Source organism: Erithacus rubecula, assembly GCF_903797595.1.
Source record: "Erithacus rubecula genome assembly, chromosome: 1".
Classification (NCBI taxonomy): domain Eukaryota; kingdom Metazoa; phylum Chordata; class Aves; order Passeriformes; family Muscicapidae; genus Erithacus; species Erithacus rubecula.
Genome location: NC_136658.1, coordinates 17138421 through 17426778, shown reverse-complemented (window position 1 = coordinate 17426778; position 288358 = coordinate 17138421). Strand labels below are relative to the sequence as shown.

The 288358-nt window shown below is 39.1% G+C and overlaps 1 protein-coding gene and 2 long non-coding RNA genes across 6 annotated transcripts; 1 reads left to right on the top strand and 2 right to left on the bottom strand.

Annotated features, from left to right (window-relative positions):
• Nucleotides 1-93503: 93503 nt before the first annotated feature.
• Nucleotides 93504-145882, bottom strand: LOC306807940. The gene is made up of 3 exons (XR_013775860.1): nt 145738-145882; nt 97987-98091; nt 93504-93608 (listed from the first exon to the last, which is right to left on the bottom strand). It is a non-coding gene; the product is annotated as an uncharacterized lncRNA (long non-coding RNA).
• Nucleotides 124635-129225, bottom strand: LOC306807904. Its single transcript, XR_013775850.1, has 2 exons — nt 129138-129225; nt 124635-125172 (listed from the first exon to the last, which is right to left on the bottom strand). It is a non-coding gene; the product is annotated as an uncharacterized lncRNA (long non-coding RNA).
• Nucleotides 145883-171012: 25130 nt separating the features above from the next.
• On the top strand, nt 171013-285059 carry ALCAM (activated leukocyte cell adhesion molecule). 4 transcript variants are annotated; one of them, XM_079302651.1, is made up of 16 exons: nt 171183-171408; nt 250070-250170; nt 252828-253047; nt 256947-257011; nt 257396-257483; nt 258302-258484; nt 263057-263184; nt 264823-264952; nt 270385-270497; nt 271353-271488; nt 271564-271701; nt 273133-273261; nt 273958-273996; nt 274303-274420; nt 281037-281151; nt 282717-282852. In XM_079302651.1, exons 1-15 carry the CDS (start codon nt 171309-171311, stop codon nt 281122-281124), a joined length of 1776 nt encoding a protein of 591 aa, XP_079158777.1. In that variant the 5' UTR covers nt 171183-171308; the 3' UTR covers nt 281125-281151; nt 282717-282852. The 4 variants fall into 4 exon arrangements, with proteins under 4 accessions (XP_079158779.1, XP_079158776.1, XP_079158777.1 ...); XM_079302652.1 differs by having other exon boundaries at nt 171294-171408; nt 271564-271697; nt 273129-273261; nt 282717-285059; XM_079302653.1 differs by lacking the exons at nt 281037-281151; nt 282717-282852 and adding an exon at nt 276321-276510 and having other exon boundaries at nt 171013-171408.
• Nucleotides 285060-288358: the final 3299 nt, after the last annotated feature.

Genomic DNA, 288358 nt, shown 5'->3' with positions numbered 1-288358 from the left:
GATACAAAAGCTAGTCACCCTGAGATAATTCCTGCTTTTCCAGAAGAGGATGAAATTAAAGCTCCTGTAGCGCAAGTAAATGAGAAAATTGTTTCTGTGCTTTGAGATTCTTAAAGGTTAGGAGAAGCAGAAGTCACCAGCAGTTAGGAACAACTGAAAATAGAGCCATTGAAAGAGACAAAAAGAAATAAGGTAAAGAAAGGGAGTCATAGCTGGGTCTTGGGTATTGTTTAGCTCCCAACAAGCTTTCATGGCTGTTCTTACAATCTTAGTTTTCAAACCCAGGACACCTTTCCCCTCCCACTGTGTTAATGAGGAGGTAACTGACCTGCCTACTTATTTTCTGGTTTCTTACTTAGCAATGGAGCAACATGCTGAACAGCTGACTGTGTGCACTGTATTGTGGATCAGCTCTATGCTCTTTTGTAACTGATGATTTTTGCATCTCTGCAAAAGCATACACCAAGTTCCACATTTGTATTTGCTTTGGGTAGATAATGGCATTTTCTCTCAAGCAAGCTTTTCTTTCTCCACAGCATGATCATCAGACATCATGCTGAAGTGACATATATTATTCTAATTAACTCCCTTAGATTTAAGGAGGAATGCCTCTGTAACTGCATGGAACTCTGTAGAAATTCCCTGTGAACTCCACACATTTCATCCAGAACTTGCAAGCTCTGAGCAGCTTGCAGATGTGCCAACTCTGCAGGGCACTCTGCACCCTCTCCTGGGCAAGGAATTTTCCCCTTACCTCTTTCCCTTGCAGCCTGTGGCCTTGCTCTCCTTCCCATTGGGAATGTTACTGGGAAGCCTTGAGTGGCTGAAGTGACATTGCCACTGGTCTTAACACCTAAGAAAAAGTGCTTCATGTGTCAGAGCTGTAAGTTGGCACCACTTATGTGATTCTGCGCCCTCTGCAGGTGATGTTTTTTCTGTCCAACACGTGTTCATTGTGCATGTTTCAAGGGTAGCCCACGTTTGCCTGTGAAGTCTCTCTGAGAACACAGTAAATGGAGAGAAAAGTGGGACTGTTGGTGGGAGTTGCAGGCAGCTGATGTGGACACAGGATAAATTGTGCTTATAAACACTGTGAGCCAGAAAGAAGGAGCAGGATGTAACCCTTGATTTGGAGTGATATTGGATTTGTCTCAGTCTGGACACAAATGCATTTTCCTTTTCCTCTCTAAGAAAATCCCACAGGGATTCACCTGGAGAGCACAGTGGTCTAGGAAGAAGTAAAGCCTCAGCTGGAAACCAATTGCTTTCCAGTTTATGAGCTTTCCAGCTCCTTCCAAGATCAACACAGTAAAACAATACAGCTGCATACCTGCAGACAATATAATGGCAGAGCAAATTGCTCTCACAGAATAAAAGCTGTGTTGCTGTAGCAGAAGACGCTTTCAAAACTCCGTGGGAGAGCTGTGTGGATGGCTTTGACATAGACAGGAAAAGCATTTCTTTGTGCAGAAGGTGAAATGACAGCTTTTAAACTATGAAAGCAGCTACAAGTTACATGTATAAGTTTCCTGAGATGTAACAGGCTTTCAAATCAAGTAACAAGCCTTAAACTGGGAAACATAATCAGACATGGTTGAGACAGGAGCTGAACCTAATGCAGGATTTCTCTCCCTAGTGCATACTAAGTTATGTTTCACATCCACATAGCCTGAAGCTTCAGCATTTCTCAGGAGGAAATGTATGTACAGGTGAAGTTCTGGATAACACTAACTTATTTCAATAATTTTCTTTGAAAATATTAACTATCTCCTGACCGAGTTTTGTCAAAGAATGTGTACTTGGCTGTGCATAAATGCTCAGAGCATCATGTACAAACCAGAGCAAACTCCTTTGGCTACATCAGAACAGTTCCTGAAAATAGTGCCTGTTCCTGGCTCTTATTTGCCATTTTGTGTCATTTTGCAGAGAGCACTGGACATTTTTATCTCCTCAGAGGTTAAATCCTTGGAGGTACTGTAACTAATTCAGAAGCACTCTGATCTTCCCTGTCACACCACAGTGATGCTGTAATCTAAGTAACAGCAGCCACATCTCTTAATTAAAAGACCACGTTGAGCCATATGGCACTGCTGCAGATCAGACTGCTGCTGTGTATAACCCTGGGTGCTGTGTACCCATGTGTGTGCTGCTTCAGCTTTTCAACCTCCAGATTCTGAACTACAGCAAAGTTGATGACTACACTGAATCTTTGTTAAAGACCAGCAGAAAAGATCCCTGAGGAATGCCAACTTCATGTGAAAAATGAAACATCCATTGTGTTAATTTAGTTCAGTATAACTGCACATTGGGAAGGCATCATTTGGGTTTTTTCCCCCAATTAAAGGGTGCCATGTGCAGTGCACCCAGCCAGGAATTAGGGAGAGCTACCCTGGGACTTCTCACTGGCTGTGAAGGCTGCAAACAGTTCTCATTAGCATGCAGCCTACTAAATGAAGTGTAAGTAAGGCTTTGCATTAAGAAAGGAAAGAATCTGTGCTCCAGAATACTGATTGCTGTGAACAGCAATGCTACAGTGGAAGGCTTTAGATGAGAGAATGTTTTTGAGAGCAGAGTATAAAGAGGGTTTGGCTGTTTCAGGTCAAGAACTTCATTTTAAGAGATTCCTAATCAGTTTATACCCTAAAACTGGAGAAGGTATCTTTCTACTGTGCAGAGTGAAGGCCTTGGGAATGGCATTTTCTCTTCAGGACAAGTGTGGTAAAAATCAGAGGTAATCTTGAGCTACCAAGATTGTATATCATATAACTCAAGCTGAACTTGCCTTGCAAAATCACTTCAGGATTTTGGTGTGGAATTTAATGGGATGGGGATAGAATGCAGGCTAACAACTGGCTGCCAAGCAGGTATGAGGTTCAGATCTCAGCTTTTTCTGCAGAAGCACACAGTTTCAGGGGATTAGGCTCACCTTCCTCACTGATCTCCAAGGGGGCATGACTGTGCTGCTCTCAGTCAATCCACGGCTTTCTCTTGAAATCAACCCAGCAAAAAAGCAGCCACCACCTCAAACCTGAGAGCTGTAGTCAATAAATACAACTGCATACAAATTGCTTCCCCCATGCAGCATGTCTTTGCATCTGTCAGAACTGATGCTTCTCCTCAGATCGTGCTGGAGCTCCCTGGTGCCACCAGCTCCCAGGAGAGCTGAAACAAAGGGGAGGGCAGTGCAGGGAGGCTTTTTGGATAGCACAGTTAAGTGCTGAGTCTCAAAATACATATGTGAATGAGGTAATATATTTGTAGAAGTTGTGATAATGACTTACCTTCTGCATTGTGCTTAGCCTTAAGGTTACTCAGGCAACCTAGATATCAATATGCACATAACCTACTGGGTACTGGAACAATTACTGTTTTCCACTCAGCATTTGCAGTCTGTACATTGTTATGAAAGTGATCTTCTGGCACCATCAATCAGCTCTTGCCTCGCCTACATAACCTTATTACTAGAAATAGAGTCTTGTAATTATTACTTAAAAGCATAGGTATTTGAACTACTTTCTCATACTGAGGCTGGTTTTTAACTGGCTTTTTTTTTTTTTTTTTTCCTTGGTTCTTATTGATATACTTCTGTAGCAGAGGATTTTCAGGGCTTAGGATCTATTATCTAGAGAAAGTTTTTGCACTAAATTTTTATATTAAAAAGGGGGAGTCTGCAAGTGTCACTCAGAATTTGTTCTCCATCATTTTCTTTAGCAACGGTCCTTGAAAAGGCTCAGCCCCACTCATTTGCATGGGAAGAACTACTCACAGACCTCCTACAATTACCCTCTAAAGCTTTTCTACATGCAAGTTTCCCTCAGAGGTCACAAAAGAGGTCATAGTGGTTGATGTTTGAAGATACCTAGTTAACTTTTTCCTGAAAGTGTCTCAGTCTTGGATCCAGATAAAACAGGCTGCATCTTTTAGTTTCGTAGAGTTATGGGATAACAGAAGAGTTTGAATTGGAAAGGAGCTTAAAGTTCATCTCTTTCCAACCCTCTGCCATAGGCTGGGATACCTTTCACTATCCCAGGTCGCTCAGAGCCCCATCCACCCCGGCGTTGAACAGCCAGGGATGTGGCATCCACAACTCTTTTGGGCAACCAGTGCCTCACCACTCTCACAGTAAAGAAACCTAAATTTCCCCTCTTTTAGCTGGAACCCCTTACTCCTTGTCCTACCACTGCAGTTCTTGAGGAGGAATCTCTCTCCATCTCCCTTGCAGGCCCCCTTCAAGCACAACCTTCTCACCAGGCTGATCACCCTCAGCTCTATCAGATGGGTTTGTTTTCCTCTGACTGGGAAAGTGCAATGAAAATGCAATAAAGGAAAGTGCCTGTGTAGTCTGAGATACAACAGGCAGCTGCAGACAGAGCAGCTTAGGAAGTGACATCTTCAGCTGTCAGAGATGGGGTCTGTGCCCTGTTCAGCCCCACAAGAAGTGGCAGAGTGGAGCACTCCACTGCCAGAAGGGGTAAGGGCTGCCTGCCCATGCCAGAGATCCTGTGCTTCCCCATCTGTGCTCCAGGGAAACAAGCTGTATTAGTGACACCTAGATTAGATACACCTAGGTGTATCAGTTCATCTGGAGTACTTTACTTGCTTTCTTTCCCCCTCCAGAATTCAAGAAGAGACAGGTTTATAAGAATTATCACTGAACCCTGCTTGTGCACATTTGAAAATCTCTCTGGGTGTCTATTCTGAGTAAAATATGTTAAGATAGTGAAACCTTGTCCCAGCTCATTTTCAGGACATGCTTGATTTGTGCACATGGGCAGTGTTACTGTGCTCAGTGGAAGTACAGAATTCTTTAAATGAAGCATTGAGATGAGTTTTATCACAGGATCTGGTCCAGACACCTGTGAAATCTGATCTGTGAAACTTTGACTGCTAATTATCAAACTTTTTTTCCCATGTTAACAAAAAAAAACCCCCACAAACAAAAAATAAACAAACATAAAAACAAAACAACAACAAAAAAAAACCAACCAAAAACAAACAAACAAACAAACAAAAACACTAGAAACACCCATTTAAGAAAAACAACAACAACAACAAAAACTAAATTATCCTAGTACTGAGATGTATTTTTAAAGAGGATTGATAATGTTTCATGGTCATAGATTGGTAAATGCAGACATAATTTCTTCACCCTTTACATCTCACTAAAAAACAAAGCTGTAACTTAGCATAACCTGGCTCCTTTATTTGTTCAGTCTTTGCAACACAATGATTTGCAAATAGGACAGTCTGAAGACTGTTTGTAGGCCACCATTAGAGTGCATAGCTGATAAATGGATTTGGAGGTCACAAGTTTTGTCAGTCCAACAATATCTCTGAGCAGATTTTCAGATGGCTGGAAGCTTCTTAACACTTTCCAAAACTGGAGCTCCATCAGTAGGGATTTTAGGGAGTCTCCAAATGGACAGTGTGGAACATAAGGGCTTTCCCTACTACAACCAGAGCTACAAATTGAAATAGAGAGAGGCAGCTATAGACAGAACAATTTATTCAGCTATATTTATCTTCAGAAACTTCCTAGATATTGCCGTCTTAAAATTTTCCTGGTTCTAGCACCTTTAAGACAGTTTTTGCCTTGATTAAATCACTAAAGAAATTATTATAGATGCACCAGGAATGATGAAAAAGAGACACCATGCTTTCATGCATCACATTTTTTTCAGTCTTTAGTAGGGATTGAGTACTCAGGTTTCATTCACAGCTGTTAAGTCACAAGGAAAGCAGTGAAAAAATGCAGAACAGCCAAAAAGTAGAAATATGGTGGTGAAGCAGGTTAGCAGGTAGGACAGGGAGACCTGGATTGTTGGGAGAGAGCTGTTTGATGCATTGAATTGTTTGGGTCTGTGTGTTTGAGCTGTGTTTGGTTCTTGGTTTGGGCTGTTCACTGTATTGAACAGCCAAGATGGTGCTGCAGGAGGGCTCTGCTGGGCTCAGTTATCAGCAAGAGGTGCTCAGGAGCACCCAATCAAGCCAATGTTTGTGAAATTGATTACAGCTAATCATTAACAATGTTGTTTGCTGTATACCCTCTCCATCAACCCTTTTCTAGCAGTAACAGAGGGAATTATTGCCCCTCTAGTTCTGCACACATGCCCTGGCAGTCATTCCCTTGAGAAAGGGACACAAACCCATGAAGTGCCTGGGCTGGCTCAGTGCTGTGCTTTCAGGGCTTGGGGTTTACCTTCCTGAAGCTGAGTCACCTTGTGTTTTTAAATGCTCAGAAGGTGTAACCCTGTGCATAAAGATCAGAATTTGTAGCTGATCAATTTTCCTAGAGCTTGTCAAATTTGTAGTCTCTATCAGTTACCCAGGCAGGAAATGACCCAATATTTTGTAATTTATATCTCATACTCCACTAGAATAATACTCTGAAAATAATAATGAGGATTTGAAAATAATTTATGCAAAGAAATATCATTCTGTGCAATCTGATTTTGATTACTCATTGCTTGTTTTTTACAAAGTACAGGCATCAAAATCACATCCTACTCTTTTTGCTTGCTTATTGGGCACCTAAAAATATATAAAACTTTGTGGATTTGATCTGAATTTTCAGGCTAATAATTTCATAATATGGACATTTCAAATGTTTCACAAATATTTCCAGAAAAAATATTAGAAACTTAGAAACTCTAAAGTACTGTGATTATGGCATTTCAAAATTCTGAATTAATGTTGTAGTGAGTTTTGAAAATGTGAAAGGTTTGTTCTTATTTTGGAATGAAAACCAAAATATCTACAACTGCTGAATGAAGAGCTAACACAAAATATCCCATCTGAGAACTGTTAATTTATAATGAATAATCAGCACTTCTTTACTTATGTTGCAACCTCAGCCATGCTGAAAGATTAAAAAACAGCCTGAAAAGCCCTCAAAGTAAATTAAAGTAAAGTGACTAAGTGATCTGGAAATCTGACACATGACTGCAGTTTTTTAGACTTCCAAAATTCCTTCCACAATGTCAAAAAATCAGAGTTTCTGGAAGCTTTGGCTGAGTAAAGACTGATTGAAGGGTCACTGATTTCAGCTGTGTTTTGTATTACACAGTTACACATGTTTTATTCCATTTAAGCAAAACAATCCCAAGAAATGGAGATGACAGGATAAAGGTCAAGGGTCAAAGATGTGAGCTCTTTAATGAAATTTACTTCAACAGGAAAAATTAATGATTATATCTCTGTGCTCCTCTTTCATTTATTCATTTTTTTAAATAAAGTAAAATGTCCTGGAACAAGAAAATTTATTTTCACTGTTACTTGGAGTGATTTGGCAGAGCCCTGAGATAACTGGCTTTCTAAACCCTCACCAACTCAGTGAAACGGAGCTATTTCTGCAAACCTTTTACTTTCAAATGACATTTTTTTCTTTAAAGAAAACATTGAAATTGCATTGAAAAATATCTGATAAACTCTGATGAGTTATGTCGATCCATAAATAACTATAGACAACAACTTTGTGTTGAATTGCATAAATATTGACTGTCAGTGTAATGAAAAATTCTAGTTTTTAATGTGCATCTTAAATGATATTTGATTGATTTCTACAGGTTCTTTAGAATTTCTGATGTACATTTCAAACTGTATTCTGCTTTTTGTGTGGAGAAACAACATATTTTATCCAGTAAAAGAGGATGCCCTTTGCAAAAAAAATCATTTTCACTTCTTGAGGTAGGGTGAATGAGTGTACTGTTTAATTATTTAGGAAGTGAAAGCTAATGGACTTCCTATAATGTGGGTTCTTATAATTTCCTACAGCATCCTTCTCTGTGCACCTGTGTGTGGCTCATCTCTGTCCTTTTAAATCAAGTCTTATGAAAAATTGCAGAAATATTTGGGAAATGTTTTAAATAAATTTATTTGTGCCAGGCTGTCATCCACTTCATTTAAAAAAATAAGTAAATGAAAGAGAAGCACAGAAATGTAATCAGTATTTTTTTTTCCTCTTGCAGTAAATATCACTAAAGAGCTCACATCTTCGACTATTGACCTTTATCCTGTCATCTCTGTTTCTGGGGATTGTTTTGCCCAAATTGAGTAGAGCATGTGTAAGTGCAATGCAAAACACAGCTGAAATCACTGGCACTTCAATCAGCCTTTATTGTGCTGGAGTCACCGTAGGATATCCCTTACTTAAACTGTGGTGTCACAATAAAGCAGAGTTGATTTCAGCATGAGAAGGAATGGCAGTGGTATGCAAATACATAAATGTCAGTGCAAACAAAGGGCAATATGCAAAAAGATTTGCTCTTGGCAGAATTTGTTTAAATTCTCAAATTTAATAAAATAGAGTAGATTAAAAGAAACACAGAAAAGAAACAAGATTAACTAGTCATGTCACCTTCTGGCTGAAGTCTTCAAAGTCCTGCTGTTCAGAGCATTGAGATCAGTTACCTGAAAAGTGTGAATGCTGCAGCAGAGCTTATGTTAAGCTTTCTCAAGACATTTAGAAAACAAATTTAATCCTAAATGTTCCTGATCCAAATGTTACACAATCGAGTTCAGATCTGTGATGTGAGAACAGTATGCTGGCTTCCATCCACAAAAGAAATTAATGTTCAAACAAATCACAGTGTTGTCTAAAATGCCTGTTACAAAAGTAAGTAGCAGATGACATTAAAGCACTCCATAAATGTATGTGATCAACTAATTTCAGAGGAAGTCTACAAGCACCTCAAAAAATTCTAAATTAGCAGCATAACAGAGAAATACCCAATGAAAGCAGAAAGGAAAATGTGAACGCAGTCACAGTCCAAAAATGGCAAAATTCAAATAGTATAAACAGGTGGGGAGGGCTCAGCAAGGAGCTCAGTGGATTATTCTCTGATTACTTTTAAATCTATGTTCAAATCCTCATTTTTACTGCAACTAAAATAAGCAACTGATGACGTGAAATTTGTCTGCCATGGAAAGTAATCCACGTGCTAAAGACTTCAAAGAGTCAGAAGAGATTCTTCATGTTTCTAGGTGACTCACAGCAGTCAGGATCTACATCCATGTGCAGGCTCAGAATCTCCATCTGGCTTTTGACATATAATCTCACCTCAGTAGACAACCTGACCATTTTTACTTACTTATAGCATACTTGTAGGAGAAAAAATATGTAGGAACATAAAAACATTTCCACATAACCTGGAGAATAATACAGAGTCTGTGAGAATGTTGAATTTCATGTTTAAAGGGTGATCCAAGTATGATATTTACATGCAGATCCTCAGGTCAAAATGGCACACACATATCCATGGATACACAGTTCCCAGACTTTCAGAGGAACTGTGGATCAAGAGCTTCTCATCTCTGGAATGAATGCACCTGCAGCCTGCCAGGCTGAGCTGCTGCTGTGGGAGAGCAGTGGTCACACATGGGGGCTCAGTCCAAGTCCTGGGGTACATCTAGTCCAGCCCTGGGGCCATCCCCCTTGGAATTGCACTGGCATCCACACTGCTCACAGCTCATTCCAAGAAGTGCTACTGTCACCCAAGTATGTTTCCATTCCACCACACCATTTCATCAGGATGAGACTCCCCCTCTCCCAGAGGGATGCTGCCATTCCTGGGTGCATTATCTTGACCCACCCAGGTGGCAGAGCTGCTGTGAGTGCTGTGGTGCCTCAGCCATGAAGCACACAGGACAGCTGGTGGCTCTTGGCTTGGTGACTCCTGCAGTGCATGCCCTGGACACCACTTCTGGCCTGAGTAGAGCCTCCCTGGGCACTCAGGGCACTCCTTCCTCCCTTCCCTGCTTCTGGACAAGCAAGCATAACACTCCCTGAGCATTGTACAGGCCTCCAAATATATTTACCTGGGGGGATTTCCTGATGTTGTTTGCCTGTAACTCCCAGCAGATCTAATCTCCGGTGGCTCTTCTCATACGTGTCCTTGGAATCATGTCAAGTTTTGCATCCACAGACTTGTTTTTGTCCTTAGCAGTGTGGCTGTGACTGCTTCTTTTGATTTGCCTTTTCCTGGCATTTTTCTGTGACCTAGCATAGTTTAGAAGCTGTAACAGGAAAGGCATAATTAAACAGAAAGTTTGCATGTACTGACAAGGAGTGGTGGAAGTACCGAATCCTTCACAACAGCTATAGGAGGCCAGGAGGTACAAGATCATGTAACCTCAGCTGAATTTGGCTTAATATTTGATAGAGTCTGTTCAAAGCAGTGTCATAAACTCAGAACATCTGCTTTTCATTGTCACTATTAATGTGGATTTTATATGTGACCGGCTCATAAAAAAGTTTCCGCTCTGAGGTGTTTGTTCAGCATTGAGCTGGTGCACAGGTCAGCTTTTCTACCCCCTGATGCAACAAGCCTGAGTCCTTTGCAATGTAGTATTTGGAACTTTAGCAATATTTGTTTATAAGTGCTCACCCAACTGTCCATGTTTCCTAGTCTCTTAAAAGCTGCACAGTTTCAGGGTTTTCTGTTGGCTGCAAGAATTATGCAAGTACATAGTTCTTCTTCATCTTTTTGCTACATTAATTGGCTCCATCATTGCATAGTTATTATTTCTTTTACACTTGCTTTCAAAAATATTTTGTTTGTTCTTTCTTTCAGGAAGAATTTCTTCACTGAAAGGGTTTTCAAGCATTGAAACAGATTGCCTAGGGAAGTGATGGAGTCACCATACATGGAAGCATTCAAGAAATGGCTGGAAATCACAACATGATGTCCAGTCCAAGGCTGAACTCGATTATATTGGAGGTCTTTTCAAGCCTTAATAATTCTATGATGCTATTCTATGATCCCCTGTCTCTTCTTGAACTCTTATCCCAAATCATGCCAGGGGTCAATATTTTGTCTCCCTCTCATCAGCAAACTTCATTTTCAGCATTCAGCCCAGACTCTCTTATCAGCTTTCATGTCAAACACCTGTGTAGATGCCTGATAAAAACAGGGGACTTCATGTTTTTAAAATAAAGCTGGTTCTTCAAACAACTGTTTGTAGCTGCCATTCCCACCCCTCCCATTTTTCAGAGGCAGACTTGCTGCTGCCTTCTCTGAACGTTCACACCTGTTGCCCCTGCTCTCTCCTTCCCCCATCAGCACGTCCCTTGTACCTCCCTGGTGGTCTTGGCACCATATCAGTTCATGTACAAGTAAAAATAAGCAAGCTGTGTGACAGAAGAGACTCGTGACTGTATGTCAATTTTATTTTGTTGTTTGCTTTCCTATTCTTTAAGAGGAAAGGGAGTCAGAATTACCCTAGCCAGGAATGTGAGGTTAAAAAAGCACTTGCTTTTCAGAGGAAAACAGCTATTCCTGTGTAGTTTATGGCTTTGCCATTGCTCTGGAAGCACTCTGGCACCACAGCCTTCTCCTGCTCATGCCCCTTGTTCCATATCTGATACTTCAGGCCTTTCAGCACGCATCATGTGTGAATTACCAATCTAGCAGCAGAAGTTCACAGAAGGGACAGTGCATCTTAGCAAAACTTCTCTCTTTATTCCCTCTTGTGAAAAACAAAGCTAGCTAAATCCTCTCCAATATCCTTTTCAACATGGCATGCATTCCACGTAGAGAAAGCTAGGCCATTCATTCCTTGGGTGAACAGGATTCTACAGAACAAAGCCAGATGATTCTTACAAATCAGTAAGAGTGACAAGATGAAAAAAAATGAAGCTTCATTTAAGTTATCTGTTGGGAGGAAAAGAATGAGTCAACATTGACAATGTATTCATCTTAATGAGGACAAATATTTATACCAAACAAAATTAACATATCAGAAAATGCAAGAGAGGCATATAATTAACAAAAGGCAAGGGAATTGGCATAACACTGATAAATTCTTCATTAATGAAATAACTGTTTTAAAATGTCAAAAGGAGTATATTTTATTCATAAATTGTGTAGAATTTAGCACTCTAATTAAAGATATAGACTCCATAGATATTTACATGGCAATTAAATCCACAATGCCAGTGACCCAGCCAAATTAATGTTGGCCCCAACTTAAAAGTAGACTGTATAAATAAATAATTCACGCCATCACTAGTGTCTTTGCTTAACCAAACAGCTCAGTGCAGAAAATTCTGGGAATTATGAATGACTTTGATGTGCATTAAAAAAACACAACAAAATAAAATGCAAAATAAAACACTCAAATGTTTTATTAGAGACTCAGATTCCAATCTAAGTTATATCAACAGGGATGGGAAGAACGCAAGCACAGCAGGTGATAAGAGTCCAGCTGTCTTTTTAAAGCAACTAAATCTGCTTTACAGATTCTTAGGCAGCAGAAGGTCTGTGCTTACAGTTCCACATAAGAGTTCTCCAGATCCTCAGGCATTGTCATTGGTTTTGACTGGCCCATTTATCACATAAGACTTATCAGGCTTGTGCCTTACCCTAATTCTTGTTCCTAGGAAAAAAGGGAAAAATCGCAAGCAGAGGAAGAGGAAGAAATAGGCACATTTTAAATTAATTTGATGGTGTGTGTTGATGTGGTGGCATGTGGAGTTCTGTCTTTGCAGGAATTCAAAATTCGACTGTCAGGAGGGAACAGCAACATACAAAGGAGCTGTATAAAAATAGCTTGATCACAGCTTCCTTGAAAGTAAAATCCTACAAGGAGATAACCACCCTGCAATACTCCTGGAGAATCCACTTGCTGTTAGAGCTGGGTGCAAAGTGGGGCACTGCTTCATCCTTGGTCAGGTTGAGAAAGAAGGGAACAGTGCAAGCTGAAGTCTTGGCATGGCCTGTGCACCTGAAGGTAGAACTGCTCTGTACCTGCCTATGTTTAATAAGAATCTTAATAAGGCAGAATCACTAGCAAATGAGACCAAAGGAACCAAAGGCATTGTATAAACAGAAGTCCTCTTCCAAACAGAGATCCCAGAGGCAGGTCAGGATGAGTTCAAGGTGATACAGAAAAGGAGAGGCCTGGAATGATGCTTGTGTTATATTATCCCCATTACAACATCCTGCCTTGGTCCTTCCTGGTGCCTGATGTAAACCATACCCAACAAGAAACATGCTACAAAAGAGGGGAGAAAAGAGCTATAAAACTAAATTTAAAAATCAGCTTTTTTATATGCTGTGGTCTGCTTGCACAGAGGTGACTAGCTATTAGGTAACTATTAGGGATAAACATACCATCAGTGTATAGCAAGCAGTCCATTCTCAGAACATCTCCCACCTCAAAACAGGTCTCAAAATGAAGTTTAGGGATCATGCAGATTATCTGCAATAAGTAAATCTCACCATCGTATCTATTCAGTACCTGATTTTAAAATTGGACTAGAAAATATCAATTAATTGTTTATAGTTTTTACAGGCCAAAAAGGCTGCAGAGGGCCATGAAGCAGGTCCAGTTTGCTTTGAACATCAGGGGTTTTTTTCCACAGTTATCTCCCATGTGAGGCACACAGTGCTGTGCATGCCATACAGAACAGACCACCAACATCTTATGGCTACTGGAATGTAGATTTTTTAATTCTTTGCAATTACTTACAGGACTTAATAATGCAAAGTCCTTCTGAAGTAATGGTTCTTCTAAAACACTGGATATATTCCTAGGTTCTTCTATTCCAGAAAGATATTGATAGGTTGGAAGATGTTCAGAGAAAAGTAACAGATGTATTTAAGGCACTAGAGGGACAGATTTATGGAAGCAAATTGCCAGAAATAAAAATGAACATTATATTGAAGCTTTGACCAACCCACAATGAAATGGGAGGCTGATGTGACAACAATGTATGGAGTTTTTGAAATGTGCAAGGTTCATTTATGGAGAGGAATTTATATTCAGGTCATCCAAGGGCTAAGATAGGAGGACATAAACAGGTAGAAGTATCAGGAAAAGAAATAAATACAAATGATTAGTTAGCAGAGTTGCATCCCATGAGAAGCCACTGAATTATTTTAAACAAGCATTGGTCATACACTGGGGGCTGTAGCATAAGGGAAAAGCCCTATATAATCAGGGAGAGAGGTTAATAATGTTTTCTCTTTCTAATTTCAGTGACTCAGCACGTCACTTCATAATTTCTGCTGTCACAATTATCCTTTTATTTTTCTTTTTCAGATTTTTTTTTTTATTCCCACGTGCCTCTCAGCCAGTAGTTACAATAATTTCATACATTATTCAGCAAATGGCTTCCCATCTCATAGACATAAACGTCCCATCTGCCTGCTAGTTACTGTCACAGCAGTCCCTTCACCATGAACAGCTACACCATGTCTCTGGGGAGAGTGGCTGCAGTCACATCCACCTCTTCCCACCCAAGCTCTCCTCTGCAAACTTGATCATTTGAGGTTAGCTCAGCTTCTGGGCCACACCATTGAAATGCTGAGTATGCTTGGTTTGGGTTCATCCTTCAGGACTGGCACTCCTGGCCATAGTTCAGCATAGAGGGCACGTCACTAAATCATAATATATCTAGTCTGGTACTGAATTTGTTCCATAATAAGCTCTTCCTGATACAACTCTGCTGATCTAGTCTCAGTCTTTCTTGGGTTTCAATACTTCAGCTACATGATTGAAAGCTCTCATTTTTGAGGCAGAATTTCCAGAGTAGGAAAGTGATCCTGATATTGGCTCCTTCTCTGCTTTCAAGCCATTGCTGCATGCAATTTTTCTTGTAATGTACTTTTCCAGTAATGGATTCAAGCAAACATCACTTCAGCCAAGGTCATAATTTTGGACTGAGCAAGGTAACAGATCTGTTTATATGCAATTCCAACAAAAGCTCTTACAAAGACAGCAGTTTCTAGTAAGTATTAGCAGAGCCAGTTGTGACCTGATCTTGCTAGCTCATCCAGACTCTATGACTTTGTCTGGAGTTTTTGATACACAAGGGAATATTTCACAGTCCCAGTCAAAATGAGGATCCAGTTCCTGAATGGATATTTTGAACATTCTTCAAGGAGTAAAACATCAGCAACAGTTTCAAATTCAATTCTTTACACAAGCTTTATAAAAATACTTTAGAGAATAAATTAATACCATTGCCTCTATATTCCCTTAAGAATTCTACTTCTTGTCCTGAATGAAAGACCAGGGGTATTTTTTTTCCTTCATGACACGTATTTTTTAACATGTCCCTAAAGACCTCCAAAAAACTCATATCCAGGAAATCTATTCTGTCATTTTAGTACTCTCAATCTTAAAACTTTTCTGAATTACAGCTAACCTGAATATTTCTGGTCATAATGCAAGCCTGTTGCTGCCTGTCTGCCTTGCTGGGGGCTTTGAAGAGTCAGCCATGCCTTTGCTCTCTGCTACAATCAGAACTCATTCAATCTGCTGCCAGAGACTGTGCTTTTCTATATATTTTTTCATGAACTCCACTGCATTCCTTTTTATTGATCCCTACATTTCTTGAGGTGTTCTGCCCAAAACTGGACAGTTGTTCTAATATTCAGCTGAAGCTTTATGGAATTCTGAATAGAGGTCAAAGTCTATTTCACTTTTTCCTATTTGTGCCTTCTGATAGAGCATTGAGTTTTTACAAAATAGCATGAAAATACTGACTTTCGTTGAGCATTTAGATCCCCAGATCTGTTCTGTAGAAATGCTACCTACAGTGTTATTTTTGAGCCAGAGTTTATTCATGATAATGACTCCTGTCCATGTACTTTCTACTTGTTCCTACTGAATTACAGTCTCTCTTTATAACTTCAGCTCTATCCCCCTTCTAGGGCATTCCAGACTTACCCTGTCTTCTGACACTCTTGCAGGTCCACTAGTCTGGTCATCTCCAGGTTTTAATAATCATCCTCTTTTTTCCATCCTAGTAGTCATTGATGAAAATATTAAGTACCACTGCATCACAGACACTTTTAAAACTCCAGAATCACAGTGTAACTTGTCCAAAAAACACTCATGTTTTCTCTCCAAATACAGCTTTCCTACCAGCTTTATTACTCTCCTGTGATACATTCACCCATTCTGTACTCCCCTAGCTTGTTCATGTGGTCTTCCTCAGATACCCCACAAAAAAAAGTATTAAAATTAAAGTATATGATGTGTCTATTTTCCCTAACCACAAAGGAAAACCATGTTATCATCTTCCTGAAATGAATGAGTTGTTTGGTATGGTTTCTCTCTAACAAATACTCACTGGATGTTGGCTCATCATCTTGTTTTCTTTCATGCATTTACAGCTAGGTTGTGGAGTTCTTTCTTTCAATAATTTTCCTTCCTTCTCTTTTTATAGTGTTGGATGCTTTGTTAGCCCTTCTCCTGTAATTTTCCTATGTTGTTTTCTGTGAATCATTCCTTCCTACAATCTCTTTTGTGAGTTCCTTTATGTCATTTTTTTTGTCAGAAGTTGTGATTTGTTGGGTATAGACAAGCAGAGATGTTTGATGACTTGGAGTATGTTCTGTGTTGAATCCATTTCTGCATGATTTTGAATAAGTAACCTTAATGGAGAAGGCATTACAAAGCTGATTTGCCAGGATCATTCTGATTTTCCTGATATTTTTATACACTGGCTGAAAGAGAAGCATTTAAAAATAATGATCTTTTAAGCCACAAGCATACTATTTTCAGATTATGCTCAAACATAGCTAAGACTCTTTGAGTGATCTGGTATATTTTGGTTCTTTCAGTGTCTGAAACAAAGACAATGATTGTTTTCAGGAAAATGTAGGCTCTATATTAAAGAAAACTTTCTGCAATATTTTACTTCCAATAGTTCACTAATTTCCAGGGAGGAAATAAAAAATCCAGTAAATTGTAATAAAGCACTGCCCTTTTGACAATTAAAGTTGTCATTTCACCCCCAATGTTACTTTTATAGTTTCAAAACTTGTTCTTGGCTACATTTCAAATATTTATAGCTCTCATATAATGTGTCTCAAGCAAATAGCTGATCTTGCCAACTCTTGCACATGTGCTAAACTCTGCTATGTGAGGTAGTTAAGCATGGGAGTGTTAGCAACAGCAGAGCCCCACCATAAGAAGACTATGAATTAAATCACACTGACAGACCAAAGCAACTGCTGCATGTTTCACAGGCACAAGTGGAGATCTGTGCAGAACTGGAACCTTTACAAGGTGAGAAGAAAGGGAGATAATGCAAGACCACATGGAAGAAGTCCAGCATGAAGCTGGGACACTGGATAAAGTGATTTCACAAATTAGCTCATGCAGCCTGTACTTATGTTGCTGTTTATTTTTCCTTTTTTTCAAAAGTCTAAACTAAGTTTGTCCTCTTTCAGCATCATGAGGCACTCAGAGAAGAGCTAGCTACATTTCTCATAAAGCACTGAAGATTTTGGAATTGACATTCAGGACAGTCAGATCTGAAACATAGAAAAAGAATAAATAAATGCATTTTTCTTTCTTATACATTTGTGAAATTTCAAAATGGAAGTCATTGGAGCAATCTTGGTAGTTGAAAAATAAAGAAAAGTAGTAAGTGCTGTCAATTTTCTTCCTGTTGGTCTGGGGTAGTTTAGCTGTCTGTCTTGGCTCCATGGGCTTGAGGATGGTGGGGCTGGGTGCCTGGACTGTCCCTGTCTCACAGGTCTCAGTGGTGGAGCTCCTGCTGCCTCAGCACTGAAGGACCAGGTCTGCATGGCTGTGTCTGGGGATCTAATCCTGCCTGGCAAACACACTGAGCAGCTCACCACCCTGACAGCCTTGCCATGGCCCCTGCCTGTGGCCTTGTCCACTGATCCATTCTGGTGACCATTTTGTCCAAACAGCTGCTGCCCTCTCTTGGGACGTGGTGCAGCTTGGCCTGAGCACAGTGTGAAGGGTGGACACACTTTTGGCCATGAGGTGTGTAAGCAATTGGCCATAATTCTGTGGTTTACTCATGGCTGCCCTGCCCAGTGGCAGGTGGGACTTTGCTTTAGAGCTCACTTCCCTGCCCCTGCACTGTCCCCTGTGTTTCCTGTGTCACCCACCTCCTCCTCTGGTGCCCTGTCCCCTGCCATACACCTCTGTGTGCTCTGCTGCTGCAGACCTGTGTCCCAGCCTCCCTGCAGCCTTGTCTGGGATCCCCATGGAGCACAGCCCCACTGCAGGCTCAAGCAGAGCAGGAGAGCCCAAGCCAGCCTGGGACATTTCTGCTCCTCCTGCCTGTCAGGCAGTGGGATGTGCTGCCACTCAGCCCCAGCACACCATCTCCAGACCAGATGCTCTGCTCTCAGCTCTGAGCTATGGTGCAAGCTTTATTTTTGAGTCTGTTTTTCAAGTGCTTCCTCGTCCAGCTCTGTTTTTTATACACCAGCTTCTGTTTTAACCCTTAATCTACTGGTGGCTGTTCTGCACCTACACTGAGTGCTCCTGCAAACACACTCACTGCACCATTTTCCTGTGTGCTGGTGCTTTCCTTTCTGTTAGTTTAATGTCAGTTTACAGTGAATTTCCATTTGCTTTCAAACCATGCCAGAGCAAAAGCAATTCCTGCAAATTTTTTAAGGCACCTTAGTTATATAGAAGACTAAGCCTCTCTTAGATGCCCAGGGACTTGAGTGAATTTAGATGAGAAAAAGGAGTTTAGCTGCTTAAGGCCAAAAATCTTCAAGATGTGTAAATAACTTCAGACTAGACTGAAAAAAAGTTTTTTTAAACCCATACCTCGCATCACCTGCAAAAGTTCCAGTAGATATTTTTAATCCCACTAAGCATTCATTTTTAGGTATCAACCTTCATTTAAAAACCCTTCAGTTTTAAATGATCCCAGGATACTTCTGGAAATATTTTCCTTATACTTTTTTTTACCCAATGTTTGAAGCATGACTTTTTTTCACCTCAGTTTGTGACCTCTACAGATGTTTAATATTTCTTTGGTGGTAGAAGACTGACAAGTCTGATAACAGCAGGTTCTAACCTATTTATGAAATGTTAACCTCTTGAGGTTAAACAATTTTTCTGATATCATTAAAAATGCCCCAGGATTCCTAATGTAACCTCCTCACATTTGCATTACTTATTTAAGGAGAAAAATATTGTTTTTCCCACTCCAGCTACCCTGTGCAGAGCAGTCAAACAAGAAGCCTTTGTGCCCTTAATTCATTTTTTCTGCCTGTCCTGACAGGACCCCCTGCTAGAAAAACTCCCCAAACCATCTGCAGTATGCAGGGATTTGAAGGTATGAGTCCAGGAGGGTCTATTGTGAAACACAGCAAAGCAACCTCCCTTTACCAACACTTAGATCTGAAAATCAGGGTCACTTTCAATCCTTCTGCCAACAATCCCATCCCAAGGCGTGCTCCATCCCTGAACAGTTAACCCCCTCAGAGATTTTGGAAGGGCTGGGCCCTGCAATGTCAAGAAGCATTACAGCTGCTTTGTCTTTATGACTGCTGAGCCATTTATTGATGTGCCTGTGTTCGGATTTGTGTGTCTCACTCAGATAGGAACAATTTAGCTTATTACTCACCCTCCCCAAAATGATATGTCTGCAGACTGACATTTAATGGTACATTCACCCAGAAGAGCAGATGAGATGTCCAAAGCAGTTAAAGGAAGAGACATTTTCATTTCTAATGGCAGTCAGGATATTGGGAATGGATGATGCATCCATCAGCTAAGTCAAACTGCTGGATTTTCCTGTTGCAGTGCAGACTTCTATTATATCCTCATTGATAGTGTTCAGTAATCTCTCAATGAAGTGAACTGTATACACTAATTGACATGTAACCTTTCTTCAGGAGGAAAATGAAGTCCATGAATAAAAGCTGGCTGTTTGGGGCTGCACACCAAGGTCTGGGGTACAGCTCTGCTAGCTCTCATTTCTCTGGTACATGCAAAGAGGGAACACCTGCAACTGCTTGGCAAGAAGGTTTTGTGGCTGAGCTAAGAGCATCTTTTCATGAAGATGAGAAGCATCTGAGTTAAAAAAAACTACTTTTGCCCTTTTGTAAGGGCACCTCAATGGACTGGCATCCTGTGTAGTGCTTTGGTTTGCTCTGGGTTCCTTTCCTAACACAGAGTGGTGTCATTTGCCTCCTCCCATCATGCCAGAGCCAAGGCAATGGAGGAAGGCCACATTTCAGTGCCTGAGTACATGAAGATGTCAGTGGAATCTTTGTGAGCATTTTAAGCCTAGCCTGTTTATTCTCACTCACCTTGCTGCTGTACTAATCATGTAGAGCACATATTGCCCACTTCGAATCTGCAGGACCTGAATTCGCCCTGACGTGCTGCAAAAATTGGATTGAGCTCCTTCCCTGGGATTTTGTCATTGTTCCTTTTATAATCAGGGATAGGTTTTGTCTGTTTTTCACTCAAAAAGGGTATTGTAAACTGCAGACATCACAGCTGAGAAAAGGACTGTAACAGAAACATGTTTTTTGACCAAATGTTTGTAAGATTGGTAGTCGGTGCAAAAAGTACTGCAGAAGTGTTGTTTGGCTGCCTGACAGAGAAAGTGATCACTTTTTACTGTTGCTGCAAAATTGCCATATAAGGTTACTTTAAAGTTGTGTACTACATCTAACTTTCTCTTTAAATAACCAGGACATAGGGAGAGGAAAGCTAGAGGGTGGGGAGACCACACCAAGGCTGTCTGAAATAACATGTTTGATGATGTTTACTTTTTGCTTTTGAAAGAGGAATGAAATACCTTCTCTTTAGAGACAGGCAAGAAAACACTTCTTTCTAATGTACCTGGGGCCAGGATCAACTTCTGTTCACAGACACTGACACACCATTTCCCTTGTCTTCAGCAGGAGCTGCTCATGCATCTGAAGAGAGCCCCTAGGCTCTACAGGTTTGATAACTTCCCAGCCAAGAAGTGCATGTTTCTCCCTTCTCAGTTTTTATCACTCACTCACTATCCTCCAGACACATCCTTTGTTAAACTGAAAGCCTTGAGAGAAAGCACCCATCTCTCCAAGCCCCTCTCCTGTGTGTAAAAGGCAATTGTGATTCTTTCATGTGGAAGATTTTAAGAGTCATCTTCTGCCTACAGCTGGATTTGTACACTTTGCCCAGCCTACCTGAGGAGCCCAGCAATGGAGAGTGCACAGCTGTGCTTGCATTCCTGCATGGATCTGTGCATGGGGACCAGCACACTGTGGAGCAGAGTCCATGCTCAGCACTGTCATCTCTGTTTCTAAGGGATCTTTTCCCCACCTTTGCCCTTGCAGCTGTCTGTTACCTTACTCTGAATAACCATTAGCAGACCCTTGCATTTTCAGGGCAGTAGGATATTTCTCAGTTGACAGCTTTAAAGGCTTCTTGCACGTCAAAGGTCTCTCTGCCAGAACCATTTGTGTGAAGGGATCATCTGAGACTGGGGGCTTTCTCTACAACAAAGCCCCAAATTACCTGACATTAACATGGCACTGGTGTTTTGCTTCTAGCCACAGGTACAAGTCCACCAGGTTTGACAGTGTTGCAGTTTGTCACCTACCCTACAGCTGTGCCCTGGTAGATATACACATGAGATGCTCCTCTGTTTAACCCTCCTGCCAGTCTGCAAAGTGGGAACTGCTTTTTAAACTCCCAGCATAATAAGTCCTTTACTGCAGGCCATCCTGTCCATCTTTCTTGAATACAAGAGAGAAAAATTATGATCTTCACGACTGAGAGTTAAGAGCTGTAAATCACAAATGAAACCACACATAAATCTTAGGAAGCACCAAGATTTAAGATGCACCTTAACTTTCCCTTTTCCTGTTGTCTTTTTTAAAAGGTTTCCTGCTCAATCTTCTGCAGGTTTCAGACCCTGTTCTGTGCTGTAGGATTCTCCCAGTGCACATACAAGGTCTCCAGTGTGGACATCACAGAGCCCATAGGTTCTGGAGGGGACTGGAGGTGTCTGGGTATGATTAACAACATGGGTGCTGCTTTTTCAATTTTCTGAACACAAAGCATTCATTGTGATATTAATGCTATGTATCCTGGTGTGTAGTATGAGCCTGTGCAAGTCTGTACTGCTCTGGGATTGAAGGCATAGACAAGTTTTTCAGCCTTACCACAATAATGTGTGTTTCAGCACACTTTAATACCTTCAAAATTTTGTCATCATTTCCTAGCTGGGGGATCTTTTCTGCTTCACTTCTTATCCATATGACAGTAAAATAAATAGTCTGTTGGAAGTACACAAAGAAATTTTAGACTTAAAAGTTGGAATGCAGAGGTTTGTTGTTTTTTTTTTCTTTAAGGAAACCCTTGAATTTTGTCTTAGGAGATGTGAAGTTTTGCCAATTTCTTGTTCATATTCATAAGGTATGAAGTCTGAGTAATACATGAAAAATGCAAGTATCCATATAGCTAGGAACTGCAAGTGAGAGTCATAGATAAGAATATGAATAAGGATCCCAGTAAAATGTTTCCATGTTGTTTAAACTTTGGCATTAAGTTACTTCTAGTGAAAGATGCTACAAACTGAAGTTTTCCAATTTTTGGAAGGAAGAGACACAACACAGTCAGTGACAAAATAAACCTCCCACAGATTTTTCTTTCAGGCTGTCTTCACCAGCTGTAAAAAACTAAAAATATATGGAGCTGAAAATCCTGTTAACCCATGGAGACCCTTTCCTACCATTTCTGACAGTAGTGGCAATTGTGATTCTGGATCTAAAGAGTTGAAGAAAATGTTTCTTGCATGTTGGCTTATTAACAATCACCATTAACATGTACCAATATCCCATCTACTGCAGAATTCAGAATGAGAGCATGTGTGAATGTGTTCAATAAACATGCAGCAAATCAGGCACTTTTTTTCCCAGAGAACATTTTGTCAAGGATGAATCCAGATCTGCCTCAGACATAAAGGTCTATACAGCAAGCATGGCAAAAACTCCACTCTAAATAATTTTATATTTGTTCCAAATAAATTAGCATCCTTTTGGGATGCTCAATAGCAGCCAGCATCAGGGTGTTCACTGAAAGTTACAACACTTATAAATAAATACACAATCTATTGCCTTTGAGAGAGGTTTGTCTGTAACCCTGGCAAGCTGAAAGTTGCTTAGGACCTAATGCAGGAACAGGATTTTCTTTAGAAAATTATCCTGTGAGTAATAGGACATTATTTTTTATTCTTTTTATAATAAATATTTTTTATTATAAATGGATATTTTTATTATTTTTACATATTACTAAATCCTTTCTGTAGCCTTTTTTTTCTTCAGTTTTGCTGAGGTCAGCAAATATAGGAATTTTCCCTTTTATCAGTCTGACAGTTATTATCTTTTTTATTTCCTCCTAGTTCTTCTATTATAAGATAAAGCCAAAGAAAGGGAGCTTCTGACCTTTGTAGAACCATCCAGAGCTTTGTACACTCCTATTTGCATGACTGCAAGGGCTAACAAATGCCTATTTAAAAATATTTATTTTTCATTGCTGTAAAGGCAAACATCAGTCACAATGTGGATATTAACTGGAAAAGTGATTCTGGTGGAACGCAGGCATCAACTAGAAGAAGCTCAATGAGTTTCTTTCTCTGTATTAATTTATCTGAATGCTGCTAGAAGAGCATAATCAGTATCATGTGTCTGAACAAGGTCTATTTAGCTTGTACTTAATTTCTAGAGGTGTAGGAAAGAGTTGTCCCTTTAACTGCTTCATGTCCAGCCATGGTTTTCATGCACTGTTATCATGTTCTCTTCTGAAAGTATTTTTTGAAATACACACCCTCAGCTGTAGCATTTGCCCATTCCTCTGAAGTATGACATTCTTAGAAAAAAAAATTACTTCAAAAATATTAGAGAACACCCAGCAGGAATATATGACAAAAAATATTCCGTAAAGATAATATATCTATTATTATTATTGTCCCAGATTAATCCTTCTAGAAGCTATTTTATTCCAAGTTTGGTTTTAAATTTCACTGAGCTTTCTTGATCACCATTTATTCATCTGTCTCTCACCAAAAAAAAAAAGCAAACATACACTCAGTGTCTACCAATGCCAATGACTTTCAGAAGCTGTTGTCTTGTGGGTGCCATGAAATATTCACTAGACAGCTCAAGCTAGTTTCCAAATATAAATACCTGTCTGTGGATTGCTTCCAGAGGCAGATGGGGCACAAATCAAATTCATATGAATCTTATTTTTTTAGAAAATAGCCCTATAACAAAAGAGCTTCTTTGGATGAGTTACAGAACAGATAAAGGAAGTTACCACTACAAATGAAGTACTCATTAAATTAAATATTTTTCAATTATTAAAAGAAACCCATATTAATCTAATAGGGAAAAGTTTTGTGCCAAGGCATCAATGACATTGATTTATGCATAATTGGGTATAAAAGAGCAAAACAACATTGAGCTTTCAGATGTGAAAATGTAACCTAAGAACAAACTGAAGGGTTTTTTGACATTTTTACAGGCTAACAATAGTTAGTGTCCTTACATTTAATCTTTAAATCATAATATCAAAAGATGCAGTCTACTTCCTTGAGCTTCAGGAATCCAGAAACATGGCACATAGCCCACACTTATCAAGGCAAAAAATGTGGGCATTTCCAGAGGACAATTACTGTTTGCATTTGAGACTCCTGCAATGGGGTGGAAGAAGGCAGCTGCCTTTCCTTTTCCTCAGGAATGCTGACAGGTTGCACTGGATTACTAAGTGGCTGCTCTTCTTGTTCATGATGGAGTAACAGAGAGAAGTGGTGCATTAATGAAAATATGGGTGTATTCTGAGGGTTGGAACAACTCAATTTTACTGTACAGGAGGGAGGTGAGAATATCAGAGGAGGGGAGAAGGGTGGTCAAACAAGGATTACTCTTTGAAGAAATCTGATCTGTGTTTATGGGTGTATATGTTGTGTTTAGAGGAATATGGTGTCATTAAGAGCTACACCAAATGTTGAGCTGTGAGCACCAGAACTAGGCACCCCCAGCTTCAGTTTCTCCAGATTCCCTCTGCTCCACTCTACAACTAAAGGAGAATAGGATGGGTGAGTGTGGGGCTATAGGCAAAATACCAGACAGCTGAGATTGAAAAACTTGAATCTGTCAATCTAATAAGTACAGCCTCCAGAAAAATGCTGTGTAGCAGCAGGAGCTTAACTGGTATTCTGCTCTCAGATAAGAACCATTTTCCCATGCTTTCATAAATCCATCCCCTTGAGAGGATATGGATATTGGGTGACAGTATCTTGGGTACTCGGATAATGGTGCTGGATGACAATGGATGATATCCACTGTATGAAGCAAAATGTCTATCACAGGCATTTTTATCTTGTTTAAATTATGAGACATAATACTAAGAATGCATCCTCAGTTATTTATCCTCTACACCTTTTCCCAAAGCTTGCATTATCTAATTTCAGAGCCATTTTCACTTGCTTTTTAGTCCATACATGTTCAGAGCACATTTTTGGAAGGCAAAATCATGGATTGTTTTATAAAAGCAATTCTTGCCAGTACAACCCAAGAAAGCATCCCTGCTTCTGAGCTGTTACATCACAGGGAGGCAACCATTTCTTCCCTCTGCCATTGAAACTGTTTGTGGCTCATACCACCAAACTCTATCCAACTGTGCAGCATAAGAGAAGAGTGCCATGTGTCCTAACTTCTAGTTCCCTGTGGAGGGGAGCTTTGGTCTGCAGGCAGTCTGAAAGCCACAGTGAGGCAGACTGAGGGCTCTCCCAGGCTCACCAGCTCTGACTGCCAGGTGGAGCCGTGTCTCCTCAGGGGGCAAGGGCTGCACTTGCACCTGTTGGCTCCTATCCACTGCTGTTCTCTGGATCCACACCAGGAAATGCATCCACTGGCTCTGAGTGAGAGCTCAGGGTGAGGCCTCAGTCTGCACCAGTGGCCATCGTGCCAGGCTTTTTCCTGACACATAAAGAAACCTTTCCCACATGGATGCTGAGTGTGTATCAGGACTCTCCTGTGGCTGTACCACTAGAAGGTACATACCTAGTTAAGGCTTTTGACTCCAAGATTAGACATCCTTTTAAGGCCATCTGTAGCCTCAGCTAAAATGCAGCTTCAGCCAGTTGAGAAGGCTCTAGGTGGATGACTGATCATTTTAGGTGGTGAGTCAAAAGTGACTGGTTTTCATAACAACTCTGTTATTTCCTAGCTAGAGAAGTTGGTTCAACCTAAGTAAAACATACTTCACATTGACCTTAAATAAACAGGACCTCAACTTTTTTCCACTGAAAAATCCCTAGAAGGTGAATACCTGCTTACTTTGCTCCTAATCTTTACATTGATTACAGTGGCCTTTGGTTTGAGTTAATTTTATGTCAACAGGTGCATGCTAAGTACACATTTGTACACCCAAAGGCTGGGGGGGGGGGGGGGGGGGGGCCCAAAATTTGGAAAGCTGAAGCTCTTGCTTTTGTCTGAACCAAAAGGAAAGACTTTGCTTCCTCAGTCAGTACTGGGGGATTTTAACTCTGGCTCTGGATAGTCTGACTGAAAAGCACAAAATCCCTCCTCAGGCTGAACTGTACATAGCCCATCCACCTACAATGAGCTTGTGGGGGGTTTGTGCTGTTTTCCTTAAGCAGGTAAGTGCTGGCTGTGCCCCTGTCTGCCTGTGGGAACTCTGTGCTGGTGCATGCCAAGTAACTCAAGCTGGCTATTTTTGCTGCCAGCAGTAGAAGCTTTGCTGATGGTTACCTTACCTGGTGTGAACATCCTTAACATCCTTGCTCAGCTTGTGCAGCCCAGGTTAAGTGCATGCTGGAAAACCTTCAGCCAGCTCAGGTTAACCCTACTCAAGTGTCAGCATTACTGCCACTTGCAGTGTAGGCAAGTCCTGAGGTTTCCTGTACTATCTGTGCTCCCTCCTTGGCAGTACTTCACTGTAAAAGTGCAATGATCCCCCTTCCCTTTTAATACAATCTTTTCTTCAGTCATGCTAATCTCCAAAGACTCTGTATGTAAAGAACAGCCTCATTGATTTGCCAGCTAGAACAAGATTGGAGGAGGGGAGTGGGGGAAAGGCTGGAAGCAAATGTAGATTACATTGAGCAGCTATGCAAAGGATGCATTTATAGTCAGTATTAAGATGTAAAGAGTAAGCTAATGGCATAATGTCAGCATCACTGGTGGCACAGCTAGAAAGGTTAAAAATAAATAAATCCTTCCTGAGTATAATCTGCTTCATTTGGGTATTGTGTGAGCTGTGAAGATCATCTTTTGTAGAGCTTGAAATACCTCAGACATGCCCATGACCATCACAAAGCACATCAGTACTTTTCAGCCTGCAGGAGGGACTTGGTATCCCCAAAAGTCTTTCTTGTTCCTCTGATTATTTAGCACCTGCCAGCCACTAGCTTAAACATTGCTGACTTTAGGATGAATAACCAGAAATGGGCTATTTTCCTGAGGAGACAGAAGGAGAGATTTGCCTGCATAGTTTTGCTTACCTCTTTTCCACTGTCTCAGTGTTTGGGTCATATGGTGTTTACAGACACTGTTTCAACCAAAGGGGATGGTAAAAGGAAAATAAAAGCATAATTCATGGATGGGAGCTAGTTACAACCAGCCTACACAAACATATGTCAAGACCTTTGGCAGGGGGAGCACAGATCAACTTCTCAAACGAATGGCTCCTCCACCTACCAGTAATGGTTAGAAAGCAGTGCAGAAATCAAAGTCCCCCTAAATGGAAATTATAAATGCTTTATTATGCCTCAATAAAAAGACTGTTCAGGCCTATACTCACCTGCCAGTCTTTTCCAGAAGACAGAAGTTTATTTTTTGGGTTTTCTTTATTTTTTTAGTATATATATTTATTTTTTGTCTTTGAAAGGGATAATTGCACCAGATTTCATCACAGTCCTCCTGTGGCGGCTTTCTTTGAAGCTGAGCAGATAAACAGTGTCTTCAGGGACTCCATCTAAACTCTTTACACACATTTGTTCAAAATGAAAATGTGAGCTGGCAGCAAGCCAGACTTCCCCCATTTCCTCCTGCTTTCTTTCTGACCCCCAAGAGACACCATGGATGTGTACCCACTGCACGTGGGCTTTTTCACCCAGAATTCTGATCATCTCAGAGCTGGGCTGCTGCTAGAGAGAGAGAGCCTAGGTCTTCAGCTAATCCCAGGATGGTTTTACATTTTATGGCTAATAAATGTATTCAGAATTCACCTTTCCTTTCCTAATTGCATGGCAACATAAGCCTGTACATTTTAGGGGTTTATGTACATCTCCTTCAGAGGCGATTTGCACAGCTTCTGTTTCCTGCCATTTGCTTTACCTGTGGAGCTCAGTATAAATCCCTGCTACAGGTCCACTCAATTAATGTGGAAGGGTCACTGAGCAGGCAGAGGCAGGAAAAGTGGGCCATCAATAAAAACAATAAAAATTCAGTAGAACTTTTGATGCCCTCTGCAAATCAGTGACATTGTTCTTTCAGATGTCAAACAAAAATGTGTTACCATTTACAAGATAAGCTTAGAGAACTGCTAGAAATCGAACAGAAATTTCTTAGCTACCTCCTTGTCAGCTGAGAGCATCACTGACACCGTTGTTACCAGCATATCTCCTAAACTTGCTGCATGCAAATAGCACTTGATTTATTTCACAAGCTCCCAGATAAACCCAGCGATCATTTGAATTGCTGTTAGCCTGGAGCATACTACAGAAGCATGGGGAGTACTCAGGAAACAAAAACTCAGGGAAATATGTGTGAAATGTAATCCTGTTAGCGTTTGCCACATACTGAAGGCATGTGTCATCAGCACAGGAAATGAATAAACTATAGATCTGGAATATCCCCCGGACCTGGGAGACAAGCTGGAGATGATTTTTCATTGAGCTAACCTCATAATCTAGACAAGCTTTCAAAATGTGTAGACACTGCTCTCCTTATCCTGGCAATACTGCCCACATTTCTTTCCTTGCTTCATGTTTATTATGGAGCTTAATTGGCCAAAATGATTGACATGTTTCTCCTTCAATACAAATTCTCCTGGGTCGAGGGTTGGGGCTTAGCAAGGGGATTAGAAATAGGCCTTACTAGATGTTAATGGATTCCTGTCTAGTACAAAGCAAGCAAGGATGAAAACAATAATATTACATTTTTCCAGCGGAATCATTCCTGCTTCTTTTCTTCAGTGTCCAAAATTAAAAGTATTCTTTATACTTACATTTTCAGTGTGGCATCAAATAATGAGCATTAATGTTTGTTGTGATGCAGTTTATATTCAGTTTATTCATTATTTAATGGTGGACTTGTTTTTTCCTCCACTCATATCCAGGAAACCATTTTTATGTTAAGTCTTTAGTTTCTGAAGATAAAACTGATACGACCATGTGGCGAAGAAAGCAAAAAGCAGATGGGGTTGTCACCTGTGAAGAGATTGAGAACAAGTTTTATTTCCCTCAAGAAATCCTCTGTCTGTATGCCACTATCATGAAAATGTCCATTTTCTGGCTCAAAGCTTAAGCCAAAGAAGTCCCTGCCAAGAAATTACCTGCCTATTTTGGAATTCACTGCCTGCTTTCTGTCGCAGAGCCATACATTCCTGGAGATGGACAGGAAATTCACAGGTTGGGATTATCTAGGTGCCTGACAAAACCAACACTGATGGTTTCTAATACTGCAGTTTTTTCTCCTTAGCAATTAAAGGTGTGACCCCTCTGGTATTCTTAAAGGGGAAACTCCAATGGCACTGCATGGTACAGTGTCAGTATTAAATCCACTGCTGGTAAAAGTCATCCTTGAGCTGAGGGTGGCTGAGCTACCTGACTCCATCTGGCTTGAAGTGTAGAATTTAGTTATCAAAGCTGTCTGTATCTACTATGATCATCAGCAAAACCACTGTCCTAGTTCTGCTTATTACTGTTTCCTGCCCCTGCTACAGGTGCACGAGTACAGAGGTGAAGGTCTGCTGCTTAAAAAGATGCCCCAAATCTTCTGAAACCTCATAACGACTACAAACTCAAAATGTCTGTTTTTACCATGTCTTTGAGAATCCTGCTGTTATATTTGAAATTCAAGTGAAATTCTCCTTGGCTCTCTTGAGTCTGCACACATCATGTGCCAAGCAGAAAGGGGTGCTCAGGAAAGTTGGGATGTATTTTTGACATATAGGATTATCCTAGCAGAAAAATTTCAAAACATTAAAAAAGAAGTTTAAAGCTGTTTTTGAGTGTTTTGCACATTTTTCCTGAAGTTCACAGTGTCAAAATCACACATGTGGCTGTGCCCCTTTCCCCCTCCCCCTGGGCATTCTTCCTCTGCTGTCACAGAGCTCTCAGACAATAACCAGCTTCCAGCTACTTTGCCCTACAGTCCCAGCTATGGATAAGAGCTCTGACCTTTGCATTCAGAGCCTGAGGTGTCTCTGTAGCAATCACAGCTCTTTAGGGGAGGCAGACTATAGGCAGGGTGATCCCTGTCTCTGCACCACAGGTAAGCTGCAGCCTGAGTGCGAGCTCTGACAGGAGCATCATCCCTCCCACAGGAGGAAGATTTGGCTGAAGAAATCCAGAGCATGGCTTCCCTTGCTGTTGTTTTCTCCTCTGCTGGCTTTTTTTTTTTTTTTCCCTGTGTTATCATGAACATTGGTCATGGGGCCTACATCACTGAGCCAGAACATGAGAGCAGCTGGGGCATTTAATCTGACTGAGGATGGCATGTGTATCTCTTCTTGTTTAAACTGAGCTGAGTCATTTGTGATGAATAGCTGTAATGGATGGCTCTGCAGATCAACTATACTGCTGGGGTTTGGTGTTCCAGGAAGGTAGGGTGAGGATTATTGAGGTTTTACAGAAGAGATTAAGTGTAACCTGCACTGAAGGTACAGTAAGGAAAGCAGAAGCAAAAGAGAAAAAGAAAACCAACAAAACAAAACAAAGAAAACCACAAACAAACAAAAACCAAAACCCAAAAAAACAAAACCAAAACCCTTAAAGAAAAATTATTGTGAAAAAAATGTTGGATTATTTCTTTACATTTTGTGATTCAGGAGTGTTTAGAAAGAATACACCTTATGATTATACATTTTATTTCCCATTTCACTCTCTGGAAAACACCTGAACTTCACAAATTACAACAAAAAGGGTTGCTAAAAGGTCTCACAGTACTTGATCAATTTCATATTTGTTTCTTGTGACTGAACTTTTGTGTCACTTGATATGTCACACCTGACATGCATTTTCTTTCACCATGGTTTCTACATTAATGTTCAAGTTGCAAGCAGGGGGAATAGAGGCAGAGATGAAGGCAAACAGCCAGGAGTCCTAGTCTTTGAAATGACCCTCCCAAGAGCTTTAAGTGAAAACATGTGTAGATTTTAAAAAAATGTAAATAAATCCTTCACAATTGTTCTAGAATTCTTACCCTTTTTGTTCAGCTTTGCTTCTAGCCAAGAAACTGTCTACATTCTTAGTCTAAACACATCCTCCTTGACTTTAATTTTTGATAATTAAACACATTTTCCATAGTGTGGAATCCAACTGGGGCAAGCCTAGATGTTTGCCTTTCCTTGTTGTTATAAATCAAGGCCCTTGCTGCAGAAAGAGGGGAGAGCTCTCTGAACATGCCCAAGTAAAGCATGAACAAACACAAGACCCAAAACAGATTTAAAAGTCTCTGCAGTTTGCCAACTCCTCCTGTGACCCCACAGCAGTTGGCTGCAGCAATATGCAAGCACAGGCACATCTGCTGCATTGCTGCAGTCCTGCAGTCCTGCATGTGCCTGGAGGAGATGCATTGCTTGCAGGCTGTGAGCAGCCCCAACAGCTGCAGTGCATCTCTCCATCTCTCTTCATTTTGAGATATGTGGGAGTGCACCTAGAATGTCCCTAAAGAAAATGGTGGGTTTTGCAGATTCCCCCTCAGTTTTCCCCAAGTGATGTCAGCAGTGATGCAGCTTTCTTCTACCTTTAAGTGGCAGCCTGCATATGTGAGAATTTCCTAAAAGTCTGTGATGGGCACGTGCAAATTGCCAAGGCATTTCTTGTAATTCAGGGACAGTTGGCCAAGCATGCTCCCAAGACTGAGGTGAAGAAAAACGAGGAAGAGAAACCTTCATTTGTCTGCTTTAAATACCTGACTTTACCCATTGACCATTATTTGAATATGAGTGGAGTTCTGGTTGAGGTTTGGACATGCAGTACAGACTTAAAATCCTGCCAGTAGCCAATGAGAGTTGCCCTTTGTAGTTAGGTAACTTCAGTGTTCATAATATTCAAGGAATTTCCTGTAGTAAGCAAAGAAAGTACAAATTCTACTGAAAACTCAGATGCAGCTGTATCTGCTTATCTTAAGTAAAACTGAGAAGTTTTCAAAGGATGCTGTTCTTTGTGCCTCTTTACATCTGGTCACCTAAACACAGAAGATTCAAAATAAAGATTTCCACCAAAACCAAAAGGGGATATTTGCAGCATTTCAGTGTTGTCTGAGAGCAAATTAGCTCTACAACAAGAATTTCAGAAATATCAGAAGAATTGACTGTCTAAATAATTTTCAAAAGTCTTTCTAGTTCAAAAATGACCCTTGTCTTGGATCTGTTTATCTTCAATTGAGCAGATTCCCTGTATTGCTTTTAGCCCCCTTACTATTTAGCTGACTCTTTTTTTTAAACTTAATTATTTTGCTGACATACAAGATGGTCTTGTGAATGAGGAGGTCTGAGACCCATTCCCAAATAGGTAACTCATTTCAGATGCTTCTTCTTCTAAATCATGAGATGTACAATAAGTAGGATCATAGTCCTCTGAGGATAACAATGCCAGGCAATGCTCAGCACCTCAATCCTGCTAAGAGAATGAGCAGCATCCTTCAAAGGTCCTGACACAAAGATCCAGAGGCTCTGCTCAGCAGAGACATGTGAGGGACAGAGCAAGCTTAGCCAAAGCCTGCTTTCTCAAGCCTTTCACTTATTTAGGACAAGCACAACAGCAGGTATTCATGTACATTTGCTGTGTGCTTAGAAAGCACCTGCTCACCCCCAGTACATGACTGAAGAGCCCTGTGACCACTGAAGCAACTAAGTTTAAATCTTAGTGTAAACTTAGGCCATCATCCTTTTGAGATTATTCCATTTTTCATTTCTTATATCTTTTACAGATGTTCTGTCTCCTGATATTTTCTTTGATTCTTAGTTTACATCTGGAGTTTTACAGAGATTAATTTTCCTGCTGACATTTCTTGATTTTTTGTCCTGTCCCACTCCAATTTCACCATGATTCAACTTTTCTGCTGTTCTGCTTCTGTGCAAGTTACATGGTATGTAGTTACATAGCCTATTTCTAATATTTACCAGGCATGTCTTCAGAGTGAAGGACTTTGCCTTCTAAATTCTGGATTATTTATGTTCTTGCTTGCTTTTCATATGTCTTTTATGGTTTCTTTAGGAAAAATAAAAAAGCATTCATGATGTACAGTTTGTCATGCTGTGGACAAGCACTGGGTATAATGAGGGATTAAATGACGCAGTGTTTCAAGCTGAAAAAAAAATAAAAAGAACTTTGTGACTGGGAAATTTGCCATCCATCATGATGTCTCTGCACAACTCCAGATGTTATGTTAGTCCTATTAGCAACACTAACATCCAGCAAGGTAGAGGTCATCTCTCTCTCACACTTGTCAGACCTGAGACCATATTTGAGATATGGCTCATATTTGATGTCCCTGTTTGCATAGCTTTCAAAATTTTCAGAGCAAACACAAGCTACAATAAGTGCCTTTCTTTACAAGCAGCTCCCCTTTTTACCCACCCGTGCTGCTAAGAAACCAAACAGCCACTCCTTGCCCCATGAAAGGGGAAAGGCTGGCTGAGCAGCCTGCAGCCCTGTGAGAGCAAACAGCAATGATGACTCACCAGGTGGCCAGGGTGTGCTGTGTCAGAGGGGATGTAATCCCCCTCTGACACCAGGTGATGGATTTGAGAGGGCTGACCTTTGTAGATCCCTGGGTGATTTCACAAACGAGCAGAGCAGGTTCCACCCTTGGTGTGAGCTAAACATGCCCCTAAGTGTGCTGAAACCCAGGGGGCTTCTACTTAGATCCCAGCACTGATCTAGCTTCCTTTCATCGGTGGCTATTAAACTCAGCACAGTCTCCAGTGCAGGAAGTTCCTAAATTGCTCAGTGGCAGCAGAGAGAAGTGAATACCAGAGGAAGGAATGCTTTGTTGTGCCCCTCTTCTCATGTGTTTTCATTAAACTGATCTAGTGACATGACACAGGGATCCAGTATGCCATTCCTAAAGTTCATTAAACCAAACTACATGAATTAAGTGATAGAATAGTCCTCTTTGCCACTGTAATTCTGCTTGTACCAGCATAAGGAGACAGAGTGAAAAATCAGGTCCACTGATCAGTATTTAACTTGGATTGCTAATCCAAAAAGGCAACAAGGAAAAACGTGGCTAATGTAATGGCGGAGAACAAACAGAAACTCAGGACAAATGGACATGAATAGAACATTTTCCAGTCCATCTTTGTCTCTGCAGGTGTTGGGTGTTCCCAGGTTTCATTCTGATGTGCAAACAGAAGAGCTCCCACCTCCAGCTCCACGATTGCCTCATGCTCTTTGCAGTGTCCTGGTCCATGAAGAACCCCAAAAGAACACTGAAAAACAGAGGTCAGCATCTGAGAAACTGGCTGCTGATGTCAATGGGCAGTACTAGCTTTCCAGCCCAGAAAGAATTGTAGAAAGATGGGTAAAAAATCAGATATATGCACACAAAGACAAAGAGGGGGGAAAACCCAAAGAAACCAAACAACCAACCCACACAAAAGACAAACAAGAAGCAAACAAAAACACAGAAGAAAATGTCTGAAATCTGAAAGACTCCAAAGGTGATCTTGTTAGAGATGTAAACTATGATTCTCTTTTCTTTGAAAGAAAAACTAAGCAAAATCTTTAAAACTTTCAAAAATTTGTCTCATTTCAAAAAAATTACCCACAAATTCCAAAAGAATACTTTATGCATTTTCTCTCTTTCTCATTTCATCTGCTAGCCGTAGCTTTCAATGTCCTTTCATCTACCTAAATCTTGTTTTTTCAAGCCCAATTTACTGGATTAACCTTGTTGCTCAGATAGCAAAGTTTAACTCCAAGACAAGCCTCACAAGGGGATTGATGTGAAAAATAACTTTTCAACCTCCAGAGCCTCCTCCAGCTCTGACTTAGCCATGGAGAGTCCATACCAGCTGACCTGAAGGCTATCCTGGCTTGGTGCCTGGCTATAACTCAGATGTTTCTGAGCAGTGGCCAAAGGAGTCTGTCAGAAGGCAAAACATATGGAAGCTGTTTTTCTCTGAACTGTGGGGCCTGGATGTTAAAGTAAGAGGTCCAGCAAACAGCAATATGGCTCATCTTCAAAGCAGGAAAGGAATAGTGTCTCATCATGCCTGAGAAATGCTGTGGTAGCAGTTATCCACAGGATAAGCATCAGGAACTGTGTGATTCACTGATGTCAGGCTGGTTTCTCCACTCAAAAGACCAAGCTGCTGAAATGAAGGTGACCGTGAGTGAATGAAAGATAATTTGTGTCTTGATTACAATGGAAAATTAGTGTTCCTCATGGTGAACTGCAATCATTTTGCCTAGCTCTTTTGGGACTTCTTAGTGGGTAGAAACTCCAAACTCCACCACAGGCCAAAGTAACATAGGATGGACATTGAACAAAAAGCTCTCACAAAGACCAGAAGCAGAAACACACAATTATGTGGGATATGAATTGCATTTTTTAACATATGAAACATCCCTGAACATCCTTGGATTCCAGTGTTCTGTTATGTCATGACAGAGCAGCCCACAGATGCTGGTGTCAGAGAACTGGCCAATATTCTGGCTGCAGATGGTCTGATTAGAATTGCTAAAAATTGCTAAATTTTGTAATAGGGAGGAAGCATGACAACCTGTGGTTCCACCCAACTCCAGCATCCAGAAACCTTGAATAACACCTTCCCTTCCTGACACCCTCTCCTTTCTCAATCAATCACAGGACTGACTTAACACCATGAAAGCAGACAATTTCATTTTACAGTCTTTTTATGTGTGTTCTGGTGCTGGAGCATTTAGAACTTTCATTTCCAGGCACTGTGGGTGAGAAACATACTCCTTTAAAAATAAAGTGAGATTTTCAGGCAGTAATCTCTGTGTGGCAGCTATAGTTTTCAGAAAAAAATGTTCAGACTAAAAGTGCAAAGCCTGTGACTGCTCATAGCCTCCCTGTCTGCACCAGACCTTATGCAATAAAGCCCCAGTCTGGCTGAGACCCCAAAACATTCACAAAATTTAAGCTATAATATCATAAAGCTATAATGTAGGTTTTTTTTCACTCCTGCTCAAGATAATCCTGCATGAGCATGGTTACCTAGCTAAAGAGATCTGTCTTTAAAATTAACTAGAAAAGACATTGACTCTCCTGCCCACCAGTTGCTAACTGGCATATTTTCAGGCTTTCTTTCTTTCACCAGTTAACACAGCAATAAATGGGAGATATTTAAGATTTTAATTTCTGCTAAAAACCTGACCATGTGGGAGATAGTCCTATTTTTTCTGTGATATATTCCTTTTATATGAAAAAGTAAGATCCAGTTAGTGCTGGAATCTTTACAAGATGAGTGTTCACTGGTGAGCAATTCATATTTGCAATATTTGCATGATATAAAAATACCATTAAAATATACCTCCTTAAAAAGAGAAATTGCCAAATGTTGTCTCACACATTGCCTGTGGGCCCAACCACTTTATTTAGTTTTTTGTAAATGTTGTTTATGATTTGGTCTACGCTGCTGCCACAATCCCATTTGGCTGTCACTGTCACTTTAGATGATGCTGGCCTGAGCTGTCCCATTGCTGCTGACCTGAACTTCTCCTCAAGGAGCTGTGCCACAGCCACATCCAAGTGTGCTCAATGAGGAGCTGTGCCCCAGCCAGGCAGCCAGGGCACAGAGCTCCTCTTGGCAAAACCAAGCCCACCTTAAGAGGGAAATTCAGTTGGCTTGATGCAAGTCTCAACTCTTGAGAATTAGCAGTGGAATTTGTCCACCACTGTGACTGCCTGGACATTCAGAAAGAGCCTCCAGGAAAGGCCAGGCTGTGGGCATCTCATCTATGTGCAGATATTTTTTTTTCTATCATATCCATCTATATAAGGCACAGAGTGCTAGTGCTACACAAGGTTTTGGATTGGGCATTCAGCTATTGATGCTGAGTCTTGCCTGGTTTTCTTTAGAACTACTGAACTGATAAAGACAGCCTGAAAGGTCTATCTGTCTCTTCCAAGAGTGTGTGTGTGTGTATTTTATGGCCAGGAATTTTCTGCAGTGTTTCCCATTTACTTTTGTGATGGGCACTAGGCCAGGATGACTGTCTGCCTCCAACCTAAATGGGCTTATAACTTTATCAAGCATTTTTCACTGATGCTTTGGGAATGAGGAAAGTGGACAGGCTGTGCAACTCCAGAGACCTCCAAAGAAGTGATGACTTGGGCAGCTCTCAGTGCCTGCATATGCTATTTGCAGACTTCATATATATAGGATTGATTACTGGATTTTCAGTGTGAGAAACTTACGAGGGCAATTTTAAGAACATTTGTATGTTCCTTTGATAGCAGGAAGATTGAGTATGACTTAGTTTCTCAATTTTCCTTCCATGCCTGAAGAGCCTGAAGCAACCCTATGGCCTGTTGCACCATTTCCCCAAACAGAAATTTTAATTTATAATGCTGTCCACAGGTCCTGACAACAAGGCTAGTAGACAGCATCACTAAATTAAACAATGGTCTGTTCCCCAGCAGAAAAATTGATTAATAGAGAAAAGGGCACAGAAGAGTAAAAGTACATAGGAATCTTGCTCTCTACTCTTTGCTATTTCTTCCATCATAGATAGGTCCCCTGTACAGCAATTTTATTTTAGCAAGACATCCACTTCAGCTTGACTCTACACCTACATCATTCACAAATCTATAAGCACCTCCAGAATGAGTTCCTGTACCTTCTCATACAGTAAATAGAAAATGAAAGATATTTAAGTAGATGTTAAAGACTTCATTGAAGGAAAAAAAAAAAAAAAAAGTAGGAAAATTTGAAGATAATGAGGCCAGCCTACCCTTACTTCACTTAGAGGTCTAGAAAATTATAGAGATCATTTATGGTATCCCCTATTGCTGTGTAACACACTCTGTAACAATAAAGGAGAACACAAGATGCAATGGATTGTGGCAATGTGCAATGGTAGTGACAATGGATTGATTTAATCAAAAGAGCATTTACTCTGAATTTCCTTCCCTTTGGCAATTTATAGAGAGCAAGAGCCTCCAGCCAGCTTCTCCCTCTATGCAGTGTGTACAGAGCTGAGGCTGTCTCTCCTGTGTCATGTATTTTAAACATCAGATGTCTGCCTACCTGTCTGCTCAGGACTGCCAAATCCAAGCACTTAAACAAAATTTGTGGACTCTTTTTGGCTCACACACTCACCATAAAGACAACCAAGACACTAGGTTAAAAGCCACAAGGGTTTATAATTATACTCCCTCTTGGCCTTCAGTCTCCAGCTGAGAGTTGTGCACCCATGTCAGGGGCTGCTCTCTGAGACTAGCAGTGCCTGTAATTTGCTTTGTGAAAAAAGGGGGGTGAGCTGAATTTCCCGGGAAAGTTGCCTGCTGCCCACAGATGAAGCCTAAGGAGAATTCCAAACATCATGGAAAGTCTGGGAAGTCACTCTGCATTCTTCCAGATCTGCTGTGCTGAATGAAGCCCCACACAAGAGAAGCAAGAGGCACATATCTTTACAGAAAACTTCTCTCCTTGCCCGCTATGGAACTCTGAGTTTTGTTCTTTAATCTAAAATTAGAGAAAAACAACCAACCAATTAAAAAAAAAATAAGGCATATGAAGAATATGTCCTGCTTTTGTATGTTGAAAGTTTAACAGCAGGCAGAATTATTAGTGCCATAGAAAAAAACAATTTGACCACACAAATGCTCTCATGTGCTAAACGTTAAAATGACCTTTGTGGATTTGAATGGGGTGTGTCAAGGGAAGTGAGAAGGAAGTTTCAGGTGCAAATGACTCTTGAGCTGCTACATTTCCAGTCTATTAAAGTTATTTTTCTTTCACTTCAGAAACTTAAAAGCAAGACAGCACTAATATAATGGCACATTTTAACACTGGGAGTGAAAAATAGGATCATATTTGATGAAAAGTCGCATTTTCAAATCCTTAGCTTATTTCCACTAAATTGAAAGCGAGGAGGAAAGTTAACATCTGATTTTGGTTGACAGCTTTGCAGCCAATACAATTTCCCTTTCTGCTACTATTTTCTAACATATTTTTTGCCCCTGAGAGTCTTTCTGTAGCAGAATGCTGGCAGCAGCAGAACCCAGAAGAAGGAGCTTGGCTGTTTGCAGCGAAGGATCATTCTCATTAGGAGATGTCAGCTGCGGGCTGGCTGCTGAGATTTACAAGAGCTGGTTCCAAAACTCAAATGCTAAGTGCCTCTTTCTCTCTTTTCCATCCTACTTCACACTGGAGCAAGGAAAGTTAAGAATGAAAATGGAGGAAGAAAACTCTTACGGTCTGATTTGTCAAATAGAGCTGAAAGCTAAGGCATAAACAGACAAGCGTGCTTTGTCCTGCCTGGTAGCATCAAAGAAAACATTCACTAAACAACATCCCCTTTCATAATGAAAGTCACTACAGTCCTCACTAATGAGTGCTGTTCCAGAAGTCACAGCTACAGAAATGTATGTATAGTTGTGATCTTTGTGGCCTCTGCAAGTCTGGTTGTGTCCAGGACTATTCATTCTATGAACTCATATTTCTCTTTAGGCCACTGAAGAAGGTTTAAGGTCATCATATTGAACAAGAATCACAAAGAAATCATTCCAAAGGGATATGGAACCTGAGCCTCAATGACACTTAGCATTTATCCCCAAAAATGTCTGCCAGTTTTTCTCTCCTGAAATCAAGTTATTTCTGAGAACCAGATTTGAATGGCTAAGTGCTGCTGCTGATGTTTTTGTGATATATGCACTGCAGTGTGTCTGTCAGGATTTCAGTGAGACTGCAGCTCTGCCTGGGGTTGAGCCAGCTGCCATATTCCAGACTTATGCCCTTTGGAGTTTTCCTGGCTCAGAGGCACACAAAGTGCATCCTGGGGCTATTTCTAAAATTATTGCTTATAATTTTCCTTCCCTCTGGGTCCTGTAATTGGACTGATGCTAGTAAGGTGTCTGGCTTCTCAGGAAAGTAGTTTAGAAGAAAAATCTTAACAATAATTTTAGAATGTGTTTTTAATTATATTCTGGTTTATTACCCACCACCATGACCCCATGAGGTAGGGGTTGAGTGTATGGCAAAAGAAATGGTCCTGACTTGAAAATGGGCTTATTTCTTGTCAGGTAAAAGGCAAAGACTAAATTTTTATACACTTCCTTTGAATGCCAGATCACCAAATATATACAAAGAGAGACATATAAACAAGTTTCTTTTCTGTACTGCACATATATGCATGTGTATGTGCATTTTAAGGCAGATATTCTGCCTTGCTAATCTGTCTCTACATGCAAAACTCAGTGCCTCCTATTGAATTCAGTGGACAGACCCAAAAGCATAAAATTTTCTTTTTGCCCCCCTCCTCAAATGATTTCTGGCACCTTTTGGAAATACGAAAAAATACCCTGTTAGTAATTATATAAAATAACCAGTCACCTCTGTACTCAAGTGAGAAAAATATAAACAAGCCCAGAAAATGGAGGCCTGTCTAGCCTGGGCTTCCAGGCACTCTGCTATGGTATTATGTTCTTGTGTGGCCCTACATCCAAGAGGTATTTTCCCCAGACAAAATATGCAACATCATTTTTCCCCAAAATCGTCATGCAGAACTTTTGTGCTTTCCAACCGCTGCTGAAAATACTTCTGAGGGCCAGGTTTCTCTGGTGATGAATATCCTGCTGCTGGAGATCCCCAGTGTGGCTTTGCATGAAGCTGCCTGCACTTCAGAGTACCAAGGGCTGAAATTAAGCTCTGTGTCACTGTCTTTCCCTGCCATTTCCTCTTCTTCCCCTAAACATGCAGGGTGTGTCAGGGGAAGCCTGGTGTCATGGGCACTGGCAGCAAAGGACTATGTTGTACAGGAAACTGAAGCACAGACAGAAATGTTCATCTGGGAGGCCCTGGTTCACCAGCTGGTTTCCAGCTCTCTTGGATGAGGGATCTGAACAACTAGCCATGAGATGCCAGCTCCTACAGCTCCACATGCATTTCCTACAGCTGAGAGGCACAAGACATGTACAGCACACTTTGGTGAACCAGGAGAGGAGGAGGTCCAGCAGTACACTGAGATTGTTGTCTCCTCAGTGACCCAGCTTCCCAAGAGAGAAGGGAAATGGTTCAAGCCTGCAGCACTGAGTGCCTGGGCAATCTAATGATGATTCCCTTGGAGCTCTGATAGCTCTTTCCCTCTCCATGCCAGGCATACAGATTAAGCAGCATCCACTGTTGGGAGTGGACCTGGCAGTGTCAGGTTAATAGCTGAACTCGATAATCTTAGAGGTCCTTTCCAACCTTAATGAGTCTATTATGGATATACAAGTCCTGTGGCTTCATAATATAATGAGGTCAGACCTAGTGTTGCATTTGAGCTGTTAGAGCACTCAAAATTGGTAATATCCCTCCTCCTTCCATTTCTCCCTGGATGCCTCTGACCCAGCACAAAATGTATGAAATGCCTTTCCAAATTTTGGATCTAGTTGCCAAAGGAGTGACAGAGGAATTGTCCTTTATCTCACAGAATTGCTCTGAGTACCCAAAAGATTATGAGGCATTCAGATAAGAGCACAATGGCAAGATAATAGCTAGGAATCAACATAAGCACTCCAAACCCTCATGATATGGTGGAAGCACACAGCTCCCAAGGTCCCCATTTCTTTATCAAACACTAATCCAGTAGCTAACATTGTCTGGAAATTTAAGGGGGGTGTAGGGAGAGGAGATGTCTGTTTTGGGAAAGGAAGGAAACTCTTCTTTGATGGATAGCTTGAAAAATGACAGCTGTATGACTACCAAGATGTCTGGGATATTTGAGTTGAGCAGAGATGATGGATTATTGGTCAGGGCTTGATGAGCCAGCTAAGAGTGTTTGACAGATTTCTGAACTATATGATGAAAAATGTGTACTTTACACATTTTTAATTAGCTTTTCATACAAATATGTATGGGGAGGGGGCTTTTGAAACTTTTGGTAAATATTTATCTGTGATGGCCAACTATCAGTCTAGTCAAGTTCACTGTGATGTGAAATTTCTACTGTACATCACTGGTTGCACTTGGGTTGAACTTAATTAGAGATGTGCAGCAAAAACTTTCATGCTGATTTTCCACCATTTTGGAAATTAAGACGTTAATAATAAAAATGTTATAAGTAAGTGTAAGGCTGAATCTTTCCAAATTTGCAGCAGCATTTGTCCTTTAAAGCGTGTCACAGTGGATATGGCTCCAAAACCTGATCTATTATAGCCCAAGGAATCTGTAGTCTTTAGTTTAGCTCCTTTTATAACTGCAGTTTTTAAAGTTATCACCAGATGTATGTAATTACTTAGAGTTGCTGTAAAATCAGTCTCAGGGAAAGGAATCTATTATTATGACTGTAATTCCTTTTACAAGATATGGAAGCAAAATTATACTTATAACATTCTATTCTTTGATTAAACTCATTGCTGACCTATTAAAGAAATTTAACTTTTTTGTTTACATTAGGAGTTTGATTGTGTTTGCTTAAACCAGGGCCCCAACACTAGACTTTGCCAGTTTAGTCACTTGGATGGTGCTCATGTGATTAAGGTCATGATTTTGTTTCCTCACACTCTGCTCACCAGCCCTACCCAATGATTAATCTGTTGTACTTAGTCTCAAAAACCTAATGGAATTAATTCCTTTATAGTGGGTTTGGTAAGGAGGTTGCAAATTTTTAGTCCTCCACCTCAGTTTTGCAGTTAAACCAGTGGATCTTAAATGTAGAAGACTGGAAAGTACAAGGTTTGAACATCTCTTCTTATCTAAGTTTTTCTTGATAATACCTGAAGTTGTTACACATATAGCTCTGCTCCAAAGCATTTTCCTGGAGCACTTGGAGGGTTTTCAAAGGCACTTAGAGTGGAAGGGGATAAGATATTACCAAGAGCTATTAAAAATATCCAGACATGATTATCTAAAGAGCTTTACTTGCACTAAAACGAGATTCTCAGTATGACTGTGCTTCATGAACAGTTATTCACACACAAGATAAACATTGCTGTACACATGTTTTCCCACTTTCCCTGGAAAAGCTCAACTTAAAGGCATGGCAGGGTCTCAAATGCTCCACAGTTTTATTACTCAGGCTGTATGAAACAAAATATCAACAGAACACAAATGCTAAAAGAATGCTCTGTATTTTACCTCCACAAACACTGTTTCTCTTTGACTTTCTCCTCTTTGCTGTAAAGTTCTCAGGAATCTGCATTTCATTATCACATCTCTATGAGCTTAGCATTAAAATACACTCACTTTTGAATTGTTGTGCTACACACAAACCAGACAGTATCTCTCCCATAGATCTGAAGAACGTAAGCAGCATGTTTTACATATTAAAGATCGCTTATCAACTCATACACATTTCCCCTTTCTATTTAACACTCTAGAGTTTAATATATGGCATAAAGGCCAAATGCATTGCTTTCCTTTTCAGATCAGAAGAGATAACACAAAACTTATAAAGAATGCATGAAGCTCTAAATATAGAACTGGATTTCAGCAGTTTAATGCTGCTTCCTGTGCAATAGAAGTGTGTTTTACCTCTGGTATGCAAAAGAAATATGTACCCAGGGCCGAGATACAACATTTAAGAGCCAACACTAAATGCCAGGCACTGGAAAAGCATGGAAGCACTTCACAAAGGTGTTAGCTTGGCTGTTAATGGCAGCTTTACTCTTGGCTTTGACCAATATAAAAATAAAGTAGATCTCTGTGGAAAATTGCAGCCAAGCGTTCAGAATCTGGTGCACTTAGAGACAATTTTAATAAAATGACGACAATAATGAACTGTAGTTTGACACAGTGTAGGCAATAAACTCAATGGAGTCTGAAGCAAGCTCCCAGAAATGAGGCAGCCAGAGTAAAATAGTGACTAACTGTTACATGGTCAAAGCAAAGGAAATACCCAGGGACTAGATTCCAGTGCACTCAGCAATGGGAATAATTCTAGATAGAAAGGATTCTCTCATTCAAGTGTCAGTGAACAGACTCAGGTATCTGCTGCTAATCAGGGCAAAAAAGAAGCAAATACTAACCCCTAAATATTTAGTGCACAAAAACAACAGAGAGGACAGAAAGCTAAATAGCAACAGCTGGACAGTCTATGGGAAGAATCCAAAACTAGATTTTTAGAGGCTATTTTTGCCTGGGTTCCAGAGGCTGGACCATAGACTAGTGGCCAATGAGTGCAATGCAAATGAAATTCTGAAGGCAGAGTAACAGTAAAAACTGAGGGTGGCAAAACACGAGATCCATCAAGGTGCTACCCAGTTAACCACTGTCAGTTTTCACATTGGAAACAGGCATAGGAAAATATCCCTTCTACACCTGGAGCAATGTGTGACTTTTTTTCCCCCAAACAAGCTACCTTTTTAGATGATAAACCCAAAGCACATGAAAGAAAGAGAACCTCAAAATGTCAGGAAATACTTACAAGGGGAAAAAAGGGACTGTGTGATGCATCACCATCCTAAGGTAATGAGCTAAGCATCATCACCCAGACAGACCTTGTCACTTTAATTCAGTAACTGGAAATTTCAGAGACAGAAATTGGGGCCTGAACATTGTATTCTGAACATTGTATATCTGAACATTGCATTCTGGCAGCTAAATGGATTTATTCTGCTTAGGAAGCCTCAGAGCTGGATTCCTTTTCATATCATTTTATGGGGACAGGACAGTGGCTGGACTTTTGCAAAAAAAAAAAAAAGGACAAAAGATGACTTTTCACTTGAAATTCCCTCTTTGCAAACAATGCCACGAAAACTAAAGAGAAACCAAAGTGAAGCTATCAAACTTCATTCTTAACAGAGTTTTGGTTTATCTGTTTTTCCTCAACAAGGACCAGCTGTGCTCATTGGGTACTACAATGCCCTTTTCTTGTGTTTTCTTATTATTTTAAGGAATTGTCTCCCATACAATAAATCCTTCCCTGTAAATTATCACAACCATAAGATGGCAACAGCCTCTTTCTCTGAAAACACTTTTATATAAAAATAAGCTTATGTTTGTTGATGTTCAATGGCAATGCAACCAAAGGCAGCTTATCTAGGCCTGAGAGGGGTTAGCAAATCTAAGCACAAGGGCAGGCAAATTTAAAAAATGATCAACCAACTAATAATCTTTAAGAAAATTTGAATAGGAAAAGGGAAGTAACTGATAGGGGCTTACCCATTTCAGACAGCAAATACCTCATGAAGGTTGTCTGCGAGGGTTGGGTGCCTACACAGATATCTATCTACACAGATATCCATCTACACAGAAATCAATATTTGACTTTTACAAGGAGCACCTCTGAGACCTGCTGAGCATGATGAAAGAATTATTTCATGCACCTGAGAATATTTGTGTCTTATTTCCTGGGGCCCCCTTGTCCTGCTGACAGCATTATTTGGGTGGCCCAGTAGACAGAGGCTGCTTGGATGCATTATTCTGCTGTGACTCAAAGCAAGGAAGGACAATGCTTTCTCTCCTAATCACACTTTCTTTTTTTGAGCAAGGGAAGAAATACAGCCTTGATTTAAGATGCTGGATATTTCCATCAGAAAGGAAAGACTAAAAGTAAAAGAGATGCCAACAATGGGGTTCAAAGGAGCCAAGCTCCAAGACTCAAGAGCTGACCTCCAACCATACATAATGCAGTGTCTTTCTGTAGAAGCCTGTTACTTCTGACCCCTCAGTAAACATCATTCTAGCACAGAGGTGTGTGCTGGGCTGCATGGGAGCTGCCTAGCACAGCAACAGCAGCTACACTCTACTGCTTTGTCTCTAGCTGAGAAATAAAAAGTGAACAGACCTCTTCCTTTCAGAACTGGAGTGTTTATACCAATCCTGTATTTAGGTATTTATAGATACCCTTTGGGAAATTAAAGGTGCTATTGAAGAAACAAAGACCTTGACATACAGAACTGACTGTGGCAGGCTTGACATAAAGCATGGGGCAGGGAAGAGGCACCTCCATCTGACCCATTCACCCATGAGTTTTCTGTCCCTTCATATGCCTAGAAGAGTGTTTTCCTTTTGACCACCTGGCAGAGAAGAGGTTAAACACCAGCTCAGGGTAGCAACACACACTCAGAGTAACAAAAGTCTCTCAGATTAGTTAGACTCTATGGATGAGTGATGATGATGAACATAATTGGCAGCAGGAACCTGATTTCCTGCAAGCAAAGCATGTAAGTGAGCAACAGGGAAGGTATTCAAGTCCTGGAGCCATAAACTGTTCTTCTGGATCAAGTGAAGGCTATTCTTGGTATAGACTTCAGGATAAGACAGAAATTGTATCCCACTTTCTTCCATGTCCCCAGTCTTTAGATTAGATTTGGCTGCTAGCAACAATTGAGGGTGGCTAGAGATTTCTTGGCTGAAATATTGCACTGCTTGTTAAAGGAGAAATAATGGATCTGATATTTATTGCCTGCATTCTTTTCCAGACTTAAGAACAAGTGGTTTGTTTTTTATCTGTACACAGTGACACTAACTAAGGATCAGGATACGATTTCAATTTCAGCTTTGTATTTTACTTGTACAAAATATTTTCAAAAGGTTATTTAGGTATTTTGACACATATTTTCCCTGAACTGGGCCATAACATAAAAATCGTTCCTATTTTTGCAAATTTTGTCAATGTTATTTATTATTTTAAAGATAAAGATGTATTTTGGCACTGCTGACTATAAGGCTTTGTTTAAAATAGATTTCATTGGCTTGTGGCTCATTTCTCTACTCAATCATGGAGGTGATAGGGAAAAATTTGGCAGTTCTTTACACTGAGACAACATTAAGTGCAATCAAGAAGTGTTTGTAGTCTTTTCAGTTGCATGAAAAATTTCATCTTCTCCTAATCCCCTTCCTAAAAATATGAAGCTTTTTTATAGAAATCAGTTCTCTTGATGAATATATAAACTAGCTGAAAATCCTGTTTTCTGTCAGTAAACTGACAAAAAGTTTTGAGCAGACCTAAGCTTTGCTTTGTTTTAAAGTGTGCCCAGAAGTTTGCTCTTAGCCTTCTTTCTCACCTACCAGCTTGTCCAGCTTTCAGGAAAGCACATGTTCAAGCAGTGGTTTCCCTTCCCACAATAATGAGATGAGCTGTGGCTGCAAACACTTGGAGCCCTCTGTGTCAGCACAGGAGGTGCTGTGTGGGCTCAGGGCACAGCCCTAGGACTGCATGACCTCAGCAAATGGTGGGACAAAGCCCAGCAGAAAGCACATTGCCACTGTCATCACTTTTGGACAACCTTCCTTTGATATCTTCCATCCTCCTTCTCCGAGTCCTCTCTCCTTAGGTTATATGCAAAGCAGCTGAGCCTCCTCACCTTCCTCTGTTCTGTTTTTCAGGAATAGATGCAGGCAGCATGCTCAACTCCTTTGGCTCCTGTCATGCCATCGCATTCCTGTCAAGCACTCCTGCGAATTCCTGCTCACTAGTCTTTCATCAGCAGTGACCTCTGCACTGCTTGACTCAGCTAACACCTCATTTGCTTTCATGTGAAGTGCCTCCTGGGCAGAGGATATTGCCAGTGGCAGGTGGGTGAACTCCTGCTCGTCACTGGGGTGCTCAGGCTGTCACTCTGCCATACCTGCCCCCACCCACATCCCCTTCATCCAAATCACTTTATAGGGTCTGGGCTATGCATGTGAGAAAATGCATCCTGGCTGTGTGCAGTGAGTAGAAAGTGGTTTTCTCACACTGACTTTGAAGAGCTCCTTCAGCTCTGTGTGTCTGGATCCTGTCAATGCCATTTGAGATACCCAGACTAAGCTATTCTTTTTTTGTCCCTCAGGTCTCTCCTTTTCTACTTCTTTTCCTATGCTTCCTCTCTTTTAGATGTGTGCTTTAGTATATAAATGTACAAGGTACAAAATTCAGTCATTTCACTCATTGAAACACATCATTGAATGCATCAACATTTGGAGGGTTTACATTTTTCCTCTCTTTCATTTGACTTCAGTGAGGTCTGAGTTTAATGGCTCTTTTATTATTTTCTGCTAGATAGAATAGCATGGTGGTTTGTAGCCTTAGGACAGACATTGCAGAATATTTACCATATTCACATGGTCTCTAATATCTATATTTTTAAATAATCCCTTAAACCTCACTGAGAGCCTAAGGATGCCTAGAGACAAAGATTTCAATAGGACTATGTCTCAAACAACTTAGAACAGTGCTCTGAAAATTATTTCTTAATGATATAATTTGTTTGGGATTGCAGCTTTCTCTCTGAAGGTGATTGAACTTTCTGTTGCAGCAGACTGGGAATGTGCATGCAGTCAGCTCTGCTGAGGCAAGGCTGAATTTCCAGATGATGAGGGGCAATGTACTAAGTTGATTGATAGCAGCCAGCTCAGGATATGTTGGTTTTCACTGCTATTGCTTCTGCTTCTGTCTTTGTATTTTCTTCTTCCATTTTAATCAGCATGGTCCCTGAGGATTGTAGCTGCTGTCCTCTGGAGAGGTGTTTCCTGTGGAATTCAGAACATGCAGCATTTGTTTGACCTCTGCCTCCTGTCATATATGGTCATGTCTCACATTTCTTGTCAGCTTTTCTTTATGGTTAATAAATCCAAATATGAGAGAAAATTATTCTTCCTTTCTACCAGCTGGTCTTGCTTTATGCAAAGATGTTTGTGATGCCCCAGGAACTGTGTTTGCATGGATAATCCCACAGGCTCCTTGTTGGTTTTATGCTAAGTATTTCCTAAGCTATAAACAACTGGCCTGTAGTTTAACACCAATCTGGCACTTCTTGAGCGTATCACACTCACACACAGACACAGACAGACACAGAGCTCTGTTTGCTGAACATTACTGCTATCTAAACTAGTTTGTTTGTACTGTCTCTAGGTCAGATTGATCTCCTGTTCAATATCTTTCACTAATATCTCAGCTTGCTGGCTTATGCATCTCTAATTGTGTGGCTCTCAGACACAACAAAATTATCCCCCTTTCTCCCTCAAATGTATTTCTTCCCACTTCCATGTGTGAATACATGAAGATTTAAGGAGTCCTCTCTCTGTTTCTTATTTGTTACACTTTTCTGAAATACTTACCTTGGTTATTTTGGTTTTTTGTGGGTTTTTTTTTTTGGTCAAAACCACATGGAATCAAGTTTTTTTTATGGCTCATGGCCTACATTACAAGCTCACCTGCCATGTAATTCCCATATAATGTCATTTACAATGCCCTGATGTAGTACAGTAGTTTAGGCAAATAAACTGTTGGGTTTGACTTAAACAGAGAATGAATCACCATTTCTTCCTTGGATGCCTAGATGCATATGGAAGTCTTACCGTAGTAAGTTTTCAAATATTTTTAACAATAGTAAATGAATTTGTTAATGGATACCTTTTTATAAATGCGATAATCTTTTTGCATAAACTGGCTACTGAATTTAGCAGATAGTAGAAAAAAATAAAACTTCATAAGCAGCTCAAAGAATGAAACCTGTCTTTCTCTGGCTTTGTTTCTCAGGCCACACTTCATCAGTACAAACTCTCTGGTGCCTGATATGGCTTGTGCTCATACTGCAACAAGAAGACATTAGCAGGGAGCTCTCTATCAAACTGTCTGTGTGCAGTAATTGTGTAGGAAGAGAGCATATTTGAGACCTCTGTCCCTTTGTCAAAAATCACCAGTTGATTTAAAAGGCCTGGCATGATACTAAAAAATAAGCAGACAATCTGAGTATTTAAAAAACATTTCCTTGGGAAATCCAGCTTAAAAACAAGACCAAGAGAAAACACCATTGTTAAGTGTAATATTTTATCTGGGATCAAAAATATTCTTTAAAGTAAGATCTGTTGCTAGAGATTTTCACTCAGCTGGTCTAACTTGTTCATTGAACTCCCCTATACAGAAAACTTCTCTTTCACTTCTTGTTGACTCATATTTGACAAATTGTGCAGTCTTTTAGGTAATTGACAACATGTCTATTCTGTGTCCTGCAAGCATCAAAATGATCAACTTCCATCTGGTCTGCTTTTAAGAAACATTTCCTACTTCAAAGTCCACTAGCAGCATTTTCCCCATGCTGTCAACAAATTGCTCTCTCATTTAACTTCTGACCCTTCCTGTTGCCCTAAAGTGATGCTACAAAATAAATTGTCCTCAAAAAAAAAATTTTCAGGAAGAGTTCTTTTTCTCTGACTGCCAGCCTAAAGATACACCTATGTCTGGTCTTCCACTTTCTTTCCTGAAATCAGTTCTGGCAGCTGTTTCTAAAAGAGGCTGATATTTTGTGAGGCTGATCCAGTGTGCTGGAAATAGGCTGCATTAAACAGAGGTATCATACAGCTAGCAGGACATAAAGGAATGTGGCACTGCCATCTTATTCCCAGTTTGGCTGAGTGTTGGTTGCAAAAAGCATCTATGAAAAGCAGTAAAAGCTTTTCTTTCCTTCTCACCATATACCTCAGCGTAGCATTAATATTGGCAGTCATGTGAAGCAGTTAAATGCTATCATTATCTGCAAAGCAGAACTGCTTTTGCTACTTTTTTAACCCTTTTATATAGAGGAAAATTAATTTTTTAAATGTATCAGTGCAATGAATTTAAATCAGGGGTTGTCAGAGAATTGAAATAAAACCCCTTGATCTTCTCTGTTGTAGTTTATATTCTAAATGTATTTAAGAGTCGAGCTAGGAAAAAAATATAAACTAGGAACCTGATTAGACTCAGTGGAAAGCAATGTCGTTTTTTCCCTTTCTTCCTTTCATTTTTAACAGGAATAAACCACACCTTAGAAACAATGCAATGTGCATGTGCAATACATCTCTATCTCAGGACAAGATGTGCTGGACCAGAAAGGGTCTGTTAAGTGCTTGGTTCCTCTCAACTTTCAGTAGGATTTGAGCATCTCTCTGAGATTTTCTCCACATATAGATGACCTGAAACTTGTCCCTTTCTGCAAACACTCTGCTGCCCAGTGCTAGCAAGGGCTGCCTCACCAAGGGCTCTTGGCTTTGGATAAGAAGACTGTACAATTATATTTATAGCATAAGTACAGCTGTTAGAGGACAGCTTGCACTCTACCCCTCCAGGAACTGCACATCAAAATAGGCTGGCACAAGGAGTATGTGAATGAAGGGATGCAGTCACTTTCTTCTGGGAACCCCAGGTTCCCAGTTCTTCCAGCAGCCTGTGGGGTGAAGGGAAGAGAAGCAACCTATGAGAAACATAGAAGTGTGTCTGTCCTCATATTGGAAAGGAGGTGATATACTACATATTTCTTTTCTTCTTGACCTAAAACTAATGGCTTTGCTGATCAATTTAGTTGGCAAGAACACCTAGGAATAAGTCTTGTTTTGAAATAAAAGAGGAGAAAACCAGCTCTTACAGCTCGAGAATACAAATTCCTCCCCACTTGCCACTGGAGAACACATGACTCATTCTTGCAGCTCTCCTGAGCCTATTGCTGCTGCACAGCTGTCAAGATCCAGAGCACTTCTAACCTTACCTGAAAGCAGAATGGATAGTGAAAAATCCCTGTAATGGTACTATCTGTAAATGAGAGAACTGGGGGTATAAATCAAAGGCTTTTGACTCTCATTTTGGTGAAGCGGAAAATAGAATTGTCCAACTTGAAAACAGAGAAAAAGAAGAACAGAGCACTGGGTATAGAGAAGGTGGACAATAGATTAGCTTAAGGATTTAAAGAATCACTGCAGGAGCTCACACATAAGGCTTTTCAGTGCACCTGTGTGTGCTTGGAGGTATATCCTGCTCCACAAGTATTCCCTTACCCAAGATCTCAATAGAGCAAGGATGAACATAATAAAGGGTTCAGATATGAAGACAAAAAGATAGTGTCAGGAGAAGCAAATAATATTCTCTCACAATACTAATTTCTTCTTCTGCTTTTCTATCAGTCAAGAAACAGACACTTTGTACAGATCTTACCTCATTAAAAACCAGTACTGTATGAAAAACATCAAATGTGCACTGCACATTTAAAAACTGTAAGAACAAAATCTTTCTTTTATATTACATCAACACTGATATTAGCTTTTAAAACCCTCTGGAAAAGCTGAGAAGTTTTGGAAAAGCTACTTTAATACAGTTATACTGTAATACACTTGTTCTTACATACATAGCAGGAACTATGATATAGATTCATACACCATCAAGATTACATTAAATACTATTTTCCTTTGGTCCAGCAACAGCCTTTTGATGGGCTTGTGGTAGATTCTAATTAATGCATAATAAGTCCTATCTTCTCCTACATACACTCATGATAAGAGCTTTTTTGAATCATATTTCAGAACCTCCCAAAGAAGAATAGACAGTAAGACATGAAGTCTGCCTATGCCTCCTTTGGCTTCTGAGCTCATGCTTTCACATCAGGTATTTTGAGTGTTATAAATCTGCCTGGCAACAGTTGCCTTCCTTAACCCTTCAAGGTAAGTGAGAATATACATTATTAATAGGTTGTATCAGGGCCATTCACTTAATCAGTGCTGGCATATCAATATATTCTTACCTTCTTTTTGTTCTGAAGGAAAAAAAAGTGCAAGGAGTATGGAACAAAACCTCAATGTATTTGGGCATACATGTATTAGACTTAGAAATTAAGCTCAGCTTAATTTTAACCGAGCCTAGGCATTGGTTTTTTATAGAAGTTGTGGTAAAGATATCCAAGAAAAAAGATACACAGATGCCTGAACAAACTCAGGCAAAATTTCTTTCCCTTCAAAATTTATCTATCTCAACCACCACTTATCACCAGTGAAATATTACTTATGACTATTAAATCTGCAGAGTACTTTGAATCTCCATTGTCAGCATGAGTCATGTTTCATCAGGAAAATAGCTCTGTTCTTAATAACTGCTCAATTTTTTCCCTCATTTTTCCTTCCATTTAGAGGTTGTAGCAATACTTCTCATGAAGTCCATGCATTGAAGACACAGAAGGTAGAAGGGTTCCAGTACCATGACTTTAAAATTAATTACAGGGTTCAAGATACCAGTTCTTGAAGCCAGATTACTCTGTGCCTCCCCTACATGATTCAGGGCATTCCTTAAAAAAATTAAAAATTTCACATCTGTGACAAAAAATTAAAGGAAATTATTTATGTGTAGCCTAAATTTTCACAAGCTTCAAAAAAAAAAAAAAAAAAAAAAAAAAAAAAAAAAAAAAACCCAAAAAAACCCAAAAAAACCAAAAAACAAAACAAAACAAAACCCAAAAAGAAATTAAAATCAAAGCAATGAAAAACAAGGACACAAAATTGCCTGTCTTAAGGAATTTTCATTACATTTTTAAATAGTGTACAAGGCAAAAGAGACTCTGAATATCAAGCTGCCCCTTCTTAGAACCATAGGATCATTTAGGATAGAAAAGGCTTCAAATATTAAGTGCAACCATTAATCTTGATGTGACCCAGCTTTGGATCTGGCCCATAATGTCCCAGTAGGTTATAGTGAAGGAATTTCAGCTGGGCATACAGGACCATAACAAAACAGAGTATAGTTGATTACATAAGATTACTTGCAGACATCAGATTTTGCTTTCCTAAATATCAATTAATATGATAAGGGACTTTCTCTCTTGTTAAATAAATATTTAAGATGCTTATTGTGGTATTTTAATTTCTTCTCCTGAAATTAAGAAACATGTTCATGATTCTCAGACTGATAAGCAAGCATACTGGATGCTTCCAAAATACATTTGATTAGGCTTCACTATCAATTGGAGGAAAATAATATTTCCAGCACACAACACAATTTTTCTACTGCCTAATATCAGTGTAGGATGTTCTAGGATGGCTTTTTATGTTCAGTCTCTGAGGAACTGAGCTAGAAGAGCTTTTCTGGCTCAATTGTCAATACAGTAGTGCTCAACCACACTGTAATGCAGCTAGGGATTAATTTATTGCCATTAATAGATCCATGAGGGAAATACAGGTGGCTAGGAACAAAAATTACCTATCAGAAAAGGAGGAGCATTAAAACCTTTTCAAGTAAAGAAAGGAGAAAATAGATTGTAAGTGGAAATGACAATACTGCTAGAGAAGACTGACTGTTCCAGGTGACTGCTGACAAGCAGTAGTGTGATCCAGATATGAAGGAAAACCAGATTGAGATACAGCTCTGATCTAAGGGATGAAATCACCATAACACAAGAAACCTCTAGGGAGAGTAAATTCAGCTATACTGGAGTGACTTCAACTTGTGTAACCATAAGTAAACTAAGTTTAAGGTAACAAGGGCAGGTATTTGTAGTAGTGTAACCATGGCAGCAAAGAACTCCAACTATAAAAGGCTCCACCTGCTCAAGGACTTGCATAAATACTTGCCATTTGGCCTCACAGAGCCCTTGACTGCCATAATTACACCTCTAATAATATCCAAACTAGACATGCTGCACATAATAACCACAAAATAGATGATTCTTCAGACTAAAATTCTCTTAAAAGGATCCAAAGCCATTTGGTGTCCCTAGCAGAATTTCCATTGATTTCAGTGAACTTTGTCTCAGGCCTTTTAATGTTAAAGATGAATGTAACATACTAAATTATTGAACAGAGTACTTGGTCTTAATAAGAGCAAATTATTTCTTCAGGGTAATAAAACTGATTCAGCTGTAGTGGGATAACAGAGAAAACAGACTCAGGGAAAACTCATTAAAGCATTTTGAGTACTAGAACTAAGCTTCTCCCTCCCTGACACAAGAAATTATTTTCAGAACTTTTATAAAACATTTATTCTCATATAAAGAAGGTAATAAAAGTGATATACTGTGGCCTTCTTCCCTAGCCAAGATCAGACCTACCTTCTATGAAAGGGAGCAAATTGTCCAGAGTGTGCCTCTTGAACACAGAAGAAAATGGTTTGCTATTGAAATGGGAAAGTGTATTAAGTGTTGAGCTGTGATTGCTTTCCAATTAGCTTTTACAAACTTATTAAAAAAAATAAAAAAAAAGAAAGAAGAAAGGAAAGGTGGATCCCCAGTTTGCAAGACAGCTATTAGATTTCTAGGCAATCAAGGGTCACCAGACGACTGTGCTTTGTTCCATCATCCAGACGTTTTTCTATTAAGGAGAAAAGGATTTTTAGGAGGAATCAAAGGGCAGAGTTGCAGAAGGTGAGTTGTTCTTTAATTAGTAAAAGCCATTGCTGGCTTTACTGAAGGTCAGCACTCCCCAGCAATGGACACAGGCCATTGCAGTAAATAGGTGTGGGCACCGAGGGGGTGATTGAAGGGGTTGAGTGGAGATGTTTAGATTGAGAGGGATGATTTGAGCCAGAGAAGACTTGGAGCCTGGACCAGAGCAGTGTGGGGCAAGTCAAGTCTGTAGAAAGAGAAAAGTAAAGTGCATGACCAACAGAAGTATGTAACAAGGCCCTCCCTTACAGGGACTACTGTGGGTACTTTGAGCCTTGACAGAGAGGGGTTAGATCTAAATAATCATTTATCCTGTTTTTTAACTGCAGATATGTGAGAAGCCCTGTTGACACCGCCAAGCCAATTTCAAAGAGAAGAACAGATTTAAGTGCTTTGCTGGATGAGGGCCAGAGGCAGCTGAAGTTAGCACTAAGATCACTTTGGAGAGTTCTTTTTCATTTCTGAATTCTCAGAGCACCCGGACCTCTTCCTGGATAGACTTGGGAAGGATTATCAAGGTAAGGCAGATTTAAAACATGCATATTTAAAAACATCTGGAACAAGCCTTGAGACACTAGCTGAACCCCTCCCCACAGACAAGAGAGAATTTCCTTTAGATCTTAAACAGCAATTTTGTTTTAGGCTTTCAATCAGCTTTAGGGGCTGTTTGGTGATTTAGAGGCTATTTGTTGATTGAGACTTCTAAAACAAAATATACAGGTAAATTTTTTATTTCCCTCATTGGAATTACTTTATAATCTTCCTGATTTTTTTTTTTTTTTTAGGTCAGAAAAAGGACTGTGTCCAAAAACATTTCCTCAGAAACTGGATTGTAATAAAAAATGCCAGCCAGATACACAAGAGAGCCTTTTTTTGGATGCCATCCCTTGTTTTCAAAAGGTATTTGAAATCAATTATCACACTGGGAAGGACTGTAAAGATGGGCTTCAATTCAACAGAATTGGCATTTGTGTTTTCTAATCCCTGGAAGAGAAATTTTCTCCTTGGTTTTACAGAACTTCCCTTCAGACGGTGCTATTTGCTTCCAGTTGTTTTAGACAACCAAGAAAATCCCACTCCAGACATGGCTGACTACAAAATTCTACTAAATTCACAGGAGTCAAGATTTTTTTCCAGTAGAGTTGTTTCCTAACCCCTGGGTCAAACTAATAGAAAAGGACAAATTCCCAAACTCTAACGTGGTCTGAATTGTTATGGACAAACCCTTGAGAGCTAAAGGCCCTTTCATCCATTCAGATTTGGAATGATGCACATTTCCAGTCTACTGACTTTTGCAACTTGAGGATATAATGCAGTGCTAGTACATATTTACTTGAAATTGTGTCAGGTCTCACTTGGTTGGAAGCAAGGACTTTGCTTTTTTTCTTCCCTTTCTTAGAAAAAATAGGCTTCCACAGGTTCTTACTAAAAATAAAGGATTCAATACAAACTTCACAAATCAATTTTGTTCATGACTTAAAGACAAGCACAGTATCTGGAGGACTTTTTGAACACTGTGATGCAGAACTCTCTGTTTACTCCTGCAGTTTTTGAAGAATTCAGGACATGGACAGTGCATATGCTCAAAACAAACTCTTGCACAGAGAAAAATTAAATACTCCTGTTCTTCAGTACAGATTTAGAATATATTGAAGTCTATTCTCCAGCACTGCTTAGCTGGCACTTCAGGAATTCTTAGTTAATTGACAGTGATGATTGGAAAGGATAGAATTATCTCATGTTTAGAGGAGCTACAAAATTCCAGCCTCAGCATTCCTGTGACATCTGTGTGAGAAAACAGGGACAACAGATGAAGATGGCTCTGGAGAACCTGCTCTGAATATTTGTATTCAGGGGAAAGGTTTTGAATTTGGTTTATCCTTGTGTCATGCTGAAAAGCTGTGTGATTAGGGTGGTATTCTTACTGGGACAATATTTCTCATTGGTTGTTGCTGCAGTACATGTTCAGTGCCCAAACAGCAGCAGAATTCATTTGCTTAAAGGGATGGAAGTTGGTTTTTTGTTTTTTCTTTTTGTTTTTTTGGTTTGTTTGGTTGTTTTTTTTTTTTTTTTTTGACTGGGTGAATTTCCACAGATGTGGGAAAAAAACAAAAAAAGCTATTTAGAAGCACTACCCAGTTTGTCAAGACATTAAAGTTAGATAACTCTTCTTGCCACAATTGTATTAATGGGGTTTTACATTAACAATTAAGTTCTAAAAGAAAGAATTTGTTCTGAAGAGGTGTCCCTTTGGCACACAAAACATTGCATCCTGCCAAAGATCCTAGTTGCAGATACACTGAAACTCATATTCCATCCTGGCTTCTGAAGCTTGGCCATGATTTATCCCCAAAGGGCTTGGCACCTGCCAGTGTCTCTTATTGCCTTGCAAATTACAAAGTTTTCCAACAAATGTTCTTTCCTCCCTCTGAAATCCGTAAACACTATACCATATAGACATTTATTTTAATTAGTATTTTTGATTCTCCATTTTCAATTAATTTGCTGTGTTCTTTGGTTAGTATTTTCAGTGGCTTTCCTTTAGTTTATTTGGAATGTTGTACTCCTATGGAGTGAGCTTTTCCCTTCACCCCTGTGGCTCCCACATCACATCCATGGGTAACAAGAGTGCATGTACATGTTCTCAACACCTTGGGAGGTGAGCTTACACAACTTATCACCTGGATCAGTGCTCCAACTGGGGTTTCTAAATGTATTCAGTCTCCAACACTTCCTTCCTCACAGAGCTTCTCTAAGCCTAGACCACTTCAGTGTTTATTCTCTTTAAAAAAGAAGATAATAAAATTTTTTAAATTATTTATGTCTTGGTTGAAAGTGAGCACTGTGCTTAATACAGAGTTTGACATATTGCAATAATTTTTGTGAGATGTTATGCCCTAGGATGAGGCATCACCTTTAAAAACATTTAAAGTCTTCTTAATTTTCAAAAGTTCAGAGCACTCCTGGGTTCCAGCAGCTTTTGTGGGAGTGTTGCATCAGCTCTGGCCTTCCCTGCAGTCAGGAGGATTTTTATCACAGAGTGAGTTTGGCCTATACATTTAAGCAGTACAATCAAATCACTTTCTTTTTGAGTCTAGGTAAGGATTTCAGTTCCTCAGTTTAATGCACTCCAGTCTGAAGCGTTTGTTCTTAACAACAGTGAAAAAAAGGAAATGTTCAGGAGAAAGTTGTGCTTTATGCTGGAGTTGAACTTGAAGTGATCTCCTGAGATAGCTTTTATTTGTATGTTAAGCAGAATGCACATTTATGGTGCTGTATAAATAATAATAATAATGCTATCATCTCTCTGTATTCTGTTTATTGTAATCTGTTTATTCTGCAAAACTCAGCAATGAAAGTAAAAATAGCCTCACTATGTGTTTTCAGTGAAGATCCATAGTCATTTTTATTTCATACAAACTTGTTCTTCCCCAGTTATAAGGCACTTTGTATTTAAAGCTATCAAAGGAAAACAAAACAAAACAAAAAAATCTCAAAAACAAATGTTCTGACATAATTAAGTAACTCAGCTCCATAAAAACATGTGGCCTTATAATCAAGTAATGTCCTCAAGTACTCCATAATCAAATCAGTGAAGAGTTCTACCTAAAAATCAGAGGTGATTGATTGCCAAAGGAATTTTAAAAATTAACTGGAACCATACAACTTGAGGAATTAGTCATGAGACAAGGAATCTTTTACCTATAAATCAGTGTGAAACCATCTCAGTTTCAGTAAGTAGCCACACTAGCTAGGGATTGATGGTCTATAGGGATCAACATTAAAAGGCAATAGCTACCACATTGTGGTATACGAGATATTAAAGCTATTTCCCGTACCCAACAGAGGAAATCAAGAAAGCATTCAGATATTAATGTCAGCCAGCATTTGTGAAATGAATAGGCTTGACCTCAGTCCCCTCTTTTCCAGCAAAAATGAGAAGCTGCGAAAAGTGTTTCCTTATTTGTGACCTTGAAATCACCAATTCTGTGAATGATTAACTTAGTGCAGGAGGAGAAGGAGGATAAAATAATGGTAAAAGGAAGAAAGTTGTGCAAAACTTGCTCCTCATAACAAAACTCTTTCCATGGATAAACAGTTTTTTCAAGCTCTTAAGTTGCCAGTCCTGCTCTTTTATCACCTGTAAATATAATAATAGCATGTAAAAAAACCCTCCTAAAATAATTCAGGGAGAAAACATGAACTGGCACTCAGGGCATTAATAGCAATATTTTATATTGCTCTAGTATAAAAGTCACCACCTTTAGATACTTCCATTTATCATGCTTCCCTGTCTAAGCCATTCACAGATCATTTGCAACAGTTTCCTCATCCCAAGTCTAGGAAATTGCTAAAAATGTAATAATCAATGCTGGAACCCCCCCAACAGTACAATTCTAGAAGCAAGAACTTTTTACTGCAGAAGGAGATTTTAGTGTGGTTTAATGTTGACAGACACCAGCCTCTCACTGAGCAACATGTGCAAGAGCCAGGGGACAGAAGTTTACTCTGGGAAGAAATGGGGATCATAAGTTTTTAAATCTGGTCACAATGACAATTGATCTTGTCCAAAATAAAATATAGCAAACTATACTGCATCAACACCTCACTTGCATAGGGATCCTCAAGGCTGAATGCAGAGAGCTTAGCTGGAGGCATCACCTGGTACAGCAACAATCCCAGTGACTCCAGGAAAATAAAACTGATGTCCATCCTTGAAGAGCAAAGGCCCTAAGGCATCTCTTAGGATGCTTCAGCTGCGGCTTGGGGGATGGAATGGCCTCAATGTCTTGATGGTCAGATGAGATGTTGGCTTATGCAGGGCTACATTTTGCAGACCCCCTGGCTAACCCTGCCTCAGAATGACCCTTCTCAGCTCTAAAAGCTTCTTTATTGGTCAGCAGTGTTGCTGAGGACCCTGCCCAAATGCTGAAACAGAGTTTGTCCAGCATGGAGGATGTCTGGCCATCATGGTGGTGCCTTGTGAGCCAGTTCCAAGCCATCCTCCCTAGCTGCTGCCTAGTGGATGGCTCTAAGCCAGATTGCATTTCCCTGGGGCTAAGGGAGATGCTGCTCCTCTCCTGCCACTGTGCTTTCCACCTGCTGCCTCTCCAGGGTGCCACATCCTTTGGGGTGGCAGCTTCTGCGTGGTCAGTCACACAGTGCTGGCCCTTCTCAGGTGCCACATTTTGGGGAGGCAATGCGTTATCTGCAGGAAGGGTTACACCTCTCAAGCCCTGATGGCCTGTAGTGCAATTGCTGACCTGCAGTGTCTTTTTTTCCTCCCTCACCTTAACTTTGTTATCTAAATATAGCAAGACCACATCCCCCCACGTGAGCAGGGCTGCTTACTGCATCTTGTAGCATCTATCCAAATTCAATACCTGCATCACTTCTGACAGCTTTTGCTGCAAAGGTCTCTGAAGTCTTTTTGTCCCATTTAAGACCTGTCAGACCTTGGTTTTTGTTTAGCTCTTCCTGGTCCTGGGTTGAAGTACGTTATCAAAAATTCCTTACAGACCTACATTAGTATAAAATAAGAGGTAGAGGACATTATCCTGTGTAGAGTGTGAAATTTTATTCAAATAATTCTATTAGCATAATTATCTTTTTCAGAAATTAAATGAACATTATTACACTCGATGTGCTACAAATTATAAAAGCAAAATTTCACTTGTAAGGTTGCACAGTTCTCAAGCAATTAGCCATATTGCACCCAGCAAACCAGAATTAAACACATAAATTAAGACAGCAGGGGGGATAATAATGTTAGAAAGGGGGTATAGATTTTATGTGGTTTGTTCATTCTGAAACTCCAACTAAAAATAGTTCTGACAGGAACAGGTCAGAAAAGTGGGGTTAACAGGTTCCCTCACACTTTTCTAACTTGCAGTGTAAAAATCTTACTTGACAGAACAATTATGTGGACAACATTCACTAGGGACAATAACATAATCTAAACAAGTAATTTCCTTGTGTGTTGCATGTATAATCTTGCAATCTGTCCCTAACTTTTACAATATATAGCAGTTATTGGCATTTTAATCAATAGGCACATTGGATCTGAACTCAGCATTCAGACTTTTTTATGATTATCGAATGCCTGTGGTTGCATTTATGTGCAGCTACCTACACAAAAATATACAGCAATTTATAGACACACCTTTTATTCCACAGGCATTAATTATTACAGCTGCCAAAATTTATCAATATAAAGAAATATTTCCAGGATTGCTAAAGCATTTAGATGACAGCAGTAAATTAAATAGCTTGGAGAGGCATGTGAGTGCTACTGAATGGTCTCTGAAGGTGTCTCGCACTCACAGAGTTTGCTGAAATTCTTCTAGACCAGCTTCAATATCAGAAATGTCCCATGTTTGAAAGATGCATCTGTATAGCCAAACTCAGAGCTGTGCCAGTCCCTCAGCTGAAGGACCCATTCTGTCCTGTGGTGTGTGAGTGCTCACCAGGATGGTGAGTAGGAGCTCTGCTCTGCTGTCTGGCACATCACAGTCGACAGGATCAAGAGCACTCACTGCATGCTCTCCTCTTTCCATCAAATGAAAGCTTTCTTTAAGGCCAAGCCTGGAGTGCTACAGTGGATGGCTACAAACTCTTCAGGAGGGACACTTGTTTATCCTGGAGAAGACTGAGACAGGACCTCTTCTGTCTGTAAGTATCTGAAGGCACTTACAGGGTGTCAGGGAGAAGATCCAGGCTCTGCCTGGTGATGCCAAGCAATGGGACAAGAGGCAATGGGCAGAAACTGATGCACAGAAGTTCCATCTGACCATGGGGATGAGGTTTCACTCTGTAGGTGACTGCATTGGAACAGGCTACCCAGTCTCCCTCACTGGAGATATTTAGAAGCTGTCTGGACACATTCCTGAGTAGTGTGCTCTAGGGGACCCTGCTTGAGCAGGGAAGTTGGACTAGATAACATTTGGTGATCCTTCCAACCTTAACCATTCTGTGACTCTGTGACAGACAAGGAAAGTGGGGTGGTGGGTCGCCCTGGGTTTGGGCTGGTTAGAGATGAGCCATGGTGGCCATAGGGCTGAGTGTTAATGAGCAGCAATCAGAGGGAAGGCCAAGAAGGCAGAAATCAGGTTGGAGTGTGTGATAGACCACCTAACTAGGATGAAGAGGCAGATAAAATGTTCCATACACAGCTGACACCTCTGGTGAATGAGCCAGCTAGGGAAGGCATCCCACTGGACCTGCAAGGAATGTGGAAGGGCTGGTGCTTGGGGCCTCTCTTGGGCATAGTAATCACAATTTTGATTCTCAGAGAAGTAAGGAGAGGAGTTGTCATCTACCCTGGATTTCTCAAGGGCAGCCTTTGGGCTCCCTAGAAAATTAGTTTGTAGAGTCCCTTGGGAAGCAGTCTTGAAGGGGGAAGGGGTCCAGGAAGGTGGGACACTCTTTAAGAAGGAAATCATAAAGCCATGGAGGCAGACTGTCTCCATATCCCAAATGGCAAGGCTGGCTAAAGAGGAAGTTTTGTCTGAGATTCAGGAAAAAAATGCACTTTAAAAGAAGGGACTCATACAGTTTAAAAGAAAGGGCAGGGGACATGGGAGGACTGCAAGGATGTTTAGAAGGATCAAACCCCAAGTAGAATTTAATCTGGCTAGTGTTGTAGATGACAATTTTAAAAGTTTCTGTAAATAAATAAACAACAAAAGGAGGACTAAGAATAATTTCCATCCTTTATGGCTGCAGGGTAAACATAGTGACAAAAGCTGAGGAAGATGTTAGGGTTGCTTCATGTCTTCTTTGCTTCAGCCTCACTATTAAAAATCAATTCTTCTTCAGGTACCCAGCCTTCTGTTTTCTCCTCACTCCTCTGTCTTTTAGAATGCCAGAGTTTTTGTTTATTCAGGTTCCTATTTTTTTCTCCTAATTTTCTTTTCTCTCTGTTGTAGTGCCTGTTCTAATATCCAAGAAGGATTTGTTTTATAGGGAATCTTTTACACATGCAGATTATGTTGTGACTATTTGTTTAGTCCATAGTAAATGGACAGAGTTTTGTATGGATTTGTAAATGCATCTGGAAGAAGACAAACTTCTGATAAAATAGATCAAGTACATTTAAAATAGGTTAGGTATTTTTGCTATAATTATATGGCAAAAGAGACAAAATTAGTTCTTTACAGTGTCAAAACTTAGCATAGGAAGAAAGAAAAAAAAAAAGAAAAATAATTCAGAATTTTTTTTAAGTTTCTCTGAACAAGATGAAATCCAAGATTACATATAGTAATTTAAATAAATTGATCCTATCACTTTTGCATTGTTTCTGTTATCCAGCATAAGAAGGTATGCTTTTGCAGAAAAAGAAATTAATATTTCATTTTGTCATACAGGTGTAAAGAGAAGTAAGATTAGTGAGTAAGACTGGCCTCAGTCAGGTCACAGGGCCTGTGTAAGAGAAATGCTCAGGGAGCTCAGAATAAACCATCATTTCAAATCCCTCTGAATCACTGCCATGACAAATATGAGCATTTGCAGCAATTGCACTGACTGAGCTTAGTGTTTACTCAATGATCTGCTTCTGCCTCAGGAGTGTGCCAACAGGAAGAAGTGTGAGGAGATAAATTTGGCCTGAAAAGGGACTTTTTTAAAGCCAGGAGGAAGATGTTGAGTCTCATTAGTGTGGTGATTCTTGAAGTGCTGTATAAAGGCAATGGCAATAGGGGTGTAATTTGGTTCTGACTACCCCAATTTGTCCATATCCTGAGTATATCAGCTTCCAAAAGAATTAATTTAGTGTTTTTCCCTTGTACTCGTGTACAAGGGGAACGATGCAGTTGTTGTATCTACAACAGTTTCTCATCTTCCATCTATCCATATCAGAGGTGATGATGTATTCACTCACATCTATCAGTCCCCCTCTTCATCAGTGACACACATTTCACCTTCTCAGCAGCAGTAATGCCTCCCTTGACTAATACCTCCCATCAGTGTCCTTCCATGCCTGCCCCATTAAATTGAAAAAAAAAAAAATTAGAAAGAACAAAGAAACAACAGCAGTAATGTGAAATCAGAGGTGGTGCAATTTTGCTACAATATCACATACATCTAGACAAAATGATCAGAAATGCTCAAATCAGTCCTACAATTTTCACTTTTCTGCAGTGTTTTATGCAGATAAAACTTGAAGACCTTTGCACATTTTTACAAAGAATCCAGTGCAATGCTGTGGTTTGATCTATGCATTGAAGAACATCAGCTTCAATGTACAGGAGTTCATATTCCTCTTTAAAATCGGTCTGAAAACTAAACATCCATTGTGTTTGTGATGATTAAAGCATTAATGGGACTAGGTACCTCTAGTTCAATACAGCAGGATTTCTGTGTTTCTCTAATGTTTTTTATTATCTGAGAAAAATAAAGAAGAGAAAGGAAAACAGTTAATGAAGGGTGATTTTGTTCTGAAACATGCAAGGGGACTCACCAAAATCATGAGTTCAGATCATGTAATTAGTATTCAGCAGTCATAATTAGGAAATGAAGAGGGGCAAAACAATCCATACTATATATAGATGTTTCAAAACACTTTGTCAGGTATAAATCTTACCTTACATATAAAGAAGATGTGATACAGAGCTTATTTTATTTTCTGAGGGAATTTTTGTCAGGTGCAGGTATTCCTGCCTTCTATTATATTGCTTTAACTACTAGACCATGGTAAGATAAAGATTATCATAGTCTACTGAGATTTAACTGGGGTTTTTCAATTTTTTAATTCTTTTTTAAATAAATAAGTGGAGGGTATCAGTGATATGTTAATGGAGTTGTTGCCCAGGGCAGCTAGAACTAGAGCAGTAGTCAAGAGAGATTTTCAGAGTAAAGATAGAGGTGAAATGAAAATGAAAATATTAAAACAAAAAAACCTTAGATAATCCTACAGCTTTTAAACAATCAGGAAAGCTGGGGAGAAGGGCAAGGTCTTCTGAAAAGTTGTCTCTAGTGGCTCCATCATCCAATGCTGGGTTATTGTCCTTAGCTTGACCCTGTGGGGGGAAGCCAAACACACTGGGCTGGACTTGCAGATGCCTCTTGGGGTGTCAAGGTGCCTTTTTTTGACCCATGAAAATCTGTATCTTTTCTCAGAACTTCTCAGACATGGGTTTGTGACTGAGCTATAAAGATCTAACAAGTTGGGCTGAAGAGCCTGAGAAAAAAGTACCATTTATACAAAATATAAGGAACCAACTAGCACAATCTTGTTTAAAAAGTGCCTTCACTATACATTCTCCCTCAGGCTCTAATTTTAGGGAGGAGAACTATGATATCCTATGGAATTACACCTGTAATTTCAGAGCAAGCTGTGTTTTTATAGGAGTGAAATACAATGTCTTTGACATACCCATCTTTCTTTGCCAGTTTTTGGCGTCAGTTTAGATTTGGACAGGAATGAAGTGATTAAAAGCAGCAAGTGGTCTAATCATCCTTCACTCAACCTTCTTAACACAATTCACTACCAGGACTTTATTTGAAGATCATTTCATTATTTTTCAACACTGCTGAGAAGATGGTAGAAGCATAAGTTTGTCTGAAAAAACTAGAAGAGAGTAAAACACTCCCTGTAGCCTGAAAAAAGTTTTTTAAAAAGTATTTTTGGGTGTTTTCTCAATATATAGATTAAAAGGACTTTTAAAATTAATATCTTCAAAACAATGAAAATCAATATTATATGAATGATGATAGTCCTTTATTAGCTAATTATTGTTCCTGTAATTAACTGAGAGCAACTAATCACACTGATACATCAATTGAATAATTTACTGATTGAGGTAATGACTAGCTTTCAAATGTATTTGTCACTAATCTGTAATTCACATAGGTAGAAATGTGCAGTAAAGTTGATGGCTGCTTGGGATCTGAAGTAAGAGAGCAAACCTCTGTTCATGTTCATGTCACACTGCTGTGATGGAGCAGCTTTCTAAGGGCTCCTTGGGGGATTTTGCACATTTGCCATTTTGTCATTAGTACACTCAACTCTCTTCCCTCACAGGAGATTCACTAAGGTGTGGTCAGCATCCTAAAAGGGGGAAGATACTCCTCTGTTTATCTGGCATTTTATTCATATGCTCTCTGAATTTCCCTCTGGTAAAAGATGCCATGTTAACAGCCTGAGGAACTGGAATTTGTGTTTGTCCAAAGATGATGGGAAAAACAGAAGCTATCTGCTTTATTTTATAGCTGGCTTTAACCTTGAATATTTTGACAGCAGACTGATAATTTTACTAGAAAACAAAGCTACAAAAAAACCCATCGCAAATTTTATCAAATACACTAAATAATTTTAGCCAGAAAAATACAGGGAGATGCAGCAAAATGAAATATTGTAAATCACTATTTCTTAACTATCAGAGTTTGCTTTTAATTTTTGATCAAAATGTTAGAAAAGGATGAGAAAAGAGAAAATAACTGCCATGAAAGGCACAGAAGCGTGTTCACATTCAGTTGAAATTAGGGTGCTCACCAGCACTGAGTGTTCAAAAGCCTGAACATATCTAACCCAGAAAGACAACTCCTCCAGGAGGTGACTCAAATTTCAGGTGTCCCTGCAAAGGCATCTCTGCTTCCACTGATTGTTCAGTAGGCCTATGTAGACAGGCCAGCTAAATTAGACATGTCTCAGCTGTCTTGAATTCAGTGCTGTGAACTCTAAAACCGTGTCACTCTGCTTAAATTAATTATAGTAAGCTAATAGAGAAAAAAGGGGGGGTGAGCTATCTCACTGAAACTGAAAAAGTATCACTGTTCAATTCCTCTTTTTGAAGAGAAGGAAGGGAAGGAAGGGAGGAAGGAGGGAGGGAGGGAGGGCAGGGGGAAAGGAGGGAAGGACGGAAGGGGGGAAGGAGGGAAGGAGGGAAGGAGGGAAGGAGGGAAGGAGGGAAGGAGGGAAGGAGGAAGGAGGGGAAGGAGGAAGGAGGGAAGGAGGGAAGGGAAGGAGGGAAGGAGGGAAGGAGGGAGGAGGGAAGGAGGAGGAAGAGGAAGGAAGGAGGGAAGGAAGGAAGGAAGGAAGGAAGGAAGGAAGGAAGGAAGGAAGGAAGGAAGGAAGGAAGGAAGGAAGGAAGGAAGGAAGGAAGAGGAAGGAAGGAAGGAAGGAAGGAAGGAAGGAAGGAAGGAAGGAAGGAAGGAAGGAAGGAAGGAAGGAAGGAAGGAAGGAAGGAAGGAAGGAAGGAAGGAAGGAAGGAAGGAAGGAAGGAAGGAAGGAAGGAAGGAAGGAAGGAAGGAAGGAAGGAAGGAAGGAAGGAAGGAAGGAAGGAAGGAAGGAAGGAAGGAAGGAAGGAAGGAAGGAAGGAAGGAAGGAAGGAAGGAAGGAACTCATATATATAAAACAGTGAGTGACTTGGGATCAGTGGGAAATTAATGTAGAGATAAAACCAAGCATTAGCCAGGAATAACTTAAGAGGTGGTTTCCTCATTTTGGGATGTGACTCCAAATTCACAACAGAAACACTACTTGAGAAATATCTTCCAAAAGATGGATGAAGAAAAAAGGCAATTCCATCTGAGACACAGCTAATTCTCACCACTCCTCCAATGGTATGATTGTGAATAAGATTTGACCTTGGAGCAGTTTTCACTTTTGCATGGATCGCTGTGGTTTGGGACTTCCAATGCCCAGCTTGGGCAGATGTCAGGCTGGATGGTGTGAGTGCTGATTTGCCCTCTCTTGTCTGCAGGCAGCAGGGTGGCTCCTGTGCACAGTCAGGGTCATGGTCAGTGCTGCAGCACAGCAGGACTGCAGGCACAGAGGCTCCTGGTGAGGGAAAAGCCACCAGCCCAAAAGCTGACACAGAGCCCTGCTCACACTGATTGGTGAGACCCACAGCCAAGAGACAGACACCTCTAACTACTCACTCACCCAGACAGGACACACTGAGCCTAGACTTTGCATGGTCTAGACTCTGGATGTCATTTCTCACTCCTCAAGGCAAGTGCTATTCAGCCCTCACCATTCTTGTGCATTTTTCCCACCCTTGTAACACTGAAACAGTGCAACCTCTCTCAAGCTCTGAGCGTCTGACCAGGTGTCGAATCCGTTTTCAAAATAGAATATCCAACTTTAAAGGATTAGAGAAAAGTAATAAAACCCCATCTGTCTAACCAGACACCAATCACTGTGTTATCTGAATGCCTCACAAATAAAGCATGTCATACAGAACATTTGTTGCCATTTATCTCAGGAATGGTGTTTGCATATCGGTCTTTATCTCGGGATTTTGCAAATTACCTAAAGGCATTTGAGTCAAGGCTCAGAGAACAAGGTGAGTAGTAATTGCAGTCATTCAGACCTCATGACACTTTTCACAACTGTCAAACAACAAGGTTAACTAATGAGATAGTCCACACCTGTGAAAAGATTAAGAAAGAAAAAGGACTCTATCTTCTCTGCCTACACTACCCGTTCAGCTAATTGCCAAAAGGCTCCAGCTGACCATCATGGGAAGTTAATTCTGTGCATATAAAAGTACCTGAAGCAAGAAAAGCCCAAGCTGCCATGGAGAAAATATATAAACTCTAGGAGAGAGTTTAAGAGCCTGGCTATTGGTCTAACCCAAAGTAGGATTCAACACCACCAGACCATCCTCAATCCTCCAAAAACCCTGCACCTAATTCCACTTTTTCCTCCTCTCTACATTGAAAATGGAGATAACAGAATTTTACTCCCTTTGATATTGCGAAGATTTTTTTAATTGCTTTCAGAAACATAATAGAAGACATTTCTGAGTTTTAATTGATCAGAAGCACTTTTTTTCTAATAAGATAATGCAAAAGCAATAGGTGGCAGAACATGTTTCAAGTATGGATTAAAGCTACATAATTTGGATTAAAATTACGTAGGATGTAGAGCACTGGGATGAGCTCTCCTGCAGGAGGTATTGCAGAAACACTTCCACTTCCAGGGAACATTCAGAAAATTTCAGTCCTTGCTCAAACACTGACCTTTTTTGTCTCTCTCTGACTCAGTTGCACCCCAAGGGGCCAGAAGTCTAAGTGTTTTTTCAAGCAATTATACATGATTACATCGTGATGCATGAGTGAAGACATTTGCAAAGAAGTGCTCTTACAATCCTTGTGATGGTGTACAATGGAATATTTTATCCACACTCAATCTTCATATTCCCTAAAGTTACATTATACATCATAGTCATATTATAGGCAATACAATCTATTGAAGTATGCATTAATTAGCTCGGCTTTTCTTCTAAACAGAGGTTATATAATTAATTATTAAACAGTCAAAGGAGTCAGAGAAGTCCTTTTTATCATGTTCTGCTCCATAATCTTCATAGTGCAATGTCTTCTGAGAAGGTGCAAGGACTAGTCTTAGAGGAAGTCAATAGGCATATTATTATTCTCTAGAAGTTACCATGGAGGTAGCCCTTGCAGCTGTGAGCCAAAGCCTAAATTAAACAAGGCTTGTATCTTCAGGGACTCTGAAGGTGTCCCATCTATTCAAAAGGGGCAAGCTTCTATGATGTTGATGACACTTTATGTGGCAATACTGTTGAGCTCTGCAAAGCAAGGACAAAGGATTGGAGGTATCATCATGCAAAGGAGATACATTACTTATCCTGTAGGCTTGGCTACTCACTGAAGTAGGAAGGATAAGAAAGGAGATTAATTTATATTGCCTGACCTACCTCACATTAACTGCACAGCCACATTTTCTTGTTTGTGGTAAGTGCAAGGTAATCTTTTCCTGCTTATAAATTTATATTCCATCATAACCAATGGAATCTTGTTTGTAGTGATTCCCCAGATGCCTCTTCCTTAGAGGCATCCTCTCACCCATCATAGTAAAGTACCAGGGGTTGAGACTCTTTCTGGGGATTCTTCTACACCCCAAAGATATACACATTTCAATACATTAGGAAAAATATCCCACTACAGACAGAAAAAGTATGTTTTGTTCAGAAAATAAAAGAAACAAAAAAAAGGACAAATCAACAACTGATTCACAATTTATTACTTGCTAAACATTTTGCTTCATGCCCACAATCTGTTTACATGAATTGCTTTAGTGTAAAAGTCAGAAAGTTAATTGCTCAATTGCAGGAACCTTAGATAAAAGCTGGTTCAGTAACTATAATTCACTGCAGCCTACCAGAAATCTGGAAATAAATAACTTTACACCAAAGTAATTCTACTGCTTTTTGGTGCTTCACAAAGAGCAGAAGCAGTTTGAACCAAAAAGGGCTTGTTTTATGAAAGATGATGTTCCTGATTGCAATTTATTCCAATCAAAGCTCCTGTGTAGCATAATTTCTGAGCTCTTTATTTCTCTGAGTGTCCATTTCAAGAACATCTTAAAGCTCACATCAGGGTTTTCAGAAAAAAGTGCCTGTGCTGGTCTGCTCCCCAGCCAAATCCAGCAGTGATATACTTTAAATGCCACTACCTCATTTCTGACAGTCCATGTTTTTCTGCATTCCACTGGAGTCCAGGAGCCTTTAAGATACTATCCAGAAGTGATTACATCATGTCCCTCCTTTGGCTCCCCATAAAGTGAAATGTCATCTCCATAAACTTATACTCCCTTTTAGGCCCTCTGGGCAGCATCTCACTCACTTCCCTTCAGATCAAGGGTCTGCAAAAGCTGTAACTACCCAAAATCTCTCTGCCCTTTGTCAGCTGCTGTTGCCAAACTGGACCAGGACTTATGGTGCAGGGTGCATCCCACAAGAGCTGGATTGATGGATGGGCAGCATGGAGATGGAGCCAAGCCCAAGCCAGCTTTCTGCCCTCCCTGCTGCGTGGTTAGGATCTTTTTCCTTCTCTGCCCAAGAGCAGCTTTTTGTGGGGACCTGTGGGATTGCTGACTGCACTGGTGGTTTCCAGCCTCCACAGCAGCCCTCCCTTGAAGCACACACTTCTCACAAAGCCAAGGCTGAAGTGTCTCCCTGTACTGCAAGAGCTGGTAGAGGGGCCTTGGATTACCACACTACAAAGATGTCACTCATATCCTCTTTGCCTTTGCAGAAAGTCTGAATGGATCTAGACAATTGAGTTGTCACCTTGAGCTGGTGCACTTTTGTCCCTGTACAAATCCCAGTCACCTCTGCCCTGGCATCAATGTGATGTGCAATAACTGTATTGCAGCCCTTAAAAATAACAGTCTAGGTTTGTTTGTGAATGCCTGTTATGGTTATTGAACTCAGAAAATAGGTAACTCTCACTGTATTTTGGCCTTTCTCCCTGACTTCTTTGCTTTGACAGACATGTTTCCAATATCCTATTATCTTGTAAGTTTGTACTACAGTAAGTAGGCATAACTGATTTACCTTTCCTCTAGCATTCACTGCTTTCTATGCTACCATCCTGCCCCTTCTTATTAATCTTTTTTTTTTTTCCTGAACAGAACAAATAAGTTTGTTTAGAAAACTAAGAACAAGATTACCACAGAAAACTACTGTGAATCTTTCTTCCCTTCACTGCACAACCTCCATCTATAAACCCTTCCTCAGAACGAAACCTTCCTAGCCTGTCCATTTTCCTTTCTCTTCCCCTCCATCAGCTCTCTGGGAGCACAGAGCCACACAGCTTTCCAGCACCTCCATCTTCACAGCAACATCCCACACCAACCCTGTCCCTGGTTTGATGGCCTTGGGCCAAGCAGGATCCACAAAAAGCAATGTTGTTCATTAAATGCTTTAATCTTTTAAATATGCTTTGACAACCAAAAACCCTGGAAAATGTTCATACCAAGTTACCAGCAAGGTCTGATAAACTGTATGGGCCCCACCCAAAACCATAAACTGACTATGAGTCCACAGGTTTAAGGAGCTACCTGTTAGTGAGACTCTCATGATGCACATCATGCTTTCATCTTGTGAAAAAGATCTTTTTCTTGGACTTCTCTAAAGATGCAAATTATCAAGCAGGAAATGAAGAGGCTCAAGAGATAGAGAGAGTTGTAGTTATAGAATTAGTACCATCACAGATGTCTCCAAGAGCAATTGTACTTAGGAAAAAAGTTACTCAGTGAACATATTAATCCTTACTAACTCAAAAATGTAATTCACTAGGTACCAACTGACTGTCAATGACTACTGTCTGTTCTCAATTTTTATGTATTTCTTCTAACTCAGACAAATAAATCTCATTTCGACCCTAATGCACAACTCAGTGTTCAGTACAAAAAGCAGGTTAGTAGCAGCAGTTGCCTCAGCTGGGAAGTGCCAGGCATCTCTCTCTATCTCTCACCCCTTTTGTAGCAGTAACTACTTGGTGTGGTGAAGATAAGAGAAATGCTATTCAAGAGTTCAAATGCTTCCAGTGAAACTAAAAATTAGTGCCAAAACCAGCCTCAAATTGAAGACCAGATGTCAAAATGTCCCCTTCAAACCATGTGAGGGTGTAGAAAAAAAGCAGAGGAAATGAGAGATAGGAGGATGACCTGTTCTTTCTGTGCTTTTTCACTGAATGATTCCAATAAACCTAAAGCCTCCTTTTTTTGAAAGTAAATAGAAAGTTTCTTCAATGAAGACCATCCCCTACAGCCACAAGATTCATTCCCTTAAAAAAAAAATTAAAAAGTTACATCTTCCTTTTGCTACCCTATAAAGCTAAAGGAAATTAAAGTTACAGGGATTAAGCCTGCTGTGACATCTAAGCATTAATTCATTCAACTCCTGGCTGAACTTCAGTCGTGTTGCAGGGCATGGCTCAGCATGAAATTGTGAACCCATCTGAGAAAGGGACAAAATGGTCTTCCAACTTATTTCCTGTGGCTAAAAAGGGCATTTTCACTGCTCATAGTGACCAGAGCTGTGAATGTTAAAACCTGAGGGTATTGGTGAAGACTATATTCCCTCAAGTTGAACACCTTGGTTGTTTGCTGACCAGTTGAGGTTTAGCAGCCCCATCTAGATCCCAACAATGTCATTGGACTCATGTGAGAGCACTGACCCCCAAGTGCTCCAGTTAAAAAATGGTGATGTTAGGAGGGAAGTGGAGGGGGGATTGTGCAGGTTCTTGACACTACAGGAGTAATTTCAGCATCCCAGCACCAACACTGCTTCTGTAGGAACCTCCACCCTGGAAGAGAGGTAACTGCCTGATATGGATGTCAGCATCAACCTCAATAAGCATTCAACTAAGGAAGTGATATTTATGTAACTGTATCTACTGAAGGGTGAAAAACCTTCGTGGGTTTAAAATTGGCTTAGTTAATGATGGAAATCTGTCTGCACTAATGTGTTCCTCAGGTAAATGTGCCTTCCCCTATTTTAGTGTAACTGCTTCTTCACGTGTGTGTATGTTTATGTGTACATAACTAAATCAAATTGCACTCATGCAGACATAACACGTCCTCTGCCCTCACAGCAGCTTAATCCCATTCTATTGGTTGAGAGAAAATGAGCATGGAATCAATAGGGTACAGCTTTACACTTAGGCAATCTTCTGTATTTTCAAACCTTTAAACTACATCTTTATTGGCAATGCACTATGAAATTTCTGAAATCCATTTATAGATGGAAAAATTCTTAAGGAGTTTCCTTGTTTTCATTTGATCCACAGTACTGCACACAAAAAGAAAATATGCAGAAATGTTTCTGTGAGAACAAGGAGAGGCTTCAGGCTGTGCACTCAAGAGAACCACAGCTGAGCCAGGTTTAGATTTGCCATTCTTTTCTGGCAGTATATTTCCTGCTTGCTGTATGTTTATCATGGGAAAGTAATGTGCAAAAAGATTCCTACAAAACCCCTTGTCCTAGGTGACTTGGAGTTCACAATATATTTTAAGTCTGTACTCAACACCAGGTGGTACCTGTATTGCTTACAGCTTTGTGAGGCTACAAATATTTAGTGGAAGTATTCCTTCCACTAGTAGTGGTGGTGGTTTTCTTTATTTGTGGTTAATATGACTACTCTTTATCTGAGGTTAGGGGAAAGCAACTTCTTTTTCCCAGGTTTGTGAGGGTTTTTTTTGTTTGTTTGTTTGTTTGGTGGTTTTTTGCTTTTTGGTTTTTTTTTTTTTTTGTTTGTTTTTTTTTTTTTTTTTTTTTTTTTTTGGCCCCTTCCCCAACCTCAGTTTGAAAAGTACCCACATCCTCCTATTAAAAAAAAAAAAAAAAACTGTGGTCCTAATGTCAGGAATGTAATTTTCTTCCTCCCACTAATAAAATTCCAAAATTTCACTTCATTGTAGCCCATTGCAAGATAAGAAGAGAATCTCTCAGTTCATATGTGCAGGGAAAATTTAAGTAAATGCCAAATGCCCACACTGCTGGACATGAACCAGCCCTGGACTAAAGTGTGATTCTTGTAGTTAAGTTTCTGAAAAAATACTGTAGTTCAAATGTTAAAAAGAACGCAATAAAATCTTAGCTGAGTTGTTTTTTGGGAAAAACATGCTTGTGAAATAGAGTGGTGATGAAACAGCATGTTTATTCTGTGGGAAAGACTCTAGGAATTTCCTTAATCCAAACTCCTGCTGAAAGCAGAGTCAGTCAAGAAATCAGATCAAGCTTATCAGGGCTGTATCCATTTAACCTCCTTCAAAACTCCCAAAGATGTGGCCTGCTCAGCCTCTCAGCCACCAGCTCCACAGCCTGCCTGCTCTCACTGGGAAACATTTTCTCTTATATCCAGGCTGAAGTCTGTCTCCTTTCACTAAATTACCTGCCCCATTCAGCAATGGGAACATGTTTTTCTTGTTCATCCTTTTACTGCTAAGTAGCACAGAAGCTTCTCTTGTTTTCCTTTATATCCCTCACAAGTATCAACTCCAGCTGAGCACTGCTTTTCTAACACCATGCCTACCCACCCAGACAAAGTTTTTAAATCCCTCATTTGAACCTCTGCTTGCTGCCCACCTTCTGAATTCTGCCTTTTGCATTGCCCAGTCATCTCATGGCCACGCCTGACCCTGGTTCCCCTCATATGCTTGAGAGGAGACAGGGCAGCAGTCAGGGATAGGGATAGGGATAGGGGAATGGATCAGGAGGAAGGATTGGATTGGCCAAGAAATCAGGAACAGCAAAAACCAAAGTTCCTTTAAGCAGAAAGAAATTATCTGTGTTTTAAATTCTGGGTATCTGATTTCATATTCTGGAGCCTGATTTCCTGAAATGCTGATTATTCCACTGCAACTGAGCTCAATAGGACCTGAGCTCTGCTTTAAACAGATAAAGCTAAGCACACTGTAAAAATCTGGCCATAGGTGCCTCAGACTGAAAAAAGATAATTTTGTCTGTGAATCTGTAAATAGGGCTAATAATATCTCTCATTCCCACAAGGGTCTTGTATAAATAAATGTATTCATTGCAAAGTGCTCAGATACCACATGAGGGATGAGCTCAATAGAAAAGCCCAGGAGGTAACTGAAAATTCTGTCTTTAGAGAAGGGTTTCAATAGGGTGCAGCAAATAAGGTTTGAGTCCTCTCATCTGTGTAAGGTGGAGTAAACAAGAGACAGAATAAGTGCTGATTAAGTGAGCAGCATCCATCCTGCATGATGAATGAGGTATGGTCCTTTGGAAAAAATCTATATGCAACTGTGTCATTAAAAACCATGCCATGATACACAGACTCAGTGGAGTGGACATTTATCTCCTGATAATCATTGTAATTCTGACACTTCCTGATTTTTTTTTTTTTTTGTGAAGCAACTCTGCAATCTTCAAACTGTTCTTTTAACAGAATTTCTGCATACACTTGTATTTATGTTTATTTAAAATATTTTGGTTTAACACAGCTTCAAACTGGTCTATTTTTGGCATACAGACTTGTTCCAATAATTTTGATAAATCAAGGAATACTGTCACAGTTTACATTTTCTATTTGCTGCACTAGTTCCTCCTAGTGTACATGAATCCTTCTAGCCTATCAGTGACTGAAAATTAGTTTCTTCTGGGGTTTAGTAGTTTCCATATTTAATCCATTGCATCAATAATTGCATTACAAATGTATGTGTTAAGTGTATATCTGACATAAAACAGGCAATCCTGTTACTTAGGGAAACTGTATTCATGTCGGCATACACGGAAAAATCCTGGATGATGTGTTTGTCATAAACACTTGTAATGAAGAAGGAAAATTGGGTTGTGGGTTGCTAGAAGCAGTTTAAATAAATTGCTTTATTGCTATAGAAAATTTCAAAAATAAGATGCTTTCTAAAGCAAGGTGCAGTACTGATCTCAGAAAGTAATTTTACTTCCTTTAAGCCAAAATAATTTTTTTTTTTTTTTTTTTTTTACTTCCATTCCAGTTTGGTCAGGCAGCTTCATTCAAAATGTGCCCTACTATAGAAATAGAGTAATTTTTGGGTTGCTTGCAGCATGGCTAGGCTTAATAGTAACTTTTGTTTGAAATGGCACTGTGCTATCCTTGTACAACTTTCTGTAAAAAGAAATCCCCTGCTGCAGAGGATTTATCCATCAGTTCTTGGAGCAGCTGCCCTAAGCACTTTAGTCAGTGTGTAGCAAGACTTTTTACCTATTGCTATTCATAGTTGCCAAAATTAAGTGGTCTTTGTTCTGTCTACCACTTGGGAACAAGACAAACTCGCTGCCAAACCAGCAGGAGACCACATGCTGCACCTGAGAGCTCCATGGCTCTACCAAAACCCTTCCAGAAAGCCCAAAAACCAACCCCTAGTGTCTGCTGCTGCTGCTGCTGGTCATTATCACATCTTTAAAGCAAGCGTGTTTCTACAGGCGAAAACAAAAGTGTGTTTACACGGAGGTGAAATGTCTGAAGACACAAATAAGTGTCATCTACAAGAAGGGCTTTAAAGTTCACACCCGGTCAAGTCAAGCACAAAGAGCAGATTACCATCTGCACCAGAAACAGCAGCAATATTTTGGGATTAACCTGGTTTTTCTGTAACCAACAAAGTGCAGGGATTATCAGCTTTCAAGAGTTTGTTTTTCTTCCTGTGCTTCAGTGTCACAAAATTTCACAGCAGCTGCATAAGGCAGACAATGCTGCTATTCCTCCTTTGGATTTTATACTGGAATGTTATTGGAAAATTCAAGAAAGAGCTGGAGATGGCTGTCACCCTAACAATGGCTTAACCCTTCCACCATCCTTGTCATCAGACCAAGAACTTGTGCAGGCACATGGGGGAAAGAAACATTACATTGATGGGGGAACAAGTATATTAATATTTTGCTGTTCTGTAACTTTGTTCCTTGGGAGGTTTTAAGGATCTTGCCACACATTTACTGTCAGATTGAAGTCCTACTGCTGAAGTGATCTCTGCTCTCTCATTGTCCACTCTCTCACTCCTGAAAGCTGCTGTCCCTCTAGCTGAGGTGACTGGGTGGTTTTTGAGCCACCTCTTTACCATCACATTGTGCAGGGCTGTATGTTGCCATAAACCAAACAGATTAAAATCTCCTTTAATAAGCCTGGCAGTTAGCTGCATGGATTTAGGAGATGCCCCACAGTCCATGTTGCAGGGACAGATGTTTCCCAGAAAAGGGCTAGGCAGAAGCTAGGGAGGGAAACTGCCTGCCACAGTTCAATCTGCTTCTGAATGTACATCAAAGTCTTCAGTGGAATATGATGGAAACATAAAAAAAAGATGAGGAACCTACACAGAATAATAAGATTCATGTGATAACTCAAGACTAATATAACCTAACCTACAAGATCCCATCCCGCCCAAGAATTATGTCACTTTTCCCAGTGACACAAATCACATAAGAAATCATTGCTTTTGTGAACAAGGAAATGTCATTTAAATCTAAGTGTTTAGCCTGTTCAGGGGAGCTTCCTAGGGACTGGTAGAAATTAAAACGAGGATAAAAGCATTGAAGGATTTTGATTCATTAAAACTACAATTGATACTGAATAGTATAAATATTCATTTCAAATTAAAAAAAATAGAAATTTAAACAATAAACAAGACAACTCCAGATAACATCTTTACTCAGTCCCTTGTCTTTAGTCTGGATAAAAGGTACAGAAAAGGAGGAGAAATGTTTAAACTAATAGGAGACAATTATAGCAGTCAAGCTTTTTCACACCCACTTTTCATTCCCTCCCTGAAGTGTATTTGCCACCCAGACAATTGCAGGCAAGATATGCCATCCATTGTTTCAGTGATGATAAAGGTGGGTGGAACAAGGGCTGCTCCAATGATCCCATGACAGAAAAAAATTCCCTGTCACTACAGTGTGCTGGAAACCTTATATCTGATGGCCTGTCTTGTGCCATCCCTTCCTGCAGCCTCTCCCAGATTGGGGCAAGTGGGCTGCCACTAGGGCAGAACTGCAGTTTGAACAGAGAACAAGGCTCTCTGGGGCTTATGGATATGTTTCTCAGCCAAATCCCCTCCTAACCGCTCTCCTCCATGCTGGTTGAAGCTTTCATCATGAGACCATTCTCTCCCAAGCATAATCCAGAGATATGAAAATACCTTAAACTCTGCAGACCTTTTCATGGTCCAGGATCCCCTGGGCTTATCTGGAAAAAAGGGATGAGAATCTCCCAAGTGGAGCTTGCAACACTCTGCAAACCCCACACAGGTTTTGCTGTAATTTTTAATCATCACTGTCACACCAATGCCTGAGCCCTGACAGCCCTTCAGCTACATCCCACTGCCTGGGCTGCAGCAAAAGGCAGCTGTTTGCACTGCAGGGACAGCTGTGGAGGTCTGGGCACCACCAGACAGCCACATCCTCTGCTGCTGGGGCACCCAACCATGGGGCAAGCTGTGTGCTGACCAGGCTGCACTATTGCTGAGAGCAGCCCACCTACCAGGAGCAGTTCTGCATAGCTTAGCAGAGGTTATTGAGATATATGCCTTGGGAAACCTTTTGGAATTGTAAGGAAAGGCAGCAAAATCTGTAGAATAATGAATAGATGGTTTCAGCTTTGTTCTCTCAAGCTGTATATTCTCCTGTTTTAAGAATTACAGTCAGTGGAAAGTAATTGGTGGCTACTAGATAGAGGTTTTTAGAAATGCATATAGCTTAGAAAAGCCTAAGTACTCCAGCTGACATCTTACTCTAAAAATCTGCACCCTTTCTCCCCTGGCACTGTAGAGGATTCGGACAAGCAATCCTCCTATCAGATATATTAATTCTAAAATAAGGAATACATATAACTCTAGAATTTAATAGGGTTGTTGGAATGGAAAATGGCACTTCTAGAAAATCCATATCTTTGTTGTTGCAAGTCTGTAATACAAACCTGCATCTGAAACCCCCGTTTTTGCGGCAATGCCTAAAAGGAAGTTTTATTTCTGCAATGAGAGACAAAGCCATGTAGTTTGCAAGCTGCTTCATATTTTGATTTCCCTGTGCAGAGGTTGATTTTAGAAGGCACTTCACCTATACCAAATGCTGCCACAGAGCAAGAGCATAATGGAAATTTTACGTTCTCTGTCCCTTGCAGGACCTTTCTGGCTTCTCAGCACACAGTTCAGTAAGCAAAGATACAAACTAATAACAAAAGAGAAAATGCTTTTATTTATTTCTCCCTGATCTCAAAGGTGTCAGTGACACTCAGAACATACTTCCCAAATGAATAATTTCAGTCTTTATGGCTCATTCAATTTCAGTTTGCACACTGCATTTTATCCAGCTCGGGCTCTGTCAGTATAATGCAAAAGATAGCCATTCAAGATACTGGGTTTCTATTCTCCATATATGTAACATTGGCCAGAATTCAAGCCCAGAGACATAACAGAGGCTTTTGTGCAGATATTTTTGGCTGATATTAGGAACTGCTACAATAAAGAGGGATGGAAGCCATCTGCAGAAAACACACACACACAGACAAAAGCAGTTTTGACTGGTCAAGGAATCCAGGATCAATGCTTTGCTACAGCTCTGGATATTATCAGAGCTATGCAGGAGCCAGAATTTCTGTCTCAGAGACAGTCCAGGATTTTGACTCTTTCCATATTAGATCAGAACAGAATGTTTATTTTCAGAATCTTCCCTGCAAATGTTTATAATTAAAATGTTACTTTCTATTTTGACATTTGTCAGTTATAATTTTTCGCTTAAAAGGAAAATTTGCAGTAAAAACCACTCCAAAATGGAGCCAAGGGTTTCCAGTCTGATCAGCTTGTCATTTCAAAACATTAGAGAAATGATGCCTTACAGAAAATGAGAAGGTGGCTTCATTACTTTCCATTTTGTTCAAAGTGAAATATTATTATAATCAATATTTCCTGCAAAATGTCCCAGTTATAACAAGCTGATACCATCAAACATAAAGCTGCTTCCACCAAACGTTTTTGACCATATTTGCTGAGAAGTACTTATCTACACAGGAGGAATTCAGATACCTGATATCCTTTCTCTGCAATTGTTCTTGCTTCTGCCTCCCTCAACCTCATTTCTTATTAAAGCCTCAGGAGGAAGCAAACTAGAAAAGCTGTAGGGGAGGGAAAGAAGACCTAGCAGGAGAAGCAACAGCTGACACAAGAGAAAGAAATGCCTCTTTAGGGACACTACTAAATCTAGCAAGCTGTCCCTTGCATATTCCTCACTCCCAATGAGCTGGGGTGTCAAGTGCTGTCTTGGAGGCTTGGAGGAGCTGAGCTGAGCTGAGCTGGAAAACGTGAGCTGAGCCAAACTAAGCTGGGCTGAGTTTGTCATCTCCTTCATGCAGGCTATGTTCAAGGGCTCTGGACCCAGTCTGGCTGAGCCCTGAACTTGGTTCCAATGAAATATTTAGTAGGGGAGCCAAGAGGATCATCTCTGCCAGGCACAGACTCTGGCATTTTGCTCATCCCTGTGCTCTGCCAGAGGTGGAAGCAGAGGCTCTGTGCTGATAACACATCCTGCAGGGAGTGTCCAGCCAGGCTCCCTGAGACATGGCAGGGAGCTCTTCCCTGGAAAGAGGCATCAGCAAAGCTTTGAGCTCTGCTCTCTCAGCTGCCCCACAGTAATTCTGTGTGGGATCAGTCCTCGCTTCTCTCTGCCTATCGTCACCAGCAGCAATACTGAAAGGATCAGATGTTGAGAAAATGCTGCTTAAAATTGAAATGCAGGCTCAAGTCTTCACAAAAAGCATGGGAAAAATAGGATCTATGAAATGCCCTACAAAAAAGACAACATGCTGAAGTGGTCCAGTTGCATATTTAGAACTGGAAAACCAAAATAGGGAAAAAACCCATAACATTAGTTTCAGAAACAATTATTTGCAGAATTATTTATGTCCTAGTGAAGCAAAAGACTAGTCCAGACTTCATAAGGATTTATGCACAGCTCTCCTTCTGCCGCTTTGTCATCTGGACACAATGCCTCATTCTTGCCCCAGTCTGCACCCCCAGCCAGGCTGTCCTGAGGGGCTGGAGAGCTCAGGAGGCTACAGGACAAAGTCCAGCACTTCTTTCTTTGCCCACGGTGCAAGCTCTGCCTGCCTCTGTGTCCAGTCATGTACATCTGGATGGAGGCTTAAGGCACAGCTGGATGGCAGTGAGTTTGTAGCTGCTTCCAGGCCCCTTTCCCCTTTCCCTTCCCCTCTCTTCTCCACACTGCATGAGGTCCCCATAGTGTGGTTCCTCCATGCAGTGACATTTTTCCATCAGCTGCAGTGGGGTGATGCCAGCTCAGTGATGCCTCTTGCTCCAACAGTGCTTGTCTACAGCAGTGTGGCAGTGACAATTTGATTCAGACCCTCACCATGTAATTGCTGTTTGTGTTTTGCACCTCTGTGAGTTGGTGCTGCTCTGTAGTGAACTTTGAGAAATTCAGGGCAGACTTACAGTTTTTTCAGCTGAGGTTCCCACATCCAGGACTCCACATTCGGCATTGCACTGCACAAGGGCAGTCTGACCTTTACTCTCAATTTGTGCCATGAGTGTGTCAGCCTTTCTAAGTAGGATCTCTCTGGTGTTTATTCAGAGCATGTTTAGTGCTTCTTGATAGGACAAGAAGGGTGAGGTGTCAGCAAAATGGAGAATCCAGTGTAATATTGTCTTTGGCTTTCTTTTCTTTCAAATGAAATTCTTCTGCTTCCTTTTAAAACAAAACAAGACTGTTTCCTCCCTGTCTTCATTTGTTTTGCAACATTTCAGCTTAGACTGGGACTTGTATAGTATATTATTAATACAATTTATTAATAGGACTTAATAATGGAAGCACAGATATATTAGGGAATAAGATCACTACAATTAAGAATAAGAGGAGCCTACACAAGAAAATGAAACCTTACATCGTTTAAACAGTTTTAATAATAACTAGTGAATTTCCACTCTAATCTGCATCAGAGAGATGGTCAAAGAAAATATATTCAGAGATAAACTGAAGAATAAAACAGGGCAATGAATGGGGAATGAGGCCACACTTCTTTCCAAAAATGCAAATAGATAAACATTGAAACAATAGATTTTCTTCTGTTCTGTTCACAAAGGTGCAGTTTCCTTATCTGAGATCATTGTGAGGCTAGTAAGAACACAAGACTTAATTCAAAATCTCCAAGAGAAGACAAAGAGTTTGGCCAGGCTGGCTTTATTGTAATAGAACACTTTGTACACATACACATATACACAATATATGTGTGTGTGCATATATAAAACCAACTACACTTATTTTTCACTTTAAAGGCTATTCCCTTTATACAGAAATATAATTACACAGAAGAGTGGAAAGGGGAAAAACAGTAATTTCTCTCCCTTAGCCTAATGGGATTTATTATGTGTGTCTATATATGTATAAGGATGTTGTCTGTGTGACATGCAGAATTACTTCTAGAGACCTACTTCAGTCTTCAAGTAGCTTTCATGTGTCATCTTACCTGTGGTGATGATAAGCAAGCCCATATTTCTTTGTAAATCTAACAGTACTTAGTGCTGTCAGTAATTACAGCCTAGACAGAGTGAACATCCATCTCCTACAGGACTGACACTCATTTCCCCCTCTAATATATTTGCCTCTCTCACCAGTCCCACACAGAACAAGTCTACAAGTAGAAAAAGAAATTTTCCCCTTCCAAACATGCCAACCACCTACTGTGGTTTGGCAAGGAGGCCTGAAACCATGTTGTTGTGGGAAATCTTTGACAGAAGATTGTATTCCCAGGCTTTTCTTCTGGCTGGCAATGCATGGTTCAGGCAAACCTGAACCATGAGCTGGCTGGTTGGACCTTTTGCTTTCCTTCCTGTTTACTCTCCACTCCATGATCCTCCTGTTCAGAACAGAAAACTCCTTGCAAGCTATGTCCAAGTTCACTGCAGTCCTGGGTCTCCTTGCTCTTGGTTTGGGCATGGTTTGGATATTGAACCTGTATGGAAGAAAACTCCATAAGAGGGTTGCTGGTGCTGGCAAAAGGTTTTACAGCCAAAGTATTTCTATGATCTTGGGTGACCTTGACAAGGGAGCAGAACCTTCTACCACAAGTAAAGAGCACAGAATTGCAAGAGCATGCATGCTCAGCACTTCTCTCTACTCAAGTCTAAGATGACTTGTTTTTGTCAAAAACTGCCCAGGCAGAAGCAGAGCTTGCTCTGCTCTGCACTTCAGGATAGCACCATTCACTACCTCTGAGCATGGAGGGGATAAAGAACACTTGGAATAGCCTGGCCCTTCACAAATCTTATCTTCTATTCATGACTGGTTACAGCTTCTCCTTCACTTGTAATTACATGCAGGATTCAAGCAATGAAGACAAGGTGATATGAACTTTGCTATGAGATGAACAAAATTTCCAGGATCCATTTAGTGCTACCACATCTCCACTATATTTCCTCCAGTGCCAGCTAGACCAAAGTCTGTGCAAGTACATCAACCCATTCTGGGGTCATTTCTTAAGCTACAACATATAAAATGTGAAGAATTATGATCCAAATTTGCCCATTTGGTTTAATGAGATGGGATAAATGGTGCCTTCATTATACCCCTTCCATGCAAACTTTATAAAATTTTTCATAGTGCATACCAAATTCATCTAATGCCTGAAAAAGCATAACAAAGGCACAGCAAACTTGTGGTGTCCTTTAAATTCCATGCTGCCATCCAGACACTAAAGGTAGGATTATTATCCACCCTTCTGCCTCCCTCATTACTAGCTTTCCTAACAAGAGCAGAGAATCAAAGGAAGCTACAATACAAAACAGCATGTCAATCTTTCAAAACAGAAAAAAAAAAAAAAAAAGTTATCAGGGCTTTCAGATTTTCATTATATTTTACCACCACTAACTAAACCTCTTTCTGAGACAGATGTATTTTATCATCCAATTTCTTTAATGAAGAGTTCAAATTCACAGATTGTGCTAGAGTTGGGGAGTGGAATGGGAACTTATGACTCCGTGTCTGTTTGACAAAAGCTAATTCATAGAAGTCATCTGTGTGGAAAAATAACTGCAATGGTACTCATAAAACACATTGTCCATGAAGAAACTGATGGCAAATGTAGCCTGAATAAGTTTTCACCACTGCTGTTTCCTTAGAAAGTTATGTCATTCCTTGAGAGGTACACGTGGTAATTGATGCTGAGAGTTGCACTGCAAATGCAGTGACTGGGTACCAACAGTTCTACCAAAATACATTCCCCAGATAAAAGAGAACTTGTCATCCAGAAACACACAGTCAGTATAGATACAAAAAAAAATTGTTTAATGGGGAAATTAGTCTCAGTAGAAAACAGCGATAAAAAATGAGCAAAAACATAAATTCAAATGTGGAAAATTTCTATTACATCATTCTGTGTTACTGAAGTAATGATATAGTGACAAGGGGAATAAAATGGTCAGAACAACCAAGAGGGGAGAATTGTGTTCAACTTTAAAATGTCAGTAGTGAAAAAGAGGCATAAAAATCTGAGCCTGAAGGGACCTACATAAATGAGTGCCTTATAATTCATCCATATGCTTTTTTTCTGTAGATATCTTTATCCTTTGTGCTAATTAAAATCTTCGTTTACATGTACTTTGTCTCCCTCTTTCTCTTTGCTACTTCATTCTGTTCTGTTCTTTCTCTTCTCATCATCCTTTATCTTTGCAGATACCTTCTAATTAATTTTTTCCTTAAGGTAATTTTTTTTCCAATACAGATTTAATTGCCATTTGTCCTTTTTTTCATTTCCTATCTTACCTTTTTTCTTTCTCTTTTTTTCCCCAATGCTCTTCAACACTTCTCGCTCCTTTTAGAAAGCCCTTTTTCTGTTCTCATGTTCCTATTTTGTCACTCCCTGTGCTTGCCCCCTCCCTGGTGCATTTCACTCTCTTTCTTAGCCTATCTCCTTAATTACCAAAATTCTCACATAATCCCTTTCTGTAGCCTCAGAAATGCTGATCTCTGCCTCCTCTCAGCCACACTTTCCTTTCTTGGCAGCCTTTTCTTCTCTAAACCTGTAAAATTCTCCCCAAGTCTTATTGTTTTGTCCCAGAACTTACTCACAATTGCAAACTCCCTTTCCACCAAATTTACTCATGCTCAGACTCATGTACTTTTTCCTACTGTCTAGAGATAGAAAAAGATATTAAATGCCCTATCTTCTACTATTTTAATTCCAAAATTCCAGAACCAGGTTAGGTCCTCAGAAGTGGAGATTTCCATTCTGATCATTTTAGCATCTGCTGCGTGGGCTACAAGCTCCAGATCTGTTAGCCAGGACATGAAAGTCATGGATCTTTTTCCCCTGCTCAGAGACAGGTACTGCCCCAATGGCACAGGAGCATAGACAGGTCATACCTAAGTTACTCTGCTTATGAGTCTTGCCATCCAAGCCCTTTGAAGGCCTCATAATCTTTGATGAATACTTCTTGTCCCAACTCCACAAAACAGGGACATCAGAAGTGGGAAAGTAATGAGAAGACTAAACAATGTTCCTTGAGCCATGCCAAGAGGCTAAAAGAGAGCCAGGAACTGAGTTTGCCTCTGCTGCTTTGCCCTGATGTCTTTTCTCAGCCTCCCATCCATGCAAACCTTCCCAAGCTCTCACCATGCGCTCCTGATCTCTGAACACATGTAATGTTTCCTGTTTTTCTCTGAAAGACATACAGCTCTACACTCCTCAAACACACAGACTTCTCTCTTGTTCCTACACACCCCTCTCTTACAATTGCTCTTCCCTACCTCTCATCCTTTTCTGTATTCATGTTGCTCCACATTTTTGAGTTCCACCCCAGAATCTGTCACCATTTCTGGATTCCTTTTCTCACCTCCAGTTTTCTTGCAGTAACTCTAGCATCTAGAAAGAGCTCTTCCAAAAAGAAAAGCATAACTTGCCCTAATCCAGTGAGCATTGTGACCTCAGTAAAATTGGGCAACTTGCTGACAATTAACATGAACAACTAGAGGTGACTGGACTGATTTCAAAGGAATGCTCATGAAGGTGGAGAGGATTTGATTTTGAGGTTTTTTCTACTGACTTGGGTGGAGCTGAAAGCAGCAATATCACCAAGTTCAGGAAGAGTAGAAGGAAGATGGGGGCATACTGTGTCAATGTCAGTAAATGCTACATGTGCAGGCACTATGTGTCAGAGAGACCTGTTCTTTTCAGCATGGCTTTCTGCACCATTTAAATATGTAGCACAGCACCACCAAAATGAGTCTGTTTTCAACCAGCTGTTTTGTAATCTAGAAGTAGCCTGTTGAATAGTCAGTGTGCAATATTTTTGTAGGTTTTTTTTGACCCACCTCCACTCACTTACTTTACGCAGATATCATGAAGTGCTCAGCTGCTGAAAACGTGTCTGAATACCAAAGACCTGGAAATCCAAGGGAGTGATTAAAAAAATCCATGACAGCTTCTAACACACCTTTATTACCTTGGTAATGAATTTTGATTGATTTGATGCAAGCAGGTCATTATGAGTGTTTTTAAATCAATTTGCAACTCAGAAGTTGGCACGATGACAGAGCATCATGGAGCCACAGGAGGCAGCTGTGCCTGGATGCACCACGCGGTCATGCTGACGTCTCACACTGCAATTTTGGGTGGTGGCTGCTCCCTTCCAGCTGGCTGCAGGACCAGTCATATGCAGTCAGAAGGACCTGTGTCTATCTTAAATGTGAAAATTATCCTATTCCCATTTTTGTAATGCTGCTAGTTTCAAGCTTTTGGGTAGAGGTTCTGATTAAGCAGGCATTTTAACTGGCGACATAATACCAACACTTGCTTTCCTTGCTGCTTTTCTCTCCTTGGTGCTTTGATCTGCAGAGGACTAGTTTGTTTAATTTCAAATACCAACAGCTAAATGGGTTTCTGGCTAATAAAAACCTGAGTTAGCCAACTGACCTAGTGTGTTGTTTCACTTGTCCTTTTTGTATTCTGTCTCTTTTATCTTTTTTTCTTTTTATCTTTTTCTTCATTCATGGGCACAAAGTTATTCCAGCTCTTCACTTCCTCTATAGAAATCTTCATCTACAGCAATAGATCCGGAAAGATGAGAGGAAACAAAAAGAAAGTCCTGATGGAGTACATAAATCAGCACATTGGCAAACCAGGCAGGATTTGTTTGCTCTTTCTCGTTAGCATTCTTTCCCCACTAGTTCAATAGGGAATTTTAGCTGACTCTTCCTTTTGAGAGGAGGCCCTCAAAGCCTTCTCTGCTGCCCAGTGTCACATTACTGTTCCAGCTTTCTCACCTCAACTTATCTAAGCTACTTTTTAAGCTGTTCAAAGGGCTCAGCAACCCTCAAAGTCACACCTTTCACACGTGCTATCTTCGTGTCCATTTACATGTAAAAGTCATCTTTAAGGAGAGGAGGAAATATTTGTTAGCTCAGGAAAAACATATATATGTATGAAAGCAGCCTAAGTGCTAAATGGAACCTGGCCACAGGGGAATTGAAAGTGTGGAGGCAGGCTGCTGCCTACACAAAAGCAAATTCATAATTCTCTTGTTTCTTTCTTACTTTTTCTGCTTATGGTTATTCCTTGTCACTAATCCTTACTCTCTGGCAGCATCTAAAATCCAGAGCAACTTCTGTGTAAGACTTTTGCAGTCAAAATACTAGACCTAAAATAACCTGAGGGAACACATGATGGTCCCTTAAACTTCTTCTGAAGAAGAGATTTCAGTTCAGAAAAAATAATCTTCTTTTTTTTTTTTTTTTTTTTTTTTGCCAAAAAATTTGAGGGTTTAATTTTTTTCCCAGCTTTGAGGCTGGGTTTCAAATTAAGTTCATATTTCAAAATATATTACATAACACCATATGCTATAAAAGTGTAAAACGATAAAAGAGATAAAAGGGCCCAAATTCCTGCACAGTGCTTCATTTTAAGAAAAAGAGTAGTGTCATTCCAACTGAACAAAAAACTTTGTGTAAATGTCCATTTTCTCTGGGGATTTTGCATTTTCAGCTCTTTAGCGCAGCTTGTAATAGAATTATAAAAATTAAAGCTTTCAGATATAGGGATGTAAAGTTTCTAGGTTTAAGGAAGTGGAAAATACTTTGTATTCTTGAGTGACATTTATGAGTCAGGAAAAGACTATTGCAGAGTTATAAAGCAGCCAGTTACAAACAGACTGATGTGCAATCTCGTTTCTTGTTTGTGGGATGAATATTTTTCTCTGATGCATATATTTGATTGGAAGAACTCTCTGCTCTGGAGATTTCATAATTACTCAGATATAAAGATTCAGCTAGAAAAAAAGAGACATTTCTAATATTCAGTCACATCCAGCCAGAGCTTTTCACTAGCCAAAGGGAACACAGTCTCAAGGAATATTTCATTATTCAGTAGATAAGAGCAGAAACTCACAGTTACTGTATTTTCTTTTTGATATTTCAATTTTCATGTGGTATTTCAGTGACTTTGAGAGTAACAGTCAGGACAGAACAAACATAATACAAAGCTCCCTGCCACTGCTCCCTAATAAAAGGAAATGCATCACTTGCTGTTGCCTGGACCTTTTGCAATGAGATGTAATGAAGTGACATGAAGAGAAGGGGACATGCAGCTACTGAATTTACACCTGAAAGGCTTTATTGAAATGCTCAGTTGACATCTCTAACTTCTTTCTAAACAACATGTTTGCTGAGGTCAGTGTAGGTTGTTCTCTTGACTTCAATAGGTTTTGGTGAGGCTCTTCAAGTTTATTGCACTGACTACCTGAGTACCCCCTGTATCTAATGCTGAATAAATACAGAAAATGGATGATTGCAGTAGCTACATGAAAATAAAGAGTGTGGCACTTGCAAAGATATGAAATTTAAAAGACAGAAGACAAAAAAGCAGAAGCTAGATCTTTGATGTATATTTCTCTTAATAAAAAAAAATCCTGTTTGAGTCTACAAAATGTTATTGTATTTTAGCTGAATTTAACAAGCGATGCAAAAAAATATATGTTAATCTGTATTGCTCATTTTGGTTACTCTTTACAGCACCCTGAGTCTAGATCTATTTAACAGCAGACAGAATTATTGATTGGTTTTGTTTTGCATTTAGCACTAATAAATAGAAAAAACAGCTTTTAGAGTTCTTTAGCAAAATATGCAACTATTAATGACTGCATAAAAGGTAAGAAAAAGGAAAGTGAAAACCTAGTCTAGACACTTTAGAAATAAACACACTAAACATCTTTTGGCAGATAACTCTTCTGCTGCTGCTTCTTGTCTTTGATGTTCTTGCTGCTGCTGTTCTTGACAGCTTGATGACAATTTGTATTGAATCAAATAGTTCAAAAATAAAGAAAATCACTTCATGTAATATTTCATTTTACCCAAACCAGGGGTTTTAAATTCTAATTCAAAAACTTCATAAAATACTATTGTTCCTTCTACATAAATCATAAAAATATTTCCAAATTAATATTTAATGAAAATTAACATTTTAAAAGATTTTTTAAAGGGAAAGGTTTATCAAAAATGTCAGAAGTAAATGTCTAGTTTTTCCAGTATGCTTGATTTTTGTTATTGAAATAAATAAAAAATATCACATATTCTTGATGTCATAAAATGAGTCTCCCTTGTTACAAAGGAAAACAAAAGAAGGAAAATATTACATACCTCAGCAAAGTAGTTGAGCCAGCTATCAACTGAGAAAATTCATGGTACTGATGGGTATTTTCATATTCTCACATGTAGCATGGATGTAGAGGTCATCCTTAATTGCCTTCATAGTCATGGCTCTGTTATCTGCAAGTTTCCTGAAGAAATTTTCAGCTGCCATTTGTAGGGATTACTGCTTCTCTTCTGTCTTCACAGCTGAGGTGCCTGTAGTGGCCAGATAACTGGGGGTGTGCTGGGCAAGGAGATGGAAATATGGTCAAGTATGAAAGTGCATCACCATTACTAAATCCTTACAAGAAAGTCTTTAAAATTACACAGAAATCTTACAGAACCAGAGGAGATCTGCACATTATATAAGGACTTATACAGAGAAACCAAAGCCTTTTTTACAGCTCTGTGACCTTCAGGTTCTAAATGAGACTCCAAGACTTTTAAGTTCTTCATGTTCCAAATGACCTGAGGCAACTGGGACAACTCTGGAGGTCAAGGTCAATTACTGCCATGCACTAGTGCAAATAAACCAAGGTCGTTGTTGAAGACAAGGCAGAAAAACAGAACAATGGTACAAAGCTTCTATAAGCTTCCCTATTTCCTTCCTTTGGGATGGATGTGCAGTAGAAACCTGTACTGGTGTCTCTACTGTGCAATGAATATTCAAATATGAGATTACGTAGAGTGGCTAAAATGGCTGTGAGAAACACAAAACTTGGTACCATATAAAAGCAGTTTTCCCTTGGATTGATTCTCAGCAATAGCAAATATGTTCCAGAAAGAATTTTAAATTATCTCCAAATTGTATATGTAATGTTTAATAAGTTTTCAAACAATTTGGGTAGACAGTAAGTTAAGAATAGTTCCTCTATTCTGCTGTGGTTTGGCAAGACTGGAGGAGAGAACTGTCTCCTAAAAGATGGACTTCCACTCTGGAAAAATTTGAAATAAAACACCAGGAAGCAATATGTATACAAACAGCAGAGCATTTGCCAGAATTTTGTCGTTCTTTCCCTACTGAGCTTGCATTTTTAGAAAGAAAGGAGATTATTTTCCCAGCTTATACTTGAAGTGGATTTCTCATTGAAGTCACACTCCAGGGTCTACAACCACAGAGATCAATTACACAGGATGGACACCATAAGCCAAATCTCTCCTCCTGCAGGAAAAAAACCTTGGGAGATAGAGAAGGTGAAAAATAATACATGGAAAGTGAGAAAAATAAATGGTCAAGGAATAATTTATTTTAACAATGCAAAAGCTGACTTCTCAATTCCACATAAAGGCAAACAAGATTTCTAGGAGGGAAAAAAAGCCTGTTTTCTTCTGAAGTCTTCAGTGGAAGGCAGTGTGCATTTGTTTACACTAGAGGATGTGCCATAGGCTCTTACCAGCAACACTAGAACAAGATTGAGAATTTATCTTTGAGGAAAATATTAATCTAAAGTGTTCCATGATTATCTGATAAAAAACTTCTATTGTGGATTGTTTCATGTGCACCATGCATAAAATAATAATTCCCTTTCTTCTATTGTGTCCTTGGAAAAAGCAGCCAAACATGTCAGATCAAAACTTCAGAAAATTCACATCTCCAGTGTCCACTTTTACTATTCCTCTCCAGCCAGAACTGAGCTGAGGCTTTCTGGTGTCTATGGCACACATTTCAAATCAGTGGAGGGTGCTTAGGAAAGGAATATCTTTCAGCCTGGGGAAAGAAGATGAAGCAAAGGCTGAGGTGCCTGGCCTGGCCCAGAATTATACAGAAGCCTGGGATCAAACCAGCCATGTGATAGTAGAGAAGGTATTTAGAAAAACACAAAATGGCTCCCTGTGGAAAAAAAAGCATGTTAAGGTTGGATGATTAGAGGAAGATCACTTTCTCTTTCCCAGAAATATTTTTTCCCCTTTTTTTTTTTTCTTTTTTTTTTTTTTTTCTTTTCATTCCCCATGTGCTGCTGGCAGCTGAACTCCCCTAAGCCTTTTGGAGATGGATAGCTTCTCACCTCAACCACTCACTGCTTCAGGGAATTTGCTCAGGGAGGTATCTGAGCTCACCTCAGTGTAAATTGAATCAACAACAGATAAATAAGTTTCTCTGCATCTTTCTTAGGGTTTGCCTTTGGAGACGGGTATATTGGGAGGAATAAATTAAAATGGAACATTTAATATTCTCTAAAAAGTCACTAGATCACTGTTTCCACCTTAGTGCCTTATTAAAGGAAAGTTGCTTCTGTTCATCAGCATCAAGAAGCAGTGCACTTAGTAAAGCTCAGAAATCTCAGGGAAGTGGATAAATTTATGGGGAGAAAATGCCAAGGGAAAGCGGTCAATTCATAGCACTGGCATTCAATGTTAGTTGGTTTAATTAACTGAATGCTCAATTACCAAAACACTTTGCCTTCTATGCTAATGTTGTTTCGAATAATAGGTAAAAAACAACAACAAAAAAATGTGAGGCTAGGAAGCAAACAGAGAATAAAAAATTGGGATAGAAGATAGGAAAAAACTGGATTTTTTTTTTTTTTTAGGAAATACTTCACCAAATAACATTCAGTTTCTCATAAGATTATTCACAGAAGGCATAGGGTGGCAGTTCAAGTGTACACATTATTTTTCATCACTGGTTTGGATAAACATTGTGCTGTCTTTACACCATAATGGACTTTACCTGAGGACTGTCTCTACATTAAATTCTAGCAAACCTCTGCCCAGTGTTAAAAGGAGATTCCTGACTTTCAAGTTCAACATGAGGCATTCCTTTTTAGCATTTTAAAATAATAGACACTTTTATTTTTCTTCATAATATTTAAGCAAGTTTAATAATTTAACAGAGAGCATAATCCTCTAAATTCACTGTAACGTGGGTTTTGCAAAGACAAACCCTGCAGAGGTTTCAAAACTGTGTCACAAACCACATGAACATGAAAACCAGGGTATGGGCATTAAGTTCAGCAATGATGCTGCTGCCAAGCTCAGCTCTGGTAAACTGGATCACAGAGAAGCTGCAGCAGAGCTCCAGTGAAATCCCATCCCAGCCTTGGACAGACCTGTGCAAGATTAGCCTGAGTGAAACTCCAGAGACCCCAAAGCACCCCTGGCAGACCCCAGAGATGAGCACTCCCTCCATGGCAGCTCCTGGGGCAGGTCACGGAGTTTCCCAGCTGTGCTGAGGCTGTGGGTGCAGGTACAAGCCTTGTTTATCCACAGTCATCACCGTGACCACCTGAATTGGGGTCACCAACATTAAACACACACCAAAATGCTGTACTGAATGAGTACCTCCAGCTAATAAAATAACTAAATGTATTGCCTGGGTATATATAACTTTTCTAAGCATGACCCAAGCCAAAAAAAGGAAAAAAGGTCCCCAAAGCCAGCCCACCTCCCCAAGCCTGCTTACCCAGCCAGTATAATGACATGCATTCCAGCATAGTTCTGCAAATCTGTTACGCAAGAACCATGTTCCCAAAAACAGCCTCTGGCTATAATGGTGCTGAAAATATGTTGTTATCTTTAAAAAAATAAAAAATGAAAAATAACACCAATAAAAAACCTTATTTTTGTAAAAAGAAATGTCCAGGTTTTCATTTATACAGGAATGACTTTGTTGTGTGGTATGCCCTTCAATAAAATTATAGCTTAGGTCCACGAGTGTGTGCATGTTTTGAGGTCTTATATTGAATCTTATCCTTTCTTCATTTTAAAGGTATTCAATATTGTTAACAACCAGGAATGTAAATTGCAGACATACACACTCATGTACATTGCCTGCCTAATTTTACAACTCCTATTAAATGCTTTAATTACAAACAATGGGTTATAAATAATAAGACAGGAATGCATCTAAATATTTTTGCAGCAACACCAGAAGCTATAAAACTCCTTAGAATATGAAAGGTTCTTACTGAAAAATAGGTTTCAAAATTTACAAATGAAAAGTCTTTGAGAATTCAAACCCTTAGGTAACATTGTATTTTTTTCCAACTTTTAATCCACTTTGCACCACATTAACAGAATTTTAAAAGGTCTATGGTTTAAAGTCCTTGCTGTTATGCTAGTATACTCATATATTAAAAAATACAGTAGAAAGCTATTTATTTTACCTAATTATGAAGAGAATTAAATTATTGTACTTCCTCGTAATAACTCAGAACTTCCCCAAATGCACATATTTTCATTGTTTGCTTGCACATTATTTCTTTCTATCCTTGTGACCTTATTTTTTTTATAAACACATTCTAAACTTCTTCGAGAGTATGGAAAGAATATTTAATATAAAACAAAGTAATTATACTCTGAAGGTTCTGAAATGTAACTGAAGTGTATCCCTGGGGCTATTTCCTGATAATTAGGTATGGCATAAATAATCATGATTAATTATGTTTCTGGATAGTCATCTGCCTCCAATGAAATATTGTTATCCCTGATAATGCTCGATATAAAAAAAACCCCACAACTAATAATGTTTAAATGGAATATTTTCCTAAAACTCATGTGCAACTCTGTCACACAAGCTATAAATGTCTTTGATGTTGCTCTGATACATTGTGCCACTGGAATACCAATTCTTCATTTCTGAGTGCATTAAATAATATAGTCTGGCAAAAAATCAAAATCCAGGAGACCACAATTACACTGAATAATTTGATGAATTTTTGTTAAATGGGTTTGGAACACGATCTTGATTCTTCTTTTGTTAAAGACGTGACAAATTGTTTACTCATTTGTTACATTCCTCTGATTACAGATGTATCAAGAAACAGTATAGGAATGTATATGGATCAGAGCTTGGGCAACTTTTTCCATGATAATTTTGTAAGTACCAGTTTTGGGTTTGGATCAAAACTGAATTCTTATTCCTTGAAACAAAGCCAAGGCCTTTCCTGATTATGTCCAGCAACTTCATGTAATATTATTAATACCTTCTTGAGGCTCGTCTTACTGCAGAAGGCAGTGCCCTGCACAGAGTTTGGAAGTAAAAATGAAAGCTGAAGAGCATAATTAGCATCACTTTGCACATGAAAAGCCAAGGGTGGGGGTGGCTCAGAGCTTAACTTTAAGGACCAGGTTTCCAGGTGAGCACTGGCCCTCCCCAGTGCAGCTTGGTCAGGCTCATCTCTGCCCAGCAGCACTCCTGGGCTAAGCCCTGGCAGAGCACCAGCAAAGCCAGCCCTCAGATTCCACCAGGCATCCTGTCTGTCCTTGGAAGGGCAGTGGGGGAATCAGAGTGGCATGCTGCTTGGGGCACACCAGAGCACCCTTCTTTGGAGAAGAGAGGTCCCCACCAGAGAGATGATGAGTGTCTTTGCTGGGAACAGCTGGTCACTGCCTGAGCTGGGCTTCCTCTGGGTTATCCAGGAGGGATGTGCTCACAAAAACACAGAAGGACCCTCCACAAGCCCAGAAACAGAAGCAAGGGTCAATTCCAGACCTTGGTGGCCAGTCCTTCTTTCCTTCTTTCAGCTGTGACTGTTGCCACCCTTTGGGCAGGGAGATCAGGGCAGAGCCACATTCTGGCTGAAACCAGCAAGTTGCCATGAGCAAACATGAAGATGTCTGCTAATGCAGGGGCTGATCCCTGAAGATCCACAGCTTCAGCAGGCTGGCTGCTGGATAAACAGACTCCCAAAGCTAATGCACAGGAGGTGAGGGAGAGATGGGGAGTGCTCCAGTTTAAAGCAGCAATCTTAGCAAGTCACAAGGTGGAAGCAGAAAAGCCAGAGGGGACTGCATCTGTCATGATGAGAAACAAAATGAGTGAACAGAATGCTCTACTGCAAGAAGGCAGCAGGAAATAGGGGGGCATATTCTTTAAATACTTCCATCTAAGAGGGCCTAAAGGGGGAAGACAAGGACTAAAAGTAGGCAAAATAATAAAATGGTCATAAAAGCTCCACCTGCCAAGAGTGTCAATAAAATGATAGGAGCAAAGGCAAAGGACATTTTCTTGGCAGCAAGAAGCACAGATGGTCAAATATAAAAACCATGATTCTATATGGGATTTTCATCTTTGTTACATTTTCCATGAATGAATGCACAGGAAAAATGTGTACCTGTATTATGCTAGGTGTGAGCAAACTATAGATTTGTATTCATGAATATTCTTGCCATAAAGTCATGCTAAAGTTCTTTTAAATCCTGTTCAGTTAGGTCTGAAAGAAGTATCATAGAGTAGAAATGTCTTTGGTGAGGTGTCTTCATGCAAGTGGAAATGGAAGCATAAAGAATTCTGAAGAGATTTTTTTTTTTTTTTAAATATTTGCACTTGCCACATCGTCATATCAGGCATTGGGTAAATAGTACCTAAGTTTGAAGCAAATCACAGAGTTAGAAGGCATTACCAGTCACTGTCACTTGCTAGGAGGCATTCCTGTAATTAACTTACAAATTTGTGCCACTGTTACTGTCATAATCCCATCTTGTGCAAATATTCAATGATTATGGCATAAAGTGTCTGCCAGCATTTGGTTACCAAGCTTCAGCTGAACTGGCCACCTTCTCAATGACTGAGAGCATGCTGGTTTTAATCCTGCTTCAAAAATAATTTACGTGGCAGATGTAACCAAGAATTAGAACTGTGACTTTACCATATAACTGACTTCTTCTTTTTAAGGAGCATCTTTAAGGAGATAAGATCCCAAGGATAAGGAAATATCAGCAGAATAAAGACTGGTGAAGGGACCATCTCTGCACCCTCTAAAAGTGAGGAGTAATTGGGAAATCTCTGCTGTTTTTAGGAAGTGCATGAGGGAGTAAACCCCAACCCCTGGATCAGCTGGTGAGCCTAGACTTGTATCCTTACTGACTTTTTAAAAGCATACTGTCAAAAGCCCCTTAATATTGATACTGAATAAAACATTTGCTCAGTTTTCCTCGGATTCCTTCTCAGGAGGAAGGAGATGTTTTGAGGCTGCAAAGGCAACCATGTAAAGCACAGTTCAGGACTGAGCATGGAGTGAATTAAAATTACACTATAAATACAGGAATAGGAACTCAAATAAAGCAGAAATGGAAGTATGAAAACTTATCTCCATTCTAAATATATATATATTGTTTCCACCATGGGCTGAATATGTTAAAGTACTGTACATTAATTAAAAGTTATGCACCCATGATCTGAAGCTGTCCCTTGAAGGCAACTTGAGCTTTTTATTTGTGCAGAAGTTTCCTAGATATTTTTCCTTTGTTGTAGCTGTACCCATTGGCTTGGTCAGCACATACTTCCTTCCTTCTTTGTCGTGTTGTTTCGTAACACTCTCCTATTTCAGCATGGGGCTGCTTCTCATTCTGCCTTAGAACACAGGCATGTGGTAATTGGCTCCAGGAAGAAGCCAAAACATATGTTTCCCCATGGCACGAATTAATTAGTCATATGCACACTCAATACTTAATTGCTGTTGTACATGCTGGCCTGTTTGACTTCTGGGAAAAAAGGTGACTTTGCACCTATCTTGATTGAAAAAATGCAAAAGTCAAAAATTGGCCATCATTTTTTTACATATGAAAGAAGTAATATTTCACTAGTCATATTATTCACTCCCAGCACATCTCTTATTTTAAAAAGTCCTCTGCACTGTGCTCAGTGCATCTCCTAATGTAACCAAGCCTGGAAGCATAAAGCATCTGTGCTCTACTTAAAACTGCTGATATGACAAAGAAAAACCTCTTCCTCAGGACTACTACTCCTCTCCTGTAGCATAACAAGTGCTAGTCAACCACAAGTGCTCCTAAGAATGGCTACTTTTAGTGCTTCTTACCAATAACAGGCAGAGGTTTTGCCCATTAGGGGTTTTATTTTCCATCTTACAACAGTGACAACCATTTGGAACTTTGCCCACACTTCCCTGTGCTGATTTTTTAGATATTTATAACATTTCTATTGTACATACCACCATATTACCCAAGTCCCTCACACTCATTAATCTCCCATGTAAGTTGTTCCTTTGTTCATTTCTTAAATTGCTTAGAATAAGACCACAGCCTCTTAAGCAGATCTAGCAGGAAAGAAGAAATTGAAAATAAATTAAATATTCTTATTTTTTCATTATTTTTCACTTTAAGTGTTCCTGAAATAGCCAGAATTATTAAAACAAATAAATAAACAAAAAAGCCACAGGGCTAAATTCTACCCTAAAAATGTATAGGTGAGTGTGAGTTTGAAGCTACTGGAGACAGTCCAGAGAAATGCTATAAAGAGGATTAAGGGACTGGAACACCTCTGCTATGAGGAAAGGTTGAGAGAACTGGGACTAACTCACCCTGAAAAGACAAGGTTCAGGGGAGTTTCATAAACATCTACAAATACCTGAAAGGAGAGTACAAAAAGGTCAGAGCCAGGATCTGCTCTGTGGTGCCCGAGACAGGACGAGAGAAGATGGGCACAAATGGAAAGTCTCGACGTTCTCTCTAAACTTCAGGAAATACTTTTTTTCCTGAGAGGGTGACTGAGCACTGGCACAGGTCACTCAGAGAGGTGGTGGAGTCTCCCTCCTTGGAAGGGAAACCCAGCAGCCTCTGGATGGCTCTGGTTGAGCAGGAGGTTGAAGCAGAGGAGCTCCAGGGGCCCCTTCCAACCACAACCATTACACAAAGTCATGAACTCCATCAGACCCAGGTCTGAATGTGTCTCCAAAGACAGAATGCAGGCAAACTTCAAACCAGGGCAAAACATTGTGTGTCACTCAGGTCACTGTGCAAGCTCAGTCTGAGAGCAAAGTTCGCAAGTTTTTTTATTCAGTGTAATAACTTTATTAATAAACCAGCATCAAACCAAGACTTTGAGATGCACTGGATTTGTGAACAGAAGGTTGGGTAAATGGACAGAATAACTTATGAATTCAAAACAACAAATGAGCTCAAAATATACAAATATACATGTATTCACCTAGGCTTTTTTCTGGGTCTTTAGGCTGAATTTTTCCTGGACTTTTCCTGATTATTTTCCCAGCAATTCTTGGAACTTTCACAGATTTTAGGTGTTTTAGTGCAGATTTAGGAGGTTGTGGGCCATTTTTCGTGTGATTATTAAGAGATTTTTGCTTATCTTAGTGCGAATTGTTAGGCATTTTTATGGTTTTTCTTGCTACATTTTTCCTGGATTTTTCCTGATGCTTTTCCCAGCAATCCTTGGAATGTCCACAGATTTAAGATGTTTAAGTGCAGATTTGAGGAGGTTTTGGGCCATTTTTTAATGATTTTAAAAGTTTTTGGACCATTTTAAGTCGCATTTCCTCCAGATATTTTGCCCATTCCTTTTCCCAGTTTTTGCTTCAGAAATCCCTAGAATCTCACTGGATTTTTGGGCCATTTTTGGCTTTTTAGTGCAGATTTTAGGACTTTTTCTGGCCATTTCTCGTGCGATTTCTGGGGGATTTTTGCATTTCTTCGTGTGAATTTTTGGAGATTTTTCTGTGTATTTGTATACGTGTACATGTAGGGATCTTATAGCACAGGTAAGATGTACTAAGCAAAGATTTGTGGTGATTGCCTTCCTCAGCTGTCCACTTTCTTCTCTCTCAGGTTCCAATGCTCCATGTCCTCACACACCTCAGGTGCTCTCAAAGCAGCTCGTGGGTGACCCCAGTTTCTAAACCATTGCAGTTTAGATGGCTCCCACTTTTCTATCAGGTTGTTGTTTGCACAGCTCAGATATTGGTAGGGGGGCAAAAGAATGCCCTTGCAATGAGGGAAGAATGGCCAGCTGAAGTGAAAACATTTTCATACCAACATTTTCATACTAATCTATGCCTGGGAACCTACAGAAGGCTGAATTGTTTGCAAGCAAAAGAATATATACAGAGTAGTATGGGTTGTTTGCAACAAAACCTGGTATCTCAAAGACCATATACTGCCCAATTCAGGGCTTATGAACTTGCAATTAATTTCACGTTTGCTCAGAGTTTGCTACAACACAGAAATAAGTCATGGCTGTGGATCAAAGTAAGATTTTATGCTATTCCATACCATTGCACAACTGCATAACATAAAAATTGATGGTTTCTGTGTTTTTTAAACCTCAAATTGAAAACATAACTCAATGCCTGAGTAGCTTGAGCCAGACCAAATTCCTGACAATCTCATATCTTGTCTTTTACACCTGTGCAATGAGATGAGCAACTAGGGCACTGAAGGATGCTATTTCTCTCTCACTCCTTACAGAGATGTAAATGGGTTCAACAAAGTGAAGGGCAGTGAAGACAGCAATGCCAAGTCAGGGAAAATACTGCAGGAAAATAAACCCCTATGTTCATGCAGAAGGAAATGTATTGAAGAGAAGCAAATCAATGGGAAAGTGTGCAGAAATTGCATTGGGAAAAGAAGGAAAAGAAGAGGACTGCAATTTGAAAACAACCATATCAAAAGCTCATTATGAGTCAGGGGACCAAATGAAGGCCAGCCATGAATGGAACAACCCAGTCTCTCCTTCACAACACGTCACAGCCATTGTTGCTGGACAAATACCTGAAATGAATGTGGCCCCAAGTATTTTTCCATATAAAGTTGATCACAACATTTCTGAAGCTAAGGAAACAGAAACTGGAAACATGTCTTGTGAAATATCATCAGGACTGTTAGTATCTGAAGGAGTTGTATCACAGAGAAATATTTGTAGGAAACCTGAATGTCTAAAGTGATGGGAGAAAGAGTTAACAATAGCCTTAAGTGATACTGACCTCATACAAAAATCCATCATCATAATATTTGCCTCTCTGCCCCCTTAGTGAGCCAAGTCATAAAATCAAAGTTAAATTTCAGAAAGTGATGTGTCTTAAGAAAGCAATCTAATGGGAATTTGAAAGGCTCTGGTTTCACTACACTGTAAAACTTCACTGTGGAATTTCATTTTATGTCCCTGGCACCAGTAGGCCAATGCATGAGATAATCAGGTTGGTGACTGATTAAAGTCTGGCAACATCAGTGCTGGCATGTCAGTTTACTGATGTCAGTTTGCAGCATGAGTATTTGAATTGGCAGACTTTTAAAAAAAATTTAAAGTTAATTATACAAGTTTGAAGACCTCTCTACATGGTTTGATTTTTCAGCAGATCTTGATGTCAATGGATTGACGGTGCCCAGGTAGCTGAACCTGGACCTCTGTGTACACCTTTCTTGTTCTTATATTAAATGAAACTTTTATAAGGACACTGAGAGAGATCTGCTGTTACACAAAGAAGAAATTCAGTAGCTAGATTCAGCTGAAATAGGGGTAACTTTCTAAGTATTTTGGAAAATCTCCCTCCCAAAAAAACCCCAGACTAATCCCCATATGACCACCAGATTGAGTAGTAATTTGACAGGTTTCTTTCTGATTCAACCACTTAGCTTATTGCAGATTCAGATCTTAAACACCTTTCACACTACAAGATGACAGCAGGACACCTATTGGCTTCAAAGAGGCCAAAATTTCATGAATGAGAAATGAACTGATTAAAAGAACTTGCCTCACACCAATGGATCCCTCAGCAGGACTATGCCTGGGGTCTGACTGTCCTGTGGGCACAGCCTATGCAAACTGAGAAAGCCTCCAAAATGAAATGTCTTTTAGGAGACCACCACCACCCTCCCAAATTTCAGTATTGCTAAAACAGTGTCCTCAAAGTGCTCATAGTGCAACACTTTGCAAGGGCCTAAGGATCTGCTCAGCTTGTGAATGTCTCCTTGAGATGCTCATTATCCCAATGCAATATAATAATGTTTTGAGGGCACTTCAGCACTGACATGAACATTAAAAATATACTCACATTCACGGAGCAAAAGATTGTAGCTGCTTATGACAGTGATGATTCAGCTCAGAATGAAAAGAGCTAGTCACCTTCCTGAGTCCATTTGCCTTGGGAGTTAATTAAGAGTCCTCAGCAGAGTGAATACATAAGGAGAAACTGATACTGAGTTTAGGATTAGGAAGATATAAGTCTTTCTTACACCCTTGCTGCATTTCATTTTTCAGGTGTCCATATCAGCAGTTAGTGCTTGGAGGCTGCAGGTGATGGATGCTGAATGCAGGATCCTTACTCTGCTGCAGGAGTGATCACAGAGGCCAGAAGTTTGCTGTCTTTTACACTTACAACTCATTTTACAACTCCAAATACTGCAAGGGTAATAAAGGACTGAAAAAAATGACTGCCTGAAGTCCTGGTTTGGGCATTTTGCAGTGTTTATTGTTCTAGTCCTTCAAAATTTCAAGTTGCATTAAAATAACACTTTCTGATGTTCAGGCAGAACTCTGTCTGTCCTTATTGTTGCCCTGTTGAATCAGTCTCACAATAATTATGTGCAGAGATGTAAAGGGAAATTACTGTAGCAAAGGTGCAAATTCAACCAAGAAAGAAAAGGGGCATCAATTTCCAAGTCTATAACTAAGTATATTTCAATATCAAATGCTCAACAGGAGGCCAAGAACTTCAATATTTTGAGCGCATTATGTTTTCTCATTTTATAACTGCAGTCTCGTGGTACAACACAAAAATATTGTTTTTACAAAAGCCTTCAGATTATAGTATTTGAAAGGTTGCATAAACATTCAGTTAATATTTAGTAGTCAGAACAAATGTATTAACTCATGAACTCTGAGGTCACAAGTTCTCCTAGAAAGCACTCATATAAACTACAACTCTTTTATATATATTTGTAACAAAAAGTAAAATAATTTAATGTTGATATTTCAAGAATGAATAAATTGGCAGAATAAACATTCCCAAATTATCTGCTAACCTCTGGTGATTGTGCCAATTCCTTTTGCAGAAGTAATTAAAATAATTTGCAATGATGGAGAAAGAATATGAATTTAATTTGCATTGCATGGTCATTGAACAGTGGTAAAGGAGTTGCCCTAGAAAAGGATACTCTAAACAGGCCAAAAATGAGAATTTTTATTATATGGAGCAATTTGGCATCTCTGGTACGTTAAAATGATCAATTAATGTTACATTTAGCATTTTTACACTTGCCTAGACCTGACAAGAAATTTATGGTAAACTGGCACATCATTTGCTTTTGGCAGATGTCAATTGCTCTCATCATTATTTCAAAACAGGCATTATAATTGAAAGGGGAAAAAAAGGAAAATTACATTATTTCTAGTCCAAATAAAAATGTATTCTTATTAACTTTATGACACTGTTGGCTGTTCTTCTCCTATGTTTATATTATTTAATCAGAAAGTTTGTGTTGCTGTTTTGGCAACTTGTGAAGGTAAAAAGCAGAAAAAATACAATATTTTCCTTTATGTTTCTGAATAAAGGATGAGCTGTTTTAATGTACATTTCCCTGACTTCCTAAACATCTGATGGAAAATAAACAGTCACACTGATCCTAGTAAGCCAGGCCACTATAGTCACAGTGCCAAGTTGCTAACTCAGTAAAGAATTCAGTTATAACTGTGGGGATTTGTCATATCACCATGGGCAGACAAATTTGACTCTTCCCATGAATGGGGACAGGAGCCAAGGTATGAACCAGCTCTGAATTAGAAGCCGTTTAATTAAAGTTAGCACAGTGCTGAACTCAAATTAGCAAGGTTTACTAAGAGGCAGCATATATTAACTTGTGCTCAGCGTGGTAATGGAGGGTTCTGCTTCCAGCCAAGTCTGCACAGGCAATAATCTCCTAAAGCACAATGCCTTCCAGAGGAGCAAGGCAGCCAAAGGACAGGCAAGGCTGGAAGAGTTGAAATGAAGTTCCACTACCTCTTTTCTTATGTGTCACCCTTATGAAAAAAAAGCAAAGCAAAACAAAATAAAAAAAAAACTCACAGAAATACAGCCCAATGTTTACATACAGTATTTAGTATCCCATTATGGTTCCAGGGACAGCTCTTCGAAGTTCATCCATTCAAAGCACAGGAAAGAGAATGGGTTATGGAACTCTGAAGAAAACATCCTTTCTTTACCCTGATGAAGCATGAAAAAATTATGGTTTTACACTGCTTTGGTATGCATGTCTGGGTATTGACATTAAAGTACCATGTATGGCTGGAATACTTAGCACATAGACAATTGTAATTATCTGTTGAGTGCTGTGTAAACATCAGAAACAGACATGATATTCCCAATTTACAAAGCTGCAAATCAAAACGACAAAAGTTATTGCCATTCTGATACAACAAGGAACTATTTAGCTTTTCATTGCTCCTATTGATCATTCTCTTGGTTTTATTTCCTTTTATCTACTTTGCAACTTGGTTAGGGAACAACTGCATCTAGATGCCACCTCTAAGATCCTTTACCTTTCATTCAAATAAGCAACCCAAATTTGAAGTTTTATCCAAAATTTATAATTGGTGTTTTTATAAGGGTTTGTACTATTTCTTTAATCTAGATAGCTTCAAATATTGGGACCTCTCTAGCTAGATACTTAGGTTTTAGCACACAAGACGTTCTCTCTAGGTGAAATGGAAGACAGTACAAAAAGACAATTTGAGTAAGACTGCATCTGTGAAGATAATCCCAGAAAAGAGAATTGTGTATATAAAAGAGTTCAATTAGAACTTCTACTAAGGGCTAAGGTAAATCAAACTGATAAAAGCATTTTTATTTAGAACAACTTTGCAGTTGCACTTTTTTAAAAATTAAAATCAAAATTGTCCTTAGAAAACATACGTTACAAAAAATCAAAACCCTTATCTTCTTATATAAATTGGATAGTAATTTTGTTACTATGACCCCTTGCTATGAGTAAAGATGTGTAGATATAGGAGTCTTCTGTATCATCAGAAAGGAACAGATCAGCAGTCCTAGTAAATGTTTTTCATAAGTAATTTTTATTTTAAAAAAGAAAAAATATTATTTTAAAAAGGAATAAATGGTTCAAAATACAACTCAGGCAAATACTACTATACCTGTGAAATAAGGAAGGGAAAGTTTGACAATTCAGGATTTGAAGCATCACTTTAAAGTTTCCTTTGCCAGAAGATGGACTAGCTTAAGGAATGGAGTTCTGCATGCCATCAGTAAGAATGCTCTCACTGACCTCAAATCATGTAAGATAAACTCCTGGGTGAGAGTCTGCAGAATTTTCTAGGTTTAAAACACTGCAGCTCTCAAAATATAAACCTGCACATGGATGTATTATTTGAGGAGTAATGCATGATCACCCTGTTAAAGACTGCCTTAGGAAGGATCATAGCTATGATTATATGATGTATCTCAGCTTCTGAAATGTTTTACTTCTGAATAAAGTAAAAGTAACTGCAGACACATTATTCTAAAACATACAGTTCTGTACTTAATGGGCATATAAATTGTATATATAGGGAGCATATATAAATGGGTACATTCCTATCATTATGGACACACACACATAAAAGTATATGTAACACAGTCTTGTATGGTAATAAAATGAATAGGTCAGGCTAGGGAGGTTCTTCTAAAGTATTCAGCAGGAATTAATATTTAATCTTCAAGTCTTCTTTAGTGTTTTGCCATTCAAATTTCTGGAGTGAAATGGAAAATATGCCTCAAACTTGGATTTTTAAAATATACTTTCTCACAGAGAATTTCAGCTGTAGAATCAAATTTGTGCTGTTTGAACTTCCAAAGAAAAGAAAAGCAAGGACTTCACACATAACTTGTTGCATCAAAGGAGAGTTAAATGTTTTCATTATAATGACACAAAGGATGCAATTTTCCTGTGTCAAAACAACAGAAAGCTATTGAGATAGCAGGAAATTCAAAATTGGAGCTTCTTAGAAATGAAAAGTATAACTGGGTATCCAAGACATGGAAAATTCTAGCTGAGGAAGTTCAAGGTTTTGTGAGATGCAAATCCCTCTGAATTTCATCATTCAGTACTGTAAACATTGTATTTTCTGCAGGGCCACTGATGCACATAAAAAAACACATTACTAATTATCAGCAGTAATAATTACACATTTAACAAGTTACTGTTATACTTCAAAAAGTTCACACTAATATGTGGATAATTATTGGCCTAATTAAGTATCCAATATCACATTTACAAACAAAAATGAAACATTAGTTAAGAGTGTGACAGTGATTTTTGCATTAGATAAAAGGAAGAGGTAATTTGGATAACTAATTCCAGGACTGAATTCATTGCAGAGAGCTCACAAAATAAAGGAGGTAATTTTTATCCTTCCAAGCATTTAGAAGCGTATCTTCCCCACACAACTCTCCCTTTCCTGTGCAGTATTCAACTGTATATCCTTTTTTTCCCCTCAAAGATGACAGCAAGAAGAGACATCAGGAACTGCAGAAGCCCTGAGGACTTTCAGGGTAGGTGTCTTTTGGGAGATGGAAGGGGTCTTGTGCAATGCCCTACATGGAGAATACATCAACTTCTGCTGGCAGAGTTCAGAGTGCCTTGTGGTGCTTCAGACTGCAGGAGTAGACAAAATCACACAGTAGACATGAATGCCTCTCACAAGTGATATACAAGTGTGAGCACTTAACAAAAATCAGCTTAGGATGCAGCACACCACAAAGAATGGCTGTTGTTACAGTGGCTTTCACCTGGTTGCTGTTTCTGTATTAATTTTTTCCCTACCATTTTACAGGAAAAACAAAGCCAGGTGCTGTGATAGTAGTGATTTATCCATGTAACTATGTATACATTCATGGTCATTTGAGCCTCAGCAAAGACAGACAGGAAATTGTGGGAAGGAAGACTAAGTCTCCCTTCTCACCTGCAAATGCCTTGATTTCACAGTTTTCCCTTTTTATTAATATTTGAGTGGATTTCCTTGGTCAAGATTACTACATTTCATTAAGCACAGCGCTAAGTCATCTTTGCTTGAACAGCCCCCAATTACTGGCCAGTGACAGAAAATTACACCATCCCAAAGGACAGACTGTTTCTGTGAAATGTTCCCATTCCTCCTTTCCAATCCACAATAGAATTTCTTTCACACTAGACTGGCTGCATAGCTGGTTCTCCCATAGAGGCATGGAGCCTATGGAAAATATACCATGGCTTTTGCTGTAGCTTTGCAGGAATGCCTAAAACTTCAGGAGAAGTTATTTGAACAGAAATGCAAAGTCATGTGTAAACACAGTCCTGAGACCATAGCTAACTTGCATGGCTTTGAATCAGACTGCATCTCATAACAAACAACAGGATTTGCAACATTCCAGCGTGAAACTATTTCAAGTGTGCCACTGCTGTTTAACTCCTTGTACTCAGGTCCAAACAAATGTTTATCTATACCATAGCCCTAAAACCCTGAATTTCCTGTTGTTTTGTTGCTTCTGTATGTGTGTGTTCAAAAGCCTGCTTTAAAGCCTCTTCAAAAAGCAGACTGGAAGCTTTATATTGTTTTTAATAAGAGTTTGCAGTACTGAGAACACATGCAGGCTTAGGTACATATATTGCACAAATCCCTGGATACACACATCCCTCTTGAACCCTTGGACCAAAGTCCAGTGAGAATTCTTTCTCACCTCCTTCTCAAATGAAAGGGCACTGGTAATACTGAAAGCCATACACTCCAGTGCACTCAGGACAACTCTGCTATGTGCTGGGTAAGTCAAATAAACCTCATTAACACCTGAAATTGAACCTTTCCATATTTGCAGATTCTATCCATAAAAAAAAAAAAAAAAAAAAAAAAAAAAAAAAAAAAAAAAAAAAAAAAAATTTAAACTAACTTGCTCCTCCTACACCTTCCTTCCATCTCCTGACTATTCAGTGCCCGTCATGGGCCCCAAAGATGATCCTGAAATTTCTCCCTTAAACCCACACTTTGGGATGGTTGGTGGTAGTAGTTAAGGGTGCCTGGTGACAGTCTCCAGAAATGTAGAGACACTGAAGATAAACAAGACTGCCCACAATATAGGACCAAGAAATTGGGGAGAAATGACAGATACTTCTCAGGATGGAAAGCGCTTCAAAAACTTTTTTTCCAATCTCTGTGGGAAGTCTAAGGTCAGGTAGGGCATAGATTGCATCCCCTGTATTTTTTTTTTCACCTGAATACTGCCTTGCCATTGTTTAGGAATACATTAGAGACCTGTGGAATGAACAAATGAATGATCTCGTTTTGGCAAATGGTCTAAATTCATCCCAGTGGGCTTTGCATCAGCCCATATTTGCTTTCATTCTGATGGTTTCTATTGATATCAGTGCAACTTGACCTGAGCTTTCAAGAAAAGTATAAGCTTGAATGCTTTGCATAGGGACCAGCTTTATTCAAAATACAGTTTAAATGTACATTTTTAAATGTTTTTCTCAATGATAATATAAGCAATGTTGGAGGCATGTTACCCAATCCACTATATTTTCTTGTGCCTGTATTTTAATCATGTATTCCTCCACCTTTTGAACACACGATGTGACATCTCCATAGTTTTAAGCTGAGCTAGAGGTAATGATAGAAATGTGTTAATTGCAGTTATATAACTGCAATATATAAAAACATAATATCAGAATACTTTTTTTTTTTTTTTTTTCAAATAGACATTTCAGATCTATATGCCTTAAAATATCCATCTGTAGCAGTGACTTTTGGTTAAGGAACTTTTCACTTGTCTTTCAAAGTTAAATAGATTACTAGAAAAAACATCCTCTGAATTGCAGAATGAGTCAGCACTACCTTCAGTATTTTGGGGGCCTATTTTACAGAGGTTGCCCTTGCTTTAGCCATTAGCAACTATTAAATTTATTCCCTTCATTTTACATTGTATACAGCTGATGGGAAATGTGAGGAAAAGGCACTTTTCAAGGCATTAACCCCTTCACTCCACAGGATGTTTTTTCTGCTTGAAAGGAATTTGATGATTTCAGCTTTCTTCTTCTTTATTTTGCCTCCATTAGGATTGCCTTCATGAATAAGGGGTTGCAGAAACTGGCCCTTATATTGTAATGTAATCACAGATTTATTCAGCTCTGCAATCAGCCACTCGTCTGTGATGATCATCTTCAGGGTCCTGCCAAGAGTTTCTGGAAGGCTCTGTGCTAGCTCTCTACTGATCACATAAACCACCAAAAAATTTACCTATATATTACTTTCCATTAATTCAGATCTGTGTTCTGAGGGAAGAGAGAAAGAATCATAAAGAATCATAAAAAACACTGTTTCTGAACATTAATAAAATATCCATGTGCAGATACATATAAAATCTTCCTGTTAAGGGGAAAAGAGCACAAGAAAAAACAAAAATGAGGGGGTGAAAAAGGCTGAAAAAGCAAGATTCAAAGAAGGGAAATTGTATGTGGTTTGAAATGCACATTTGGTGAGAAAAAGGATATCCAAACATCAGCATCTCTGAGAATAGCCCATTTACCAATGTCTAAATAGCTAATAACTGAATGTAAAAGTGTCTCCTCAATCTAATAAAAATGTACTATTGTATTATTGACTACAGTATAAACTTTAAAACATTAACATGGAGAAGATAAACAGAAAACCAAATGTTTACTATGTCAAAGACTAACATTGCTTTCTGAAGTTTGAGTCAAATATTGCCACGAATAATACTGACAAGAATATTTCCCCTGGCGTAAATGAAATTATTTTGAGTCAGAGTACACAGAAGAACCAAGTTCGGCTATTAGTCTCTTGCTTTGTGATATCCATTTCCACTGACACCCTTGTACTTTGGACACCTGGAAAGAGCCATGGACTCTGTCATTTGCTAATGTCCAAGACTCTCAGGTCTTTGTATGACATGCCACAATTTCTTTTTTGTTTCTGATGTGTCTACCCCCCTGGAAGTGTCACTGCTATTTTCTTGTTCAATGGCTTGTATCTGGCACTTTCAACAAATACTGCCCTCGCTCTCTACACTTTAAAATGATAAATGCATCACCTGGAGGCTGTATCCACCAGTTCCTGTATAATACTTCTCTCTTAAAATGTGACATAGCATTTTAGAAGTGGAAAATTAATATCCCACAAGGAATTCTCAAGGGGGAAGGACATGTGCAAGTGCAACCATGCAGTGAACTAATCTTTAACCACAAAATGCCAATGTACTCTTGAAAATACAGATAAACGCTACAATGAGGCACCAGTCAAGCAACTAAATATAAATCACACAGAGCCACCAGTGGCTGGCACTCCTTATATCTGATCAATTGTTAATAGCTTTCCTCCAAACTAGAGCAGTTTTCCATGGTGCTAATGAGAATCCAGCTGCTGTGTGGGGTCCCACCTCATGGCAGGCCCCACGTTGGGCGCCAACTGCTGTGAGTGCCCCCACTGTCTGACCTGTCTCAGCTAGCTCTGGGTCAGAGATGGAGGGAGCTCAATATGGACAAAGCAAAATATCAAGGAGGCTCCTTTTCCCAGGATGATCCGAGATTTATTCCTGAAGGGTTCCAGGGGAAAAAGATGGAGAATAAAAGAATGGTGGGGGATTTCAAACCCAGGGTGAGGGGAGGGGATACCGAGCTGCAGACAAAGGGATTGCACCGGCGGGGAGGAGCTAAGGGAATGAATGCTGAACCAACTTCACAGAGCTTCAGGGGAGTACAGCACAAACCATTTTTCTCAGTGCAATATAAACCAATAACAATACAGAGTCATAACAATGCAATACAACAGCACGCCTTCCATCCTCTGGAAATGCAGCATCAGGGAAGTATCAAAAGCTGCACCCACCCAGGCAGTAGTGTGTGGATCCCCAGTAGTGGCAAGCAGGGCAGACTGACCCGTGGCCCTCTGTAGGTGGCCTGGCTCTCCAGAGCAGGCTGTCTGTGTGTGTGCCCCAGAGCACTCAGCCTGCAACCCTCCAGAAAGACAATGCCTGCTACAGCAGTTGTCTCCAGGCCTCAAATGCAGGACAGGAGTACTCTGAGAGCACCTCACCCTCCCCAGGCTTGACTTTGACATGGGAGGATCCTTTGCAGTGCTGCTTTTCCATCAGCTCTCGTACCCAGAAGAAATCTTTTACCGTGGGGCACTGGCACAGGCTGCCCATAGAAGCTGTGGCTGCCTCATCCCTGGAAGTGTTCAGGGCCAGGTTGTACAGGGTTTGGAACAACCTGGGATCGTGGGAGGAGTCCCTGCCCATGACAGGTGGAGTGAAACTGGATGACCCTTTCCCCCAAACCATTCTATAACTGTAAGTTTTTACCCTGAAAGGTAGGATGTGGTTGAGAGGTGGAGCAGTGCCAGACATTGTCCTGCAAAACACTCCCTGGGTAATCAGGACACATCCCCCAGAACCCTCCTGGCTGCAGCACAGGTGATGAAGTGTGGCTGCAACGCTGGGAATATTGTCGTGATGTTCCCACATCATGTTCTCCATGTGTTCTCTACCACACCTGAATATAACTTGGTTCTTTCCTAAGAACAAAATTTGCTGTATCTGAATACTGATTTGCTACTCAACCTGTGTTATTAACTTCACTAAAGAACAAATGTCTCGTTAGTGTGAACTAGAAACACGACAATATAATTTTCATAGATTAAATGGTGATTTTTCTGTCTGTCTTAGAAGCAATTTTGGGACTAAAGAATCTAGACTGGCACTCATCCTGGAACTCAAAAATTCCCTGCATAACAGGTTGGGCCTTCCATGCCTAGAAAAGGCTTCAAAAATCCCTTAGAAGAATTTTATAATTGCACTCACTTCTTATACAGCTAACTATGCCAGCTGGAAGCTGAATTTCACACCAGTGGTCAGCATTCTACCTCCTGAAGTGAGAAGATCTGTTTTAGAGCCAGGGGCACAATATGACCTATCATTATTAAAGGCCAGAAGAGGATTCAGCTCCCCTTGTGAGCAGTATCACTGACTATTCTTGAGAATTACTGCTTCTTAGAAAGGGAGGTGGAATACTTACCATCTTTTTTAACATCCAAAGTAAATAGCAAGCTCTCATATCCAGCAAAAGTTACAACAATATTTTCATTATGAATAATTCAACCTAGTTTTCCTCAAAATAGGGGATATTAAAAATTCTTAAATTCTATAAAGCATTCCAAATTAACCCATTTTATTGCTATAAGTCCAGGCTTTGAAAATCTAAGTTAGATTTTATGGTACAAGTATGCCCTATGGGACTGCTCTTAGCATATATTATCATTTGGTGTGAGTAAATCAATATCCAGCAGGCCATAATTTGTAGTAATAAATCATATTTTACTGTGTAAGTTCAGAGGTGAATTATATAAGGAAGTTCATGCAGATTTGAAAAGTGAAGAAAGATATAAAGGTATTAAAATGTAAGACTCCTTCTTATCACTTTAAAAAAGGTCTAAAATTTGGAAAACTTGCAATAATTTCTCAACATTTCTGTAGATTGCTCATAATTGGATCCAAGAATAAAGAGGAAAAAAGTCAAGCCAGTACTTAACTTGAAGTATTAACTACACATTGTTCTCCTGTAAGCACTCAACAGATCTCTGCTTGTTAAAATTATGGCAAATTGGAACAGCAGTTCCCTTCTGAATCAACTTGCATTTCTCTGTCCTTCCCTGCTGAAGATTGTTACATTTTGAAGTCACAAATTATTATTTATTTATTCCCCTATAAAATGCATGCATGGTCCCAAAAGCCATAATATAACACCCTGTAGTACCCACAAATGCAGTACTCATTATTACAAATTATTAGATCACTTAATCTTCTTTGCCAGTTCCTCCTTCAAAAAAAAAAAAAAAAAAAAAAATCACAGTCCCCCTATACAAGCCTAAAATACAAGACAATAAAACTAATAGTAATAATAATGAAATGTTTCCCTGGTCTTTTATGGCACAAGAAGCAAGTGCCTGTTGATTTGTGTTGCAGGGATATACACATTGCAATCATGGCTGAGTCAGTCAGTTCCTTACCCTGAGTATGCTCAGCCTGGGTAGAAAATGCTCACTTGCTTGTTAGGCTCTGGAAAGAGTTATAGGAATGAAAAGAAGGCACATTGCTCCTGTTTTGAATCCTTCCCTTTAAGATAAGAGAACCATCTCTCAGACCTTTGACTCAAAAGTCCTCTCTACCAACAGCAGGAATTGGTGGGATTTCTTTCCTTTGCCCAAATAACTGTGCCTTGTCTGGAAATTGAAACAGCCTACAGGTTGAGGCCAGGTCCCACTGGGGATGCTCATCTTATCCTGGCTTTGTAGCTTGCTTTATCCTGTGTCTCAAACCCAGCTTCTGCTCCAGAAATCTGTTCATTCAGCTGACCTTTCCCCTTACTCCTTTCTGCATCAAGGACTGTTTTCCTTCCCTTACAGTCAATGAGAGTAAGCAGCTGATTACAAAGGGAATTTCTGAGCAAGAAAAGGCAAAAGAAAAGGCATGTTCTGCATTCTGAATCATCCAAACCATGATATAAGGAACACAGTAAAATCCTGGAAGGCAATTATGATCGGAGTTGATGTAAAAAGGATATGAGTTCTGCATGCTGTCAGAAATCCTTACATTGGTGATGAAATCAAATCTTCTAAGATCTTTTGAAGTGAAGTGATGAAATCAAATCTTCTAAGATCTTTTGAAGTGAAATTACTTTATTTACTTAGGCTACCAGTCAGCTGGAGCTGAGTCAGATGAACTCTGAAGACTTAATTTTTCAGCTCTTAACACTGACTGGAAGTAACAAATTCCTGGTAGGTGTAGACAGTATACTCCAACCCTTTTTCTCAGCCTGGATGTCTGTGAATTCCTTGCATAAAAGGGAAGACTTTTCAAAATAAAGAGAAAGTACACATCTTCACATCACAGAAAACTACTGCAACTTATGTGGTGACATTGGAACCTATTTCAGTTAAAACCCAATTGATTCTTGCATTGGGTATCTTTAGGAAGGGAAAAAGAGAGATGAAAATAGAAAACTCTGTCTTCCTTCACTTTCAAAAAGTCTGTGGGATCCTGAGTTTTTCCCAGTGTTAAAACCAAGTATAACTAGGTCAGAAAGTCATAAAGTTTGCTGTGATTTGTTTTGGTTGTAGCAGTAGGAGTCCACACGTGCACAGTACTCCTGGGCAGCAGTAACCATGATTTCATTGTTTTATTGTTTCATGGTATTATTTATTACCACACCTGAGGGAGTCCAAGTGAAAAGCAGTGCCTAATATGGCAACACAAACCTTCAGGTTCTTAAAGTATAAGGAATGTGGGTGGTGTGTCCAAGTCTTTGGACTTAAATTCTGTGAGAAGATCCTGTGCAACAGTGACATCTGTGGCACCTTCAATAAACATTCTGAGAAAGTGACTCTATTTAGTCACATTCTCTTATCATTATTTTATTTTGAAATGGAGTAAATGTCAGGATTTCAGGACAATCTATTTTCTGTCACCACTGTGCTGCAAAATCACATGAAATAATAGGTAAAGCAATTTTGGAAGCCAGAAATGGAAATGTTGGATCAGACTAATCAAATCAGAACAAGGTAGATGGCTTGATCTTCAGGAAAGAACTGTGGTATAGGTTCTCCTTCTGCCTCCTTTGTCAGGCCAAGGTAAAAACAGCTCATTAAATAAGCTGAAATTCCTAACCTGTTCTTTCACTCCCACACTTCCAATATCTGCATCAAACAATTATGTAGAGACTCTAACATTGGCTGTGTAACATATTCTGGGAACATACAGTAAAAGAACCTTATTAGCTGTCTCCATTAGCTGAAATGAGCAGGAGCAAAATAGTTAGTAAGTTGAATTTTAGGTGTAGGGCATTACACATCCCACAGAGATAACAGAGAAAATTCACGCCTCCTTTAAAAGCTGTCACAGTGTAGGCTGGGAAAGATAATACAGCACTGGGTTACATTAGGATCAGGTACTGTGCAAACAGAAAAGGTGGAAACTTAAGCAAAACTTCAAAAGCTCAATTTCTGAAGCTAAGTTTTGCCACAGGGTCAGATTCCCAGGTTGGTGGGTAGCTGAAGAATCTCAGAAGACAGACAGCCAGGCACAGAACAGTTCATTGGAGGTCTGCAAACTTCCCACAGAAATCTGCATGAACAGGGAGACTTTGGCCCTTGCATGCCTCTTGATTTCTTGCACCTGTTCCTCATTTCCAGGAACAAGCAGTTACAGTCATGAAGGACCAACCACGCAGATGCCATTCCTCCCTGTTCCTTTTGCCATCTAAGAGTCACACTGAAATCCACAGGTGCCAGCAGCTTCTCTCTGGATTTAAATACAATGGAAAGAAAGAATTAAAAGTGGAGACAGCAGAGTCAGGCTTTCCTGCAGTGAACATAACAGCTGAAAATGAAATCTTGAAAACTGCAAGATTTCAAGAACAGACAATTTGGTTTCTGTGTTCAGCTGAGAAATAGAGACAAATCAGAAAAAAGATGCATTGAGTTGATGGTCCTGGAGGCAAAGCTTGGCATGAGGAGAAACTCTTTACAGAGTGTGGTCTGTAACTATTGTTTATCTAGCCATTGATGGAAAAAATCATAAAATTATTTGGGTTGAAAGGGACTAAAGAATACCTAGTTCCAATTCCCTTGCATGAGCAGGGACAGGTTTAACTAGAGCAGGCTGCTCATAATGCCAGCCAACCTGGCCTTGAGCATTGCCAGGGATAGGTCATCCAGGGATTCTCTGGACAACCTGTGCCAGTGCCTCACCACTCTCTCAGTAAAGAATTTTTTCTGAATATCTAAGCTACACATACCCTCTCTTAGTTTAAATCAAGTGCTACACTTCACACATGGGCATCACTTTCCCCATGAGTAAGCAAAAGGGATTTGGCAACCTGGACAGGACTGCCACCCCTGCCAAGCCTACTGAACCACAAAACAACTTCCCCCAGGGATTCTCAGGTATTTTAAAATTGTCTAAACTGAATTGACAACACCAGCTGCACCATTCAAAACTGCAAAAAGCCTTACAGTGTCCAGCCTCCTACCAGCATCCCAGTCATGGCTTTTTCAGAAATTAATTTGAAAGGGACAGATTTTTCCTGCATGGGAAATCTAAAATATAATAAAAATAATAATAATAAAATATATTAGTTAATAATATGCCAGTGCTTTATTGCTAAAGGAAAACAATGAAGGAAGGGGTGGTATCCATTTTTTTTTTTGCATAGGAGGAGCTCATAGCCTGCAGACATGAGACAGGAATGGGTACTTTTCATTTTTTGTTACAGCAGCAAGTCCCTGCATACTCCTTAATGAAACAGCTTGGCTAAAACTCTACTTGACAAATGTATTCTCAAAAATGGTCTCAGAGATTTGTTTCATCTTCATTAGCAGTTCAACTGTTTTTAATAACAAATTTTGAGGGCAGGTGAAAAGGGAGGGATTCTCTTGCTGACAACTACTGCTGAATTTTAATTTGTGTGTGAAACAAGCTTAACATGAACCAAACAGCATCTGACACCATTAGGAAGAAATTAAATTTCTCCATGAAGACACCTGAACTTGTGATTTAGAAAAATGCCCATTTCGCTGCCTAGTATATAAAGACATGGCAGCTACTAGTGTCACATTCTTGATTTAACAACTCAGGTGGAGAAAAAACCAGAACATTTCTGTTTTCCTAGAACACAAAAACTTACATAATTCTGGTTGTATAGAATAGAAATATTTTATTCTTATCCTATTTATGGGATCAAATCCTCATCCCTACCACACTTCTCACTTGATAGGAGATTTTTTGACTGTATAAAGTTGGGGTTGAGGACCTGAGACTGTGTTCCCCTGAATTCCCTTTCCCAAGACACAGAGAGAACTCTGACTGTCTGGTACAGTAAGGGATGCATCTGGGATCCAGTTATCCCTGGCCTAAATAAAGCAGTCCACAGATTAGACAAATTTATTCCAGGAGTCAAAATAAAGAAGAAATAGAAAAGTTACAGAAATTTACTCTTATCTACCTAACCAAAAGAGTAAGAACACTCTCCACAAACACATGAAAAAATAAATGCATATGGTAAATATGCTTTAGTTTTAGATGCAAAGTCTACTGACACTTCTATCATGTCTATGGAATACCTTGACATAGAGGGTGGCTACACAAACACATGAAGGGCAATTTTGTTCTAGGCTAGTTTTCACAATCTTAGAAGAGCACCATGCAAAGGATGCAGAGCCAGTAACTGACTCCAGAACCAAGTTGCAGCTAATTCAGTCTTTTGGGTGGTGAGGCTTATTTTCTCATGCATGGCACAAGGTCTCACTTTTGAAAGGAAATTCCTGTACCTTCAGCTGACTCTTTGCTAACCATTACCAGAAGAACCATTTTTACTGATAAGAATTCCTAAAGGCATGGTACTGATTTTTTACTTCTTTAAATTGAAGGCATTGCTTGAAGAAATTAAGCTTAATTGATACCTGGAAAGGCTGATCTGGAACAGATTCTAGACAGAGCAAAAGGGATAAATAGGTATTTATTGAAAGAATGCACCTTGGGCAGTGCCAGAGCCTGGCTGGGGCTACACCCAAATCAAATCCAAGATGGATCCTGGTCATGAGTTTTTACACTTTTATAAGTTTTGGTTCATCTACATATTGGGGTCAATTGTCCAACCACATTCCCAGGTTATGCAGTCTCAGCCCCCTGGCTTTCCCCCTTCCCTTTGCTGTTATTTCTGCTTTTTGGGTAATGGGTGTCCTTGACTCTCTAGCTGGGATGGCATTGTTTTATCTAGCTACTGTGTGAAGAGAACTTACCTAATATGAAGTTTCAGAGTTACAGTCTAAGCAGCAGAGATTCTGAAAAATATAAGAGCTAAAACCTAAGGCATCAAATTAACTTATGAAAAAACACTACTAAATCAGAATCTGGCATCTATTATTTGGAAATAACCAGAATTTCTCCTTGTTTTCAGGGTGATGAAAATACTTTATTTTCCTTAGCTGATAATTCCAATTAAAAAGTCTACAAATCACATCAGATTAATTAAGTTTTATGTGAAAGTATGAGTGTATATATTTTACTTATTAATGTATTTCATTTGCACAACTCCGGTTATAAATATTGATCTGTTTGGACCATTAACTGAAGTGCAGCTTTAAAAATAGAATTATTAAATTCAATAAAACCTAAATTTAAGAGTAGCAATTTTTTGTCTTTTAAGACAGCAGCCATCAGCTTAGCAGAAGCCAGCTGGACTGAAGAAGAAACAGCTATGAGGCTGTTTCCCATAGTAGCTTCTGAAATAGAGATTACAAGTGTATTCTTCAGCTGTTAAAAAGAATCATGGTTTCTTCTGCTAGTTTAGTAGTGGAAGATTGGCTCAAAAGACTCCATAAACAGATAACATAGGGTAGCCAATGCCAAATGTGTTTATTAGGTTAAATGAGCATATTAACCTTAAAAGCAACAGGATTTCCTGTCCACATCCAAAGTCACTGGTGTGAATGGTACTTGCTGTTACAACTCTGCATTGTGTGTCATCTGAGGCTTGCAGGCACTGCACTCAGGCCATGGTCAATCAAACCCTTAAAGATCACAAGGACACTGAAAGGTTGATGTTTATCTCTCTGTTATTCTTTTTCAAGGAAGGTGGGAATCTCAGGGGTAAAAGAAACATGCACAATGAAAAGGGAAAGGAATAAATAAATCACAGTTTTCTAGCAAAAGGTAAATCCATTTGTGCATGCTGGATTTCTTACGATCAGAGAACTGTGCCTACATGATCTAGAATGCACAGAATGCAGAGTGACAGCAGAGTTAAAGGTGAAACTAAGAAAGAAATATGAGTTTTTCCAAGCTCTGTCTGCAGAAGAAGTGCTATTGATGCTTATGATTGCTAAAGAAGGCTCAAGAGCTTTGTTTATTATTTGTAGGGTGGATGGCTCTCAGAGAGCACTTTTCTGCTCACATGTGACTGGATGAAGAAATAAGGTAGGACTGAAACAACCCACCCTGGCCCTACTACATCTGGTACATAAGGGGTTCTGGGAGCACCCTCCGGGTTACGACTCACATGCAGACTGGATCCAAATCTGCTTCTGAAATAGCTCAACATTCTATTTTATATAGGCTATTAGGAGACAACCAGATCAGTTTCAGCTCAGTTTGACCTAGAATTCAGCAGATACCAAGTGGAGGCTCACAAAGTTTCCTGCTTGCTGAGCTACTGTCCCATTAAAACAATCCAATGCAAGTAAATGCTATTTAAATCGATTGTGTGCATTCACAGACAAAATTGGTTTAAAATTTATTATGTGTTGTGGCTCACCATGTCGAGAGAGAACAGAAAATACATTTTAAAAAACAAGCAGGTTTTCTTAAAATAATCAAACATTCAATAAAAGAGGTTTATTGCTGCCATCTTTATTTGTTAGGATGGGGAATGGACTATTTTACTCTTCTTCTTGCAAGCTAAGCAGTGTTGAATAACCATGAGAAGGATACAGAAATTTGCTTTATTAAGTTTAGAAATAATTTCAATTGTCTTTGAATTTATTTTAATCTTGATTTAAATGTATAATGCAGTGTATTCATCTCTGCAGTTCTTGAATTGCCCACTTGCATAAGAAAATACACTTCAGAATATGCTTATTAAGGAACATAATGGCTTTGAGGGATTTTTAAAAGCAAAGAGACATTATAATCTTCTTTCGCTGTAGAAGTTGCATATTTCAAATGTAGACAACGTTTGCTGTACAATTATTAATTATTATGGCTGCCAGATGCAATTAAAGAACAGCTTGTGCTCTTCCTATGGCTCCCTTCAAGCATTCCCCATGTAAGTCATTACTGAAATAGCTAGATTAAAAATACTAATGGCTAGCACATGTATGATCTTCACTCCTCAAACCCCTAAAATAACTTGCAAAAGAAGGGCATTATTGACCTGTTGTTCTGAGGAGAAGTGAAGGGTGGAGATATTCAGGCAAAAGCATTTGCCTATTTGAGGTAATTTCACTTGTAGGAATTGTGCATGGAGAGTACAAAGCCTTTTCAAAGGCATTTCACCACATAGTGAAAGGACTTTCAAAAAGCTTTCAACAAGCTTTCTCTTAAAGGGCTTTTAATAAATATTTTCAAAAATGCTCAGAAAAGAAAAGGAGGGAAGAGTAAGAGGATGAATTTGTTAATGGTCAATTATTTAGAAGAGGGGAAAGGAAAAGATGCTGTAAAAGCAAACAGAAATACAGCACCATAGTGGAGAATAACATGAAAGCCAAAATGCAGTGTCAGTAAATATGCAGTGATACACCAGGAGACACAATTTAACTTTGTATGTGCAAGGACAGGCTCTGAACTATCTGCCCTGCATCCTGTATAAGAACTCCCAGTCACAGCAGCTGATTCCATAAAAACATCAGCTGGCCCAAGAAAAACACTGGGGATGCTTGGAAATACCAGGGAAAAAATAGAGAATCAGGCTGCAAATATAATTATTTCTTTTCATAAACCCATAGTGTGCCCATAGCTCAACACTGCCTGCAGTTCTGACTTTCTGGTCAGAAAAGCTGTACAAGGGTGAGAAAACATTCAGATAAGGTATCACATATACAAGAATAATGTCTAAAGTAGATATAACTAGATTAAGACTCTTTTGTAGAGAAGATTGAGAACCAAGGGTAGATGTGACACAAATTAATAGAAATGTCAATAACATTGAGAAGATCATTAGGAAATTATTTGATTTTTCACAGCTCAAGAAATAGGGGCAAAAAATTACATTATCTGGTGACAGGCTAAAAAAAAATAAACAAAAGAAGGCATTTTTATAAGTAACACAATTCCCTGCCCAAGACTATTCTAAATGTTTATTCTTACCAGCTCAAAAGGCATCAGGGCCAATTCATGAAAATTATTCCATCAAGGATGGTAAGTTCAAAACTTAAGTTTATAACCAAGGAATTTGTTAAACTATGGATGCTGGAAGCTGGGAGAATATGCCAGGGAGGCATCACTGTGCTCTTACCCTGTTATTGTGACTTTCTCAATCATTTGAGATTACTTGATTACTGTTGAAACCCAGCTACAGGCTGGATGAATTCTACTACCCCTTAAAAAAAATGCTCAGTGGGCTGGAAAGGGCATCCACAAACATAACTATTTTTGCTGATATAGATATTTCTATTGTTTGTTGTGGTCAGTGGGCTTGCCCAAGGAAGCCCAATGGACTTCAAACAGAATTTGATGCCACAGATGGTACCAAAATTTATGAATTATTTTCTCTTGGGTGGAAGAATGAAATATTGACTATGTTGAAGTCAGCAGAAATTTTGGCACCCCCCACAGTGGAAGCAGGATCTCACCTCATTCTACCTGACCCCCAAGACATATCAGGTTGTCCCCTGGTGACTGCCAGAATAGTGAACATGAAAGGACAAGATTTCCAAAGCACAGAACTTTGCAGCAGGCTGTGCTGGGATAGGGTTAATTTTCTCCACTCCAGAGAGTGATTGTGTGGTATCAGTTGCTGGCTGGGCTTAAACCACAACACATCTCTTCACACAACATTAGAGGAAGTGTTTAAGGACTACAGGACTTTATACTAAAGCAGCATACAAAAATGCATGAGCACAGTGACTCTGGAACTGGTCTGCTACAGTCAGTCTTATCAACACATCAGCTCTGTTTTAACATTCAGATGGCTGAGTTTGAAAGCAAACCTCATTTTGCATCTTAAAGAGAGGCATGTAAAATGTTTTATAGGCTTTCACACTTTATTTGAAGATTATCATAAAGTGAGATTTTTTCATACCACAAAGAGTGTAAACCATAAACCTTTTAAGATTACTGGCAGTTACCACAGATTTTTTTCAGAGGATGATCTAGTCTATATTTTCATCAGAATTGAAAGCATCAGAACTTAAGTTCAAAGTCCACAAGTTTAAATGAACTGTCCCTAATTGAACAAAGCCTCCCTGAAAAAGAAATTGTAGTTATATGGATTCTGCCAGCACATTTTCTCTGGCCTTTTAAAAAACATTGAATCAAAAGATTATTTGATTTTTAAAAATGAACACGTTAGTGGATTTCAAAAAACACTTGATATAGTATTACTCAGGGAATAAAACATAGTGTTATGAGCTAAAGGATGAGTAAAGAGCCACATGTAGCAATATACATTAACCACATTAACATTTTCTTGATCCATACAAAAACAATAAAGGAATGAAAACAGAATCACTGCTTGTTAGGAAAATCTCTCTGTAAGGCAGAATTTTCTGCACCTGCCTGACATGGCCCCATTTATTAGTGAGAGTGATTCCAATATTTAGTTAGGAACAGCAATTTGCTTAATTGTGGCTAAGCAAGATGGCTGAAACTGCTGAGATATGGAGAGATTTTCAGCCATGACAATTCATGAGGTAAACTAATCTTGCCTTGACAAATTAATCAAATTTTTGGAATTTAAGTCTAAATCCAACAGATGAAGCTAGTCCACTGAGGGTCTTAATAATATGAAAGGGGAAATGAGATGAACTGTACAGCTAAATTATAACTATATAGCTAAATTATTGTAACTCGACAGTTGGAAAAGCAGAGAGAGTTTGCACTCGTAACAAGTTAGATCTCATGAAACCATGTAATGGAATAAAAACCTTAACAAAGAATTAAAACAAAGATGGAGGACTTTAATTGAAAACTTGATCAATTAGCACAGAGGCCATAAGAAGGAGGCAACAGAGCATGAAATTTGATTAAACTGAACCATACGTCCTACTTCATTTTCAGCGATGTCACAAAACTGATGACCTTGAAAAGAGAAGACATTAGAAGAGTGTAAAATAGCAGTTATCTCAATGCTGGCTAAAATAGAGAACTGATAATAAATATTGTACAGCAAGGAAGCCTTAAATTAAAATCACATACATATTCAGAATAGAGAGATGGGCAGTCATAAATTGCAGTAATTGACACGCAATCCAAATTTATTACAATGGGTCTATGCAGAGGGAAAGTGAGAAAGTGCCCTAACTCCACAAATTTGACAAAGGGAGGAGATCATACTCCAGCTCTCTGAGCACTCACATTGTTTGATAGTTGGCATGGTTCTATTGCATTAGGTGATCTTTTTGTAGTCAGTAAAGTAGATTAAATTCTGAAGATGCACTGAGCATCTACAGTAACACAGCACTGGAGTCACAGTGGGATTCTTCTGTTTTGAACCAAAATAAAATTAGAAAATAAGGCACTGCACCCACATCTCACTACCATAAAGCTACCAAGAGCTCCTTTTTCTCAATAGGGGAAATAATAGATGAACCTGATACTGCTTTGGATACAGGATGGTTTTGTTCTTCCTGTAGATGGGTAAAGCTCCCCATTGCTCTTACAGACCCCTACAAACCTTCCCCACCAAGCTACAAATCCATATTCTCATAGGAATAAATTCAAGGACTCTGACATGTTCCTTTTGCCATGCAGAACCAACACCAGCCCCAAGAACATGGGGCTTACATCCTGAGCTGCATTTCAGCTTTATCCCAACTATAAACAAACAAATGATGTTTTTATGACTTAAATCCTGCTAAAACTAAGGTTCTCCTTTAGTATTTTTTAACAACTTGGACTGACACGGAGACATTGTACAGCTTCAGGGCTTTATGTCATGAGGTTGTGGTGTTTTGTTTCTCTGCAGTGCTCCTTAAAATTAGATTTACTGTCATGTGGAAATACAGATTAAGTGATTCTGAGGTGGATTTTTTCCAAAGTGTCATGTCCTTGCAGACATGCAATGCCAGTAACATTTGAATGAAATCATCCAAGATTGCTTTTGAGAGTCCCATTTACTGCAAATTACAAAACAAAACAATATCAAACATATATGTATCGTGTGATAGTTTTGTTATCAGTGTTCTGAGAAAAATATGTTATGAGTAGATATTCCTTATAAGAAATTTGAAAAAGATCTTTTTAGGTTGAAGAGGGCTTACAGCTTGCTCTACCTCTTTGTGCATACTCAATGCAGAATAAACTGATTACTGTAGGATAATATTAATATCACATTGTTTTCTGTTACAATGTCAAAAAGGAAAGAAAATAATATTTAATTTTATGATGGCTGAAAGTGAAAGGAATTTCTGTATGTCATGTATCAGTAAGTGCTGCACTGAACTGTTATAGAAATACCTAAATCAGCTTAGCACAATGAAATAGGTTATCCACACAGGTGCTTCTTGCTTTATTGATCTACCTCCCTCTGCAAAAAAGAGAAAGGGAGAAGCATTGGAGTGCAGTGGACTCATTTGCAGTGGTCAGGGCTCTGGCACATCCTGTCCTGGGGGACCAGTGCAAAGCACAGAGAACACTCACAACTGTGAGGGACATTTCATTTTTTCCAAAATCATTCATGAGTAGTTTTGTTTTTAAGCTATTCACTTATTTTTAGTTCCCTTTTGAATGGTCCACCAAATGGTTTTGCCTGCAAATTCCACAGTCCAACCTTCTTAGATCTTTCCTGACCCTCTCTAACTCTGTGGGAAATTAAGAAAAAGGTCTGAAAACACTTTTTTCTCATACTTTTTCTTACGTTTTCCTAGGGCTGAGAGAGTACTAGTAGAGGCCCTCATATTCCTATAAGGCTGCTGCCTTTTTTTATCTTCTCCTTCAGTGTGTGTACAAACTTCCTTTTCCAAAGCAATGAAAGACACCAGTATCCAGTCAAATACTCATATAAATACTCATTTAAACAATATCAACATGCAAGGAGAAGAAGTATTAATTATGAAAACTGATTTTTTTCTAATGAATCTTACAACACTTTGCATCAATCTGTCTTCTGGGTGTCGATGACTTTTCTTTCTTCTCTCTTTTTTTTTTTTCCTTCCTTTCTTTCATTTCTTCTAGTGTTTGATTCTTTTCTGAATTTTATATCATGCATGAGAGGCATAATGTATTTAGTACTAGTTTCATACATTGCACTAAATGAAGTGTACTGCTAAATACCACTTTTTTTGACAGCCAAATAAGATACGAGAATAAACATAAAAATATCAATATTAATGGGCTGCTAAGGAGGAGGTGCAATCTGTTAATGCAACCATCTTACAAAAGAAAAGAAAGAAAAAAAAAAAAAAAAGGAAACCAAGACTTAATGTTCTAAAAGAAACAAAATAACCAAAACAGATCAGTAATTCACATTCTTTAGAATTCAGAGGCACCAGGAAGAGAAGACCACCGTTTAAATATGCTGCTGTATGAGCTGTAAGAACACAAATAGTCCAACAGTCAATTTCTAAAAGGCATTTTTCTCATCAAGCCCACACAACTTCTGCACTGGTCAGCAATGGCTCATAGATGCAGTAGATTCTAGAAAGATGAAAGAACAGCACATAAGGAAAATCTGCAGATAAATCTCTTTGCTAGCAGGAATCTCAAAATGAATAGGGCATATTCAAGGCTGCTCAGCACATGCACTGAGTGATGCAACAATGGCCACTATCATCATCTCCACTGGCCAGGTACCTGTAGAGGCTTTGCACAGTCCTGGCACCAGAGTGTGGAGTGTGAATCCCATTCTTACTTGTGTCAGGCACAAGAATTACCTTCCACTGTGTCCAGACAGAACCCAGTATTTCCCTCCATAGGACTATACAGCCAATTATGCTATTTGTATATTGTTTATTTATGGAGAACTTAATGCATTTTTAAGCCACTGGATGGATGCTTTCTGTGGATTACACATGCTGATTCTGATATAAGAACACCATATGGATTTTTTAAAAATACCATATGGATATTTATTAGCAGTAGTGAGCTTTGAAAAATACATTAAAATTTTTATTAAAAGCAAATAGAGTGTTCTAGCCTTTTTTGGGACAACGAAACTTCATGAGTCGATGAAAAACTCCTTTCCTGAGAAGTCAGAAAAGGAAGAAGATGGGAGAATAATTCTGGGAAGGCCCATTTTAACCCAAATAATTAATTCTAAAATTCCTTACCCCTGCAAAGTCCATATTGTTGTGCATCCTGTACAAAAACACATCATATTATGATGAACACCATATTATGTTTTTTACATCTTTTGGTATATGCACCAGCCAAGCAGTGGTCACTATTATTCTCACTACTGCTCCAGCTCCAGTGGACATGTGCGCCCTAAAAACTCAGTGCAGGACCATGTGAAGCCAGATCAAAGATTCTCAGTCTTAAATCTCCCCCCCTCTTGGACCCCAGCTTGTCTTGTTCAGGTGAAGGATGTCGTGAACTCATTTTATTCTCTGCCAAACCCATAGAAGCAAACAGGTTTTAGAAGGGTTTTGATGCTGCAGCCAGAGCACAGGAATTGCAGGCAGCTGGCCCACAGCAGTGTCCAGGCAGCAGTGCAGATGGACAGACAGGCTATGTCTGCTTTACCAAGTCAAGCAGGACAGCAGGAGAAGAGTTTTGGACATGAACAGCTGGTGCTTAGGAACTGGTATCTGCACAAGCTGCACTTCAGAGAGCTTCAATTTACTGCTGGTCTGGCCCCATGCACTGAGCCCATTGCATCTGAAGCATGACTGGAGCATGTGTCCTGGCTTAGCTTCATCCAAAGAAATGTACTTTGAATACTCTCAGACTTGTTCATGATGTGAAAGTTTGCTAGGTGTGGAGAAAGAGGAGATTGATCCTAAAACCCAAGCAAACCACAAACATGGCTCCATCCATGGAGCAGATGAGGCAGAAATCCTTCAGACAGTGACATGAACTGATTTGGGTATTATCTCCCTGACCTTAGCATCTTAAGGACTACCCATTTATCAAGCTTGATTAAAGGAAAGAGGGCTGCCATTTGTGATACATAAAATGAAACTAGCAATACTATTTGTGATATCTGACATAAAAATAATTAAGAACCAATATAAATTTTGAAATGTTTCCCTCTTTGTTTAAACTGTTTAGAATCACATATCTTCGCTCTAAACCGTGGTAAGCATGTAGGATCTCAAGTAAGAAACTCTAAAATGAAATATGGTAAATGAGACATTTCAACTCTTAGTTTTCTGCATTTTTGTCTTCAGGTCTTTCCATCCCAATTTAACTTCTACTGATGTTCAGCTTTTCCTGCCAAGTCCCCAGAAGGTTTATCAATCAACCATTCATTGTTTTAACCAAGAAATTTGTTCATTTTGCTGTTTAGTGTGGGACCATGCTGTTAACCTTGCCATATGGCTTCACTTTAACAAATAATTTACTAATCTTTTTTATTATTTCAAAATTACCAACATTGCTTTTAAGATGTTACTTGAAACAATTAGAGTGAGTATCATTCATGTAGATTTTCTTCTTCAAGTGGATACAGCAAGTCTTTTGATTTTTCTCACTTATTTTTATCCTCAGTAAGGCTTTAATTCTAGCAATTCTTATGAAAAATTCAAGAACTACAGTTATGTTTGCAACTGTAGCTTTTAATTTATGATTCACCACTTTTGGAATACCAGACTTAAGATACCCTGCAGCTAATTTTTAGAGGTGCTGAATGTCCACAGCTGCTGGTGGCAGCTGCTTGATGCTAGTCTGCCTTGACATGGGCAGAGGGATGCCATGTTCAACCACAAGATAATATTGCCAGTGGCCCTGTGTTGATCCTGAGGTGAGGGAATTAGGCCTAAAGAGAGGGCTGCACAAGTTAGGAAGTTGTTATTGGTTTGTACACTTGCCATTCACTGTGAGAAGTTTATTAATGCCACAAATATGAATGAAGCACTTCAACCCATCTTCAAAGACATTAAGCTTTCAAAATAACTTTGAGAGCCAAACAGCTTAGAAAGCACATTTCTAAGTAAGCTACCTCTCTCATTGCTCATAAAAATGTCTACACAAGGAGGTACTTTGGAGTACCCAGCTTAAGACTGGATTTACTGACAAGAAAATGTTTTTGTGCTCTTAGCCATTATTCCATACTCTTATTCAGCACTCTGTGTGGTACTTGTGTTTTCCAAACAGAACCAGACAAGGCCACAGAAACATTTTCTTCTCCTTTCTTAGTGCAGAGTTGTGCACAACACCACACCAACTGTGATTTCATACTCTAGCTTTGCATAGCAGTAACTCTGTGTCAGTGAAGACCTAAGGATAAGCAAACAGCTTAATTGCTGCAGCCCTTTAGACCTGCATCTAAGCCAAGCAGGGTTTCTGATCCTGGCACATAGCCTGCAGGAATTTGATGGAGACATGTCTCCTCTACTGCAATTAAGACCTGCAAACAGAAATGCTTTGCAGGCAGTCATCCACTGTTACTTAGTCAAGGAACAAAGGGAAGACTTATTCTGATGAACCTGTTGTCTTAAGAATTCATACATGGTCAAAAGCCATCTCGCTTTCAGAAATGTTGAATTAAAGTAAGATGGTGCCAGTTTTCATACTCACCTTGAGTGAAAAGTACAAAATTGAATCCTGTCTCACCTTCTGCTTTGATTCTGTCATATTAAAACCTTATGTTTTGAAAAGTTGGAAGCATTTAGTATAATTTTCAAAATGTATCAATTTTGTTATTATCTTTAATTTATAAAGTTTCATATTATTTACATTATATTCTTCAGATGTTTGATTCAATACAATACTCTGCTTCAGTATTATTAAAATAAAATTGTTCAGTATTCCAAAATAAAAATAGATTAGCATTTCTAGTCTAACTGAGATTTTCATTGTAATTGAAGCACTCTTTGAAATTGAAGCACAGCACTCTTTGAAACTCCGGAATATCTGATGGGATACTACTTTCTCACTTGCTGTGTTTCTGGGTCCTTATTAATGATAAATTGTAAATAAGAAATACAAGCCAGTACCTCTAGAGAAGGAAAATGAAATCTCCTAAATCTCGAGTCAGATATTATTTCTGTACCTTCACACTTGAAAAAGAAACTGTGCTAGTTAGCAAAGGTCAACACATCACATATTCATGTCAGTAATCATTATATAGCTTTTCTTTCTTCTTCATTCTGTTCCAATAATACCTAAGTGCTAGATGACAATCATAACTGCAGTTTACAATTGCTTTTCATCCCAAAAGATCCTAAAGTGCTTTAAAAGCCTTTATAGAAATGTGGTTTGCAGAGATTATTTACCACTACTGTTCAGACACCTCTGCTATGAAATTTGGCAAGAGTTCAACACCCTTATCACACAGAAAACTAGAAGTGAACAGGTGAATCACAGGTCAAAACATAATAATCTACCAGAAATGAGACCAGAGTTTCAAGATTAATAATAACAATAACATAACCAGAATACAGCAAGTTAACATATATGTCTCAGGGAATGGTCTCTCTGGAGAATGATGTGGAGCTTACCACGCACTGAGAAGTTCATTACTTTCTTGGAAATGAGTCTTTCTCTTCCTTCATACCCTGCCAGTGCTTCTGGAGAAAGTGGAAAAGGGACCAGGCTCTGGGATGCCTGTTCTCTGTCCTACTCTTGTGAGTCAGTGCTGTATGATCCAGAAATTAGAGGCTTCCTCAGACAGTCTGACCTTCACTGAACATCAGCTATCAAGACAGTGTCTTATTAATATCATTCCCTTTAATTAATGCTTCTTGCTCCACCCATCATCTAACACCTGCAGTTTGTTAGACACTGTCCTTCCAAAGGAAACCTAAAATCCCCTGAAACTAATCCCTAAAATTTCCAGGCTGTGATCCCTAGCAGTGGTCTAGAAATGGAAGCTGGTCATTCCATGACTTCAGAACACATATCCAGAGGACTTTGGGATCTGAGGCCTCTCTGGGCTCTTTCACCTCCCAGCCCTTTGCATTCTGCCTTTGCTGGAACAGAATTGAAGGTGTTCAGAACAAAGGCAAATGGCATCAGCCTGGGCATTGACCCTCCCCTGCAGCACAGCAGGAGCACTTCACAAAGATCTGGCAGGGTCTGTGGTGGTGCTACCCTGACAGTGCCACTCTTGCTGCCATGAGTCAAAAGGCAGAGCTGCACATTGCACTCAAAATGCAGGTGGGACCTTCCCTCTCCTCCTGCCAATATCAGCTTCTGGCAATTTGCATACATGGGGCCAAATCATTATCAGATACTCCAGTCACACCTGCATTGCTCAGGATCTTGGCTCCAGGCCACAGCTCCTGAAAAGGTTCAGAGCTCAGTGCTGTTCTCATTGCATGCATGAACTGAGTCAGTACTGAGACCAGGCTGAGCTGGGCTCAGCTCATTTCTCATGCAATATAAAAGAAATAATTTTTTTAAAAATATTGGTAAAAAATCACACCCACCTCAGCTCCTTCATTTGGTGATTTAATTATTTAAAGTGCCAAGACTTAAATGAACTACTGAAAAATGAGGTAATTCTAGCTAGAATACCATTACTACACTGAAACTTAATGGCCCACATGCACTCCTATTCTGACACCTTGTTTTCACATAAATTTCCAAAGAAATGTGTTTTGAACTGGCTTTTTTTTTTTTTTTCAGATTTGGTGGCCTTTGACATGTTAATTTTGATTTTGTATCTCATGAACTCCTGGCTTATCTATAAAAAGAAAAAAAAAGTGTACTGTTTTATAACTTCTGGCACCAGCAATACTTAAAGGTAGAAAAATTATAAGTGTCCTCATTGTGTGTTTTTGTGAATGAAGGTCATGATGCATGTAGGACCTGGCTGTAAACATTCATGAAAAATAAAAAAATAAATAAAGTTTTACACAGGAATAAAGTCCTCAACACATTTGGTTCAAAATCCTGCCTAATCAGTAGCAGTCTTTTCAGTCATGATAAAGGCTTTATGTCAAACAGAAATATATATTAAACAAAAAGGATATCTGAGTTTTACAGAAGAAAAATGTTTTCATTCTGCAGGGAGTCCAGGCTGCATACTTAGTCCCTTGTGTTGTTTTAGAAAATCCTTTTTGTCTACCTTTCATTAATTTTTCAACAATAGGGTCCCCACACACATATTAGAAATTCACAATTAAAACTTTCAATTTAGATTCTATGAACCTTGATAATTGCTGTATGTCTTTTCCATTATTAGACTTAAAAGTTTGATTTTTCTTTTCTTTTTACTTACTTTTTCTCAAAGGTGATCTGGTAATATGTTGCACATTCAAAAATATTATTTATTGAAGTTAACAGTGTACTATGTCACATCTATTATTGCAATGGACTATGCAGATTAGCACTATTCTTACTGTGCCACTGGAAAAGGCATCTAATTTAACACATTAACACTCTTGTGTTTGCATGCAACCAACTGGGCTACATATATCTTTCCCTGAAGTGATTGATTTTCTGTTGGTGAAAGTTTATTGGAAATCCTGAGACTCCAGAGGCTGTTCAGCTGATGTCTCTGAGTCCTGAATATGAATTTTAAAATACATTATTTCTTTTTTTCAATTTGCAAAACAGGCACAGAGAATCAGATCTCCTTTTAAAATGACACAGTAAAAATGAGATACTAACTTAAGAGTGGTTGATTATGAGAAATAATTCCTTTTGAGACTTTGCATATGATTGACATACTCTATGCTTTGAGAAGACTTTAGAAATTTCAAAAGATAATCTCTCATAATGAATCATTTATTATGTATAACTCTTAATTCTAGAGGGGTTAAGGATGAGTGAGCATGAAATCCAGGGACAGAGCTTTATGCATCCCATAAACACTCTTTGCAGATATTTATATGTGTCCTCAAGCACCTCTGCAAGAAATGCAGGAGCAAGGACAATTCCTACGTTTCCTGAAAAACTTCTGCTGCATAGGAAGTGTTGGCTCTCTTGGACCTGAGTCCTGCCATGACCCCAGAATCCAGGTGGGCAAGGACAGCAGCACACTTGCAGAGAGCAAAGGTAAAGCAAACCTTTCTTTGTGCCAGAGAGTAACAGGCAAGCGGAGGGGGTACAGAGCAGCCAGGCTGTGGCTCATCCTCAGAGCCAAAAGACAGGAATGTTGTGCAGGGGGCTGGGAACCACCACGAATTTGATGTGCCAGGGAATGAGTATCTTTGGCTTTCTGCATTGCCTGTTCTCACTAGGTGCACACTTGGAAGAGTATTCCTGTCCAGCAGGGTTTTTTGGGGTCAAAGCACCAAAAGGAGGTTTGCATACAAATGCAGAATGACCTTTTCAAGAACATTTGCCTAAAACTTTCTGTCCTTGGACCAATTATGAATTGAGCAAAGGTTTTCTTTTTCTTCCACACATCGTTTAAAGAATTCTTCAACTATTCTTTCCAGGGTCACAGACTGAAGTTCAAATCTGTTTCATTAAACATAAAAGGGAGATTTTGTAGCCAAGTTGTCTGCATACCTCTATTTACAAGCTGGCATATGAAAAGTCAGCAGGTGCCTCCCAGAGAGACAGGCATGATATACAGTTCTTAGAGCCATCTAATACTGTCATAAACACCATGTTTTACAGGCTGCCAGATGATTTAGACAAAGAGCCTTCATAATGACTTCCCTGGCTCTGTAATAGCTCCATTTACAATTAGTGTTAGGAGGTAGCACAGCTCAGTTTTGTGTTTGGAGCAGACACAGTTTAGACAGGACACTGGTGTACAAAACATGCCTGACCCACTTGTCTGCAGAAATTCATGCTCTCATTTTACAGTGGTGGCTTTGTGGATTGTTGATAAAGACCTGCTTGAGTAGTTTTCAACCCATGCTTTTTTTTTTTTTTTTTTTTGCAAAACACAGCTTAAAATTCCAGATTGTGGCTGTCAGTTTGAACATTCACCTTCTGCTATCTAAGGTGTATTGATGGGATTTAAAAGTGGATTGTTTCACCTTTAACAGTGGTAAAAGTGCCAGAGCTTAGTGAAGAAATTAGGCACACCTGGAGAGAACTTGCAGGGAACTTGGCAGGTTGGGATGCAGGGAGATGATGCATTCACAGCCCACTCCTGGGGTTTTATTTCAGGTGACAAAAGTATCCTGGATGATGGCAGGAACTTCCATTAAAAATGTGTGAAAATAAAGATCATAATCAATAGCAATTTTCTGCTAATAGCACCACTTTGCTTGGGTTTGGTCATAGATAGGGGATCACTGAGGACACACCACAGCAGTGTTTCCCTGCTGGTGTGGGACACATTACCCAGCAGCACTTCCTAGTTCAGACCTGGATGTGCCACAAACATCCAAACATAAAAAACTTTCAACAGCAGCAGTGCTCCAAACACATCTGATACAAGCAATGCTCAAGACAGGCAAATGTTTTGGTTTCCCCAATCTTCAAAATATATAATTTCAATAATTGCAGTTTTTCTGCTTTCCAGTATTGCAAAACTTGGTTACTACTTCTGTTCTTTCATTTAAGCAAGGTAAACTCCCTCTCTTATCTTATCCAGGAAGAGAGGACTCCTACATAATAAAGAAGCACTTTTGAATTTCTTTTTCTCCCTATTGAAGAATGGAAAGCATTAGGCTGAATGGGAGCAACCTGTGTCAAATTAACATTAAAATGTGGCAAATGGTTATTTCACAGCTCCAGAAATCCACAGTCTGGTACTCTCTGTGACCTTGGGTTAGACTTCTTTATGCAAGCTGCTTTAGTGACTTAAAGGGGTCTTTAAGCAGAGCTCAAGAAAGAGATGAGCTTCCTTTTCCCTGATCTTCCCCACCTGTAAGATCCTCTCCTGTGACCTCTAGGCACACTGATTGATGATCTGCTGATGTGCATGAGGCTACAAAGTGTGACTCCAGAACTGAGAGCAGTCGTGTAAGAGGGAAAATACAGCCACACACAAACAAGCACTGCCATTGAAGATTTGCATAAAATTATTCAGGTGCAGAAACCCTAGATGCTTTCCCTAAAATAGCTCTCAGCATACTTATCTTTAGGGACTTTTCACCTTGTGGATGTAATTCCTTAATTAATTACTTCATCTTCTGTCTACAGTCATCCAAACCTCTTTACAGATCTGTTATAATACAGTTACATATTCATGTGAGCCAAGCTTTGTCTCAGTCAAACATAGTTTTTATTCATAATATGGATTATAATCACAGTTTTTTTGAAGTATGAGCTCATCAACACACCTAGCCAACAAATGTAGCTGCTTAATTAAAAAAGATAAGTAGCAATGAGCATGAAGTTTCAACTAAAGACACATGTAAGTGTATATCTCTTTAAAAGTAATTCTTCCTAGTTGTGCAGATGCTGCACTTCATTCATAATTAAGGTAAGCTTTTACTTCCTTAATGGAGTTTGCAGAAGTATTTATGCTTTTCTGCACTCACTAAGATGGAGGCAGTCCCTAAATCAATGGTGAAGGCTGCATCTCAAAATTTGGGTGTGCCATCCAGGGCACATGGGACGTGTACTCAGTGTCTGTTTAGAAAAGATTCGATGTCCAAATTTATGGCAATTAAGAGGCTCATCTCCCAGGTCTTCTGGAAGCACAGTTGCCAAACAAGTTTGTTTATGTCCCATTTAACTGGGAGCCTTTGTGCCTCTGAGAAGCCATCAGCCTGCATGGGTGCAGTGAGACATGGAGGCACCCAGCAAGTACAAACACCAAGTGAAAAAACAAGAGGTGCACAGCAATCTTTTCAGGTTGAAGTTCCAGTATGGAGAAGATGGAATGTGTAAGAGTTCCAAGATGACCAAATGAGGCATCATAGGAGCAAGAACTAATATTTTAAAAAATTAAACAGTCCTTTCTGTTTACGTAGTTGTGAATATTACCTTCAGCCCTGTCCAGATGCTGCATGACTTTTAAGGAAATTATTATTTCCCCTACATCTTTCCTTCTTCTTTCTTCTGCTTCTTAGTTTTGAGATTGGGAAGTTGTGATGTTGTTGGAAAGCTAAATCAAAGAACACACGAGTCCAACAGGTCTCCCATGGCTGATATTCCAATTGCTTGCTAAAGTGAGTTTTGCAAGTGACATAAAAGAGTATCCCATTTCTCATCCTGAGATTAGAAACTTCACTATTGTGACAGAAATTCTTATAAAAAATGATGCTTGTAAAGAAAGATGTGCTTACTTGAGTAGCTTTGGCAGCCAGTGTGATTTGGCTGCTATGGAACTAGTGTGAAAGTCATAGATTTGGCTTCTTTCCCAGCTCTTTTGTGAATTTGCCCAAAAATTATCACTCAATCTAGTCCTCTTGTTTTGTTTCCTCAGTGGTGCCAGGGTTCAGACTGTCCACACACAACTTTACTGACTGCCTTATCTAGTGGGTCCCTATTACAGCTAAGGGGGGAAAAAAGGCAAATCCTCAGGAGGCTTTTGAACATAAGGCAGAAATCTTTAAGTTCATTCTGTATTCAGTGGGGAACCAATGGAGAACAGAGCACCAGGGAAATGAGTTGCCTGTGCTTCTAAATAGACAAGTTACTGCATTCTATCATCTTGGGCTGTTTTCAGTCTGGGTAGCTGTATTTCCAGATAATGAGGTGCAATTTCTCCAAAGAAGCTTTAAATCCTGCTGCATATGATGAAATGTTTCAATGCTTTTCATTTTCTTGTTTGTGTTCTGCAAAAAAACAGGAGAACAATAAAAGGGAGTTGATTGGAAAGGTACTGGGGACTATCAGAGGCTTCAGAAAAAAGTTAGAAATCCTAAATATGCTAATATCTACAGTTTGATAAAAGCAGCAATTTTGTGGCATTTACTTTAGTGCACCCTTTTCATTAAAGAAAACTTTATGGGAGTTAAACTTTAATGCATTTTTTGTCTATGTTGACAATTCAGATGGGTCTTGGGATTTGTTTGCTTGTTTATTTATTTCCTCTTAATTGGATTATAAATGGTCACAGAGCCAATTCAGTCTCTAGAGCCTATAATTTAATGATGTTCTGAACCTCTTTCTGAAAGTTACCCACAGAGGAGCTGTGCTGAAAAAGATGCCACCTTCTCTTTTCACAGTGTAATTAAACTTTACCTGGCTACCAATAAATTAATTTACAAGGTCTTACTATAATTTAAATGAAATGTGAAAATTATCCCTTCTTTGACTTATTTTCAGGAAGCTGTATCAATATAATTTAGGAAATTAAGTGTTACCCTGTTGCCTTCAGACAGCTGATCTCAAAACCAACCCCAACTCCTTGCTTTCTCTCCTTTTCCTACAAAATTCTTATACTTTGCATAACTGAGAAACCACCCATATTTTGCCAGTGTCTTGTACCTATTATGCCATGACACAATACTGGGCATATACCCAAAATGCAACAAGTGTAGGGCAACACCTCTTTATTGGTGTGTTCTTAGACATTATTCTTTCTTCTGTTTATTCAAATACAGATTTTTGCAAAAATAAAGAATTAATCCATAATAAAGTGCAGATAAGGTACATGACAAAGCAGTACAGCTGCAGCCCTGTCAATGTTGCCTAATTTATCGAGTCCAGAGAGTTGGAATTATTTAATGTGCTATGTCTTATGGACTAGGAGACAAAAAACAGACCCTGGACCATTAGGAAGAATAAAGCCTTTGAGGCTTTCACTTCTGAAGAAAGGATAATATCCCTGGAGAATACCAGCATCGAAGGGATTTCTGGTACAGTAAGTCATAGCAGATGTGACAGCACCCAAAGAAACACAGCCATATTTTGGACTGCTCTTGTAAGAAAATTTTCAGGGGTGGGTGAACTTTAAAAGCAAACTGTCAAAGCCACAAGGCTGTGCTACTGTAGCTCAGCTGAGCTTAAATATGAGACAGGAGATTTCAAAAGACCAAAAGATTTGCAGTCTCATTACACTGAAAATAATGCAATTTTTATGTTCTTGAGTTTTGAGGAGCTTTATAAAGTTTTTTCCTATAACTTGGGGCTTCTCTGCAGTATAAGGAAAAGCGCATAAAAAGAATGAGTGCCTGGGTCAAGACAAAGGCATAATTCCCAAGCTGTTGGAAGGAAAAGAGATGAAGACAGAACCAGGTCAGAGACCCAGAGTTACAGCTCTGCAGATTTGCTTCTGGTGCTCTTTTTGGTATCCAGGGAACAAGGAGAAGAAGCCTTGTGCTCACCTCCAGCAACAGGTGCTGCCCCAGCCTATCAACCACCAATGCTCAGTTCATTTAAAGCTGCATCTGGCCTGATTTTGCAGTGCTCTGGTACAGGCAAAGATATTAGAAGGTCATCACCACAGGACTGCTCACAGCAATCCTCTATTTCTGGCAACTGTTTTTGCCTATACCCACAGCCACTCCAGAATTCATGTGATAACAAGAAATGGTTTCCAGATACAGAAATGCCAAACTGGTGGCCACTGAAACCACTGGAATGAACAATTCTGTTCACTGTATGTGATAATGCACTGCCTTGCTGTTCTTAACTGTCTTGTTTTTTTAATTCAACTCTAGGCAGATTTTAAACAAAATAAAAAGACAGAAGACAGTTGGAAGAAAATTATCAGCATAAAGTAAGTAAATAGTAAAATCAACTTGCAATCATAAAGTACAAAATAAGAGTTTTACATATGACCAAGAAAGAGGAGAATGAGGGAGTAAAGATTCTTTTTCTATTGGTTATTAAACCATGACACAGGTAGAGGACAGAAAGATTAGTCTACACCTCAGATAACTTAGATTTCAAACTGAACTGAAAACCCTAAAGAGGTTTTCAAAAAATGAGAAGCAAATTCTTTATTTAAAAAATAACGCAGGTGACACTAAATACTTGCATGACTATAAAAAGATCCAAAGCTGTTTGCAGAGTTGAAAACCTTGCCATATCTGTCAGCTGCATGTAACAACTGTTTAGGTGTTTTAAAATTAAGCAAATGGAAAACCCAATGGAATATTACAGATTAAGTGGATTTAGTGTTTTGGAACTTCTAGATAAAACTATGACTTGTCTAGGAACTGTTCATATTTTTAATTATCCCTTTGGTCTTGTGGATGAGATCAAGCTTGGTAGGATTATGGAAGTACTTACAGAGGTACAGTCACTGTGAATCAGACTTGGAGCTATTGGGAGAGTGACACAAGTTAAGCCATAAACAGTCACTCCTTTATATTCAGAATATGTATTTAGTGAATTACCATCTATGCCTTATTTCTAAGTCACAAACACAGCCACATGCTTTATGTTACTTTGCACAGCAAGCAGCATCATCCTAAGCCCTGCTCAATTCCCCTGCATCCATCTCTCACCTGCTGTAGTAACATGCAGTGATTCTTTGTCTGCTCTGTCAACCCCACATATTGCATCTGCCTCAGACTCAGAAGTTTCCCCAGCCCCTCAGGAATAGCAGATGTGTCTGCAGCGTTAATATGTCACACAGTACATCTAGATGTAAGTGAAATACCAGCCCATGTTCCTCCAGTCTCCAGATCTCCTTGGAAAAAGTTCTTATATGACCTTGTGAGGTCATTTCAAAGCACAGTTGAAAATGAAAGGATGCTGGCACCCAAGTTGAAAGTAAGCCCCTTCAGAAATGCACCCATTTTAGAAGAAATCCCACTTAATTAGAAGAAACCTGAGGATATTATGTTTAATCCAATTAGGGTATTTTTGCCAATTAGCTTTTATAGGTGATTTGTCCTGTACCATTTAAGTTAACAACAGTACCCACATATTGAAACTAACCCAGAAACTAAAGAGATGAAACTTATTCTGAACCAGTGGAAAGACTAAGCAGAATTTTGCAGAGGTTATCTGTTTACACAAGACAGACTAATGCAAGAGCTATACATGCTGTAAAAAAGAAGACTCAGAAGGATAGATGGCTGAACTGAACAATGGCAATGGAAATGTTTGTCTGCACTGAAATCTCCAGCAGCTAAAAGCAATACTTGAGACAAATTTTTAAAATTAGGTGCCTGAAGTTAAGCACCCACATTCTTATGTAGGCAGTGATGTGAGTGTTTTGAGCTATGAAGGATTCAGGCAACCACTGCTTACACTGGAATCACTCATCAAAAATCAGGTCATATATTTCTCAGCCTACATATAGATTTAATGCCTAAATTAGGAAGGAAATTTTGGAGGTCTTGAGTTCTGAATCTTAGAAACACTAGAAAACTTTAACATAAATCAAGTCCTCATATATGGTAAATCAGCCTAGCTCTAGTGGCATAGTGAAAAAAACATTGATTTTTTTAATGAGCTGAAGATCTGGCTTTGCAGTCTGCTGTGGCATTTGTGTGTCCATGTATGGATATCTCTGTATTGGCAGGGAGAGCTGGAGAGAAACAAGGGAACAGTCCCAGAAAGCAGGAGTTACAGGTTCAAGCCAAGATCTGCATCCAGTCTGCTGTGCTATCTTGCATACATCACTTTGCAATTCTGAGCATTTTCCCAAACAAACCTTCACCTCTAGATACCTGTTTAGACTGTAAAGCTCCTCTGACTATGTAGTCACACAACACTGAGCAGAAACACGTTCTTAGCTCAGTTTGTGCCCTCACCTGTTATTCCAAACACTAGCAATATTAAATATATCTGAATTTATAAAACCAGCCCAGATCCTCTGACTTGGCTTTGAAAAATCTGCCCCTGACTCAGCAAAGAAAAAAACACACCTGACAAGCCTTGAATCTGCATCTGCCTAGGTTTGCACAGACTCCATGTAATGGATGTAACTGCACATGAAATGTTACAATGACAATAAATACACATAAATCTACTAAACTGATGAGCATTCAGTCAGACCTGATTAATGATGCCCTCAGAAGCAGCACCAAGCTGCAATTTTCATCCTTAAAAGTGAAAAGTAACAGTTTTAAAGGACATGATGCAACACAGAGAGCCATTTCTCTTCTGAGCCCTTGAGAAATATTTCCAGGTTGATTCTGCCCATCAGTACAAAAACAATGCATGGCAGCCAGAACTCCAGGAGGTACAAAGCCCCATCAGCTTTGCCACAGAAGGGACAGGAACAAAATCTCTGCACCATGGTACTAAAGATGCTGCCCAGTACCTGACAGAGACTTACAGAACCCCACACTCCCCACAGCTACCCTGGGGCTCCCCCACAATAAAGTGAGCAGCTCTGCTCTTCAGCCTCATGCAGCCAGTCAGGAAATCCCAAAAGTTCCAAGCCAGAGCTGGCTTTCACCCAGACAATGCAAAGGAGCACAGGCTCTGATCTGCCTGTGCCCATCAGTGCAGGCATGGCTAAAGAAATGCACTGACCCACAGTCAGCTTGAGAATCAGCCTTAAGGACTCATGTACCCCATCCTGCTCCCAGAGCAGCAGCTCTCTCTGCTAATCACATGCAGGTTTGTGCTGCCAGTGTTATTCAAACGGGCTGAATTGGTTTTCAGAGTATTTAATAAATATTGCCTGCTGGCATCAAAGGGAGAGAAGAGCTGGGGATCTGAAAGAGCCAAACATCCCTTTTGGCACCTTTGCTCTAATGATGCAACTGTGTCTGTCAGTCTCTGCCAGTCTCAGCAGACTGGCATTGGAGTGATGCTTTGCACAGGAGAAAGGAAATAAACAGATTATGCTCCATCTGATGCATAAACAGAGGGATTTTATTAAAAGCCACCAAATGCAATTTCAAACAGCAATGCATTGTATTCTGTGATTCATTTGCAAACCATTGGCCAAGCAATAAAATCTGTCATTGTGAAGTATTTTAATTTTAAATAACATGTGGAAATAGATTTATAATTGTTTTCTTCTGGGAGGACAAAGGAGTTCTGATAATTAGGCTACCTAGTTAATTACTAATCCTCTTTAAATATGGCTAATAGTCTGGTTTGTCAACGCAGCTTAATAGAGATGGAAATGAAATGTGTCTGATTTTCCTAGCCCCAGTATTTTCAGAAATAGCAGAGATGTTTTTCCTCCCTTTTCCTACTGAGAAGCAGGTGCACCATAGGTCATGGCAAGATCCTGGGGACAAATACAACTAAGTTTTGATATTGAGCCCTGTTAGCCTTCCTGGTTCTCCCTTCCTTTGTCTATGCCCTTGTGAGGCAACTGTAACACTAAATTCAGCAATAAATATTAAGTTTTTTAATTCCTCATTGCTACACAATCTCATAATATAAAAAGAAGCAAAACCACCCACTAAATTTTGGCTACTAGCTCTAAAAGGGACTTTATAACATGACAGATTTTTAGCCTTTGCTCTAAAGAAAGCTTTGGAGATTTTCAGCATGACAAATAACTCAATTTTTTCAGTGCACAGTGTGTTTGACAGGACACTGACCCTCAATCATGTCTCTTTTCTGGTCTAAAGGGCAGTGCAATGGGCTGGGACCCAGGTGACTTTTGCCCCATTATCCCCATTCCAATGACATCCTTGAGGTGTATTACTTTACTTCTGCATGCTGTGGTCACCAGCTGCAAAATTCAGGTAGAGCTAAAAAATTCCTTTGTGAAGGAATGAAATTATGACCCAAATTGCCCACCCCAAATTGCTACACAGAGGTTAGGCCCTATTACCCACATGGAAAAAAATGGAGTCAACATTTTTATCAACTAACAATATCATGGAAAGACCAGTTACTCTCCAACACACACATATGCATTCATTTGACAAAACAATTAAGTGTAATATGAAGACCATTTAGATATTTTTAATGAATCAGAAGGTAGATAAAATTAAATACTGTCTAATGAATAGCCTTCTTTCGTTGTTATTAGATTCTCAGAAATATTATCCTAACTTTGTTTTCTTTTTTATATTCTTCTAAGTCTGCACTTTTGATAGGCATTAAGGATGAAATTTCACAGACCTAAATTGCAGTCTTCAATAGATGAAGCTGAGTACCTTTATTACAGTTTAATAAATTGTTAATATTGAAGCTAAATAATGAAATAACTACTGTCATGTAACCCTCTACTAACCATTACACAAATATGCTTTCTGACAAAATTTCAACTTATTACTAAAATATATAGCCCCTCTGCAGGCAAAGGTAATATTTCTGACATTACTATTTCTAAAAATAATTTTAAGATAAAACTTTTTTTTTCCTTAAGTAATGTTAACTTTCATTTGAATAAAACAGTCTGAAGCTGTATCCACTTGTTTTGCACAGCTTTACATGTATTAATGAATATAGCAGAAAAGTATTGCACACTTACTTTGAGGTGACTGAACTCTTGGACACTGCTTTACATACAGAAGCCAACAAACAGCCATGAGCATGGTTACAGCCATCCTGCACTGGCCTTCAGAATTCTCCACCGAATTTAGCACTTTCATAATAAAGACTCATTCTGCAGCAGCTTCCTGGTGGCAGATATGTAATTCCATGCTGAGTACAGTACAGTTTTCTTCAATATTACAAGCTCATTTGAACCTGCACATCTATCTTCCCTCCAAATTAGCACTTGAAATGTCCATCAAAACATGTTACAATTTCATAAAATTCCAGTTTATTTCCATTACTCACTGGCAGATTTCATCTCCCTCTCCATCTCCTATTTTTAATATTTCATTTTGGAAAACAAATGGAGGCATTTATACATTGTGCAGTCCCATGACTGCAGTATTGCTATCGATTTCTTATGCGACAAACCAAACACATACACTCAGCAGGATCTGGGCTGGTGTAATGATTTCTGAAAAAAATCCACTTTTCACTTTACTAAAAATGTTTGGGGAAATAGCCTGGTAGCTTTACACAGGATACATTAAAACTGGAAAATAAGGCTCACTCAGCTACAGCTTTGTTTCTATTGCTAAGCTGTCTTCTCTTCAGCCAGAAGCTGATTTGGAACTCCTCTGGGGGGCTGCAAGATCCCAACCAGAATCTGGGGAATCTTCACTTTTCAAATTTATCATTTTTACTGGAGGGAAGAAGAAACTATTGAGGTGCCACATAAAAACCAACCAGCCAACCAACCAACCAACCAACCAAATCAACTAATCACCAACCAACCAACCAACCAACCAACCAACCAACCAACCAACCAACCAACAACCAACCAACCAACCAGCCAAATCAACTAATCAGCCAACCAACATATCACCATCAACAACAAACCAGCACAAAGCAAAAAAACTTCAAGCCCCCAAAACCTAGGGATACCACCTGCTTTGCGTCCTCCTGTCTCTGTCCTGCCACTTATTTTTAATATATCAGGAGGGTTCTTTCTTTTTCATAAGGACAGTTGTTTGGTTATAACCTTGCTGCTCTCTTAGCAACCTGATTAATGTAAGCACATTTTTGCTTTAGGTTCTTTGTTCAAGATTAAGCAAGCTGTTACAGATGCTCAAAAAATGGCTAAATAAATAATTTTTACAGTGTTTTCATGATTTATCCTGAGGCATTGTAACATCTTAAACTGCCAAAACATGAGCCAGGTCTCAAGGTTCCATTCATATCAATGAGAAATAAAATGGAATTTAACAAAGGCGAAAAAGATGAGCTTGAAACCTTTCTAGTTGAACAATCATTTGGATGATAAAGAGATGTGAACTGGGAATTCCTACAAGAGATAATTGTAGAAAGGAATGCTTTATCAAAGGAAATTTTTCTCCTACCTCTTTATAAGAGGCTGGCAAAAACAAACTCAAATATGCTTTAAAGTGAACATCCTATGACCTGTGATGTGAGTTTTATTGTATTCTCATTCAATCGAAATGTCCTTCAGAATAGGCATGATCTGGATTTTTTAAAATGTAAAACAAGCAAGAAAACAAACAAAACAATGAACCCACAGTTCTTTATGCAACGAGAAGAAGATGATATTCATCTTTAAGAGAAGAACACAGGACAAAGGGATTGGAAGCAAATATCTACCTGTATTCCAATGAACATCTAACATGTGACATATCAAAAGCCTGCTGATTTTTAAAGGAATTATAGAATTTATTGAGACCTTTTAATTGGATATACTGAGAGCATCACACATTTCTTGAGAACACTGTAACTGCACATGTAAATGTTCTGAAGTACATTGCCATGAGGGCATGTCCTCTGCACATCCAGCCAGAAGAAATACTGGCCAGGGCACCCTTTAGGAAAGTGGTTTGGAAACCACACAGTGCACCTGGTGATCAGTAATGCTCAGGGTCTGAATGGAAATACACTGCTCCACTTTTCAGAGCTTCCAATATCCTAGGACATAGCACAGTACACACTAAGGAAAAAGCAAACTGAGGTCTCATGCCTTTTTCATAACTTCCAGGTGGAAAAAGGCCATAGCCTCTTTCCTAGGGCTTTTCTTGGAACAAACACAGATGTCTGGCACAAAATGTACACTTGTGTTTGTACTGGATGCCAAGCTGAAGCTCAGCTTTTCTTGATTCCTCCTCAGCCATTCATCATACGGATGGTCAAGTAATTTCTGTCTCAAGAGCTCTGTTATCAGTTTAAGAACACCTGACCTCTGCTCAGCTCACAGATCCAGGAGAGGAAGCAAAGTGCAGACAGAGATGCCTGTGGTTTACAGTGGGCACAGCCACAGAGTCGTGTGCCAAATGCTTTTGTTGTCTGAACTGAAAACTGAGCAGGGAGAAGGAATATTTAGGGACGACAGCACTTGGAAAAAAATAAGTGTGGAAGCAGCACTTACCACTACATTTTGTTCTACTACTTGCAGTCCTTTTGTTAAAAAAGACATAATATTAACTTCTGGCAAATAATGTGAATAGAACTAAGAATTCCTGAAGCATTTCTAAGTTCCCAAGTGAAAGCTGCTACACTTAATTTCTTAGGACAAAATATGCAAACAATTACAGTTACAAACAGCTATCAGATCCTGAAGTTCTAGGAAAAATGCCTAAAAAAATTGCATCTTCATTTTCAAAAGAATTCACAGGCTACATGTTGCATTTTAATATAGAAGACATCCCCAAAAATTTACTGTATGTCTGTATCAGGCTTAACTAGAAGTTATTTTTAAGCACTAAATATTGAAATAAAAACCTACAGAGCATTTACCTGTAGTAAAATGTAACCAATAAATATAATAATGCTGCCTCTTACTTATCTATATTATTCACAGAACAAGAGCTGTGTTAACAATGTCAAAGAAATAATTTGAAGAAATCTTTAATTAAAAATTCCTCAACATATAGAAAATAGCAAAATAACTTTCCTAACATTTTATTAAAAGCTCCAAGCGAATTGATAGATTGAAATCCAGTCAAATATCTAAGTAAAGTGTAAAAACCTCTGCACATTTTAATAAAGGTGTCGCCAAAATAGTGTAATACTCTGCAATATTTCAACATAATATCTTGATTGCAAAATGTCTGAGTTCTTCCCACAACTCTATGGAGAGTCAAAAACTTACACTTTCATCCCTTCCTTCCTATTAAAAATCCACCCAGATAATTTGATTTTGAATAAAATCCCAGAAATTCTTCTGAAAAGGATTGAATCGTTATGTGGAATTGCAGACAAAATTGAAGATAATTGATTTTTATGCATGAAAATTTAAATTAAGGTAGTTCATGTTTAGAGTGACAGAATAGAAGTGTGCCTAGACAGAATAGAAGTGTTGAGTTAACACATTGCAAAATTCAGCTCTGATTAAACTCATCCAGATTTATATAAGGGGCTAGCCTAAGACAGTCTTTGGGGGGATAAAGAAAAAAAAAAAAAAGTTGAAGTTTCACATCCTCTCACATACCAAAACCTGTGCTGGCAATTACAAAAGCAAGAATTTTGCTGGAAGATTTTTTCCTGCTTCCTATTATTCTGATTTTTGTGTGAGTTTTATTATTATATATACAATAGTTAAAAAAAACAAAAAAAAAAAACCAAAAAAAAAAAAAAAAAAAAAAAAAAAGGAAATATTTTCCCCAGAAAAGCTCGACTGTGTTTCATGATTTCAAAATCCATTATCCAGCCTTTACTGGGTGAAAATAAAGAATTTCAGGTAAGACATAAAACTGTGGACTACAACAGAGTGTGTCTGAGTCCCTAAAACACCTCTCTGTTTGGACTATGGAAAAAAAATCAGAGCTGAAACATCACAGATTATGGAAGTACTAGACTAGAGATGGCCAAGTTACATCTATTCCCAAGGCATTTTACTATTAGATAAAATATTGCCATGTTTTTATATTGCTGTACCTTTCTAGAGCATTGTGCTGGTTTGCAATTGTAAAGTCTTGGTTAGTGGAGAAAAGGGCAGGAATTTTATGGTGACTTCAATGGAATGAGGTAAATCTAAAATACTCCCCAAGAACTGTGTGTCAGGATGTTCCAGTGCACTTCTAGTCCACAAGAAACAGCACCACAGCTCTTTTTCCTGTTGTACCTTCAGACTAAAGAATAACAATTTAGGCTTTTTTCCCCAACCAAAAAAAAATTAAAAAAAAAAAAAAAAAAAAAAAAAAAAAGTAAAAGATTATAATACATTAATGGAACAGCAGCACAAGCTTACAAAAATATTTCATTTATTCAAGTCTTTATTATAGACACACACACAATAATATAGAAGTAGGTACAAAACAATGCAGAATCAGAATGTTAACATTAAGAGAAAATACAGCAAAAATATTCCCGAAGAAAAAACACAAAATGTGATTTTCATTCAGAACATTGATTATACTGCATTCTCCAACAAAATATTTTCATTCATTCCCATAAGTATTTGAAATAGTCCATCTATTTTAACTACTGCTAAGAGTAAATGTACATTTGAAAGCTAAAACAACATGCTTGCTTGCTGTACTTATTTTATATTAAAAAAGCATCCTTGCCAGCAACTGATTTCTTACTCTAACTCTTTCTGGAATGTGACTTGTCCAGCAAAGCATAACAGCAGAGCTTTGAAGCAGAAGGAAAGAGAGGAGCAAAAAACACTAAAATAGCTCGAAGGCACAGAAAATATGGTACAAAAGCCAATGGCACAATATCTGCACAATCCAGAGGATCTACAAGGCACAGAAATATTTTCTTGTGGTGCAGGGGTGAGCTGGAAGCAATTAGGGAAAAACAACCCCTCAGTGCTACTTACAAGCATGAAGCAACAGTCAGGACTAAAGCACAGTGAATGGGTGCCTGCCACAGCCAGCTGCCTTTTCCAAAGTGCTGCTCCAACTGTGGTTTGTGGAAGGAAGCCTAAGAGGGATAAATGTCTGCAGGAGCCCCCAGGGACATGCAACTGCTCTACAGACATTAAAAACAGCAGAGAGAATTCCTGCTCTGACAACATGTCTAGAGAAAAGGTCCTTGGCCCTAAGCGAGTTACACATGGGTACTAAAACCTGGGAAGCACCTTAAAGTCTCACCCTGGGCCAGCCAGGCAGATCCCACAGGCTCCTTGGCTAGAAGCTGAATGCTGATGAGCAAAATCAAGAAGAGAGATATAGTCTGGGGATAAAGCAGAAAATGAATTTGCTGAATAGAAAGCTGTGCCTGGCTTCCTTAATCCTTGCTGGTTGGGAGTAATTGCAGTGATTCCATAAAGCTCAATCACAGAGGGTACAGCGGTTAGATGGTCATGTCTTTGGCAGGCAGTGGTTCATATTAATAATGTTCCAGGCTTTCAAAAGCAGCCTGTATGTCTAAATCAATTACTTCCTGCAGCCCTTGTGTGCAGTAAGCAAGTAAAGCTATCTCTGTTCTGAGATAAGGAAACCAGAAGGAACTGCAATCCTTACAACAGGAATGTGAAGTGGGCAGGACAAGGGCCCCATATTTCTTTTGTTTAGAGTTGTGCTTTGAAAAATTTCTCCAGCCTGTCTCTTTTTCTCTTTTTATGTTACTCATTGTTATCTCTTCAGATTTCAAAAAGTGAGTTAAGCACCAGAAAATGTGCAGAGCTGCTGAAATGCCACTAAAAAGAGCTCTGCAAGCCTTAAGAGCCCTACAAGGGCTTCCCTACAAGAGAAGTGTTTCATGCTTTGCCCTTGCCATTTAAAAAGGCCATCAGATGATATTTGCAAAGAAAAACATTAAAACCATGCAAAATGCAAACTTTTATTTAGAATGAAGGTCGATACTTGAACATGTACTCAAACTAGAGCTGCAATGTTGAATAAAACATTCATCATTGACAGTGATTTGATACTTATCATTTTATCCATGAAAAATAATAAATTTGTTCTATTAATCCTCAAAATTACTTCAAGGGAGGCAATTTAATAATGAGGATGATCTCTGTGGCTAGCCCAGAATAAGACTTCCCCATTTTCAGGATCTGTTTGTAACTTGGGACCGAAGATCTTTCCACTAACCTCCTAGAATGAAGCAAGATGTGTGCTGTCTGAGGGGACTAAGAAGACTTATTCTTTTACTTCTGAGCTGCATAATTTACTCAGCATTTCCACTTACCCATACTTGCTCTTGCAGTTTGTCCAAAGGTATCTTTACTAAAAAGTGCAGTGGATGGAATTCCAGCTCTACTGATGCTAATGGCAAAAAACTCACAAGTATTTTGATGAAGCTTGTCTGGCATTAATTTCCTGAGACACACTACAATTTTTGTCATTATTTGGGGAAAAAATCAAAATCTGAACAATAATCTTTGTGTCCAGATGGGAAAACTACTGCACTACAGGAAATACATCTGGTATGGTGTGTCCATGCATGCAGTCTATAACTCAGGGGCATTATAGAATAATCCTACATACTGTACAGATATGTGAATTAGTATAGAAGCAATCCAACTGTGGTAGTACAGGCATCTACCCAGTCAAGAGAGTTTAAAAGTAGCTCAGATTTCTCTGTGCTTTGTACAACATGCAGTGAAGCCATTCCCTCACTGACCAAAAAATTTACATTAAACCCCTTCCATGATATGTAAGTTTAATCATAATGTAAATATAATCTTATGTCACAACAAAGACTTCTAATTGGATGTTATAAGAATGAATTCTTATACTGGTTTACTAAAAATCCACTCCATGTCTTCTTAGTATCTGTTCTGTACTGTACTGGCAGTAGATAACCAGTTTTTTAAAAGCAATAGTATTTACCATAAAGGTCTCTCAGCCCAGCATCATTTCTACTTTAAGTCAGAGACCTACCAAAAGAATTGAAAGATGAGGACCTATTCCATACTTTGACAAAAAGCAATGCTAGAAGCATTGATAAAACAATAGGAGAAAAGATAAATCAAGAAATATCTCCAAGGTCTAGTATATAGGGTGCTTCACTGTTCCAATACAATATAAAAGAGAGAGTTGGTACAGAGCCCAATTATTGCCTTGAGTGCAGTATCAGTATTGCTCATGTCCTCTAAGAAGTTTCTGATTTTTCCAGTAAGTTCATAAAGCTCTTGTAGGCTGCCTAAAAACTGATAGGAACTTCACTTTCTGAGGCAAAAAGTCTGCATCAGAAACAGCTGTGTTAGGAGATTCTGACACATTCCTGTTGTCCCAAGGGTCATTTCTTGGTGAGGTACATTTGTTCCTATCACTAAAATGCTGCAGGCAGAATCCTCAGCTGGCAACAGATGCTTTGTGCAGGCTTGTCAGGAAGCAGCCTGGGCATCCTAACCAAAATTTATGTCCTAATTTCAGGGGAACATTGCCATAAGCAGCCACTTCCCCACAGTGTGGCTCTGGAATCTCCTAGCCCAGAGGAGTGCTTGAGCTGCAGAAAGAGTAGGTAAATCCAAGCAACCAGCAAGAATGTGTGTATTATGTAGGAAAATTCCAGAGGAGTTAGTGTCAGAGGGATCTTTCCTTGGTGTCCTGATCTTGTACCTAATCTTATAATCTTTGGTGGCACTAGCTGCTGAAAATAGGGAGGACTGCTCCTTTGAGCAGCTACATCCCTTGCTGCTGACAAAGGATGAAATGTGGCTGTGGCAGAGCACAGAAACAGGGCCACCAGTGCTGGCAGGAATTACAGACTGTAGACTCACTAGGCAGCACTTGAGCCACAAACACAAACACTTAGCATTAAATGGAGGGGTACAAAGGTGAGGAGTTCAGAGGAACTCCTGGAAGGTGCATAGGTGGAGACCCAAACATTTCTGAATATCTATCTATGAGTTGACTTATATTAAACAGCTGGAAGGGCTAAATAATCATTCAATGTCAATATTTCTGCAACTGTCCCCTGGAATGTCTGCATTCACATTTTGGTTCTGACATTGATTCCCTTTGTGCCCTTGGCAAGACAATTAGCAGCACCAAGTTACACCACCTGGATTCATGCCACAGAGGTCCTTATTCTGCAAACACAAAAGGGCTGCAACCTTCTTTAATATTTTCACTCATAAAGCAAGAGAATATAAGAATAATGTATATTCTTTCTGCTCCCAGTAGGGTCATGAGATTTAATGTTTTTCCAACTCTTTGAAAACATAAAGAGTGACACTGAAATCGAGTATTTTTTATAAGTTGTTTATATGCCATAAAGGCAGCATGATTATCAGAGATGTTCTTTGAGATGATCTATTTCCTCCCCTGAATGTAGTTTTTCTTAACAAGGTGTAGCTTATCTTGTATAACAGTGTTGGGGAAGGAAGCACAGTGGGAATATTTTGGGTACTTCTATACCAAATAGATCATAAGCCAAGACAGATGTTCTAGATAGGCAGAGTCATTCTCCTCCTTGTACTGGTCCCACTTTGGTGCCTCTCATTCAAAGAACCCTGCACTTGGACCATCATCTCTATCTTTACCTCACTATTGCATCACTGTACCTTAAGCAATAAGAAGGAGATACAGATTTTAGGAGGTTTGAGTTACATCACTTAAACTGTAATGATTCTCCTGAATACCTGAGGCAGTATTGCCTTTCTGGAGCAACATTCTCTGCTAGGGATGATGCCTACATGCAAGCAAAACAAGAGAAAATGTTTCTTCTTCCCTATAATGTACATTTTGCCAGTCTGATTCCACCTAACTTGTGTGCTTCAGAAATATTATTTTCAGATATCCACATGTGGGGATAAGCCCCTGAAGTGTTAGATCAGATGGTCATGAACAAAAAACTCAAAAATGCTAGCAGAGATGCTCAGAGAGCACCTAAATCTCAGCTTTGGGAGGGAAAGCAGGAATAATGGTTTCAACAACAGCTAAAGAAGTCATCTGCCAAATGCCCCTGCCATCCCCAACCATCCCATTGCTCAAGTCCCTCTGTCAGGGGCCTCCTCATCCCTCCTTAGCACACTCAGGGAATTTTCTGTGTGATTTTGTACATATGTGCACTTTCATATGAGATTTAGCTTCTTTCAAAAATACTCAGAACTTCTTTCAAGGCACAGGTCTGTGCCAAATTCAGCATGTCTGAAGACCACAGACATAATGTAGGAGATTGGGTAAATTGATATTAAAGGATTTCAGTATTTACTACTAACTGTGCTAGAAATGCATGTAGCCAAGATATGACAGGGAACAGCACACAATGGTGAATGTATAAGAGCCTAAGTTCTGGGCTGGAAAACCTGAATCTTAGCAGTTTTCCTCTGAAATGCTTACAATTTTGTGGTCTCTGTCCCCTACTCTCCATTCTACATCTTTGATTTTCTCTCTTCAATAACGAATTTATTAAATTTCTTGCCTACAGTCTGGAATAGGCCCGACTGTACAACTTGCAAACCAAAAGGGTTTGTTTGCTTTTTCCATGTGCATGAAATGCTCCATACATCAAAATAGAGCTTGGAAGAGTTTCTGTCATTCTGACTTCAGCACTACTCAAAATGTCTTAGTATAATGTTTTAGAACTTTTAATTATTTTTTTGTAAAAAGAACCCTGTGCAATTGCCATGAGAATCCATGAAAGAGTTGTTACTACAACAGGTATCAGATTTAAAGAGCTGAACACAAATGTTATAAAGAAAAGCATTATCTCTATGCACAAATATATGCACAAGTAGGGATATGCATTGAGGTGTGAGTGAGTGTACATATATTTATCTGTATATATTCCTGGTTTTGTATATATGCCTCCCTCATCCTGCCATCACAATGGCAGAAGGCAATTTTGAGGCTTATTTCAAAGCAAAATAAATTGCCTCCTGGCAGTTCCATTTTCAAAATGTTTCAGTAAATTGTTTTGTTAAGAGTAACATCATTTTCATCTCACCTAATCATTATTCGTCTAAATAATGTTTTCCTTTTAAAAATACATTGCTTTATAGTACTAAGTTTTGCTGATTTATAAACTTCACTGCCCCTAAACTAGCAATACTGCAGAATATGCTGATTATATGACTAGATTGGATTCAGAAATTCTTCCTGAAAATGAGGTCTGAGCTACAAGGCTGTACTGTCCTTACCATGAGCAAAAACAAAGACACAAATAACATAGATATTACCTATTTATGTAAATTTTAAAAATCTTGCTTACTTAAAAATACATGTAAAATGAATGCATTGCTTAAAATTACCCCTCCAGTAAGGCTTCTAATTTAATTTTTATTTTTTTTCCCCTCCAAGATACCAGGAAAGCAAGACTTTCAGAAAGGGAGTACTACACGTTCTGTGTGCATAAGTTAACTGACAGGCACACACTGTCTTCAATCCTGCAAGGACAAACACAGTTACCATCACTTCCCTAAGCCTGAGTCAGGCATCCACAGAAGTGATCAGCACTCTACAGCCCCAATTCCACAGAGCAAGAACCAGGGCCAGATATTATGTGCATTGCAGGATGGGGCACTACCCCTTATTCCATTTCTTTCATTCTGCAGCTACATCAAAAGTAGAATTGCAAGAGAGCACAGAAAAGCACAATTCAGAAACACATGGACTCTCTTCTCAAATTCAAAGGCAGATGCAAATTGCAAGCAGTGAAAAATAGGAAGTGCTGCATTCAGCTTTCTTCCCTGGAACACCATGTAGTAAACTCCCAACCACAGCAAGTGTGACACGTAGGACTGTGGTTTCATGAAAGGCTTGCTCCAGCCTTCTGCAATAGCTTGAACTGAGCTTTTAGTCAGATGTGATATCTGCAGACTCTGTAAATTCCATGGATGAGGTAATCTGGGTCAAATTATCAAGGGAAAAATCCATATTCATTTTTCTTTTCCTCAGATTTTATTTCATCTGCTTTACAAGATTTAGTCCCCAAGTAAAATTGTACAGTATTTAAATTCCTAACAAACAGGATGTCTAGGTTAATATAGTAGAGCAATATACTTACTAGGAAACTTAAAGATTATTATAATTAATGTGCTAATAGTTACAAAAATAATATTAATAATGACAAAGCATATACATTTATTTAACCCAAACTGACATCTCTGGAGTCAGTCAAGCAAAGAGCAGAGTCTTCACCTTTTCTCCTTCCTACATTTGAAAAGACCATTTCATTGTACTTCATCACAGATTGTTTGGAAGCACTTTCTTTTTCCTGCTCAGGTTAAAAAAAAAAAAGTTTTCGTAGAACATCTGATGGATTAATCCAAATCCTAAAAAGCATACATTTCACCTAAGTCAAAGATTACATAATGCCTCAGCCCAATCACAGTCCCTGTCTATCTAGGTTCTACTGAGGAAGCAGCAGTGGATGCAGCATTTCAAGTAAAGACCTTCCCCATACTATTCCATCCTGCCACAATTATTCTGTGGTACATCTTTCAAGCAAACAGCAGGTATGAGGTGCCTTCCACATTAATTTACAGGCATACTCAGAATGCTGTAAGTGTTTCTGACATGGTGTGTATGCATTTCCTTTTTTCTTTCCTTTTTTTTTTTTTCACAGGGATAGCTGGAGCCCATCATTGTCATTCATAGCATCTAGCAGCTTCCAATCTGACATAAAATCATTCTTTGCCAATATGAAATGTCTGCTGGTCATGATGCATGCTGTTTCTGATCTCTGAAGATGTGAACATGTGTTTCAGATACACACAGCCATACCCTGCTATCTCTTAAGGGTAAGTTTCTGAAAAGAGCAATGGATAACAAGTCAATGGAGATCAAAATTATTTTTTTCTCATAAGGAAAAAAACTGTAATTGTAAAGAGAAGATGCATTCAGGCACTTAATACACACAGATAAGAACAGTACATTGCATTATGAGATCTTTCCCACTCATGTGCCATTAGCATTAACCAGAAACATAAGACATTAAAGGCTTATATGCAAAAGGAAGATGTTGCTGCAAACCACACACTAGACACCCACACAGTTCCAGAAGCATCAGTGTGATACACAAACAGAATTAAAACAGGAAAAAAATATTGTACTGTAATCAGGAGCATCTATTTTTTTTAGGATGTTATTCATGTAAATTTTTTATGAAAACAAAAAGTACTTATATAAAAATATATGGAAAAAACAAAAGTTTACAGTATAATGTCATCCACATGTTAAGGTAGTTCTGGGATGCCTGCTGCTGCTTGTCAGACCTGCTCCAATATGACTAAGCACCTCAGGGAAGTCTTTTACATAAGATGGGTGGTAGAAGGGGGAAAGATGGAAAATCAGAGTGATAATGATGGCTAGAAAGGCAAAGGATGAAGCAGCTGACAATGGAAAACCAAGACAGTAGCAGACCAGCACAGATGGCAACATCTTCCTCTGTGTGCATGTATCCAATGTCCATGTGTGGTGCATGTTTATATCTACAGGTGAAAGGAACAATCTCAGATTTAAGGCATTGTAAGTATAAATGATAAAATATATGTGTTTTACTATATCTATGTAGATATAGATATAGATATATGTTAGATATAGATTATGAGATATAGATTAGATATAGATATAGATATAGATATAGATATAGATATAGATATAGATATATTAGATATAGATAGATATATAAAGATATTCACATTTATAAGCCTTGTATGAGTCTTCTAAGATGCATATAATTGTTTCTACCCCGGAATACTTAAAAATAAATGAATGGCAATTGCACTTCAGTGATGTATTCTACCAGAGAAATTAAAATTAAACTTGCCCATCAGGGGAAAAGGCATGTGCATCATTATTTGCATCATTCAGTGGAAATCACCTAAACAATTTCCAAATGTCAGAAATTTTCTCAGTGATTTATACACTAATTATATCTAAGTTAAAATCTATTTTCTTGTGGGTAATCTGAAATTTTATTCTGCCTTCTTTGGAATACTGATCCAGTAACAAAGACTTTGGAATAATAGAATGGGAATAATTGAACTTTGAGATTATAAGCGTTACTTGGAAGTCTTGAAAAAATTGTTAACTTCTTTCAGCATAAAACATAGTGACTTCTTCTTCCAGAGAATTCAGCTACAGATGCAGAAGTGATAGAGAGGTATCATCATTTCTATTCTAAAACGTTTTTGCTGTCCTCCCTTAAAAGTCTATGTTGATTTAAAGTTCTTTTCCCTCACAAAATCTTTATGGTAGCTAGCTAGCAGAGCTTTCAGATTTTATCTTGCCATATGTTTCAAGTTGTGTGCTTCAGCCTGCATCTGCTATGGTAGGGCTACAACATCAACTCAAAACAATTGGGACTACAGTCTTTATAATAATTACTCTCTGCAGCTGTTGAAATCAGGATCTCTAAAAAAAGGAATTTAAAAACTGTAGCTTCTTTCCCTCTCTCTCTTTATTTTTATCTAAGCCAAAAAACAAGAACTTCTTGATGGGACTTTCTGAATTAAAAGATAGAAGCAGATTTTTTTAAGGTATAATATAAAAATGTGCTGCTTTAGAGTATGGAATGAAGTTACATGTGTCTTTAACCATTACAGGTGATTTAGAGAAAATCTCATATGAAAAAAAAAAAATGTTGTAGTACAATATATCTTAGGCATTAGAATTCTCATTTGAGAATGATATTGGCTAAGTTCTGCTTTTCAAACAAAAATTGCTGGTTGTCATAAACTAAAGAATTTATTAACAGCTAAAACCCTAGCAATCCTAAGCTTGCTTCTCTTATGGTTTAAGAAGCCATTGCCAACCTCTTTATCTCAGCAGTTAGGCAGCAAAAAACAAAATCAACCTGTCTTTTCAGTAAATATATTCAAACACCTGCATGCTGTCAGATGTGGCATCACTACAATGATTCAGAAGCTATAAAGAAACATATTTACAGTCTCAGGAAAGAGTTTGGTCCTGCAGTTCAGGCACAATTGCTTGATTAGGCTAATTCATTCACAATCTGAGTGCAGTAGCCATTTTTATCTGCCCCAGTAGTGTTACTTTAAAACTTCTGCAATTAAAATAGAATGCTCAGGCTCAGTTGTAAGTGACCTCAGGAAGTCAAACACAGGATCTCTGTTGAGGGCAGACCAGGCTGCTCAATACTTAGTCCAGCCAGGTCCTGAAATCCTTCAAAGACAGAGACAGAACAGCCTTGTTTAGCAACCTGTTCCACTGCCTTGCTGTTCTCCTGGGGAAAAAGCCTTTTTGTGTATCTAGTTTGAACCTCTCTTATTTAAACTTCTGTCCACTGCCTCCTGCCCTCCCTCACTGCTCCATCCCTAGGAAACTGGCTTCAACTTCTTGATCACCTCCTTGCTTGTCCATGTAAAGCTGCTATCATGTCTTCCAAACTCTCTTCTCCAGACAGAATAAGTGCCCGAATAATCATGGAAAAGCAGAAAGGTTTTATACACATATGAAAATAGCAGTAGTGAATGCATGAAGTGTTATTACTGCTGCTGAAACACAACCAAAAGTTGGCATACTGTTCCTTTGTTAAATAGGGAAAAGAATGTTTCTTCCTCAAATGATTGAAAATGCAGATTTTCTAGGGTATTTAAGGAAGCTGATTTTTATTAGATTTGAGGGAAGCCAAATATCTAAATAGATATTTCTCCATAACACTGCAAAAAACACTTTATGGTCACCACAGCTGGAGCCCTCAAAGGTTCAGCAAACACAGGAACTTACTGCAAGCATTTGAACAGCCACATGTGGAATACTTTCAACCTACAATGAGCACATACATCAATATTTTCATACTATTAGCTAAAGAAAAATAGTGCAAGGAAACAAAAAAGGAAAGCAAAAAATACAGGGACAAAGGGTGTGTATGTGAATCTCAGGAGTACATTTTTATAATAAACCCAGCTATTTTCTTTTATAATGTGTTAACAAGCTGCCAAACAAATCTATCTCACTACTGTGGTGGTGAGAAACTTAATTTCAAAATTTCAACTAAATCAAGGAGCAATGTCAACACTTCTGTGGCTGCACTGTGCTAAAAAAAAATATACAAGTTAAATTTTTCTTGAGGAGTCTTAATCCATCCAAGAGAACTGAATCTCAGTTCTTCTGTTTGTCTGGAGTTCAGGAGATGAATTCTGTCCTTTGGCAATACATTAGCCATGGCTCTAAGGTTCTCTTTTCAATGAGTTCCTCAATACTGCTGAAATCCACCCCTTTCCTTTGTGCCTCACCAGGTTCAGATTATTAGAACAGTTGCTATAGCAGCATTGGAAATCCTTTTCAAATAAAAAATAAGCTTTTGGGTTTATTTTTTGATCTACCCAATGATTTCCTCTCATTTTACAAGGATACTGCCTTTGGTGGGGATTTATTCCATCCTCAGATATGTGTCAGAAGAATCTAGAATGTTCAGACAGGTCTCTTCCTGTTACTTTTTGTGCTATGAATTTAAGAATTAATAACTAGGAAATAAATGCAAATTATTTCCAGGTAATAAAATGTTATAACCTCATTTTATGAACATTAATGACAATTTTAAAAATGGTGAGGTTCAATCTGCTGAGGCAGACTCTAAGGTAACAATTCTGTTACCTAATTACATCATGATTACCTACAAATTCAGCCACCCTACACATCTATATATGGATGAATTTACTCATTTTCTGCAGAACTTGCACCATGCATTACATGGGAAGGAGCTGACTAGCTAATTTGAAAACACTGAAAAAAAAAAAAGAAGATGTACGGGAACAATTTCCTTAAATTATTAACTACTACTTGCTTAAAATTTTGGGGAATGAAAGACATACTGAAGAGAAGTGGATGTGCTGCTATTATAAGGGCTAAAAGGCAGACCATTTAACAATGTATTCTGATAATAAAGTTCACCTGAAATGAGTTTAAAAGAAATTACAGACATTTTCTTTCTCCCATTTTAAGAAGTGCTGTACAATTTTCTGTCTCTCTAAACACATACATCTGTATCAGTGTGAAAAATTTACTAGGATGTAACAAGAAAATGTATATCTATCAAACTAGTGGTTTTTCTTCTTAGCCAACTTCAGAAAAGCACATGGAAGTGCACTAGGTCTGACCTGTGCACTAAATCCAAGGAGCACAAGTCATGAAAAATGTAGAAAAACACTTGCTAGAATAGAAGAAAATAATTCTACTATGCTGGTAGTCTTTCCAGGGTTCATTGGTGCTTTTTCTAGTCTCCCAAATTTTCCACCTGTGCACTAAATCCGAGGAGCCCATGGTGAAGGCACAGAAGTTGTGCAAGTGGGCTGCTGCAGTTTTCCTGTTTTAATGAATGGGTCTCCAATTCTTAAAGCAATCAAGCATTTAACTACAAGATTCTGTATTTGTTTTCATGGACAGGATGAAAATTGTGATTATACAAAGCAAGTTTTACCTTTTCAAGGTTACTCCTCCCCACTCTTGCCTAGGTTTTCTCTCTGACTGAATGCAGACTGGAAGCACATGGAGAATAATAAATTATGGATAACAACTTTAATTCAAAGACCTCATAACTGAGAACCCTCAGTAATCTGCACTTACTCTCCTGAGCACCAGCAAACAAGCTATAAATTTTCTTAATGTTGTTACTAATATGCCTCTCTTTTCCAGCAATCACAAGCAAAGCCTCAAAAAAAAATAGTTGCCTTAGTCACTCCGACAGTATTGATAACCATGGACCAAGCATTAGTGAAGAGTTCAAAGTTTCAATCTCAAGGAAAATAGGAGTTTTTAGCTGGTTACTAGGGCACATACTCATTGAAATCCTTTGCTTGGTTTACACTCTATTTTTTTCCAAATATAAGTTTATAGCATAGGAAAATTGTGAGGAAAATGAAACTAAAAATCTTAACATAATGAATACTGGATCAAATTCTTTGTATCTTAATTAATCCATAATCTTGTTTAACAGGAATTTTACTTGGTTAAAACCCAAGAAAATACAGCCATTATCTGGGGAGTATGGGAGGCACACTGAGAAACCTATGCAACAAAAAAATCCATAGAAAGTTGCTTGTGACCTGCTGACAGCAGTGCCTAAAGGACCTCTCTTGAAAATAAGAGAATTCCACTTGAACTGCTAGAAGCAGCATCTTTCCACCAAGAGGAGCTAATTCTGGTAAACTGTGTGTGTCTGCAACAGCACTGGCTAGTACCAGCTGGGATACTGGAGAAGCATCACAACAGGAGCTCAGACCAGGCTAACTCACACATATGACAGGGTTTCATGAAGAATGTTTGCAGCCTGTGGTAGCTGCATCTAGGATAAGAGGCAATGAAGATATACTGCACATTCTTCAAAAAAGCTATTGCCCTGAATCAGCCAAGACTGTTCTTTCACTTTAGAGACAAAAAGAAAAGACTTAAGTAAGTGCATAAATGATTTCTCAGGTCAGCAGTAATTCATGCAAAAATACTAGTGTCTCTTGACAGCCCAGGAAAGTTTTAATATTAATAAAAATCTCAATTTCATATTGAGATATAAACTCCACAATAGCCTGTTTATTAAGACCAGCTTACATATGCTGCACAAGAGAGTTAAGACCTCTCAAACATGCCATTGGAGTAACTTTGAATAACAAAGAATGAATTAGCTGTGGACAGAAACGATGTAAAAGATTAGCTTAGTAACCAAAGTATTATGTTTAATGATTTTTTTCCCCCTCAAACCTACTATACCAAAATTAAATAGTTGTAAAGTTAGGAATAAAAAAAAAAAACAAGAATGTGAGTTATCAGGCATACAACATGTCTCTGCAGCTCTTTCTCACTATTCTTCAGCCTCCTACCAGCTGTAACCAAACAATTTTTCCAACTTGTTAAAGAGTGGATTAGTTCTGAAGCTAATGTACTATTGTTCAGAAGGCAAAGGTTTTTCCAAACTTATTTCTAATCTATTTCCCTTAGATACATATACATACAATCACATGTAGCCTCTGCTACTGTGCTCCTTGTGTTCAAACATTAGGAGTCATCAGCAACAGCAGCTGCTCTGTTTGGGGAACATGAGATCCTTCTGAAAAAACAAGACTCAATTCCTACAGCCACAAACAGCCTCCACATTCTGAATCACATTGAGTCACATAATTCCATCCATCTTTTCCCATGAATGTTCCATAATGACAATGGTACTGCCCATGTCCTGTTTAGAACTTAGGGCCTCATGATGAAAAGTTCATAAGAATAAGTAATTGTAATGCCTATTACATTAACTGTAATAGTTACAGTCACAGGACTACCTGTACAAGAAAAGTACCTCTGCCCCCCATGGTTTCCAGATAGCTCTATCTTCAGTTTATTTACAGATAAATAACATGTCCTATGTAAGATCCCAAGGATGCGTTCATAAAAATAAAAAAAAACTAAACCAAAAAAGTCAACCTAATAATAATTTATTTCATTGCACTCAGATGCAAATCACATTTAGCCAACATTATCTAAAACTTCATGTTTCAGTAGGACTTAGCTTCAGTAATGTCTTTGAACAAATACCTTGAGAGGGCAATCTGCTGTCACAGGAAGCTAATGCACCCATTGCAAAGCCCCTGTGCCAATATATTAGCTCTCCTTCTGTCATCTCTGGCTCTTCTCCCTGCTCTTCATTCTGGTCCTTGTGGCTGGCAGCTATTGAAATAACAAAGACCACAGCAAACTACTTGAATGCAAAGGAGATAAATCAGTATGCTGCCTGACTCCTAATAATACCGTTTTCCAGATTATCCATGGCCTCCACAAAGGCTCCACGTATACTTTGGGAAGGACGTGAAGGATTCAATACCAAGAGGCATTGGATTAAAAAAACTTCTCAAATTCAGACTCCTTAACATTTCCCAAAGAATTGAAGTGGCCCACTTGAAGAGTTTCTCTCAAGGACAGCTTATTCTCAAGCAACATTCAGAGGCAAAAGAAGATGTTATAGATTACAGGGCATTATTAGCATTCATGGGACACTGTAGCTGTTTCTAAGTCTTTTACAGCCTACTTGTTGATTCAGGATCTCAATGATTTATCCCTTGCCTCAGTTTCCCAATCAAGCACAATATAAATAATGACACTGACATTCTCTCTTAAAGTGCTGTTGGAACTGTGCATGACGAGCACTTCACAGAAGCTGCCTCTAAGTATTATTATTCTCTTCTTTTTTTTTTTTTTTTTTAAATTCAAGAGCCACTTAGCTATAAGTGAGATAGATGCCATTTCTAAGAACCTCTTAAGATCTCAGAATTTGGTTCATACAATATAAGAATTACATGGCTGTGCCATCCTCCATGTCATCAAGTAGCATTTGACAATGTAACATTAATTTAGTAGGAGCTCAATTATAGGCTCAAATCCTCCTGGTTGGCTTTTAGAGCATTCTGCTTTTCAAGGGGTGCATCTCTCTCAAAAGAGATATGATTTTCAAAAAAAAGCTCACAATGCATGCAAAATTAGTTGCAGTGTTTCAAAAGAAAGTGGAAACCTGTCTGCCTAACAGCAGAGTTCACTTCAGTAATCTACATTTATGCCTCTCTAAAACCTCACCTCTATTCTCAGAAAACTGAAAATTCATACACTGCTGTGCTGCCTCATTGAAGCAAATTTTAATTTCCTTCCCCATCTCACCCACAAAAGGACTTATAAAATGTCTACACTCTCTTCCCATTTCCAACTTCCCTTTCTTTTGTTTTGACCTTTTATCTATGTAGGAAAGCCACAATGCTGAAAGATTTATACTTAAAGAGTGGGTGAGTGAATGGGAGCAAGGTGCAGAGTACTGTGATTAATGCATCCATTTTGTTTGTTTAAATAGATTTTACAACTGTCTTACAAAAGAACAGCAGGGGAAAAGTTTACTTTGAGGATCAAATGGTTTTTCATCATACCTTTTACATTTAACAAACATCCTTATACAGATGCATCTTCTTATCTTGAACATTGAATATACAATTTTGTTCATGAACAAGCAACATGACTATTATTTTGTGTATGCCATAATCTATTAATAAAGTAACACAAAGCCTCTTCACTTGCAGTGACTGCGCAACATATTTAGCATAGAGTAAAATTTTAGAAGTACAAAACAGAAGAGAAATTCAAATGGGTCAGAAGCAATTCTGTAAGAAGCAAGACTGTTAACCCTGAAAGGCAGCTCAGAGCCACTTGCTCACACCCCACAATGGGATGGGCAAGAGAACCAGAAAGGTAAGAGTGAAAAAAAACACTTGTAGGCTGAGAAAAAGACAGTTTAAACAGGGAAAGTAAAAGCCATGCATGTAAGCAAAGCAAAACAATCACTACAAAGAAAAAACAAAGCAAAACAATGGACAGGCAGGTGTTCAGCCATCCCCAGGAAACCAGGGACCCATCATTTGTAATGGTGATTTGGGAGTGCAAACACTGTTTTTCCAAACATCCCCCACTTCCTCCTTCTCCCCAGCTTTATGTACTGTGCATGATGCCATATCATGTGGAATATTCCTTCAGTCACTTGGGGTCTTTTGCTCCATCCATGTCTCCCCACACCCTCTTGTGGATCCCCAGCTCCCTCACTCATGAGGTGATGTGAGAAACAGGAAAGGACTTGACACTGTGCAAGTGCTGCTATCAGCATTTTTTTGTCACAGATCCAAAACACAGCACCACAGGAACTATCAGGAAGAAAAATAACTCTATCCCAGCCAAAACCAGTCCAAGGCTATAGGTGAATTTCCAATGAACAGGAGAATCTCATGCTGCTGAGTTCAGCAAACAGTGAGTTTAGGATTTTTGATGGAAATTAAAACCAGAGCTAAGGGGTCCTTGATTTTCCTTTTCTTCAGAGGAAGGTGCACGCACAAAAAAAATAGTGGAGTGAAGAACTGACTGGCAGATTGGAAGCTGCTAGACTGCAGACAGGCAGACAGGTAGAAACCTACCTGTGGGCTAAGATATCTTAGAATTAGGGTGGGGGGACAGACCAAGAAATAGGTACACATATGAACTGAGATTAACAGAGAATAGAAACAGAAATAATGGGATGAAGTAGCAACATCTTGTCTGTGAGATATGGGAGACTTGACAATGTTTGACAATGAGAGAATAGGGTGAACAGCAAGTCTGCAAATAAATTAAAACTCTGTGCAGTAGAGTCAAGGGTACAAATTGCCCTCTAAAAATGTCAGAGATAAAAAGTTAGATCAAATGTAAGCCAGAAAAGTAGAGAGGTCTTGATAAGTCTGCCCTAAGCAAAGCAGATAGACTCTCCTTCTTGTTACTAACTTGTTGCAAACTTGCACGACATTAATGCCAGGAAGGTTTGAACCCTTTTGACTGCCATTCCCAACAAAGAATACACATCCTGACAGAATGAGAGTCTGACCTTGAAATCAACAATGTGCTTGTGAATCCATATCTTGCAGAGTGTGATCCTGAGACAGCTCAATTGTTTGAGAAGACTCAATTGTCTTCCAGCCTTTGAGTTGAAGACTTCTACTGAATAGTTTGCCAAAATACTAGTTATCCGTCTTTATCAGAAATTCTCAGCATTCCATATGAAAAAAAAAAAAAAAAGCCCTTGCAACAGTGCTTCTATAATTGCACTGATTATTTTAGCCAGTGGAAGCACATGGGGCAGCTACTACAGTGAGCCTCTCTCACAAGGATGCACCAGTAATTAGTATTACCTTCTAAACTGTCTCAGCACTGGTGTCTAATCCAACAACATGTGGTTATGTCTTCTGCCAACATAAAATGCCATAAATCTCCTCCCCGAGACATCTCTACAGTTTCTTGAAGGTAATTACAAGCTCATTTTTATGAAAATACATCTCCTACTATAATTTCTGCAAATCAGAAGTTTTTTCAAGTTTGATTTGACTTTTTCTACATTTTTTTTGCTTTAACATAAAATAAATGCATACAACAGTGTAATGTATTCAACTGAGCAGGATGATGAACAAGAATAACAATTTTCTTTTCCTTCAAAGCACACTACTCATCCTATCTAGTTCATCTGTAAACTGCCTGTAGCAGGAGGTCTTTCTTGTTCTAGAACACCAAAGCTATTTAAAGCACTTCATAGCCTTTTGCTCTAATGCTACATACATATTATATCATAATCATAATTTGTACATGGCTAATTTTTGAAATACATGAGCTAAACCTCCACATCTTCAAGTATGTTAGCACGTTCCTTTGGCTGATTTGATTAAACTCTCTGTTTTCCAATCACTGCATCCTTTCCAAGGGCTAATATCACTTTCTGAGGAGCCAGCATTACATACCTACATTCCAGTACTATCCACCTAAGTCATGCTGCAATCCAAACAGTCTGGTCTTGAAAACCTTTCAATGTTCAAGCATTTAAAAACATAATTTATAAATCTAGCCTTGACACAGGTATCCAGTAAAATGACAGATGATCAAATACATTTTTCCAGGGGTCTGACAACACATGGCTCTGAGGAACACATGACCAACCAGTGGCCTTTTCATCCCTTGAAGCAGGCATATTCCTGCCTTGGGTAACTGGCACACTGGGAAAAAGCAATCCCTTTCATTTACTTGGGAATTGCTCTTCCTATTCAACAAATGCTGATGTAACACAACTGGGGGCAGACACACTGCAATAAAGGTTGCAAGGAAGAAATTGCAATGCTGGAACATAGACAGTGGATTCATTTTAATGGTTCTGCATATGGCTACATTAAAAAAAAAAAAAAAAAGCATAATTGATTTCCTGCTGACCCTCTCCTCTGAGTTAATGAATGAAAGCTGCATATGTTAAAAGTCATGAGCATGAGAAAGTAAGACCATCAAGACTGTGAAGAAAAACTGATTAGTAGGGTCTGAGGCAATACTTGGAATACACAAGGAAACTGCCCAGCTTTGAGATGTTCAAAATCCAGTGTCCTAGCATTGAAAAACAGTGTGAACCTGGTATTAACTTTCTATTTTAACCCTTCCTTTCCAATTTGCATTTTATTGGCATCTCTCATTTTTTAATTTCTCATTTATTATTTGCATCTCTCAAAGAAGCAGTACCTTGAAGGAGCTGACCTCTGCAGTATGGTGCACCTGCTCTACTCAACACTAACTCATCATTCTTCAATGCTTGATCAAGGCTCAAGACAAAAAGGGAAGAAAATTGCTTCTGCAGAAGAGGTAACAAATTTCCTTTGGTCCAAGTAAATTTTGAGTAGGCATGAAGGGCTCAGATTTGCTTAATTTTCACTGATTTCTTCTGCCACAGGCAGACACAAAACCAAGAGGTCTCCAGGTGGATAAAATGCAAACTCTGCTCCATAACTTGCATTCAAACTTACCATAAAATATGCCTCATTTCTTTCCATCCTTACTCTCACTGCTGTTTCCATAATCAAAGGAGAAAATCCTCAACATGCTCTGAATGAGTTACTCCCACTTTTCTCCTCTTGGCTAAGTTTGAAAATTAAACATGAGCACACTAACTAGTATAGGCAGGAGCATTTCACTGAATTGACTGCCAGCCATGTTTCTGAACTTTACATTTGTTTTTATTACTTTTCTCCGACCAACAGAAATATAGACAGAGTAGTTTCAGTTTGGGAGGTTGAGGATGAAATCTCGGGAACTCCAAATCCTTTCTTTTGATCAGCAATGGTTTTTCAAGCAGATTGGGAAATCTGTTCATATCTCCAGGGTTCAGTATCTTGTCCAATGTCACAGGCTGCCAAGCACTTTATGCTCTCACAGAATCCAAAATCCTCCAATGAAAGGCAGGACAAAGGTGAAAGCTATTTGAGTACCTACCTTATAAAATTCCATGATTTAATGTTGCAATAATGACTGGCAGCACGCAGCAGGGATAAAAGGAGGCTGCTGGCCAGAGTGGGCCTCCATTCTCCTCTGTTGCTCTGCCAGGGTTCTCCCTGCACTTGCTTTGGCAACCTGAGTAGAACTGGGTAACACAGGCCCAGATTTGGAAGCTGGGGCAGATTATGACAGAGCTGACCTTGCAAGAATCAAACCAGTCCAAGACCCAGCCATGAGTGACATCCAGAGAACAGATGGGGATCTGCTTCCAGGTGAGGCTGGTGCCAGCACTGCACTGCTTTGTGAACAGCCCTGTGGAAAGGCTCCTCAGCCCAAGAAGAAGCTTCACAAGGACTGGGCTGAGCCCTCCTGAGAACTGTGTTCTGCACCATTTGAGACTCAGCAAAGTCCATCCCACATGCAGGGAGGCCAGATGTGGGTAAGTGTAAGGAGTTGTCTGGATCCATCCAGCAGGGCAGAGAAACTCAGAGACATCCCAATAAACCACATGACACTCTGCTCTTGCTTGCTCCTTCACAGCACACCAACATTGCAAAACAGATGTTGCAGAACTGCTTGCAGGATATTTCTGGCAGAATGCAAAGTGTCTTGTCAAGGATGCTCCTTAGTACATGAGGCCCATCAGATCCTATATTATTAAGGTATTTTCCTGTTACAGTCAAGGATCACAAAGCACAAAAAGTCAAAAAATTTGGTTTCATGGACATTGAGAAAAGGGCAAACAGACTAATCATTTTAGCAATGCTAATAATCTCATTCTTTGTACTACAGCTATTTTACTTCTCCAGTACACAATCAGTGCTACTCTTTGCAATTGTGTATCCCACTGGATATTCACAGAAAAATAATTATTTTCCCTCATATGTGGCTTTTGTAATAAAAAAGAGACCTGAAATCTGAAAACTGCTTACTTTTACCTACCTCAAACCTTTATGAAAAAGGCAGAGGAAAAGGTAACTGAGCCTTCACAAAAGGCAAGCAGGTGGCCAGGAAAATTGATAAATACTGGTCCAGCCTAAAGAACTGGATTCTTTTTGCTCTTCATGCACTTCTCAATCATCATCATCATGTGACTCTTGTCTATTTTGTGCATAAAACCTGCTTATAGTCTAAAAATTTTATTTTCTTTGTGTTTCTTTTTAAGGCAGATCATGAACTTTCAAAGACAACCAGCTGTTCTAGAAGCTCCTTATTCTCATGTTCCACTTGTATTTTATGAAAATTGCATCTTAGCTGAAAGCATTTTGGGTATTTTCTATATAACACGTATGTAATGTTATTTTAATGAATGTTTGTACAGTACTGGTCCTTTAGTTAAATTATGGAAAAAACAGGTCCACTGGACATAGGTAATAGGAAAATAAGTTTGTTTCAGGAGCCTAATTGCTATGCTGATGACTGTAATAACAACACTGGCAGGCATTTGCTAATATTCTTCAGTAGTATGATTTTTGCAGTGAAGAAATACTGAAAATGCTGATTTGCTGTAATTTGTCAGGGTTTTTTTTATTTATTCCAAATATATGTGCCTTGTTTATTTAAGTCAAAGATGACTGAATTTGCAGATACCTGCAGAAACCCCAATTCTTTGCTACTATTGGTCACAGTTTGCTTTTATGCCAGCTCTGGTTTTTGACCATTCTCTATGTGTCCTGCATGTTCTGTTTGAAATACTTTACAATCTAGAGACACTTGACTGTGTACAGCTGATCCACTTCAGAAAGACTTTGCTGCCAATTATCCTCACATGCCCATGAGCAATGCAAAACAATCCTGACAGACATGAGTATTCATCTACCACAGCTTCCAGTGCAATCAAGCAAAATCAGAAAGACTCTGCTTGACTTCAACATGCTTTGGCTCAGATTTGCAGAGCCTGGTGTTTAAAGATATTCAAGGCACCTAAGGGGGCTGGAAGCACCTTGTGAATATCTCAAGAGTCATAAAACATGAGCCAAGTCCCAGATGATTCACTAAAAATTCCTGTGGCTGTGTTGTAACCCACAGTGTGGATTACACATGTGCTTTACCCTTGGCGTCAGATAATGTTGAATCATAATTTAACACAAATGACCCATGCAGGTCTCTTCCGAATTTACAGCTTTACCTCAGCAGTGCCCAGCCAAACTAATAGAATCAGATTTGCAGAAATACAATGCTGGACATTGTGTTCAATGCTTGTCTCACAATTCAAGGGCAGTTTCAACAGCAGGTCTCCACTTTGCAGACTGTATTTTGGGTGCTGAGCCAAACCAGCCCTCAAAGCCTTCAAAGTTTCCTTGGAACAATATTAACAGTCATCCACCCACTATTAACAACGGATTAAATTATCAGGAGCATTGTGCTCTATTAAACACTATTCTCTACTACTCTTGCTAGAAATTGGCTTCCAAAGTGTATTATGCACCTGTTGTAAAAGGGAAATGATGTTTCATCTTAACAAAAGCTTGTTATTATTATGCACAACCATTATTAATGGATTACATTTTTAATCAACTTTGTCACATAAACAGAATATCTGTGGTTTGATAGGATTAAGCATTTAACAAAGTATTATTATTGCTTTTCAAAAACAGTTATTTTCTATGATTTTTTTTTTGTACTAGTAAGTGTTTTAACTTCTTCAAAAAAAAATGTTTATTTTGGACTTTAAAGCCAGGCAGTTGCTGCTTTCCCATCAGATCAGTGCCTCACTCACGCTCCCTTTAACTTCAATAGGAAGAGGAGCATGGCCCAAGAAAATAATCTGTGGAAAAACAGTCTATGTTCTATCAACCCAATAGACATTAAAAGAATTAATTATAAGTCTGAGAACTGAGGATAGCTGAAATGACATAGCCTATAAAGATATCTTTAATAATTATCTTAACAATTTCTAATCACATTTAGAATCCTGTAAAGTTATCAAAACACTTAAGTAATCTGAGCTTGAGATGTTTTCTATTTACTCAGAATTCAAAGAGCTCCTTTCATGTGAAAGGTAGAACCAGCTTTGAAGATAAATGACAAAGGAGTGAGGGAAACCCTAAACAAATCACACTTCTGATTAAAGTATTATGTCCTTAATGCAATCTTCCACATCTCTCATATTCCTTACAGGCTTTAAGCAGCACAATCAGAGCAAAATGGTCCTCAAATAATTTTTCTCAATACTATCTTGAGCATAGATTGTAAAATACCCTGTATGTTTTGCCTGCCTGAAATGTATAGTTCTATAGCTTGCCTTTAAGTCTCTGCACTGTGCCATCAGAAATTATTTACAATATTCAAAAAGACTTCCTCATCCCTTTCCCAGTGAGAGAGAACATATACTATTCATTATGTTGATGCAAATGAGGCAGCAGTTAATCATCTGCTTTGAAAACAAGGTACTTTGGCATTATTTAATTCCCTAAACCAGCAAACCATGTGTTTGCATTTTGTATAAATGGATCTCGCTATTGCCATGCTGGAAAAAAAAAAAAAAAAAAAAAAAAAAAAAAAAAAACAAACAGGTACTAAATGCAGAGTGAATTCTGGCCCATAAGCCTTTTGCTATGCTTATTTGCATTCAGATAATTTTAGAGTTGGCCTTTTCTGTCTATTTTTCCCAGCCACAATTTTACTCACTTCAACAAGCTTGCCCATATCAATGAAGAAGGCAGGATTAGGCCCTTAATTTGTAATGGAGCCCAAGTTGTTTCAAAATCAGGATATACTACTAAAAGCTCTAGAAATTAAAAAAAAAAAAAAAAAAAAAACTAAGTAGGAATAAAAGTTTGAACTCTGTTAGACGGTCATCTCAGTACAATTCTATAAAAAGCCTGTCTCAAGATTTTGAAGAGGTCTCCAAGTGTGACTGCAAGAGAAATGTTAAATATCCCCACTAATGATTATACTACAACTTCAAAACATGCAGGGAAAAAACAAAACAAAAACATTGAATGGGAAATACGAATTTGCTTCAACAGGTAAACAAAAACATTACTGACTTAAAAGTGGCAAGTTTTTAATCTGCTTAATAATACGCCCATAAAGAGAAATCTGGTGAAAAAACAAAGGATGACAGAGTGCTGCTGAGCAGTAAGCCTAGAAAGTAGGCGTGCCTTACACAGTATGAAAGATAATAATAATAATGTGGAAGAACAGAAGGACTTTTTGAAGACAATGCTTTAAAGTTCTAAAAGACAAATATCCTTACCCCGCTTTACAGAAAGCATGGTACACAAAAAAGTACACAGGCTGTGTTTTTCAAAACCTACTCTGTATCACTGTAATGTTTAAGGAAATTGTTTTGAGAACAGTACAACAGACTGGCTAAGTTTGTCTTTAATTTTCCGGAGTTTTGGGGAAGTTCCCATCAAAGAATTCGAATCATCACAAGGTGAAGTGACATAGAGCACTTGACACTTCGTATTTCACTACTAGAAAGTCCCTCTGAGAGATCAAACTATGTGCATTACTCATATTTCAGAATTTGGACATCAGGTTTACTTCACATGCCAGCGTGGGCTACGTGTTGATCACGCAGAACTGAGAAACTTGCTGTGCGGCTTCAGCATGCTTATTTCCCTCTCAGTGAAAGAGCCCTGCTCACTCAGACCAAAACAGGAGGAGAATAGAGCACTGTGCATGAAAGCGCTGCTTCTGGATTGCATTACTTTGATGAGGAATCTTTTTGACCTTTAGGGCAGCCGACTCCCACAAGTGACGAAAGATCCCCCTTCACCCTGCAGCGCGTTTCTTCATGCAACTAGAGTGTTGTGAGCTCCCTTCCTTTTATCCAATCCTCTGCTATATCAGTTGAATTAGATTAAGCTGATCGTTATTATATTTGCATATTTTCCTTTTTTTCTTTTTTTTCTTTTTTTTTTTTTTTTTTTTTTCATTTTGGCTCTGAGGAGGCACCATTACGTTTCTATTACACACAAAGGGCATTGTCATTATTATTTAATTATTTTTTTAGCTTTGGATTTGCAGTACTTGTAACCAACACGCATCCTGAGCACAGCACTAGCAAACAGCCCATGCAGCGAGCAGAGGCAAAGCAGGGGTAGGCGAAGAGGAGATCGGCTTGTCCCGTATGCCCGCTCGCCTTCACAGAGGCGCACCCAGCAGGGGCTGGGCAGGCACATCCCGGGAGGCTGGGGAGGCACATCCCGGGAGGCAGGAGAGGCACATCCCGGGAGGCAGGGAAGGCACATCCCGGAAAGCAGGACAGCCACATCCCGGGAAACAGGGGAGGCACATCCCGGGAAGCAGGGACGGCACATCCCGGGCGGCTGGAGAGGCACATCCCGGGCGGCTGGAGAGGCACATCCCGGGCGGCTGGGCAGGCAGATCCCGGGCAGCAGCGGAGGCACATCCCGGAAAGCAGGAGAGGCACATTCCGGGAAGCACGGGAGGCACATCCCGAGCGGCAGCGGAGGCTGCGCCCGGCGGGGCGGTGGCGGGGCTGCCCGCGGGGCTCCCCCCGCCTGCGCTCCGTGTGCCGGGAGGGGCGGGGGCTCGGGGGCCGGGCCAGCCCCGCCGCCGCCGCCGCCCGGCTCCGCCTCTCCCGCCGCAGCGCTCAGTCCTGGAGCGCCGCTCGGCTGCCAGAAGGGAGCCGCCACCTGCTCTGGTGCGGAGTCGCTCCTCGCTGCGCGCCGACAGGGAGAGCAGCCGCCCCGCCGCCCGGGAAGTTACCGCTGCTCCCGCCGCCGGGGGAAAGCCGCCACCGCTTCTCGCCGGCCTCACCGGGTGCCGCCGCTTCTCGCCGGCCTCACCGAGCGGCCGCCGCGCTCCGGTGCGAGAGGGAAGAGCCGCCGCGGGCGCGCCGCCCCGCTCCGCCGCCTCCCGGTCCCGCCGCGGGCAGGCGGGATGATGGAGCGCCCCGCCGCCGCCGCCTGCGCCTCCTGCCGCCGCCGCCCGCCGCCGCCGCTGCTCTGCCTGCTGCTCGCAGCACTCTGCCTGCCCCCAGGTGAGCGCCGTCCCGGCCGCGCGGAACTTGGCGGGGGAGGCCGGGGCGCAGGTGGCGGTGCCCGCCCGCCGCTCCCCGAGCGCCCCAGCACCTACCGCGGGCTCCCTGCTCCCGGGGCCGCTCCCGGGCTCGGCGATGCCCGCCGCATCCCGCTGCGCCGCTGGAGGAGAGCGCTCCTCTCGTGCCCTCCGAGGGTGCGCCGGCTGATGCTGTCTTTCCCGTGGGAAAGGCAGGAGCTGCCCCAGCGGTGAGGGGCACCGAGAGGCGCTGGTCTCATCTCTCCCCGTGGGAAGCGGCGGTGCGGTCCCTGCGGGGCGTTGCCAGCTGCCGCCGAGCCCCGGTGCGGTGCCGCTTTCACTTCCAGCCTGAGCGGCACGGCTGCGCAGCGAGCCGCCTGCAACTTGGGCGCTTCAATCGCTTCTCCCCTCCGCGCCTCCAGTGCCGCCCGTGGCCGAGCCGGCGGCTGCGGGACCGGCGGCTCCCGCCCGTGGGAGCCCGGGGGGCGGCGGGCACGGTCAGCCCCTGCCGGTGCCCCCGGCTCGGGCAGCCCGCGGGAGCAGCGCTGTGCCTGGGGCTGCTCCGGCGGATCGGGGGTAACTTCGCTTCCCCGCCCCGCTCCGTAACAGCGCTCCTGAGCGAGGCGCTAGGCAAGGAGGAAGGCGCAGGGAGTGCTAAATATCCTAATTGTTCTGGGAATATTTTGGCTATGAGGTGTTTGTAGGCTTTGTTTTGTAAATATTGAGCGTGAAAGTGAAGTCTGAGGGAAAAGCTGTGAAGTGAGGAGTTCTGCATTCACCGCGGGGACCGTCTCATTATTCTTGTAGAAAGAGCGTCAGCCTGTGGTAAAATTTTGTATTGCTTTAAGAAATGGCTTTGCCTCTATGTGCCTTTGCAACAGTGAAGGGTTTGCAGAAGTGTTGGAGCTGCTGGTGGTTTTTCATTCCCGGCCTCTGCCTGGTTGTTACGTGCTCTCCAGTTAACCATTTACGGCCGGCATGGTCTTGGCTAAATAGAAGAGAAGAGCAGACCTTTTTCACTAGATGCATTTATACTTGTGTTTTACAAGCTCCAAGTGTAAGGCTAGCTACAACAGTAAAGCAAGGCTGCTGAATCTGTGTTTTCAAGTAGAATAGTAAAAAAGCTCCAGACGGAATCAACAGTAATATTGGAACTGTAAGCAGTGTGTCAGGCTGTGCTGCTAAGCTTTGGCTTTGGCAAATACAGGGTATAATCACTGTCGGACTTAATAAATATCAGTCCCGGTGGCAGAGCTTACAAAGAATACTGGTTGCTGTGATGCAGAGAAAGTCTTCAGGAAAAAATTGTTCATTTTAGGCAATCTTGAAGGCATGTGGATTATCAGAGGGATAAGCACCTCAGCTTCTAAGAAGCAAGACTTGGCCCCTGTGGAGAGATTTAGCCCAGTAAATACAAAACTATCTTTGTGACTGTCTACATTTTCCTTTGAAGAAAATGTGAAACCATAAAATATTTTATCTCAAAGGTTGTGTTGATGGAGCTGTATAGAAAGATGGCACTTAACTACCTATGATCTTAATAGGTTGTCAGCAAAACCATTGAACTTGTTCTTTCTGCTCTTCATTCCTTCCTTGCCCCTCAGGGAGAAGTTCAGGCTAGCTGTAAGGAAGAACATGTGGGGAAAAACCAGCCCCACCTCAGCTTAGAAACTTTCCCTGCAGTACTGAAAATGCCTGGAAAGCCCAGTAGTAGATTTAAGTCTCTAGTTCTCCGTTTGTTCTGAGGAATATAAAATATACTTAGATACAAAAGTACCTATAAAAAGGTCTTGATACTGCTGTAGTTTTACTGGTTCTTCCCCGTTGCTATCTCAGCTATTTTAGATGATAACGAGTTTGCTATAATCTAAACAAATTATGGATGTATTACTTTATTATGATGCTCAGCTTTTGGGAGTTTCATTTGAGCTTTGGATGTGGAAAGCAATAGATGAGCTATTAAAAGTTTATGTGCCTCAATTGTAAATATCTCTGGCAGTAGTCAAGATGGACTGGAGATCCTTATGAGAAAACTTGATTTTGTTTCTTCATAGAATAAACTGGCTAGGAAGATACCCTTCTTAAAAAGAAAGAGAGGGTCCAAGTACACATGTGGCACTGAGAGACTGACTCTAGGTCAGACTGATTATAATCTCCTGCATCTCTAGAGGAAGTGGCTGCATGGGAAAAGAAAGTCAATGTTTAATCAGGAGCTAACCGTCACCTGTCCCCCTCCCCCTGCTTCCTGGTGGATTGTAGCAAGGGAGCTCTTGGTCTCTTGTTACATTACTGGACTTGTTACATATTGCCACTATTGCCTAAGCCTAGTGAGACTGAAACATGTTATCTTATTCATGCTCTCATTGTGCTCTCACTCCCTGACTGCGTTTTTTTCCGCGGTATGTGTGACTTTGAGCTAGGCTGGATTTCTATATTAAGATCTGGAGTTCACATGGGTTTTCTGAGACTGAAGTCAGAAAACATCTGCGCCACGTGTAGATGCTTCAGTGTGCCCTGTATTTGTGCTACACAGGTAACAAACCAGACTCATTCCTAAGCGAGTTTTAATTGTTATATTGATTTCTTTGGGAAGCATTTGCTATATTGAGGTGTTTTGTTTTTTTTTTTTTTTCTTTTTTGGTCCAACATAAACTATTTTCTTCTGCTCTCCCCTCTACTGTTGGGTTTGTAGCACTGAGAAGGGAGAAGGCAACAACAGAAATCATCCAGGTCTCTAAATCCTTGAAATTTCAGCCAGGTGATTTTTATTGAAGAAAATATATGTTGTTATGCTTATGAAATAAATATATCTGTCACAAGTAATATTTAATTTCAAGATACTTTATTTGCATAAGAGTAATCCCCTTTCTTGCAGTACTATCCATTCTCCTTCCTGAAAGTAACCGGGATTGTTATAATTATTTACCCTGGGTTTATATATAATCTTCTTTGTAGTAGAATTCATTTGCTGGCTTAGTTTCAGCAGAAATTTTTGGGGAACAGAATATGTAAATATTTATGCAAGATGATACATAAAGGGGAAAATAAAATATCATAAGTGTTTTCCATAATGCAAATTACATCTGTTGTGATCAGGCTAAAACTGTGTTCTCTATTTTCTTGCAAATATCTTACTTATGCAGTGGGGTTTATAATTTTAAGATGTACTAGTGCTCACTGCAGATTTCCATGGTGCCATAGCTCATTCCATATGAGATCCTTCTAAGCTATATGAAAACAAGCATTTCTGTAGCAGCAATACCATTAATACATTGGCAGCTCATGCCATATCACACCATCGTGGAGTTTTTTAGGTTCCTACCAGAGGATTTTCTGGAGAGTATTCTTTGGTCAAAGTGATTTTGGGCTTGGATGAAATAAGAACAGGTTGCTAGTAGGAAACTGATTACAGAGGAACCCCACCTCTCTGTATGCACTTTGAGCCCAATAACACTGGAGAGACTGAATGTGCTTTCTAGGAGCTGTAATTTGTAATTGGATCTCCTAACACTAGATTATCAATATTCAGCCTTCCCTTGTGATCCTTACTCCGTGACCTTAACACGATGATCACGGATAAGCTGGCTCAAGGTCTGATCTCCAGTGATTATTCCATCTGTTTCACACAAGGGAGTTTTGTGGCTTTTTAATACTACAGCACTGATTGTTGAAACTGTTTTTCCACATCTCTAATAGTATGGTGTTGTAGTATGATCTTGGTTAGTTCTGCCAGCTCTGATAGGAGGCTAGACTTTATTTATTTTCACCACATCTAAAACCCCACAATCTTCAATCTCTCTCTTCAGTGCTACTCAGGGTTCCTCTAGGTTGGCTGGTGTGCAGCTTTTTCCTCTGGTAATGCAGTCACTTTTTCTTTTAAAATGTGTATAAACTGAAAGGCTACATTAGTAGGAGAATTGAGGACCTGTTGCAATATTCTGATTTCTCTCAAGTTCCTCTGTCTTCAAGAAAAATAGTTACGCTTCCATGCACTGATGCTCAAATGAGAGACTCTTAAAGAACTAAATGCTGTGGGGTGATAATTAGAAATAACTCAAGCAGAATGTGATTTTTCCAGGAAAACCTGAATATTAACAACTCCCCTTGGTATGAAATTGTTGAGTGTGATCTTCCCAGAAGACAAGGCTTTGACCTACATGTTCTTTGTCTCGGTATATTTCTTTAATGGGAACAGGACAAATATTAAAGGAGGCTGTACATTTCTGCCTTTAATACACTAGAAAATGAATCTCATCATTTAGAGAGGTGATTGCAATACACCTTGTATTCTGACAGTCCACTACTGGCAGTGATCACATCAAGCTTCTTCCTTTTGTTTTTTCTCCTCTGGTTTTGTTCCTTTTGCTTCTTCCCCAGTGTGTTTTATTGAGGATGGTTTGAATCACAATCATTCCTACACCAGTGGATGTTAGTATACTGCTCCAAAGTGTTGGCTCTTTTGAGGAATTTCTGCCTAGCTTAAGATCAAATTGTATTTGTTATGCATATAGGTCCCTCCAAAGGCTAGTAAATATTTGCTTATTAAAACACTGCTCTTCTACTGCACTAGTATTTTTATTGTTGATAAGAAATACACTTCTTTTGGAGGGATAAAAAATGGGAGAAAGTGATAAAATAGTGTAAAGAGCACCTGCAGCTTCAGGGTATGATTTTTAGAGGTTATCAGGGGTTAGAACAGTTCTGTAACGTTTGAGTAGAAAGCATTTGAAGTTCTTTAAACAGCAATGGAAGCACTAAGCTGTTTCCTTGATAAGAAGTAAAAAGTGCAGTCAATGATTTAATGAGTGTTTCAGCAGTCTGAATATCCATATATTTTGTTTAGCTCTACTCTGTTAACCTCTGTTGTGAAGAAAAACTTCAAGAGCTCAAACTGCATTTGTGTGTCATGTTTAGTGCTGTGATGGCACCATCTGTACATCCTGGCATCGTTAATCATGGGTGTTGGTCACAGCAGTTTTGGACCCGAGGGAAAACTCTCAAACAGCAGCCAAGGATAGCAGGAGTCCCCAGGGTTGGAGCCCTGGCAGGCAGTGACATTTTGGCATGTGTCGTGGGCTCTGTGTGGTGGCTGTCCCCTTCCCTTAGCTGTCTCATACAGTGGACATGAGGGGTTCCAGCTGCACAGGCTGGAAGGCTTTGGGGTCTTATTAGAACGTTGATTCTGACCATAGTTGGCTTCTTTTAAACTTTGAAGAGATATTGGCAGCTAATTCAATAGAGGGAGCTCCACTACCTTACTGTTAGTAGCAGCATGTCTCAGCTTTTCCCAGACCTCTGCCTTCAGCCAGAAAGTTGTATTAAAAGTCTTTGTTTCTTCACAGTGTTTTGTAGTGCTAGGCTTTGTTGCTGAAAGCATCTTACTTTCATCACAGGCTTCCTGTTGCATGAAGGGGAAGGAAGGACAAATCCAGATCACGTAATAGGCAAACCCAAAAAGATGATTCAATTAGAGAGAGTTCTCTTTTGCTTCAAGGCTTTGGGTGTTTTAGATGGATTCACTGAAGAATCAGGTTTTTAAGTGACACTTTCTTGTCTGGGGAGGCAGGTGGTGAGATTCATGGAAAAGAAATAGAGGATATTTCCAAGGATTGAATGGGCCAAGAATGGTGTGTCATGAAATAGGGTAAAACAGTATATGGAAATGATTATACCAGAGTTACTGCTGGATGTTAGGTAGCACATTTATTTTAAAAAGTCTGTTTTTTCAGTAAGTTCTTATGGGATTTTTTTATATATATATATATATATTTAAGGTATGCCATTATGTAAACATGGTCATTTTGAAAGAAGACAGCTTAGGTGTATGCTTTTAACCCATTTCATGTCTCTAACACAAAAAAGCATATATACAGAAAGCTGAGAACTGCTCTGGAAACTTAGGGCTTTATATTTTTCTTGAATGCTTTCATTTTTTGAGTAGTATTTCTTATCAGATGGTTTTGAAACTTATTATCAAGTCCCAATAAAGAACAGCACTTCTAAAAATTCTTTCTGTCACTTTCAAGCAAGTTTGTAATGGACTCAGCATTATTCTTCAACCAGATGAATCCTGGACAAATGCCCTTTATCATTTCGCTTGCTGCAGAAGTTGCATTTTTTTAATCCATTTTTCTCCAATTTGACTAAAGAAAATAACCACAGATATTGGAGAACAAAATGGATGTAGCTTGTGTACAGTTTGATTTAAGTGTGGCATTTCATATACGCCTGACTTATTTCATGGTTTTGTCATTTTGACTTTTTAATGTGAATTTTTGATGGGGTAGGTTTTGGGTTTGTTTGATTTGTTTGTTTGTTTGCTTGTTATTGTTAGAAAATGCAACAGTTTATTTTTTCAGAATCACTGTTGAGTTTTTCATGCTGACCAGGAAGAATTCCTAAAGCTCCTATTTGAGAGGGTTGGCACAGTTTATCTCTGAGGTAGACTGGTAAATGTTCACTTAAGAGTCTGTAACTGGATACCTTACAGAGAATACATGGGTTGAAATTAAATTAAAAACAGGGAAGTGAAAGCAACTATGAGATCTCAAAATTATTTGTGAGATGCTGTTTCTTTTAACTGCAGCTTCTGAATTATGTTTCTGTTGATGAGACAGCTAGGGTATTAATCTATGCATTTTTCCCTTTTGGCATGGAATTTTATTTTGTGAAATGTACAAAGCAGCATGTGTTTAGCAAAGTGAATTCTGTGATTCATCTAGATAAAATCATGGTTTGCTGGTTTATTCTAGCTGTTCTGGAGAATAGAGATGAACTCAGTGGCCTTTACCTATGAAATCAGACATGGAACAGGGAAAGGACAAATGGAATATTTAGACATGGAACAGGGAAAGGACAAATGGAATATTTAGGCAGGATTTGGGAAACTGCTGTAACTTCAGAAGACAGAAGAATGCTGAATCAATTTCTTCATTCTTGATACAGCACATCGAATGCTTCCTTATGGAGAGGATGATAGGGCAGTATTATTTTAAAATCCACATAGTGACACCCCAGTATGGGATTTGCTTTCTAGAACTGGGGAAGGTGAAAATTTCTGACACTTGACAGTAGAGTAGTGCCCTGACAACTGGTGGTGTAAATCCAGAAAACATTTGCATCTTACACTTGACTGCTTTAAAGGTTAGCAAGGGGATATTTTATTCATGAATTTAATTCATGAATGATATTTTTGTCAAATATTTTTAATATTACTCTCCTGTTTTCAAGCTGCAGTGCAACTTGCTGCTAATCTTGAACCTGGCTGACCCACAGAAGCAATAAGAAATTCAGTGTTATGAATGTCCCAGCAGCTTCCAGTTTGAGTGCATTATGTTTCTTACTGTTGTGTTTCTGCACAGACAAGAACTTAGTAAGAGCTTTACTGTTAGCAAAGTAATTTCAGTAATCGTGGTTAGTACTGAAGTCCTGTGGTTTGAAACAGTCACGAATGTATGAGTAAATAATGACACCTACTTCTCATTGCATAAATTTATATTTTTCACTTTTTTCCATGGATATTTTTTGTTTTGTTAAATATTTAAATCTTTCAGAGAATGGTTTGCTCCAGTAGTTATTTCTTGACATGGTTTCTAACAGGACTTTTGGAGGGACAACTATTCCATAGTTCAGTTTGACCTGGCACATCACACTGCTGTTGAATGATGCAGCATGTTCTGTTTTAGCTCTGAAGTTTAAGTGCTTTACCCTAAAGATTTAACCCCACTTAATGTGAGGTGCCCCACAGCAGCAAATTCCAAAGTGTCTGTGTGAATCTTGCAGTGGGTTTTCTGGAATTTCACCTGCAGACTTGGTAAGGGTCAGGTTCTGGTATTTCATCCAGACTCCCTTGTGTCTGTCAGTCATTTCTTGCCACTGCTTGTCACTTTAAGTACTCTGGGGTGTTAAATCTAAAACTTCTGCTTCTTGGGGCAGCAGGGGGAGGAGTCTGAAGCTTTTGAGATATTTCTCACTAAGTGGAATGTTGCAAAGGTGGCTACCATGGATGTAGAGGCAGGTTAACCATTTCTTAGTAGATTCACAGAATATTTTGGTATCTTTTATGCATCCTAATGTAATGCATTGCCGGCTCTGTAAAAAAGCTCTTTCCTTATATCAAAACAGCTTTAAGCCCTTGGTATCTGCAGCCAGAAGGAAGGCAAACTTTCTGGCCTGTGTGTAACATTTCTGCTGTGTAAGAGGGGAAAGATCTCTGTTCCTCCCAAGCATGAGAAATTCCCACTCTTTACTGGGAGCATGTTTACTCTGACCTGCTGCAGAGATGTGTCTGCTTACTTTAGGAACACTTTTCTTCTGCTCTGGGTCTTTTCCTTGTTTTTCTTCTGGGTCATTTTTTAATCATTGTGTCCATCTGCAAGTACAGAAGTGGTAAGGAAAGATGGGCTTCAGCACAGCCAGCATGCCCACATCTTTGGCTCTCTTTCCATTGCATCAGTGGCACAGAGGAATGAATAACAGAGTGTTTCTGTAGTGAATGCTGAATGGCTGAGTGTGAGCTGCCAGCAGCTTTATCCAGAAACAACTGGGTTGTTGGGAGGAACAATGTTTGCACCCAGAGGAGGAGAGGCAGGTGAATCATTTCTAGCTAGAGTGCTCAGTTCAGTTTATTTAGATGAGGGAGAGTTTCAAAGATTGATGTTGATGGCTCAATGCAAGAGTTTGTTAATTTTTCTGGGGAGAAGTAATGCATTGAAACTGTTTCTCAACATGATTTATTCTTAGTTTTGAAGGCTACATATGAGCTTCACACTGGAAGTTTTGTGTGAGTATGTATAAAAACATAGCCCTCTTAGTATGGTGGGATACCTTGTTTTAGGTGTGGAATCTAATTCACAAAAGTAGCATCCATATCTTGCTTTTACTTGTGTTTCAACTGATTTGCAGTCTTTCTGTGAGGAATCATCATCTATAAACAGCAGCAATTGTTCAGGAAGGCTTTTCATCTGAGAGTGAGAGAGTAGAGTGCTGGGCATGTGGGGACCTTGACCCCTTTTGAGGAGGCTGTCTTCATGCTATGCAGTCAATATTTATTACTTTTTTGTACTTACTGTACAGTACAGATATTTCTTCATATCCATGGAAGGAAGTTGGTGTCTCACAGACTGCAAGTTCTGTGACAGTGTGATAAACTCTACATAAAGCTTAAGGGACCCTGTTAATTAAAAATAGAAACTTTAGAGGGAATATTTCAATAAAAACTTTTATTTTCTTGTTAAAACTTTTATGATGTTTGAAAGGATTTTTTTAGCTGGCTTTTAAGTCACTTCTAGTTATGTCTTTTGCATTTTCTTTTCCTTCTTTTGAGTTGAACTGTTACTCTGTCTTTAGGGAGGGATAGCTACTACAAAACCAAAAGTTTTATTAGGGCTTAATTTCAGGTATGAGGTTATGACCTAAATCTCTCATCTTCTAATAAAATGCTATGCTCTGCAGTTTTCCATGATCTTCCTCAACAGCAACTTAAAAGTTTAAAAAACCAAAAAAAAAACCCCAAAATGCGGAGTTTCTTTAATTTCTGTGGTCAGGGAACGCTGAGGACTGGATGGGGATTTTTTTGGTTGTGGTTTTATTGGGGGGATTTTTTTGGTTTTTTTGGTTGTGAGGCTGACCTGGAGCAGAGACTAGACAGAGCAAAAGGAATAAAATAGTTATTTATTAAAAGGATGCACCTTGGGCAGTGCAAGAGCCTGGCTGGGGCCAAGTCCAATCCAAGATTGATTCTGGTAATGAGTTTTTACACTTTTAGGAGTTTTGGTTTATCTACATATTGGGGTCAATTGTCCAACTACAGCCCCAGGTTATGAAGTCTCAGCCCCTTGGCTTGCCCTCTTCCCTTTGCTGCTGTTTATGCTTTTTGGGTGATGGGTATCCTTGATTCTCTAACTAGGAAGATATTGTTTTGTCCAACTACCCTGTGAAGAGAAATTACTAACACTTAATATGAAGTTTCAGAGCTACATACCAAGCAGCAGAGAGTCTGAAAAATATAAAATTTAAAACCCAAGGCATCATTTCCCCACTTTAGAGGCTTGGCAAGGCCTTTAGCTTGTAAAGTCTCTATTCTAAATATCTATTAATAATAGGTATTTGATAACAGATAAGTATCTTGAAATAGTAAATAACTAACAACAGATAAATATTTAATATTAAATAAACATTTCACAATGGATAAATATCTAATAATGGTAAATATCTGACAGTAAAAAAATCTAATAATAACTAAGTATCTAACAGTAAATAACTAACAATAATAATAATAAATATTAATGAACACTAATAAATATCTAACAGTAGTAGTATCTTGCGCAGTTGGGTATTTTGAAAAATTCTGTTGTTTCATTTTTCATTCTTTAAATATAATTTAATGAAAGAGGAAATTGATGAGTGTTCTCTGAAAAATGTGTCATTGTATGCCAGGGTTTTCAAACAATAGTGTTTGTAGAAGTTGTGAACTGGGACTGATGGTGACTTTCCCCTTGGACATTCAACACTCTTGGGTTGTTAAGTGAGGGTGGAAGTACTACAGCATTTTATTTGGAGGGGAGCCTGAAGCTGACTTTTCAAAATTATTGAAAAGGGAAAAAGATGTAAAGATTACTTAAATTCTTACCCACCAATTTTTATTCCCTTGGCAGCTGAAATTTAAGAGAAAACGTCTAGATTTCTGGTTTAAAGAAAGCAAAATAACATAAGAGGTGTTTTTGATTTATAAATACCCCCTGAACATCAAAAGATATTTTAGAACATTTCAGGCTGAGAAATAGAAAATACTTTTTTGCTAGCATATTGTTTGCTTTGCTTCACTGTGTCATTGACATTGACATTGAATGCCTCTATGTTCTGTATGCTTTGGAGGGTGAAGGCTTTAGAGGTGAGAACAATTAAAGCTGGAGTATCTTGGATTGCAACAGCAGCACTTTGGATCTTTCACAGGGTATATTAATGTGCATGCTTAAAAGTTCACTTTTCTGCCACTGTTCTGTAAGCTAATATTTATGACTGGAGCCTTTACAGACTGGAGAGAGAACTTTGCTGTTGGTAGTGGTGATTGGGCCAAAGACAGCATCTCTGCAGAGTGACAGACCCAAATTAAAGGCAAAGAACTTACATCCAGTATGTTCAACAAGGTATATCCCTAAAGCCTGTGGAAAGAAATATTATGGCAAAATCATGGAAGGGGTCTTTGCAGCAGGGGCTGGGAAGCTGGGACAGAAGGGACAGACAGCATGGGGAGCAGAGGAGCTGGAGCTGATGTATGTGGGGTTAGTGTGTCTGGTGGGTGAGTTTCTGGGGAACACTGCTGAGTTTGAGGGGAGCTCAGCTCTTGGATCTCGCTTGTCCCATCCCCTGCTGCTGCAGAGACAGTGGGAAGGGGTTTGTGGTGGAGAGCCTGGGCTGGGAGAGCCAGAGGCTGTGTTAGGAGGAAGGAGAGAGTGAGAGCCCTGGCACAGCTGCACAGAAAGAGCAGCTGGGTTTGGGCTGGCAAGTGAAACAAGTAGTGACAGGAGAGCAGAAAGCGTTCTGGAAAGTGGTGGGGTTGGGGAGAGCCCCTGGTCAGAGTATTTTGAGGGAGAGGAGCAGGAGAGAACCCAATTTCAAGATAGGCAGTGCCTGCCCTCTGTCTGTACTCCATGTGCTCCCCTGGGTTTGGCAGTCGCACCCTTTCCTTTCACCTGCCATAATTCAGCAGCATGTTCCTCTTGGTAAAGATCATGCTACTGCCATGTCACCTTGTTCCTCTTTTGTCAGCCACACAGTTCAGTAATTTCCTGTCTCAGGAAGCCATCTCTGCTTCCTCTCAGGGCCTTTCCAAAGCTGATGCATTCTTGCCCTGGGATTACATGGCCTGGGCTCATAGGGAAACCACCTGGACTAAGGCAGCCTTTCCAGACAGCCTCCCTCCTCCATCTAGGGGTCAGGACTGATAAACTGGAAAGCTCTTCATACTCAGTCTTTTTGAGGGAAAAAAAAACCCTGAGTGTTTTTTTTAATAGGCATGGTAAGAGACTTGGTGCATGAGGTAATGTGTCAGGAAAAGGGTGTCGTGTGCTGAGCACAGTTTTTTGGTGACATAAATGTGTGTGACTGTCCTGTGGGGCCACCAGATGTTCTGTGGAGTGACTCATACTTTACACTGGGGCATTCAGCATGGTCAAGAAACTCTCACTTCTCACAGGAAGCAGCCTGTGTTCTCACAGTGCATTGTCACAACAAGTGTGACATTAGTTGTTTAGTAAGGATATTCCAATAAGTGTAGATGTGTGACCCATTGCTGCTGAAATTGCAGCAGTCAGGCATTTTTGTGGTCTGAGCCTGTTCATGCTGTGCTTGGACTGAGGTGGGGAGAAGCAGCCTGTGGTAGCTGACAGGTGCTCTGAACCTATGACAGCAGCTTTGCTTGGTCACCAAATCCAGAAAATAAGCTAACATGATAGTTTTGGGCCACAATCCAGCAATGTGTTTGAACACCCAGCTTTGAAACTGAGTATTTAAATATATTCTTAAGGATCTAATTTCTAGAACAGAAATATCAGGGGCATGGGAGGATACATTAAACCCAAAGTGATTGTGTAGAGGCTGTCTGTGGATACTGTGTGTGAATCATAGCATCTTTCTGCTCCTTGCAGAGCATATTGAACTGTCATGACATGCAGAGAAATAGTTCAGGTAGGAGACTGATCTAGTTCAGTCTTCCCAAGTCTGATGTAAGTTCACCTTTTAAAGCCTCTGTTTTTAAATTGCACACACATGGTTTTCCCATCCATAAAATATAATATATGAGAATGGATAATTTTTTTTGTGCCTGTCAGCAGGGAATAGGCAGCTTACTAAGCTTTCTTGAGTGTAATTTTAAATGGAGAAAATACTTTTATATAAACTGAGATTATCTCATCACAATATTTTTATGATAGTTAATTAAAATGTGAGAAAATCCTTTAGAGCAGATTTGCAATTTTGTGACTTTTATGAGACTTAACATGAGAGATCTATTTTTATAGTTATGCCTTCTTATTAGTTTCAGGATTAGGATATGTTTAAATGCATGGCTATCAAATCCTGTGATGATTGCTTGTTTATTTTGCAGTGTAGACTAATTCAGTTATGGTCCCATTCATGTGTTGTTTTGTGTCCCACTTTTCAACGAGATATTGTAATGCTTTATGGTTATTGCTATTTAAAATAAACTCCAAGTGATAGTTTTAATTTCGGCTTCTACTTCTTAAATATTAAGTGTCAGTGAAGCATATTTTATTAGATTATTGTGAATAATGATAATTTAGATTGTTCCAGCTCCTGGACATTCATTTTCATTACTTTGGAAGATTTTAAAATGAGAGTGAAGGAAGGATAACTGTGACTAGCTGCAAGCAACTTAAATACTTAAAAAGTTGTCTAGACATAAATAAAATCCTGTAAAATCTTGGCTGTCAGTGCATACAACTGTGATAGGAAGCAAGACCTATAGAAAATTTACTGAGATAAAGTGGGAGTTACTGAAGACCAGCATGTGCTCTGCTCCCTTTGCAGTGGACAGGCATGCCAGTGGAAGATTGATCTCTGGGCACGGTGCTTTCTGCTTGAACATGTGCTCAGTCTGAGGAAAGAATGGGCTTAAACAACTTTTTTTCCTCTCTCCTTTCCTTTCTCATGTTGCATAGCATCACACCATGACTCTTTCAATCACAGGCTCATCTGTTGTCTCCAATAACACCAAGGAGTTCTGTGCAGAATTTCTCAGTCTAGGAACCATTCCATCAGGAGTGAATGTGATGAGGATCCAAAGTAATTTACCTTGACCTATTTGTGTGAGTGGCCATGGGAGGGACCTGTGCTCTGGGCCAGCAGGTGATTATGCAAAAGGAATGAAGAACACTATGCATTTCTCCCTGTGGGTCATTAAACACAAACTTTAGGGGTTTGGGAACAATCTAGAGAGGAAACACATCTGATAAGTATTAAAGAATTCTCAGGGCTAACTGTCCAACAGACTTTGCTCAAGAAAGTGAGTGTTTTCCTGATGCTTCTACACCAGCCCAGGTGTGAGCATAGATGTGCTTACATGAGCAGACTGCAGTGTCAAAAGCAAAACAAGGGAGAGGAGGAAGGGAGAATTGTTATGCTGCCAAGAATACACATGCTGATGAGAGCTATGTTTATATTAGCAGACTATTCTGATACAGCTAATTAATCAGAATTTGTCTAGCAAACTATGCCTTGGAGATACAGAAACACAGGATTATGAGATTTGCCAGATTTCTGTGACAGATCTTCTTGGAAGACTGTGGAACAATGACTAATGATTGCTTCTGACTCTAGATTTCCTCCCACAAAACTAGTAACTTAAAGATAACCTTGCATCTCATTTTGCCTTAGACCATTTACGCAGTAATAACACTAAATACACTGAAGTAGTCCACGTAATTTTTTTTATGGCAATTTGAGTTCAGTCTTTATTCACAGAGGGGAAAGTATGCAGTGAGACAATCTGTTAAATAAAATACCAGCATTTCACATATAGGCTTTCATACCAGTGCAATTGGTTGCATACTGAAAGGGAGAATCAATTACATAGCTGCTGCTTATCAGAAGTTAGCAAATAGTAAATGCAGTTTCATTTTTATAATCAATTACCTAGCCCTGAAACTTGTTAGCAAAGGTTAGGAGCTGTAATAATTTTCATTGAATGCCTACACATTATCTCAATGTATTTCTACATGCTGCATTTTAGGGAGATGAGGGAGAAATGTTTTTTTCCTGAAGTCTTTTAAACTGGCTTCCAAAAGATGAGGGTCAAGCTCTTCAATTTTTGAGCTCAATTTTCATTTATCCCACAACAGAAATGAATGGTGTGTGCTTTCTCATTAGTCAATCACCTTTTTTTCCCCCCCCCCCCCACTTGTAAGCATAGGTTACTTTACTTTCAGCTTTGTGAGTTTAAAGAATGTTTGCATCCCTGTGTGGTTAGGTCAGCCACATCATTGTTTATAATTTACAAATAAGTGGGAGAGTAACAAAGGATAAGTTTCTTCTTTTTTATTGTTTTATTTTCCTCCAGTGTCCTCTATGAGGATCCAAACTTCTTTGTGTGCTGAAGTTATTTGTTTCTGGGGACAGAGTGCGAGTGCATTGTGCCATAAAATTGTCAGTCCTTCTAGCCCAGTGTTTGCTCTATGGCTGCAACTTTTCATGTCCTTTGTTTTTGTTCAAGTGTTCTATAATCAATGTTTGATTATTGACTCTTCTATGATGGTATTTCTGGAGGCTCATGCAGGCTTTCTTTCTGGTTTTCTGCTGGATGGCAGCATATACTGCCAGAGTTGCATACATCTTCATAGCTAACTTCACTGAAATATTGAAAAAAATCCCTTTTTCTCATATAATCCTTGTTTGTTTGTTTGTTTTGAAGTTCCTAGTATCTGAAACTGCAGCTATCAGAAATGGTTGGATCAAGTTGCTCCCCTAGCCAGATTATGCCAGTAGGATGTTTGATTTATTTCTATTTCTTGGTTATTTTGTTCAAGGTAAGATTTTAAGTGTCTTGTACCTTTTCTTTGTTTATTTCTCCATGAGCATGGTAAAATGTACTGAAACTGCTAAGTGTTAACAGTTCAGATTTTGCTAATTTTTAATTTGAGAAAAAATATTCTTGCTCTATGTTGATTATATAGTTATTTAACACAACCATTTGTTATTTCTTGTTCAAGGCTAGCTTTTGTAGACCAGTTATTTTCTGAATCATACTGTATCACAGGAATCCTCTTTTTTCAAAGAGCATTTAATTGGCATTAGTCAGGCTCTCATTAATTGCATTTTCTATTTCAGTGTTATCTTTTTAAGTCACTTAGTGTCCTGACTGCCCCCCTGTTTTTAAAAGTGGTAGATAACATTAGGATCTCTGGCAATGCCCAGTCATTTTAGGTTTGTAGAATTTTTTTATTTTCTTCTTGCCAGGACCTCACTGAGAAACTCAACAGCCAGCTGCAGGTTGCAGCAGCAGTAAGAATGAAAGCATTTCTTAGGTACACTTGATATCTTTATTTAACTGGAAGCAATGCTAAGAATAGCAGCCTCCTCTAGCCTGACTGGCATGATTCTCCTTCAGCATTGGTATCTGTGTTTAGTGGGGCTATTTTTCTGTTCTCCAAGATCCTGCATGTCCTCTCAAGTTACCCCAACTTTCTGCACAAATTAGTCAGTGACTCCAGATCACACAGATGGTTTAACCAACTCTTCCATGACCAGGGGTTGATTGCAGGGCAGGTGTCTTCAGGCAGTGGTTTTTTGGAGTGCTGAGTGTGCCTGGGGCTGTGCAAGGATCCTGGAATAAGCACAGAGCTCTGGAGTGGGAGGATGTAGCTGTGGTGATGTGCTGGGAGTTGATTTATGGAGGTGCTGCTCAGTTGCATTGTCAGCAAGGCAATTTTCCTTCTAGTTTTGTTGCTGCCTTGTGGAACATCAGCTCAGAGGTACCTGAGCTGTACAAAAAGGGCTGGAGAGCATCAAGACTCTTTCTGAAAGTCCTGTGAGGACAGGAGAGGGACATAAGGGTGAGCTCTGCCCTTTGCAGAGATGACAGGAGGGTCTTTGAGTGAGACTGTCATTTGTAACCATCATCAGCAAATCCTGGCCAGGTGGGGCTGTCCCTCTGCAAATGCTGCTGCTGCAGCTGAGGCAGAGCTGCTGCAGGGTGCCTGGGGCAGCAGGAACTGCCTGGCTTGCTGCTGGCCAGGAATGGTCCATGGAACTCATTCTGGTCATCCTCTAAAATCACAGAATGCAAGAATTTAAGTAGTCTGAAAAAGACTCTGTTACTGCATGAAAGGAGAAATTGGATGGAGATGGAAAAGCTTAGTGAAAGGCAAAGGAAAAGAAATGCAGAGAGAATGAGGGCTGTTGAAGACTTTATTTCTGTAGATTAAAAAAAGACCAAAAAAACCCTTAACGTCTTACTGACATGAAGTAATAAAGCCCAGGAATGGTTTCTTTGCTTTCTATTTTATATTTTGCACAGCTTATAAAAGTGATATATCTGTACTTCATTTATGTCTATCAATAATTGAGTCTGTAATTAAGGCTTTTATTGCCAATAAACCTTTGTGATTCTGTGCGTAGTGAATATTATTAAAGCTCATTTTTCATTATAAATTTCTCCTGTTGATCAGTTATTAAAGTGGTATTTTTTAATTTTAAAATAAAGGACATAAAGCATTTAGTTAGCAATTATTTTCTTTTTTTTTTTTTGTGAACACAGAGTAGAAGAGAGCAATACTACAGAGATGATGATCAAAACACTGCCATCTCCATTTTTCTGTCTCACTAAGAAAACATAGAATTATTTTCTTTTTCGACCTTTAATATGGGCCTTGGTCAGGGCTGACAGAATGTGTTTTAAATTCTCTGTTACTACATTCCAGTTCTTTGTTTTGCTTTATTCCTCAAAAGCTGCATTAGTTCAAATGCAAGGGAAATAAACTGTAGGAGAGGTTTTCATAAGAGATTTTCAGATTAGCATGTACTTCTGCAAATGCCTTCTTTACTTGTGTATTGTCTTGTTACTACACTGTAGAAACATCCTACAGAAGGAAAAACAGTGTTGAGTGGATCGCTGCATTTTCATATAATGACCGATTTCCTTAAAATAAGGAAATAAAGATACTAATTAATTACTTGATGATGCTGCCTGCATTTCAATATAGAAAATGCAAGTTACATAATGTTTTGAATTGAAACTTGTTGGAGGGGAGCATACTGTGCTGTACAGCAGTGGTTTCTGCACCAGCATGGGCTGTTTTTAGCATCCTGAACATTTTTCCTCCTACCAAGTGACTTGTTTCTGAAGCTGGAGCTGCTGCTTTGAAAAGTCTTGTCTTTAGTAGCAGATCTGTACTTCAGAATTTTTGCTCTTTTCCACAGCTTGAGGAAACTGGTGCCTGACTGTTTTTTCATTTTCCTCTGCTTTCATCCTTCTGTCCTGTCCCAGTCCCGACAGTCTTGGCTCTTTTATTCCCGCTTCAGTACAGCTCTCATATTCCCTTGCCTCATCAGCCAGGGTAATGAAGAGGCACACCAGACTACTCTCAGGATGCAGCTTCCAGCTAATTGTGTGCTCTTGAATTGTCCTCTTAAGAGAATTATTTCTGAGATGGACTATGTGTCCCTTTGCAGCCGGTTTCAAAAACACCTTTGGGTGTTAGAAGCACTAAGGCAGCTGTCCAGTACCTTCTCTGGGCTAAATTCATTTACATGCTGTGAAAGTGGAGCATCCTGATTACACCTCATCACTTGGAAGGTCACTTTAGCAGCTCTCCCAATTAAGTTGTCTGTATTAGAAAAACAGACTTTTTTTTTTTTTTCCCCCCTCCGATTTTTATTTGACTAATGCTGAGTTTTCTCATGTCCCTTGGGCAGTTGCTCTAAAATGTCAGGAAGTGAAGAACAGTGATTTCAGTGTGTAATGTACTGTTCTTCCAAAACTCCTTTGATGTCAAATTGCAAGGCTGGTTTAGTGTAGCAGTGGTGGCCTTAGCAGAGCCAGGTGATGTGTAGCTTCTGTTGACTGAAATCAAATCACCCATCCTGCTGAGCTTGTGCTTGCTTTGTCTAATTTCTTTTGCTGATCTTAGAAAATATTTAATTTTTTCCAGCAGTGTGAGTTTTCAAAGTGGAATTGCTCATACATAGAGGTTGGTGGAGTTTCACCATTGCAAATAGCCAGGTGTCTTGGTTTTCACTATTACTAAATGTGCTAAATAGACAGGGAAGGCTGATTATTTCTATTGCTGACAAACTAATTCCGTGCTGTTAGAAGGTGGCAGCTCTGCCACTGAGATCCCTATGGCCCAGTATCTGCTCTGTGTGTATGTAACTTCTTTATTAAAACATTAAACTAGTGAAGTTCTGTACTAGTATATTTTAAACACAAAATTACTTTAGATTATATGTTTTTTACGATTGTTACTCTCTATTCTAGCCTGGCATGAAATCTTCCCTCTAGGGTTTTTAGTGCTTAGAGCAAAAGCAGAATAGCCTATCTGCTCTAATACATGCAAGAACATGTCTTGGTGGCTGTGAAAGCTTGGTGTGTTTGTGTAAGATTGATTGCTGTACTTCACTTTTGAGTTCCTGGTTTAGCTTTGCCCTTCAGAAGTTTTACTGGGATAGTTTGTAAGTGCCAATGCTGTACCTTAAGTGGGTGTGTTAGTCTTAGGTGCCGTGTTCTTTATTGATGTTGCACTAAATATTGTTAGGGAAAAAAATAAAGCTAAGCACAAGAGACCTTTATGAATAATTGTATGCTTTCAGAACTGTTATGCTTAGCTTAATGCACACTTTAATTCTCCAGGAAGCACCCAAGCGAAAGACACAATGCAACAAAGTAAATCTTTCTCGTCTCCTCTCCAAATTTCATCTATCACAGCACTGCAATTGTTTCTGCTGGTTTTTTAACGCCAAAAAGATATGACCAGATCATGGAGCTACGGGAAAACTGAAAATTATTTTACAGGAAGATTTGTGATAAAAGGACAGGAGTAAGGAGGTGGAGGTTGATGCAAATGGAAGTGCATTCTTGAAAGTGCTACTTATATAAATAAAAATTTATAGGATAAAGTATATCTAACTGTTCAACATGAAATCTGGACTGTATATAACTCTTCCATCAGAATACAATTTAATAAAAACTTGTATTTAGTATGGAGTTGAGTTTATTTGTATTCAGTTTGGAGTTGGTGGTGATAGGCTAAGTGGAAAGCTGTGCTTACCTGTTTGATTTTAACCCAGGTCTATGGATAGATGGATTTTTAGATGACATAAAGCTAAATTTAGGCTCATGGTGGATCCATTTCAATTCTGTAATGAACTCTTATCTTTGCTGTTCTGTTTTAGGTGTAACCTTTGACCCTGAAATTCTGCCAAGCTATCACATTAGGCTACATGTCAGCTGAAACCACAAAGTCCTTTAAAGTCAGGCTTGGGGTAACACTGTAAACAGGAGTCAGATGAATAAGTGTGTGTGATGCAAAGAGCTAATGTATTTTGTTTTTATTTGGGTGCCCTTTCTGAAACAAAATAACCTGATATCTGTATGTTTCCAACACAAGATCAAAGCATCTTTTTTGGGGATCTCAGTGACCTCTGGGCACACAGAACTGGTACTGAACAAGATTGACAGATTTTTATGAGATTGTTTAAACTACTGCATTAACAAGGCATGTTACTGTCAAGGCACACAATCCTGGCTCTGCTGTCACTCCCTGGGTTTACAAACAGGTTGGATCAGTGGTACAGGTGCACACATCTGTGAAATGTGGTTTGTGGGGGATGAGAAGTTTTCCCTGGAGAAGGCTGGCTTTTTCTGAACCAGCATGTTGGGTTTGCAGGGCCAGATTTTGGTGCTGGTGGAGCTAAAGGGGTGGCTGTGAGAAGATGCCAGAAACCTCCCCCATGTCCTATACAGCCATGGAGCACATCAGCAATGATGGCAGTACCTCTGGAATAATGTATTTAAAGAGGAGGAAGAATCTGCCCAGCAGAGAGGAGTGAGAATGTGTGACAAGCAGCTCTACAGACACCAGGGGCAGAGAAGGAAGGGCAGGAGGTGCTGCAGGCACTGAGCTGAGGCTCCCCTGCAGCCCCTGGTGTGACAGCTGTGCCTCTGCAGCCCACGGGGGTCCATGGTGAGGCAGAGATCCACCTGCAGTCTGTGGAGAGCCCCATGGCAGAGCAGAGCCCAAAGGAGCTGGAGCCCTATGGGAACCCACACTGAGCAGGTTTGGTGGCAGGATTTGTTACCCTGTGGGGGATTCACACTGGAGCACACATGCATACCATGGAAGGGACCCACCCTAGGGCAGTTTGTGGAGAACTGTGAGAAGGTCTCACATACAGAAGTTCATGAAGAGCAGTCTCCTGTGGGATGGAGCAGGGGAAGAGTGTGCACAGTCCTTCTCCTAAAGGAGAGAGGAGCAGCAGAAACATGTAATGTACTGACCATTTTCCATCCTCTGCACCGCTGTGGGTGTAGGTAGAGAATTCAGGAGTAAATTTGTTCCTATTTTGTTGTTATCCTACTCTGAGTTGACTTTGATTTGATTAATTTTCCTCAGATCAAGTTGTTTTGGTTTGAAGGACAAGTGTCTGCCAATAAAGGCGGAAGCTTCTCTTTGAAATGGAGAATGTAAACCCCTTCCCTCCAAAGTATTATAATTTTGAAATTAAGGGGCTCTCAGGCAAAGATATGGGAACTAGGAATAACAGTTCTTAACTAGGAAAATAAAATATAAATACAGTATTATAAAGTACAATCCCAAAACACTGATAGAGTCAGAATACAGCCTGACACCCTGTCAGTCAGTCAGGGTGTTGGTAGCAGTCCCATTAAATGGTGGCTGCATCCTCCTGCAGTGGCAGATGTGGTTCACCTGGAGCAGTGCTCCTGTAGAAGGTGCAGTTTTCCTCTGAAGGTCCAGGGATGATGTGGAAAGGTCTGGTTTTCCTCTGGAATCCTATACAAAGAAGGTATCTTGGTGTCCAAAATCTCAGTTTTTATCTAGGTAGGAAAGGCTTGGCTCCTCCCCCTGGCTGGAGCATCTCTCAGTGGGATGATGTAATTTTATCAGTCACACATTCAGTGTGACTGAATGGCCCAGCAGCAGATGATGTCCTCCTGGAGGATGAGTTGTGGAAAAGATAAAGATGATTGCCCCAGCTGGTTTTAAGATGGCTCATTAGCAGATGGTATGTGCCACAGAGATAAGGGGCACTGCCCCACCCAGCTTCAACAGATGGTGACAGAACACACATTTCTGGCCACATCCTGTATTGCAACCCAACACACAAGTCCATTTTACCTGGGGAGGAAACTGGTCAGTGATCTCTCCCTCCCATCTCAGCCCTTGAGCCCTCAGTTGTATTTTCTCTCCAGCTGGGTTGGGGAGTGACCTGGTATCTGAGCTAAGCCAGCCCACCACAACCAGCCACAGAACCTGTGGGCAGGAACTGTCTGGTCTTGAGATGTGAGCATCTGCCACAAAAACTGGGAGATGTGGGTTGCATTCCTTGGTTGGAGCCTTGAGCATGGCATTTGCCTGCCAGGGTGGGTCACTGTGGGACTGCTGGAGGCTGCTCTGTCCTGTGCATGGAACAAGCCTCCCAAAGTCTTTTGACATGTGTGTGTGCAGAAATAATCTTTCAAAGAGCCTTAACTCTTAATTAGTTGAAATTTGAAAGGTTTATAGAAGCTGAAGGCATGAAGTCCTTTTAAACTGAGGTGTCATGGTTCAGATGAACAATCTCTTCTATGCTTTAATCTCCCTGTGGTCATGCCAAGAACACCAGTCTGAGGTCATATCTCTGGGCTGATATCTGCAGTTACAGTTCTTTCACTGAGAGGAAAAGTCTTCACAAAAAGTGATAAAAATGGTCATATCTGTCTCTTAAAGTTGAGAAAAAAATAAATCCCAGAGTTAGTATTTGTCTGTTTTATTTGGCTTGTTTTAATTTATCATAAGAACTATGGAGTTTAATCTGCATATACCTCATCAGGGTCCTTGTTCTTTCTTCTGTCTAGATTAAAGTATAAATATAAGTACAGAAAAGCATCCATATTAAGAATTCAGTGACTGACTTTTTATAATTGAATTTGTGTCTCAGACTGGGCATTTGTGCTTTAGCTAGTTTAATTTGCATTTGAATGAGTAAGTAGAAACTTTGAATTGGATGCTCAATTAGAAAATGGTATGCAGGTACATTCTTCCTTACTGTAGCCTCCAGACATTTAAAAGTCCAAGTTTTAGGTTTCTTATTAAAAAATTAAGTTTGAATTTAAAAAATGTTATTGGGGTTTGTTAGTTCTTTTCTGTACCAAAATCAAATATAGAATTACCAGATTTTAATTAGGATTTGGTTTCAGGAGTGTTGGAGATGCTCAGTACTCTTTACACTGAAGAGTAACAGTTTTGGTGTTTTACTTGCTGGTGGTCTTGAAAAACATTAATATCTGGTAAGAGATATGATTTAAGAAAAATTGATGCACTGACATGCCTCAACCTGCAGAATCAAATTAGTTTAAATTTACTCCAACAGAACAAAACAAATATTTCTGTATATATTTAGAACATGTAGGAGAAGGTCTGTAATTTAGAAGTTCATTTCATACCACTTTTATGGGGAGGAACCTTAGAGCATTAGTGCTAAGAAACTGCAGGTGGGAAGTGCAGACAAATAAGTACTTGTTATTAAACCAGCTTATTAAATGCTGAAAAAGCTGTGATGAATCAGTCACTTCTAAAACATCAGAAACATTTCTGAAATAAGGGTATTGCAGGTGAAGAATGAAGACAGGAGAGGGGGAGGAGAAGGCAGAGTGTGAAGTTTGCCCAAGATGAATCTGCACCTTCCCAGGCTGGTGGTGCATCCCTGCATGGAGAAGCCTGGGGGTACCAGGCACATCTGGTGCTGCTGGAGGCTTCCAGGGCTTCTGCCCCAAGGACTGGGCTTACAGCTTGGTGTTATGGGCCCAGTAACTTCAGCAGGGACAAATGGTGTTTTGAGCAAGAGAAGGAGAGCAGAGAGGGTGCAGAGGATGAAAGGAAATCTTGAGTAGAACTATATTAAATGTATAAGGGGTTAGGCAGCTAGAAGCTCATTACAGGGGAATTTGTTTAAAAATTCAGCAGACTGGAAAATTGAGGTGGGCTCAGAGGAGTCTTGCATTTCCAGTTCAAGTGTTAACTGCTAGTTTCAGGCTAAAGGGCATGGCACATTTTGGGTGAAGAAAGTGGTTTATGCCCACACTGGAATTGCCTTTGGGAAGATTTATAGTGATGTTACTAAGACAGAGATACACATTTAAGACAGGAAGGGGCATCTTGGATCACTGAGTTAGTGCCCACATAGTTGCAGATGGTAATATAAATTCCACTTATCAATTGACTGACTCACTTTAAAAATTAGGTTTTCTGTCATTGCTTCTTCCATTCAGAAGGGAAGAAAACTTCAGCTTGTCAGAAACCAGTAATAATGCATGTGGCAGTATTGGAACTGTAGCTTAAACACTTCCATCTCCAGTATGTTTGGATAATAGCCTCTCTTAGTCTTCCCTCATGTGATAGACTCTTTCTTCTTGCAAGTAAACAATCTTTTTACTTGTTCAACCTAAATCAGGTCTTTGAAATACTTTTAACAGCAAGGAGCTGTTGAGTTGAGGCTTCACTGGTTGTTGAACAGTGACATTAATACTTTGTCCTCAGGTATATTTTTGTTTCTGTTGAGCTGTCAGACTGTTGCTGTCATTATCTCTCATACCTGAGCTCATCTACTTGTGCAGCACTCATAAGTGAGATGTTCAAGAGAACTTGGATTTTTATAATTTTCATCCCATTTCTATTATATTAATGCTAAGCAATCCCAGATCTTCCCATGCAGTGTTCTTTGTTCTGATGGCAGCATCTCCACTCTTCTCTGCCTGCCAGTGTTCATCCTTGTCAAAATTTGCTTTGCAGATGAACACAGTGACAGGAGGAGCAGAGCTGTTGACTTGGCTGTGAGCTGTAATGTGTCATTGTCTTGACTAAAGCTGTGGTAATTGACACTGTTTTATCCACCTCTTGACTTTAGAAGGTTAGTTCATTCATCTGGTATCTAAGTACAAATATGGTGGGGTTTTTGGAACAAAACATTGTATTAGTGGAGAAAATTGCTGAACTGTGAGAATGTAGTGAATAAAACAAGATGCATGGGGATAGAAAACTTGATGGATATTTATTAAGGCACATTAAAGTGTTGGACTTTGATTCTAAATACTTAGTCATATCTATTTATACATGATTTTCTTATAGCTGTGCAGAACTGAACCTAGTTCAGATGATGCTGTTTATTTTCTATTCATCACCAGAATTTTCTTTTTCTGTTAGTTTGCATTTGTGTAAGAACATATCCATCATCTGCAACTGATTGAAAGGAGCAATCCAAACAAGGATGTCTTGGATCTTAGAATCAATACCTGAGCAGTTAGGACACAGTTTATCTCACTGTCCTTTATGTTGCAGTGTCCAAGGTGACCCACACCCCTCATTTTTTGGTGTTTTTTTTCCCCTGTTACCTCCTGTTTATTGAAAATAGAAGAATTCACATAACTGGAGGTACAAAATTCAGGGATATTTTTTGAGACCTAAAACATAAAGGAACTTTGAAAGTAAATGTGTAATCACTTTTTATTGCATTTCAAAAATAGGACATAATTTAATTGCTCTGACTGTATTATTAAAACTAATTTTTTATGTTTTAAATTATCAGTAACATTAAGGGATGAAATTAATGCATAACTGTTTTATGGAGTATAAACTCAGTGGAAAAAATAATGTAGTGGGAGACAAAAGAGGTAGATGAGAACAAAAGGTATGTGAGAATGTTGAAAAATGCCACATGAAAAGTCAGTATGATGTGATTTCTCGTGTTCTCTTGTCAGTGTCAGATCTCCTGATTTCAGGCATAGATAACAGCATTTTTGTAGGACAGGTAGATAGGATCTAAGTCATCTGGGAAGTTTAGATTCCTTGCAAACATCTGAAATGAGTGAAGAAACCAAAACTGGTATTTCCAGAGTGTCAGTAACTGTTCTGGGAGAAGACATCCACTTCTTTTCACACACATCCAACTTTCCCCATAACACATATGAAAATGAAATTGTTGGTTTTGCTGCTGAGTAACTAGACCCCGAGGGAGCAGATCAGTGAAGTGCTAATGACAGAGAAGAGTGGCTGCATGTTTGTCAGGATTGAGCTGGACTGGAGGGTGCCCAGCACCTGAGAGCCTGCCTGCTCTTTTTTGTTGTCATTGTTGGGTTTTTCCTTGGGTTTTTTTTTCCCCCCACAAATGCAAGGATACAAGTATTGCAATAGCTGCTTATCTTTTAAGGAGGGGAAATATTTAAGACAGTAAAAGACAGAAAAATACACTGGAAGAATATTGATTCCCAGCCAGCATATTGTGAGTAGAATGGTCCTGAATGGTTTTGCTCTGGTATTCTGTATTCAGTTACTTTGTCCTCAATATTACTGAAAGCAAGCAGTCATTTTTCAGAGTGCCATTAAAGCAATGCCCTGCTATTTCTCACTTAGCTGCAGGAAAGGTTGCTCATTTAATGCACATGTGAACCAAAACAAAGAGATAGTTCAAAACAGCCAGGGTCTACTCCCTTGTAATTAGGAAATCAGAATGAATGGTTTTCTATTTCTTAGCATGCATCATTTCTTGCCAGTGTCTACACAGTGTAAATGCAGTGTTAAAATGAAAATGAAGGGGGAAAATAAATATCCTGTCCACTAATAGATTTTAATAAGGAATATGCATAATTCTTTGGAATGGCACACAGCTGGACTTAGCTTCCAAAAATGGCATTGTAATGAGACTCATGCTAGCTTTAGGTTTGCCTGCCTGTAACTTAGGGCAAAATATTTGTTATCATATATTATTTCTACTAACTGTTAACCAACTCTGGCTGTTTTAGTGACATAATAAATTACAGAGGAAGTTATTTCTTTTGGATTTACAACAAAAAAACCAAAACACCGACCCTCAAGAAATAAACAATCCAAGCAACTAACCTAAGCCCAAGCAATGCTGTAACATGGTGGCTGCTTTGAATTTAATGTTTTGACTTTGGAGTTAGCAGTCAAAACTCTTGGTTTTTCATAGCAATGTGGAAGATAAAACAAGATAAATAGAATGTCTTGGTGTTGTATTCATTTCTCCTCAGCAGAAGGAAATTGGTGGTGAGATGATAAAATACAGGGCAGCCAGAGATGATTGGTCCTGCTGAAATCTCATCCTCCTTGGTTATGAAAGGTAGTTTCCTGCAATGGCAGACAATGACACCCTATGCATGTAGTATTTCTCTTAAAGCAGAGGATGTGTCTTGAAGTGCAAACCTGGTTTATTGTAGCTTGTTTATTCTATTGAGTGGGGTTTGCTGGCTTGCTATGTTTTTTTTTTGTTTTTAACATAATAGATACAAATCCAAAAATAAATCTGAAATATGCAAAAATATTTTTTAATTTCCTATATTGACTTTCTTGGGAAAGGAATAAATGAGTAAAAATTATACAACAGGATGGATGATTTTGTTTTTCCCACTTACAGTTTAAGAAAAAATATCAGATGAGGCTATCAGGAAAAAAAATCTTTAAATCTCTATGTTTTACATTCAGACATTAGGCTATAATATGAGCTATATTACTTTCCAATTTTTGCAGCCAGCTGATAAATTCAGTTACAATATTTTTTTCTTACACTGCAGTAAATATTCAAGAGATAATGGAAAGGCAAAATTTATAGTGAAATCACTTCTGGGTGTAAAGCAAGTATAGTGTTAATGTGCCAAACTTCCAAAACTATGCCAAGATCCTAAAATCATAGAATTGTTTGGGTTGGAAAGGACCTTAAAGGTCATCTAGTCCCCATCCCCCTGCAGTGGGCATCTTCCAGCAGACCAGCTTGCTCAGAGCCCCATCCAGCCTGGCTGGGCACTTCCAGGAATGGGGCAGCCTGTGCCAGGGCCTCAGCACCATCACAGTAAAGAGCTCAAACCTCCCCTCTTCCAGTTTGAAGCCATTCCCCCCTTCCCATCACTACATGTCCCAGTAAAATCTCTCTCAGCTCTCTTGCAGGCTGCAGTGAGGCTGCTGGAAGGTCTCCCCAGGTCCTTCTCTCCTCCAAGCTGAACAGCTCCAGCTCTCTCAGCCTGTCTTGGCAGGAGAGGTGCTCCAGCCCTCTGATCACAGGGCTTAAAAAAATCTCTGTAATGGAGCTTGAAACACAAAGGGCTAAAACAGGACATCTTTCATGTTTAATATGATTGCAATAATTTTTTGAGCAGTCTTACTTGAACACTGAGATTATTAATGGTGTTATGGTTGTGTGGGAAGAGGCTGTTACAAGTGTAAAGAGCTGTGTTACTGCCTTTCTCCTACTCCTGCCTTGTGTGGGAGGAACGTGGAGGGGAAGGACAGAGATGCAGTGGTCAGACTGGCAGAGACCATATGCAACACTAATGGGTTGGAGATTAGCCTGCTAAAAGGAATATCTGTGTGCTGTCTGTGTGGATGAAGACTTTTGGACTACAGCTGACTAACCCAGAAACTCAAAAAAACCAGACTTTTCCATGAAAATGAATGCTAATGTACTAGAGATGAGACACAAAATGTGGGCAAGTACAAAAATGAGTGACTGCAAAGCAGGCAAAGGTGCTCAGCTCAGAGCTGAGCCATGATTGCTGTTTGCAGTGGTGTGGTTTTTTGAGGAGTTGGAGATTTGACTCTAAATCCCCTTTGCCAGTACCTGGCTTGCAGGATAAGGGAGGAAGATCTGTACAACCAATCCATGTATATTCATAAGTGGTCACTGCAGGGGAAGTGGAGCCTTGCATGTGACAACTCCTAGGAAGAATCTCAGCCCCCAAAATAAATAATTTTCATATTGAAGAAGCATTGTCAACAAGAAAGACTGAGGGGGTCATGGCCTTGTGTGATTTTCTGGTCTCTCAGCTGGGCTTGCTACTGTGATGTGCTGACATTGCTGCAGTCAGCCAAAGCACTGAACACAAGAGTTGAGGGAGAAATAAGTGAAATAAAATACTTTTACCTCTATTCTGGTTGGTGTTCTTTGTAATGAGCTTGTAAAAAAAAGAAATTGGTGAGTATTGTTTTGGGTTTGTTTGGTTGTTTTTTTTTCTTTTGTTTTGTGATGGATTTTTTTGGTGGTGATTTTCTTTAGTTTGTTTTGTTGTTGTCTTCTTTTGTGTGTATGTATGTTTTGGTTTTTCTTCTTTCATTTAGTAAATTTTGTTAGGGGAGTCTTTACTCCTGGAACAGCTTCTGTGTGAAGAATTATTGAAGCATGAAGCACTTAATGCCCAGCCACAGCTCCTCTTTCAAACCTTCTGTTTGTGCCAACACATCCTATTCTTGTTGCTGAATTGTGAATTATGGCTGTGCATGCTTGCATGAATATGGCATGAGAAAGGAGGTTTCTGCTGGGACACAAGCCCTTTGCATTATTCTTTGTTTTGGTTTATTTACTTATTTATTTGGGTTATTTTTCTCTGTGAAGGGAAAAAGGTTGATCACTCACTACACTGATGATACAATGTGGAAGCTTTTTTGGCCCTGGGAGAGCCCAAAGACCTTGCCTGTTCCCATAAAGAAATGTGATTCACCTAAAAAATGAACAGTATGTTGTATCCAGTGTTAGATTAACAGATTGCTGTGGTTTTCTTATCTATGGTTCAGTGTCAGTTATTGGTTTTGGCTTTACTTTATAAAGAAAGAGCTTTTGGAAGTCTAACCCACAACTGTATCAGAAGAAATGCCTGTTAATTTCTTCTGTTCTCTTCTCAGTTATGCTGTTCTCTTCTCTAGCAGTTATGCAAAAACTAATTTTTGGATGCTGTTACAAACCAATGAAGCAATAGGAGGATATTTCTTTCCCTGTCATCTGAAAGTTGCAAAAAAAACCTTTTTATAAAATCAGAAATCCCATTAAAGTTTTAATTACTTGACATGCATCCCTATTAGTGAGCAGAGAAGGCAGGAATTGCATAAAATTATTTTCTTACTTCTGAAGGGTTTGGTTTTTTCCTCCATTTTTTTTTTTTCCCAGATTTTAAATTCAGGAATTTTAAAAATTACTTTTTGAAGGTCCAACAAAGTAATCTTTAGAATATAGGTTGGATTTTTTTTTTACACAGCTGAGTAGCAGAAGAAATACATTATATAAAGGTGATGTCAGGATCAAGAGCATTAGGCTGTTTTTTATCCAAAGTGTGAAGTTTTAATAGCCTTTTTAAAAGCTATTGTGAAGCACTATTCATATTCTACAAAGGTTAAGTTTTATAGCTTGCTAAAAATGGTGTATGCTTAGGTTATAAATGCATTTTGAATTCTCTAGGATCATCTTGGCGTGGTGAAATCTGAATGGATCTTTTCTGAACAATGACCTAAACAGTGAAATTTCTTTTTCTCAATAGGCAGTTTCTCCCCTTTTATTATAAAAGGAAAACATGTATATATTTTTTTAATAGAGGGAATGGCCACTGGTGTGTGGATATGTCAAGTATACTGTGTGCTATGAATGAAAACACTTCAAGCCTTAAAAGTTAGCTCAGTGAAAAATCAGGAAGGCATTACAGGTATCCACTGGCAGACTCGTGGTGTGATCACTGTGTCAGACTGCACATGGAATGCATTGGCCAGTTCTGTCTGGTGAATGACTCTAAAATTATCCAGGAGTGAAAGAAGTCAGGTAACATCTAGCTAAAAATGAGGTACTTGTATCTTTGCAGTTCCCAAAGTGTTTTCAGTCTGAGGATGTCACATCTTTGTGTGTTCTCACCTAAGCATGAGTTTTTGACCTGGACAAAGAAAAGGAATCCTGTGTCACCAAAGCTTCTTGTTTAAGTAATGAACAGAAGGGGTTGTTTGTTTGTTTGTTTTTAACTAAACACCAGTGAAACATCAGTCTGATTCTAGTTACTTTTGCACTTATTTCTTTTAGAACATATATACACAAGATAAACAGGTGAAACTGAGACTGACAATATTAAAAGAGCCTGCTGGCTTTCTTAGGCAGAATGTGTTGAAAGCCACAGCAATTCTGATGTATTTATTTGAGATTTTGTTTTTTTTATTAAGCCTATTTGTTTGGTTTTGGTTTGTTTTGTTTTTTGGTTTTTTTTCCAAAAAAGCTGGGGGGGAGAGGTAATGCAAACAGTGGTTCTGACAACCCTGAAGAGCATTTGTGACCTAACATGCTTTGTCCCTATTCTTCTAGTGTATCCAAGTAACTAGAAGTTGCTCCACTTCTCTAAGGCTGTGCAACAATATGGGGTTTAGGATGCAAACAGTTACAAGGGATTAAAAATAAAATCTCATCTATGTGCACAATGCTTAATTTGATTAGGGAAATTTTTCTTGGAAGTGTTCCCCTCAGAATGTCATCAGTCTTCATTTGGTAGTCATCGTTGTTGCCTGCCTTGCAGCATGTGCAGCTGTGTGGCTGATGGTGACTGCAGAACTCATTAGCCCTTCTGAAGGGCAGGGTAGCAGTAAATAACAGAGATTTTTCTCTTTTTTTCATCTCTGAATGCGAGTGTATCTAGAATCTGGCAAATTTTGTGGCAGAGATCAAGAGATAAACACTTTCTCTTAGTTAGAAGCAGCTTTTCTGGCACAAAAACCTGGCAGCTTTTGTGTCCTCTATTGGCTCAAATCAGGAGGGCTGGAGCAAAATATGCCTAGTGGGGGATGTCACTTGTAACAAAGAAATAGTGAAGCAAACTCTCAAATACTGTTCCTGGGCTTCCAACACAATAAAGTGCTACTCTTTCTCCCCTCTAACTTTCCTATCCTAAGCAGTTTTTCAAATTAATTTTGTGAGCTGTAAAAAAATTTAGGATCTTGCCACCTGTTGAGAACCTTGCACAAAATCAAAAACAGAAGCAAAACCACCATTTAAACAGGGTCTGACTTTGTGAAAAGGACCTCTGAATTTTTACTGTAGCTACAAATGACTGTGAGTAACCATCTATTTGAACTGGTTGTGTGTTTCCAACAATAGATCTTTTCTTTCTTTCATGGTAACCATGGTGAAATGCCATTCAACTTTACTTGACTTCACAAGAATCCTGGCATGGAACTTTAAATGGCTAAGCCATTTGTTTAATATCATCTTAAGACTGGAGCAAAACTAAAATTCTTAGTTGGCAGTATGTTTAGTGATGAAAAACTTGCTCGGGAAATTCTTCTTCTTGCCTACTTCTTAATGATTGAGTTCATGCAAGTCAGCATGATAAAACTTTAAATATATATTAATGTTACTGCTTTGCTTTAACAGATTCTGAGTTTTCTATGTAATATGAGAAATGAGAATTATTGCATAATGGGCTATTCCAAGCACTGGCTGGGAACTTTCCTATTTTGGGATTTTCACATGTTTTTGTTTAGTTGTTATAATTTTGTGTGTGATAGGAGTTGGCTAGTCACAAGTATATGAAAGTGTGTGGTTTGTTAAAAAAGATAAGATTTGGGTTTTTCCCCCCCCCCATATGTTTCATTAAAGTAGCCCTGAGAGATCTTACTGTTTGATGAGGTTGTGAATCTGTTTTTCTGATTCCCTTGTTAAAAAGTGTACTGTAATTAGTAGAACTACCAAGGGAAGCACTCAAGCAAGATAACATTAAACTGGAAGCATTAAACATGTAAAGGCAGTAATACATGAACTGAGTGTGGGAAGATGCTAGGAATTTTATATAATTCTAAAAATATGGGGTCATAGATTAAACTTTGGGTTTCTTAGTTCTTTTGATATTTAGGGGTTTCAATCTTGGCCCAGAGAAGATTTTGCATTTATTTTTCTTTTTTTTTAATTATGATGTAAAAACTCCATAAAAATGTAATGTACTAAAAAGCATAGTACAGTTATTATCAAATCTTTAAAAACTGGGGGGGAAGAGTCTCTTAAGCCTGTAAATCTGTTCCATATTAATTTATGCCAAGTCTAGAAGTTTGATAAGCCCTACTTATGGGAATACACAAATGATAAAGTGGTCCTGCAAAGATGTTCACTGCTACACTGACATAGCAATTTAAATTGCGAAGAATTTGTACAATTTTAGTTTATGTTTTTTAAAAAATAAAAAGTTAAATGCATCTGGAATTCCAATTTTTTTTCTTTATTAACTCTTCCCATCCCAAATCTAAACCAATCAGAGCTGGACCTATTTTTTATTCATATAAAACTCAAAGAAGCAGATGGATCGTACTTTTGTGAGTAAAAATCTGTAAGATTATTTTCTTTCTTTTTTTTTTCTGCAAATGGGAATAAAGCATTAATGCAGAGACATGGAGAAGGGGGGAAGGCTTTTAATGACTTTTAGTCTCAAATACTCAATATTTCAGCTCTGTTATCCAGCATTTCCTCATCTTTTTTATTCACCTCCTTTTGCTAGGGATGTGGTGTTTCCTACTGTGTTCTGCTTTTCCCACCTGATCCCCATTAGGGTTTTTGCAATAATCTGCAGTTTCCCTGGCTCCCTTGTGTGTCCACAACCTTATTAGCCAAGGAGGAGGGCAGGTGCTAGAGGATGGAGTGTACATCCACCAGCCAAACATCCTGCTAGGAGCAAAGCCTGGCTGGTGGAGCTGTGCCTGAGCTGTGCCAAAGGCGCAGGGGAATGGGGAGCCTGTGGCTCTCTCCTGCTTTGCTCACTGGGGCAGACATTTGAATAAAAAGGTATGAGCTCTTATATGCTGTTGAGTGTTTGCAGTGGCAGCGTTTGACTTTTTGGCTGGTTTTTTTAGGCTTGTGCAAACCCATCAGTATACAGTCCTGTGAATATGAAAAAAAAAAAGAAAAGGAAAATGCAAGACAGAGCTGAAATTTCTAATGGTGTAAATAACACAATTTGCTCACAAATGTGCTCCTTCTCTGGGGCACTTAGGAGGTTTGCAGAAGTTTCCTTGATCAACAGAAGTTTCTCACTCACTAATACTTGGTTTGAAATTGAAAATGAAATCAATTCTACTGGCAGCAGGAGGATTTTTGTCATGGTTTCAGTCCTCCATTGCAGAAGATACCATGTTGTTTGGACTTTTTTCTGCACTTCTTCCTTGAACAAATTTGTTTCAAGTTATTTTTCAAATTGCAAATACCTTCTAGCTTGTAGTGGGAGTCTAGCACCAGCATTAGAAGAATGGGAGGTGAACAAAAAAGCTGAGGAAACTCAAGATTTTTCTGTTCTTCCTGACAGTAGCCCCACTGCTTGGACAGAAAACAACTGAAACACTGCCCTTAAATACTCAAATGCTGTGTGTTTTTAGAATTGTTTAAGCACTGTTGCACAAGAGTCATTGTCCTGATCATCTGTATGGAGCTCCCATAGCCACTTTGTGAGGCATACATCCTCTAAACCTGTAATTAGAGCACTTGAACACTCACACAGGTGCGATGCAGCGATGACACAGTAAGGATAACTCTGAAGTGAATTTTGTGTTCAAAGGGTATTTTAACTAAATTTCATAGCAAGACATATAATTAGATCTTTTGTTGGAGGAGGAAGGTTATGGGGTTAGTTTTAGGTTACAGTACACTGAATTCCCTACTTTTACATTTCACGTCATTTTTGGTTAATGAAAAACAAAAAGCTTTTGCTCACCAGTATATTTTTCCTTAATAACTCTCTTGTCTTTCTGATACATAATTCATCAAAAACACCCACAGACATGCTCTTTTGAAATTTCAGCATGGAAATGTCAAAACTTAAATACTTTAGCATAAACAGCCTTCCACAAAGTTCTTCCTTCTGATCCATATGAATGTCATCATGAGTGTTTCTCAGATGTAATATTTGGGCTTTGCCATTGGAGGCTGCTAAGAAGGTATGGCTTTGTTGAAGAACAGTGACAATTTCATTGCTATTTCTACATGAGGATTGTGAGGAGCCTGTGTGTAGTGTTAAGATTGTTGATATTTCTTATGTGGTGTGCCTTGTTTTGATTCTTAAATACCATTGCCATCTTCTTAATACAAACCCCTAAGCAGGGGATTATTTTACCCACCTTTTTTTTTTTTTTTCCTGATTATGTGCTACAGGGATAATAAACTTCTCAGCTATTAAATGTAGAGCAGCTTAACACTTAGTGCACAGCTCTCTCTCATGCATCATAAAATGAGTATGAATTTGTTTCTTGTTAAGGGCTTGTCCAGGCAGTTTGCTGGGGAAACTTGTGTCAGGTCAGGTTAAACAAGAGCTCAGGGTCATTCCCTACCCCAGAATAGTAAAAATACATGGAGATTAGCAGTTGTCCATATCAAATGTATTAATTCAATTGTTTCACTTTTTTTTTTCTAGAAGTGCAATGGCCTCTAGGAAACAAGCCCTTATAAAGTACTTTGAAACCACTGAGTGTCACTAGGCATTTGAAATAGAAGTGACCCATATGTGACACGTTTTCCAGGGTTCTGCTGGCAGAGGAAAGAGCTCTTCTCTTGTCTCCTGACTGCAGGTGTACCTGGGTGTAATTTGCTGAAGCTGTGAACTCTTACCCAAGTGTTTTGGAATGTTATTGATCTGGCATGTATGCTAGGAGAACTTCTGTCAGCTACAGGGCACACTGATAGAGGCTTTCCATTGGTTGTGTGAATAGTTGGAATGTTTGCCCCCAGTTACTTTTGGCTTTTGGAAATACTCTGTGATAAAGCAGGTGGAGAGCTATGTGAGGGAATTGTGTTACAACACAGTGTCATAGAAGATGTGGAGGAAGGTGGTAGAGAGTTTTATTAGTCACAGAAGTCTGGAAGATAATTAACAATGAACTGGGATAAAAATTGGTATATGATTAAAGGAAGAAGTGTGTTTGCTTACTATGGAGTTAGCTTAGCTTACCTTTTTGTGTCAAAATTGAGGTTAAACTCAAAAAGTTTAACAAAGTTAAACTTGCAATACACTAGAGACTGAGTACCAGTCTATGAAAGAAAATAAGGAAAATCCCCCATGTAATCTCTGAATCTATACTTTTAGCAAACATAGAGTGAGATCTATTTTTCTAATGGCTGAGGATTGATATATTTCTGTTGTACAAGTGATGACCACTCAACAGCTTTCAAAAGCAGCTAATTAATTAAATATGTTTTAATCAATGAATGATAACAGTTACTGCAGGTCCAGTGCCTGCTTTAGCATGTTGCTTGTATGTGTTACACATGTTGAACAGGTTCTTCAGAATCAGGTTTGATATAAAACTTCTTGAGGGGACACATAATGTCATTTAACATTTGGAAGCCCAGGGTGTTTACAGTGTGTTTGAGAGTTCCTGCTTGAATAAATGTTGCTGGTACATGAGCATGGGCTTAATATTTACAGGGTTGGTAAACATATGAAGGAAGCTCAATATTCTTAAGATATCCCCACTGGTTTTTTTTTGCTGGGTGGAAATTGTTTCTGAACAAAAAAAACAAATATTGTACATTTAAAGATTCTTATGAAAATTAGCCTTCCAGAAGACAACTCTCAAATGTTGTATAATTAACCACTTTTCAAAACAAGGACAGACAGATTTTTGAATGTATAATTTACACTTATGTCACAGAATCCATAATTCAGGAGATAAGGGATGGGTTTGTTTGTTCTTGATTGATTGTAATTGCAACCAGATTTCAAAAAAACAAAAAAAGAAAAAGGTTAAAGAGAAATTCTAATGGTAATTTTAACATGGAAAAATAGATGGTACTAGTATGAAAATCAGGACTTTTAACGATGTAAATTGACTGAATTTTAATATTACAATATTCAGTGGTGGCATCAGTCAGCTTTTGACCTTCTCTTTTATTTCTTGCTGATCAACCCTTTCTGAGGTTATTATATTTTCATCTCCCCTGAACAGCTTCAAAGAATAATTATCTGGGGAGGGAGGAAGATGAGCCTGCTGGAGCTGTCAGATCTCATGCACAGCATCTTGATGGAAAAGGGAAATTCATGATTGGCTGTGGATTTGTTGCAAGCAGTCAAATGTGTGTAGTTAAAGGACACAGGATTAGCTGGCACAATGTGCTTGAGCCTCTTGTCTTGCACCAGTCTTGTGGTAGGAAGTCCTTTAAAACCAGAGTAATATAGATGGGAAATGGGGCTATTTTGATATAGAATGAAAATTTGATCTGTCTCCCTCATAACTGAGAAGTAATTTAATGGCAGATTTGATTGTGGTCATATTGGATAGGTAAAAGGGGCTTGTAACAGAAGTGTAGTACAGGATAAGAACAAATATTTGTACTTGGAATACTGTGCTGACTATATGAAGAACAGGCTAACAAAGGGCTCTGCCCATTAAAGTGGCTAATAAAACTTTGTATGGCACAGTGAAAGTTCTGTAATTGTTGCCTTTTGTGAGGCACACCTTTTCTCTTTAATTTTTTTTTTTCTTTAGAGGAGAGAGGTAGATGGTAAACACAAAAGAGGCAAAGTCAGTTCATTGACTTCTTGGTGTGAATCAGACAGAATTGGCATATCTGGGATGGGATCTGATGACATTTCTGCAGGAGCCAAAGTTGTTTTCATTGACTTGGGGGGGGGTAAAGAATCATTCCAGAGTTTTCTTCTTTCAAAACTCTTCCTGCAGCTTTTCCTTCAAAAGGTTTCACTAACGGTGAATAAACTTCTCCCAGTGCTTGCAAGGAAATGTTTTATTTTGTGTTATAGATGGATAACACAGGAACTGTGGAGTAGGGGCACATTTTAGTATTCATCTCCTGATATGGAGAAATGAGTTGCTTGATAGATTTAGAGGAGGCCGTGAAAATAGCCTTATGAGAAGAAGAAGTATTGCAGTCTGGGATTGGAAATTCATATATAGAAGCAAAGATTTCTGAAATGAGAAATTTGCCATTAGATCTGAGAAATGCAAATAAGAGAAAGAGCTGTTCATCATCTCTAGGTGTAAATCTTGTCCTCAAATAGGGCTGTAGTATTTAGAGTAGCTTGCTTGCTTTCTGTTAATGATGGTTAGCAGCTGTTTGCAGTGCTGAGTTTGAGCCCTTGGAGACATGCATAGCAACCAGTAGCACTCAGAAACATGACAAACGATTGTGGTGAGGTTGCTCATGCAGTGTGTATGCCTGTGTGATGACCATGCATGAAGTAGGATTTATAATAATATGTTTCACTTCCAGGGAAAACAGCCCCAACAGCCAGCTGGGAAGTGCAGTAAGTGATCCTGATCACCCTCCCCAGTGATTATTCAGGTTAAACACTGCTGTATGGCAGGCAACCAGTTAAAAGTAAAACTATAAATAATTAGGTTAATCAGTGTATAATATATCTTTGTATTTGTTTATTGCCTTGGGTACTTGATTAGGCAGCTCTAACATACAATTAATCAGTAACCTTCAGTGTTAACTTCTCAGTGCTCTTTAATTAATCAGTTGTGTTGCAGAGGCTCTGCTGGCTTGAAAAGCCAGGAACTGTGCCATGTAAACACTTTTGTTAATGTCAAGTGAAGGTTGAGATATGCTTTTTTTTTTTAAATTTTAATTAGCTTAATTGAACTAATCAGCTTTTCAGGGTCTAGGTACAAGTTTTATAGGCAATTGTAAACACTGGACAAGAAACATTGAAATGTTGTGTCATGTAAATGCTGTGAAGTTTTTGTGCCTTAGCCATTATCATAAGTCTTTTCAAGTATACTGATGATGACATGTTTAAGTACCAATACAGCTATGTTATAATAGTTGAGTATTTCATTAAGAAGGACAATGGGAGGGCTGATTTTTGCCTTTTCTAAACACAGAAAAGCTACCTACAGATCAAGTAAACGTGGAGGGGGTTCATCTTGGCACTGCAGATAGTAACACAGGTACTGATGCATTTTGGATATTGGATTATATCATGGACTCCAAACGGTTTGGGTTGGAAGGGATCTTATCTCCATTCCAGCCCCTTGCTGTGGGCAGGGATAGGAGATGCCCTGGTCAAAGAATCATCCCTTGAACACTTCCAGGGATGGGAGGAGATTTTGAAGTTCTGTAGGTGCTCAGGAGAGCATGAAGAGGCAGATTCTATTTCTGGGATTTTACCAAGAAGCTATTTGTCAATGTTAAGCCTTGGCTCACCTACAATGTTATTCACACCCTCAAAATAATGTGAGTGTAACAAACACTGGTTTTAACAGGGCCAAGTCCTGGTTATTTGTAAGAGTTATGTGAACTTGAAAGAAAAATTGTACATTTCAGTCTTAATGCTTTGAATTTAGTTACATTTGTGAAGATTGTATGAATAACACAGCAGTGGAAGAGCTGTTTATACATGTTAGTGTTTCTGTGAGAGCACCAAAAGAAAGAGCAGAATGAGGACTGTCTTGCTAACAGCAGACACAGTTCAAGTAGTCTGAGACACAACTACTCCCAGGACACCATTCCTAGTAGTAATGTTGAAGAACACATGATTTATGTCAAGACAAGAAGGCTTGTCCTCTGCTAAGAACCTTAACATAGATGAGTATATTCAGAACAGTGTCTTCTGCTGGCAACAGGACAATGACTACAAGGTTGCAGAATATCATCTATGTGATTTTTTTTTTTTCTTCCTGTGATCTCATGAGAGAAAAACAAACATATTTCAAATAAACAAGGAAAAATGGCCAGCAAACAGCAGCCTGTCCCAGGATTTATGAAGGGTGAAGTAAGCAACACTTTGAAGCAAGGGACAGTGCCATAACAAGTGTTACCTCAACTGTTCTATGTGGCAATGATAACACAGGGTGTTGCATTGAAATCAGTGTTGCACACAATGTAGGTTGGTCAGACCACTTGGATACACAGGCTTGTGTGGGTTTGTAAGGGTGTGGGTCAATGAAATCTTTGAGAAAATGGATCAAGTTGAATTAACTTGGAGATATGCTAAATAAATATCACATCCCCTTTCCACAGAGCTCTCTTACAAAACTTTTCTGATTGTATTTGTCAAGGGCAGTCTTTCCCAGAAAGTACAGCTCAGAACTTGCTTCTCATCTTGACCTTGTTGGTTAGAATCTGCTGGTTAACATGTATTGCCAAGTCAACGTGTTCATCTGCAGGCAGAAGGAAGTCTCTTTTCAAACAGCATTGTATTGCCTATCTCATACCTCCTTTCTGCCTTCTCAAACTCCTGAAACCTTGAGGTCATATCCATGATAACCCTGACTCACATCCAAAGAGAATCAGCCAGATGAACTAATTTATCCGAAGGGGAAGAAATTAAATTAAATGTGAGCTTCCTTATAGTCTTTATTGCTATTAAATGAGAAAATTTAAATTACTGAAGAACCTTGAGGCTGGTGGCTGTGTAGCAACTCCAAGATATTTTCAGGCCAAAGTAATTAGGGCTCAGCTGATGGATGGACACATACACAGCTCACCATGTTTACATAAGCTCTGTTTTGATAGGACACCAGGCTCCATCTATGGCAGTGTTTATTGTAGATGAGCAAAACCTATTGTGGCTTTCATCTAGCATGATGATAGATGGGGATTCTTCACAGAAGGAGAATGAGAAATAACTGCCAGTACTGACAAAAATGCCGGACCGTGAACTGAAACAGTGAATAGGCGATATGGAAAAATCAATGCAACTCCTGTACAGGATAATAGAGAGGGGTCATCTGTCTTGGTCCTAGCAGACAGTCATCTACATCAGATACAGCTGAATATGTTAAATGGAAGCCTCATCCAAAAAAAGTATCAAGGATGACACTGCTAAAAAAGAGTGATGTTACTTCTGCCTGACAGGTTGGGCTGCTTGGTCTCTGTCACACAAAAAACTGCTGTCTAGACATGGGGGTGGGGGAAAGCCTTTTGCTAATAGTAAAATGGTTATAGAGTTCTTTAACTGTGAAAGAAATAGTCTCCTTTAGCCTTTCTCATTCAAAAGTGCTGTTTATTAAAAAAAAAAGACGAATTGGGCAATTTTTATATTTGTTCTTTGAAGTTTAGCATGACCTACAAAACTACCATATATCCAAATTCAGGCAGAGGATTCCCTCTGCCAATATTTGTGTCCTCGAGTGTATATTTTTCCAATACTGCCTGAAATGCTGCAAAGTAGACATTTTTATTCATTGCACGCATCTGCTTGCTTTAGATAAACTAAATAAAAAGACCTAAAATACTGATGAGAGTATTTTTCAGCTCAAGCTTTATATTCCTGTGCTTTGCCATAAGCTTCAATACTGAACTATTTCTTAGCCTGGACGTTCATATTACACTATCTTTCTAATACTTGGAATAATCTCCAGACATTGAAAGGCTTATTACTGCCATAAGTCTGGGTACAGTGACCACTGCTATCAAATGCAACTCTGTATTTGAATTCTTACTGGCCCAAGTTTGACTGAGCAAAGCAGGTAAACCAAATAATTCAAGTACTAAGAGACTTCAGTCTTGAAGCAGTTTAAATGCATTTTTTTCATAAAATCCATCATTTACAACAGACTTAATACCTTAAAATTATAAAATTGATATTGAATTAGACTTAAAATTGCTTCTTTTTGTTAACACTTACACTAATGGACCAGCTAGGGGTAATATTTTCCTGATCTGTAGCTCATGAACAAGTAGAAAATGGTGGTGTAATCAATGACTGAAGTAACTATGAAATGATGGAGCTCAAAATTGTGAGGGGATTTCAAATTGCCTGGCAAGTTCATGGTAGTGTTTTCCTTCCCTCCTCTGAGCATTCTGCCTGTTAGTCAGCAAAAAAAAGTAGGTGGATCACAAGTGAGCTTCATTTTGAGTGGGCAGTACTGGGGAGATGGGAGCAGGGTGCAAAGGAGGGATTCAGAGTTGTTGCCATGGCTCACAGTGGTTGTGTTAGGAAAGCCAGAGCTGAAAGTGGAAAGGGACAGTGAGGACAACAAGGCAATCTTCTGCCACTGGGTGGGCAATGAAAGAATAAGTAAGAAAATGCTGAACAGGACAGATTGACAGTGCACACAGATAAGAAGTCCTTAGTCAGAGCAAGTCTGGAGAGCCTTCTTTCCTGAGTTTTTCCTGGAATCTCCCAGGTCTCAGCAGATGGACTGGCCACAAGCTGGCAGCATGCCCTTGAGGCAGACAGCAAATGCTCTCTGGGGCTGCATTAACAGGAGAACTGCACCAGGGCAAGTGAAACAGCTGCTCCCTTGAGCTGATATTCCTAGACCACATTGGGAATACTACACCTGATTTTGGGTCTGTAGATAAAAGGCAGATGTGGGTAAACTGGAGCAATTGTGAGGAGCCTGCCATGGAGGAGGAGCTTTATGATTGTATGATCTGCCCCCACAAAGCCTTGAGGAACCTCATAGCTTTCTTATGGCTGGTTCTGGTTTGAGCAGAGGAGCTGGACTAGAGACCTCCTGGGATCCTGTTAGACTTGAATCACTCTGTGGTGGTTCTGTGAAATAGGTCACTCTCTGGATTATTGTCCTTCCTTTGCTTCCCTTCTTCATTTATAGTCTTGATACTGGATATATCTGAATATTGCTTGAAGTGTATTATAAGAGAAGAAAAAGATCTTTTGATACCCTGCTTAGGGGCCTTGTCCAATAGTGAATTGTGTTTGAAAACTGGGTATTAGTAGTGAAATGTGATATGCTTGGAGTTGGTCTGAATTGTGAGGTTCTCTCCCTAATGGTAGCTTGTTAGCAATAGTCAATCTTAGCACAATTCATTGATTTCCTTACTTATTTGGGAAATGTATTGTGTTCCTCTCTGACTTTTCTCTCCTCCCATACTTTACTACAAAGGCCTTTGTCACAGCTTGCATGTCTTGTTGACACAAAATAGCAGGAATCTAATACCATCTACTTGGTGGGCTGTATATCATAAGTATTAGATACCAGACACATTGGTGCCAAACTAACTAACAGATTCATTTATCAGATCACTTCAGGGGTTTTCCTGCATTTGTTTTAGTACTTTGAAGTGATGTAATAGGGCTCTGCTGACTTCTTGTCATCAGGGAATACACAATGCAGTGTCTGGCTTTTGTAATCAAACCTCCAAGGGTCTCTGTGCAGACCTGTAATGTGACTCTTGAATTCTCAAATACAGACAAGTCCACTTTCATAAAAAGGCAGTTTAGTATGAATGACACATGCAGAGCACTAAAACTTCCCATTCAGCATTCCCTCTCCCCATTAACTAAGAACCATTTCTCAATTGTGCCTTTTTCTGAGAAGGAGTGTCTTAGGCCAGGTCACTTCAATCATTTAAAGCAGACAAGGTGGATAACTCATGCATGCTGTGTGTACTTCAGTAAGAGAGTTGTTTTGTCAGGAGAATGCTCTAAATTGTTGATCTTTGCTCAGTGTGGCCTCTATTTTATTTATGAATGTGTGGTTGTGATGTCGCTCCTAGCCAGCAATAAGTTCTTTGTATCTCACTCCAACACCATTGTATGAAAACATCAATACAAGGAAAATCTTATATGCCTTTTTATAAATTTAGTCTGCAGGGATCTTCACAAACCTTTACTTTCACTGAACAATAGATCATCTAATTATTTTTATCGAAACAAGGTATTGTGTGCTTTAGCCTTCTAAGGAGAAGAAAAAAAAAAAATGTGCTGAAGTACCTGTTTCTTTGCTGGTTTTTTTCCTGTGGGTTCATGACCAGCAGCTTCTGTTCTTGAACTTTATGTCTTGGGGCAACAATTATTTAGAGGGTGTGGTTTAAAAGTCTGTGTGCTCGAAAGCTTTACAGATTTTATTTATAAATCAGTCGTTTTTAGGTTCTTCACTTTTCACTGCTGAAACTTCTTTTGTTTCATGATCTTCCTGAGAAGCAATGACAATTGCAATTACAAATTGTAGTGATGTAGTCACTAAAGACAGTAGTGCTCAGCATTCTCAAAATATGCCATTAGTTTTTACCTTATTGTTCAGGGTTTTTTGAGGAAATTCTGTATTTCAATTGCTTTATTTCACTCTTACCTGAATTCAACATCAAAATAAGATACCAAGTGTTTTGCTTCTTTGCTAAACATCTGCTCAAACTGGATCATGATGATTTTGCACGACTGGAGCAAGATTTCCTGAGAACTCTGCAATGTAAATTAGAGAACTAATCTGGCACCATAAATTGATTTATTGCCACATGGGAATGTATTGTCCAGAGTCTTCCATCAGCTTTGCTTTCGGAGATCTGTAGTTTATCATGAATATGTAAGCTGTGATCTCAAGTTCTCAGACTTTAATCTAGGCAGTATGTGATTAATTAAGTTAACTAAATATTCTTGGATATAATATTTTTATTTTGAAATTAAGTTTCACATACCATGGGCTGACTAATTAGGCCCATTTAGAAAGCAATGAATGATTTACTCTGTCTGAAACAGAGTGTGAAGTTAAAGAACCTGATAACTGCTGAAACTAATGCAGAGTGGTCAGTAAAAATGTCAGTGTGTAAAGCAGCTTCCTTAGCACTTAGCTCTTGCTACTTACTTAGAGTCACCACTTGCATTCCTCTTCCAGCCACTTTGGAAATGGGAGGAGCTGGGGGTGCCTGGCTGCCCAGAGCTGCTGTCTGTCTCCTTTTGGTGCAGGGCCTGGCACTCTCAAGGTCCTTCAGCTGCACCTCCCTTCCTGCTGCTCGTCCCACTGATGTCAGGTCAGTGACCTGAGGTGTTTGCCAGGCTGGTGACCCTGCACAAAACCACCTGGAAATGAGGGCTGAGAGCACTTCTTAGTGTTCCATCTTTGGTTGCCAACTTCAGTACTCTGCTGGATATGAGCTCCAGGCTATCTAAGCTGAAACCTGCTTTGATTTTTTTCTTTTTTATTTTGTTCAGCTTTTGTGCTTGAAAAACAGAAACCGTAATGCTGCTTTTTCTAGGTAGCTTATGTAGACGTAGTGAAAATGTCTGGTAAACTGGCTAATTTAAAAAAAAAAAAATTTGTTATTTAAAAATTAAATAAGTATTCAGTATATATCAAACCCATGAGGGTCCTTACACTTGCAAATTTTTATATTGACTTCAGCTTTTTTACAGTATACTGGTACATGTTTTGCAATTAATTTCAATTGGCAAAAGGTTGAAAAGGCAATTTTTTCCCCCTTTGTCAGCTACTTTATTTTCTCCAGCATTGTTGAAACCAGTGTAGCACATGTGTTATGTTGTCTGCTGGATTTATAAAGCAGGATGTAATTAATTAAGATGAATCTCTCCAGAGCCAGTTTCTAGATCAGGTGAAACCTCTGGCCTCATCCTCTGCTTTGAGTGTGTGTATGTGCTTTTGGTGGGTGGAACAGAGACATCCACAGAAAACCTAATGGCTTTCATTTGTTCAGAGTGTCTTGGTTTGTTGCTTGGGGAGGGCAAAGTGCAGGAGGAAGAGGGCATTAGGCCATATAAGCTGTTTGGTTTTTTTCTTGCCTTTCCCACTCTAATCTTGGAAACTTTATGATGAAGCAGAATGACCTGAGATCCTCTGAAGAGAAGAGATAGAAGGTAAATCAGTATGTTATTAAGAGCTGGAAAACAAGACAGGAAACACAGGACTCCCTGCTGAAGTGCTTGACGCTTCTGTGACCTAATGCTTTTCCTTTATCTCCTCCCCAGCAGAGCTGGGAGGGTGAATATTTCCTACCAGAAACAGGCAGGATTAGTTATGCTTTTGAAGGTCACCAGCAGGAGACCTTCAGGGCTTTCTGACAGCTGCTCTTGGAGCATTCAGGCTGTCCTGCATGAGAAAAGTAATTCCTGTTGGTGAGCCAGTAAGTATGCACTCTTAATTTGCTTTTTGGCATCTCTGAGGAAGCACCAATACACTTAAAAGTGCCCCCAAATTATTTTTTGAGTTGCTCCATAAAGTTAGGTGGCTTTTAGTCTAGAGTTCTTATGACATGAGAAGACAACTGTGTCCCAGGTCTCTCTTGGGTACTGTCTCTTCCCTCCTCTGATTTCCTTTAGCATTCCCATTGTGAAAAACAAAGTTCACAATTTAGAATTTTAGAAGTTTAATAAGGGATAAAGCTAGGGACAAAAAGATATACAACACTGGGGTGCTTTTGGTGATTAGCCAAAGAACACACCATCAACTTTGTAAACCGTATTCTCTATATACTGTTATATTGCTGGGATACATGCATATTCAATGAGTTTATACATTATTCAAACATGCTTTTGAGCTTTCTATGTTACAGGATTTCTTTTGTTTGGTTTTATACTCTGACTTGTCTGCAGGACATCCTGTAGATTAGGTCAATATATTTTATTCCTTCTTGTGGTTTCATCCTGTTGCTTCACATTCTCTGATAACATGGGGTTAACAAATTCTCTGATTGTTTTCCTGTGCTCTGGTTTGTGTCACTGTTATCACTTGGAGAGGTCAGTCAGCAGATGTAAATACTTACAGGGAGCTACAAATTTCACCATATCTAAATACTTATGATCAATACCAACATGTAAAAGCTAATACATTAATGTGAAAGCCAATATTATACTGTCATTTTTAACATTTTTTAGCCCCCTGGTATGTTGGCTCTCATTTTATGTTCAAAAGCATGTTATCTTGAGTTTGAAATAAAATGTTTCATTTTAATGACCATAAGGATTGACATAAAGCATAAATCTATAAATCTAAAATCTATACAACAAAAAATAAAAGCCTATTCAAACCCAGTGTATCCCAGTCTGTCAGCCTTTGTGATTATCTTCTGTTTTGTACTCAAGAGATTTGCCCAAAGCATAGAAGAAAAAGCCAGCTCCTCTTTGTGCATCTAACCCTTCTGGGAGACACTGCTCTTACTGCTGCACCTCATCTCCTGAATTTAGAGTCTGAATATGGCAATGGAAGCAATCCAGGGTAAAGGCACACCACTAAACCTTTATGGTCTGTTGTCATGTACCTTACAAAGACAGCTTTCATACTGGCTGCAGAAGGGATGTAAAACATAGGTTGTAACAAGGGTTTGTTTGCTCTTGGCTTACACACAATTCTCACAAAATGACTGCAAGGATTTAGGGAAGAATGAAATAAAACTCTGGAGGTAGTCCATGTCCAGAGAACTTTAATACAGTATGTTGAGATAATCTGCTCTTTTACAACCTTGATTCTTGCATGGTATTTCTTGTGTAGATTATGCTAGAAATAATTCTGCTCAATTGTTATTTCTTTTGTTGTAAGAAGAAAACGCAGCCATAGGTCAGGATGTGTTAAATCCATTTTCATGTTACCATCAGAATTAGCAACATAAGTTATCCCTGGTTGTAGAGGGGACACGACAATCATTTCTATTTGTTACTTTTGTGATCTCACAAAGAAAAAGAATGGCAGCATTTATCCTTCCCTGTGAAGGGCCACATACTGGCTAATGAAGTCTGTATTTACTGATAATATTGACAGCAGTCAGTCTGTGCAGATCCATGAGAAAATGAAATCCCTGTACATGCCCTCCAGATCAGTAGATACCAGCTAATTTCCCTGTTCAATGGAGCAGGTAGATATCCATCCAAATATCTGAGATCCATATCCTGAGGAGGCAGAGTAGCTGGATAGTCAAATGCAGATCCTTTCCTCCATCATCTCTCCCCAAAGTGCAAAGGATTCAAGAATTATGATTCACTGGCAAAACAAATGTGCTCAGGTGTGTGTCTGCAAAAAAGGGACTTGTTAAAATCAACCATGGCATGTTTAAACTTTGAAACCAGGAGTTTCTTGGCCATGTCTCAAAGCAAGTTCCCTCAGCTCTTCATTACTATGGGAGATCAGCTCATCCCAAGTGGTTCTAACTGAAGACTTCTTTGGAGAAATGCCAGGAAATTTTTTAAATTATGTGTATCAGAAAATGAGCTTAGTTCATCAAGAGAAGATGATGATGAAATCACAGAGCCAATAGCTCTGTAAAAGATAAGGAGTAGCAGCTTAAAATGTTTAAGGAAGAGCATGGGAAGGATCACTGTGCTGCTTGGGATGCTAGCTAGAAATAAATAGATAAATATTAAATTATTTTAAGTTGTTAAACTTGCTAGTCTCCACAAAACATTCCTAGATAATTTTTGTCTGAAAACAAATGAGAAAAAATTTGGATTCTTCCCTTGAAATAGAAACTCTGTGTTCTTCCTGTGAACTATTATATCTTTCTGCCTCTCTTTTTTCCTTGTGTTGGAGAGGACAAAGTAGGAGAAAAGACTTTTTTTTGTTAATCCTATCTTTCTCACAGGAAAAGACTTCAAAAATCAGCTCACAAGTTCTTAATTGTTGCAGTCTTAAAACTATAAAAAGCTTTTTTTCTCCTACACATTTATTTACTTATTTTAAGAGTCAAAGAAATTCACTAGGGAATTAGTTTGGTAGTTGCTAACAAGAAAATTGTTTCAAATTCTAGTTATTAGTTGAAACTATTAAATTAACTTGAGAAGTAACAAACCATTGTGTGTTGTTTTTTAATCTTGGTGATTTATGGTAACGGTGATATCTTTTAAAAATTCTGTGGGTTTTTAATTGAAATATCTAGAGAATCTTTATGTGTAGTTTGCTCAATATCAATGTCTCTATGAAATAAAGTTTCATGCATGTGGATGTCTTATTACCAGAGACTAGATTAAATGCCTGTGCAGTGTTCCTTCTGTATGCAGTGTCTGGGAAATGTCTTTTAATCTTTGGGGAAAAGAATCCATCACTTATGATATCTGTGAAAAGTAATGCTCTCAACACTGATCTATTACATGATTTTGTAAATATTGTTTTTTCCTCTAGTTCTATAACTTTAAAAATATTGGTAATGCTTGGAGCAAGTTAATGTCAGCATTTTTACTAGAAAACCTTTTTTTTTTCTGTAAAAATTGTAAAATACTGAAACTGCTTATTCAGCATTTTGTCTTGCAAACCAGTGTCTGCACAATCAGCATGAGTATTTGTACCAGTGTGATTCAAATGAGGATGCCTTTTTTTTTTTTTTTTTTTTTTTTGCTACCATATGAAGTAAATCTTGATAAATATCTAAACAGTCCTTGGGGCTCCATTATGCTATATTTTTATTTTGTGTGCTTGGGACCAAAGTCACTCACCTAAGGAAGGAGACCTGCAGCAGTGGCCAGCCTGGATTTGCTGGGTATCCCTGCTCTCTAGGGAGGACTTTGGTAGCTTTGGGTTTGTAAATGTTCCTGTCCAAAGCTGAGCTGGAACAGTTGCAGGCTTATGCATAGAATGTTTGACTGTCAGCTTCTGTTCATAACTTCCCTAAAAAACCTGTTGACTGGAATTTATTTTTTTCCCAATAATCACACGAGTTTATCTGACCACTTGGGCAGGTGTACATCTGAGTCAGCTATCTAAACAGCATCTGCTCACAGTCAGGAGGGCATGATTCACTGAGAGGGAGACTCTTCTTTGTTAGTTCCCTAGAAATGCCATTTCCCCTCGTCTGAGCATAAAGGTGATGCTGAAGTGACATAAAAACTCACATTAAATGTAATTACAGTTAGGTGAAATCAATTGTACCTGACTTAACTGCTTTATTAATTTTTCTTAGAGAATGGTTGTAGATGGCTCTGCTGGGGGTAACAAAAATACAGAAATACAATGAGGTAAATATTCTGAGTTTATGACTTTAGGACTATGTTTTAGTAACAAATGCTTGGTAAGCTTTATGTCAGCATACAAAAAATAATTTTGAAAAAAAATTTTTAAAAGCATACTTAGTCCTGGTAATACTTACCTTTAAAGGGAGAGAAGTGGGAGTTGCTGAGGAGTTGAAATGGAAATTTTACAGCATGAATAGATAAGCCAGGAGTCTTACACTGCCAGTGGCAGTGTATTCAGCTGCATTTTTTTTTGGTAGGTTTTCTCTATGCTTCAGATACTGGTAGAAGCAACTTTTTACTCAGCTTAAGGACTGTTCATGAATCAAAATTAATGTGTATGCTAAAAAAATAATGAGGATTTTGACATTATTAAGACATATGGGCACCAACATTCAGAAAGCCCTACTTACTAAACCACAGTTTGAAGAGATATACAAAAGATACTGGTTTTTATAATTTTCTGAGGAAATTTAATAAAGAATTTTTAATGGCTTATGGTTTCAAAAGTCTCTTTACAGATTAGGAAGCTTAAGGTTCACAAAGTATTTAGTGATTTAATAAAGTCAGAAGAAAATAGGATTCTTAATTTTTTTCAATGTTCTTTGAAATTTTTTTTTTTTTTAATCTTGTCAGGCAATTTTAATGGGCCATGTTAATTTTGCCAGTGTTTGGTAGTGAATCACTTTCAATTCAGTTAAAAATTAATCAGTTTAAATTTTTTGCTCTTGCTATTCAGTTATTTCTGCTTTCTCACCTTTTTTACTTTTTTTCTCTCAATGTTATGCTTCTTTCAGTGGTATTTATGAGAGGAACCTTGACGAACAAGAACAGCAAATTTCAGATCCATCTAGAATGACATTACTTAAATAGCAAATTGTAAAAAAAATGATAAATAGTAGAAAAAAAGCAATTTTTTTCCTCATAATTCTTTTGGTGATGTGTTTCCCTTGATTTGTTGCAGTTTGTTACAAGAAATCTTGCTTCTTAACATTTCCCCGTGCACATGTAATAGTACAGATCGTGTCCTGTCTGCATATGCTCTAGAGAATGATTTCTTTGATAATCAACTGTTAAGTTCCTGATTTCATATTTTGGCTGCAGAATCTATTTCTTTTGCTTCCCAGCATCAGAATAGTTAATCACAGCCTCAAGAGAGGCCCTTTCAGCAGGTGCTGATGTGTTTTGGAGACTGGTGCTCCAGGCATATCTAACAATACTGGTGTAATTCTTCCTAACAAGTAGGTGGTGATCCTGAATTCCCACCAAAAGTCTTTGATAAAATCCACAGAGGTGGCTACTGAAATGGCAAATAGCACCTATTTTAGTAATCAGGTGCAGAGCTCATGGCAGGCGGGGAGCCTTCTTTCACAACTTGAAGTCACATTTCTTCCTCTTCTTTTTTCCTTAAAATACTCCTTTTAATACAACTCACATTCAGGGGATCTTTCTTCCCTGTGGTCTTAATCTGATATTGAGTTTCTTAATGGAGGCACCCTTGGAGCTTTCCAGTTTTGATTGGTTGTAATTCTTCTTCATCCAAAAGCCTCTCTTGTAGTTATCTGTTCTGCACAGAGAGTTAGAGTTCCAGATCTTTCCCTATTCTTCAGGAGACAAATTTTCCTCCTTCTTCCAGCTGTTCTTTTTCCAGTGTCCCAGGATTCAGCTGAAAACTTAATTTGCCCTTCAGTTAATCAAGGCTCTGTTCTGCTTCCTTTCTCATCAATATCCGGCACATCTCAGCTGATTAGGACATTGTTAAAACAGATTAACCTTAGCTGTAGATTAAGGACCTAAAATGTTTGCTGTGGTCCTCTAGGGAGAGCCTTACAAGTTTAAAAGAACAACCTGTCCTCTTCAGTTAATGGCAAGATGCTTCTTGATCAAACTTTGGGATTGACTAAACCTTAATTAAATTGCTTAAATTCTCAGATGTGGATCTGATCCAACACTCGCTGAAGCTGATTGATACAAGCAAGATTTAGACAGATCCAAGTCCAAACACAAACATGTTCTAGTATTGTCACACAATAATTGCAAAACAGCTCACCAGCTTCCTTCTGTCTCTCTGGAAAACAATATTGTGGCTTGGGTTTTGCACCAAATGGCAACTGGAATACAAGGTCTCTAGGATGCTTTGGTAAAGTCTCTGGAACTGCATTTTTATTTTTTGTTATCTCCATTTTATTACAAAACTCTGTTGGGTGATTTGGATATTAGAGCTAGAGGATATTGGGTGATTTTGGAGCAACTTTTTAACCTTGCATTTGCTTTCTGTCTTGAAATTGTATTAGAAGTCATCATTCCTTGAAGGAAGAGCTTAGTATGTGAAAATCAGTCAAAGTAAAGGGCCTCCATTAAAGTAAACACCCATCTGGTATTTGAGTGTGCTTCTTACCCTTGTTATTTAACTTGAAGAGGATTAGATAAAATCATAGTATTGCACTGTAGGTTGTTAAAGATTGGCTTGACAGGACCATGCATGGCCTGGTCTGGGCTCTCCTTTAAACAGATAGTTGCACTGGATGATTTCCAAATCCTCTTCAACCCAGACTTTGTTAGGATTTTGTGATTCTGCAGGATGTTCAGGTCATGGTGGGTACACATCTACCCAGAGCTGGTAATCCCAAAGATGTATCTTTGACTAACTTTCTGCTCGTGCTGATCTGTATTCCCACCTCCCATAAAAGCCCCACGTAAAACAAAGGTGTAAGTGATGAACACCAGAAGAACTGGGAGTTCTGCTCCTGTGCTTGGCAAGAGCCAGGTTTTTAGAGCACAGTGCATTTAACTCTGCAAGTAATGAATGGAAAACCAAAGGAGGACTGGGAGCATTAATGGAGGTCCTGGAGACACGACAGGGTGTTCTGCTAAGCAGAGTAAAGAAGTAATTTATTACTTTCTTCCTTTGAAAAACTGTTTGGTAATCTTCTTAATGTGACATGGAAGATTTCACGTGTGTTTAACAGCAAAAAAAAAAAATAAAAAAGCATTCACACAGCTCACCTTTATAACACTCAGTTTTTAGAGTGCTGTGAGATTGTGTGGGAAGAACTGGCATCAGTGAAAAAGCACCTGGGTTGGGTCTGTGATGAGTCCCCTGTGCATTTTTTTCCCCCATAATCTCCTGTCACATGTTTCTTCCAGATGGAGATGAGTCCAAGTCAGGTTAGTTTCTAGCTGGGGAAATGTGGGCTGAGTTACATCCTGAACTTTATTTTATATGCACAAGGAGGGAACACTTGGTGCTCTACACTTCTCTGTAACTGGGCAGGAAAGAGGGAAAGGGGGAGGGAAGTGTGGGGATTGCAGCAATCAACAACTTGTGTAGTGGATCCATTTATAGTTGGGGATTTGCCTGATGACATCTATTAAAAGCTGGGAAAAAGGGTTTTAATTTACAGCACATATATCTGTTTGTCATATATCTAAGGGCCTGTGCTTTTCAACTGGCTCTGTTTGGCATGTTTTCCAAGATGAGGGGGTCTAAATTCCTGGACCAAACTGAAGAAATCCACAGACAAGGTTAAGCTAAATTTTAAATACCTTATTACAAATCCTTATTCAAAAGTTTTGATTCAAAAAATTAAATTTCTAAACGAGTTTTGTTGGTTTTCCTCTTAGGATGTCTTCAGAGATGTCTTCAAATAATAAGATAAAATAGTTTATTTGACAACTTGCAGCTCTGAATTTGCTGACTTGGGGCAATTTGGAATATTAGGTGTCTGATTTGTTTGGGTTTTTTAATATCCAAATATAATTAATTATAGTTCTGATATGATGAATATAGCATTTTATAGGTTTGTATCAGATTGCAGAATTTAACTTACCCAAAATAACAGAATTTTGGGAGGATCTTGTGCTGTGTAGAGACATAATAACCTCAAGAAGCAGTGCAATTGGTGTGCTTAGCCTTGGGATATCTTCTCAGGGTGTGAATAAGGGGCAGTTCAGGAAATCAGATTTCTCCATTATGTATCATCTTGATCACCCAAAAACCAATCCTGACTCTCTAAATTCATGTTAATATCTGTGCTGACTTACTCATACAGAAACTCTCTGATTAACTTTTTTGAGAAGGACCCTGATTTGTAAGTATTCTTTATTAATTTTAACTGAAATGAAATATCTGTTGCTTATTAAGGCTTATTGTTCTGTAGTTTCTGCTACTTTTATTTCTTCCTCCCTATTAAAAATAATGCAGTTACTGTCCAGGAGCAGCTTGACCAGCTGTACATTTTTCTGATGAAAAGCATGAGGTTGTGTGGTAAGTGGTGAGTGTTCAGACCTGTTGAGCAAACTGTGCATCCCTTGCTTATGGCTGATCATCCTGCCCCAGCTGCAGGATGCAGACTCTGCTTCCTTCCTCCTCCTTCATTTTTCATCAGCCCTTGGTAACAGCATCCATGGGGATTTGCTAACAGCACAACTTGCAGGGAAATGTCATTTTTGTAAGCCAGACCTGGAAAAGCATGAAATGGCTGTTTCTCTTGGTGTCTGTTTTGTCTGGACTCCTCTAGAACTGGCCTTTAGATGCTCACAGAGCACGTGGCCAGGACTTCACAGGTTTAACATCTCCTGAATCTGTGAAATGTGCTGTCTCTAGGAAGAAAGCTGCCCCTCTCATCTCCTGCAGGCTGACTTTTTATCATTTAAAACAAGCCAGCCAAGACACCACAACAATGGTATATTTACAATTGAATTCCTGGCCTCATCTTATTGGGGAAGGTGATTTCAGTCTCTGGCCCTTTGCTAGAGATGGGTCTGCCCCCTTCTGCAGTTTCAGGCTGGGATTTGGGAAGTATCATCTTACAGAGTGAAGTTTCCAGGTTTGTGTGCAGCTGAGGCTGCAGGTGAGCAGCTCAGCAGGTGTGACCTGTTCCTCAGTGGCATTCCCAGCTCCACGCTCCAGCTTCTCACCTCCAAAGCACATCAGTGTCTGCTCACTGATCCTACTTCCCATGGCTTCTTTGGGGGTAGGGAAGTGGGGAGAAGATGTGGAAGAGGAAGTGATTTGCCTTTTATTTTGTCCCTCTGCCTTGCTTGTTTTGCAAGGGTTTGTGGCAGTCTGCCTCCAGAGATGTGCAGTTCCTGGTACGGTGCAGGCTGAGACTTCAGGTTGTTTCATGCCATGGTAATAGAAGCCCTGACAATGCCAGCATTTGAAATGCAGAGAGAAATTATGGTATCTGAGCAGTATGGAAGATTGCAAATCTGTAATAACAGATAAAAATATGCTGACATCTCTAAAATCAAGTAGATTAGATGTGTGTTTTAATACTTTCTGCACTGACTGCTTTTTGCTGTCACAATTTTTTTGAACAGAAAATATAAAAGAAAGTGAAAATGAGTAATTCCAGTATTTGCACACAGTGATTTTGAATATAGTGAAATAGCAAGTTCGTAGAAGGACTGATCACTGTGCTGTAGTGGAAAAGTTACAAGGTCTTGTTTTCTCTTCTCAATTTTCTGACAGGCAGCAGAGCCAAATTAAATTGTCTTTAGAACATGAGGTTAATACCCAAGAGACCTGGAGTTGCATTTGTAATACATTGTATTATGGGTTTAATTTTCTAAGTAGCCATGCCTCCAAGTGACACTTAAAAGCAGCAGTTTAAAGCTGCTTCTTCCCACATTATGTTTCATGAAAAACAAGCTGAAAGCAAAATCTGTTTTTTGTTTTTCCAAAACAGAAAATGGTGGTTTTATTTTCACAGTTGGGTGCCAAATGATAACATTTTTTTTAATTCATGCAATTAAACCTGGAGGTTAGAATCTCAGAAACACTTTATAAGTTTGTTTTTCAACTTACAATACATGTAGAATGTGTTAAAGAATCACTTGAAAATTATTACTGTGTTGGTTCAGTTTATTTATTCCTCCAATGTATAAGGCTGGTGTGTTGTAAAACCCCACAAAAGGCTCACAAAGGTGTCACTATCAGACCAATTTCAGATTTCCTGTGGAAATTGGTGAATTTTTATACCAACTGTGCATTGATAGGGGTTATTTTGCAATGCCCATAGAAGCTGGATTAAATAGCAGGTTTTGTGGTTACTTCAGAGGGAGCTACTCCTGTAGTACCCATCCCTAGAGTGGATACCCATCCTGTAATAAACCTGATTGTGTTGGCCTGTTTGGGCAAAAGTCAGCAAAATCACTTAGATCTCTTCAAGTTTTGTTGTGAAACAATTTGTTAGCCTGAAAGGGACTCACAGAGAGAGCCCTGTGGGGTGCTTGGATAAGACTGAAGGCAGGATAAACCTTTGGACAAAATTGTGTGGTTTTTGTCAAGGTTTCTTTTGCTTCCAAAGGATGTGGGCATTAGCAAGTTGTTTACTTTGTAAGTTTGAAGCCCAGCCTGTTTTAGAGTTCATTTTGGTCTTCAGGGATGTTGACAGGTTCAACTTGCTTCATAATCTGTAGGTAAAGCCAGCATTAATTAACCAATTATCTTCATGCACTGTATATATCAGAGGAAAGTGTCAGATAAGGGTCTAACCTCCAGCTGCTACCTGAGCACCTGGGTTAGACATGAATAAGGAAACAGCCACAGCAAGGCAGAGTTATTGCTTTTACTTGCTGCCCTGTTTAGACTTTATGGTGCCTTGCTTATAAAACTCTAGAGATATAGAAAATACTGTAATTGTTTTGTGTTAATGAAATACAAATATTTGCCTTTATGTCAGAGCAGTTTGTTGCCATTTGTTATGTATCTTCAGCCTTTAACCTAGCAGAGCTTAAAATTACATATTTCATGAAAACCTGAACTGCGTATCAATATTTTTTTTTTTTACACAATATAATACTATTCCATCAAAAAATGCTACAGAGCTGGTTTAAAGGTTTGAAAGCAATTTGTTTGGTGCACAAAGTTTTATTTTTAGGTGGCAGAACAAGAATGCAAGTGTCCTTGTTCTTTACTCAGAGCTTTAGCCAAAAGACCATCCTTTCTTTTATATTCATAGGTTGGTTGTGGGTTTCTATTGATACTTTGCTTGTTACTCTAGATACAGAACATATAATTTTCCTAGCAGTAAATTATTCAGATTAAGGTATTTGTTTTACATGAAGTCTTGTCCCCTGCTTTACATGAGAACTGACTGATGTGTTTAAGAGAATAAATTTAGATGCAGCATGAAAGATAATACTGTGTTGGTTGACTGGCTTGAGCAGGGAGGGACAGATTTGAAATAACCAGCTTTCAGTGTTTTGTTCTGGTGGCCATAGCAAAATTTTCCACTGTGATTTAAAAAATATACATGATGACATTAAAAATGTAGAGCCAGATCTTAATTGCACAAGTATGAATCTAGAATAACTTTTAAATTTCAGTGATTTATACAGCTGCAACTGAAATCATAATCCAAGCCACAGCTATTGGGTTTCATATTCCCTTCGTGCATTTAAAGGGAACTTGAAGGCTCAAAAAAATCCAAGAAATTGTAAATCAGTTCACTTAACTGGGGGGAGAGGGGGTCATGATGGCTCTTTTTTTATTTTTTATTTGATGTTTCAGTAATATATGACTGTGAGATTGAAATAAAGATTTTGTGAAATCCATCCATATTTATAGTGTGAATGAACAGGTGTGTAGGTACATACATACCCTACATATAACCCACTTTCTCTTTCCAAGAATCTGAAATGTAAAAATCTCTGTTGATTTCTTTCTCAGTTGAATGCATATAAGAGTTTCTTAATATTTTGAAAAGTCCCATCTTCGTGTGCTAACTTGAATATTTAATATTATTTTATTTGTCCTTCAATAGCTTACAGGAATATGTAGGTGAAAGCATGTAGACATTGAATCCAAGAATTGAATCCACTGAATACAAGATTTAACATCTTTGTAGACATCTGCTTTGCTATGTATAGAATTCTGCAGAATTGTGTAAATATCCTAGTAAATTAGAATTTTCATTTTCCAGGCTGGTTGCATTGGAAGAGCTAAACTGGATCCCTTCTCTTGCTTTGGAGTGGTGGCAGGGAGAGTAAAAGTCATAATCTTGTCACAAATGTGGTTTTTCAACAGTAGCAAAAGCAAGTTACAGAATACACCCAAGTGCTGTTAGGTTTCCAGCCCATAAGCACTGAAATGTGCTAAAACTTAAAGTTTGAAGATGTTTGGGTTTTTGTTGTTTTTTGTTGTTGGTTGGTTTGGGGTTTTTTTAAACAGGAAAGACATCATCTAAAATTTTTTCATCATGGAAGAAAATCTCCGATGTATTTAAATAATTCAAAATCTAGGAATATATTATATATATCTGTGAAATGCTGCACTTATTATTTGTAATGTACCTTTAAAACCAGATGTGTTAGCTCCAGCTCATATCTGATATAAACTTTAAAGTTATCTGTGAAAAAAAATCATAGCCAGAATCTCAATTTCTCAAAAAGATTGTACATGCACTTCTTTTTAAACCCCAATTGTAAATCTTATAAACAGAAATATTTTTATTTAGCTGTCAGCTATCAAAGTGTTGTCCTGAAATACCCAGTGTAATGCTAATAAAGTCTAGCTGAACTTTTTTGGTTTTGGGGCTTTTTTGTTTGTTTGTTTGTTTGTTTTGCTAGGAATAATGTGTGTTTTAACAAAATTTCACATTTATACAACTTATTTCATGTGGATTTTTTTAAACTAGAAAAACAGGTTGTTAATGGAAATAATTTTATACACATGTTGGAAAGCAACTGCTATCACAGAAGAATGTAAACTCTGTTTAAGATGGCATATCTTGCATAAACAATGAAAATAAGAAATGCTGCATTCTGTGTTCAGTGGAAGACAAACCACAAGTTAAGGTGATGGACCATAATTCTGAGGAAAGAATTATTCTGAAAACTGGGGATTTTTTCTTAGTGTAGAATACTAATGCATAAATACGTAGGCATTTTAAAAACCTCAACAATTTACCTAGGATCAAAAAGCCATAGGACTGAAGACACCTGCTTAAATGTGTTCTTCACAAAAATTACAATGTGAAGTTAGGTAGAAAAGAAAATTGCCTAAGAGTTATCCTGAATGTCTGGCTCCTTTGAATAGAGCAGAGCCAAAAGGCTGCTTGTTAAAATATGATTCACTTCCCTCCAGTGGCTGTTTCCACAAGACAAGAATAAGATTGTTTCTTTGATAGATGAATAGAAGAAATACAGAAGAGGCAAGAAAGCAGGTGTGTCAGCACATAGCAAGTGTCCTGAAAACAGCTAAGTCCAAGGTTTAACCTATCATTAGGTTTTATGCTTTGATTAATCTGCACAGTGAAATCTGGCGAAAAGTACAGAGTAAGGTGTTTTTTAGTAATTATTCCTAAGTGTGTGTTTCTGTTATGATAAGTGACTAAGCATAGCAATTCTGGCTGTGATGGAAAACAGGGAAAAGTCTGTCCTTGATTTGCATCTGACTGCAGCAGCTGGCTTGGCTGTATCCAGCTAGGTGTGCCAAAACCAGCTGGGGTAGCTATTATTTTACTAAATAGACACGCTCTGTCTTGGGGAGGGATCTATTGATTACCAAAAGGTTTGATGTTTTTTTCTCTTTAATGTATAAATTCAACAAGCTTAGTGACTTTTGAAAAATGAACACATGAATGCAAAGATGCATTCATTGTCTGTGAGACAGTGCAACTTTTCTCCTGTTGGAGGGGCTTGTACAGGCTGAGATTTATAAGCAGAGCAGGTGTGTATTCTGATACTATATATTGTTTGTGTGATAAATTTATGTTTGAGATAGATGATAAAGTACCTCATGAGGCATTTTCAGTGCCCTGAAAGAGCATTTCAACCAGTTTCTTTGTCCAGCTCTAATAGTGGGATTTATGGAAACTCTCTAAGCATAGAAAGTATGGGGCTTTGTTTTACAGAATTTTGAAGGCATTGAGTATTACTTTCATTTAAAACATGCTATTTTAAAAGATGCAGATGGGAAGACTTGAGAAGAGAAAGCTAAGTGATGACATTGAGAGAACTTTTCTGTCCCCTCTCTTTCCCCTTTGCTGGAAAGGGAGATCAAGGTTGAACAATCCACACCAAATTGAATAAACTTGGTTTATAACATTGGAGGGTGAAGGTGACATTAACAAATACAGCTTTCAGAAACATGTCTGGTCTGTGGTGTAAACTGCACTAAGTAACTGCACTGGGGTGGAGGGTGGAGTGGAGAGAAGACTGCAAAAGATGCTTAGAGACTAAGATGCTGGCACTGTTGTTAATGTAGATGATTTTATTTCCTGGTGCCACCACTTTCACTCTTAATTGGCATCACGTCCATGCTTTTGCAGAGTATTTCTTTAGGTGATGTATGTGAAGGGTGTAGCTATTTAAGATGTTGTGAACTGCTCTTTTGCATGTATTTGTAGTGGTCAAACCTCCAAGACTGTGGTACCCAGCAAATGCACCTGCAGGTGTGTTCTTCTTTTAGCTTCTTGGAGCTGCAGTTAGATAACTTCAATTACCAGGAGCACACAGGTTATGCATCACAGTTAAGTAGCTGAAGCTCTTAATCATAAAGCAGGAGAAATTCTGCAGTGCTCTTTAAGCTGTACTTTAATTTATCTGACATGTATGCCAAAGGCCAGCAGTCTGGAGTTTTTGTTAAGTCTTTATCATTTGCACTGTAGCTGGTAGCTTGGTTTGGTCTATTTTTCTTCTGAATGTTCCTTCTGGATTGACTGTTTTTATCACTGGTGTGCTCTTGAGTGGTGTTTTAAAAGTCTTTCTTTTCTTTGCCGTGTCAAAGAAAACTAAAAGCAGAATCACTGCATCTGCCTCAGCTAGCAGATTGACACTTTGTGCTTCAGGTTCTCATAGTTTGTAAGGAAAAGTACCTTAACACATCAAATTCAAATGTAAATCTTTTCTTACTCAAGAACATTGTCAGTAAGAGTGGAAAATTTATCCTCAGAGATTTCTGAGGTAGAATATGAGCAAATCAAACATACTTAATCTTTTTTTTTTTGGAAGGGATTGTAAGTTTTGTTTAGGTCTGCTTTGGCTCAGAATGGTTTGAGATGGGCTCCATCCCCATCTTTCTGTCAAAGCTTTGCAGAGCTAAGGGGAGAAGTGAAAGGTGCTTAAGACATTGACATGGAAATAGGCAGCTCTGAGTCCTCAGCTTTGAATGCCTCCTGGGGGCTGGACTAATGAATAAAGCATCACTAGTTTTTCATTGCTCATTTTTAGCAGAGGCCCAGCACCCTGGTGGAGATTTAAATAGTGACTCATAAAGATTAGGAGTTGCTATTTTTCATCTGTAACTTTTCCCTAACAAAAACAGTCAGAATTGTATCAACAATTAAAAAGAGAAACTGCTCTGCTACAAGCTCCCTGTGCTTTTTTCTTGCATTTATTAGCTGATGTAACTCTGTATTTGGTTTTATGTGGCTGGGTTTTATATGGAGAGGTATGCCTTGATGTGCACTGGTACAAAATGAGTGTTTTCTTACGACTTTTCTCTCTGCCAAGGCTCTAAAAGGAAAAAAAAAGGAAACAATATTGAGTGAAACACCAATGCTGTACACTGGTAATGCTTAGGTGTACTAGAAATAATGTTCTAGAAATAATCTCCTGAAACATCCCTTAATTCATTTTATTCTTATTCATTCTTATTAATGCACTTGGTTGTTCTCTATGCAGCTGCCACATTGTATTATGTACCTACACGGGAAATCCATTCTGCTCTTCTGTCACCTCTGGGTCTTTTCCAGCACAAGGATTGTCCCTATATGTCCTCTTCCTTTTTTGCTGACATTTGCTTCAGATTTTTTTTCCCCCATAAATTATGAAGCTTTTTTTTTTTTTTTTTTACTAGCATAGCATTTAATCAGGATTTCAATCTCATATTCAGAGTATTCTGAACAGTACATTGTTGTGATCTCAGCACTGTTATTCTTGGTTTTTGGGGTTTTTTTTGTATTAACACAGTTGCAAAAGTATCTTGATAGCTTTTAATATTTTTTGTAGAGAATGTTGCACAATGTCAGGTTTTATACTTTCAATAGGTGTACCTAAATTACATGTGTTATCTTTTAGTGGTCTCTAATGTTCTTTCACAGAAATAAATTAAAGTCTGTGGTGTCTCAAGTTTGGGTTGTTTTACCCAAACAGTTTTAGAAGATACCTAAGCAGAAATCTTTACATTTATCAAGGCCTCGATTTATTACAACCTCTAAAGTAATTTACAGTGTGTTTCATGAGCTTTAAAATGTGAATGAATTTTAAAAGCTATGCTTTTTAACTGTTAAAATAATAGTCAGTTCAAGCTTTGAAGTCACAAGTCATTAATGTTAAGTGAGAATAAAGATTTTAAGCCATTTTAACATGAAGTGTGTTCTTTTCACAATCCCCCACATTATCTTAACAAAATGAATGAGCTTTCATTAGGAAAAAAGTAAAAAGTACAAGATTAAAGTTGATGAGCTAAATCAAGGTGTCCTGCTTGGTTGATTTAAATCCATGATTAAAATCAGTGATTTGATTTAAATCAATCCACTGTTCTTTCAGCCAGTCTAAAATGTACTGTTCTTCATTTCCTGCCTAATTAGAATTGCTTCTGTAAGGTTAGTTAGGACTGTGCTTTGATACAGAAAATCTGCTGCACCCTCTTAATAGCCTGAATTTTGGTTTGGGGGATGAAGTCTTTTTTTCCCTCTTGTTTTCCTGCTTTTCAAATAATAACTTTAATGAAGTGAGGCTACTCCTAGAACAGTATACCTCCATCCCTTAATGGCTGGAGATAGACCACAGCTCCCCTTGTTAAGGGCCATTTCAGCTGGTGATTTGTTCAAATGGCAGGGAAGGGTTGATGCTCACTCTCCATTATTTTGGGACTAGTGTTCCCAGGTGCCTGCTCCTGCAGATCCTGGTGCAGGTCACCCTCAACCACAGAAATGACTGTATAGAAAGATGAGGAGATGTAACTAAGGAGATGAGGGCACTACACCTAGTAATGGCTGTTTTCCCCATGTCTTAATACCCATCAGTGCATCCACAAAATTGGTGGAAAGTCCTGTGGAAACTTGTCTCCTCTGTGCAAACTTCTCCACAGGGTGGTTGCTCTGGTAACCTGTCACTTTAAGCTTTTTTTTTTGCAATCTTTTTCTCAGCTGACCACAATCTTTTATTTATTCATTTATTTTTCCCCTCTTCCCTGTCTTCAAGACAATTTTGGCGTAAAGTATGTATTGCATTCCTGTGAAACTTGAGTGGAAATTGTCACATTGTCTTGCTGTGAGGGTCCCTGTGAGCAGCAGTCACACAAGCTTCATTTTCCTTTGCTGTAAAGAAAAGCCTGTAGCACAGCTGTAAGGAAGGTTTGTCACACTAAAACCTCTAGTCCAGGGTTCTTTAGGCCCACAGAAGCAAGCTGTGATAACCTACTTTGTACTCTGGAGTGCAACTAAATAGCAATTTCTGTTTGTAGCTATTGCATGCATCCTGAAGAATAAAGAAGTGATTTCATCCTGCTGTGAAATCCAGGACAAAACCAGACTGTTATATAGCATGGCCTATGAGCAGAACTCTTCAGAAAAGCCCTTAGCTATTGATTTAATTACTTTGGTTGTTCTGGAAGACAAGTCATAGGAAGTGTAGTCTTCTCTAGCACAACTTTGGTATTTCCCCTGTCAAATGTTCCTGCCTGGCCTTTGCCAGAACTTTGTGCTGCACTTTCCCTATAGGAGAACAAGGGCTCAAATAAGGCTCTTTTCCTTTAATTTCCTTTCTTAGATTGCACAGTTGTTTAGGAAGAAGATTACCATATACTCTGGATCTTTGGAGTGGCCTAGCCAACAGGGGAAGCATGGAGACAACTATGAAATCTTACTTTATTAGTGATGTGCAGAGAAGATTATGTGGGAAAAATACTACTGTCAGTTCTGAAAGCTGAAGAATTTACCTTTATGATGAAAATGAAAAATGTGTAAAAGCTTGCTTCTACTTAGAACAATAAAATAATGTCTTGTTAACTAGAATATAATTTAAAACATGTTATGGGAATTTACATTTTTCTAAAGAAGGAGCTGCCAAATCAAATTCGTTTTGAATTCAGAAAAGCTCTCGTTGAGGGATTCAGACAAGCCATATGGTATTCTCTTGCAAACATCAAGGCAAGGGAAAGTATTGTGTGGGCTTTTATCACATTTTAGTCATTTTGAGAAGAAAATATATTTTAATATTTTTATGCGCACAATTCATATTGCAATTTAATGAGAAAGAAGTGGCATGTACCTAAGATAAATCTAGATAATCAAAACCTACTCAGATGCATTCAGCTTGATTTAAGGTGCTTTGTTTTGATTTTAGAGCACTTAATATATTGAGATTGTTTTTTTTATTAAATGGCTATGATGGATACTTATTTAGACTCATTTCAATACTGTAGCAGCCATGTTCAGGTACTTATATGGACTGTCTAGAGAGGAAAAGTAATTCTTGCAGCAGCTGCTGGTGCACAGAAGGCAGGTTCAGGTGTGAAACTACTCTTAGGGACTTTTCTGGTATTTCATTCTCAAAGCAGAGGCATGATGCTTATTAAACTGCACTTCAGGATAATGCCAAGGGTATAAAATGAAACACTTATAACTCTGCAGCCTGGTGGTCTGTCACCCTGCTTAAAGCTGCTTTGTGCCAACTGTTTGTCACTGCTGCTCCCCATCCCAGCTGTGCCACAGCTGGCAGCCCTCTACACCATGGTGTTCAAGGCACTGCATGTCTGGGGACATTTTCTGTGCTGTTTTAAAACAGGGATAAAAGCAGTTATTATGTCCAGGAGTAAGTGCTTTGAGATGTGCTGGTGAGTACATGTACATGTGTAAATTGAGAGTTTAGGTTTTCTTACTGACTTCTTTTTAGCAGGTACCTTTGAGCCCTGTTTCCAGAGGTCCAGGTGCACAGCCCTTTGGTGCAAAAGCTGTGGGTTCCTGTTCAAAGGTCCCTCCCCATGCAGCTTTCCAGAAGGGGGGATGGCTGAAAACCAGCTGGTGAGCAGGGGTGTGCTGCAGCCCTGCTCCATGGGGTCTGGCACACCCAACACCTGGACCAGCTCTCAAGACCCAGCCTTTCACTCTTCTTTGCCCCATCCCAGGAGGTGTTCAAAGCCAGACTGGACAGGGCTTTGAGCATCCTGGTCTGGGGGAAGGTGACCCTGCCCATGGTGTAGGGGTTGGAACTAGAAGATCTTGAAGGTCCCTTCCATCCCAAACCATTCTGTGATTCTGTGGTATGATTTGGGCTGTGAATATCTGTTTTTCAGTGTGAATTTGCATAACAAATACATTTATGAAAAAGAAAAACATATTTAAAATAAGTTAAGCTAATCAGCCTAAAAAGCTGATTTGTACCTGTGAGAAGCTAAAGGCAGCTACTCTTTTGCTGGAGGGTGCCATGGGTTGATCTAGAGTTTAGTTTGTGTATGTGGTGAGGCTAGTTTGGGGTAGTTTTTTTGTTTGTTTGTTTGCTTTTCACTAATTAAGACCTACCTGCCATACCATTGATTCCCACCATGCACACATGTGCCATGGCATCCCTCTCTTTGGTCAGACAACTGACACTGACATTTCTGCAAAGACCCTCATCTGTTACAAAAGGCAACTTCTAAAGAATAAAACTTCACAAAGTCACTTTTATCTTCACTGTGCGACACTTGTTTCCCATTAATTTAGAGAAAAAAGGCTTGTTGTCAGTATCAGGGCATTAAAAACATACATCATTCTGTGAGCTGTTCAGATGTGGTCAAAGCTCACATAAATAATTCTCTAGCCTTGATAGTTTAGGAAGGGCACCAGATGGTGCTCCAGAAAGAGAGAAGGAAAAAAAAAAAAAGGATTCCAGAACTAATTATTAGTTTTCAGGTTGTCTTTAGAAATATTATGTATAAGAGCATTTTAAAAAATATTTATGCTAATTAGTGCATGTTTTTGCAGAAGCTGGAGATTATTTAAGACATTCTGCATCCTCACAAAAGACAGAACAAGTTTTTTTCTTTGGACTTCAGATTCTTTGACCCACTGAGCCATCCTAGCACCTCTCCAGATGGTCAGAGACAGCTTGGTGTAGCTGTAAGATTGTTTTTACCATTCAGAAGTGTTTTCTGCCATGGTTCTATTCCTTTTGATACAGAATGGTGGTTTGGAGGGCTGGAGGTAATGAGGGCTCCAGGAGTCCCATCAGGCACGATGGCTTTAGTGCCACAGCACAGCAGGACAGCTTGCAGCTGACTGACTCAGGGATGCTTTCAAGTGAGCAAGAGCTGAAGCAGTCCCTCACAGACCCCCTGTGAATGCTGTTTCTCTGCAGGAAACACAAGAGTGCTCTCAGGAGAGAAGTAAGGTGCCTGTCACTGCAGCTCATGAAGGCTCAGCTCTTCAGGACAGGATCTGCTCCAGCCAAGCATTGCAGCAGCCTCTGTGCTTTGCCCACATATGGCCTACACAGCAAGCACCTTGTCTTCAGTGGCTGCAAAATGGTCATTCTCTGAGTACATAGTTAGTGTCAGAAAATGGATAACTGGCACTGTACAGGTAAAAGCTCCAGCCACAAATCAAAATGACAACTCTATGTTCCTGCTCAGGGGCGAGTGGTGATATGGACAGCAGCAGCAGTACCTAGCCAGGGAAATTGGTAATTATGGCCCAAATGTGTAGGTCAAAACAAGATGTTCAAATGTAGTTAAGAGTGCAGTTGGGCATGAGCACAGGGTACAGGAGCACGATGCACTGTAGCAGCTGTCATGCTGACTAAAACACAGATGCCTTCTCTGCAGAGTTTCTGACAGGTACACAGAGGAAGCAGTGACTTTCACACTGAGATTGGTGTTTACAGAGGGTTTCAGTGACAACATAAGTGTAGCCACTCTGCACTGGAAGCCCTGCACCTGAGGTGGGCTGTTCTGCAGGAATTGTTGTTTACTTGGCCATTCAGATCAAAATCTGAAATTGCAAGCACCAGAGCCTGTGCTATCATTTCTGATGCTGCTGTTCAGGACTCTATTGACGTGAGTTGTGTGCAGAAAACATCCCCTAAAGCCAGCACAGTGTATTACCCAGGCAGCCAAAGTTTCTCTCTTCCTGCAAACCATGTAGCAGGTTTTATTGGTGGCATAGGCACAAACCTGGAATTGGGGGCTTCCCAGTGGGGGCTGTGGTTGTGCTCTGGAAGTACTAGTGACTCTGTGGGGGTCCTAAAGTGCTCTACATAAGGTCGGGCTGGGCTGGATCCCTCAGAAATCATTTGATTGTGTCTCTGAATTATCTTACAAATGGGGTCCTGGACTTTCAGGATGCTACAAGATTTATAATAACAGGGGGGGAAGCCTAGTCAGCATAACAGTTTTCTGGTAGTTATGCTGATGGCCCTGCAATGTATTTTGCTGCTTTTAAACTTTTTAGCAGCACTGAATTTGCAGAAGGCAATGGCTACATATTAAAATTCTAGAAAGTAACTCCTATATTAATTTAAAGCATTAACAGGAATCCTGTTTTGCATCTTCTAACCTTTCATGGTTTTTTCCAGAAGGCAGCTGAGACTTACAGCAACTTGTTCAATATCTGGACAGTACTTATATGTTCCAATGTTATATTAAATTGGAAAATCACTGTAAGTTGTGACTACATCCACCAGATTTGAGTTGCTGTTTTATGCTCCTCTCAAGCATTGTTTTCTATATGCAGCATTATGTTAAGCAACGGTTTGGTTTTTTGGTTTGGTTTTTTTTCTTTTTTTTTGTAAAAAAACTAAACAATTCATGCAAAGCAGAAAAGTGATAGCACATCAGATGCTAGTTGGATATACATGCAGAAATGTAAATTTGTATGAAGTGAAAGCAGAACACCATACTTAGCAGCATTTCCTACCCTCACACATCAGTAATATCCACAAGTAGACATGATGGGCACTGAAGTCACACCAGCCTTAGGTATCTCCATATCCATGTGTCTGTGTTTCACCATTAAATAAGAGTCTGTGCAAACTCTGCTTTTATATATTTATTTTTATGTATGGCTTGCAATTTTTGCTCTTGGCACACCTGTGAGTTTTCAGTGTACTGGTTAAGAAAGGCAAAGACAAACTTTCAGAATTTGAGATGGTGTTGATTTTTCCTGTTGGTGAAAGTGCACATCTGCTTCAGCTCATCCTCCTAGGGAAGGAGGCTGTTGCTGATACCAAGGCTGGCTACAGACATCCATGAAATTTTAAAAAGTGTGAGGAGTCTGTGAGGAGCCCATTAAATCTAGAGAGCCACAGAGGAGCTCTCAGTCACTTATTTTAGCATAAACCATAAGGATTTACAGCATTATACTTTCAGTAGCTTTCCCCTAGCACCCCTATGATGTTGTGCTGTCAGTGACATGGTAGGTCTCGTTTCAGGTAACAGAGACCTGTGCATGATTTGGCAAGGCCACATTCATCTCATCTGCATTGCTCTGTCCTCTCTCTCCCCTATCAGTAGGAAAAGCAGTTGGAAAAAAAGATGGAGCAGCCAAAAACCTGTTGTCACTGTAGGTGTCTGTCCAGTGAGCTCTCCAGAAAGTATGTACAGCCTTTTTCACCCACTCAGTGTCATGGAAGGATAAATCTGTCCTTCATCTGTGCCCTCTGTCTTCTGTAAGGCTTTGACCTCTTTTTTTTGTGTGATTGTTCGGGTTTTTTGTTTTGAGTTGATTAGCACATGGTTTTCACCCCAAGTAAATGAAGCTCATTCACTGAAAAAATTATTCTGTACATATTATACACATTACAGTCACAGGTTATTATTTTCTCTATCATGAAGTCTAGCTGATTTCCTTGGGAATAACTGCTAAAGCCAGCCAGCATCAGGTCTGGTAAGTGTGACTGCAGTAAGGCAAGTGTGACAGGACATTGTTAATTAGCTGTGGGTCCTACAGCCTTGATGGAGGAAAAACACAATTTTGGATGCCCATCTTGGCAGAGTGTCAGTGCCTTGTTCCCTTCTGCCAGTCACCTATCAAAACTGACATTCACCAAATATTTTATTTCTTACTTATTGGAGTGTGTGGGATTATTAGGGGCATCTTTTGCAAGTGCTTCAGAGTACTGATAAAGAGAAATAAGAAATGATGGCTTCTCCCCACGGGGTTTTCTCTGCTTGCTGGAAACACTTTTTGTTGCAGAGGTGAATATGGACAGCAGATAGCAAGCCTGTGGAAGAAACTGGGGTACCTTAGGTTAGTTTTGCATGAGCAAGCAAGACCCAAGTGGATGTGCAGATAATGGAGAAAGGTATGATTGCAAATCTGGATCAGTCAATAGGAGAGACCTGGCCTTCTCCTGTGTTTTAGGGATCTTTGACAGAGCAGACAGATCATGATTTGAATAGAAAGGCACCAGGCGTGAATAATTGCTGGAACCTGTCAGGCACTAATTTCCAACTTGGAAAGACCTTAGACAGGTGGAAGGGAAGTGTTTGTTCCTTCTGACTGTGGTCAGAAAGGACAGAACTCACAGGAGGAAAGTGGTTGGAAGAGTTGCTTGCTGATGAGTTTTCTTTTCATAGGAGGACTCTGGTGGCATTAATTTAACTACATCAGTTTTTCTAACTTTTTGTGCTACTTGCCTTTTTTTTCCTAATTCCTAATTTTTTGTCCCCTGCATTTATTTACTTTTAACTAGAGTGATCAGTGATATTTTCCTTCCTTCATTCTTTCCAATATTATTTTCTTTATGGTACTTTGATTTTGCTCCTGAGACTCACTCAAGCTTAAATAAATATACAAAACATATACATGTTTTGGAAAGTTCACATTTTTTAAAATATAAATTGTTACTGAGCTTTCATTAGCAAGAAATTCAGTATAGTCTATACTATCAGTATTAAGTGGTGAAGAAACAGGAGGGACAAGATCTTTTTTGGTATGCTACTGACTTTTTTAATAGGAAGAAAGGGATTCATGGAAGAATATATTGGGGATTTTTAGATAATTGTTCTTGAGCTGCAGGTTTTATTGGACTTAGTAGAAACTTTTAAGTCCCTTCAAGTCATTGGATACACACCAGCATTGCTGACTAGCATAATGAGAAAATAAAAACCATTTTGAGTAGTTTTAACAAACAGAGAAGTGCTTTAGAAGTTCAAGTGAGAAGCATATCAGAAGTATGCTTCAGGAGCAGCCAGGGGCTAACCTCAGAAACAATGAGAAGTTTCACCAAGCCACAAAGGCTTTGTTGATCCCATTTTGCCTAATTAGGTATATCCTTTAAAGTAAAAATTCTATGCAGTACTGACTCAGAAACTGTTCTCTGAGTCACGTTTACTTCTCATCCCTTGGCAGATAACTTGTATCATCAGACTTTAGTAATCTATAACTCACTTCCCTGGCAGATGTGTCTGACCACTTGTAAAAAATCACACCATATGTTGGTAACTATTTTAATAAACTATTCTCAAATTTTTAGTGTGTTAAAAAGAATTGATCATAGCTCCTTTAGTCATGGCTACATCTCAAACAGAAGTATTTGTAAGAAGGTGTTAGTCATTTTCTCTCTTCCTCTGAATTATGAGAACTATCCTAGGCAATGTTTTGTAAAAAATTGCACAAAAATAAATCATTAACTGTGGTCTTTCAGTTGCAGCATCAGCTGTAGGAAAGAACTTTTTTCCCACTGTATGGTGCTCATAAAAGTCATAGCTGGGTTTTCTAATGCTGATCACAATTTGCCAATTTCAGGCATGTCTTCTGATGTGGCTCCACCTGGGTCTTGTGGAAACATTGTCTTTGTTAACATTGTACAATTTAAGCATTTTTAACTAGGCAGTTGTGTGTTCCTTTAGTCTAATTTGTAAATATTTGCTTGGAATTGCACTGCATTTTCCTCTATTTACAGCAACATTGCTATGTATGTAACTTCTTTTAAACCTGTAAGATTTACTCAAAAATCCACAAATATGACTGATTTGGGATTAGCTCTGAATCCAGAAACAGAGTTAGATATTTCTGAGTCAAAAGCTAGGACTTACAAAAAATAGTGTGATTAGAAGGCCACTGAAATCACAGGTGATGTTTTGGAGTGGTGGTTTGGGAAAAGAAGCTTAGGTCTTTCTCTTTGGAAGGAGAATCTTGCTATAACAAAGCCCATGTGCTAGAAAGGCACTAGTGGTTTTCATGGGTTTTCCTTGAAGTGCTTTAGCAGATTTTGGAGCCTTCCTGATTTAAAAGGGAGTGGATTAAACAAGTGGAGCTTTTCTGGTCCCGTCTCAGGGCTGTGGGACTTAGCAGTTTCCCTTGTCCTCCTGGAGCTGAGCACTGGAGCAAGGCTGAGGTGGAAAGGTAGGAAGGGTGATGTGCTGACACAAGTAGTTCATTTTGCTGTAGCATTTTGCATCAGTTACTGAGCTTTGAACTGCTCATTTAGTCTCCAGCTTTGCAGTGGGTAATGCTAGGAACAGCTCTTTTATGTCATTTGAAAGCTTTGCTGACTTGAAAGCAGTATCTGTTTTACTTTAAATGACAATGATAATGCATTTAATGATGGCCATTCGAGTTTTAAAGGAGTATGACTATGTGCAAATTTCTTTTGCATACCTATCAAAAATTCTAGAAACTTTTGGTGATTATCATCTGGAAAATGTCATGGTTATTGCTTTATATATAACATTTGAAGTTACTAAGCTGAAAAAAGATTATTAGTCACCATTATTTAGATGCAGTCTGGGTGTTTGGATATATTCAAAATGAAAAGCTTTTTTTCTGTATGTTCTCCAGCATAGTGCTTTAGCAATGATGATGATAGATGTTCAGAGAAATGCTCAGTGTGTACCTCTCTAGGGTAAAGCTTGCAGTGATGATAATTCTTGTAAACTATGCACTGTAGTATCCACTGCAAAACCATCTGCTCTTGGAACTACATAACTTCCTAGGACCTCTGCCTTGCAGAAAAATTTCCCTCAATCTTCCCAAAAGCTTCTGCTAAAGTAGTCTCAAATTAGGCTAAATGCAAATCATACAGAAAAGTAACGTGGAGATGGAGAGCTGTTTACTGGTTTGGGAAGTGGGGAAAATAGTGACCAAAATACTGAAACAGCTGGATATTTTGAGATCTTGGAGCAGAAGTAGCCCTCAGAGAAATGAACAGCAGTTGAGTAGTGTGGCTTGTGAATAGGCACACAGCACTCAGAGCTCTGTTTGGTCATCATGTAGGACTTTGAAAACTGTGGTTAAAGTGCTCCATGGGATTTTGGACCTAAACTCATGGAGGGTCAACCTGGAGCTCACACTTAAGGTTACCTAGAAAGCCAAACTATGTGCGTGTGTAGGAAAACTGTCCATCCCTGCCATTCCAGACTGGCTGAACTATGGAGGAAAGAGCCAGTGAGAAGGATGCAATGACCTCAGTCCTCTTGAAGAAGTGGGCTGAGGATTTGTTCACTGATTTAGGTGGTGTAGCCTGGGTGGATAGGACAAGTTATCTCAGCTAGTTTCTAATTATAGCTCATTTCTTAGCATTGATAAGGAAAATGCTTGTTTTGTATGGTATTAAAAAGGCATAATTGTTAGTATTCATTAGAAAGATGATTTCAGAAGTGCTGACATGTTTCCTTCAGTATTTCTTCTAATTCATGAAGAAAAACTGTGTTTTAAACATACTAAATACTTGTGTAGGGTAATGCTAGCTGAATTCTGCTGGTGTTTAATGCCTGCTGTCTGATGCTTCCAGTGTCCCTTTAGCTTTGAATACCCTGTCTGTTTCCTGATGTGTACTGTCCAGTGCCTGAATGTCGTGGGGTGCCAAACCCCATTTCTCCAGCCTGTTTGTCAAAATCAGTGTTAAGTTACATAAGTGTTCCTGTATGTGTGGGTTTGGCCACTTGTGTCATTGGAGTCAAGGAAGTGTTTATCTGATAAACTTGTCAAAAGCAGTTCAACATCTTCCAGAGTCCCAACCACATTTTTAGCTGGATCTTTTCCCTTCCCTTCTCCCCTTCCTGCCCCCCAAAACCAAAAGAAACCACAAACAGTCCCAAATGTGCAAGTTACTTAGCATCTTCAAAGAGCTCAAGTTAGCAGTGTGTGTTCTGAAGAGTAATTGCTGTCTGTTCCATCAGTGCTTATAAGATGATAAAGGATTTTTTCCCTTTGGTGCTAAAATTGCCTGGGCTCTAGTATTATTTAGGGTTAAAACTAATTGAAGGAATACTGTGATAAAGTGTAAGAAACCCTTCAGCAAGTTCTGTTATGTTGCTTTAGAAGTGTTTGGTGCATTAAATACTGATGTATGCATTTTTCTACAATTAGTTTCCTTCTTGGATACTTTTGATGATTCTTTGTAGCAAATGGTCTTTTGATGGCCTAGTTGCTCTTGTGCGGATGTTTCACTATTTAAACATGTAGAGATAAGAAACTATATAACCTGTTTATATAATCTGTATCAGATAACATATCAACAAACACACACACCTTTGTTTTTAATCATATTTGTATGGTGAAGATAATCACTGTTTGAATTTTCTTGGAAGTGTTTGCCCTGCTTCCCTATTTGCATGCCCAGCATTCAAATGATCATGCCCATCTAGCTGAAGTAAGGCATGTCTTGTGTGAGTTTTGATAACATGAGCCTTTTTTTTTTTTTTTGCTTGCTTTAACCATTATTTTGGCATCCTGAAGTGTATCTTGTGTTTTCTGTGCTATATCAGAAAATTAATGAGCACTGTGTGTGATAGGACTGCCTGTTATAGCTCATGTGGAGAGGCTTGTTCTTAGTAGAGCAAGCTGGATCACAAGGACCAGCTTGTTGAGGAAATGGCAGCTGGCCTCTGTTGTAGAGATGTGCAGGATGGTGTTTGGCTCCCTGGCTCTTGTGGCTCAGCAAAAAAAAAGATTATTTAAAGGCCCTTTATATCCATATAGGTTTTGGTGTGTTTTTCAGCTGATTTTATCAGGTACAGGTGGCAAAATAAAAGGTGCATGACATGTTTGCTGCATATGGTCTTCTTCTGCTACTGTGAAAATCTTAAGCCTACTAAATGACTTACTGAAAAAGTGACTTTGCCAGGCAATGGTGAGACCACACCTGGAGCAGTGTGTCCCTTTCTGAGCCCTGCAGGATGAGAGACATGGGCATGCTGGAGAGAGTCTGGGGGGGCCACAGGACCACCTCCCCTCTAGGAAAGAGCTGAGAGAGCTGGGACTGCTCAGCCTGGAGAGGGGAAGGCTCAGGGGGAATCTCATCAGTGTGTACAAATACCTGAAGGGAACCTACAAAGAAAGCATAGACAGGGTCCTCTTAGTGATGCTCAGTGACAAGATGCAGTGGGCACAATCTGAAGCACAGGTTGTAACTCTGAACATCAGGATGGAAACATTTTTTTCCCATGAGGATGGCTGAGCACTAGCAGAGGTTGCCCAGAGAGGCTGTGGTGTCTTTTCCTTGGAGATGCTCAAAAGCCTTCTGGGTGGGCTCCTGGACAACTGTAGGTCAGGGCTGTAGATGGCCCTGCTTGAGCACAGTGGTTGGACCAGATGGCTTCAGACCTCCCTTCCAACCTCAATCAGTCTTTTAATTTATTTTTTTTTTCTCCAAATAGTGCTTTTGATTAAATGAAAAATGTTTTCCTATGTAAAAACTAACTTTAAGGCATTAAGAAAGTATCAGCAGTTGGGGCAATAGACAAATCCTGTCAAGATTTGTCACATCCAAAGCAGGAGAGTTTTTTTCTAATACATTTTGTATTGTACCAACACACAGCTGTCATTCATATACTGCTTTATCTTTAAAAAAAAAAAAATTGCTTTTAATAAAAGCATATTAAATGAGGAGCAATTAAGCTGGTGAGGGGTGTTAGAGGGATGTAGTAGCTGAGAGAGCTGAGCTGTTTAGTCTGGAAACTAGAAACTATGAAGCTACCTAAAAGGAGATTCTGGTGAGATGGGAGTAGAGAAATGGCCTTAAGTTGCAGCACAAGACATTCATATCGGCTGTTAGGAAAAATATCTTTAGCAAATGGACTGTGATGCCCTGTAACAGGCTGCCCAGGAAAGTGGTTGAGTCACCATCCCTGGAGGTCTTCAAAAGACTTAGGGACATAGTGTGGGTAGGGCAGCAGTGGTGGGCTTGGCAGCATTAGGTTTACAGTTGGACTCTATGATCTAAAGGGTCTTTTCCTGCCTAAGTGGTTCTGTGATTCTAAAAGGTGCCTTCCCAGTCTTAAGAACATATAATGGTTTTGTGGAACACTGATGTTTCCTAAAAAAAGAAAAGTCATTTAGGTCAGTACCAGCCATTTATGCTGGTACCAAAGTAGGTGCCCAGTAGGACCTATGTGTGTGCCTATATAGCTGAAATCCCTTTGGGAAGTGGAGGGCAGAAAGAAAATGAGCAAACAGCTTAATAAAATATTTATTTCATGAGGCAAAGCTTTATAACCTCACAGACTATATTTAGTACAGGCTAGTCCAGACTACCTGGAGAGAGGGCTAATCCTAGTGTAGAGTTCTCAAAGTAGTTAACTAGAGTTTCTGAGGTAGGTGCTAAATAGACATAATAGCTCTTGAGTTTGGACACTGCCATTGCAGAAGCTGCTAATTGACCTCTCCTGCTTCATGCTGCTGATGGCTGCAAAGAACCACAGCAGATAGCCTGTCCTGCTGTTCTCTAGTAATGAGACCTTGCTCTTTGGGTCCAGAAAGTGTAATAAAAAGGAGCATTGCTGAACATGCCAGGGCAGAAGCATCAGCAGTTAAAAAAAAAAAAAAAAAGTTTTTTAAACTCACCTTCCATGCATTCCTCCTATATGATCCTGTTGATTTTGAAATAATAATTGGTCTAAAGTATGACCTGCCTCATACTTTCATTGAGGATCTAAAATAACAACAGCACCTTCTATGCTTTTAAGCTTCTGTTCAAGAATTTTTGTTTGGTCCCTTGAAGATGTGGGTACTGTTTAGTTCTTCCTTTGTGAAACACAGGCAGAGAGCAGGACAAAGGATTCAGTTAGCACTGCCATGGGGACAAGGAAAGTACTCCAGTTAAAAGCACCTATAGCTGTCATCTCAATTTACCAGTGCTCTGCTGGAATCTTCCTCTGAGCCATCATGAAGCTGCTGATTTCTTACCATGTTCTAACCTGTGTGGAAAGGTCTCATGTGGCTCAGAGTTCCTTCAGCACTGGATCAAAGAGAGGGAAATGAAGTAAATCTCAGCCTGCTCAAGCCTCTTATGTATGTAAAGAAGTGGAAGGAGAGTGATAGTTCAGACCTGGCAGGTAGAGTTGCTCTCAGTGCTTGTGGGACAAGAGCCTGGCTCTGAATTAATGGTGTTACTAACAGCACTAGCCCAGTTTTAGGGGACAGCATCTGAAAATCACATAAGGAAGCTGGCTGAGCTCTTAATTAGCTACAGAAAGGTGCACCAGAAATAGAGCAAGACAGGACACGATGTCTGGTGACTTAGTGTCATTCCCTGTGGTCGCCTTTGCGCCCTCCTGCAGAGTTAATGAGAAATGAGAGCCCTGACATTGACCCTGCTCTGTGTTAGGGCATGGAGCAATTTGTTATGTATTTGTAGATCCTGCTTTCATTTTCTTTTTCTTAGAATGAGTTGGAAATTATGTAAAGAGGCCTCACAATATGATAGTTGATGGTAAGCACTGTCATATCATTAAAGAAGAATTCTCTTCTTCTTCCCACCCTTTTACAAATATGTCTAACAGTCACAGAGAGAGGAATTTAAAATTCTGTTGAAGTGGGTTTTTTCTTATATTTATTGATTAGTAGGGTCATTTTGTGGAGATTATTGCAGTTACTGCAGAGTTATTAAATTTATTTTCACCCTTCCAATGTGCTAGGTCTGTTGTTAGAGAAGTGGGATGAGGATATTTTGGAGGAGGACCTTTTGTATTCTTGCAAGGACTATTTCTCTGTATTCAAAGTGAGACCCGTGTCTTTCTGATTGTGTGTTAACAAATTCATAGAAAACTGTGTGATTTTAGTACAGGCAGAATTTTTGGCAAGTCATCATTTTGTCCATTTTAAGAAATGTCTTAAAGCTGAAAGAGTTCTAAAATCAGAGGTCAGTCTTCCTCTTTATCAATTCATCAGTTACCTACTCTGAATGCTGTAGAGTTTCTCCAGAACATTTTCATTCACCCTTGTGGGTCTGTTGGTTGATTTTTCAGTAGTATACACTTGCTACCTTAGCAATTTTGTAGGGGCAGCATTTCAGATCCTAGGAGGTCATTTTGTTTTTCTCTAATGGCAGGGAGTATTTCCCCTAATATAATGTCTCATATCAGAGAAGCAGTTTTTGACTTTCCACATGAGGCCAAATACCATTACAATTTTCAAATTACTAAATGACACTTAGCTGGAATTTGAACAGGTACTAACCAGTTCACTAATTGAATATATATTTGAAAGTCTGTTGTAATTTTTCTCCAGTGGGAGAGAAACAAAAAAGGACAAAAAGGACAGCTTTTTCTAGCTGTAGCAAAAAAAAAAAAAAGAAAGAAAAAAAAAAAGAAAAAAAATAAAATTAAGATTCAACTTGCAAAGCCAAAGTTGCATTGCCCCCCTCCTGGTGATCAGAATGAGGATGCGTGCAAGAAAGGGCCAAGAGACAAATTATTGCAGCTTTGAATTTTACTTCCATTTATAGCTTGATATAAAAGCATTGCTTCTGTTTCCATGAAATTGAAGTTATCTGATTTCTTTAAAAAATTTTGTTTCATTCTAAAAGATTGCTCTTACTCAGCACCACCTAGTGGAATGACTGCTATTGTCATTTAGGGAGCAGCTGGTCTCCCTGAGCCACACATAAAATTAGAGCATCCAGTCCTTATAGTGTGAATAATGCATCTAAAGCAGGCTTGTGACTAATTAAGTAACAGAATCAGAACGATTACCAGTGCTTTAGTTGAAAAGGAGCTGAGTGATGGAAAGAAAGTTTAAAATAAATCCTGGTAGTGGTGCCTGTTTTTTCTTATGTTCCTTTAGTTCATTAAGCTCCAGCCTGCTTTTCTGCCTTAACCATGTGGTGCAATCCAGGCTGTAGCTCCTCTAAGGAAAGATTTTGGATTACTGCTTCTTTGTGCAATATCACACAGCACAAGCTCTACAGCCTCATTTGTCACTCTGATACATGTGATAAATACAAGCTGATGTTAACAGTGAGCTCTGGAGTCCTCACCTGAGAAAAATGCTCTGGAGTCTTTCTAGTTTAAATTGCAGGCGAGGAATTCAATGTTTGGCTCTTTGAAAAGGCATTATTTTCTTTAAAACAAAAACCAATTCCTTGGAAAAACCTCCCTATTGAGTGCATCTGTGTGCTCTGTAGAGTTGTCAGATTGTCCAGGCCTTTGGACTTGGGAAAAGCAAAGGGATCTGTGGCTCAGGTCTTTGGGGGTGCATGTTTCATTTTCCAGCTATAGAAAGGAAGGGCTGAATCTCCAGAAAAATTAGTGTTTCTGGGAGGAATGGATGATTCTCCTCAGAAACGCTTGGCTATATCTGCAGCATCTTACTTCACTCCCTTAAATACAGTTCCTTTGGCAGCAAGCCCTTATCTCCAGTTGCAAATGAGGGGACAGCAAAGGGGAGTTCCTGAGACTCTGGGCAAAGCATCTGACAGAAGTTGCAGATGTGTGGCTGAGAGCAGGCAGCCAACTCACTCTCTGGGCAAACACTAGAGGCAAAATCTCTCTCCAGTGCAAGGAGCAGCAAACAAGAGGCAGCTAAGGAAAGGAGGAGAACAATTGCCTTGTAGCAAATGCACCAAGTTGTAACATCTTCCCCTTTAAGCTTCCCTGCATTTCAGCACTTCATCACTCTAGGGTCTGTTGTTTTTGTTCAATTCACATGTTTTGGACAATGAAAATAAGTATGTCAGTTTTATTCTGTAAATTTATATGCATTAGCACAATAACATTATGCTGATGTTTCTAAAAAAGCTGTTCTTAAATAATTCATGGAAGCATTTCACTTCATTTTTTCCAAAATCTAAATATGCAGACTAGCTTTATTTTTTTGTTTGTTTGGGTTTGGTTTTTTTTTTTTTTTTTTTTTTTTTTTTTTGGGTGGGGGGGTTGGTTTTTTTTTTGTTTCCTAGGTTTTATCATCATTCCTTTTTTTCTGTCATCATTTCCTATGTTTTTAATCTTATACAGCAGTCAGAGTATCACTTCTTTGCTGGCCTCCCCACAATATTGTGTTGCAATGAAACCTCTCTCTCCAGGCTGTTTTTTCAGATGAAGAAAATAAAGGTTTGGAGATTTTCCCTTTGTACATTTTAGCTTAGAGACTGTCCTGATTGTAGTGTAGATATTCATCTGATTGGGCAGGTATAATCCTGTTTAGAAATCCACTTAGTTTCCATTGACTCTGGCAGGAAGTATGGGTCCAAAAAGATCATAACAGTCACTTAACAAATTTAGTAACAGGAATTCTGTTTTGTTACAGGTTTGGGGATAAATCCTACATGCTGGAAAATAACCTCTTGCAAAGAAGCTGCTGTTGCAATAGGCTGGTATTAGCTAGTGTATGGGAATTCAAGAAAACATTTAAAATTGTTTCCTCTCTTTCTGTTTCTCCTCCAGCTCTGGGATTGTACACAGTAAATGCAATATATGGAGACACTATTACTATGCCTTGTCCTCTAGAAGTACCAGATGGTCTTATGTTTGGAAAATGGAAATATGTAAGTATATCTTCTCTTTATATTTATTAGAGATGTTACAGAATGATGTGTATTTTGTGTGTGTGTGAGATTTTAAGATTCCAGTTGATGGGGTTTCTGCCACATGTATGAAGCCATTTATTCCTGTGTTTGTAAGACTGCAGGATTCCAAGCTGCACAATTTCTGCCAAGTGCATATTAGAGGTTTGAGGAATTAATCTCATTGTTCAAGAGAAGTAATTATTCAGGAGTTCTCTGCCAACCTGTATTAGAGATCTGGTATGTTGTCCCGTGGTGTCTCGCTCACTTGACAGAGCCCTCGTTGTACATTTGAGCACTTTTGAAGTCAGCTGCCTGAAGCAGAGTGTGCTCCATCCCTGGGAAAAAGCCCTGTCCCCATCTTTGGTTGATCTGACAGTCACTTGGATCTTTTTCAGGCTTCATTGTGCTCAATGCACAGCAGACAAGAGAGCAGAGCTGACCTTGGGAGCATTGCTGGTGGTTTCACTCTGCCATTTCTGGCAGGGAACAGGGGCAAAAGCATGGGTGCTGTCTAGGTGTGCTGGTCAGCCTGCAGTAGAACACCATAGGATGAGCTTCTCCTGTACATGATTGCTGTCCCAGGTCACAAGGAGAATCTGCATCTCAAAGTCAAAGGAAACCTGGAAGCATATGTGGATGAAAACCTGGGATACCAAACCCCTTTTGCTTCTCAGTGAACCCCTTTTCCTGCCTCAGTGAAGTTCATCTAAATTTTCTCTTCTCAAACAAAATGTGCCTGCAATAATAGATAATTTCTAGTGGATTTAAAATTATGTAGTTCTCCCTCTCTTTTTGCAAATGGCATCCACCAGCCTATTTTTACAGGAGAATGATCTGCCTGTGCTGGGGAGAGTCCTGTTTTCCCCTAGCTCCTTCTTCAGGTTTTCAGCTTTTTCAGCCCACATCCACTCAATAGTCATTTTCCTGCAAACAATTTTCAGGAAATTAAGTCAGAAGTCTGGGGAGAGTGTTGTCCCAAAAAGGGACAGTAAAACTGTTCCATGTGAGCATTCAGAAGATGGAGTGCCTACATTTTGCAGTGTCTTTTTCAGTCTGCTGACTTTTCTTGGGAAGACACAAGTCCAACTCTCTGAAGATGCAAGGATATTCTGAAAAAATGAAATGCATTTTCTCTTCCCATTGCATTTGGATTGTCTGTGTTGGACACATACCAAGCAGCAAGTGGAGATGTTGCAGCTTCTTCTGAATGGAAAAAGAAACAAAACCTAACATACAAAGAAGCCTATCTAAGTTGCTGTTGTATGAAATTGTTGACAGCCCACACAACCAAGGGAAAGTGGTACTTTTTCTCCAAGGGCATCTCACAGCATGGCAACAGAGAGGGTTGGATTAGTTTTTTTCTGTCAGGTGATTATTTCATTGGAAGGATGAACTCTGTTTCCTGCTCTGCTGCCTTGTAAGGAGCAATTTGGGTTCCTGGTGGGAACCTGGAGGCACTGGGAGACTTTCACCATGGCAGTTGTTGCTCACTTCAGTGTCTGCCTTTGTGTGCTTGCAGCTGGGTGGGCTGCAGGAGTTAGGAGCTCATTTCCACTTGACAGCCAACTTCTTGTCAAGAGCATCAAGACAGTGTTTTCTGTGTGACAGAGATTAGACAAATCCAAGAGTTAAAAGTAGGAGGGGAAAAAGACTGTAAGGGAATTTAAACTTCACAACCAGCTGGTGCCTCATGCTCCCTGCCCAGCTCTGACACCACTCATCCTGTCACAGCATCATCATGCTCTTGTGGGCTCTGTAGTCCAGCTGGGGTATTTTGCTGGGAACACTGCTAACATCAGAGCTGCAAGGTATAAGGGATAAAAGAGAATGAAAACCTTTTCCTGCACCCAGCACAATACTGAACGTAAAGACAGAACCAGTGTTTCACCTCTCTTTAAATAAAGGCACACACTGTCTGTCCCTGCTGGGTGCATGTATTTGTCAAATCCTGTAGAACTGCCCCTGTAACTTTGTCCCTCCTAAAAATGATTTTTGTTTTTTTTAATATGAGAGATTTTTGCAAGGCTGCCAACTTTGTATTCCTTCTTGGGATGGCAACTGCATAAGGAGGATGTCTAGAAAACAATACTTTGCAGATTAAGAATATTTGATTGTATGTATATTCCCATGCTACAAGATCTTGGGTCCTTTAAAGACAAAGGGAAATAAAAGCTAAGAGCTAATTTAGAATAAAATAGGCAGTTATGCCTGATTAAATCCTGCATTTGAAATGAAGTCTAAATATCCCAAATAAACAATATGAATATGTAAAACAATAATGAAAAAAAGGAAATTGGAGCTGTTGAGACTAGCTCACACATGCTTCTATTTCAAATACTTTTTCATACAGACAGTGGCAAGGGCTGCCAAAAACACCAGCTTTTATCAGAGGAAGCCCTTTGGTATGCTGAGATTGAGCTAAAGGATTTAAATAATTTCTACTGGTGATATTCTCAATGTGTACCATGGCAGTCTTAAACTAGATCTTATAACACTGAATTTCTTCTATGTACAGCAGAAATTACTCAGGGGAAAAAGTAATCTGATACAGTTAGCAGATATTTTTCTAATTATAGGTTTGTACCAATTGCAAATCTTCAGGAATTTTAAAATGAGTGTTTATCCTTTTATTGTAGGAAATGCCAAATGGATCTCCAGTATTTATTGCCTTCAGATCATCAACAAAAAAAAATGTACAGTATGATGATGTACCAGACTACAAAGACAGGTTGAGTCTCTCAGAAAACTATACATTATCCATCAAGAATGCAAGAATCAGTGATGAAAAGAGATTTGTATGTATGCTAGTTACAGAAGATGATGTCTCCGAAGAGCCGACGATAGTCAAAGTTTTCAGTAAGTAAATCTAGTTTTTACTACCATTAACGTTCATCAGCATCTGAATCATAAATTACAGAAACTTTTGTTTAAGGCAGGATTAAAGCCAAGAAAGTAAGTCTGGCTCAGTAAATTACTAAGACTAGCAAATTTCTGCAGCTTTCAAAAATGTAATCTACTGGTGGCATTTATGTAACAGGACTGCCTGCACTTGCAGTTTATTCATGATAAGTGCTGGCTCAAAGAGAATTTTAGGCTTTGATAATGACTCACTTATGTGATGTCATTTGGCCTTGGAAATGAAAAATGTAAAATTAGCATTGATTATTTTCCATTTGTTCTCAGAGCAATTTTTTCTGCAGGAGGGAAACATTAACCGTGTGCAGTCTGTAGGATTTCAGGGGAGGTTTGAAGTGGCTCTGAGCAGCTACTGTGCAACAGCACAAACTGTGAGGGACAGAGCAGGAGGCTGGAAAATGAGCTACCAGCCCCAAATGCTTGTTTTGTCCCCTGCTGAATGGTAGGAAGGAGAGGTGCCAGTCTCCCAGAGCACAGCAAGGTTCAGTAGTGTTTGGAGTCCTACAGCTCAATGGCAAGGCTGGACTGCATTGCAAGGCCCAGCTCAGAGCTCACACAGCAGCAGGGACAAGCCTGGTCCTTTCCTGCTGCTGGTTCAGAGCAGAAGTGTAATCCATCAAACCCTGAGTCAGCCTGGGGAGGTGTCCATTGTGGTTTTTTAGGGACACAGCACTGTGACTGCGGTGTCTTATCTTCCTTAGCTTCATGTTTTTATATGGCTTGTGGCCTTTGTTGCTCTTCAGGCACAGATTTTTGCAGTCAGAGTAAGTCTGTTGTGGAAACATGCTGACTGCAGGTACAGGCAGTTTCAAAGATATCAAATTCATGTTTTGGAAGGGCAGTCTTTTGCTTCTCTCAGGTAGAAGGTGTCAGTGAGTTCTCAGTGATATCTATGCTGTCAGTCACATAAATGAGTTTAAAGCTAGATTAGGAGCCAATAGTAATTTCCTCGTTTCACTTCCGATTTGACTGCAGGAACAATTGAATTAATGACAACAGGGAGGAGTGTGCTCAGAGCACACATAGTAAACACAGTGCTTCAAAGGAGATGATAAAGAATTATCATGTTTACTTATTGCACAGTAGTAAATATGTAGATGAGGCAGTGGTATATGGTAAAATGAAGCACTAACTGCTTGAATTACTGGGTACTCTACTAAGTATTAACACAATGCTAAGTCAGCCATGGAGCACAGCTTGTCTGGTTTATTCTGTGCATTAATTCTAATAGAGAAAGCTTCTATTTACTAAGGAAGATAAGACAGGAGGATGCCACGCATGTAATATGGCCAACTTAGTGCTGCAAGCAAAATTACCTTTGTGTTTTTTCACTTCACATTCAGAACTTTATTTATGGTTCTCTTAACTTTTCTTTGCATTTAATTGTCTTGAGTCTGGTTTTTAAGTTCTCATTTTTAGTTGCTTTCTTGCTTTAATTGTAGAAGAATTAAGAGTAGCTGGTAAGCTTCATTTATTTAATGAGGAGAGTTTCTAAGTCATTGAGCCACAGGTACAGAGCCAGGCTGCTGCAGTGTGACCCTAATAAACCAGAATCTCATGCACCTGAAACTCAGCTGCATCCCAGAAGCCATGACTGATTCTGAGTTTTGCTGGAGCTTGTTCCATCCTCAGCTGTGCTACCTGATTATCTCACACTAAGGAGCTGAATTGGCTCACTCTGCAGGTACCACCTGCTAGTCTCTCTCACTGACTACTCAAACAAGCAATACCAGCTTTCCAGATGGATGCTGTCAGCAGTTTTTTTTTTTGTGGAATTAAATAGCCAGTTTTCAGAGCAGAGCAGCCCAGCAGACAGGAGCTGCTGTCCTGCTGCACTGGCGCTTGGCTTTGTAGGCAGTGAACTCTTTTCCCCTCTATTATGAGGCCTATATAGAGTTGCAAAGTACTCTGGCAAGCTCTTAAGCTGAGAGATAAGCAGTGTGCTGAAGTTGCAAACCCACCAAAGTGGGGTTTGCTGCCAAGTTTAAAATTTTCAGTCCCTTCAGAGGCTGAGCTGGTAAATGCCAAGTCAGTGTTTTAGAGTGAATTACCTTGGTGCACATGCAGCAGCCAGGGGATCTGCAGCAGGAGTTTCCTCTCCAAGGCTGCTCAAGAGAGCAGGTGCAGCCTCTCCACTGCAACATCTGCTCAGCCACAGAGCACTCAGGATGGGAGAGCCCCACACAGCAGCTGCAGAGCGAGGGGGCCTCCCTTCCCCTCATCCAGCACACCAAAACCAGGCACTTTAACCATCCTAGGGAGAGGAGAGGCAAAAAGAAGCAGAGCTGAGGTGAGGGATGGTATCAGGGCTTGGACAGCTGGTGACTGGGACAGGCAGGCAGCTAGCCTTGTTTATGGGACCCAAAAATCTGACCCAGTAGACCTTTGAATGGTCTTGTAAAATGACATTTTCTTGAATTGACATGAAAATATTTTGTTCTTGACAGGTTCTTATATAGAAAATATCAACCTTTTTCCTTTAAAACTAACAAAAGAGAAATAAACATGTGTATATCTCCTAAAAATAAAAATCTTTATTAGTCTTTTGAAGAAAATATGACAGTCTTAGTATATAGTTTTGACTGTGTCTTTTGTTTGCTTTTAGTTTTTGCCACAAGCAAAGTTATTTGAAAAATGTCAGATGGATACCTTCTTTCATTCACTTTCATTTCCCTTTTGACCTGATTTTGTTCCATCTCGGGGTAATCATCCAAGTGAAGAGTATTTGTGCATTTGCACGTAAACAGGCACACAAATAAAATAGTTTATGGGGAAAACACACGGGCTGGGTATTTCTGTGACAGCAGGAGCAGTGCATCTGCACATCAGTGACTTCATCAGTGTGTGCAGAGACTTTGGCAAGTGGTGAAGTTCTCTAAGGGCTGGGATTACTGACATGTATACAGTATTATTTAGGAAGCTTGATTTGGGGAAAGGGTTCTGTAAGCTGACATGGTTAAGAATGTTTCATTCTGTAAAAGTATGCGTGTTTAAGCAGTACAGATAGGGTGTAGAGCCTTTCTTTGACTGTATAGACATTGATTTATTTTTTTTCCCTTTCACTCTTCCCCTCTTCTCTTAAAATTGTGGCAAAAACTGTCTCTTTTGGAGATAAAAATTTGCATTCCGGGCTTCAGGCCAAACTGTTTTAACAGACAAGTTATATAGTCCCTAGAAAGTAGTCTTTTATGATGGAAACACTGATAGATCCTCCACTTTGGCAAGCTAAGAGATCCATCTACCATAATAAAAGTAAATAAGAAGACTAGCTGGCATTGAAGAAAAAGTTGGGTTTTTTTTTTAAGAGAGTCATAACTAACACAGAATTGGTTAAAATAATTGCACTTTTCTCTATCATCTGAATTTCTGAAATGTAATAATCCCAGTTATGAAAAATGAACATTAGAAGAATAATTTGGTTGAATTTGTTCCTTTATAATGTTGACAGCTCAGCTACAGTAATATCTGCAGGAAAGCTGCTTTTTTTATTACAATAGTTTCTCTACTACTGGCTCCTTCTCCAGCATGTGTATCCTATAAATTGATAGATCAGATCAGGTTCTCTCCTCCTGGATGGTGAGCTAAAAGATGTCTGGCTAAAAGATGCATTTTCAGACTACATTGTGGCACATTTAAAGTGAGAGTTTGTTCTTGTGTTTTTGCTAATATTGAAACAGTACTTTCCCTTTTCTTCTTTTAATGGGAAATGTAGGTAAGATTGTATGAGGATAGATTCTTCTGCTTCATTTCAAAAGTCCACATATTTTTAGTATTTTTTTGTTTTTCAAACAGCTGTTTGTGCTCCCTTCACCAGTACTTTTATCCTATTTATGTTTTAGAACAACCCTCTCAACCAGAAATCTTACATCAAGCAAAACTGTTAGAAACAGAGAAGCTACAAATGGTAAGAGCAGCATTCTCCCTCACTTGTGTTCCCAAGAGCTGCCTGAAGTCCCTTAACATCCAGGCAAGGGTGATGGATTGCTCAGGGAGGTGAATGAACACCTGCCTGTGAGTCTATAGCCAGGCTGAGCACAGAACAATTACCTTGTCACTATTTATATATTTATTCCTGCCTGATCTGCCAACAAGGGCCACCCTGATCTTAGACCCACTACCCTCTTCCAAATTGCACCTCCCTGATTTGATACACCCTATTTAAGAAAAGTGGCCGAGATTAAGCATTTGAACTTTTTACACCTTTTGACCCAAAACAGCATAAGTAAAAACTGAATTATGTTAAAACCTCATGGAGGAAACCAGTGTCTGATTCCTGTGTGTTTTGCAGCTTGGGGAGTGTGTGTCAAGGGACAGCTATCCCGAGGGCAATGTCACGTGGTACAAGAACGGGAGAGTTCTGCATCCCGTGGATGATGGTATGTTTTGGTGGCCCTGGATCCACCCATGGCTGTGTGCATGAAGATTTGTGCTTGTAAGGGCTGATCTGCCTTATTCTAATGTGTTCTTCCTTTGGGAAAAACTGCTCATATGGAAAGATGCAGTTGAAGGAGATGTTCAGGCCTTTCACACTATGCTATATATTCTTTCTGTTTCAGTTCCAGTTTTAAATACAAATCATGGAGAGGAGAATTGCCTTTATTAATTCTATCACAAAACTATTTTTAAGCCTGTGTAACTAATAAAATCTGTATCTGATTTCCAACTTCTTGCAAGGTTTTAACTGTCTCAGTTTTGTGCCTGTCCAATATTGTGCTTTGGACCACACAAACCATCATCTTATACAACTATTTATTTTTCAGCATATGTAAGAACTTTTTTTTTCCTTCTTTTCAACTTTGACAGAATTATAAGGCTACAATATTTTTCCTTCAATACATTAGAGAATGCTTAAAAAACTAAATTTGATTCTTAATTTCTTGCCATCTTTTTTGAGGCTTTCTGTCTGTCTTACAAATTAGGCTGATATTTGTATTAATAATCCTACCAGTTTGCAACTAGTTTTTTATTTGGATTTGATTTAAAATATTTGGTAGGTTAGGAGTGTGTTGTTGGTAAAATATTCCTGATATACTTCAGTGGCAGTACTAGAGAAAAAGTACACAAGCTCTTGGGTAACATGTGATGTTTCTAGTGTGTTTGCAGCCTGATCTCAAATGCAGAACAGGCTGCAAACATACAGGAAAAGGGTTTCAAATTCTGTCTGGGTGGCACTGAAAGATTATTTCCTTTTCAGTTGTGGTCATAAACTTGCAGAAGACTGTGGACAGAACAACCGGACTCTTCACCATGAAATCGTCTCTGCAGTACATGCCAACAAAGGAAGATGTAAATGCCAAGTTTTCTTGTATTGTGACTTATTATGGACCTTCTGGCCAGAAAACAATGCAGACTGAACCAGTTGTCTTCGATGTTCACTGTAAGTTATTGAAAAGCATCATTTGCTGTACAAAATCTACCTGCAGGGCAAGGGAAAGCAAAATCAGAAACAGTTTACAGAATTAGAGAGTGCTTGGCTGTTGAAATGGTTGCTTCAAAACTGATTTGCATCAAGAAGGTCTGAGTACATTACCAAAGTAATTCTTACTATCTTTAGATTTATCTGAGAGTTCATTTTTCCTGAATATCAAGATTTCATTGACAAGAGAAAAATGATAGCCATAAAAAACTACAGTGAAATAGGCTTTGGAGAATTTTAAGAGAAATTATAGTGGTTGATAAAAGTGACTCTCTGTGCCCCCTGAAATATGCAGTAGACACAATACAATTTCTAGTAAACTCAAATATTTATTTTTCATCTTTTCAAAATCAGCACCAAGCAGTTAATGCTGTCTGTCTACCTTGCACAAAATGCTTATCTACAGCTGTAAGACACTATGTTTTACATTTAAAATGTAACATTTGAATATTGGTAGACTTTTAAGTAGAGGATTTGTGTAAATAATTGCTTCTAACTGGACTGAATTCTAAAGCAGCTTCCTTACTGTGTTACTGACGGATGTGGAAATAATGTTCCTTTGAATAAACAAAACAGGCTGTTGGCAAGAAAAGATCAGAGGAGGTGGCAGCACTTAGAGACCAGGGGAAGAGACATTTCAAAGTCTTGTAAAATGACACTTCTGAAGGACTGTAGAAGGCAGCAAGTCACAGCAGAATAGGGAGGAGCAGGACACAGACAATATGTCCAGTCAAGTGTTCCCACTCTGCACATTTCTCCAGGTAGTGTGAGTGCACCTCTGCCTTGAAAACAAAAGCCAAAGGCTGCAAGTGCCCTGTGTGTGTTCTGCCTGGACAGTAGCTACTTTTCCTCTACAGGTAAAGTTTGTTGAGCCACGGGGAAGGGATCAGTTTTACCTTGCTCAAATAAAGCAGCTGCTCTTTGGTTTCATCAGAAATTAGGGTTGCCTTTTTTACCAGCTGTTTCTCCAGAATGACAACCAGCAGAACTAATACAGAAGAAAACCTTTGGGACAGCTGTTTGGGAATACCATAGGTGTTTCAAGCCTGCAGTCACCTATCCCATCACTTTAAACCTAGAGGCATTTCTTTCTTTTTTTTTTTTTTTTTTTTTTGTTTTGCTTTTTAAAGCCGGGTACCAAATTTCACTGTGTTTTTTTCTGTCATTTGTGGAGCCCCATAACCATGAATACTTCCTGCTGTGCATGGCAGATGTTCCCAGGAAAGAGACAAAATGACCAGAAAGCATTTGGTGATATTACTTGGCAAGAGATGCTGTGCTGTCCTCATTTCCCCTCTGCTTTCATGCTTGAGCCACTTCACCTGTCGAGGGTGAGGCTGTTCCAGGTTTCTGTGGTGTGTGTGCTACATGCACTTGCAAGTAAGATCTACCCTGTATGAAGGGAAAGGAAGGCTGCATGGCTCTGGGATGGTCACTGGCCATGTGTAGTGTGCCCTCTGTATAAAGATTTAATGTTTGATAAACTAGCTCTTCTAGTCCTGGTCTAGTAAAACACAATTTAATTAATTTTGGCAGTGTGCTGCTTATTAGCAAATACTGGGAGGTAGGCACACCTTCAGGACTGAAGAGGCCTCAGGTATGAACTTTGGCTTCAGAGTGTGGAGTTGCTCAATTTTCTTTCTGAGTATTTTCATCTGCTGTAACTTCAGATCCTTACTCTGCATAAACACATCTCCAAATGAATTAGTGAAATTCTTCATTAGTAGATGTCCAGGCTTCACCAGATGCATTTCATGACTGCTTTTAGTTGATGATAATGACCTGACTGATTTGGTTTTGCTTTTATAGTTTAATTCAGTGTTCCTAATTAGTTTCTCAATAATTGTGATTTTTTTAATGAGTCAAATACAATGCAAAAAAAATGGCAGACACCAGCTCTTCAGAAATGAAGTCTTTCAGCCTTTTTTATTTTAGATTGACTGTGAAAACTGAGATATTTTGAATCTCTAAAGCAATAGAACAAAATCATAGAGACCTACTACTCATTTTTTGCAACTTTCCTTTTTCTCTTAAAGAAATGGGGAGAGCATGATTAAAACTATGCCTTCAGAAGATTTTTTTAATGATAAATCTATTCAGTCAGGATCTAAGAAATGTTATATTGTTAGTTTTGTTTTTGTATTTTGTCTTTTGCATTGAGTTAGTACAGTCTTTCGTACTCAAGAGTTTAATAACTAGTTCACATCCTGGAAGGAGCTAACCACTGTAACCTAGTATGACAAGAAGAGTGAATTAGCTCTTGTTGTGTTGGATGTTACTTGGATTAGGATAATTTAGCTCAGCTAACAGCAGTTATGTGCTTGGTTTTGCAGCTGCAAGCAAGGAAGCTACTGAAAGCAAGGAGTACTGGGAGAGAAGTCTTGGAGCTGGACACTTAGATAGTATCTCAGATATTTAATTATCTAGGTTCCAGTTATGTGGGGTTCTGCTCAGCATTAATCAGTGTAAAAAGATAATGTTTGTCAGGCAGACTTCCCAGTCATGCCCTGTTGTTAGGTGTCTGTTATGGATAAACTGCTTCACATAACAGATTAAAGACACTTCACACTCAAGCTGCTTCCAGGGTTGGTGTTTTCCTTGAAATGTGGCTGGGGCAGCTCTGGGATAGCAGCATTTGTTACTAATGGCTGCTTTTTGGTGCTGGCTCCTGGGATTTTGCTGTTGTAGAGAGCAGAGTCTCAGATTTGCAAAAGCACAAAGTAAGATGGGCCAAGTCAGGCATGTGTGGCACTGAGAGGCAAGATGTGCCTTCTCCAGGCTGCTGCTGCTAGTGAAAGCAGGGAGTGCAATATTCATACCAAGCACCACTCTGCATGGACACCACCTTCCTCTTGTCAGGCTGCATCTTCCTCACAAGAATGACCTCTTCATCTTAGACAACAGTTAAAGTAGTCTGTTGCTGTTTATTTCTGTGTGTTTGGGATTATTTTCTAGTTTAGCAAATTAAAATTTGCTCCTGGTTGATTGCAGTAGATAAAAGGGTAGGATATTTCTACAGAAAAGGCCGGTGGTTTGCAAGAATGTAACTTTTGTTTAACTGTGTCCATTTTTAATCCAGTCCTGTTTATCTCTGTGGGGAAAAACCTGTTCTAAATTGAGATCCTAAAGTCTTCCTTTTTATTAATTCCTCCCATTTCAGTCTCGAGACGAAGCCTAAGCAATTCCAGCATATATCTAGACATTCTTTATGATAACTTTATCTTAACATAAACTTGGCAGAAGGAAAGACATTTCTCAGCAGCCCCTGAAACTGAGTTTTTTTGACCCAGCAGCTACCAGGGGATTGCATGTCATTCCTGGCCAGCTATCTCATTGCCTCTGTTGTGTTCCATACCAGCAGTGATGCTGGGCATTCCTTTTTCCAAGCAGGCAAAGTTGAGCTTCATCTCTGAAGGTGCTGAGATACTTGTCTGGCTGTGGATGGGAGCAGAGGCTCTGCAGGAGGGAGGCTGTGGCTGGCTGGATTCAGCATCCATCCTGCCCTGGAGGGCTGTGCTGGGGCTCTCAGTGCTGCAGAGGCCACAGTGAAATGCAGCTCCTGGTGCTGAGAATTCCCACCAGGCACAGATGTGATGAATGCCTGCAGGGTCGGGAGGGCTGTGCAGCACACGCTTCACTACACACACAAAATCACCTGTCAGCCAGGGCTTTCTCTGCTCTGGAGATTTTTAGTGTCTAATAAGGTGCTCTGTGCTCTATCTTAATGTAGGACTGCCATTTTTGATGGAATTTTATTTATCCTTTGAAATTAAAATAATATGAGTTATCGGCCCCTATAATTTTAACTTTGTTCATTTGACTTTGTTTTTTGAAAATTATATTTAGGCCTCTACTTAGAAAGAATAGCATCTGCTACAGAATACTCTGCTTTAAAAAAATTATGAAAGTAAAATGTAAGTTATAGTTCAACTTCAGTGAACATGACAGAAATATGTTACATTTACTGTTCTGTTGACTATGTTAAGGGTCCTATTATGTTCACCAGATTTATCTTTCTGAAAGCCTGTAGTGATCAGCATATAGAACAGGCTGAACATAGTTTCTTAGTTCATATTTATTTCTTTTTAATGCCAGAAGGCTATTATCTAGTACTAATACATGGTGTTGAGAGCTTCAGTTGTTTTTCTGATTGCTGCAGTCCTCCAAACTGGAGAAATTTCACAGAGGACAAGTTAATCCCTCATAATGAAATCACACCATGAAATGGTTCATACTAATCAGGATTTATTTTGCTTTAAAGCACATGACATGGTTGTAATCATTGCTGTTTCAGTTACAGGTATTTTGGAGAAGAAAAATGAATTGTATGTTGTACAACTTCTTCGCACTTAATTGGCAAAAATATAGAAAAGTGTGATTGACTTCAAGTTCTTTTATAAGAAGATCTACACATGCAAATATTTTCAGCTGCAGGATGATAAAATTGCATTTTTTGGGGCCATGAATATTGTATGCATAGTGTGGCTGTGTGGATTATGCTGAAGCTGTTACATATGTACATTGTTTTCACAGACCCAACAGAGAAGGTGACTATTCAAGTGCTGCCACAAAGTAGCACCATTAAAGAGGGCGATAACATCACTCTGAAGTGCTCAGGAAATGGCAACCCTCCTCCACAGGAGTTCCTGTTTTACATTCCAGTAAGTCCTGCCTTGCTGTCGCTGCCTAGTGAAATATTCTGTATCATTCCTTCCTGCAGACATTGCTACATGTCAGTGTATACGTGGCTTTGTAACAAATGAAGAAAGGAATTTCGTGTGACAAACACTGGAGATAGGCATTGACCATTATATCATCATGCTCTGAGAACGCCTCACCTCAGTTGGCAAAATGTTTTTGACAAAACGCTCTCCTTTCCCTCAGCCCATCCAAATTTTTCAGGAGTTTAGACCTATTGAAAATTATTAGGCTTCATTTCCTATCATCAGGTGTTGTAATAAACAGTTTTGATTACAGCAGTTTAGCATCTTGAAGAAAACTGTCTTATCTGTTGTCATAACACAGATCCAGCAGTGAAAGTACAGCAAATTAATTCAGCTATTTGTTTGGTCTTTCACAGATTAATCTTTGTGCAATTTCTTTTCTTCATTTAATTATTTGTTTGATGGCATAATAACACAAAAAAATAATGTGTGTGACAGTACAAGAGAAGAAATCTGTAAAATGTGTAAGACACAGACTGAGAAAAATAAAGACCTTATTCTCATTAATCTTCTTAGTACTGGTGAAATCCACAGACAGATGTGGCTTTATACTCTAAGACTCCTGGTCCTTGTTGCCATGTCCTGCTTCCCACTCCTATTTGATATGCCCCATTTGTTCCTGCTGCAGCACTGAGCAGAGCTGCTCTTGCGAGAAGCACAAGTGGTGTCCTTTCAGATGCTCCAAAGCCAGCCTGTCACCCTCTGAACACAATCATCCACTCTGGGCTCCAGCATGTTTGAATTGCTGGAGAGAGCAAGGGGGGCTAGCAGCTGAACTCCTTATCTCAGAACAGCCATTTAGATTCAGTGAGTCATCCTAGAAACTCACTAAATGCCAGGGAGAAGGAGTCTGGTATCTCTCCATGCTCCACTATCACAGTGAGGAGCTTAACGCAGGGTTTGTCTTATCTTCAGGCTCCCTGCTACCTGATACTGCTCCTTGCTCTCAAGGAGAGCTGCAGTGGGTGATCTCTTTGAAAGGCTCACAGTATTTTAAATCTCTTTCTGGGTCCAGAGATAGGAATTGGGGTATCATTCTATTCTTGTTTCAAGGCTGGTCAAAGTCAGTAATCAGGGGGAAGCTGGGGAACTGGATAGCCATAAAGCAACATTTGCTGACTAATTCGTAACACCAGTGTGCTTGTGTTGTTCAAAAATGTGAAATGCAGCACAGTGATTCCACTCAGTGCAATTCAGTTTGTGATTTATCCTAAACTGAATGTATCAGAATCAGATTTAGAAACGCAATTTGTTTTGTTGTTTTGATTTCTGCAATACTTAGTAGTAGAGTATTTTTCTCTGCTAAATTTTCAAGTTTTGTGTTTTAACATCCTATTAAAACGAGTTAATCATTCAATTAAAAGAGTAAGCTCTTGATTGTGGCTGTTTTTTTAAATTATGTTATCATGCAGGAAGTAAATGTTAGTTTAACTAATAGGTAATTACACTTCAGTGATGCAGTGTCTATATGTACTTTGGAGTATTTTACCATCCCTATAATTAAAAAAATCCCCAACCAAAATTAGTGTGTTTAGCAGGCCCATGTACAGTAAATGTCTTGTTTTTCACTCACAGGGAGAAACAGAAGGTATAAGAAGCTCAGACACTTACATAATGACAGATGTGAGACGAAATGCAACAGGGGAATACAAGTGCTCTCTGACTGACAAAAGCATGATGGACTCGACCACCATCACTGTGCACTGTAAGTCATTGCATTTTGCACTCCTGGGCAGGATACAAACTGATCTTGGACCTGCTGGGCAGGCTTTTCTGCTTTGTGTATGCAGCTTAGTGCAATTACCTACAGCTGAAGTGTTGGTTTGAAGGAATGTCTGGTCATTTCTACTTATTCTAATGTATTTCTGTTTGAAAATCTTGACTTTCTCAATTCATTGCTTAGAGAGTTTCACTTCATGTAGCTTTGGATAGTACATGGCTCTATTACACTGTCACATATGGCGAGATTTTGTTATTTAATTTTTTTGTGAACATGAATGGGGCAAATTATTCTCTTCCACCTGTGCCTTAGAATGTACACAAACATGGAAGCTGATCCACAGGGTCTACTGAAGGTCATTCTTCATTGTCAAGTTCCCATTCCCTCAATGAGGTTGATGTGTAAGGAGTCTAGAAAAGAAACTTAGGAAGTTATTATGTTCAGGGTTTTTTACTTTTCCCAGGATTGTGAGAGCTACAGAGCTCAGTAAATGTTCTTCAGCTGGATATTATTTAGTCACACTGTCAACCACACTTCAAAAGCAGCTGTTGAGCAGGTTGAGCCATTGAAGCAATAGTTGCTTTTGATCTCTTTGTGTAGAAGACAAGAGCAGGAACTCTTTCAAACTCTGCTGTACTTTTACAGGTTGTGAAATAAGACTCAAGGCAGGGGTAGTAGTTTTCCCCTAAAAACATTTATGGTGTGTAGTCTTCACAGTATCACCAATAGTTGACAGGTTCAGAGGGATCTGAAGGATAATGAACTTTAAAAGCTTCCACTGTAGTTATACTTTACATGAAAACAAACTTCATGTTTCTATACTTGGTTTTAATTTTTTTTTCTTGGAGAGGTATAATAACATGCATAATATATCTGTACATGACTAATTACACTGTTATATTTAATGAATCTTTTGCCTTTAATAAGATCATCTGTTGTTACCCTTCCCACCCATTCTTTTTGCCAAGAGCTGGGTATGTAAAACCTGAAAAGGTTCTGTGCTGCACTCTCTGAACTGCTGGATAGCAAAGGTAGCTTTGCCCTGATGTAAGTGACCCTTTAATTTTTCTCCAAGTGGATTGCATGTCTACTTGTACTTTCATAAATAATTACTCTAAAAAATGGCTTCCTCAGTTCCAATCTATTTTCAACAAGCCAGTTTTCCTGACTCTTCTATTTTGTCTGCACATTCAAAGAGCTTTACTATGCCAGAGAAACTTGTAATTTCTAGACATGAGTCTTTTTTACTGCTGGCAGCTAATGCAGCTACTCAGAGCTGCACTCCAGTGCCCCACTGCTTTACTTCACTCAGGGTTCATTTGGTTTTGGTTTGTTTTTTTTCCAAAACATCTCTATCAGCAAATAAAGCCCTTTTTAAAAAATGAAGTACAGTGGCCTGGAATAATTCTGTAATTCCTGAATGTCTAGACCGTGCCCTATCATTAAGGTACTTCAGTGTCTTGTCTGGTGCTGGTCTGAAGCATTTCTGCAGCATGTAGTATGTCCTTCAGATAATACTTGGGAATGCCTATCAAATCCTACTTTTTCTCCCTCTTTTGCTTTATTGTTCACCTTTTATATGGATGAATATTCTTCTCTGTGCAGTTACACTAAAAATACCCTTAGTTGGAAGTCAGGGATTTTCATTTCTTCACATCCAATCTCAGCATTTTAGATTTTTTATTTTCTTTTTAAAAAACCCAACCACAAGCACAAGAAAAAATGGGCAATATACTAATATTAATTTAAATCTGGGAAACTATTTATAGTAATTTGTTAAATTTCAGCTGTGGTGCTTTTTCCCAAACCAATTTTATTGAGGATCATAATGACACGATTTCTTTCAGTGTCTAGATATGAAAAAGCATTATCATGCCATAATCCTCAAATATTTTTTGTAGGGAGTACCAAGCTCCTATTTTCCAAGTTGTGTGTAAATTATGAGACTTACAGAAAGCTGAAAATTGACATTAAAGCATCTAAGTTATCCATAATGCTTCGGGAAATTATTTATAAAGGAAATTGAGGGGGGATGAAAGATTCCCTGCCTTATTCATGGAACATAAAGGACAAGCTGTACACCCTGAGCTCTTGCCTCCAGGTCCCAGTTTAAAGTCCAGCAGAGCTGAGTGCTTGTGGCTGGCATGATTTGTCCCTCTACAAAGGGAGAAGAACAGGATTGATGTTGTGGGTTTGGGATTTTTTTACACCAGGCTGTAAGTTTTCTGCCAGCTCTGTTCCTTCAGTGAGTTTGCCCAGGGTCAGATAAGAAAAACTGGCAGGGAGGGGACCAGGGCAAAAGCTGCTTACAGCCACTTACAGAGATGTAGAAGCACACCCTGAGTGAGGCAAGGAAAGCACCCAGCAGCAGAGGACAGGTATATCTTCCCTCAGCTATAAAGAAGCAGCTCTTTCAACCCACAGTGCCCTTTCATTGTCTGTTGCTATGAGGATATCAGCAGCTTGGTATATACTGTTGGTGTTCCTGCCCATGGCAAGGAGTTTGGAAGTAGATTATCTTTTAGGTCTCTTCCAGCTCAGACATTCTATGATTCTGTAATTGTTTCTGCACATAAAACCTAGTGTGGAGTAAATAGGTCTGTGGAACTTCCTCTTTATGATGCTTTCCTTTCTGCTAAAATGTGTTCTACAAACCATCCCATAAATTAAAGGTCTTAGGAGTATAGCATTTGTATTTCTCTACAGATGTAGATATTTTTATAGCCTTGTCTTGACTTTTCTCATCTTTCAGTAAAGCCATTGAAAATACAGGGGAAATCACCTTTTGAATGTTGCATGGAAAAATCTATTCTCAAGATACTAGGAAAAGTTTCCAATTGTCTGCTGCTTTATTTATGAAGTTCAGACAACAAACAAGTGCCTGTATGTTTTTCCCAACTGTAACTCAGTATTCCATCAGAGGGCTCCTTTAAATGCTGGGAATCTGTCCTAGATGTGCCACAGCATCCAAACTGAGATGTGTGCTCCAGTCTTGCCCACATTAATTCCATACCTCCCTCACATGATGTGGTGATACGTGCAGAATGCAGTGTTTGTCTCTTCCCTGCCCTACTTGGTATGCAGAGACAGCACTGAAATCAATGCAAGACTTCAAATGAGACCACATTAAGAGCTAGCAACTATTGAAAATGGTGCCTGATGAGGAGCTTGTTTCTGAAGAACATTTCAAAGCCAAACGTGAAATGTACAGAAAATTCACACAGGAAAGTATTTCTTTCAATGGAGACAAAAAATTAATTTTGATGGTCTTCTGTATGCAAGAAATGCTTTCTCCTCATACTTCTGTACTAAAGAGAGATTATTTACTAAGTACAGAGGTAAAGGTAACATCACATTTCTTTGTGGACCCTACAGATAAACTGGCAGAAAATTAAACTAAATCAAGTGGCTCATGTAGAGCTCCTAGAGGGGATCCTGTGTTAAACAGTAACTTAATTCTGTCTTGCCTCATAAGCCATACAAATACTGCTCTGAGTTATGTAGCTCATCTCATACACTGTTCATTTTCCTGAACTGCTACAGCAACCAAAACCACAATGTGGGAAGGACTGTAGTCCCAGTTACAGCACACAAAGGGGCCAGCAGGGCACAGACTACCCTGGAGGAAGACTGGGCTGAAGGATTGCTCTGGGCTCAGTGTCAGTCTTGCCTGAGATGAAGGCAAAAACTTCTATGAATTTCTGTTTCCTGTGGCAAATGTGAGAGGAATGCCTTCTGAAAGGTCTTTGGTGACCTCTTGGGTTTGAGGTGCTATCTTGTTCAAAGAACAAAAGGTTTAAATACATGGAGAAGGAAATTCTTGAGGGGAAAAGAAATCTCAGCTTTTTCTTCAACCACCCCTCTGTCCTAGTAGAATGTTTTTAAGGGTAACACAAAGCAAGAAGAAACACAAGTCATGCACTATCCAAATCTATATGCTGCTCACTGGAGGAGTCTTGTTATTTTATTTCCTTTATTTTCTTCTTCTTCTGGAAGCCACAGGAGAATAGCTGGGTTCCATTTACTGGTTTCAGGAGGGAGGATGGGAAATCCCCATAGGAACACAGAAACAAGATGCCATTTTATCTCATCAAGATTTTTGACTCATTCACAGATTAAAGAGCAGTTCTTGTGACCTCTCAGAAAAGATTTTAGGCTTGTAACACAGATAGTAATGCTGCAGACCAGTAGTACAGGCTAACACTAGTTGTTCCCTAAAGTTCTACCTTTAATTACAATGGTGTTCCCAGGGCAACCATTGAATAAAGCCAGTAGTGAAGTTCACTGTTTTGCTAAGGAAAGCTCACTTCCCTCTACTGTTATTTTTGTCTCAAGCTTTTTTTAAGCTTTGCTTAAAAGCCAAAATGGGGCTTTGCATTCCTTTTCCAGCAAGTGCAGTATTTGAGATGAAGTTTTGTCCTTTTGACTGTATGCTGTATGTGTTTGTGTTTGTGCACACATCTGTGATAGTCATTCAACCAGGCAATTTGGCTTACAAGCAAGGCACTGTCAGAGGGGAAGCAAAATAGACTGGCAAACTCTGTTTTTCTTTCACTGAAGGATTAAAATTTTTAAAAATGACCAGCCCACCAGATCTTTACACTGAGAAAAGTCCAGAGCAGTGTTTCCTGATGTCTCTGTTAGTGGCTCTCACCCTGCCTGGTGTCAAACACAGCTGTCACTGACTGCAGTTTCTCTGGAGCTTAAATATGTCAGGCAGAGCTTGGACTTTTCTTTGAGGTACACAAAAGTGGTGTTTTAAGTTACAAATGAGAGCAAATAAAGGGCTTCATGTGCACTTCCCCAGCCCTGTAATTTAGACTTCTCACCCCTTCAGTCAGTATCATGTCTCATACATCCTCTTTGACCTTCTTCATCCCCTTCAGATTCTGAGGGTAAAAATCCTCTGTTTTTATCACACAATAGAAAGATACCCCTTGACCTGCCTTTTCCCTCCACAATTGCTATTTAGGATAGCCTGTCCCCACCTGCACTAGTCCTCCCCTGAAGATGCATTTCTACCTGGCCCATGGTAAGCTACCCTTTCAGCATTCTGTACTTCCCCTTCCAAGATACACATACTGTTATGTGCAGTACTTCTGCAGCTTCTTGTGCCCACTCTGTCATTCTTTCAGCAGAACAAGGTGAAAAAAATGTATCCATTTGTCTAGTGATTAGTGAGGTTTTGCTTTTCCTTTTTAGCCTATAATTACAGCAAAAATATGAATGTTCTGCAATGCCTGTTTTAGAATAATTCTCTCATCTCCCTTCCTTGTGAAATTGACTTAGATTTTATTGAAGAAATGAAATCTTGAATTTAATGAGTGCAATTAGTCACATTTTCTTTTCTTGGTAAGCTTCTGAAATGGACCAGGCTTTCTGAGATTAACTTTTTACAAATGTTCTTTCTATCCCAGATTTGGATTTGCAGCTTACTCCTAGTGGAGAAGTGACAAAACAGATTGGGGAGAACTTGCCTGTGTCATGCACGATTTCTTCTAGTAGAAATGCAACTGTGTTTTGGATAAAGGTCAGTAATTCATCTATTTCACACTCCATCTGAGTGTTCATGTCTGAGTATTACTGCTGCTACTTCAGTGTTTTGGAAGGAAGGAAGGAAGTTGTTCATTGGGCTTTTTAAAGAATATTGTTAAAATGGGTCTTACGCATGTGGTTAAAATGAGATGTACTCACATTGATGACTGAAATCAGTTACTGTAATTATCAGCTCAGCTTCCAAATGGAGAGAATTAAGGCATATTGTTACACAAATACAACTTCTTTTGAAATGGTCTATTCAAGGCCCTTTGAGAATAAGGTTCTTCTAAGAAAAAAAGCCCATTTGGAGTAATTTTGGTGCATTTTGTCAGAGGTGTGCTTGGTGTTGGTTCTAATAGTCATAATAAAAGGGCAAGGGTTGAGTGGTTAGATGGTGAAAAATGTTGCTGCTGAAGAAGGTGGCTTTATACAAAACCTGTAGTCTGGAAACTTACAGTAATGATGCCTAATGGTTGTTTATGAGCATATGTTGATCTCATAAGCCTTGCCTAGAAGAGAGTTATCTTCTGTCTCAAACATTTATCACTCGTGGTCTTGGCCAACCTATTAGAAAAACTTAGAGCTGATAACTGATCTCATCTATGCTCTTGATTTAGAAACAAAATTGTTCAAGAAGAAAGGAGACGGCTTCTGTAAATATCCAGCAGCTTGTACTTTTCATGCTGTATATTCAAATGTACATATTAATGGGGAAACAGCTTTAAAAAGTGAGGTTCTAATTTTCCAAAGCATGTGAAAACTTCTGTTGATAGTAGTCCCATTTGTCATTAAGGGGTTAATGTACTGTGAGCCCATCTCTGTCATTTCTAAATCCTGACTTTTTCAGGACAATACCAGAATGCAAACAAGTCCATCATTTTCAAGTCTTCAGTATCAGGATGCTGGAAACTATGTCTGTGAAACTACTCTACAGGAGGTTGAAGGGTTGAGGAAAAGACAGACACTTAAACTTATTGTGGAAGGTAAGCAAACAGATGGTTATGATTATTAATTGTTCTTTTAAAATAAAATGGTTAACTGCAATATTGTTCTTGTAGGAAAACCTCAAATCAAAATGACCAAGAAAACCAACACAAATAAAATGTCTAAAACAATTATCTGCCATGTGGAAGGTTTCCCCAAACCAGCAGTGCAGTGGACAGTTACGGGCAGCGGAAGCATCGTAAATAAAGCAAGTATCTTTCTTATTACTTTAGTCACCAAAAACTAGTGTGTAGGAAGTACAAATGAAAATCAAGGAACATTTTTGAGATAGTGATATTGAAGAAAACTCGTTTTCATTTATCTAAGAGAAGGTTAAGTGGTACATGGTACTTACATGGGTGACTTTTTTATGATAAAGCCTTTTTGAATAGAACAGGCAAAGGAGAATCCACTGGCTACAAGCTGAAGCTGGAAGGGAAAAGAAAAGGTTACAAATGAAATATGCATTTTTTAAATGAAGGTACTTAGTCATTTTATCTGGGTAATGTGGTGATTTTGCCATTGCATAAAGAATTTCCAAATAATGATGGAATTGTAGGACTTAGATTAGAAAGCAAATGGGTATTTGATGTAGGCATTAACTGAGTGAAATGTAATGAAATTTGGTATGTGTATGTCAGAAGTGACATTCAGTATAGGTCTTTATGAGCTTTTCAGCTTTTATCCTAATATTTATAGTTGTTTTTGTATGGTTATACCTGTTGTTTCTCCCTGGAAACAGAATGATTATGCACTCATCCTGAGGGATAAATAAGAAGAACTAATATATACCAGGAAAAATACCTGGAAAATATGCAAACTGAAGTGTTTTTATATGAATTACCAAATCCCATGCAAAGCATTGGCACATTTTTCCTTAGCAGGAAAAATAAATGAGACCTCTCTGCATTCAGTGGCTGGAAGTGCAGTGTGCAGTGCTCCTGTAGATTCCATTACATTTCATTAGGTTTTGCTTTAAGCTTGCAGCAATTATGTGTAGCTGACAAAATTTGTCTGCTTACTTGTGGGTATAGGACAGGAATTGTCTTGAAGCTATAGAAATGATTGAAAATAATTTTCTCTGGGTGTTGCATTAATCCAAGAATGATTTACAGCAAATTTAAGGACACATCAATATTACAGCATGGATACTACAGGTGCTACTAGATACACATAACTTAGCAAAATAATGCTTAGGGTGGACATAGCTTGGAAAGCTGGAAACTGGAAAATTTGGAGCAATTCTTCTCTTTATAATGACATAAATGAAAAACAAGATGGAAAAATTATATCTTAGAAGTCAGAAACTTCTTTACGGATTTTTTACTTGGATTTCTTTTAAATACTTGAATTAAAAGCAAATACAGAATGTTGTTAACCTTTTCAGAAAAAACTTTTTTATCATTGGTCTTACACACTATACTATCTACTACTGGATATTTTGGCTAACTTTTTCTTTCAAATATTCCTATTATAATTTAATAAAACAATGTAGTATTTCTCTTGCTATTGTTTGGAAAACTGAAATATTAGTTGAAAGTTATTTCCCTCTGGACATTTTCAATGTGTATTACAAGTGATGCATGTATTATTCTTTGTGTTTTTATAGGATACTAACCTTCATTTTTCACCTTTTCAGACAGAGGAGACAAAATATGTTAATGGGAAATTTTCCAGTAAAATTATAATTGCTCCTGAGGAAAATGTAACTTTAACTTGCATTGCTGAAAATGAGCTAGAAAGGACTGTGACCTCCATGAACGTCTCTGCTAGTGAGTGTCCTCTAAAGATAATTTCCTTAAAGTTACAGTTTCTCATAAAGTACCTATACATCATGCTCAAATGAAGAGTAGGTCTGCATAGTAATGTTGATACTGAGATATTTAACCTTTTTGTCTAAAGTCAAGCAATTGCAAATCCACTCTGGATCAGTAGTACATAAAATTTATTGATAGCTTTCTACAGTAAGTCAGTCTTCATTACTTTATTGGCTAGCTACTTCTATTTACAAAAATAAACAACAGTATAACATAATAGTACAAAATACTGCAAAGTAATTTCATTTAAAATTCAGAGATCTTCATTTGCAAGACAAAATCTTTATTCATTGTTAAATTAACAGTATCTCTTAGTCCAGTTTATTATTACTGGTATGTCTTGACTCAAAACAGAAATCAGCCATAATGGGCTTTAATCATGATGAAAGGTAGTGAGAAGCTATGGAAAGATAGCACAGAAATATTTGGTCAGAAATATTTCTGACTTGAATATTGCAGGCTTAGAGTAAAATTCTTCTAATGGATATGGTATAGTTACAAAGGAAAGACTTCTGTTTAAAGATGAGATTAAATATCTTGTTTGGCAAAGACTGTTCCAGTTTCTGTCATTGCTGTAAATAGGTAATTAAAGATGATGTTCAGGTCTAATACATGTTGTATTTAATTTAATTTTAACATTTTTCATTTCAGTAAGTATTCCAGAATATGATGAGCCAGAGGATAGAAGTGGTATGTATGGTTTCCTCTCTCTGTAACCCTTACTTGTGATTGTCTAATCTCAACTGTTCAGTTCACTGCACAAGTCCCTGAGAGTCCCTTAAGGCTGGACTTGATTTGAAATAGTTGGTGCCATAATTGACTAAAGTGTGATTTTCTTGAAGATTAAAAATGCATGTAAAGAACAATGCCTACTTTTTTTTTCTTTTCCTTTTCTAATCCATTTTTTTGTTTGTTTCTGGGGAAAATTCTTTAGAAATGTTGTAATGCTTTTGCTTTATCATAGGTTGAATCATTAACTTTTCTTCTTTGCTTTAGATGACAATAGTGAAAAGGTGAATGACCAGGCAAAGCTCATAGTGGGAATTGTGGTCGGTCTTCTGCTGGTTGCTCTGCTTGCAGGTGTTGTCTACTGGCTCTATGTGAAGAAATCAAAGTAAGAATTTTTTGAAAACTTTATACTAAGCTGGAAAAAGAACAGTGATAAGCAGAGATGTATGTTTACCTGTTCCCTTCCTCTACAGCATTTCAGTTTTCTGGAGTGGGGAAAAGCTGTTAGAGTAGATGCACTTGATAGCAAAAAGAAACTTGGTACCTCTGATTGGTTTGTCCTAATGCTTAATGAGACTCATCTTCTGGAGGTGGGGTTATAAAATTTCCATAGACCATATTAGTAATGAGGTCCTGTTTCCTGGCAGCCAAGCCTGTGCTGACTCTTGCATTTAAATACAGTGCTTAGTTGTGGAATTCGATGTGAGGAACTCTGTGTGGCTGTACTGAACTGCCTTCATTTAGAAACTGGCTAGCTTGTTTCCTTTAAAAATGGAATAACATACAGAATTAGACTCAACCATCTCAGGGACAAGAGAGATCCTTAATTGTTTCGTTCACATGTACTTTGAGATTTCTGAAATAAAATTGGTAAAAATAGAGCTTTTGTTGCTGAAAAGTCTAGGAGCTCTCATCCCAATCCAGATTTTATCCATCATAGGCACAGAATAGCATTTTCCAGTGAGGCCTGCCTGCTTCCAAGTTTCTTCCCTGTCACAGAGGCTCACTTCAGAAAATAAATGGGGAGGTGTCAAGAAGTGACCGTGCTGCTCCATCCTTTAGAAGCTGGCTGTTACTGTGTCCCCATTTGGTCTTAGCCCATGCCTTGGTCTGCAGGGAGAGCTGGGGCACTCAGAAGCTGGCTTGCTTTCAACAGCTCCTACAGCTGCTGCTGAGCAGGGGAGCTGGAGTGGCTGGGCATAACGTGCTCCAATCACTACAGGTGTAAAAGCAGTCTTAAAGTTCAATGGGTTTTAGTATGATCTTCCATTAAATTCAATCTAAAAGATATCAGTGGGGTTTTACTGTGAACAAATGTGTTTTCACTGGTGTGAAAGTACAACAAGGAATTCCCCATCTGCTAAGAAATGCTCTATTTTTTTGGATAATACATAAAGACTTTGGCTCAACCATAACTGATCAGGTTTTTGAAGCTTTTCAAATATAGAATTGTTGTAAATTACCCACGCACAGAACCATACTCATATACTATAGAGGTTTTTTTCGTTTTTTTTTTCCAGAGCCTAAGCTTTTTTTGGTAAAACATAGTGCTGTTCCTCCCACACTTTGGTACTGTTGCAATAATGTCTACCATAACTTTGTAATTCCTTTTTGAATGTGTGAATGTAGAGTCATGAAACCGTGGTACACTGCTTTGGGTTTCTTTGGATGAGGTGGTTTGAGTATAACTAGAGCAGAGAAGGTAAAATATCTCTTCTTAACCATTGTGTAGCGTGGGGAGAGCTGACAAGCATCATAGAAGATAAATGAGGTGAATTTATGAATTACAACAACTTTTTCTGCTTCAAAGATGGGATATAGTATAATCCAAATGGACACTATTTCTTTTCCTCATGCTCAGCTTCACCTCCTAATGCTTAGAGGAAAAATTAGGGCTAGAATTGATTAGACAGGTTCCCTGGAAACAAAAATGCCTTTATAGTTTATTAATAAACTCTGTATTTGACACATGGTTGCTGGCTTCTAAACCCCTTAATTGATGTATCATCATTGACAATCTCCTGTTCTCTGTATGTTTTAAAATTGATCTGTTGTTATCCTCCCTGCTTTCTGCACACCACATTTGCAGGAGCAAGCAGACTGTCAGTACCTATCCTGACAAAGTTTTCATTATGAATCATAGCCTAGAAATCAAAGTAGACCTTGCAAAAAGCAAATTACACCTCTGGACACAAGCCCCCTCCATCTCCATCCAGGCCAGCAGGTAGTAGTTATTTTTGGAAGCCACCCCTGACCAGTAACTCACCTAATCTCTGTCCCCAAAGTGACGCCAAAGGAAAGTCTGAGAAGGCAGCAGCACAGAACTTTACAAGTCTGCCGAGGCAAGAAAAACATTACTTTTTTTGTTATTGGTGTTGTGGTTTGTATAATCTTCTATTGTCTTGTCATCCACACTAAGCAGGAATTTTACTTGTAGCCTTGGAATATATTCACAATAAATCACTTGTACAGTTACTCCCTGCCTCAGCTCCACTTGATGGAAAAGCTGATTATTGCCACATATTCTTTTCAGTGTGAATATTATCCCATAAATCAGAAACTCATCTGTATTCCACATCCTGCAACCAGCCTCCTCTTGAATAAAGAGTTGAGGCTACCTACCCCAGCATGCTTTGTTTCTCCTTCATCTGAGCAGAAGGCCAGACACTTGTTCTCTGCAGATCTCTCCTTTTTCCAAAAAGGATGTTGTAAACTGATCTGCACTGAACAGAATATAACTCAGCACTTCAGAATCTTTCTAAACTTTTTGTGTCAGGCCTCAGTTAAGAGATTGTAGAACACCCATTTTAGGGAAATGCTTCATATATGAAATTTTCACCTTGCCAGAGACAGCTGAGGGTACAGCAGAAATTAAAGATTCAGAAAGGAAATAGTGCACTCAGCACCCTGTCCCCTGCTCTCTAGTCATAGTCTCATGTAGTTGGATCTTGGCCCCATTTTTGTCCCTGGAGTTTGGAGGTGTCCAAATCTCAAGTCACATGAGGCTAGATCAAGGCTAAAGTGATTCAACATTGAGTGAAAGAACCTTGAGCTGGGCCAGCTCAATCACAGCAGCAGTATTAAAACTGTTCACACTCAGAGCACATCAAACTCTTGAGATCTTTCTTAGGTCACAGTAATGTCAAAGGTTACTGGCAGCTCTGAAACTGAACACTTGAAGCATAGCAATTCTGCTTTTCTGATACTTTATAGCAAACAAGCATATGAGTCTGATGTAGTGAGCCAAATACCTGAGAAACTCACTATGCTTTCAACAACACTCAGCATTTGTATTGGTTTTCACTCACTTCCCTTTCAGAGAAAAGACATAGATACCAAACACCTCTGAAAGTGTCAGCTCATGGCACAAATCTAACATAAAAGTGACACATTAAAAAACATTTCTTAATGACTGGAATATTTTTCTAATGTCTCTGTGGTTTTTCCTACTGATTGACATTTGAAAATAATTGGAGGAAGTGGAAGGCAATATTGGAGTAAATAAAGAGGTTGCAGTTAGTCCAGATTGGGATGTATAAGACCATTAACTCCTTAGAAAATCATCTTAGTGCAGTTGAATGTAGCTTTAATGAAATTCAGAGCTCTTACCTGTCATCATCACAAGTTTGGGTAACAAAGACAAGCAGCACTACTTCTTTTCTTCCTTAAATAGTGTTGAGGGCAAGGTATAGACTTGAAATCAAAAATTAAAACCCTACAGCAATTTTTGAGTCATCTATATGTGGTCTGTATTTACACTACAGCAGGCAAAACAATTATCATGGAAAATGGTCTTCATATTACAAACAATGCTATGAACAGTATCTGAACACGATCTGTGAAAATAGTGGCCCCACAGCACACACACTCCAAAGAATACTAAAAATCTCACTTTGGTAATACATACGAGAGATTTTGATTAGGATTCCCTGAGGATAATTATTTTCCTGAAGAGCAAGCATAGATAAATATTAAATACAAGTCATAATTTTAGCAAGAGTTCAGAATGATCCATGACTTACAAATTAATTTAAAGGGGAAAAAAAAGATAAGTGAGTAAACTCATATTTACACAACCAACTTCTTACTCTTCAGAACAACACCATTAATGATGTGGGGATTTTTGTGGAGCTGGGTTTAATGATAGTGTGAGAGTGCTCCAGGTCTGGGCAAAGTGGGCTTTTCCATTCAGACTCCATTGCCCAGACACTCAGATATTACCAGGAAGTTGATCTTGAGTTGCACATGGAGCAAGCTGGCAGGAATTAATGCACAAAAAATGTAAGAAACTGTTTTTGTGTGTTAAGGACCATTTGTCCTGTGCCTGAAGTCACTCAGAAGTGATGGAGCCCCTGTTCTGAGATGTTTCTGTCACAAACCCAGCCCTGTCTGTTGAGCCCTGGGATTGGTGCTGTTCCTCTGCTGTTGGCAGAACCTCACCGTGCTCAATAACTCCTGTGTCTCTTCATGACACTATTTGGATAGCACTAAAAAGGGCAGCAGCATTGTTTGTGCTGAGGTGGTGAATCTGCCTAGATAATGGTATTTGAAGAACAAAAAAGCCAGGTCAGCAGGATCACCAAACAGTTATAAATAAACAGCAGCATTTCACTCTCAGGCAGTGAGAATCAAAATCCATGGGACTGTCAGACACGAAAAACTGCTGCTGCTCTCATTTCAAGCAAGTGGTTTGTATCATCCTCCAAAAGAGTTCTACAGCACCTGACTCTTTCAAAGTTAGTGTTGCCCTTTAAGTCTTCCATTTTTGCCCAGTGTGGCATTAGGAAAATGAAGGTGACATTTAGTTTGACTGAACTAAAATAGATTACTTTAAAAATCAAAACCTGATCACATTGCAGAGTTTCCTGACTTTAGCCATTGAATACTTTTAACCTAATCAAAGACCAGACAGTTTCCCCTGCTGTTAAGTGTCAGGTCACATGAGATTCAGTCTCTTTTGGGAAGTGTAAAACTGGTGATAAGAAGCCAAAAAAAAAAAAATTATCCCAGTGAACCATGCCAGTAGTCTATCCAGTTTCCAAGAGCAGACATGAGTGGTTATTTGAGGACAGATGTGCATGATACTGCTTTCTCACATCCAACTCACTTCAGATCAGGTAATTGCCCAAGTCCAGATTCTTTCAATTTTTTATCTCTTCCCCTATTGTCTCCAATTTTGTGAGACTTATTTATGGAAAAGACTCATTAGCCACATGACAAACCAAATTATGTGCTCAAACTAAACTCTACATGTTTTAAATTTAAATTATCGACTTTCTTTAATTTTCAAGGGATTTTTTTTGAGGGGCTGTTTCTTTTTTGTTAGGATTAAAGAGATTTGTGAAAGGCTATTTAGCTCACAGGTCAGTCTCTATGAAAGCATTGAATTTTCTCCTTCATTGCATTTCACATCCTTTCCTTTTATTCATGTCACATGTTTCAGGTTTTGAATACCAGAAAAAAAATATAGAATGTTACTGCACAATAGATATTTACCACTGTAGAACAAGCTACTTAGTAATACTATCTCAGCACTTTTAAAATTAAATTTGCCTGTAATAAAGAGGAGCTCAGATCTTTGCAGCAAATGGGTTTTCAGCATGATACCTTCCTGTCAGTCACACAAATAGAGCACCCTAAACAAATAGCAAAGGGTAAATGCAGCTTTAAAACATTAAAACTTACAGCCCCTCAGAAAATAACCTCCTCTAAAACCGGAATTATTTTAGAGTGGTCCCTTTCAGTGTAGTTTGTGGGATCTGGGATCCAGAATTCCACATTCCCCTGGCACTGCAGCTCAAGCTGGAGGAGAGCAGCATTTCAGCAGCACTCCAGAGCTGGGCAGGGCTTGGGTGCATTTGCACTCCCTCAGGAGCCCTTCAGAGACAAGCTCTGAGCTTTCCTGCCCCTTGGCTCTGCACCAGGGTGCCCAGCCAGGGCAATCCCAGCGTGCAGCCTCTGAAGGATGTGCACAGGAACACCCCAGCAGCAATAATCCCACCCAGTCCAGGAGAGCATCCCTGCCACAATCTCACCTGTGTCTTCACTGCACTTTGCCATCAGCCCCACTGCCAGTCCTTGCCCTGGAGCAAGGGTGAGCACATGCATCAATCTGCCACAGCATTCTGCACTTTTCTGTAGGGGACACAAATTATCTGTAGAGAAAACGTGGATACGATAATCTGCTTTGACACAAGGGATTTATTTTGTCCCACTCAAACACATTTGCCCATTTACATTTTAAAAATTGGGGCCTTCAAAATGTTATCACAGCACTGCAGGAATCTTTCACCTTGGCAGACAGTGAGGCTTCTCACAGATTAAGTGAATGGCATAGTGGTTTTATTGTGCTAAGCTAAGCTAAGCACTTAACTCATTAATTCATCATCACTACTTGAATTAAGGAAGATCTGCTATTTTAAATGAGGCATACCTCTTTTTTCCTCCCCCCTTCAAACATTTACACAATCTCATCTTTACCCAAAGCTTGTCAGTCATAGCTAACACAAACCTACAAGCCAGAGTGAGATTTTTTTTTCAGTGTTGCCAGAATTTTTATGAATTTCTTCACGTTTAAAGAGCCTCTATTTGGCACAGGCTCTGAAAGTCATTTACTACTAAAGATTGCTGTGTTGATCAAGAAATCTTAGCCACACTTGTAACATTTTAATATGCCTTAAAGCAGACCCATGTTTATTGAAACAAGCTGCACAATTACTTTGTCAAGAGTACAACTGGTTTAAGTTTGCTAAATGCTAGTTCAGAATAGTTCAGAATTCCTCAAGAGGCAGCTCAAACACACAGAGTCCTGCTGCAATACTTCCTGTGGTACTCACAGGTGGTGTCACTGGCCTATTTACAGACATGCAAACCTGGTGCTCTGCTCAGAACAGAACTGTCAAAATTTTCTGTTCACTGTGAGGGGAGGAGGCAGTGTCATTAATATGAGTGTGGAACAAAATGTTGTAGACATGCAAAAATGACCTTCCTTTACATTATAGGACAGCATCAAAACATGTAGACAAAGATCTTGGAAATATAGAAGAAAACAAAAAACTAGAGGAAAACAATCACAAATCTGAAACTTAAGAGAAAATGTGTCAGTCATCATTCCAGGTAAGTGTTTCATATTACTGCATTAAAATATCTTTGTCCAGAATTTCTGTCTGGTGATCAGAGCTGTATTTTGGTCTGGTGCTCACCTTCTAGAGGCAAAGCAGTGGTGCAGTTTAAGGACAGACAGACTCAAGCTTTTGGACAGTTAAGAATTCAGAGCTGCACATACAAATATAAAAAGAAGCCTGACATTCAGATGGAACTTAGTACTTGGATTTATTTTATTGCATGTGTTTGAGGAAATGAAAGTACAGATTTGTATAATGTACCACTGTACATGTGCATGTATGTGTTTATATTAAGGGTATGTTTAGGTAGAGTTCAGAAGGTTTCAAGTTATGACTTGAAATATTTACAGGAACTTCTTCCCTTACTGAAAGCAAAAGTTTCCAAGTCCTTGGTCATTTTTTTCATCATTAATGCAAAGGTCATGAAACTTCCTTTCCTTAGAACAAAACAATTCTCTTAGTCTAGATTTCACACACCTGTACTGTGATCAGTGTTGTCCTGGAAAGTGACACTGTATTACACTAGTAACAGGTCTGAAAGTTTCCCCTGCTGGGATCTGTATGAAGTAAACTGTTTACAAATGATCTGGCAGATGCAGAAGTTCTGCTGGGAATTACAGGAGCAGAGCAGAGCACCAAGAGCACCACCCTGTGCTCACACATATATACACTGCTGCACCTCTCCTCCTAGTACCCAAAGGAGGGGGTCAGAGCATTTTTCTGGCCCATTTAGGTCATCTAAAATTAACACTGTGAGAACATAAGAGTCTGGAAACCACCTAATCATAGAGAGCTTTGTTGAGTTAGTCATCAGCTATTCTTAAAAATCAGAGTATTGCATGTTCAGGGGTGCTTGCTTTGTAAGCCCCTCCACAGGACAGCTGTAGACAGCCCTGATTTTCAGTGATCTTAAGTAAATAGCACTGGATACCTTCTAGAGATAGCAGGGATTTAAAATATGTGGAATTATGATATTTCATATTTGCATAACAAGGTTTCTTATTTAAATGAATGCAACAGTCAATTTCAGTATGTCAGTACTGTCTGAAATTTTCAAACACAAACCACAGGTTTTGCATTAAATATTTACAATTCATTGGATTATGTAGAGCAATTATGTAGTGTATAAAGAGATGCAGCATTGCTGTAGGCACTTTAACAGCAATATCACTGTTTTACTAGTCTGGAAAAGGAAATTTGGAATACCAAAATTATGTCCTAGGAAGGATTTAAAGGTGGAAAACAAGTCAATTTGGATTTTGGAAAAGTTGCAGCGTAAACACATTGTGTGCCTTTGGTGTAGTCTTTTACTCTATATTCCTTGAGATCAGCAGATTTGCAAAAATGAACATAAATCCGTTACTTACCAGATAAAGTGACTGTGGTGGGAACAATATTGCAACAGCAATTCTTGTCATGAAAGAAAGCACTGACATCACTGAGCTGCAAAAGAAAGTACTGTTGATGTAACTGTTTATTAAAAGCTTAGATACTGGGTGGTTATCATGGTTAACATATTTTTAAATATTTAACTGGCTTTATCTTTCATATTTTCAGAGAATACATATAGACCAATTGAAGCATGAACGTGGATTGTATTTAAACATATACAAAGAAGTGACAGCTATTCATGGTTCAAGTATTAAGCAGATCATACTACCAGGTTTTCAAAGGATTTTAGACACAATTATCTCAAGCTAAAAAACCCCACAAACTAATTTTGGCAACAGCCATGGTAATAGGTCACCATGTTGTGTTCTGTTTGAAATATTTTTTGTAAATGTCTGCACTGAAGATTTCTTTTTGTTTGCCTTTATGTAAATTTTTTACGTAGCTATTTTTATACACTGTAAGGCTTTGTTCTGGGAGTTGCTGTTAATCTGATGTATAGTGTAATGGTTTTATTTCAATTGTTTTTATGACACCCTTTGAGCAGGTACATGTCTGATTCTGGTTGTTATCAGTGAAGCCTCTGCTTTGTAGCAAGTACCTAGAGTGTAAGATTGTCTTAAAGGAAAATGTCAAACTTCTTTTTTCATTCTTTGAAATCATGGTAAAGCAGAAGGGTGACAGCTGTGACAAGAATGAACTAAATTGTTAATGAATGCGAACGTTTAAAAAAAAAACATGCAAAGCTAAACAAGCTGGAAAGGGAATAAAGAGTTTCCCTGAAGAAGTCTGGGTATTGAGTAAGGAACACTATGAAAAATTCCTAGCCTACATACAGATGGTGGCTAAAAAATCCTTTACTTCTAGAGCAAGACATGCATTTTATTGATGGTTATGAGACGTCTTTCATGTTAGCATTAGGATAAGGAACTGGAATTCTGGGTTAATTTTGATTCCTTTGTGTTATTCGCTGCCTTAAAGTACTGTACCTTTTCTTCTTTTCAGAGAGATACCAGTCAGAATTGGAAACTTTTTTTAAAAGTGGTCATATCAAAGCTGCATTTTTTTCCCACAAAAATAGAATATATATATATATATATTTTTTGTGTGTTTTTGTTAACTATGCTACAGATATTGAATGCACCTTGAGATAATTTTAGTGTTTTTAACTGGTACCTAATTTATCAAACAGTACATATAATTGTAACAATGAAATGTCTATGTATCTTTAGTTACATTCAAGTTTGTAACTTTATAAACATGTTTTTTGCTTGAGGGAATTTTTAGAATGGTACTTCATAAGAAAAGGTTTTAAGTGAATGGCCAATAGAAAGTTGTACTTATGGGAGATAAGTTTCATCTTACCTGGAAAGTTAGTTTCTGGAAGAAGGTTACAGGCAGCTTTGATGGACAGGAACAGTAGAAGTAAGCAGAACATCAGGTTTCCATTTACAAATATCCAGGGAAAAAGTAAGTTTTTATAGACTGGTAGGCAAAAATAAATAAATAAATAAATAAAAGAAAAAGATGGACGTTAGGAAATGTATTTTGCCACTTTTGCATTATTTAGGGGGCAGAAAACACTGTTACTTGTAAATTTGTAAAATGTTAAATGTCTGGGCAGTAGTGACTGATGTCTTAATAAAAGCTTCCTGTAGTGCATTGGCATGGATTAAATACATAAGATGTCCTATAAACTCTATGCTGTATAAAATATTAGAGGGAAATCCTGTTATATGCCTCTAAACTTTAATTTGTTACTGTTTTATTTGGCAAAAGAAAAAATTATAATCTTGGTCAATATTTAAACCAAAGTAAAATGGGGGAAAAACCAAAGTAATTTGTTTTGCATGGCTAAGCCATTCTGTTATCTCTGTAAATATTGTGATTTTTTTCTTTTTAGAATTTTGTTAAAAAAATTCTAAAATTTTTAAACACCTGTTTTTCCAAAATAAAACGTGAACACACAAAAAAGTTACTTTATATATAAATATATCTTTTTTTTTTTCTTTTGGTGCAAGAACACTGCCAAGCGATACACATTTTTAAAAAGAATAAACAAATTCAGTGGGCATGACTCTGAACAGGAAAAGTTCTACCAGAGTCCTGTGAAGGAGTGTGCATCTGTCACCTCTCTGTGTTTATAACACTACAAATAATTCTTAAATACAGAGAGGATTCTTCCAAAGATAGGGAAAACTCCAAAGGGAAAGCATAGGGAAGGGCTGAAAATTTTCATACCACTGTCAGGGGAATATAGGGCAAATGAGAAGAAAAAAAAAAAAAAAAAAAAAAGTCCTTCAACTTTCACAGCTACAGAAAAAGGAATTCAAACAACTCCTCGCCTTTTGGGATTCTGCTTGATCTCCTATGCACTTTAAATGGTCGGTCCGAGGAGCTGGGTTTTCACTGCTCCAAGTTCACTATAGGCAAGTTTCAAGAACCAAGAGTGCAAAAGAATTAATGTTTCTATCCATGCCTAAACAACAATAAAATTGAAGTATGTCTTCACTGGCTTGTGTGAAATCTCAGTTTACAGGAACACGTGTGAGCCCGAGGGAAGGGGCTTACCCAGAGCTGCTGCTGCTCCTGCAAATACACCCCTGGAGAGCCTGGCTGGCAGGAAAAGTCATGGGGTGATGGCTGGGGGTTTGTGGAGCTCCTCCTGCCCCACAGCACCTGGGGACCACAAGGACTTGCTCACAGAATCAGGTCCACAAAGCCTTGCCAAAGTTTGTCATGCAGGTCTCTGCTTGTGACCGGGACAAATAATAACCCTAGCAGTGAATTGGGGGGGGTCCTGTTCAAATCTGACTGAGGACACCACAAGAGTTCAAAGTCAGTTTACTACACACAGGAAGAAAAACAAATCCCTGATCACAAATGGTTTAAAAGCATGACAGGAGGCAGTAGAGGAGAGCCTTTTTTTCCTCTTGCTTTACAGGTAGGAAATAATGGAATTAGTGGTGCCTGTTCATGGCTGTGCAGGAAACTGCCACTGAGCTTGGAGCAAACCAGTGGGTTTCACTGCATGCTGCAAAGGCAGTATCCTGAAAAAATACCCATGGGCTTCCCAAGCAGCTCTGGGAGTTCTCTGAAGCAATAACATCAAAGCTACAGCTGTGCTGCAGTGGCTATGAACCACAGAGACATGATAATGGCATGGCCACGAGGTGAGACCTTCTGGAAAGAAAGGAAAAAATGTACCTGGGGTCAACACTATAAAAGCATCAGGAACATTTTGTACTGGTTCTGAGTGCTGCAGAGCAGCCTCTGCTTGAGGGCTTTACTGGTCAGAGCCCCAGCAAGGACAGTGCTGACCTGGCTGCCTGCCAGGGAAACAAACCCTCCACCTCCTTCTCTGGGCATTTCCCAGGCTTTGCCAGCATCAGCCCACATGGTTTAGGCAATGTGTTCACCTTTTCCTGGACACAGCGTTTTCATCCTGTCATTTTTGGAAAAAATGCACAAATAAGTAACTCTAAATTCTATATTGCTAATTACTTGAACATTATGAGATACTGATCTGAGTTTTAACCATATTGGTGCCAGCCCTCAAAGATATACAAAGAATGAATAAATCTAAATTTGTTGGGTTTTTTTTTTTCAGTGATATATTTTGTCAGGGAACATCTGAGAGTCACCTAATAGCCTCAGCTGCTGGCTGTTGCAGTGAAATCTGATTTACTTGTAGTACCACATGTAGCTGGATACCTTCCTGTTGACTTCATATTTAGACAGCCATATGTCTGTAATTATCTCAGCTAAGATTAAGCAGTGACATATGAAATGAGATCATGACCTCCTGTGTCAACCACATATGTGCAAATGTTTTCTGGGTTTCCTTTTGACAAGAATGCATCTGCATTCAGGTGTCTGTTTCCAGGAATTGCCCAATACAGCATTTTCAGGCAGATTTCTCCTCCAGGCAGGAGCCAGAGGAGCACAGGAGGTACATAACTTCCAGTTATGTGCTTCTACCCCTGAAAGGCTCCCAAGCTCTTCTGGAAAAGGATAACATCCTCAAGCTGGCATAATTCAGTGCAGAGCAAGGCTCTCTTCAACCCTCTCTCCTGGTGGTCTGCCAGGGAGGGAGGGCATTGTAGGAAGGAAGGAAGGCAGGCTGCAAGCAAACCAAGCAGCCAAACCCCCCCATACACCCCTTTGCTGTGTACACTTCATGTGCAATGCAGCTCACACATTCAGTAAAGATTTGCTGCATTTCCAGTTATTAGACAATCAGAAACTAAGCCTATTACTTATTATCAAATTATGTCAAACCCAATTTCTAAAATAAGACGAACTCCATCCACCCAGCCACTCACAAGTCTCAAAATGTCTTGTAATTCATGCATTTTTCTCATTTACATTCTAAATAGAGACATTTATTCTGTTAGTAGCAAGGCATTCACTTTGATGTAGTAATGAATTTCAGCTTGAAAAGATGGAGCCTGACAAATTATTAAGAAATTTTGTTTCTTAGTGAGAAAACAGTAATGTACCTCTGTCATCACTCACCCTCCCCCTGTTTCTCCCCAGATGTTTTGCCTCTTCTCATGCTCCACCTGGTGTCACAGCCAAGGCTTCTGTCAGAGCCTGTTCCCTGTGCTCATTGCCACATCTCATATTCAGTACAGATTAACTCTCTGCTGCCCTCACCATCAGCTCTTCATTTGCAGGACACCCAGTAAATACCAGCAATTTAACACAACTGGAGACATGAAATACACTGTGAAACAGGAAAAGAGGTAGAAACATACCAAGCCTCCTATGCTTGGGCTTCTATGTGTTCACATCCATGGTTTTGGAGTCCCCTGGAGTTTCTCTATTTTGGGAAAATCACACAAAAATCTAACCCACACTCCAATGGCTCAACTGTAATACCATAATACATATCCATGCACACAATTGTGCCTTTTTTTCTCATCTAACCCTTTTCCTATCCCTCATAGCATTATAAGTAATGTTAAATAAATATAATTACATACTGGAATTCCAGCACAAGTCCTAACTTTAAGAACATGATCTTTTTTCCCATATTCAATCCACATAGCTGTGATACAAGGATTTATTGCATAAGACCCAGCCCTAGACTTGAGAGAGCAGAGGGAAGGAAGTAGCATCCTATTGCTCTAAAAAATAACAAATCAAATAATATTTAAATATCATTACTTCCACCCATTTAGTTTTTCTAGTAAAAAGGAGTCACTCTTTCATTAAAAACCTATGTTCAATTTCACTCAGATATTCTACAGTATAATAATAGAATAATTATAGACTGGTATATAATATATAATTAATATATAATATAAATAATAGAATAATAACTATATAATAAGCTATATAATGAAGCTTATATTAAGAGACCAACTTCAAATCCAGAATAATGCTTCCCTCAGATCAAACTCACATCATCCTAATCCATTCTGTTCCCTGCCCCTTGACAGTTAAGTGACTGAATGGGCACATCCATGATGTCAGTTTGTTCTCTCCAGGGCTGGAAAGCAACTACAAATTCAGGTTGTGTTGTAAGTTCAATAATAGTTCAATAATGTCTACACACCAGATCAAGAGTTTCATTAATATCTTCATCTGTCACAAGAAGAGCAATTCTAGCATGGACAACAGAATACAAGGAAGAACATATAATTGAATCTAAATTCAGGAAATGAAATAAATTAAAGACTCAAATAAAACCCTCATATAGACAAAATATTTTCAGAAATTCAATTTTGTTCAAGTTGATATAAAAGCTTTCTCTGGTTTTATTACTCCAAATAAAGAAAGATAACACTCATTTCCATTAATTC

Coding starts and splice junctions, on each gene's coding strand:
- ALCAM (XM_079302653.1), top strand. CDS start 171,309: ATGATGGAGCGCCCCGCCGCCGCCGCCTGCGCCTCCTGCCGCCGCCGC. Junction 257,012..257,395: donor AAACAGAGAAGCTACAAATG/GTAAGAGCAGCA, acceptor TGTGTTTTGCAG/CTTGGGGAGTGTGTGTCAAG. Junction 270,498..271,352: donor CAACTGTGTTTTGGATAAAG/GTCAGTAATTCA, acceptor TGACTTTTTCAG/GACAATACCAGAATGCAAAC.